This window comes from Cynocephalus volans, chromosome 14 (genome assembly GCF_027409185.1).
Source record: "Cynocephalus volans isolate mCynVol1 chromosome 14, mCynVol1.pri, whole genome shotgun sequence".
In the NCBI taxonomy this organism is placed as follows: domain Eukaryota; kingdom Metazoa; phylum Chordata; class Mammalia; order Dermoptera; family Cynocephalidae; genus Cynocephalus; species Cynocephalus volans.
The window spans coordinates 52,713,367-53,001,724 of record NC_084473.1 but is presented as its reverse complement, the minus strand read 5'-3'; the positions used below and the strand labels follow the sequence as shown (position 1 = coordinate 53,001,724).

Below are 288,358 nucleotides of genomic sequence, written 5' to 3'. Positions count from 1 at the left end.
ACAAGCTGAGATCTTATTTTCAGGCTTTAGAGAAGAACCCACTTCTAGGCTCATTCAGATTATTGGCTGAATTTAGTTCCTTGCAGTTCTAAGGTGGACGTCTCCATTTCCTTGGCGTCTGCTATCAATTCCAAAGGCTAATTGTCTTCCTTAGCTCAGGGCCCCCAGCATCTCTGAAGCCAGGCAAAGGTATGTGGGATCTCTCTTGTGCTTCAAATCTCTGACTTCCTCTTCTGCTGCTAGCCAGAGAAAACTTTCTGCTTTTAAAGGGTTTATATGATTAGATTAGGACCCAATTGTAACCTGGGATAATCTCCTTATTTTAAGGTCAATTGATTAGTAACATTAATTACATCTTCAAAGTCCTTTTTTCTAGCATAACATTTTCATGGGTATGAAATCTTATATTCACAACCACAGGGATTAAAGCAGAAAATCTTGTAGGAGGCAGGGCATTTTTAGAGTTCTGCCTATGACAGGTACCTGGACTTAAACATCCTCCAAAATTATTCTCCTGTGCTCTCTAAATAGATTTCGGTTCTCATGTAAATGAGTCTTTGGACTTTGCTGTGTGACACTGAGCTATAATGACATAAGAATAAAAGATGTTTAGGCTAACATTGAGGCAGTTTTAACTGCCTGTGAGGTATTAAAAATGTTACAAACATAGCTCTTGAAAAAGAGGTAAGAATATTGAACACTTTCAGATCTATATACGTGCCTGTTAAGGTGATGGATTGGGCTGCTTCAGAGAATGGATGCCCCTGAAGAAGACTGCAATCGCCCTCAACACTTTTACTCCTGAGATGGATCCAGAGCCATCAATAAGCCATTCTACAGGACACTGTTAAGCAGGAAAAAATGCAGGAGAAAGGATGTGATATTGCACTTTGAAGACTGCAACTTTAGGGGAATTTAAAGAAGCCAGTCAATTTGACAAATAAGAAAAAATCGTGATAATTCAGAAATATGGAAAATAGCGTCATACCAGCATATCCCTACAAGCATTGACAGATGGCACATAAGGTGCATAAGAAAGACACTAAAAATGGAGCAGACTTAAACACAATCTATTTATACAAAAATAAGAGGCAATCCACTATTGTATAATAATTTTATGAGTTTAAGAGCTAAATAGTAAAAAAAAACACATCTAAAAAAATAACAGGTAAAATATAAATAATGTTTCTCTTTTACCAAATTGATAAAAAGCCTTTCTAAGATTAAAAACAGAGGAGCAAGTCAGAAAGGAAGCATGAAACTTCTACTACATGTATTTTTAAACTTCTGTACTTAAAGCCACCATAAGGAAAAGTAAAATGCAATGAGAATTTGGGGGGAATAAAATATATGTGTTTTACTGTAAGATATATGACAGACAGTGCCTAATAAGTTTTACATATAAAAGCTCATATGTATTTAAAGTTAAATTAATATAACAATGGAAAAATAATCAAAAGAACCAGACTAGCAATGCACGAAGAAAGAAATACTAATGGCTAATAATCACATGAAAAAATCTATCTTACTACTAACCAAAATAAAAATATATCAGCAATAAAATACCATTTACTGCCTGACAAATTGATAATTAAAGATAATGTAAATATATATAGTTACCAGTGTTAACAAGAGTATGAGAAAGCAAATGTTCTTATATGAAGCCAGAGGGAATGTACAGTAAATCAAACGTCCTATAAAAAACTTTCAAAATAAAACTTTAAATGTGTACATATCCTTTCTTACTAAAAATTCACTTCCAGAAATGTGTTATAAGAAAATAGTCAAGGTTGTACACAAATGTTTATCTACCAAACTCTCCATCCAAGCATTAGTCATTATAGTGAAAAATTTGGAACAAACTAAATGTCCAATAACAGGGAATTGGTTATATAAATTATGCATTCATATAATGTAGTTATGAAAAATCATGCTCTAGAGACATATTAATGGTGTGGAAATGCCGTGGTTCATTATGCATCATAGAAGGAAAATAAGCATCATGCGGAATAAAAATACATACACGTGATACTGTTTTGCAAACAAAATACATTTATTTGTAATATTCATGTTTCATATGGAAAACAGATTAAAATTGCAACACAATGATAACAATTATTATTCCTATGTTGAGCATTGATATTATGAAGGATCTTTGGGCTTTTGTGCACTTTCCAAGTTTTTTAATCAAAATAAAAAATTAATTTTTAAAAACAATTAAATGCTCAGAATGGTATAAACAGGAATATCAATATAATTGCAAATGAAGAGAAATCATTGGACAGAGAGAAAGCTGTAAATTCTAAATCAGTAGCTCATGGAGGCATTTGCCCAAAGACAACAGGCACATTCATGTTGTCCAAGAAGTGACAGTGACCTGCTAACTAGTGAGCTGGCTAGCCTCGTAGGAATTTGTCCTTGCTGTTTTATGGACATCCCACCCTAGTTAACTTTTCCCCATCCAGTTTATCTCCTTGGAAAATTGTGCTTCTCTCAAATCCTCTTCTCTGCTTGTGACTTACCATAACAATTAAAGACAGTAATTTGAGGCACTTAGGAGGTAGGGGTATCACGAATTCCAAGGCATTCATACTTGTAAATTTTGTCATAATCTGAAAATAATGTATCCAGTGCAAAGACGGAGGTTGGAAATATTTAATGCCATATAATTGCCTTTATGACAAAAAGTTCTGATACCCACCGAGCCACGTATTTTTCTTTCACTTAACTTTTCCCAGAAATAATGTATCCAAACTGTTTGTGGATAATATTTTGACAGGAGGTATAGCTATTTTCTGAGTCAGTTTAGACAATATAGGCAAAAATCTCACTACCAATGTTAGTAATAGTAATAGAAATAGTAATAGTAATCTTTGATTGAAAACCTGTATGTCCAGGAACTATGTTCAGTTCTTTAGTGGTATAATATAATTAAATTTTCCTAAAAACTCTGTAAGTTAAATATTATTGTCCACATTTCAGAAATGAAGAAACTGAGTTCTAAGAAGCTCAAATCCAACCACTATAGATCCTACAGAAAAAAACATTAAATGTTTTGTTTTGTTTTGTTTGGAAGTTTTCTACTACCTAGCCCAAAAGCTATGCTCCTGGCTTGCGTTTCCTTGTCTGTCTTTTAACACTGCAAGTCCCAATGATAAACTATGGGATTAAATAGTCACATCAGGCATTTATACCCAGTGTATCTGGCCTGCCCCCCTTACACAACAGGGTAGTCCCACCTGACTTCTGAGAGACACTCATGCATCTCAACATGGGCTCACTCTGAAGTCTGTTCACATCTTTCTCCTCTCCCTTGTGTCATTCTGTGGATGTCCCCTGCCCTCAGAACCACTGGAGGGCAGAGCTTTGCCCCTGCAGCTGCTAACTGATGCCCATGTCCTCCATGGGACCACCTCTCTTCCCAGTCTCTGGGGCTCCTCAAGTTGAAAGACCCTCCATGAGGTAAACCATACTGTCGTCACTTCAAGCCTCAAGGGGCTGAACCATTCCACTTTCCCAGGTCTCTTGTCACCCAGCTCACAAGCAAATCAGCACCTGCCGAGTAGCCTGAGCCAGGCTAGATCTCCAGTTCATAGGACACAGCCAGACTGACCCTCAGTTTGTCTCACCTAGGACCTGTGTCACCAAAAGTTAAAATACCTGTCTCTTTAAAGCTACAGGTCCACCATTTTATAGATAAAAATATCTGGAAAATAGGACCACAATTCAAGTATCAAATTTTATTAGCAGTGAAAAGTAAAGTCCATATGAGACCTAATTTACTTCATCAACACCACCTGATTCCATTGTGGACATTTTTCATTTTAGTAGCTATCTCACTTTTTATTCCACTCACTTCCATTGACGTTTATTTTATATTCAAGGTGTTAATAAAAAGGTAAAAGGACTCTGCGGGAAGAATATCATCTAAATGTTGTGAATTATTTGATTTGACTCTTCTTAGCAGTAAGTGGCATAGATAATGGTACTATAATAAAATTTTAATCATTAAAATATTTTTTCCTAATGCTTTGTCCATTTTTATAACTGAAGAGCAAACGCAATATTTTAAGAGAAATCATGTCTTTGATTCAGAATTCACTTAATTGATGAGTTAGAGATTTCAAAACACATCCAAGAGCAATTGGAATTTTAATAAAAATTAAGAAAATCAAAACCATCATAGAACCTACAGAGTATTGATCTAGTTCCAGGGCTGTAAGCTATTACCCACAGGCCAAATTGGGAAACTGCCTGATTTGTACAGCCCATGAGCTAAGAATAATTTTAACACATTTAGATAGTTGGAAAAAATAAAAAGAGAAATATTGCATGATGTGTAAAAATTTATATAAAATTCAAATTTTGGTGTCAGTAAAGTTTTATTGGAACGCAGAAAGGCTCATTTATTTATATATTATATATGGGAGCTTTCATGTTACAACAGCACAGCTGAGCAGTTGTGACAGAAACCATATGGTTCACAAAGCCTGAAATACTATCTGTCCCATAACAGAAAAGTTTACCAATCCCTACTCTGTCTGATTGATTTTAATATTCATAATTTGACATAAACAGAAAATAAAAATGTGGATAAATTATCTTTCAAAATATTTCAGCTTGAACATGAGGTGAAAAATATATTTTTAATAAAACTTCATTTACACAGATAACTAATAAGTTCTAAATTTTTAGAAAACTTTGGCACAAAGAAGGAAGGAAAAACATATAACAATATTGAAAAGAGCATCAACTTTGGATTATGACCAAAAACTGGAGCAAAACCTAGCTTTAGAACTTGCTGGATATGCAACTTTTTATATATTGCTTAGGCTCTCTGAGTCTGATTTCTCAACTGGGAAACAGAAATGAAAATACCCCCCTCATTAAAGTCAGAGGAAGAATTAGAAATAATGTAAGAAAAGTGCCCTGGTTTCATGTCAGGAATCTACCAGCATTCTAAGTGAATAATATATACGGTGCTGTGGTTTTGGTCAATCACCCCAAGCAACACATGCTCCTGAGAGAGGTCTTCAAAAAGAAGCTCAGGTTAAAATAATAGACTTCTGAGTTGGTTACCTGCAAAAACTTTCAAACTTTACCACCACCACCCACGCATACATACAAGCATATATTCTGTCTACTTGGTGCAGTTACCTTGAAGCATATAGAAGGAAAACTTTCAAGCATATCATAAAAAAAAGAAAAATGAAGAAAGATAAGATATAACCAATACAAAGAAATACCTCAAAGTTGGAAGGTTGTGATGGCAATACAATGGCTCCATTCTGAGCTCTAGAATGAGAAAGACTAGGGTTGAGATTCTATTTCTGTTACTAACCATGTGTAATTGAGGAAGTCACTTAAGCTCCTCTACTCTGTTCCCTCATCTACAAACTCAGTCATACTAGTATCTACCACACTGAAACTTTTGAGGATCAAAGATTATAGTTGGTGCTCAAGGTGGTGCCCGGCATAGTGTATGCATTTTATTCTTTCAGCACATAGTGATGGGCACACCTATGTTGGAGTGAGAGAGTTGGGGTACCTTCCCTCGTGGGTTGTATAACCTAATGGGGGAAGCAAGATAATATACAAGTAATTGAACAAGTAAATAAATTATAAGTCAGAAGTAATTTTATGAAAGAAACAAGTGGTGCTGGAATTCAATATGAAGAAGGGGTCTGCATTAGATGATGGGTTCAGGTAAGGCTGCTGTAAGGGAATAATATCCTCCTTAAGGATGAGAAAGGCCCAGGCTGTAAAAGTGGGAGCAAAAGCAAAGATCTGTGTTGACTTTTTCTTGAAATGAAAGAAGGTCAGTGGCTGAAGTATGGTGAGCAAGAGAAAAAGTGATAGAAGTCAGACTGGCAGACAGAATCTAGATGATACAGGGTCTTTGAATTCATCATGATGAGGTTGATTTTGTTCTTAGAAAAAAGGAAAACATTTAATGGACTTCAAACAGGAGTAACATGACCTGGTTTACACATTTAAAGGGCTGCTAAATGAATGGAAGTGGGCAAGAAAGGAAGCAGGGAGCCATTTTAGGAACCACTGAAGTTGTTCAGGAAAGAGATGCGTCACTGTCTGTCGGGCTTTAAAAACTAACGCCACCTTAAGTGACATTACAAGTGGATTAACGTGGCAGCCTAAGACGGCGCCCGGAGGAAGTAGGGTGGGAGTGTCTGCGGGAACCTTGCCTTAGCCCTTATTGGCCAAATACGTGCTTCTGCACTCGTGAACACTGCGTGACTGCAATAGCTAGGCATTGAGACAGGATGCATGCTCTTGTAACCCTTAAGCTGATTAGAGGATGTAAAAAACCTGCCTTCCCCATTTGCCTTTAAAAGCAAGTGCTTGTGTGATAATAAACTGCTCGACAGAACCCCCTCCGCCTCTGAGTGTCCTTTGGTTGGGGCCAGCAGTGTGCTCACTTCTCTTCATGGCTCTCTTCCCCGGTCTCCTTCCAAAGGGGACAGGAGGGAAAGAGGAATCCCGGGCCATTTGCTCACCCACCAAAGAACGAGGCTAGGGCTGTTCGGGTCGGCCGGCGGCGGACCTGACAACTGTCTTCTAGAGAGTAAGAGCAGAGAAGAAAAGAATGAAGATGGACTGAGGAGTTGCAATGGGCAGGACCTGCTGACATACTGGACATGAAAGTGACAGAGCAAGAGATATCAAGAACAACTCCTGGCTTAAATGGACCTAACAGACTTATATAGAACATTTCAACCAATAGCAGCAGAATACACGTTCGTCTCAAGTGCACATGAAACATTCTAGATCACATGCTAGTTCATACAACAAATCTTAATAAGTTTAAGAAGACATATTTTTAAGGACTATCTATGGCCTTAACCTACTATTATAGAGATAAATACCTTATTGCGCCCTGAGTTGGGAATGCTCTCCCAGCCCCAGGTAATTGCTACAAAGGAGCTTTGACAATCCTGTTCTCAGATTGAGTCAGTTTACAATAAAGTTGGCAGCAGTGGAATTCAAACCCATACCCCTGAAGAGACTGGAGCTTAGACCAAATATTCACTGTATTAGATTCACAATAAAGAAGAGATTGAAAAAAATCTAAGTGTTCATCAATGGATGAATGGATAAAGAAAATGTAGTGTATGTATATTCAGTGGAATATTATACAGCCAGAAGAAGAGGAAATCCTGCCATGTGCAACAGCATGGGTGAACCTGGAGGACATTAGGCTAAGTGAAATATGCCGAACACAGAAAAACTCTGACTATTAAAGTTGGCCCCTCTCAATTGGTCTCTATCACAACACCCTACTGATTTTATGTAAAGAATTTATCACAAGTAGTAAATATCCTATTTAATTGTTGACAGCCTAGCTCTTCTACTTACAATGTTAGTTCCATGAAGGTCAGGACATTAGTGTTCTTGGTCTTCAGTGTATTCTTAGTGCCTAGAAGAGTGCTTGGCACATAATAAATACTCAAAAAATCCATGCTTAATGTATGAAACGAATGAATGTTTGATGGCTTACTATTTTCACCACTGGTATCTTTTTCTTTTCTCTCCCTTCATTTCTGTTCTTCCCTTGACAGACTCTTTAAAGTCTCCTTCAGATTCATTTAATGCCTCACGTTCAAATAATATTTTTAAACATTTATATCATTTCACTCTTCTTTCTGCCTTGTGAGGGTGGTAGGAGGGATACCCCATCTCCATTTTACAGAGAGGGCAGCAGTGTAGCGGGGAGAAAACTGGACTGGACCCAGAAATCCTGACTTTACATATAGGCTCAAACTCTTATTGGGTGCATAATTCTAAGCAAGTTCCTAAATTTTTCTAAACCTCAATTTCCTCATCATCAAAGTGGGAATAATAATGCTGAACCAATCTCAAAGTTTTATTATAAGGATAAATGAGACAGTATATAAACAGCATCATGTAAGTCTACTGTTAAAGAGTGCGGGTATATGTGTATGGTGGTAGTAGTAATAGTAATATATGAACACAGTGTAGAGTAATTTTACATTCAGATGAAAGAGAAATTTGAGCCTTGAAATTGGTATATTGGCCAAAAGCTTCAACAACAAACACTATCAAAAATGAAAATCCCTATAAAATAAAAATCTGTGCAACCTTTATCATCCACTTGCTTATTATCTGAACTTTGCTTATCACAATGGGGCTGTGGTGTTATGAGAGACTTTGGATATTACTCCCTTGAAGTCTACTAGACCCAATTCCATGAATTAAAGAGGAGCCACAATAGCTGGGATATTATTAGGAAATCAAGCCATATTTGGAGTAAACTGGATGTTCAAATGAGGATCAAAATACACTTCCTCACAAATAATTTAAAATGTCCTATCTTCTCTCAAAGAAGAATGTGCGACAGCACTTAAAATGTATAATGTAAGCTCATGAAGAAAGTCTCCATATCTTGAAGCTTGACTGACACTAGAGAGAGCAGTACTTACTTCATGAAACTTCTGGGATCAGGAGATCTGGGCCACAGTTCTAAAGCTATGCCTATGAGCACCACCTCATTGCAAGAATACTACCAAGCACATACTAAAGGACATTTGGTAATTGATAGGTTCTGGATGTGACCAGCGCCATCTTGGACATGACTGGCACCATTTTACACACACTCAGAACAAAATGCCCACCAGCCTTTCCCTTATGAGAAACCTCGTGGTTTCTGAGAAATAGAAACTCCTGCACACCAGCACCAAGCCCCTCCCTGATTACATCAGCCTTCCTTACAGTCTATATAAGCTCTCCCAACCCCACACCTGGTGCTTTCCTCCATTTTGAGGGCAGCCCAGCAGATTTTTTTTCCTTTAATAAAGCTTGATCAGTACCCAGCATCTCGACTCACTTTCTTTCATTTTGGTGCCAAAACCTGGCAAGGGTTCTGGCTAACATTCTTGGATGATCCCCACCGGTGTTGATTGGCCCTCAGCTGCCCTTCCTGGACCTGCCTAATTGGATACCTCTGGGACTCTCTCCTTTTGCCATTTCAGACCAACACATCCAACATCAGCCTCAATTCAGGGTGAGTCAGTGAGTCAGTCCTACCTCCACAGGTTCCCCTACTCTCTCTCTCTCCTCTCACTCCTGAAGTCCAGTTGCCTGGCTAAGGGAACCCCTCTTGTGTCCCTGGCTATTGGAGGATACTACTCTGGCCAGTCAGTGGCTTCTCTCTCTAAAAGAAGGCACACACCAAAGAGGACACTCTTTGTTACCTTTCTTCTACTGGAAGTGATCACCCCCTTCTCACCCTCTAAATGAGATCCTCACAATCCAAACCTCCATGCTCTATGCTCTTGGGCTGACTCCTGGCCAATTTACCCCCTGGCCTCCAGGGAGACATTAAACCTAAACATCTCATTTTCTACTGTAATCCATGTTCTATGCCTCTGGGCTGTCTCCTGGCCAACCTCTTGGCCTCCAGGGAGATATTAAACCCAAACACCTAGTTTTACAATCAGGTTTGGCCTAAGTACAAACTAGACAATGGATCCCAGTGGCCACAGATGGCACTCTATTTAGATACTCTCAGAGATTTAGACAGCTTTTGTCATTGAAACAGCAAAGTCAGAGAGATTCCTTATGTTCAAGCCTTTTTCTATCTCTGATCATGTTCTTCTCTCTATCAAAACGGTCCTACGTCTCAAATTCTCCTAGCTCATGCTTGATCTCCCTTTCCAGACTTGGATCAGTCTTTTGATCGATCAGACCACTCTACTCCCTGACCACCTCCTTACGCTCCAGATCCTTCACCAGCCCCTTCACCTTTTCCCTCTCCTCCCCCTACCTGGTCTTAAGATGTTCATCCTCAGCCACCTAGCCCCTCTTCTTCTCCCCCTCTGTCAGGTGACAACCCTGCCTCAGCTCTGACTCCTTCGTATCCCCTCTGTGAAGTGGCTGGGATGGAGGGAATTGTCCAAGTCCATGTCCCTTTTTCTCTTTCAGACCCTTCCTAAATCAAAAAATAACTGGGATCCTTCCAGTCCAACCCAGACACATATCTGTCCCCTGAAGACAGTGAGCAGGTCTGGGTAACTGCCCAACAGCAGGCAGACGAGGTACATGCTCAAAATAATAGGCAGCCTGTGGTAGCCATTGCTTTTCCTCACATGGACCCAAGTTGAGACTACCATGCTGGCCACAGGGACTGGGACCTCCAGGATAACATGATGACACACTGGATTCACAGCCTCCAAAATGCTACTCACAAGTCAGTCAATTATGACAAGCTTAGAGAAATCACACAAAGATTCACTAAAAATCCCAGTGAATGCCTAACCCATGTCTCTGTGCCTTTACATAAATACACATGTATAGACCCAAACTCCCCTGCAGGGATGGTTCTATTACACTCTCATGTCATTACCCAATCAGCACCTGACATTCAAAAAAAAACTAAAAACTTGAGGATGGTCCAAATACAACCCAACAAGACCTCCTCAATGCTGCTTTCAATGTTTTTAACAATAGCAAGGAGGAGAAGAAGAAAAATTGTTACAAAAGAGATCAGGCCAAATACCAGCTCCCAGCTAATGCTATCCGGGGTTCCCACACTCCAAAGCTGGCTGCCTTCAGGGGCAAGCCACCCGAGAACTGCTTGAAATGTGGTCAACCAGGCCACTGGGCATGGGCCTGTTCTAAGCCCAGGCCACCTCCCAGGCCCTGTCCTCACTACAAACAGCCAGGTCACTGGGGGTTTGACCATTCCACTCACCAGAGAGGGAGTGGCCCAGTCCCCAACTCACAGCCTTTGGCTTCACGGCCATCCCTACCAGAGCTTCTTGGCTTTGTGCAGGAGGAGGATTGATGATGTCCAGGGCCCAAGGGCCCCACGGAGATCACCACATGTGAGCCCAGGGTAACGCATCTCAAAGCAGGTAAGCCGATCTCTTTTGTCATCGATACAGGGGCCACTTACTCTACCCTTCCTGAATATGCAGGACCAACAACTCCATCCTCTATCGCAATAGTAGGGGTCACGGGATCAGAATACCACCCACAGATCACTCAACCCCTTTTCTGCACCTTACATCACACCCAATTCACACACAAATTTTTAATAATGCCTCAATGGCCCACCCCCTTACTGGGACAGGACATCCTTTACAAATTCAAAGCTACCCTTACCCTAAACACTTTAACTCCAGCTACAATACTCCTGTTACAGGCCGCACCCAAACCTGGCCCCTGAAGCTTCCACCTTCCCCTCCCCCTCCCCCTCAGACAAGGTTAATCCCTAGTATGGGAGACTTCTTCTCCCTCCATTGCTATGCACCATTCCCCTATCCTTGTTAAGTTGTGGAACCCCTCTTTGTTCCCTAATGTCCCACAGTACCCATCGCTAACAAACACCTAATAGGCTTAAAACCCATCGTACAAAAACTCCTTTCCTCTCATCTCTCATGGCCTACCCACTCGCCTTTTAATACACCCATCCTTCCAGTTATAGAGCCTAACAGCTCATACCATTTAGTTCAAGACCAGGCCCCCACTCTTCATCTCCTGCTCAGGTCCTTCTTATGGCCCCTACACCCTTACCCCAATACACACCCCAAGAAATACAACACCTCCAACAGTTGGGAGCACAGAGGAAGGACAACTGGTATCCTCTTTCTGGTCGCTATGTCCTCCCTACCATACAAGCTGAGCAAATCCTTTTAGATTTCCATAATTCAGTTCATATAGTCTATGAACTTCTACTACACCTTCTTCAGCCCTTATATTACTCTCACCACATGGCCAAGTTACTTAAACAAATCACTTAAAATTGTCCTTTGTGTACTCGTTGCTCCAATCAAGGTGGCCTCCAAGATCAGTCCTTTCCCACCCACCAAGCCAGAGGATACACTCCTGGCCAGGATTGTCAACTTGAGTTTACTCATGTGCCTCCTCACAAAAGGACACGCTATCTTCTAACCTTAGTAGATACCTTTTCAGGTTGGATTGAGGCTTTTTCCCGCACTTCAGAGATGCTACAGCAGTAACACATGCTCTCACCTCAGAAATCATCCCTCCTTTTGGCTTGCCCACCAGCCTCCAGTATGATAACGGCCCGGCATTCATTTCCCGGATTACACAACTCAGAGCACAGAACCTACATATCAAATGGGACTTAGATAAAACATATTGGCCTCAGTAATCAGGAAAAGTAGAAAAAGCCAATCACTTCATAAAAACACACCTCACCAAGCTGTCCATGGAACTTCACCTCCCTTGGACCCAACTTCTCCCTCTAGCACTCACTCACCTGAGAGCTGCCCCCTACAAGCCCACAGGCCTCAGCCCCTTTGAGCTTATGTATGGCAGACCCTTCACTCTCACACCTCTCCCTTCCAGCTCATTGCCTTTAGGCCAGTATCTCCCTACTCTTTCACTCACTAGGGATCTTCTTCGGGAACAGACCAACCTTCTATTACTTCATCCTTTCCCCACCACCCCCTCAGACTTTAAACTGAGCCCAGGACAGCAAGTGTATATTAAAACCCGAATCCAAAAGCCCCTCTCACCATGATGGGAAGGGCCTTACACAGTACTTCTCACCATCCCCATGGCAGTAAAAGTACTAGGAAAGGCCCCTTGGTATCACTTATCCTTGGTAAAACTAGCACCTGAGACTTTACCCAAAGAATCTGTTAACACCAAGCCAGAGGGGTCCCCCTGCTTAACCCCCAACCCAACATCTCCTTACGCTTCATCCATTTTAGGACCCACAAAATTGGAAATCTCCAGGACCTCCACTCTTCCCCCAATCCCATAAGGAATATGATCTTTCCCCCGGTGATTATCCTCTCACTCTTGCAGGCCCGTTTCATGTCCTTCACACAGGAGCTGCTCCAAGACTGGTCACCACCGCCACCTCCAGTGTTGAAGACATCCTTGAGTGTGTAACTGAATTAGCCTGGCAGGGCGCCCTCTATGATTACACCCCTGACAAGGTTACCCTCTACTCCTTTTTCCTACTATGCACCCTCTCAACCTCTCAGCCCCTGAACATATGCCTTTTCTCTTCCTCCTGCTTCTTTTCCTAACAGAGACACATGCCACACCCTGTTCACAATGTATAACCAAGGTCTTGGTGGGTGGAAGGACACTTTCCAACCTCCCAGATCTGCTACCCAGAATCCTCAGGGGAATCCTACAGGACACATTCACATCCCTGACGTACATTCCCACAACATGCTATGACCAGACAACTGCCACATCATGTTCTTACAGGGGTAAAAACTACTGGATAGCTTTTTTCAAAGGGGATTCTGCTGCAGTCCAGTGCCCCCCCCAACAAAAACATTTCTACATCACCCAAACCACTCACCTAGGCTATAGCAATGTGGGAGGACTTCAGGACAAGATACATCGGACCCCTGACCATGCTGGGACTTATCCTTTTTCTTGGTCCCTGCCTCTTTCGGTGTTTCTCTAGTTTCTTACAGGAACATATGCAGGCCTTCACCAATCAAAAGGTCACTGGATTCTTCATGGGAGGAGGACATCAGCCCCTCAGAATCAGCAACCCTTCCCCAGAAGAATACAGCCTCCCCACCAAAAGCAATACCCCACCACCTAATTATTTTACCTGCCAACATAAATCTTTTATTTTTTCATATCTTCGCCCATCTCAGCCTGTGCATGTCTCCTGACCTAAGAGTCCAGCCACACCAGGGAAGTGCTATTGCTCTATATTGTTTTCTGAGACATTGTGGTAGGGTTTTCTACTTCTAAAAGCCTGAGTTTGACTTCTGCTCTCACAGGGTCATAAGCTTTTGGAGAAGAAACTGTGGATCAGTTTGCTCTCGCTAAATAATAAACCACACCAAAACTTAATAGCTTCAAGCAACAGCTCACGATTCTGCATGTCACTTGGCAGTTCTTCTGATCTCAGCATCTGCAGGGAAGCTGGGCAGCTCTGCTCTAGAAGTTCACTGGCAATGGGCTGGGGGTCCCCTGTTTCTCTCCCCATAGTCTCTCCTCCTCCAGCAAAGGATGAGTACACGGTCTCTTGAGGCCTAGGTTTGAGACTAACTAGCACAGTGTCACCTTTGCTGCATTCTGTCAGCTAAGCAAGTCCCAAGGCCAAGTCAGATTCAAGAGGTGTAAGAGATTGTAAGAGATCGAAGAGTGTAACAGCAAAGCCCCATTGCAAAGGGTGTAGACACAGGGAAAAGCAAGAATTGGACAATTTAGCAATTAATCTACCACAATCTGGTTTATTTGTGACTATAGTCCCAGTATCAAGCCCAGTGGTTAGCCTGTAGGAAGGGCTCAATAAATAATTGCTGACGGAATGATTGAATGTGTATTTGGACTTGAGACTCAAACCTTCTCCTATATCTCACTGTGATCCCTGATTGATATCACAGATTTAAGTTGCTTGTTCTCTTCCCTTCTTTCTATCCTTGTTCTCTGGCCTTAGATCAGCCCTGTTTCAGCTAGAAAACTGCCAGGATAACCAGGACAACACTGAGTCACCATATCATTACCATGGAAAATATCTAATGAAAATATTTCCATTCTGAGAAGGTTTAGGATACTTAAACTGCTTCCTTACTTTGCATATGAAAGTGGGTAAGAAAATTAAGTCATTTCCACAAATTGATGTTTTACAAGGATAGAGGGAAAAAATACTGCGTTATATATACATACTAAACAGTTTTCTAGGCCCTTTACATACATAATCTTTTTTAATCCTCATACTATTGTAGGTATTATTATTCCCATTATAATGATTCAGAAATAAAAGATAACATTCCAAAGAACACCCAGATAGTAAGCAGCAGAACTGACTCCATGTCATGCTCTTTTGTCGATAGCACATGTCCTCTCAGGTCTGATAAAAAGTCAGTCTTGAGTTTTGATCTTCAAGCAGCCTAAAACATGAAACCTGGGATGAGAGTGTTAAATTATGAGCCCTTGTCTTTGAGGCAAGCCATCCTCAGCTCCCTTTAGTGGAGAGGGTTCCTGACAGTTCTACGGTGAAAGGCAGAGGAAGATAATTTTGCCTCTGCATCCTCTGTAGCAAAGACAAGAACAAGCTGGTGAGAGACAGGCCCTGATAGCCCAAGTTGGCTGTCAAGGAGTTAAGAACAAAATGGTGGCCTGAAGAGATGCCTCGGCCCCAGTGAGAGGCCAGTCATGGTGCCATTAGGAGAAGAAATGTGTTTCCCTTTGGTCATGGCATTGCTGTTTTGTTCATGACATTGATGACATTATCTTTCCCTTAAATCTAGCCCAAAGCAGCAGCAATTCAAATATCCTTCCTTTAGGAAAGGGAGAAAATGGCAAAGGGCCACAAAAAATGTTTACATTGTGTAATGATAAAAAATATACATATATCCTTCCTTTCTGAGATCTTTCATTATGACAAACTCCAAAGGCTCATTCAAATTTCTTATATAAACTAGAATGTTCTTTCATCAGATCTTCCTGAAATAAGCAGAAATTGTGTGACAAGATGTTATGAACATTGAACTGGGACGTCAAGAGGCCTGGTTCTAATATCAAATCTTGTGTAACTTTGAGCAAAATTCTTCTTATCTCTAGGTAGCATTCTCTTCATATGGCAAATCAAAACTTAAAAAACTGTTGTGATTGGACTGGTATACACCCTGAGTGCCTGCCACCTCTGGAAATCTCTTCAGACAAATTAGCTAGTTCATTGTCATATATAGATTTTCATAGATAGATTTCCATGCTTTAGATTTGGAGACCACAGCTCTTTGGACCAGGAACCACCCTGGACTCAAAGAGCAGACATATAGAAGGTGGCTGGTGACCTCTGTCCAAAAGGGAAAGGCAATACTGGATGTTCTCCCTGGCCACATGTCCCCTCTCCTAACTTGTATCCTGCTGAAGTCACTCTCCATATCACACTGTATGTGGCAACTATTATTTTTTATAAATATCTCTAAAAATGCATGTAACAATCCAAGAAATCTGTCACCTAAACAAGAATTGGTTTATTTAACTCAAAAGGCACATGTTATAATAACATCATACAATGATAAGGTCCTATCTTATGGATTCACATGACTGTTAACAGTCATTGGTGGAACATCTGGTCCCTAGAACACAGCCAAGGAAGGACTTAAAGGATGATACCCTGATTATGAGGTGGTAAAGAGGTTTTTAATCCCAGATCACAATAATTGCACCAGTATTTGGAGAGGACAATGCAGGTGGATGGGAATCAGGTTTACTGGTTCCGCAAAACTGAGGTTTGACATTGAAATAATCTCTGTGCACTTTTTAAATTTTGTTAAGTTCTGCAGGTAATACAGTGCTTTTCTGAATGCTGGCAATCAGCACAGGTAGAGATGTCGGTAACTGGTTGGACATGATTGCATTATTACTGTACTTGATAATTGTCCACACAGTCCTTAGAATTATCTCCACCCTGGACCAATTATTTGACTCTGCTGGGGCTCAACTTCCTTATCCTTAAATGTAGTTAGGAATATAAAGTTGCTCTGAGAATTAAGTAAGAAAATATATGTAAAATCCCTAGTATAGTGCCTGACACTTAGAAGGTTCACAGAATGTTTTAGCAATTATTTTGTTATTAATTAATACTGTTATTATTTTTCTGGATCTCAATTATGGACATTGCTCTAAATTTAATCAAATGTGCTCTCCTTTATTCTTCCTACACTTCTTAGGACATCACTACTCCTAAGAATTCAGTTCTTAAATTTATGTCCCCAAACCCTATCCCTTTCTTAAGAGATTCAAATGCAACATAAAACCCAAAGTTATCTTTCTTGCTTAAAACTGGCTCCTTCTCATTGCATTTTGTTCTCAATTATACCTCTATTGTCAAATAACTCCTAGATTCGGATCTTTAGTCACATTTATCTCCTCCTGCCATATTAGCCAAGATTGCCAAATCTTACTCCCTTAGTTTTATCCACTTTTCCATTATTTAAGCTCATCACTCTGTAGCTGAACAATTTTGAGTTCCTACAAGGCATCTTATCTGTAGTTTTCCTTCTTTCTAATCCAGCCTGCATTCTACCTACATCGTGCTCAATAGCTTTCATTATTTCCCTGATTCCTCTCCTCCAAAATCTGCCACCAACCTATTTAACATCTCCTACAGTGCTACATGAGCCCCCTCTTCCAGCCAAATTTCTCTATTTATTGTGTCTTGAGTGAACATTTCCTCATGCTTCTCCCACTCCCTGAAACGTTCTCCTTCCTACAAAGCAGGTGCAAACTTTGTGCCAAAGAAACCAGCCCTGTCCCTCTGCTTTAAGTCTTGATCATAACTCAGACTCTGAAAAAGTGGAAGTACATTTAAAACTTTGTGTCTGTATGTCAGTACAATGAGAACAACCACTAAAGTCCAACCAGCAAATAAAAAACAAGTTTTACAATTCTAATGCTATTACTCTAAAGAGTCACAAAACGTCTCAGCTTTTAAAACATATTTTCACTAATTACTTATTTTTTAGTATCTAATTATGAGATTTTCAACCACAGGAAATAATGACTAAGCATATATTTATCACCTACATTCAACTTTTATTAATATTTCAATATTTGCTTTATCCAGCCATATTAAGTGCGTGTGTCTAAAATATTGCAAAGTAATAAGAACATTCTCCTAAATAACCTCAACACAATATATACCAAATACAAATATATGATAATTGACTGTCTTACACTGTTATATAGAGTGTTTCCAAAAGTGGCTGCACAATATCTTCCATCCAGGCTTCCCTTTATAATAAAACTTTGCCACCACTCTCACCAAAATATGGAGTCTATTTCTCCTCTTGAATCTGAATTTGTTCTCTGCTATGTGTTGACCAACAAAATGCAGCAGAAGTGACACCGTGTGGTTTCCAAGGCTAGGCTTTAAAAATGCCCTCTAATTTCTGTTTTCATGCTCTTAGAATGTGTAGTTCCCTGTTTGAGTGCTTTCTTAAGACAACCAGACTATAAGGAAGTTTGAGTTAGCCGTTTAGAGTAGAAATGGCCCAGGATCCCACCTATTTGCTAGCTAAATAATAGGCACAAGGATGAACCCATATGAGACCAGCAAAAAAACCACCCAAGCAACCCACAGAATCATGAGAAATAATAAATTATTCTTTTACACCATTGAGGTTTAAAGTGATTTGTTATATAGCAATAGATGACTAAACCACTATCCATTATATATTCAAATTTCCCTAATTGTCCAAAAAATTTTTTAATATTTTTCAATACAAATCCAATCAAAGTCATGCTTTTTATTTGGTTGGCCTGACTCTTCAGGTTCTTCTGGTCAGTAATAGAGGAACAGAAAAGACATAAGGCATACAGAAAATAAATAGAAAAATGAAAATATATATCTTCTCATCAATTATTACATTAAATGGAATAATATATTAAACACTCCAATCAAAATGCAGAAGTTGGTAGAATGAATTTTTTTTAAAAAACTCATATATATATACACTCTACAAGAGACATGCTTTAGATAGAAAGACACAGGTAAGTTGAAAAGAAAAAGATGAAAAAAGTATGTACCATTTTTACTAGTCAAGGTTCTCCAGTGTCAAAGAATCAATAAGAATTGATAGGATATATACACATGTGTATGTGTGTGTGTGTGTATCTCCATACATATGAGGGGTGTTCAAAATTTAATAGAAAGATTTGTATTATTTTGTAATTTAATTTTTCCACAAACTTTCTGAAGTACCCTTGTGGATATGAGGAGATTTACTATGGGAATTGGCTCATGTGATTATGGAGATCAAGAAGTCTCACAATATGCTGTCTGCAGGCTAGAGAAGCAGAAAACCTGGTGATGTAATTTAGTCTGAGTCCAAAGGCCAGAGAACTAGGGGAGCCAATAGTGTAACTCCCATTTCAAGGACAAAACCAGGCTGGGGAGCCACTGATGTAAGTCTCAGAGTTTAAGTGCCTGAGAACTAGGAGCTTTGATACCTGAGGGCAGGAGAGGATGGATATTCCAGCACAGTGAGAAAGACAGAATTTGCTTTTCCTTTGTCTTTTTGATCTATGCAGGCCCTCAATGAATTGGATAATGCCCACCCTTGGTGAAGGTAGATCTTCTTTATTCAGTCTGTTGATTCAAATGCTAATCTCTTCCAGAAATACCCTCACAGATACACCCAGAAATAATGCTTTACCAGCCATCTGGGCAACATTTAGGCCATTTATGTGTTAATTTTAAGTTGACACATAAAATTAACTATCACATCATTCAAGCAATAACCCAAAGAGAGTTGGTGTGGCTCTATTGACATCAAACAAAATAGACTTTAAAACAAAAATGTTTATTAGAAATAAAAAAGAATCTTTTAAAATAATAAAAGGGTCTGTCCATTGAGAAGATATAACTCTTGCAAACATACACCCAACAAGAGAGACCAAAAATACTATGAAAAAAACTACAGAATTGAAGAGAGAAACACACTATTTAACAGTAATAATTGGAGACTTCCATACCCCACTTTCAATAATAAATAAAACAACTGGAGACAAGACCAACAAAAAAAATGGAAGACTTTAATAACACTATAAACCAACTGGATCTAACAGAAATCTATAGAATACTCTGTCAACAAAAGCAGAATACACATTCTTCTCAAGTGGAAAATTTCCCAGGATAGACACTATGTTAATCAATAAAGCAAGTCTCAATAAATTTAAAATTATGTTCTATAACCACAATGGAATAAAAGTGCAAAACAATATCAGAGGAAAAATTGGTATATTCATAAATGTGTAAAAATTAAACAACATATTCCTGAATAACTAATGGTTCAAATAAAAATCACAAAGGTATTAGAAAATATTTTGAGATGAATGGAAATAAAAACACAACATACCAAAATTTATGGGATACAGCTAAAACAGTGCTTACAGGGACATTTATAGCTTTAAATCCCTCTATTTAAAATTAGAAAAATCTCAAAACAATATTGAATACTTTCACTTTAAGTAACAAGAAAAATAAGAGCAAACTATACCCAAAACAAGCAGAAGGAGGAAAATGACAAGGTTAACATGGAAATTAATAAGATAGAGAATACAAAAACAGTGGAGAACCAAATCAATGAAATTAAAAGCTCCTTGAAACTATCAAGAAAATCGACAAACCTTTTAAATAGGCTGACAAAGAAAAAGAGAGGAAATATTCAAATGATTAAAATCAAGAATGAGAAAGGGACACGTACTATTAACCTTAAGTAAATAAAACAGGATTAGAAGAAAAATACTATGAATAATTGCCAACAAGTTAGATAACCTAGATGAAATCAAAAAATTTCCACAGTCACTAATTACCAGCACTGACCCAAGAAGAAATAGAAGTCTGAATAAACCTATAACAGGTAAAGTAATTGAATTAGTAATAAAAAAAAATTTTTTTTCCTTTTCTACAAAAAGTCCCAGGACCAGATGGCTTTATTGATGTGTTCTTACAAGCTTGAAAAGAGAAATTGACACCAATCATTCACAAGTGCTTTCAAAAAATAGGGGAGAATATTTCCCAAATTATTCAGTGAAGCCAATATTACACTGATACCAAAAATATATAAAGACATCACAGAAAAACTACAGACTGATATTCTTTATGAATTTAGAGACAAAAATCCTCAGCATAAAACAAGCTAAACCTATCAACATATAAAACAGATTATATTATATACCATAACCAAGTGAAATTTATTCCAGGGATACAAGATTGTTTCAATATATGAAAACCAATTCCCCACATTAATGGAATGAAGAGCAAAAGATGTGATCAGACCAATAGATGCAGAAAAAAAATTTGAGAGAATCCAGCTTCTTTTCATGATAAAAACACTCATTAAAGTAGAAATATAAGGCAATTTCCTCAAATTGATAAAAAGTCATATATGAAAAGCCCACAGCTAACGACTTACTTAATGGTGAAATACTGCAATCTTTCCCCCTAAAATCAGAAATGACACAAGATGCCCACTCTTGCCACTTCTATACAACATTGTACTGAAGGTTCTACCCAAGGCAGTGGAAAACATGCTAAGTGAAAAAATGACATAAAATTAATCCAGATTGGAAAAGAAAAACTAAAACTATGAATATTCACAGACGGCATGGTCTTATATACTGAAAATCCTAAGGAAGCCTCTAAAAACCTAATATAACTAATAAATGAATTCAACGTAGTTGCAGGATACAAAATCAATATTCAAAAAAATTAACTGTATTTCTATATACTAGCAATGAACTAATGAAAATAAGATTGAGAAAACAATTCCATTTTCAATAAGATCAAAAAAGAAAATATTTAGGAGTAAATTTCACAAAAGAAGTGCAAGATTTGTGTACTGACAACCACAAAATATCACTTAAAGAAATTATGGAAGAACAAATTAATGGAAAGACATCCCATGTTTATAGATTGGAGGACTTATAGTATTATGATGACAATACTCTCCAAATTTATCTACAAATTCAGCACAGTCCTTATTAAAAGCTTGGCTGCTTTTGTTGCAGAAATTGACAAGCTGATCATAATATTCACATGGAATTGCAAGGGACCCAGAATAGCCAAAATAATATAGAAAATGAGGAACAAAGTAGGAAGATTTCTCAACCACAAAACTTACTACAAAATTACTATAATTGAGACTGTGTAGTACTGGCATAGGATAGTCATATAGACCAATGGAATAGACTCCAGAAACAAACCCATATATTTATGGTCAATTGATTTTTGACAAGGGTGCAAGGACATTTTACTGGAGGAATAGTTTTTCAATAAATAGTGCTGAGATAAATGGTTATACACACAAAAAAAAAACAAAATTGGACCCATACCTCACACCATACATAAAAGTTAGCTGAAAACATATCACAGACCTAAATGTAAATTCTAAAATTATACAACTCTTTAAAGAAAACATAGGCTCAAATTCTCACGACCTTGGATTAGGCAATGATTTCTTAGATATGACACCAAAAGCACAAGCAACCAAAACAAAACAGATAAATTGGACTTTCTCAAAATTAAAAACATTTGTGTTTCAAAGGAAACTATCAAGAAAGTAAAAAGACAACTCACAGAATGGGAGAAAATATTTGCAAAGCATACTCATATATCTGATAAAGGATTAGTATCTAGAATATATATAAAATTCTGCAACTCGACAACAATACAAAACCAATTAAAAAACAGGCAAAGGACTTGAACAGCCATTTCTTTAAAAAATATAAACAACTGCCCAACAAGCACATGTAAAGATTCACAACACCACTAGTCGGCTGTTAGCAAAATGTAAAAAAAAAAAAAAAGGCACATTCATATACCACTAGGATGGCTATAATCAAAAAGATGAACAGAAACAATAACAAAAAGAAGAAAATAAAATGTGCACATGGGAAAATTGGAAACCCTGTACATTGCTGGTGGTAATGTAAAATGGTACAGCTGCTTTGGAAAACAGTTTGTTGCTAAAAAGTTAAACAAAAAAAAGTTAAATTACCCAGTAATTCCACTCCTAGGTAGACACCAAAGAGAATAGAAAGCAAATGTCCCCACAAAACCTTATACACAAATGCTCACAGCAGTATATTTATAATAGCCGGGGAGTGAAAATAATACAAATATCTGTCAACTGGTGAACAGATAAACAAAATGTGGTGTATCCATACAATGGACTATTATTCAGCCTTAAAAAGAAATGAATTTCTAATACATTCTGAAAAATCAGTGAACCTTGAAAACATGCTAAGTGAAAAAAGCCAGTCACCAAAAGTCAGATTATTGTATGATTCCTTTTATATAAAATGTTCAAATTTGGGAAATTCATAGAGACAGAAAGATTAGAGTTTGCCAGAGTATGGTGAGTGGGGCCCATTAGTTACTACTAATGAGTACATATTTCCTTTAGGGATGATATAAATGTACTTGAATTGGATAGTGGTGATGGTTACACACTGTGAATATATTAAACAGCACTGTATTGTACATTTTAAAAAGGTAAATTTATGGTACGTGACTATATCTCAATTTTTAAAAATGAAAAAACCTGGGAAGATTAGAAAAACCTAAGTATGAAGTATAAGTGAAAAGGACGAGTCGACACCAGTTGACGATCCACCGGAGAGAGCTCGTTTTATTAGGCAGCACACACACACATATATATAGGGTTTTAAGGGAAAGCTGATTGGTTTAAAATACAATCCCTATTTAGCATACCATATGGGGCTTGGGGGGGAGCTGATTGGCGTGCGATTCGCGCTGGTGGGGAGGAGAATGCGGAAGAGAAGGGCAACCAGTGCCATGATGGGGTACGGCCAAGAAGGGCTTATGTGATCAGGGTGTAATCCCTTGAGGCATTTGGGTTCTTACATTCCTCCCTTTTTCTTGTTTTAGGAAAGGGGACGTTGAAGTCATCGAGCTACTTCCTGCTGAACTGGGGCATTGTGGGGGGGGCAAAGGGAGGAAGGTACATAAATACCCATTATGAAACCCCAAAGGAGGGTGGAGCAAAAAGGGAGAAGTCCATAAACTTTCCTTGAAGCCACAAGTCGCACATGCACTGGTTCCATTGTTTGTAGTTGGAGACTGGAGGGGGCAACCAGGTGTTGGTGGCAAGGGCGTGTAGGAATGCATTTCCTCTGTAAGGTGGTACCTCTTCAGCATCGGCTGAGGCACTCACGAGATGAGGCGAGGGGTTCATCGGTATCTAGGAGCTGGTAGTTTCTAAGTAAAAGCTGGTTAAAGGCCTGATTAGAAATTTTTCCCACTTGGGCTTGAAGAATGATGCAGGGCAAGAAAAGGCAGGTTATGAGGAATAACAGCATTCTTCTCCAAGGAAGATGCAAATACCTCCTTTTTCTGCAGTGAGGAGGTCTAGTGCTCTACGGTTTTGGAGGGTGACCTGAGCTAAAGAGGTGATCAGTCTCTGTAGAGAGGAAAGAGATTCGGCAGTGGAAGTTAGAGCCCCTTCAAGTTTAGTATTGATGTCTTTGACCGCCCATAAACTGTGTCCTAAGGCTCCTCCCGACAGGCAGGCTCTGACAGCTGATGCTGTTAGGGAAATACCAACCATGATTGGGAGGAAGGCGGCCCCTTTTTGTTTTGAGGGTGGATGAAGAAGATAGAACAGTTCTGAACTGGTGTACAGAGTGAGTTGTGGGACAATGGTGACAAGAAGACATGGGACAGTAAGATTAGACTTGATGGAGGTAGAGAGGGTTCCATTGCACCAGAAGAAAGAGCCTGGTGGGGCGAAGGTGTGGTTATAAATGGTTGAGGAAGGGAAGCATTTAAGGGGATGGCTGCCAGGAGCGGTCGCATGAGAGAAAACAATTTCCGGGAGAGAGAGAAAGATGAGTGTTTCAGAAATGATCTGTTGCCAGGTGTAAATGGGTAACCCTGGGGAGCTAGCAGAGGGGCCTGAAAGCTCCCTGGGTGAAATGAAAAGAACAGGAGAAGGCCAAGGAGAAGGTTCATGTCTCTGGAATTGGGGGTAAGGCTGAGGTCCGGGATAGGTGGAGTTTGAAAGGGTTGGTAGGATGAGAGATACACTTAAAAGAATGGTGTGTTAAGTTCTTTTGCAGCTTGTTATTGGAGTTCTTGGTGGCCAAGGGCGGATCCTGAGTGTAAGGCTTCAGCCTGGAAATATGAATCCATGGAGTAACATGATTACCTGGCAGGGCAAGTTTAGCAGCAGTTGGAGTGCAAAGGATGACAGGACATGGGCCTTCCCACTTAGGGGTTAGGGGGGTTTTGGGTTCTGGGGAAGTGTAGAATACTAATTGGCCTGGGCTGAGTGAAAGGTTATTTTTGGAAAGTGATGGATCTGGAAGTAGCCAGTACTGGTACTTCCATAATTCGGTGCAAAGGTGGAAGAGCAAGGGTAAGGCCATGGTGGGTGGTATGGGTCCTTCAGTTGCTGTGATCCCCAGGGGTAGGAGGGGCCTACCATACATGACTTCAAAAGGGGAAAGATTGGAGGGCCTTTTTGGGAGAGCTCTGGTCTTGTGTAGAGTGAGAGGTAGAAGACGGACCCGATCAAGGTGTAATTCCAGAGACAATTTACTTAGTATGTCCTTTAAGGTTCTGTTGGTTCTCTCTACCTTTCCGGAAGCCTGAGGTCGGTAAGGGCAATGTAGGTGCCAGGGGGGAGAGAGTGACTGGGAGAGTTTTTATATTATCTGGGCAGTAAATTCAGGTCCATTGTCAGATTGAATGGAAGTAGGCATCCCAAATCGTGGGATGATTTGGGAAAGGAGAGTCTGGGCTACTGTGGAGGCCTTTTTATTGGATGTTGGGAATGCCTCTACCCATCCTGAAAAGGTATCAACAAACACCAAGAGGTATTTGAGGCGCCGGACAGAAGGCATGTGTGTAAAATCAACTTGCCAGTCGGCTGCAGGTGTGAGACCTCTGGCCTGGTGGGAGGGATATGGCCCAGGTTTGAGAGGGGTGTTAGGATTGGTGCGCTGGCAGATTGTGCATGAGGAGGAAATTTTTTGCAAGAGGGCTTTGTCAGATGGGGTGATTGAGAAGAAGGCTTGTAAAAACTGGGATAAAGCTTGGGGGCTAGAGTGAAACAGGTCATGGAGCAAGTGAAAGAGAGAGGACTTATCATCATTAGGCTGTTGAGGCTGAGAGGGTGTCTGTGAACCTTGGGAGCCATATGGAAGAATGGGAAGTTGGTTTTGTGTCTGTGGGTGCATTGCCGCAGTGTGTGCGTCAAGGTCAGCCTTACAATTCCCGCGAGTGATTGGGGAATAGTCCCTCTGGTGGGCTCTGCAATGAATGACTCCTAATTCACAAGGTAAATGGGATGCCTCAATTAATGTGGAGATTAAAGCTGAGTTGGTGATTGTGTTACCCTTGGTGTTAAGCAGACCACGTTCTTTCCATATGGCGGCATGAGAGAGAAGTATATGAAAGACATATTTGGAGTCAGTGTATAAGTTAAGAGTTCTTCCTTCAGCTAAAACGCAGGCTCGTGTGGTGGCGATAAGTTCGGCCTGCTGGTTGGTAGTACCCTTGGGTAAAAGTTGGGCCTCTATAACCGAATCAAGGGAGACTATGGCATACCCTGCATAATGAGTGTTTCCTTCCTTGAATGAGGACCCGTCTGTGAACCATGTGAGATCAGCGTGAGATAGGGGTCCCTCCAAGATAGAAGAGCAGTAAGGTATGAAATTTTGAAGGCTTTCTACACAGTTGTGCAAAGGGGTGTTGGGGGAATCTGGTATAGGCAGTAGGGTAGCCGGATTTAGGGGTAGGCAGGTAGTGAAGGATAGGGAAGGATTTTCCAGAAATGAGGATAGGAGGGTTAGGATTCTGGAAGGTGGGAGGGATTGGAGAGCCTTATAGGTAAGGAGGTCTTTGAGGTGATGTGGTGAGAGAATGGTGAGAGGTGCCCCAAATGTTAATTTGGATGCCCAAGGCTCCATCAGTTCTCCTCAGCGAGGCCCACCATAGGTGGTGTCCACTGTTTGGGGGACTGTGGGGCAGTTGGTCCCTCACCCCTTTGGGCGAGGGGGAAATCAGATCCCCAATGTCCCTTCTTTTTGCATTTTGGACAAGGAGTGGTGGGTGGCCTGGGGGTGGGGCAAGCCTTTGCCCAATGCCCTTCCTTTCCACATTTAAAGCAGGCTAGAGGTGGAGGCTTAGAGGTGGAGGCTGTGGGAGGGCACCCAGGGGGTTTGATAAGCTGGGCCAACATCTGGAAGTTGGAGTGGTCGGCCTTTTGTTTTCGACGTTCCTTTTCCTCCTCCCGATTATGAAAAACCTTGAAGGCCACTGACAGGATTTCGGTCTGAGGGGTTGCAGGACCCTGCTCTAATTTTTTAAGTTTAGTTTTAATGTCAGGGTAGGATTGGGTCAGGAAATAGGTCATAAGGACATGCCAGCCATCTTCTGAGTTGGGATCTAAGTTAGTGTATTGTTGAAAGGCCTGAGTTAATCTATTGAGGAACTCGGAGGGAGTTTCCTCCTTTTTTTGGACAATTTCTTGAACTTTTTGGAAATTGACGACCTTGCGAGCCGATTTCTTGAGGCCAATTATTAAGCAAGAGGCAAAATGGTCTCAAGCCTGGATTCCCTGGGCTGTGTTATAATCCCAATTAGGTTCCTGTTCTGGGACTGCTTGGGAGCCTGGCGGGTGATTTGGATTGGTACGATGGGTGTCAGTGGCATGGGTTTGGGCTGTATCCCAGACCCTGCGGCATTCCTTGGGGAGGAGGGTATTGGCTAGGAGCATGAAGATGTCATGATGTGTGAGGCTGTAGGCCTGCAGGATCCATTGGAATTCTTTAATGTAAGTGGTAGGGTCGGTAGAGAAAGAGCCTAGTCTTTTTTCTAGTTTTGTAAGGTCAGCTGGGGAAAAGGGAACATGGAGCCTAACTACTCCTTCAGCCCCAGCTACCTCACATAGTGGGGCAAATATTAAAGGGGTGGGGGGGTCCTCGGGAACAGGTGAAAGGGGGGCTTAGTGGGTCAGGAGTAGGGGAGGGTAAAGACGGAGGAGTGGATGGCACAGGAGGTGCAGAAGGTGACGCGGATGACGGGGGAGGAGGAGTGGGCACCAGAGGCACTGGGGGAGGATGAGGTCGGTAGGGTGGGGGTTCATCAGCAGGGTTGAAATTGAAGGGTGACTGTGAAGATGGTTTACAGGCTAAAAGGACTTGAGAGGGAGCACAGGAGGAGCAGAGGGTGTGGTTCTGAGCCAAGAGGCAAAAAGCCTCGATGTCAGGGATCTCCTTCCATTTTTTTAGGCACTGGCAGTAGTTAAAGAGGTCTGTAGAATGTTAGGATCTAGTGTGCCCTCAGGGGGCCACGTGTTTTGATTATCTACAGGATAATAAGGCCAATCTTGTGTACAGAATTTGGTGAGGAGTTTGGGCTTAATATCCGGCCTGAGGGAAAGGTTGGTGAGGTTTTTCAGAAGGCATTGAAGTGGAGAGTCCCCTAGGGAGGAGGAAGAAGCACCCATTCTGGTCTCTTAATGGGAATTTAGACAGAAATCACACAGAGATTAGTGATAAGACAGATCCTTTGGCCGGTTGGGAAAGGTGGGATCCTAGAGGGCATCCCCAGTAGGTCACATCAGTCCCGGCAGGTTCAGGTACGAACCAGGAGGAGAGAAGGGAGATGTGGGTCATCACTCAGACCTTTACTTCTCTAGAGCAAAAGCCCGGTGCCTGAAGGAACCTAGCGCTAGGCATTTCTGGTCGGGTCCCGGACCCGGGAAGTGGAGAGAAGAGAGTGGTGGACAGGAGGGTGAAAGAGAGAAGGAGAGAACAGAATGGGGCTTTTAACCTCCAAAAATGAAAGTAAAAGTTTAACGGGGCTTTGGAACCTGTTATAGTTTGGGAATTTATGGTGGTCTTGAAGACCGTGGTGGGGTGGGGTATGGGCGTTAGGGGCTACCGGACAATCATGGCTAGACTCCCTGCGGTAGCCTGAAAAAAGGGCTGGTGCCCTTTAGGAAAGGGGGCTTACCTAATGATGAGCCAGTGGTGAGCAGAAGGAGCCAGCGCCGAAAAGAATGGACGAGGGTGGACCATCAGTGGTGAGTGGTGGAAGGGAGGCCGGTCCTGGTGGGACGGAGTTCCCGAGGGGAGACTCAAAAAGTGTTGCCGCTGCGATTCGAAAAGTGTTGCCGCTCGAGGGAGCCCTGAGGGGCGACCCAGAAAGTGTTGCCGCTGTGATCTGAAAAGTGTCTCCGCTCGAGGGGAACTCCATCCCGGGTTTCAGCACCAAATGAAAGGACGAGTCGACACCAGTTGATGATCCACCGGAGAGAGCTCGTTTTATTAGGCAGCACACACACATACATATAGGGCTTTAAGGGAAAGCTGATTGGTTTAAAATACAATCCCTACTTAGCATACCACATGGGGCTTGGTGGGGAGCTGATTGGTGTGCGATTCACGCTGGTGGGAAGGAGAATGCGGAAGAGAAGGGCAACCAGTGCCATGATGGGGTGCGGCCGAGAAGGGCTTATGTGATCAGGGTGTGATCCCTTGGGGCATTTGGGTTCTTACAATAAGTGACTTTCAAAACTGGTTAGCTAAGATTTTTTTGATATCGAAGTATGTGTGCTTTATACTGCAAAACAATATATATGTACGTATTATGTAAATATTATTATTTTTACATGTAAAAATATATGTATGTTTCCCAGAGGTGGTACATATCATTTTATTAATTTCTATTTAATTAATAGCAATTTATAGAGTTTACTCTGTTCTAGGTACTGAAGACACAGAAAGAAATAAAAAGTGGCACCTGCCTTCAATGTGAATTACTTTAGTATATCAACTGAGAATGAAATAATGCAGGAAAGTCTACTCTAGACCTTTAAATGAGCTCAACCTTCCCACATAGAACAACCGACACAGACACCTCACTGCTGTCCTGCAGGACTTCTTTGTTTCTGACTGTACTCCTTTGAACACATTCTTCCTCTGTCTACAAACTCATGCTTGGTCCTTGTAGTGGATTGAGTTATGTCCCACCAAAACCCACTGAGGCTTGAATTGTCTCCCAAGTTTTGTGTGTTAGAAACTTAGTGCCCACTGTGACTGTAAAGAGGGTGGGAAATCCTATTACGGTAATTGAAAGGTGGAGCCTTGAAGAGGTGATTGGATTGTAGGACCATGCCATAGTGATCGATTAAAATGGTGGTCAGGGGCATGGTTCTGAGGGCTTTAAAAGAAGAGAAGAGTCTGTCTCTCTTGTTCTCTCTGCTCTCTCTGCTTCCACCATCTTGCAATGTGAGACCCCTCAGTCACTGTCGCCACCACCAGATGGACTTTGGACTTCTCAGCCTCAAAACTGTAAGCAATAAATTTCGCTTTCTTTATAAATCACCGAGTTTCCAGTATTTTGTTATAAGCAACAAAAACGGACTAATACAGTCCTGGTACTGATCCTATCTCTGACCCTCTAGAAAGAGTGTCTGTCTTTGATCTCCTCATGTCTCCCAGGTATCACTAGTGGCTTGAGCCCAGTTTCTCAACTGTAGCACTATTGACATTGTGGACCAGATAATTGCGGGGGGTGTCCTGTGCACTGCACGGTGCTTAACTGCATCTCCGCCTCGACTCACGGATAGCAGTAGCAACCCCCTCCCCAGTTGTGACAACCAAACTCTCTCTAAATGTCGTGTACGTCCTTTGGGGGACAAATCACCCCTGGTTAAGAATCACTTCTCACTCTGACATTTCTCTATGGCTCTTCTTGGCCTGGACTGCTTGGAGAGCCGCTTTTCCAAATCAATGCCCAACAACAGTGTGCACTCACTCCAGCACAATGTTACCTGTGAAGAGGCGGGTTAAACTCCTTGAAAACCTGTTTTTGAAGAAATATTCTTCTTCAAAAGCATACAATTAGCTCTATCTAGCCACAATAATCTATAGCATGTCTCTTTTTAAAGACCCCTGTTTACCCCCAGAGAAATGCCCCTGATGGATTATTTTAGTTCCCGGATCCATAAATGTCAGCACTGGTTGCTGTGGAGAGGAAGTAGGACATGTCAGGGAGGGCCCTGCTCATTAGACGCAGCGATTGCTCCAGTCCTGATGCCTCGCTCCTTCACCTTTTATTCATGCTCCAGTTGCCAGGCAGCATTTAACTGAGGGAGCTGCCTCTGCTGAAAAGAAAAAAATTGGGTAGGAACAAGGCCTACATCCAGCCCTGAGTTCAGGTGTTCTGGGTCTAAATCTGGAATGCAACTGAGAAGCTTTAAGTCTAATGGGGCAGGATAAATGTGAGAAAAAACCATAGAAAAATGCCTAAAAAGTGAATAGTTTTATGTGATCTGTACCATTCAAGGACTTTCTTAGTAGGATAGGCAGCCTATTCAAGATAACTGAGGAAAAAATTCTATTGTTACTGCCTGTGGAAGGCCAATTCTTGTCAAAATTGTGAAATGGGTTGTGTTGGGAAAATGTCAGGAAAATGGTCAGGGTCCCTCGGATTTTTGGAGTCTTGCCAAGCATCTGAGGTGGGTATGCGCATGTGCACACCTGTTCCTTGTTACTGTCTAATGTGATTGTGCCTGTGCACCAGGTTTTGGGGGGTTTTTTTTGAAGTAGGGACTTGAGTATAAAGGACTAACAGCGCAGATGTGAAAAGCTTCTACAGGATGGTCTGGGAAGCTATATTAGGTCGGCTGCTCCTAGCCCTGAGTAAAGCCTATTATTTCTTCACCCATGGCTCCCAGGACCTTTTGCTATTACCTAGCTCGTAGACCTGCATGTGAAGGGTTTGTGACCCAGTCTAGACAATGGGCTTGAGGGGTCTGTGAGCCCTAGCCCTAGCTTTACAGGTTGTTATTGGAACTTTCTGCGACAGTAATCCCACTCACTAGCTTGGGTGAAAAGGGAACTGACTAGCTCACGTGGCTGGAAAGAGGAGGAATGAGCTGAGTTCAGGCATGCCAGAATCGTCAGGTCTCTCACTCCCTCTCTCTCCTCTTGCCCCCATGTTTGTTTCATGCTAAGACACACTCTCTCATTGCAATTCTCTCATGGTAACAGTCTGCCATCGTGAGCATCTGGTGTTCATTGTTTACGTTAGTCTTGAGAAAGGACTCTGAGTGACCTTGTTTGGGGTACATTTGTCACTATAGACCCATCACAGCATTGGGAGTCAGGAGTGGGGACAGGTGCACTAGTGCATGCTCTTTGATTTCAGATGCCAGAAGAGGAAGGGCTGCTTGCTGGGAAGGTAAAATCCAGAGAAGTCCACTAGACAGTGAAGAGGTTCTAAGGCTTCCCCACTACCTTTCCTCTCCACTCTGCTCCCTGGAGGCATTTATTATTCTCTTGCTGCCCATCCACTGTCCAGCAGTTACTTCCATTCTCCTTGTATCCATAGGTACCCTATTCCACACTTGGTGGATGGAGAGGGGCAGAGCCCAGCAGAGTACAGGATGTAGGCAGTCGCCTTACCTCAGTTAGTGTGTGCTGATTCAGCCCATTCCAGCTAAAGGTGTGATTTCGTTTATTTGAATTCATGTCAGAGATTTGGGAGTAGATCCTCTCTAAGTTGAACCTTGGCAAAGTATAGCCACAAGTCTTGGGAAGCTTCCAGAGAAGACTGGAATTTGCCTTATTACTGAGACAACGCCAAGCTAAAGAATCAGTTAGGATCACAGCAGTAGAAGCCAGAGCCTGAAAACAGAGATTCCCCCAAGGATAGGACTATTAGTGTCCCCTCATGGCCCTCACTCAGGGAAAGTCCCCCAGAATCTAATCAATATCGCTGGGCATGTTCTGTGCTCAGAGTTAGATCAGGGGACCAACAACCAGTGAAAACCCTTAATAAATCCCCAGGAGGCCCAAACCCATCTTTGCTCACCCTCAGGAAAGTGTCACCTTTCTTATATATCACTCACAGCTTCGATAGACTACTTTTTGTCATGCTATGTTTTTCAGTAGAAATTGGGTCAGAAAAATTATGAAAAATCCTCTCAAAACTAGAGATAGCAATATGCAAAATGACATGTTGGGCTCTGCAGGTTAAAATAGACTCCCCAACATATGTCTTGTTTTCTTGCTACCCCAAAATGGCCTTGGCCACTGGAGCACCAACCAGAAACTAGTCAAGGACTAGTATTGTATCACTGTAGTGATTACCAAAGTCTCCTCTCCTATGCCTTTGAGGAGATCTATATCAGCTACTGGGTCTAGTAGTCATGTGTATATAAGAAGCCAAAAGAATCATCTCCTCTTTGATTCATATATTGCACTTGGCAAATAGCAGATGCTCTCAACCACTGCCACACATAGAAGTGCCTGGGGACTTTCGAATTATACTTTATGCCCTGCTCCATCCACAGAAATGCTGATTTAATTACCTTCAGGTGGAGCATAGATACTGGAATTTATTCAAAAGTTTTACAGTGATACCATTTTATAGTCAGAGTTGAGGATTTCTGGCATACACTAAAAACTAGCACTTACTGAGCTCTTGCTTTATGTCAAGCATTGTATTACATTCTTGACAAGCATTATCTCATTTAATCCTCACATCAACTCTACTAGGTAGTTACTGTTAGTATACCCATTTTTTAGATGAGATTATTGAATTTAGAGGGAGTAAGCCATTTTCCCAAGGTTAAATAGCCAGAAAGTTTCAGAAACAGAAATACGTATCTGGTCTGTAGGGCCGAAGAGTTTGCACGTTTAATAATTGTGTTATACTGTTTCCTACTATATTAGGCTACCTTCTGATTTGATAGAATTACAGTAACCAATTCCAAAATAGAAACAAAATATATCCTACCAAATGGGAATAGGAAAAGAAAATGTCAAATAGGTCAGGGATATTTGCTAAAGTTCAAACAAATAAAGGCTGTGCTGCCCTAGCAGCTGTGAGGTCACCTTCTTGACCTCACATGCCCTATGCAATTTCTTCTTTGGAGAAGGAAATGATGGCAATGACAACCATGACATGGCAATAATGCAGGAATATCAGTGCTCTTACTCTTTCTTTTAGGTACTCAGAAAATTCCGTAAAAAGAAGATGGACACACATACACACAACACGGGATTTTAGAGGAACCTTAAAATAATCTGCACCAACCTTCTCTCTTTACATAGGAAGGAACTGGGACTCAGATGAGTGAAATGCCCTGTTCAATTTCACACATATTTAAAGAAACTGACACTAAGTCTCTTGATTCCTAGTTCAGGCCACTTTTCCATATACAGTGATGGAGAGCTCCTCAGGAAGATGCATCAGCACAAGAAAATACACAGCATTCTAGAATGGCATGCTTCCAACCCAAGCCCATGACATTATCAGCTGAGCCACATTCATTCTGAGAGTCAGAAAACAGTTTGTAGACAGACAGTCTTTTGAGGATAGTCTCAGAGATATGCCCTCTATAATCTGCATCCAAAAATGTGCCTTTTTCAGAATGGCTACCTAAACCAGGAGAAATTAGGCCACGAAAGCCGTAAAGATTTGGGTTCTGAATTTTCAGTTTTTTCCAAACTGTAGTTCTCGATGCTCAGATCACAATCAGCCAGGGTGTTTATTCAAAGTGTGTAATACCTGTGGGACATGAACCAAAGCTACCAAGTCCAATTTCTGGATGTGAGGCCCATTCAAACAAACTATCCAAGTGATTATTCTGCACACGAATGTTTAAGAACCACTGACCTTAGTCAACAGCCTTTCCTTCTTTAAGTGCGTTCCCAAAAGGATCTGAATAAGATCAGCAACTTTGCAACCAAAAACACTTTTTTGCTTTCTCAGCTCTGATTCTGAACTCATGCCCATGACATTCTACTAGGAAATCTCTGAGGCTTTCTAGACATATCATAAGCCAGGATGGAAGGCCTAGATGAAGAGTTCTGATTCTTCCCACCTTTTCATCTGAGATGTCAGAACCAAAGCAGCATGGAATCATCTGGACTCTGACTCACTAGAGTCCCACAGCTCATTGATGCCTTATCTGGCATCAAGGGGACCATCTCCAGAGGCAGGTGGCAGACACTGAAGCTCAGCTGCTGCCCTGCTCTGCAGTGTTTCCCTCAATCTGTGGCTGCCCAGTGAGAGAGGTTCTGACGTTCTTGCAGTCACTCACTATGTTTAGCTTTTTATTGTGTCTCTGGGGGATTCAGCCTTTCAATTTCTGCTTGCAATGGAGGTAACAGTGGAGTCCTCTGAACGTGAAAAGGTCTTACCTCTTCTTTGGTAATGTGTAACCAAAAAAAGAAAAAATTCATGAAGAACACCAGGTGCTTTCTCTTTGAAAGAAAGGCAGCCCCTGCATACAACAGGCATCTACTTCTTTTTATCCTAAGACTGATTTTTCAAGGCATCAATGTGCCATCTGTAATTTGATAGCCTCATAGTATTAGGTCTGCCTGATCAGGAAATGTGAACCATTACGACAATTTGATGTCATGTATCTGTGATACAGACAGAAAGAAGCTGGAGAACAAGGAAGGACAGAAGAGAGCTGCCTGCATCATCTGTATGAAAAGTTTCCACCTAGGTATTTGAACTAAACTGAACCGCCAACTATTATACATGGACCAGTGTGTATTAACTAATCCAAATCCTTAGTGAATCTCTTCAAACAGAATCAAACCCATATACAAAAGGTAAATTTACTACAATAGAAGAAAACTGTAAAATTCTTATTCTCCAACCTCCTGAACAAACAAAATCTGAAGTTAAATCTGATTTACATCCCTAGTGCAAATCCAATCCAACATGCTCAAAATTTCTACAACATAGTAATCAAAATAGATTACAATTAAAACCTATTTGGGACTAACTGTTAAACTAGAATCTGATCATCAATTACAACTTCTAGTTCTTGAAAGAGATGTGGTAACAGATGGGAAATCTAAACAAAAGTTTGGTTGCCTGTGCCTTTAGCAACTGAAGCAAAAATAGACAAATAGTACTACATCAAACTAAAAAGCTTCTGCACAGCAAAGGACACAATCAACAGAGTGAAGAGACAACCTACAGAATGGAAGAAATTGTTTGCAAACTACATGTCAGACAAAAGGCTAATATCCAGAATATATAAAGGACTCAAACAGCTCACCAGTAATAAAAACAAATAACCCAATTTAAAAATGGGCAAAGGACCTGAACAGACATTTCTCAGAAGACATGCAAATGGCCAACAGGCATATGAAAAAATGCTCAATATCACTAATCATCAGATAAATGCACATTAAAACTGAGATGAGATATCATCTTACTCAAGTTAGAATGGCTATTATCAAAAAGACAAGCAAATAACAAATGCTGGCGAGTATTCGAAGAAAAGGGAACACTCCTACATTGTTGGTGGGAATGTAAATTGGTACAGCCATTGTGGAAAATAGTATGGAGTTTCCTTAGAAGACTAAAAATTGAACTACCTTATGATCCAGAAATCCCACTACTGCATATATTATACCCAAAGGAAATGAAATCAGTATTTTGAAGAGACATCTGCACTCCCACATTCATTGCAACCCTATTCACAATAGCCAAGATATGAAATCAACCTAAAGGCCCATCATGGACGAATAGATGAAGGAAATGTGGTATATATACACAATGGAATTTTAATTCATTTTTTAAATAGCTGAATATTAATATTATTAATAAAAATAGGAAATATTTTTAAATAGCTGGATATTAATACCATTAATAAAAATATGAAATTTTTCAAATAGATGAATATTAATATTATTACTAAAAATATGAAATAGTTTTTAAATAGCTGAGATATTTTTTAAGTAGCTGAATATTTTTGAATAGCATTGTTTGCAGCAACACGGATGGAACTGGAGACCATGTTAAGTGAAGTAAGCCAGGCACAGGAAGACTAATGCCACGTGATCTCACTCATATGTGGAATCTTAAAAAAAAAATAGTGGTTCTCATAGAAGTAGAGAATAGATTAATGATTACCAGAGGCCAGGAGAGGAGGGGGGTGGGTGGACGGAGAAGTGGTGGATTAACGGGTACAAAGCTAAGCTATCTACCCTAAGTGAATCAATGTATAGTATATTCATGCATCGAAACAACACACTGAACCCCATAAATAGGTACAAATAAACATGAAAAAACAGAATACGATCCAATTAATTAATTAAACAAAAGTTTGGCACTGTGAAATAGGCCCAATGCCAAGCCCCTGAGTAGGAAGCCCTGTATCTGATTGGCTGCAAAACTGCATGAATGAAGTAGCTAAGGCTGGGGTGGGGTAGGACTGATGTATTTCCTCCCTCAGTCAGGAACTGGAGCTAGGATTGATCCCATATGTGGGGATGTCTGTAGAGACAGCTGTGAGGATCTGGGGAAAAACAAAGGTGTAAACTAAGAAAGAAGTTGAGCTGAGAGTAACAAGGTTGCCAACACAGAGGATGCGATTATATGTAGCATGCTGGTAGAATCAGCCAAGTGAAGAAAGTCTCTCATTTAGTTCAAATTGGAAAATAGTTTTCTTCCTTAATCACAAGACATGTCATTTTACTCTGAGGTAACTACCTACAATCAAGTTTTCTCAGAGCTGAGGGTGCAGTGGAATTCTGCGGCTAGGCTGAGACACCTGCCACTGGCACCAGCACAAGCATATTTGTGCTTGGCCTGAAGAGCTACCCATTAAACAGTTGGATATTGAATCCAGGACCGTCCAGCTGGAAAGCTTCATCTTTTTCCAATTCTCTTAAACACAGAAACACTTGGGATTCCCAATAATGCTGACATTTAAGGAAGAGCACGTCTTTAAAAGTCAATGACTTAACCACCAAAATTATCTCATTCACTTTTTTTCTAGAAATATTTTAACACTTAGTAATACATAGCAATATTTAATACTCATGTGAACCTCTCACAGCATCAGAACTCAGTAAGGGTTGCTCAAATCTTAATAAAAGAATGTTCTTGGCACTTCACAGCAAACTAATAATAATAATAAAATTCTGTGTTTGCCCTAAATGTGTTTACAATGTATTCTTAATAGTATTTTACACATACAAACTAATGAAATAAAAGAAGAACCCAATCTAGAGGAATATGAATTTGTTAAAGATAGATAAAGCATGAATATAGGTTTCTAAATATCTAGTGCTCAGCTCTCAGAGTGTTTCTTTTTCTGCTTTATGAGGTAGGACAGGAAAGCTTTGTAGTTACAGGTGGACATTTTCTTTCTGGATCTAGTCTTCAGCTGCTATTTCCTCTTCGCCTTTTGAGTATTACAGACTGATATAAATTGTGTCCCCCAATTTTTATGTATTAGTAGCTTGATCCTCACTGTGACTGTTAAAGAGGGTGGAAAATCCTATTAAGGTAATTGCAAGATGGGACTTTGAAGAGGTGATTAGATTGTAGGACCATGCCTAGTGAATAGATTAATAATGGTGGTCATGGGCATGGTTCTGAGGGCTTTTAAAGAAGAGTGCATGAGGAACTATCTCTCTGTTTTGCCATTTTCTCCCATGTGAGAACTTTGGGTCACTGTCACCACCACCAAGGCCTTCACCAAACATGTTCCTTGGACTTTGGACTTCCCAGCCTCGGAAATTGTAAGCAATAAATTTTGTTTTCTTATAAATTACCCATTTACAGTTATTTTGTTATAAGCAATAGAAATGGACTAACACACTGAGGATATCTGAAAGGTAGGGATGACATATAAGGAGTGATTCAGTTAGTTAATCAGTCCGTCAGTGTACTTTTAAACACTTATTTTTATTCCAAAGCATAAACTTTACCATGTATTCAAAGTATGTACTTTTCCATGCATTTTTCACATTTCTCACAATGACCCTATGAGAGAGGTGTACTTCTTCTATCCATTTCATAACTTAGGCTTAGGTATGCTATGTAACTTGTCAAAGGCTACTTAGTTAGTGGTAGATTTGGGTCTTAAGTCCAGTTCTGCCTAGCTCCAAAGCAGTACTCCTAACCATTATCAGATATTACCTCCTGCTGAAACCAGTTACTTACCAAGTACTTCATATTAATGTAGCATTAGTGATGGGGTTAGAAGTAGAGAATTGTTCCAGTTTGAGCCAAAATCTGCAGAATTTAGATATTTCCCAAAATTTCCACAAAGCTGGTGGGATAGACATTCTAGATATATATTCCTATGAAGTGACAGAAAGCTAATTTGCTGTTATTATTGATTTTCAGAAGATTTTGTAAAACCCCTAGTTAAATTCACATACCCACAAAATATCTGTACAAATTTATAAGGTTCACATAGCCCCTGAAGCCCATTCAGATCCAGTTAGGGAATCTGGATTTCGATTAAGGACTTCATTTCTATGAGAAAAAGGAAATAGTCGCAGCAGACTTGAACATTAACAAAGTCTCAATCGTAGTGGGGGGGTCTTGTACTCACCTATGCCTGTCGTTCTAGCTGTCATCCACTCTAATCCTGTGATAGTGGAAGTTGAGGGGGAGAGAAGGGGGAAAATTAAATACTCATGAGGAACTGGAATGCAATGCAGGCTGCTTCCATGTAACAAAGAAAATCACAAACACGAAAAACAGCACCAAATATCCTACCCCATTTAGTCCTAAACCCTTACAGCCTTGGTATATCAGGCTTGAGAAATGGCAGTGGTGTCTCTCTGAAGTACATGGGAGTCATCATGAAGCAATTGATGTCACCTGCGAGGGACTTCCAAGAAAAATTTCGGAGTTGTTCCTAAATAAGAGAGACAAGAGCCTTCACAATTATAGTTGCTCCAACACACACACACACGCACACACGCAGAGAAGTTATTATTATTTATTTTTTGTAATATTTGGGGGAAGGGAATGAAAAGTGAAGAAAGCTTTACTTGGCAGTGAAAAAAAAAAAAGTGGGACAACTGGAACGTGAAGAGTGAAGTGTCCAGTGTGATCAAAGAACAAAGACGTTACTTTAAAAATGCAATGACTTTTATATCTTCAATTTCTCCCTTTTTTTCCCTCTCTCTTTTGTAGTGGCCCCATTGAATTCTACTGAAGCTATACACAATGTACTTCTCAATAGATTTCTTAGCCAAAACCATAAATGTATCACGTAAGAGCCTCCTATTATTTACTATAATTTAAATAACTGTCAAAATAAAATGTTAGTTGCTTTTCCAGTTAGAAGAGCCCCTTTAGACTTTGAAAGAAATAGTAATTAAAGAGAATCCCCATTGGATGCCATTAATCTTTCACTTGGGATTGAAATCTTTCTGTAAGAAATCAGAAGTGACATAATAAGTTAACACTTGCACATAAAGTGCCAGTATGCTATGAGTATCTAATTACAAACGCTGATTGCAAAAAATTAGACTGTAGTCTTTTTTTAAGGCATTAGACATTTGTACCTTCTCTGCTATAAATTGCTTTATTTTAAAATGAGAAAAATGTGTAACTTCATATGTGCTACTTTTTCATTTATAGTCAATGTGTATAAATTATAGGTATGCTACAATGTTCTCTTGTTCCTGTTTTGTTTTTTACTGTGGTTTGGGGAGTAATTTTGATGTTGTTTTTATGAGTTTAAATCATAAGGTAGAGGTTGGACATGTTTCCATGGAAATAATATTTTGTAGAAGAGCTTACAATGTAAAATCATCAGTTATAATAGAACACACTATGGCAGCACTAGAGAGGGTTTTTGTTCATTATTATTGTTGTTTGTTGATTTTATGGGGTTTTGTTTTTGTTGTTTCTGTTGTTCTGTTGTTTGTCAGTTTAGTTTCTTTGCTTTTGGATACTGGAAGGGTTTTATCTAATTTTAAACTCACTGACTTTTTAGGCACATTGCACTCCTTCATCTGCTACGCTAAATAACCTGAGCTGTTATTTTGTAGTTGAGATTTTTTTTTAAAAAAACACAGTAATTATTTGAAGACAATAATAATCAACTTATTTATCCATATATCCATATATTTATCCATATAATATCTTTTGGGCACTTACCACATTCCAGGCACTTTTCTGATTACTCGGGACAAATCATTGAACAAAATCAAAAAAGACTGCCACCCTCATGAGGTTATATTCTAGTAAAAGAAAGACATGCAACATAATAAATAAAAAATGAATGGTACGTTATTATGAAAGAAGGTGATAAATGCTAAGGAAAAAGACAAAGTTGAGCTGATCAAGAGGAGACAAAAGTGGGGTTGGGGTTGCAATCTTATATAGGGTGGTAAGAGCAGGCCTCACTGAGATGATATTTGAGGAAAGACTTGAAGGAGTTGAGAAGATTAGCAATGTAGATTCCCAGAGAGAGGGACAGCCAGTGCATATGATATAAGGTGGAAGCATGTCTGATGAATTCAAGGAATAGCTGGAAGGCCAGTGTGCCTGTAATGAAGTAAGCTAGGGAAAGAGCGATAGGAGAAAGGTCAGAAGGTAGGGGGACGTGTAACTTTCTATAGGACTTTGGATGTGCTGTAAGTAGGATGGAAAGCCATTGAGAAGTTTTGAAATAAGTACTGACATGATCTAACCTAAGATACAATTGAATCACTCTCGCTGCTCTATTGTAACCAGACTGTAGGAAGCAGGGGCAAGGCTAGAAGAAGGAAGGCCAGATAGGAAGCTGTTACAGTTATCCAGGAAAGAGAACATGGTGGCACAGACCAGAGAAGAAGCCGTAGAGATAGTCGGAAGTGGTGGGATTCTGGACATATTTTAAAGGTAGTACCATGAGATTTGCTGATGGATTGGATGTGGGGGAGAGAGAAAAGGGAGCCAAAGATGGCTCCAATGGTTTTGTTCAAAGCAACACAGAGGATGAGAATGTCAAAACTTGGAAAACAAAGAGTAGTTTTAAATGGACCAAGAACTCTGCAGATTGGATTTCCAGTTTATGGCCAGCATGTAAACAGCTTAGAAGTTGCCACTCTGTTCTAACAAGTAAAAAACCTGAACAAACTGAAAAATGAGCAACTATTCGTAGTTCCTTCAGAAAATTGAGGTCACAAGGAAAACTGCTGCCCCCAAAACTGGAGAGACAGACAGGCAAATACAGAGCATCACAACTTACTGCAGGAGAATCCACAGGCAGAATCTCCATGGAAACCAGTACCGGGATAGGAAAACCTAAATTGTAATTAGCAGATTGCTGAAGGCTCAGTGTGAACAAGTCTAAGAGTTAAAAACTCCAGAGGGACTCAGTCAGTAGGAAGGCACACTTTTGTGAGTTTTACCTCTAAGAAGTCCACAAGGTCATTACAGTGAATATTAGGGGGAAATCCTTTCATGCTTTCAGCAGGGGGAGGGGAAGATAAAGCAATTTGAAGTATGCCAGAACATTCTGTTGTTAATGAGGGCTACTCTCTTGAGAAACTATTTTACCAGAGCCTAGACTGCTGGGGTTTTATCAGAACTCAAGCCAATTCTAGCCTTCCACTTGGGAATAGAAATACCTAGTTCCAGGCCCCTCTATCTGTGCTATTCCACCAGAGGGGGAGACTGAGAAATAATGGTAAAATTCACAGTCCAGGGACTCAGGCTCACCCAAAGACTAAGGCCTAATCATAAGACTATAGAATGGTTTTCCACCCCCATACCCCACTGTAACTTAAAGGCCTTTTACTCAGACATCGCTTCCAACTTTCAACAAACAATTATAAGGCATATTGAAAAGCAAAAAACACGGTTGAAGAGACTGACCAAAGCATCAGAACAAGAGTCAGATATAACAGAAATGTTGACAAGCAGAAATGCTAGCTCAGAGTGAGAGGAACTTAAAGTACATGATAGGGGAGAAGGATGATAAAAATCAATTATGGCCTTTGACCAACTGCAGTTAAAAGAGTTGTAGCTCTTCCCACTCATTCTTATAAATTTTTCCCTAGAAACTATGATGACCACATCTCAAGGAAGCTGTGGCAGAGTAGAGATAACTTGCTGGGAGAGGTGAATGATCAGAGCAATGCAAAGGGTGGGAAACTCATGGAAAGTATTCCTGTTAAGCCCAGATCCCCTCAGACCCCCTTAACGGTTCCTGCCTGCCCTGCTCCCAGCTTCTATGCGTTTTCACCTCCAGTGGGCTACACCTACAACTCTTCTTCATGCTACTGCCCCCAGGTCACCACAGCCGCTTGTGCAGACAGCTGGAAGTGTCTGGACTTCGCACTCTCACAACCACCACATTTCCCTCATCCAGTCCTTTTATGAGTGGTGTCAGTATGGCAGGATGACAGCCCAGCTTATTTGCCTTGGCTCAGGACAACCTGTAAGGTGCAATTTACATTCCATAGTTTCCTTCCAGCATCAGGCTGAAGCTGCCCTGCAGAAATTACACTCTTGCCTGACTTCTTGCTCTTTCCTGTCCTGCTTCATCCATTTTCTTTCTGCTTTCCCTGGAGGTCACTTCCCTTGCAGAAAAATCCTTGTCTCAGAGTGTGCTTATTTTGTTATAAGCTACCATAACCCCTTGTATGTCTACTTCATATTACTTAATTCATGGACAATTGTTTGTTCAAAGCCTATCTTCTCTGCTAGTGTGTAAACTGCATAAGTGGAGGGACTGGGCTGTCTTGTCCACTGCTACCTAGGTGTCATTAACCTAGTTTGTAGCACATAGATTTAAATATATGTTAGATGTTATATGAATGAATAAACAAAGAGGGTCAAGATTAATTAATGAATTAGTGACACGTTTGTAATTTTAAAAAAAGAAATGAGGCTTGCTTTTAAGTACATTTAATGAATTGACCTAGGATAGATAAGCAAGCCCTGAAAAGTAGAAGTCCTTAGCAATCTCCATCAGTTTTTAATTCCTCTGTGTATACAATCTGTTTTGTTTTTGGTTGGATTTTTTGTTTGTTTGTTTGTTTTGTTTTGTTTTTTGTTCTACATTTTCTAGTCTGATCACTTTTCTTAGAAGACAAGATGGAATCAAAACAGGAGGAAAGTAGGTACCAGTTGCACTGGGTGCCAGTCATCCTAGGCCTCCTTATTCTTAGGTTTCATTCTTATAGGTACGATGAATTGAATGATGTTACGAATATCTGATTCTTTGAACATCAGCAAGACATAGTACATGGCGTGAACCCCAAATCACCACTGTTGCTGCTCACAGCTAAGCAGGGCCTCAGCAAATGGTTAAGGTCATCAGGGCAGGAAATGCAAAAGACAAAACTTGTACATTAATCCTCACACTGTGAGCTCTTCATTGGAGAAGCAACTTACTGGTGATTGTTCTCAGTCACATAATGACACCAAATTGCTACAAGTTGAGTTCCTGAATAATTTTAAGGCAAAAAATACAGAAAAGAAGAACAAATGAAAAAATCAGAGTCAGTTCTCTATGTTAGCCTGCCTAGAATTTTAACTACCAAATTGAACCAACTTGAATTCTTTGTTTTTAAAATTTTTTTTCAAGTCCTCTTCTTTCTCTGTGAGCAGAATACACTTCATCCAATATAAATACCAATTTTGGATTGTAACATGGAAAAAAATGTGTACATTTATCATAATACCTTGGCTCTAACTTGTACCATCTTCCCTTTGGAAGCTAAGGAAACTTTCCTCATGATTAAAGAAATTAGGCTCCCTGCTGTAAGCTGAAGAGAGTCCTGGGGAGAAAAAGTCCATGTGCATTGTCTACAAAGATACCTTATTTATAAAAGCCTCATGCTAAAATTTTAGATGTAGTTATACCATCTGAGAAAAGAATGAGAACTATGTTTGATTTTACCCACTATAGGAAGAAATTGCTCAGGAATTTTTAACTCAGTTACTAAATCTCTGTTCAATTGTAAATGCTAATTGTTTTTAAATATATATAATTTACTTATTCCAAACTTTAGATGAAAGGTTTATTCACATCAGCAAATGTAAACAGAAAGAACAAACAAACAAACAAAAAACATAGTTCAGGGTAGTGCTATTGATTTAGTATTTCCTTAATGCTGTTCTTGTGGCTTAATCGTTATTTTTAATTACTGAATGTATCTATACCACAGCTCTTTCAAAAACATAAGGGTACTTCAAAAAGTTTGTGGAAAAATAAAATGAAAAGATCATAGGAATCCTTCCATGAGCTTTTTGAAGATCCCTTGTAGTTAATGAGCATACAAAAAGAGTGTGTTGGCATTGTAAATAGAAATTAATGAATCAGAAAAGGAAAATAGGAACTGAGAAAAAAAATAGAAAGTCAAAAATGGTAACCATGGTGGTCAATCCTGTTTATATGACTGAACTCCTAAGTTGGCTCTGAACTTCAACAGCCAGATAAAAGGCCAAACATGGTAAGTCTAAACACACCAAATGACTGAAGAGGAAAAAAACCTCAGTACTTCCTTATATAAGACAAATGTTTTTTAATTATAAATTCCAGACTGAATTTTTCATTTGGGATTGCATATAAGAGACTTGACTGATCAATGAACATTATGCTTGGCAACATTTTTACAGCAAGCACATGGTCATTTCATAAAATGGTACTAGGTTTAATACTTAGTGCAACTGAGCAAAGTTGCAGAATAATTTGTTTTAATGACAGTTTTAAATTACCAAAAGTAGTGAGTACCTTATTTTTCCTAAAAAGAAACTTTTCTCAGCCAGGCTTTTGTTAAGAGGTGGATGGTAGAAAAATTAGGTTATACTCTCTGATGGGTGACTGAAACACAATTTTTATATGGCTATGCATTGAAGAAAGTGCCAGATGCTTTAGAAACCAGATGAGCAGGTGGATAAACTGATCTTTTCTTGTAGCAGTTGATGAACAATCTACCATTTTCCTTTGGATGAGCAGCTTGTCCATCTATACTCATAGTTGGGCATTTGTTAACACAGACAATATTTTTTGGTAGGAGAAAAAAATTAGATCTAATCCAAAACTTAAATAAGCTACATGTGACAACCTCACATGGTAGAAAATGGTTTTAGCTTAGCAGAATTTTTTTTAAAGAAAAGGAAATATGATACCTGTGATCACAGCTTCTATTTATACATTACTCTATATGATTTAGCCATAACAATAATAAAAATAAAATAAAAATAGTAGTGACAATAGCATTATTTATTGAAAGTTTATTTATATATGAAGCCATGTTTCCATTGATTTACACATAACTCATTTAATTTTTGCAAAAATATGTAAATGAGATTTTTATTATCCCCATTATACACTGAGAATTCTTCTTTTTTGAAGAATTCTGGTAAGGGGATCTCAACACTTCACTTGGTGTTGTCAGCACCACACTCTCCCAAGTGAGCCATGGGCCAGCCCTTTACACTGAGAATTCTGAAGTATAAAGCTCAAGGTGACACATCTAATAAAGATTGCCCTGGCAGTCTAACTTCAAAGACTGTGCTCTTAACAACTATGATAATAAAGGACAGCTATAAAAATAGAATGGAAAATACAAAGTTATAACTATATTGTGATTGTTTACATTGGAAGTTCAACAGAATATACAAATGTTCTCCAGTATTAGCTGATAAAAGATCAATAGAAGAAAATAAACAAGAATTCTTATACATTTGTGATAACCATTTAGAAAAAATGTAATAGAAACAAAGATCTCTTTCACAATATGAATAAAAATTATAAGGAATCTAGGAATAAATCTAACAGAAAATGGGTAAAACATTTCATTAATAAAACTATAAAGCACTATCAAAGGATATTAAAATCCTGAATAAATTTAAAGACTAACAGATGTGAAAACTCAGTATCCTATTCTCCATAGACAGATAGATAGACCAATTCAATTCCAATCAAACTCCCAAGCAGGATTCTTTATGAAAATGGATAAGTTAAGCAATAAAATTCCTCTGTATCCCATAAATCTGTATAAATAAGAAATAATTTTTTAAAATGAATATCAAAATTTTTTTAAAATTAATTTCTAAAATTCATATGAAAGAAGAGAGTCAATATTGAAAGAGAAGAACACGATATCAAGACATAAGAAGACAAAGTAATTAAATAATTAAGACAGTGAGATATTGGCATGCAAGTGGACAAAGCAATGAACCAGAATAGAGACCTAAAACCCAGAAGCACACCTACGTATAAACTCGATAGATGGCAAAGGTGGAACTAAAAATTAATGCAGAAGGATGGCCTATTCAATAAATGCTTCTGGGACAATACGAAAAAAGAATAAAATTAGATCCCTACTTTATAATATGCACAAAAATAAATTGCAGATGAATAAAGATGCACATATGAATAGTAATATTTTTAAACTTTTTGAATAAATAGAAGATTATTTTTATAACTTCAGGGTAAGAGGACTTCCTTAAAATTCAAAGAAGGAAAAGTCATAGGGAAGTCTAAGAATTTTTTTTACATAAATACTAAAAGCTTCTGTATAAGAAATACCATGAAAAAAAATGGGGGAAGATATTTGTAATGCCTATAACCCACAAAGACATAATAAATAGAATACATAAAACTCTAAAAAAATTACAAACTATTAGAAAAATTGTTTAAAAACATGAACTTCAAGTGAAAAACCTATAGACCAATAATCATTAATGATGATTAACCTCACTAGTGATAGAGTTAAAGCAAACTAAAACCACAATGAGAACTATTTCACATCTATCAGACTGGCAAAAATTTAAAAGGTCATGTGTACCAAATGTTAAGTACATGGGGAAATAGATCTCTTTGATGTTCTGCTGGTAAGTAGGCACAAACACACTGGAGGACAATCTGGCAATATCTTGTAGTTGAAGACATTTGCACCCTGCAAACAAGCAATTCCACTTCTCAGTGTATATTCTAGAAACTCTGGTACAAGTGCACAAAGAGAATTGCAAAGAGAAATGGGTTTTCATTTAGCATTGTTTGTAAGAGCCAAATAATCTAGAACAATCTAAATGCCCATTATTTTGAGTAATAATAAATTGCAATATATCCTTACAATTAAAAATTATGCAGCAATTAAAATATATGAATTAGATCCACATGAACTAACATATATAAATCTCAAAAACAGTGTTGAATAAAATAGTATCAGAAGGATGACAGTTATGTAAATATATAAAACACATGAACGATGTTCTGTATATTTGTATGCACACATTTATGTTATAATTATAAAACTATCAATGGAAAGGATACACACGGACTTAAGAATAGATTTTGCCTCTTGGATTTGAAGAGATAAATTAGGAATGGTGTTCAAAAGGGACTTTAAAAATATATTTTCTGTTAAAATTCAATCAAATATAGCAAAATGCCAGCATTTCTCAAAGCATTCTCTATTCTCACTATACTTTTGAAACATTTTATAATTCGTAAAAATTGGGAAGACCCCAAATTTAGAGTCCTATTGACATCTCTGGTCCACTTGTACTCTTGGACACTCTAATACTCTAGGATTCTTTCGCTTTCTTCCCAGGGGCACTCTTTCATCCACATCAGCTTAGACCCACTAGCCCGGTCCCTCTGCCTCCTCTTCCCCACTCTTCTCAGTCCCTAGCACAGCTTGCCCTGGGACATGTGCTCTGCACTTCCCCATTTCATTGCAACATGCAGTCTGCCTTTACTTGTTGAGACTGTGCCTCAGCACTGTTTCCTATCTGTTCTTCCAGATGGATTAGAGGATGGAGGGGTCAGGGGAGGGGCAGCAAAATAGATGGAATGTAAAAGCAAGCAAAAGACATGAGGAAGACTGTGAAATGCCACTTGCTAATGTCTTCTTATTCTATTACATAAAAACAATATAGAATCTGTCTTTTATTACAGTAAAGGGATCAGTTGTTTAAACACACTCCTTGTTCTTTATAATAAAACTAAGCCATCATCAGATAGAAGAACATTTATCCACCAGTTTGCTGTATCAGGAGACCATATATCCAATCCATAATATTTAAAGTGAACAATTTCATTGAGTATGATTTTGGGCAGTCAGTAACAGAACCCTAAAATAAACTGGTTTAAAACAATAAGCAACTTTTAATCTCCTTATTTGGGAGTCTGGAAGTAGAGTGAAAAATCAATGTTTTCAAGGTAAACATCAATGTTTCACTTTCTCCACTGTTGTCTTGGCTCTACCCTTTTCTGTGTGCATGCATTCTCCTCAGGATGACTCCTCTAATGGTAGCCAACATTGCTGCTGGCAGCAGACAACGCTTCCTTAGTACATCCAACAAGAGAGCGAAAAAAGCCCCTCCCCTACCCATGAAATAAAATTTCTTTCCTAAGAGTTTAATTTCTTCCCAATGTTAGGTCATGTGGCCACCATCAGACCATAGTAACACCATGTGCTTGCTGATTGGCTTAAGACTGGGTTTCTGAACCAATCATTAGCAACTAGGATGAGATTATCAAGGCAGCTCTGAGTCAAGGCTTCAGGCCAGTCAAGATTCAGCTCTGGAGTTGGAAACTTCTTCCCCTGATTCTCTTAAGAGGGCTGTGTGGAAGATGGGTGTGTTTCTAAAGAAAATGAGGGCTCACTTAGGAAGGAGGAAGAGAAAATGAATCCTGGGTAGCCAGTCAATGTGTTCACTCCTTAATGGAAGAGCCAGACTGACCCTGGGGAATGGTGAAGGTAAAGGGAAAAAGTACCCTAGAAACTTATCTGACCTGTCAGAAACCCATTCCTGCCTAAACAAGATTTTGGTCAAAGGAAAGCAGATTTTATAAGGCTTTTCTGAAATGTTATATTAAGCTCATGAAGGTTGACACATACCCAACAATGGTCTACAGAATCAAAGGCCAAAAAAACTCAGACCCTTGGGCTGCTATAAAACTGCATTCCTGATTAGCATATGAACCCATTGCTTGGCAATTATGATGTATGTCGTATGCTATCACTTCAGAACAGGACCTAGAAAACTAAATGTCCTGAGATAAGAAAGGAAAGGCTTGGTCATAAGACCAGATGGAATCATAAGTTGGGCATCAAAACCATGAGAAACACTATGCAAAATGAGAGGATCATAGTGTTTTAGAGGGACACTCTTGAATATCAGTGAATGAGGTTATATACGTCACTTAAAACGACTTTGAGGTAGCCTTCAAGATTAAAACTCATAAAACAGGGCAATTAAAAAGCAACTAGAAAAGAGGAGGAAAGAAAGAAGGGAAAAGGCAGAGAGTGAGTGAGTGAGAGAAAGCACTGTGGGAACTTCAGCATGGAGACTCCATTTCTCTTAATTTTCTGACTGTTTAAAATCTTCTGCTGAATTCTGGAAAAATTTCTTGGCCTCAAGCTCACTAACTTGCTCTTCAGCAGTGTCCTTTCTGCTACATAGCCAGTGTACTGAGCTTTTTGACACTAAAGTTTCACTACCAAGATGTAAAATTAATTCTTTTTAATAAATGCAATATTTACCATCTTTCTGAGACTACTGGCTGTACTTCTGAAGTCCTTAATTTTAACTCTTTTCCTTGGCATATATCCTTTTTGTTGAGTTGTGTGCTTCTGATTCATGGCGATGACTTTCCTCCAATGGTAGGTGATTCTCAGTTGTATACTTAATATTGAAATTTCATTAGCCTGCTGTGTATATTCTACAACTTGCTTGTAGGAGAAGCAAGACAGGGTGGTAAAGAAGATGGGCTGTAAAGAAGATGGTGGGACGAACTTCTAGGCAGATTGTGCCAGTAGCTAATGATCTAGGACTAGAGGATCCCTTTCCCCCTGGGTGTTAACAGCTCCGAGGACTTTGCCCTATTTCTCTAGTTCAAATATGCTCACTCTCTGCTCTGGCCTGGGACAAACTCTCTGTTGTTCTCTGCCTGACCCAAGGAAGAAGTGGTTATATGCAGGAGTCACAATGCCTAGCTCCTGTCAGTTACCCCAGGATCTCATGCAATGCCTGTATCAAACTCTTCCTTGGACTACCCTTGCAGCCATTTTCCCTATTTCAACAATACCCTCCAACACGTATTTTGAATTATTGATTCACTCTTCATTTGGTTGCTGTTTGTTTCCCTTCCTTCAAGAATTCATCATAATTGCTGGCCCATGGAGCACACTATTTCTTACGATCTAGGGAGATTATGAATCTATTAAAATATCTTTTAAATCATTTTTAGAGTTCCAGGCAAGAAGAGGAAGCCGCAGCAGGTATTCATTCTGCCATTTTTAAATGGAGGTCTTTATTCCCATATGTTTTTTCAGTGATATGAAAAACAAAGAATTAAATAGTCGTGGAAATTTTGTTTTGAAAAGATACTGTGAATGTCCCTTTTTTTCTCCATTCACACAATCACCATCTGTGATTAGCCGTGACAAGGCCTATAGTAGGCTGGACATTGTAAAAAAAAACAAAAACAGAACTTGATAGTATGGTAACTATACACCTAGGTTTTTTTTTTGTTTGTTTGTTTGTTTTTATGTGGTAGTAGATAGACCCTTCAGGGTAGATGTGATTTCTCTCTCCCAACCTAATGGAATAAATTGCCACGACCTGGCAGTCTAGGCTCCAATGTCTTGGAGGACTCTCTATTATTCCTTATGCATTGTGTGGACCATTGAACTCTGGAATTAGAGAGACAATAACAACCTTACAACAACACAGTAACATACATGTTATCTCCATTCCACGTGTGAGGAAACTGAGGCTCGGTGAATCACATGCTGAACTTGCTGACCCAAAGTCTATTCCTCTTAAGTCAAACATTCCTTATTCAGTGGTGTACTTAATACAGAATCCTTTAAGATAATTCTAATGTGATGACACTCTTTTCTCTAACTCCTATTGTATTTACTAATTCCCATCCAAAAAAAAAAAAAAAACTCGTCATCATATGAAGTTGAACCACAGTCCAAAGATGGTCAAATATTGGCCATTTCATATAGTTCAACTTAATATACTATCTTTAATTATGTAACAGGATGAAGAAATCTTTATTTTCTAGAGGTCAAAATATAAATTCCACGTAGACATGTCTTGAGCTTGTTAGACATACCTTGAATAAGCCAGCTTGAGGTAGGCAGATCCTTTCCAGGAATGGATACCAAAGATTCTAATTGAGAAATCAGTTTGCCTCTTAGGTAGAGGGGAGATGAGGCGACAGGAAGCTTACCACAGAGTACAAACTCTGGAAATTAGTGGGTATCATTAGGAAGCTTACTGCTTCCTCAAATCAAGAAAACAGATGATTGAAGCAAGATCTCAAGAATAAAGAAAGCTCCAGCTGGCATCTGAGACACTACTATTCCACGTATTTCTCAAGAGTAGTCAGCACTATGAGTCAGGAACCTAAGCTGTGTTTACTACTACAGCAGTGGTAAGCATTCATTAAATGTTCATTGAACTAAGGAACAATCATCCCAATTAGACTGTCAGTATTTTACTGGATGTCACATTAAGATGATCTGAATTTTCTACAGTGCGTTAAGCATGTGCTAGAAATTTGAAAGGCATTCATTTAAAAGCTTAGATTCTGATTGTCAGTCTGTCTATCAGCTTCAAGGCTGGTAAGAATATTCTGCCAAGATATGTAAATTAACCTGTGCCCCAGGGAAGATAAGACCATAAACTAATGAACTGGTCACATGACAATGGTGGCACTCATTTTGATTGATAAACAGATTGGACAACAGCAAGATTCAGGGCCTGGGCTGTCCATCTACTCTGTGATTTAAAGTTGGGGCTAATACTAAGAGTCAAAAGCCCAAGTCCACAATGAGTGATTTCAAAGAAGTTTGTGTGTTCTTTATCTGGGCATATGGGCGTTTGTGTTCCCCTATTTATGTCTTGGTCATATGTGTGTATTATACCCTTCCCAATAACATGTAAGCTTATACAGAGACCAAGTTTTCCATTTATTTAGTATTTCTCCTCCAGTATATTTCCTTCTGATGACTAATGTTTTAATAATAATAAATTAATAATTGAATTAAGTTTCACTTTAATTTATATGAATTAAAAGAGAGGATTTTATAACAGAAACCAATTTTTGAATACTCAAATATCATTCTTAATTTTTAAATACATTATAACAAAGAATGGTGCAAATTGAGGAATCTTTGAATATTAAATCCCTCATTATGAGCATATTTAAAAACGTGTCTTTGTTTTATATTTAGGATAATAAATCATCTGTATTACTATTATTACAAAGGAGCATTGTGATATTTAAGGACTATCAGAGTCTACTCAATTTGGGAAAAACATTTTGAAGAAGACAAGAACACCATGAGATTAAATAATTTATTACCATTGCTAAGATGAACACATATACCTGATACTCAATTTTATGCAGAACTTTAAAAAAATAGTTTTAATACAGTATCAAAATTTACACAAGTATTTTGTCAAAAGACCAATGTCCCTTGTATTAGCTTCTGCAGGCTCTGCTGCAGGCACAAAAACTTGTTTTAAGTATCTTCAGAGTGTAGGAATACAACAATTTAAGGATGAAGACTTTTCTAGGAGAGAAGGTTAAATATAGCAAGCAATTTTCTTTTACACAGTAATAATATTTAAAAATATAACATTTTAAAATAAAGAGAGGCTAAAACTGTAACCCAATTACAATAATAGATAATTCTATAGTAAATTAATTCATAAATATATTCTGAAAATAGAGGGCTGGATTTTCATCACAGTAACATTTTCTAAAGTATAACAAAATTCATTCACATTCCCCCCACCAATGACAATTAATACACTGTGTAATAAGTCCATTTAAAAACAACAACAAAGAATATCTACTATGAATTAAATCTCAGTAGTTTAGAAGATATTTGAAAACTGGGAATTGTTGCATTCCTACTTTTATAATCTTAAACTACAGTAAAAATGTAGCATTCTGTCACAGGCCTCTTGCACATTCATACAAAAAAAAACTATCATTGCATTTGGATAAACACAAAATACCTATCGTAGCATTTCCAATACACACATTCTAATTTTACATATATATACCGAAAATAAGAAATAAACTAAGCAAAGCTAGCACACCTCTTTTTCAAACCTCAAGCAATCTGAACAAGAGCTTTTAGCCTCAATAATGAAGGACATGCGCCAGTTTCATAAAATGTTAAGATAGCTGCAGTAGGCAAAGAAAGCTTTTTCATAAATGCAGTGCAGTATTTTAAAGTTTACATGAAGTTTACTAAATATACAGCATGTCTAGAAACTAAATCGTAGAAATTGACATTTCACAGCTCGAAACACATAGAAAAATTATGTTTGCTTGCTTATTAGTTGAAATTATTAATATTAACATCAATGAATACACTGAATGAATATGGAGGTTGGTACATCCCCAAGATGCATCTATATGAGCAACTCATCCGGATTAAAAAGATAGATTTTTTTGATCAATTGAAATAAATGGTACTCTCCGATAAACACTCTACAAAGTCTTGCTACCCTTCTAGCTGGTAAGAATAATTTACATAGTATTTTTAGCACCTCAAAAGTCAAAACAAAACCCAGAAACCTAATCTTATCTTGCATCCAAATTAATTATGCATCTGGAATGAGTATTTTCTTGACTGAAATATAAGAGGTAGGTGCCCAACTCTCAAACGCAGGAAGCTGGCAAACACCTCTTCATATCTTCAATACAACATGGTAGAAAACTACCATCATTATATACAATTAGTCAACTCTACCAAAACCACTGAGGCTCCACTGGACTCTTCCAACTCTGCGGTTTCCCAACTGCAATCTTAGATCTGGGGAGTTAAAAACATTTTAGTTCCAATGAAAATATTGATTTTCAAAGCTACCTTGTTCTAGATTTTCAAAGCTACCTTGTTTGATATTGACGTTGAAGTTAGAGACATAAAATATCGGCTTTATGGGGGAAGTTGTACTAAAGGTTTTAGAGGGGAGATATGTGCAATGTACAATCATTCTATGTTATTCCATGAGTCCAGGTTTATGAAAACCCAGTCTTTTCTCTTTCTTCATCTCTTCTTTTATCTCTCTCTGGCAGTGGTGATCTCATGTTTGAAAAAAAAAGTGTTTCTCACATTGGTCCTTTGTACTGGTTTCCTGACAAATGTTGCCTAATTCCAGGACACGAACCTGCAGCATCTCCAAGTTTCCTCCATACAACCTTAAAACAAAAAACAAAAAGCAAGGAGTAAGCATCTTATTTGTCCTCTTCCATACAGAGATTCGTGGCTTTTAAGGGGGAACTATGAGAGGGGGAAAAGATGGGTGCAAAGACAAGAGACAAAATATCCACATGAATGAGTTCAAACACAAAATACAATGTGATGACAAGCTTCTGAAACACAAGAACTGTTTAGCAGATGGGGCCACTACATCTTGTTAGCAACCAGGGACAAAATTAGAGAATGATGTACCGACTTACTCTAGTTTCATGAGTGGTCCTCCACTCTAGCGGCACACTAAGCACTCGGGGAACTCTTAAACAGTATCTCCCACTCTGATATTCTGCTTTTATTGGTGGAGATGAGAGGCATGGGCATTTGTATTTTTTAAAATGCCCCCAAAGTGATTCTAATGTGTAAGCAGAATTAAGAACCCCTTAGCAAGATCATCCTGATTCCTATGTTATACATCTATAACAAAAGACATCAAAGTTTTTAATCCACTGAGGGAAATGATGGAGCTTTTGTATTTGAGCTATGTAAGTCCTGAGCTGATAGTCTTAGAGCCGGTAGTACATTTCCTTGGCTTTCTCTGCAGAGTGGGGGGCTCAGTCATCACAAGTCTTAGCTACCAAATAGTGTGATCATTCAGATTTCCAAATCAGAAAGCATCCAAATCTAGGGAAAAGCTAAGAAAATATTCAGGAATCATTGAAAGAGACACAATTTACAACATACTAAAAACTGGGCCATTTTAGAGGGACATTACCAAAAGGTGAGATCAAGTATAAAAGTAAAACTACTGAATTCACCAATAATACACCAACATACTAGCATTAATTGGAATATACACACACAGGCATGTGCATGTTTGTGCACATACACAATAAGAGCCATAACCCTCCTAGAGTGTTTCACTATAATGTTTATGTTCAGATTGGTTAACTGCACAAAAATTTACAGTGTTTTAACATGAACTCAAAACCTGTCTATTCATTAATTATTCACAGTCTGTGTTTCTTTTTTGTTTTGTTTTTCTTATGCTTTTAAATAGAAGTGGATACTCTAGGGAAACCCAATACCATTCATAGTAATACAGAAAAATATAGGGTTCTGTCTACCTTCATTTATAAGCCAATGTAACTATTATGCTTTCACAGACACCACCTATGATTTTACGGACACCGCTACATGGCAGAAATGTCCTATTGTACTCAAAGGGAGTTATGGTTATGGTCTTTAAACATCTGGAGAGGATTTATATAGCAATGGACAGCTGAAGCTATGCAGTAGGGAGTTAGGAAAGTCTCATTGCTTAAGAAATTGACTGAAAAGGCTCAAACACTGAATCAAGAAGCCAAAGGATGCTACAGACTTTCCCTTTCTAGCCTCTAAATACAATTACATTTACCAGAATGTTCTGAATGTCTGGTTTAGAAGCAGAGTATAGACTGGAAGACCTCACAAGGATCACAGATACAAAGGTCTAGATGGTTACAACTCAAAAGCTCAACTCCCCTTCAAGTATTCAAGTGTAGAACTCCTTACCCCAGATATTACTAGGTGGTGAAAAGAAACTCTTACAGAAGGCAGAACTCTGAAATAAAACAACAGTACCAAGGTGAATACAGGAATAGTGACTTGTTAACTAAAAAAGGAATAAATAAAAAATGACTAAAAAAGAATAGGTATGTGTTTGAGAATGTGACTGACAAGACCAGTCAAGTATTTCAACTGTCCTCAGGGAATTTACACAAGCCAAGCAGACAAAACTAAAATAAAGCCATTACTACAAAAATATAGATTTACTGTTTCTTAGAGGGTAGTATATTTCTGTAGCAGAATTTGGGAAAAGAATAACTAACCTCATGCTTACTAATCAACTTGATGGTGCTACGGATAACTGTCTTCTCACTGTATAGATGCCAGCAACTTATCTCCAGGAGGAATACCAGAAACTATGGCAAAACTTCTATTATTCTAAGTTCTACCTGAGTCTTATATCCCATTATGAGAAAACTTTACATTTCTGTGACATTATTTTAAAATTGTATACAGTCATGCATCACTTAACAATGGGGATATATTCCAAGAAATGTTTTGTTAGGTGATTTTGCAGTGGTGTGAACATCATTGGGTCTACTTACACAAACCTAGCTGGTATAGCCTACTACACACCTAGGCTATGTGGTATAGCCTATTGCTCCTAAACTACAAACCTATACAAAATGTTACTGTGCTGAATACTATAGGCAATTGTAACACAATGGTATTTGTGTTTCTAAACATACCTAATCATAGAAAAGGTACAGTAAAAATGTTTTTATAATATTCTGAAATACAATCCAGTCATTGTTGACCAAAACGTAATTATGTGGTACATGACTGTAGTTCCTCTAATAGGAACCAAGGCTTCCAAATCTTCGCTAGTTTCTAAGAAATTACTTATCTATGAAATTGACTTGCCATCTGCATTTTTCTCTCCAGTATTCACTATGTATTTTTGATGTTCACATAATTTACAATAGTGACACAAATATTACTTCAAATCAACACTTCTTTCTCTTGGCTTTTTAATTGTTTCCAAATATAAGCGTGCTTAAGAATCAGATTTCACTTGGTTTGCATTTTTTCTCAGATTCTGGGGATCGAAGACAAAAGTGGACAGTTAGAAAAGGTAGCCTAAAGAACTTTTAAAAATAAAGAAGGAGGGCAAGCTTTTGGCTTTCTGAAACTATCTTATATGGCGAACACCACCACCATCTAATAATATCTTTTGAAGCATTTTTGGAAATACGGGCAAACAGAAAGATCGACACAAAACTAATCTAGATCCAATCCAGTAGTGGGTTTCTTCTGAGACTAAGAAGTGAATTTTCTAACGTCCAGAAATGGAAGGAAGGAAGGGAGGGTGGGAGGGAAAAAGGGAAAACAGAAAGGAAAGGAGAAGGGGAAGGGAAAATGGAAAGGGATGGAAGGGAATGGAAGGGGACAATCCTGTCATTTTTTTACAGAAATTCTGGCATTAAACATAATAGAGATGGTCCTCTCTATAAGACATGCTGCTTTTCATTCTTCGGGGAAAAAAATGGAAGTCTCCAGACTTACCACACTTGAGAAAGTGGAAAGATCTGGTCCTCAAAGAAGATCTGGGTATACTCCTGACTTCACTGTTCATTAGAAAATAATTTGAGCAAGTAACTTAATATCTGGATCTTCTTAGATTTACCAAACATAAAATGTGAGTGTTAGGGTTTTTACTCAGGAGTTCATATCTGAAACATGGTCTGATGTTAGATTCAGACACGTGAATTACAAAGAAGCCCCACACATTGTTCTTTGGAGAACCACTGAAGGATGACCTCTACGGTCCCTTCTAGTTCTACAGTTCCTGTCGTCTGAACTTTATTTCTCATTCCATAGTCAACAGATGAGAAGCAACAGCATCCCTGGTTTTGTGGCTCAAATTTTTTAATTTATGTGAGGCAAATATTCAAATTGAAAACCTTAAGCACAGGTTGAAAGGCTACAGAAGGTGAACAGTGGTGCACTAGGAAATAATGACATCTAGAACTAGTGACCTTTTGAAAACAGACAATGGATATGCAGCAAAGAAAAACAATTAACTTAGAAAGAGTCTCAAAAGAAAAAGCAGCCACAACACAGGCAAGCAGGGGATTAAAATTCTCCCCCCAGCACACATAAAATGCCCATTTATTGTGCAACATTTACTGAATTCCAGAAACATCTCCAGCAGGTAGATAAGTGTCTGAGAATATCTGGTCCTAATAGACCTAAAGCTGAAGGGTATTTCTAAGTAATTTTGATACCCTAATAGCCAAAAGAATATGAGGATAAAAGTAGTATTAAGCCAATTAAAAATCAGTGCTTAATATGATCGGTGCTTTACCGTGATTTCTTGCATTTAACAAAGAGCTTCCTTTACAATATTCCCTTTAGCCCTTTAAAGCTTCACCAGTTGTATACTTGATTAAATGATACATCCCATGCATATGGCTCAAAAAAATTAAAATGTAATCAAGGATTAACAATAAGATCCAAACCACAAAATGATTATATTAGATATGTATCAGGAAAATAACACTTTTTTTTTTTTAAACTGTGTTTCTGTCTGACTTTATGGACAGATTTCGATTTCTCTCTCTCTTAGGTTCATCTCTGTCTATCTCACCTTACTATTTCTGAGTTTGTGTCAACAACTGAAAGATAAAGACAATACTTTGCATGACATGAAGAACACATACCATATGTATGAATAACTAAGCAAATGCTACCTAGGAAGGTGATGATTGATTTTTTTCTAAGAATAGTTACAAATAAATCTGAAGAAGGTTGTGTTTTCTTTGTTTATCACAAGCTTTTAAACGCTGATCTTTAAAAAACTGCTTAAAAATATGAAACAGAAACCCACTTATTTTATCAAAATTACTAATACATATTTTAGACAAAAAATAAATTTAATATTTAGAGTTCATAGATCATTCTGGAATACAGAATTGGCTGATCATCTCTGACCTGAATATTTTGTAATATGATTATTATGTTAATAAAACTGCAATAAAACATAGTGAAGATAAAAACAAAGGAAATTGGTTTTATTTCCATACAAAAATATAAAGGCATTTGGTCAGCATTTTAAAAGCTAGGTATTCATAAAGCAATAACTAAGCTAAGATGAGGCTTTCAACACAGAATACAAAATAAAGCACATTAAACTTACATTGCACATTTCTCTGACTATAGCTTTTTCTGTCTCACTAAGGTCATGTTCATACTCTTTACCCTGTTGACGATCTATAGTTTCCTGAACATCCAAGACCTGGATTTGTTGAAAAAGAAAAGCAAATTTCACATGGAAAAAAACTTGTTAGTTATGATAAAACCATCAAGGAGCTCCACTTTGTAAAACTTTTTCTGTGTGTCTGCATATCAGGATGGATTAATACATGGCATAATCTTTTTAAAATAGTCTATTGTTCTGAAATCCATGTGGGATAATTTCTACTTGATTTACAAATGGCCATTAAAAACAATCCACTGCATCACTAATAGTCAATTGAATTCATTAATGTCTAAAATAATTAGATGCATTTAACTTGGTCATTAAGATAACAGGACAGTGTCAACCACTTGGAGACAGTCAATAACTCTTGCTCCATTGTAATGATGAGCAGTATAATTAATTATTTGCCAAACAGTCCAAATGATATGTAGACATGGCCTATGGAAAAGATAACTAAAAAATAATAGTGACAGGTGAAACTGTTCAGCACCCAGGAATATGCACATAAGAACTACTGACCTTGCAGTTTTTGCCTGGATGTGTTCCTAGCGCCAAAGAAAGGAATATGGAGATGGCTCTTTGATAGTGGCAAGAGAAACACTGGCTCCATATAACAAAAATATTTGAGTAACACTTAAATATTTTTCATTAGAGTCAAATGTCTGAGGATAAAATGCTTTTAAACAATTTTAAAGGCCTATCTTTCAACTTCTCTACATTATCTCCAAATGAATTAAAAATGATACTCCTTTAAAATATCTAAAGTTTACATGTGGATACTTTCTATAGTACAAAAGGGGACAAAACTTTGGCTTTTACTGCTGTTTGTTATTTTTCTCTGTATCAGCCTATAAACCAAAGCATTAATGTAGCATAAAAAATAATGCTTTTCCTAAAAGTTCCTATAGAATCCACACCAAACTGTGAGATTGCTATAAAACACTTTGTTCTGTTGTTGTCATGGTCAATGCTGATGGCCACATCTAAATGTGCCACCCGGGAATTTGCACCAATGAACAGTTGAGCTAAAGTAAATGACTTAAGCATGAAGTGGGACCTTCAGGTCAAGTTCATAGATACCATCTGAGACTAACCAGAGTTCAATCATATAATAAAAAATCTAATTTACAAATTACTCTCTTGTTAATTCAAAACTCCCAGCCATTATTACTCTATAGATATCACTTCTTGAAAGTTCTGATACTCACCCCAAATTAGAGTCAATTCACATTCTTCATGTACTTAGAGGAAATCATTGACTGTGCTCAGAGGATATTCACAGAAAACTTAAAGAGCTCCTTGACAAGCTCATTTGCCTACAAATTTGATTTGTAATGTACCTCCAAGAGGTGTACTTCAACTCAGCTAATTTCTACTAAATGAAGTGAAGTTCCAATTAATAGTTATAATGAATTTTAAAGCAAGAAAAATATGGTGTTATTACAAATGGGCTAACTTCTCACACTAATTTACCACACTCCCCCACAAACCATGACCAGAGAGTTTATTAAAGCCTAGAGTTTTCTCTGAAATCCATAAGTAGGTGAGAAACTGAGCCATTTTTCTAATTGTTCCTTTCAGAGCAGAAAAATCTCATGATATGAATCAGCTCGAGAGAGGTTGCTCTTAAAAACAAAACAGAGTAAGTGGCCATTTTGTGTTATATTGAGAGCTTACGATGAATTTCCCAAGGACTGTTTGCACATATTTATGTTTCACGACACAGTTAACTCATGGACGCAAACACGTTTTATATTCAAGGGCCTCCAGTTATCCAATAAAGATGCTTCAGTTGCTTAGTATCACCCATCGGCCAATGGAGGACACTTATGTGTTCTGATTATAACATAACATCTCCCTCTCTTGAGAAAAAATTTTATATGAAAATTAGAGAATGAATTCAGAGAAAATTGAGGCGCTCTTCTCTGCCCTCCCCTGCCTTTTAGGCCACACTAACAGCTGCACTGAGAAAGCTGGGAAAGATCTCAGTGTGACTCACTATGCTGATCAAATTCCAACTGTACTTGCCATTTAATACAGCAGCAGGCCGAAACAGCTTTCGAACAGTTTGAACAGTACTGCTGGGCAAAGTGTTGCTTTTGGAATCTATGCAGACACTACAGATTGAAGCTGATCTCTGGTCCATTTTCCACTTATAAAATACTTTTTAGTTTGCTAGTGCCTGATTTGTGCTAAAGTTCATCCAAATGCTGCAGCAGAGAACGAGATGTCCATCAGTCAATAAACAAACACCCACTGGATGTGGGTCAGAGCCCTTCATACTGGTTGTGCCTCCCCAAGAATTCCTTTCAATTGCTCACTTTGTGAATTATCCCAACCGAGACAGGAAACGCCCAGTGCTTGCCACTGGCCACCAGCAGAGTTCTCCTTCCCTCATCAGCAATCAGCATACGTTTGGGAAAAGCAAACTCATTTTATATAAGCTAAAGCAAAATACACTTAGAAAGCTAAATCTTCTAAAACTAAATCATCACAAAACCAAATAAATACTTTGACATTCTCATCTACTTATTTGCTTTATGATGCCACAGAAAATGTGGCCCACTCCAAAAGAGGGCATCTTCAGTTAGTCGGATGATAAATCATTCTGAAACTGAAACAATGTTAAGAAAAGTTAGGAAACTCATGTGGCAAAAGCAGAACTGAAGCACTCTACCTACTTTATGGCTCAGAAAGGTTTGATCAAGGCTACATGTTAGCAATTACAGATAAATTTGAAGGGCATTGCTTCAAACTTTGGAATTGATAACTTTTCAAGGAACTGTCTCAGTTTTTAAGATGATTTTTATTGCCTACATCAGTTTCTTCTCTTAGGTAAATATTTACATTTGTATTTATTAATTTTTACTATGGTGCGTACTTATTACTAAATTTATTTATTGGAAAGCTGATTATTGGTAAAGAAAATAGATAAATGATAAATTTCAGCCAAATTTTTGTGAAGTCATAGCAGAATCTGAAGTAAAAGCCAAAAATAAATTAGCTTTATGATTAAGACCATATATCTATTTTCTAATACTCTATAAAGAAGCACTACCTAGTGTAAAGACCTAATTTCTACTTAGTGGAGGAAAGAGTAGGTTTTTGTTTACTTTAATACTTTCTTTTAGTAAGTTGGACAATGTACTTCAATTACATAAAGAAAGAAAAATATGGTATCCTTCCTTATTTTGACCAAACTATTAATTCCCTACATTTCAGACATCCATGCTACAAACATTTCACATAAAATACCTATAACAATATTTTACACATATGGATATATACATGCACATATTTCAACTTTGATGCAGATAGATATGAATCACATTACTCAAAACAAAACGATAAAACTAGAGATTCAACCATAAGTACTCATACCCATTGTTAGTTTAAAAAAATTAGAAATCATACTTCAAAAATTAAGATTAAAAAGTTATACCATAAGGGGTCAAAAAATAAAGTATCCATGGTTAAAGCAAGACTGTGAGGACTACCAGACTACAGCGAACAAGCCACGACACAACTGAAGTTCTAGATAAATGGTTGCACACAGTTGGTTACCTTAAGAGAATGTACCACAGGTTCAGGCTGCTGAGAAGGTGTGGTATGTCCACTGAAGCTAGCTGGAGAGTTGGGTGAACTGTTACTCCCATCAGCCCCTGATGACAACCTAAAAGAACCCTTAGTAGAAAATCAACAACTTTGTTATTAAAACAAAAGTCGTTTATAACTACATCGATGTTATTCAATATTCAGTGTCACTCCCAAATGAGAATTTGCCATTTTGTTATTTTTTCTAGCCTATCCTAACATGCTGTCAACCTGTTAATTGGAATACACTTGCTGCTTGATCAGCAAGAAAACTTAACCAAGATACGTGGCTATACATATATAGATGTCACCCCTGATTTACCAAAAAGAGCAATGCCCCTCAAGGAATAGTCATTAAGAACACTGCAAGAATGATTTCTGAAACTTAAAGATACTCAAGAGTAGGGAATGCATGAATTACTCCACAGCTGAGTTAAACATGCTCACTCAGCAAGCGAAATGCCACATTCCATATTTCTCAGAAAAGGCAGACACATCACTTTCTTGCATTGGAGAAACTGTGTCTCATAAACCCTTTTTTGAGGGAAAGACCTATATAGCAGAGCATTTTCCAAAGAGATTTAACCAAATTTAACATTTTCTTCAAAAAACAATTCTCTCATTTTTTGGCCTTTTTAAAAATGAAAAACAAAACACACAAATTTCATATTTTCAGTTTAGTCATTCTTCAACTTATTTGGTGAGAAATCAGAACATGGGCATGATTAATTTGACCTGTATGGGCCACAGTCATCCATCAGGGTCTACACTTTTTTGCTTGGGGAAAGAATTGGGGATTTCTATCAGAGGTCTATCCTTTTTGCTTGGGGAAAGACTAATGGATCAGCAAAAAAAGAACAGTCGTTATCTACTTTCCTAAAAAAAGTCAAATGGGAATTTTCCAAATCTGTTTTTATGTCCATGATTATACTCTTAGAGGGTCTGAGCAATTTTAATTTCTCCCCATTAACAAATCCACAGATTTTGTCATGTCTAATAGATTAATAACGCCTCCATTTAAGTTGATCCTGTCAATTTAATACCAAGTAGGAGCCAATGAAGGTGTATTATATGTGAATTCATAAAGGGAGAAACACCAGTGGTTTGGGATATTAATTCGCAGCATCTTCAGGGAGCTTTTATGTTGTACATTTTAGGGATGGGCAGGGAAAAATTGTGCACAACAACACTTAGGGGCATGCATTGTATGCAAACCATGGTATTTATGGAGAAATTAACAATCCCCATTGATTTTTACAAAGATTATTGTTTATGCAATTTGGAATATTTTCCCCCTCCCCTGTTGCTGTCATTTCTTCCTTTGTCTTTAAAGTCTCCCCTTGCAATCTTGCAAGCCTATTGAGGCCACGTTTTCTCCCCTGCTCAAGGAGTTGTGCCATTTAATCAGTTCCTGCCCCCACCATCACTAGCCAACAGGGATGTGACACTTAGGTGACATCTGCTTCTGTCCTCCATTACTACTAATACTTAAATTAATAGCAGGTGATAACACAGGACTGCCAATTACAACAGCCCCAACCCCCTCTGGAAAAAAATAAATTATAAAATTTATTTTCCTGTATTTGTAAATCAGATCAAATCAGACCTAATTACAGCTTACATAAATAACAGAAGGGAAATTATTCAAAGTTTAAAGATGGTTACAGGGCATACTCTCCCCGCACCACCAAATTTTGGACATCTTTCTCTGTAGAGATTAAATGGTTCCAAAACTAAGGAGTTGTAAAGGAAGTTCTCTTCCTAGAATAACCCTCATCCTCGACTGTTCTCTTTTCTTCCTTGTACCATCCTTATAATCCCTTCTGGAAAGACTTCTCAGGTCACACAGAGTATACTTCAAATCTCTCGTTGAGGACACATCATTGCAGTGCCATTCTTTCTCTGACTGGTAAGCTAATTTAGCGGCAATAATCCTTCCCACTCTGGGCTACCCTCCTCCCAGTTCTTCCTTCCAAACCTTTTTCTGCCCAGTACTCTTCCAGAGGTTCTTGGCAAAAATGTAAGTATATCAGTACCGGCATGATTTTGCTTGGACCTGCAGCCTCTATCTGTCAGAACACTTTGGCTTAAGAGAATTTCTAAAATAAACATAAATAGCCTCCATAAACCAAATCATCTGGGCCATTTAGCATTGTTTAATCTTAAGGAGAGTCCTATCCTGGCCACATCTATTCAGAAACAAACAAATGAACAATTTTATTAAAAGCAGTTTCCTTTTAAAAAAAAAAGGGGCGGGGGTTACAATAGGATCTTTCCTAGAGTATACTAGTGTACTTCAAAAGTTCATGGAAAAATAGAATTAAAAGATAAAACAAATCTTTCCATGAACTTTTTGAAGTACCCTCATACAGTGAGGGAAAATATATCATTTGAGGATTAAAGTTCTACTTCAAATTAGCTCTGAGAGCCATGAGCTAGTAACCAACCAAAAAGATCAACATTTTTATTTGAGGTGTTTTTTGGGAAGCCACAAAGGTAACCAAATAAATAAATACTTTGCCTGGTAAAATTTAGCACCAACAGGTATTAAAATAGTTTTCCTGTTCTAAGAGGTGCTTGATTCTGTTATAATCTAGAAAACTAGATTAATACTATAAAATAAAAGGTGAGTTTTCTATGTGCTTAGCTGAATAAGAACAATATTTGGAGAATTATCTAGGTTCAATCGATATACAGTCTCAGTTGACTAATACATTTTCACTAAACTATTTTTTAAAACTATGCTACTAAGTAAAATGCCAGTATACCAAATGATTTTAAACATCCCCTTGGAGTTTATTTCAGTAAGAATAAACCTGTTTATTTAAATTGTACTGAGCTGGCTCAGGGAGAGGGTATTTAAAAAGAAGAAATCTTAATGAATTGGAAATGTGATTCCCAGCTTGAGTTGCTTATTTTCCAGCTACACATGATCACATAGTGGTGCATGCATCAACTCTCAATTTGAAAGGGCAAGAAATCATTTTCTGGGCTGGCGTAGAGACATCTGATGGTGTTAACAATTCATTTTCACGGCCACTGACCTTTTAAACTCCTTTACATGAAAGATCCAGGGTACCTTTGTTCTTCTCTCCTGGTTAGTGTTGCTCAAATTTTACCCTCAGGTTCAGGGAAAACACACTGAAGAAGACAGTTTTGGAGGAGAAAGACGACTCCCATCCTCCTTTCCCAGGTTTACACACACAGCAACTTTCTTTCATGCTCATGGACGTTTTCTGTACCCCCCCCAGTATAACTTTTCCTCTAGCAGCAGAAGCCATCTGGTTATGCACAAGCAAATGCAGCCAGCTGACTTGTCTTCACTCACCGGGAGAGTGGGCAGGCATCGTCCTATTCCTCGGCACCCTTGCCACCACTGCAAGACCCGCCGGGCTCTGGGCCCCCAGCCTTTCTCCATATTTGAGCTGTTTCTAGTTGGAGGTTGCCTTCTATTCTGGGTGGCCTTATATTTGGAACAATATGGTACAATCACTCAGAAAAATACTGTTTCCCAAGTCTCAAGAAAGCAGATAGAACAAGAAGCTTAATGAAATGAACCACAATGACCACAATGGCAAGCTGTAACATGCACCTATAACTACTAGGGAAAAAATAAAAATAAAAACCATCTGAAGCCCTGAATATTAGAGCTAATACTGACTTTTAAAAAAGTTTTTGGCAAAGGTAAAACTACATTCTCAAACTAGCAAAAAGAAGATGATAAAGTTAAAATTACAGAAAAAAAAAACCTTGAAGCTATTTTAACAACTTTATTTCATGGGTTTTACCTGTGAGAAATAATCACCATAAGTCTTCCAAGTATTTGAAGCGCATAACTTCAAAATTTAACAGAAATTATTTGAAATACAACTGGGAGCATTATGCCCTTTTGCTAAGAAACACAAATTGGACATCCATATTCAATAATCATCAGAAAACTGACACTGCATCAAATTTTCAATAAAAATTCCCCACACTTAAGAGTATATAATGAGCTAAGAGGTTACCATTGCATTAAAATAACTATTTCACATAGGAAATATAGATAATTATTAAAATTTTTATTAATCGGCTAACTCCCAAATTTCTGTATTTGTTGGAACTAGAGATATCAAGTAACTAAAATTTTAAAAATACAAAGAATTTTCTCCTAAATTTCAGCTTTTTCCATGACCAAACTGTATAATCCTATTAAAATGACCAGAAGCAAAATGAACTTATTTGAACATAATTTTCTTTCCCTGATAACTTTCACTAAGACCTTTAACTAAGAATGCTTTGTCTCAAGGAATAAGGAAATGCTTTGATAAATTATGAAAATCTGCACAATGGTCCAAAATTTCCAGTGTCTAAATGTTGAGGTTAATGTTAGGAGACTGAAAAAATGAGAAGATAATACTCTAGTTCTCATTGATTCATTTTCCTGGAAGTTAGTGCTCTATTCTGAATAGCACTAGTATAATTTACACTCTAACTTTTGTAGGGGGAACAATAAAGAAAAGGCAAGACAGTCTTAAGTGAAATAAAAAAAGAGAAGCAATGACTACCAGCACTTGGTACTCACAAAACTCTTCTGAATCTATGAAATCAGTGCCAGTTACCTATCAAATAAGTCACACATACTCTATTCCTCACATAGAATAGAGAAAATTATATATCTGCACTTGGGCCACAATGACAATTTCATCATAGCAACACTAGTTTGAACATTGTTCTTTTAGTAATTATTTCATGTCTAAGTGTCTAATTTATTTCCATCATCAAAAGAATTTTTTCCAACAACTTTTAATATAGTTGATGTCTTAAAATTCATCTCCCAACCCAGTCTGTATACTGCTGTTTCTGAAATGATCATTAATGAGTAATGCAAATTTTATAGTTACTTTTACAAGTAAGGAGATCTATCATCTAGATTTGGTTCTTTCCATGACTTATGCATCTTTCAGACCTTATGCTTTTCAGATTCAACAATCAAGTAAAACATGTAGGGATTCCTATTTTCATTCTTCCTTAATGAGGAGGCTAAATCCCAATGCCTCTCCATAATAATAATGTAACCCTTAGATTTCATGGCAATGGTAATAGGCTTTTTTATTTGCATCTGCAACCATTTAGAAGCCTCCTGGAAAGAGCAGCCATTTAGCTACTATGTAGAGAATGAACAATATTTTCCCACTTTCAGAAAGTAGATACAACATAAAATAATAGCTATACATTTAAGTCTTGGAAATGGTTCTTTTTAAATATATGAAATATATATATTACAGAATAGTATTAATACATAAGAACCAGATTTTTGTGGAAGAATAAACTGGTTGATAAAATAACCATTTCAAAGGAAAAGCCACTCTTTTAGAATCAGGATTATTACTGACTTTATAGTCATATTAGCAACTTCTTTTTTTCTTAATCCAGGTACATGGAAAAATGTATTCAGAGCCTGCCATCATTTCTGACCTTCAAATAAACAACATCTGAATGGTAGTTATACGCTAATGAAGGCTTAGCTCTTCGCCAGCTCTACAATTGTCAATCCCAGTATTTTTTGAAGACAGCTTCATAAACATAAGAAGCCTTCAGTAACTTGGTCATTGGAGTTGTTTCTGGCAACTTTAGAGCTCAAAATGAGGGAACCCATATTATGGCCATCAACTGGGAGAATAATTCCAAACAGTCTTAAGAAAGTCACTTTCTATTCTCTGAAGAATTTTGTTTTACTTAGTTTTGTTTTCTGCAGTTTTCCAAAATTCCAAATTTATAAAAAAGAATACCTAAATGACCCACCATTCCCATAGGAATATGTGTGTTTGTCAGCCACTTTATAAAGAGATTTATGTCATGATCCACAAATTATTTTAGAAACTAGGATCATCCATCCTAAATGTGGAGTAATGTTCCACATCAAGATTGTGTGGGATGTAAATTACAGATTATTTTCTATGTGGTAAGTACTCATTATAGAAATCTTGAATCCTAATGCAGTTAGCAAATACCTTTTGTCAGGAAATGGAAATATTCCTTCATATCACTGAAAAAGATACATTATATTAGTACTTTTATGCTTCTTATTGCATATCTAGAAGGTCTTCCATGCAAGTTGAGATTTGGTAAATTTTTTATTATTATCCTTACAATAATTGATTTCTTCAGCATTAAGGAAGAAAAGTGAAGCCATTTAAATTTAAAAGATCATCTAAACAAATAGAAAATATATTATTTATGGTCTCACTGAGTAAAATCATTATAAGAGAATTGTCAAGATGAAACTACTGTGATTAAGTTGTCTTTTTTTTGCTATTGTATGATTGTGTTTTAGTTATTGCTATTTTTAGCAAAATTATTTTAATTAATACTCTGGAAGTTTCATTCTTTTGCTTTACAGAAGAAAATATTTTTCAAAAATTTATAATAATGTCTTGATTTTTTTTGCTATTGAACATGAAGTAAAGCAAAAAAAAGAGTAGATGTCTTGTGTTTTTAATATTTTTCCTAAAATGATTATTATTTTCAAAGTAAATAATTGTATGTGCTTAGGTACTTCAGTGAATATCGATCTTCCTCATATAGACCAAATCTGTATTTTTTATAATAAAATAATCCCATCACTATTTTAAATACAGAGGAGATACACCTGAGCTTCCTCTCAAAAATAAGAAAATGACACTAACACTACCATAATGTAGTGGTTCTCTTCACAAGGGTGGGTATGAGTCTTATCCTGTCCAGCCTGCTTTCACCCTAAACTTTATCCACCACATAATCAAGAATGGCCAGTAATATAATAGTCTTCAGAACTGAGCAAAAGTTACAGGAAACTGAGAGATTTGTACCCTCCATCTCTCAGATCCAGTGTTTTATTACTTAACTAACGTAACCACCCAAATTAAAGGGTTGCACAGCTTATTGCCCTAAATAAGATATGAAGAAGAGGGTATAAACCATGTAGAACGAGGTCCACTGTCTCATTAAATCCAATGATACTCCAATAATCTGGTTGTCATCAAACTGGAATTATTTTTGAATTTTAAAAAATTATTAAATGTTCATAAATATTCCTTTTATGTAACTCATATACATAATCATGTGATGTGAATCAAAAAGAAAAAGTGTACCCTTCCTTGTAAGTAGACAAGTAAATGGATGAAAGTCAAGAATTAAGAATCACTGAGTGCCTTTAAAAGTTTCAATACAACTGTACAATAGTCAATTATTCCTCTAAAACTCTGGAAACCTCTCTAAGGGGGATATTGTAGGATTTTGTGGAAAAGGGAGTACTTCTGAAACTTGTGAGGAAAAAGGAAAAGTGAAAATTCAGTGATCCGAGGAAGGAAAACAAGGCCATCCAGGCTGTACTCCTTATTGACCAGTCATCTCAGCAAACCTCAGACAACACAGATAAAGGTTTATCTTGAAAGATTAAAAGAGAAAGCCTCCAAGGAACCTTCAGTATAAAAAATTAGAAAGTAAGATGTGACTTCTGGTTAAAGTAAGACGAATAACTATAAGTCGGTCTGACCTGGAGACTTTCACCTTGCTGACTTTGAAAAGAGGAAGAGGGACTAATTCTCACATAGGCACTTGAGTGGATTTAGCATGAGTCAGAGTTTGTGGTCTCAAGACTTCCATGGTTCAGAGGCTGGATGGTTCTCCAAATTCCAACAGGGTATACACTCCCCTATACCCAAACATGAATTTGGCATAGGGTTTTCAACCACTGCTTCTGCAACATTTTCCCTTCAAACTATAACGATTATAATAATGACTAGTTCTCATCTATTTATTTAAGGATGCACAAATTTCTCTAGGACATGACAGTTTCTCTTTTATTTATCACTCTTAATGAGCTACATATGTAAATAAAAAGAACAAAAACCAATTTTGCAAAAAAAATAGACAATTTAACTTTTTTACACAATCATGCTTCTTTTCTCAAATTTGGGGGAATCTATAAAGTGTTATTGTTCCTTAGGAATAATAAAAGAATACTAAGAAATGTATGTCCAATACTATACATTATCTAAAATATACAAATTGCAAAAAAGATGGTCACTCAGAATTTGATTTGTGGTCTCTGCAATGGAGAAAACTACCTAAGAAATAAACCTAGAAAAATCCTTTACAGTGTTTCATTTACTAATGAAGAAAATGGAATTTTTAAAAAAATGAAAATTCTTCCTGAGGTAAGTTTTGTTTCTACTCTAGAATAATGGAAGATGGGTGTACTGAATTTCTTATTGCGTATATACACATATACATGCATATATACAAAAAAAATATATGTATATATAATTTTCCAGTTGACTAAAATCACATTTAATAAAGTAATATTGTAGTGTTATATAAAATACAGGCTTTTCACTTAGATATAAATCAGATGTAATGCACTTGTAAAAAATTTTAGGGGCCAGCCCATGGCTCACTCAGGAGAGTGTGGTGCTGACAACACCAAGTCAAGGGTTAAGATCCCCTTACTAGTCATCTTTAAAAAAAAAAAAATTTTAGAGCCCAACCCTCATATCTATTATAAAAAGCCAACTATGGAAACCTGAAGATTGATTGCCTAAAGTGGTTTTCCTGTTACTTAAAGATGTTTAATTTTTTATAAGTCCTGAAGCATGGTCAAACTATCATGTAATGCTTCACACCTTATCGGAATGAATGCCTAGTTTAGGAAGGTGGGGTAAATTCAGTCTTTCCTTAATATATATAGGGCAAGAACAGATACTTTGCTTAATCTCATCAGGGAAATAATATTTTGTTCAGTTTGGTCAATACTCATTCTGACATATTTTCAAAACTGCACTAGCACACAAACAGAAGCTCAGATTAGAAGCAACTTTAAAGGTCACCCTGGCAAACCCTTTCTGCCCATAGGCTTAGAAATGCTAGAAACCCTCTACTTTAATGATAATATTTAGTTGGATATATTCAAAGTAAAGTGTATCTCTCATTTAAATTAACTGAAGTAAAGAATATATTTAATACTGGTTTAAAATATTAAATAATTTCGTGGATTTATATATATTCATTCATTTATTCACTTAAACTTTTTCTAAGCACCTACCATAGGAAATATCACATGCAATGCCATGTAGGTATCTATTCCAATAAATTTTTGTTAAAAGAGAAACACAGTGAGTTTAAATCATGAACTCTGGGGTTACATTGCCTGATTTTAAATTTTTGACCTGACACTTATGAGCTGCATGACTTTGGACAAGCTATGTGACCTTTCTGGGCCACAGTTTCCTCATCTATAAAATGTGGTTAATAATGGTACAATAATATTTCACTCTATGGGTTTGGTAACATATGAAAAGAGCTCTTAACACAATGCCTGGCCCACAGAAGTGCTCTGTAAGTATTTGCTGTCATTATCACGAATGTTTTTGCTTTGCTTGTCAACACATTTGATAACGTGTCAATTTGCTTTCATATGTTTATTATTTAGAGCAGTAGCTCTCAACCAGGGGCAATCTGGCCCCCCAGAGGGGACATGTGGCAAAAATGTCTATAAACATTTTTAGTTGTCAGAACTGAGCAGTTCCTACTGGCATTTAGTGGGTACAAGCCAAGAGTGCTACTAGACGTCTTACAATGCACAGGGCAGTCCCCTCGCAACAAGGAATTATCCAGCCCCAATTGCCAATATTTCTGAAGTTAAGAAACTCTGACTGAAGAGAAAGAGAGCTATGTTGGAAAACTGCAAAGCAAAATTTCTGGTGACAGCTCCATAGCAGATTTGGCCTTTGAGGACAAGTGGCCTACAGAATTTGGAGCTCGAAATGATTTAAAAGAAACTCCCTAAGCTTTGGCCCTCAAATAGTCTAAGTAGAAAGCCATCTATATTTCTACTCCCAAATAAGAAATTACTACTGCTAACAAAAGAAAGAAAATCGAAAGTACCCAAAACATCCAACTGTAACAACAACACCAGCAGAAAGAGAACACAAAATGGGTAGGTGCAGGGCAGTGGTCCAAAGAACAAAGAGTTCTAGGAGCAGAGAGATTCAGCATGCTGTAACAACAATCAAGACACCAGTCCCACCTAGAGAATAAAATTGGCAGAAGGTGCTTTGCGGAAATTATAGAAGAAAACAAAGCTTCCTTGGCAATATGCTGGGCAAAGATTCTGTACTTAACTTTAAGAAGTCACATTAGGAAAAATAAAATTGCCAGCAAATAGAAGTGAGGGCCCAGACACATGAAACAACATCCCAGTGTCAATGAGAACATTATGCAACATGCAGAGGGAAATTAGAAAAAGAAGTCTGGACCAGAATAGTGATGATTCTGACCATTCTCTCCTTCACATGTGGCTAGGGGTTGCAATACATTTACATGATTGTCCTCTCAGTGGGGAGAAAATTCCTTGAGTCATAACAGTTCTCAATCACTAAGCTCCTGCCAAGTTAGTTCTACCCTAAATGCTGTCAACTAAAAGATTATTGACTGGCTAATATAAGCTCCTACTACATGTTAATATCTATTAAGACACCAACTGTGGGCCTGGTGCTATTCTCAATAATTTACACCCCACGATCATTTTCTTTATTTGTTTGGGGCTCTAGAGGTCTCCTTCTATTCTGTGTACTCATCCCCTAGCTCTTGGGCTCCAGGGAGTTCCAGGAGATCCTAGGGAGGACCAGGTTGGTTGGAATGGCCGATAGGTCTTGGGGGAGTCATATTAGAAACATGTTAATATTCATAATTGATACAGATGAACTTGTACACACTGGTTAAACATGAGCTTTGTGCTCCTCTGACTTTCTCCACTCCAGGCACATCACTGCAGCAGCCACAACAGTTACATAAGGACTGTATCTACAATAATAACCAAAGGATTTAAAACTTGGGATCTTACAAAGTCATCTAAAGGATTTGTTGAGAATTACTGACAACATACTTTGGAATACTAGGTAAGTCATGCTATAAATGAAATACAGTAGGGGTCCAGCTAAATACAGTTATCTAGAGAACAGTCTTCTTTCCTTTCTTCTCTTTGGATTTGGGTTTCACTGACACTCTTCTTGATCCCATGCTTTTCTTGCCCCACACCAGTGTGATCAGGATGTCACTCTCTGGATTCTGGTTCCTTATTAATTCTTATTCATATTTATTTCTTTCTCTTTCCCTCTTTGTCTCTCTCCCCACTCTCTCTTCTCACAGCCCTGGAATAGGTTTCTGAGCAACTTTTTTCAATCTCGGCTCTACTGATGAAGAAGTCATGGTCATGTGAATATTCTGTTCATTGTTTGATAGATAGGTGTAATGACCACCCTAACCACTCACCTTAAAGTGAGCTGACAATCTTGTACATGACTCAATGTTAAGCCCTATTATACTTTACAGTAATATTTCATATATCTTGAAACATTGACTTAATATATTAATGGTTTATCAAAACCTATGTATGAATATGTCATCTCAAAATATTTGTATATATGCTTTACTTTTGTGCCTATAATACCTTTAATGGTCTGTATTTTGCAAATCTAACCCAATTTAAACACAGCCTAAATTGCCAGTACTGTTTCTCTCATTAGCCAATTATTATTATTTGAGAAAAATACATTCATTCTGAAAATGTTGAATCACCTACATCAATTTCTAAAGCTACAGTTAGGCTCAAATATGTTACAACTGCAACTGAAAAGATCACTGGGGATGATTAGCAGACTAAAAGTAGAAATAGACTATATTACCTGATTCACATCAAAATCACTATGCAATCCCATACACCAAGTGGTGAAAACAGAAGGGATATTATTCTCAACTCCATTAAGTGTAAAGCACTCAATAAGTTTCCAGGGGATCACAGCTAAAGAAACCAGAAAGTAATATTTACTCACTCACCCCTGTTTATAATGCCAAATAATGGCTAAGATTGATGTCTATGGAATCACAGTAACAGTAGTAAGGCGCTTCAATTCAGACAACCTGAAATCTTAGCAAGGTGACATATTTAGGGAAACAGAAGTGGTTTAGAAGGATGGGTATCTAGAATGTGAGGCACAGGTGAGCAAGAACTGAGGCTGATGTGACATACAGGAGTCAGACCATGGAGAATCTTCTATGCCATAGGAAGGATTTGAAATTTATTCTATGTGGAGCCCTGAGCTGTAACGGAACTGATCTGTGTTTTATAGATCAATCTGGTGGTAATGTGGAAAATGATTTGGGTAGGACAAGACTAGCTGGGATAAAGTTCTAATTAAGAGATCAACAAAGAAGTTCAAGTGAAAAATGGTTACTTATTGCCTACACTGAATAATAGCAAAAGGAACGAAAAAGACAATACTGATGGATTAAAGGGCAGGACCCTATGAGCTTCAATGTTTATTTGAATGGATGCAGTGAGGCTGAAAGGGGAATCCAGGATGGCTCCCAGCTTTCTGGTCAGGTACTAGCAAAACGGTCATGCCATTAACCAAGACCGGAAATGCAGGTGGAAGTATATCTAACTCCTTTATCAGACTTTTAAAATCAAGATCAAAGAGGTGATTAATAATACAAAGCCCTGAAGCACTGTTTCTCACTTATACCCTCCAAATGGTTTTCTTCTGATAGGTAAAATAAAAGAGTTTGCAAAATATTAAAACTGTAAATGATTTTAACTTGATGCAATGACCATTATATCACTGATAAAAATATCCGATCAAACAATATAATATTCTTGGAAGGAAAAGAAAATAATTTTGAAATATCTATTAGTACAGGTGAAACTGACAGATAAATAAATATAGTTTCCAGGAAAAAATTGTAAGAGAAAGTAATTACAGAAGGTTAGCAGGATGCCTTTTTACAAGAATTACAGAGGACAAACTCCAGGAAGGAAAAAATTAATATCTTGAAAGGACTAAGACAACAAACACTTTATATCTCCATAGCCAGAGTGACAGCAGACAAGGAATAACAATGGAGGCCTGGTAAAAAAAAAAAAAAAATAGCTGTTAAACAATAGGTAGGAAATGTGGACAAATGGATTTACGTACATTCTGCTTCCAGGTAATGAGTTTATGTGCTTAACTTTCGCCTTTGATTAATCAATCATACAATTCCTTGTGAGAAACCCTAAAATTTCTATAAAAAAAGAATAATACATCTAAATTGTTTTCCAATCAGACTGACATAAAATAGTAAAAGCTTATGGTATTGTTGCTGAGAGCAATATATCTAAATACCTTTAGGTCTTGGCTTTATGGAAAAGGGATAAGAGGGGGACATGAGTAGGACAGAGAGTATAAGGGTGTGGAACTGAACAGCCAGTACAGACAGACGCAACAGCAAAGAAGTAATGCTAATTAACACTGCATTTGACTTGCAGAGCAGAGTGTTAAACACCTCAGCACGCCATCAGATCCTAGAGCAACGCAAGCACAGAGCTAGAGCCCCAGGAACTAAACAGCAATTTTAAATAAATACTTGTTGAGCTGACTAAAAATTATTATGCTGTGAGGTGGTGTTTGCTGCCCTGGCTTTGGCAAAAGGAAGGGTCTTTAATTTCTTCAATGAGTCTTCCAGTACATAAAGCTTCTGCACAAAGTAGGAAGGTCAAGACAAGAGAAAGGCCAAGGGAGAGGAAGAAGGAATCAGCCTCATGCATGAGCAGCTACCTCTCTAGGGTACATATTAATAGGTCAAATAAGTACAGCTGCTTGTCAGGCTGCAGTTCCACCCATGCCATCTGTTGAAAGCTCTGTCTCGGAACATAACAGTGATCCTCTGCTTAAAGGTTTACAAAAACAAGAGCAGCCAAAGTGAACCCAGGCAGTGTAACCTCGGCATACTCAGTAGTCATAAAATTGCCAGCAGGAAAAAATAAAATCTGTCATCAGTAAAAACATCGTCAGAGCAAAAGGAAGCACCATGGAAGACAAGCTCTTATTGTCACAAACAGCTCTTGCTAGGAAGGAAGAAAATAAAGCGATTTTTAAAATGCTTATTTGTGCCCTACCTCCTTACAAAAAAATAATTTACAATGGAAAACAAGATTTTCAGATTCAAATTATAGAGGCTTATTTAAGTGAATATTCAAAAAGATCAATCGAGCACTCACTGGAGAGTTAAAGTAAACTAAAACATAAAACAGCTTTGCAGAGTGAGTCCACAAAGTCAGTTCCATAAAGTCATCCTTAATTCTGAGAGACTAAAAAAACTAAATGGGTATCTCCTTCCAGTCAGCATCACTGGCTCCTCTCTCCTCCCCTATCTTTAAATCTTGGCGTGCCCCCAGGACACAGTCCATAATTTTTTTTTTCTTCAACATTTATTCACAAAAAGTTTTCATTTAGTCCCATAGTTTTAATATATTTAATATATATGTATGTATGTATGTATGTATGTATTTCATTATTCCAAAATTTTTTATTTCCAGCTCTGACTTCTCATTTGAGTTCCAAATGCACATATCCAACTCTTCATGTGACATCTCCTTGTTGATGTCCAACATGTCAAATTGGCCATGTCCAAAATAGAACTTGATCCTCCTGCACCTCTTATTTGTTCCTCCCATCTTCCCCATCTCAGTAAACAGCACCACCAATCATACAGTTGTTTAGATCAAAGTCCAAGCAGTCACCCTTGACTCTTCCAAAGGCTGCCACACTGTACCACCCCTGGGTCACCATTCACTGCATATTGTCTGTGAACAGTTCCTTCTGGGGTTGTCAGTGCCCAACCTATGAAGCCATATGCAATCTCTTTCCTTTATACTCCACATCCAATCTGTCATTAAGCATTCATCTCTACTTCAAGATATATTATGAACCCAACCTCTCCTCACCATTTCCACCCTATCACTTAGTTCAAGCCACCATCAGCTTTATTAAACTACCAAACTAGCTCCCTAATGTCCCCTCTCCCTGTCTCTATGTCCCCTCTCCCTGCCCCTACCTGCTTCAGTCTGGTCTCTACCCAAAATGGAGAGTGATCTTTCAAAAATGTAAACAAACGATATGACACCCCTGCCCAGTTCCTCCAATGGCTTCCCATCCACTGGGACCCAAATCCAAACACTTGACCTTGGTCAACACAGCCCGCAGGGTCTGTTCCCTGCCTGTCTCTCGAACCTCAGCTCTTGTTACTCTTCATTTCACTCACTCTGTTCCAGCGACATTGGCCTTCTTGCTCCGGTTTCCTCAAATGTGCCTTGCTCATTCCTATTAAGATCTTGTCCCTGCTGTTTCTGCTCTTCAGAATATTCTTTTCCATGCCATACTCACTACCTTCATTCAGGTCTCTTCAAATGACACTTCCTCAGAGAAGCCTTTTCTAACTCCATGTAAAATATCTTCTCACCCCTGTCACTCTCCAATTCTGCAACTCCACGTTTGTTTTCTTTATGGTGAGTACCTCTTCCGGGTAATGTATTACATATTTATGGTTTTTAAAATAATAATCCATCTACTAAAATGTAAGCTGCATGAGGTTAGAAACTTAACATTCCTATTCAAGACTGTATTTCCATTGTCCAAAACAGTAATTGTACATAGAAAATGATCTAAAAAGATTCATGGGGTAAAAGATTAAATAAATGGCCAATACAAGACATCAGAGACTTCCTATGACCAACAGAAATTCTACTCCCTATTTGTTAAGGGTTGTTTTGGTTGAACTAAGAAAAGCAGTTCAAGCCCACTAATCACTTACCATTGAGTGAATATCTCTGTACCAATCCAACAATAAATTTCTTATTCCAAATAGTGAGGCTACTGCCTCTATTTAGTCTACATGAAGTTCTGGGGATAAAAGATCGCATAAATCACTGGAAAAGAAAATAGTTTTACCTCATCCTTCCATACAAATTTTGACCACAGCTAATGCCCCAAACCAAGACTGCCCACTTAGAACATTTTATTTTTCCTGAAGTCTCTGGGTGAAGGACTTCAGAGGAATAAAAAGTTTTCCAAAAAATTGACTGAAAAGTTTTAAAAAGTAACACTGTGAAGCTTTAGGAAAAGCAAATTTTAAAAAGAAACTTTTTAAAAGTAGAATTTTTACAAAAGTACTATCCTGAAAAACAATCAGGTTAACCAATAATAAGTTCCTCAGACTGTCTATAGATGACTTCTAAAAAAAAAAAAAAAAAAAAGATGTTGAAAAGTATTTTGCTAACTCAAGAGAGAAATGACCCAGAGACTAATGAGCTCCATAAGCCACTCACTGCCTGACCCTCAGCAAGCCACTTGTCCTCAACACTAAAATGGAGAAGCGTATCAATTAGCTTCATGTGGTGGCTGTGAAGGGTGACTAATAAATCTGATTGCAAAGCACTCTGAAAACATCATGTGCTAGAGAGAGGCTTGGTAATTGCCAGGTTGTCATCAGTCACCATCCAAGCATTGCAAATGCATTTGGCTAATCTTTTTTTTTTTAAGTTTTTATTTTTAATTGACAAACAATAATTGTGTATATTTATAGAGTACAATTTGAACATCACATTGGCTCATCTTCTTAAGGTCTCTTCCACCTGTTGGCTCTTCTGATGTCAATCAGTCCTGGTGACAAAGTCAAGTACGTGAGGGTTCTTCTCACTTCCCTATGAGTCTTGTTCTGATCCACAGAAAACATGCTGCAGACAAAAACTAGCCATTGTCCTTCCGTACTCCTTCCAAAGCACCTTGCAGATCCCCAATGAACAGACGCTGCATAAATGGCCAAAGGACTATTCCTTTCCTTCATAAGCACATATATACACAATGATTAAAAACTACATATATGACAAAGATTATGTGAGGGAAAAATATCGATATGAAGGACCTGACAAATAACAGAACTCACTTAATTCCTACCAGTTAACTGCCAGGTTCTCATTCTTTCATAAAATACCTTACTTAAGGGAAAATGGAGATTAATTGATTTCAGACCTCCTCCTCAGCCAGAAATGGTTTTCCTCATTCATTGACAAGCATGGATTTAGAATTTCACTTGTCCATGAAGGACTATATAGAATTCATGTTCTTTCCAAGCTGCCACCCGTGTGGTATCTATTTTAAAGACAAGCCTTCCCCATGTTATTTTCCTAACAATCTCTCTAAGACACGCAAGAATAGCCAGGACACAGAAGTAATATAATCTATCACCTAAAATACAGCTACAGTCACCATAGATTGGTGTTTCTGAAAGTACAAATTTCCTATCCCATAGTACCACAATTGTCCCTCCTGTACAGAGGGATCTTGCCTTTTCTAGTCAAATGAAAGCATCTTGCTCTCCAAAACATTTCTATCCCAAAGCTAAGTGGTTTCTTAAGAAAGGATACATGGCCCCTTGCTCAACTACTCCTCTGGTTCAATCATAGCACATTTCAAACCCTGATAGTGATAACTTGGGGGTGACGGGATAAAGAAACTTAAGCTAATGAAAAAATAAACAGCAAATTCTTACGAAAAAGAGTATTTGTGTATAATAAAGTCTCTATGTACACATGAAAATTTAAGAAACAATATGAGAGATCATTTTTTTTTAAAGACAACAACAAAGAGATAACCCAAAGTAATTGGTGAATAAATGAGTTTAGTGTCAAGCAGGAGTCAGCAAACTACTGTCAGAGTTACTCCAGTCCACTGCCTATTTTGTAAATAAAGTTTTATTTGAACACAGCCACACCCATTCATTTATATATTCTCTGTGGCTATTTTCTGCTATTTTTGTGCTGCAATGGCAGACATGGGTACTGTAGTTGCAACAGACCATGTGGTCCACAAGTTTGAATATGTTTACTCTGGTGCTTTACTAAAAAGGTTGCCAACCCCTAGTACAAATAATAAAGAAGTCACTGCCGATCAGAATAATTTGGGAGGTTTCTAAAGAAAGAGGCAAGGATGATCAGAAGATAAGTGATAAGTACACAAATGTTCTTTCCTAAGTAACCATTTATTTGGGGGCTAGAAATTTCTTTAAGATTGCTAAAAGGATGAGCTCTTTCCATGCTGGATAAATCTTTGTTAGAGCAATAAAATATCTCACAGTGAATATTAAAATAGATGGACTGGAAACTAAACCCTGTTTTTTGGCTAACTCCCAATTCAGACCCCAATGATACCACACCAGAGGACTGTTTTGGATGCTGGTGGTAGTGTTGTTTTCACAGCTATCTCGCTTCAAGAGGAACACACTTGCCATGTGACTGGTTTGAGAAAAATGGGAAGAAAACTAGATTAGTAGTAACAGAAAATCTGGACACAAACCTTGCCTCTGCCCATTAGTGGACATTCTCTCACCTGCAAAATAGAGATAATGAAGGGAACCCTGGGTCGGAATGGGAACCATCATCAAGATGGACTCAATACTGGGCCCATATATAGGGCCCCCAATGATACTAAGACTGTGGTTACTACTCAAGATGGAAACAAACCTTCGGGGGCAATGGGTGACTCCATTGTCTCCATTCTGTGCACTGTCTGTATCCTGAGCAGACCCAGCTACAAAGGTTACAGGTTCTTGTAAAACATCCCTCCTGCTGTAGCCCAAGCTCTGTTTTTCACAGAAGGAAGGGTCCACTTCAGACTGTTACCCCATTATTTAAAAGAAGAAACAGCATAAAAAATAAAGGAATTTTCCTTTTCATGACTTATGATATCTCTCCTTGGGCCCTAAAGACTTATGATATCAAACTCACACTTAAAACCCAGTAGGAATGATGCCTTCAGAAAGAAATTAACAGAAATGCTACATCTAAAATAAAAAGCATAAAGTATTAAAAATCAATTAACAACACTGAACATTTTCTACTGGTTTAAAGATCAGTTAAAGTCCTGCTGATTCATATATTGTTATGGCATCATCTACAGCCATGAGAAACCACCCAGAGATACTTCTACCTAGAACTGAAAGATGTCTCAACATACTCTCATGATTGATTCTCATGAACTTTGTCAACACCAAGATCCTGGGCAGGGTGCATATTTAAGTGATAACATTTGAAAGGCAACTGCCTTTACATGCTCTCCTGCCCATCCTGACCTCTTTCTTGAGTGTCAAAAACTCAGGAAATCTGGTTTCCTTAACCAAGAAAATCCTCTTCTGTAAAACCAATGCCACATGAGCCACTTCTTCACAAGTGACCATTTACAGGGTGCAGTCTTAAATCCACCTCTCCAAAATCCTTTTCAATTGGCAAAAAACTGGGCTGCCATCACCAACTATCTCACCATTTGTAGAACTTACTGACAAAAGCATGTGAGTTTTGCTGGTTATGGAATCATGTATTAAATCAGAAGTGGAGTGGAAACAGGAGTGGGAAGTTAAGGTGCTGGTCCCAAACAAAATAATGAATTTCAAAAAACAAAGTTGTTAAAGCCCCCTTTGTCTAAAACTCTTTGTCAGAAAGATGTCATCCAATTTCTAACTGTAGCTTCTGTTACCTTCTGGCATTCAGTACTTGCTAGGCATTCAAAAGGATAAAGATGTATCATTCCCACACAATTTAATTGTGATCAGATTTACTGGGATATGATTTAATTCTGAATATACATTTTAAGTTTTCTTCTTATGCGATTTCTGTAGTTATGGATATTAAATTTCCTAGCATATAAAAATGTTTAAATAAAAATTTTTTTCTATCATTGACATTAAGACACACCTGCCTTGGATATCAAAAACATCTGATATATCTTGGCTATTAAAAAGCCTCCTTTTGTAGAGCCAGCTTTTATTTAAGTCCAGAATGGCTCCCATCTGGTCCTGAGTTTATCAGTTATTTGTTATCTGTCAAACAATAGAACTCCTGCCTTGCATGTTGCTCTGTAGCAAATAACAGGCATTTTAGGTCATGAAAAGACAGTCCTTAACTCCTTTATTTGCTATACTACATTTGAGTCTGCTTTACATTTCTTCTGCAATCCGTACATTTCTCTATCCATTTTTTTTCCTAATATAACTGCTAAGAATAATAGCTAGATGAATAAGCCTAACAAAAATAATGAGTCCAAGGGTTTTAAGTAAGGGTTTTAGCTGCCTCCTAGTAGCATTTTGCTCTTTTTAAAAAATAATAATTCAAAAGTTGCTTCCATATTACCAACCTATATATAACCTATATTACAGAAGTTACAAAAATCTCAGAGGATAAAAATTCTGAAAAAGGGCTTCATCCTTTGTATGTCTTGACTAAGCACTCCTGAAATCACAAATACCTGAGGTGAGTTGATTATCACGAGGTCCTGTGAAGTTTAAGGACAAGGAGTTCTTCCAAAGGGAAGGATTAGACCAGTAGACACTCATAAATCAAGGATAATGGAGTGCTTTCAAAAGGGGGCAACAATTTTCAGTAGAAGCTCTCTTAACTAATTATTCCTTCCTATTTCCATTTCCTGGGGTTAACACTAGAACCCTGGAATAAGGAGCTACATCTATGCATTTGGGGCCTAGAATAGGGTAGAACCCAACTAAGGGTCAGGGGATTTTCTCAGCCCAGAGAATACTGGAACACGTGGTAGCCCCAATCATAGGAGCTGTGGGGAATGACCAGGACATCACTGTGGCAGCCAGTCAACAACCAAAGTCAGGCTCAGGGAGCGAGAAGCTTGGAAACCCACAAATCTAGGCTTCAGATGGTAGGTGAAAACCCGTGTCCTTGAGAGGAGAACAGCTCCCAAAGGTAGACCTATGGGGGCGGGGCCAATGGAGAACACTGTTACCATCTCTGTGACCCCCAAATTGGGCTCATGTGGCCTGAGAAAACAAAGTCTACTTATTTAGTAAGGCCATACTTACAAATATGGGTGGGTTGTTTTTCAGAATACTTCATTGTTTGTTGATGTAGGGATACTTGTAGAATTTCTAGAAGTCTAAAGTAAACCCTAAAATAAACCCTAAATCTTCTCTTAGTAAGAATTATTTACCAAGCCATCAAAGGCCCTTAAGTAGCAAAACAATTAAGCTAAAGCTTGTAATTTATTCAGTATGCTCTCTTTCTTCACACTGACTCTTTAAACGTGCTTCAATCAGCTACCAGGTTATACGGGCTCGATGGTACTCAATCGAAAAGACAACGTCTGAGAGCTCCTTGTTAACTGTAAAGGCTGCACTGAACACTGTCTCAGAGTGTACCTCCTACAATTCTTTCATTCTCTACGTCAATAAGAAAATCTAAAAAAAGGCCTCGTCAACTTCTTGTTAGCTGTTATTTCAATGTTTTAGTCTACAGAATGAAACCAATCAATCGGTTATCCTTGAAAAAACATTTTCCTCCTCTGTACATTGTTCTTTATGTGTATCACAAGTACAGCTGACTTTGATTTATATGCAGGTTCTCTTTTGTTATTTTCCACAGTCTAGCTACTGTGGAAAAATAATGTGTGATATCTTATGTCTTTGTTGTCTTTTTTTCATAGTAACTTATTTTGGCTTATCTCAGAATTGAATTTCCAAAAAGTATGCTACATTTTAAAGTAAAGAATACATATTATTTGGGTATAAATTAGAGGTAAGTAAAAGTTAATTTTCTAACATTTCCTATATTGGCATTCTCTTTCATCATAACTTTTTTTTTTTTTTTTTTTTGTCTTTTTTTTGTCTTTTTCGTGACCGGCACTCAGCCAGTGAGTGCACCGGCCATTCCTATATAGGATCCGAACCCACGGCGGGAGTGTTGCCGCACTCCCAGCACCGCACTCTCCCGAGTGCGCCACGGGCTCGGCCCTCATCATAACTTTTAAAATTCCTTTTGTGAAAAGTCATGTCTCATTTTATTGTACACAATCCTTTGAAATGTTCTTAGATGTGGTGTTTTAAAAATGTTCACAATAGTTTATGTGCTCAGGAGAGAATATCCTAAGTTCAGGTCATCTTTAACCACCATGTGTACCAACCTTTAAAAGGTGTTTTATTCTCAATTAATACCTAAAAATAACTCTGCATTTTCTAAAATAAGACCGTTTGTACTGTTGGGTTCTCTTTGAAATATTGCATTTGCAAATTAGATTTAAAGTACAGCTCAGTGACCCTTGTAAGTCATCATAGAGACTATGGAAGTGCAAAGAGCTCTGTGTTCACTGGGCAGTGACCTGCCATGGTGGCTGTGCTGATTCCATCTGCACTTGCTGTGGGCTCCTCTTCACCACCACATAGAGCCAACTCTATCTTCCCTGCCTTTCTCTGTTATTGAAAAAAGAGCCCTTCATCCTGGGACTTGGCAACTTTGCCTGGGTAGAAGACATAGACCTTATCATTTGCTTACACTCGGGCCTAAAAAATGTAATAGCTAAGAACAAACTCATCACTTACAATGAAGATATTAAGGCCTTTGCATCTGAACAGAAAGAAAACCACAAGCATTTATTACATCCACCTTGTTCATTTTTAAATATGTATAGTGCTTGGGAAAACTAGTATCTTTATGTTCATTACACATGCTTTTATACAAAGAATAAAAATAAAAATAAGCATTAAGGGGATTGTATATTATCTCTCAAAGTACACATAAGCTAACACTCTTCAGACTAGTATACAAGAACAATATGTGTATATTCAATGTGTATGAGCCTCAAACATATATACTCATGACTGTATGTTTTTTAAATACATTTAATAGCTACCTGATAAAATCTTATTAACTTGTAGAACCCAGTAGGGTAGAATAACCCGCAATGATTTAACCAGGCACTTGTAAATAAAAGTTGGAGTTTTAAGGGATTTTAATACCAAAATTAGAAGGACTTACCTATTTCGTGTATATATTATACATGAACACAAACTTCCTCTGGATACAGTCATAGATTTGCAGAGTTGAGAAGAAGCTTCCACATCTCCTAGGATAACCCTCTTTTATAGACAAGGCATATAAGCCTTGGAGACGTTAGGGGTGTCCTGGTCTAGCACTTATTAAGGACAGACTTAGGCCAAAAACTAGTTCTTGTAATCCCTATTCAGTGTTCTTTCTAGCAATTCACAGTGCCTCTTTTAATCACTTGATTACTCACAGTACAAGTCACTGCTGATTATGTCTCAGCTTTCCAAACATGACTCTGTTACGTTTTGCTTATTTTTCATACAATGACAGCTTTTTGAATATAATTTAAGAAAATTTCAGATCACTTAGAAATTTACTTGATCTGTCTTATTTTGTCAAAGAATATAGATATTTGCCTATATTATATTTATATTTGTCTACTTTACATGTAAAGGATATAAGTGATTACCAATTATTAACAGGCACCAACTTTAATTTTTAATGTGTTACATTTCTAAGGATGTTTACTTTGATCAGGCTATAGCAAAGAAAGAAACTAGAAGTACACAACTTTGAGATGAAAAATGCCTAAAACCTATTCAAGGAAAGGTCTGAACCAGAAAGAGTAGGAGAACAGCTTGGTTTAGACACTTCTTTTCCATCAGCCAGGGAGGTAGTGACCTCCAGCAGGAAAAGAAAATCAAAGTAAGACTGTGCTCTAACGGGGATCACAGCATCTTCACAAGCTTCAAGGAAGCCAAGATTTCATAATTTACTGCTTTTTTGTTATCCATACTTCAATGACATTTAAATTTAATTAATTAAATTACAAAATCAAACATACACAATGTTTTTCACTTTCTGTGAGCCTGCTACCTTACCTTACTAGAGAAGACTTTTTCATCTTTAAATAGTGAAAGAGAGCAGAAAATTATTTCTACAAGTATAAGGCATCATTAATTTCTCTTTTCCAAATATTCCTTGGTATTGCTTCTCATTCAAATATCTACAATTCTAGTTGATATTATCACACAGCAATCCCCAATGCTGATAGGATCCCATAATTTTTTGTGACAAATTCTGCCAAGAACAGGTAACAAAAACGCTACATTTTTATGGCCATTATAAATCAAAAAAACTTTTAAAATGTGCCCTAGTGATAGAATTATTAACATGCTAGTGTAGATATAAACAGGCAACACTTTTAAATAGGAATTATTGATATCACAGTCCCTAATAATTTAGTACCTTTTGAATTCAATAATTCTATTAATAAGTTTAATAACTGGTCTAGCCATATTTTCTGTTTGCTTTTCTATTTCACCTACAGTCTCTCCTCAGGATGAAGATTTCTCATTATGTATCAGAGATTCTCAAACAATCCTCAAGCTTGAGGACATCTCAGAAGAATGTTATGAATCCCCTCATTTTGGAAACCATGTTGCCTTAGATATTTTTCCTATGAATTTTACTCTTTGATATTTTCTCTGATAGACTTTAGCTTATCTCCCTTAATCCAGTCTCCATTTATTTAGGTTTTCTAGCATGACTTTCTCCCCATAAATTTACTTTCCATATCTATTTATCTCTTCTATTCCAATACACCCACACCACTTGTGTAGCTCCCATCTGTTCCCTGAAAGCTCTATTGAACTATACATAAAAGCATTTTTCTTTTCTTTAATTATATAAATTTTGTCAATTTAGAGAAAATTGTAATTCACAATCACTATTCATTGGTGGAGTCCACTTTTTCCCAACTATGACTCCAGCAGCAGCCAATCATTAATGGATTTAACTAATTTTTCCTATCAGTAGCATCCAGATTCTGCCCAGGTTGTACAACATAATTAGGGTTGCTATTCATGAGAAAAAAATAATTCTGCACAAGTTACTCCTCAGGAGCACCAGAATGGTAATTTCTATGCAAATAATAGTTGAATACCACCATCCTGGAAAGCATTACTCTGTTTTTCATGCAACAGTTACTGATTTTTTTTTTTTTTTCTGGAGCAATTACAACCCTAAAAGAGCCATACATTTACGGCCCTATAAAATAAAAAAAGATTGGCAAAACATAGAGTCAAAAAATGTGAAAAGGAAAAACAAGCAAAAACAATAAATAAATATTCCACAGCAAAAAAGAAAAAACACATAAAGGGTATCTATGTGTCAGAGAGAATCCTCCCATCTCTGCCCAACACGCTGGTAATCTCTGCATGAGCGCCAACATGAGGTGAAGGGAACACTTGAGAGACGTGAAACTGGATTGCGGCTGTGTTGCCATGGAAGTGAGGAGCTTGATTTCTTTAGCTTCTGTGTACCCTTCTCAGCACTTCTGGCAACGGTGACAGGTTCTTTTCCTTTGTTCAGAAACTGCTCTGGAAATAGCCCTGACTCCTCCCCAAGGCACTGAAAGACTGCATTGTGAGGCCACTTGTAACCAAATTACATGAGAAGAAGAGTTTTCATTTCCATTCCTAAAATTAGATTCTTCTGTGTATGCTAGCACAACAGAAATAGAAACATTTGCTGAAAGGGGCCCACTCATGGTGATCGGAGTTGCCTTGCCTTTCAAACATACCACAGCACATGGGCAGCCATATGACATCAGGCAGTTCCGGGTGCCTTTACTGATTTTGGAAACTGGCTCTCAGATGTTGGTCTCAAGAGGAGGGTGGTTTGTTTTGGGGGAGGGTCTTTGGGGCACAAAGGACATACAGTGCTTTCCAAGCAGAAGTTGGTGCCAGAGCATTTGATGAAAGGGAACAGATTTCCTGGTAGGACTTTTAACAAATGGACTTAATTGACATTGAAGCTGAAACAAGCTGCTTACTTCATGTCTCTAGCCCTCTTCATGATGCAAAATCCAAAGCCAACACAGAATAGGTGAGATTAGTTTAAAAATAATAATTTTGGGATAGAGGTGCTCAGTCCCCCTGGATCAGGTTTTAGGCCACTCCCCTGAGTTTCAGGCCACTCCCCTAGGACTCAAGCCCCACCTCTGAGTCCTAAGCTATGGTGGCCTATAGCACCCAATTTCAGGACCTGCACAGTGGAGAAAGACTAAGGGGACAGACTTATGCAAATCTAGTGACTGAGTAGAGAGGAGTTTATCCAGATTTATATAACCCTAATGGCTAAGCATGCTCAGTTAAGTGAAATTTATCCTTTGAGTGACCTCCCACTAAAGGCACTAAAGAGCACAGAATATACTTGAATATATTTGGTGCATGTGGTGAAATCTGACCAAAGAGCATGCTCTAAAAGAGACCAACTTAGCATGTGCAGGACTAGGTTACATAACTGGGAACTGTCCTCTTAGTTGAATATTCATTAGATAGCATGAATATGTATAGACAGCAAAACTACAAAAACTGAATCCTGGTAGGAGGGGCTATAGCTCATTCTCTTTGGGGCCAGCCCGTACTTCACCTGAGGTGTGTATTTCTCTTTGTATCAAATTTGCCTTTGGCAAGCTGCTGTTCACTGTACAGCCAGCCTGCACTTTGGTCTGTGAATGTGTATTTCTTACTTTTGTATTAAACTTTGTGCATGCCCTGCTCATTTTCGGGAGCTAGGCTGCGTTTTCTGTGAAATCTGTATCTCTTATTCATTACATTAAACCTGTTCTCACTTTCTACTGTGACTCTGCTCTTGAATTCTTTCCCATTGCAGAGTCAAGAACCTGGTAAGAGGACAGGATGTGTTGAGGCTGGCTATCGGGACTCCTTAGACCCTCTCCTCTGGCATCAGTTTAACTTCAGGGTAATATCTGAATAGTAACTGACATGTTCAAAGGGCAGCACTATTTATTTATAATAAAGTCATCAGGTAGATATTCAATCTCATCCACTTAAAGATATTTTCTAGTTGAACAGAATTCATTGCAGATGCAGCACATAAAAATACTGGCTATGTCTGGATTAAAAAATCCTTATGACCATCAAGAAAAGAACAATGAAATGAGTAGAAAGATATAAGCAAGGTTTTTGAATTTTGGCAAAAAAATCAAATTTCAGTTTTAAAATTCAATTTTAAAACCACCACTGTAACTATCTGTTCTCCCTACCTACCCATTTCCAGTTCACTTTGAACAGAAAGGCCTTCTCTGACCACATTTGGATTAAGCATGAATTTTCTATTCAGGTGAGAGTATTTGTGCATGTATAATAAAACTTTGTGATTCTGAAATATTTTTGAAATTTGTCAGAGAGAAGACCCAGTAAAATGCAATTTTTTTCATTTATGATAGATACCACGGCATTTAGGAAAAATAGAATATTAACCTTAAATCAGGAATAGAATAAATGTCTAACAAATCTTAGATGGCTAAGCAGATCCAATATTAGTTAAGATAAATGTTGAAAAAAATGAATTTGACAATAAGATAAAAATAGATTTAGTATCTTAATTACACTGAATTACATAAATGGGAGAAATGATCAAGGGAGGCACTATGCATATGCTGGAAAGAACACTGAATAGGACTAAATCTTGAGTCAGTCCTTAAGTAGCTATCTGACCAGTACTATATCCTTAACCTCTGTGAACCTGATAGACCTTGACTAAAATTGGGATTTGTCCAATGTGATAAGATTCTATCCAGCTCTGAAAATCTATGACTCTTTATCTAGAGAAAGCTTGTATTTATGTGTAAGTGTATATATAAATAAATGTCTCTTTTTATTTTGATATAAAATCCCTTAAAACTACAACTTTACACCATATTGGGTCTGTTATTTATAAATGCCTACTTATGTTATTGTGGGTGACTCTACCCCATTGGATTCAAAAGTTAATAAAATTTCATACAGAGCAGCTACATTTATTTAAGTAACATACAATCTTCATTTGGGGTACACATCACATCAAAAAATGCATATAGTAGAACTGACAGACCAGTCTGAGCAGTTTTAGCAACATGTGTATTATAAGAGATTATATATATGCAATACTTTGAAATATTTTTAATTGCAATCCTTAAAAAATGCTCACGTTAGTTTTTGTACTCAGAAGAGAATATCCTAAGTTCAGGTGATCTTTAACCAGATTTGTACCAACTTTTAAAAGCCATTTTCCTCTCAAAAAATAATACCTAGCAAACAATAATGCTTTTTCTAAAAATAATGAAACTGTTCTTACTTTAGGATACCTTTGAATTGTTGTGTTCACAAACTGGATGTAAGGTACAGCTCAGTGATTCTTGTGGGGTACTACAGTCACCATGGCAGAACAAGGAGCAATGGGTTCACTGGGCGATGACCTGCCATGGGCTCCCCTTCATGACTGCATAGAACTGAATTTTCCCTGCTTTTCTCTATCTTTTCTTGAATAAAGAGCCCTTCATTCTGGAAATTAGTAACTTTGCATATGTATAAGACATGGATATAATCCTTTATTTACACTTGGGCTCAGACTGTTCTGGGCTAGGAAGAACCACACTTACAAATGAAGAAAGTGAGACCTTTGTACCTGATCAGACAGAAATCCACAAGCATTTATTACATCCACCTTTTTTATTTTTAAATATGTATATTGCTAGGGCAAAGTTGTAACTTTCTGTTCATTATACACAATTTTATATAAAGAATAAAAATAAGCATTAAGGGAAGAGATTTCTTCCTCTAGGATAATGCTTTAAATGCTTTACATAATTAGTGTAAACTCTAAACTATCAGGAAAGAACCTGTCCACAGCCACAAAAGGTATTTGACATACTTGAGATTTCAATTGCCAGCTACATTCTTCCTGTTTATCCAAAGGCAGATGAATATACTTTATAAAATTGGGAGTAGAAAGAAGACCCTCTAATCAAGGCACAGTGAGCAAGCTCTTATAATTGAAAATCAAGTGTTCAAATATTGAGACTAATTTATGCAGAAATGTCAGCTTGTCCCATTGAATTGACCTTGAAAATCAGCTTACATCATGCACTCAGAAATAGTTTCTTCAGGGAAATCTCATCATACATTATTTGTACCAATAACATCCAAGAATAAGTTATATATGCCTTTGTGCTATCCAGTCCAAGTCTCAGCCTTCCATGAGGTTTCCCTTTACATGACTGATTCTCTTCTCTGAGATCCATTTACTGTGTTCCATCCTAAGATCTCATCTGCTGTTTGTGCTCATATCTACAGTAATTGCAACTGGTGGTTCTATTATATCTATCTTAGCTGTAAATGAAGGCAACATTCCCTGATATAGAAATTTAACAAAAATGTTGCTTTTGGTCTTAAATAGATCTATTGTATTCTTTGCATATGTCCAATAGTATATTTCAAACAATGAATTTTCTTTGCACTAAAGTACTTTGACATATAAATAGCAGTTTAACTACATCTAAAACATTGTTTTTCCATTTTCAACATCTCTAAAATGAGCAAGAATCTGACATGGTATAATTGACAACTTCTTTTTTCTTTTGTAGTAGTACATATAATAATGGAGCATCCCACATCAGTAACAACTTAGATTTAATAAAGTATGATCTTTCCTAGCCATTTATAGGAGGAGAAACAAAACAAAACCAACACAAACAAAAAAACCGTCCATGATAGCAAAATAGCAATGAATTTAAATGCTTATAATTGAAAACTTTAATGTGAGAAGTTGTTTAATCTCTCCTAGTCTTAACTATGCAAGTATTATGCATTTAAATATACACACTAATATCAAGTGTAGTTGAGGACTCTTCTGATTTTTCCTTCAATACTTCACTCACTTTTATAGATTTTTAAATATCAATCATGTGATCATTTTCAAATTTATTGTACATCTTTTTTTAATAACAGCATACATGTATTTCAATGTGTGATGTCAGCCTCAATTCTCATTCAGAGAGAAACTAAGAAACATCATTTTTTTAAAATTTTCTTTTCTTTTACATTTCCAGTTGCCTGAGAGATGGTATAACTTTGTGTAATTAACTATATATTCTAGGTTTCTTTGTAACAGGAAAGAAGTTAGATGTTTTCAGTCAAGGTATGTTTTCAGTCAAGGCACTAGCCCAGTCATACCATAAATCCCAGATAAAAGAAAAAGGTAAAAAAAAAAAAGAAAGAAGGAAAAGTAAAGAGCAAAGAAAGAAAGAAAAAAAAAACTCTGTCAGTAGGATTTATCATGCAAATAATCCCTTCTGTCATCATGAGCTTTAACATATGTACAGTTTGAGAAGGAAAAGAAGTAGATTCATTTCATTTAATCTCATGATTTCTAGGCAGATGGTTAGCCAATGGAAGAAAAAGAAAGGCATTCTTATACACAGTACTTAATAGTACAAAGCATCATTCATGAGCAAAAGTAGCTTAAAAACAAAATGAGATTAAAAAGACCTAAAATGTCCTTCTAAAGGGTCTTTACATTCATGTTTGAATCTCTTCACCTGAACTACAACCAGTCTTTTTTTTATTTATTTAAACCACTTTTTACTAGTTGTTTGAGGTGTAATTTTCCCTTAGTCCCTTATGAAATAGAAATAATCACCAGAATATGGAAAGAACCCTAGTGACCAATTGCTTAGAAAACTCCTTTTTAAAAATATTAAAATACATTATCGTCTACATGCCTGTAAAGGAAACCAACCTAGAATCAGAAGATTTGTTCAACTCCTCAACAAAACCTTTCCTGAAAACCACCACCTCAAAGACCAACACCATTCTCACCCAGTTAACAGCCCACAGAAACAATTTTATAAGTAAAATATATGTCAAGACATTAAATATCCCAGAAAAAGTGTCCCTTTACGTTCACCGGGGTAAAAGAAGTGAAGTCCCAAAGGAAAAACTGTTATTTACTGTCATCTCTTTATTGCACTTAAAGAATTCGATTATATCACGAAGAATTTTAGAAAGTACTAGTTTAATTAAAACATGAAAATTTCAAACTACCTACAGCTTTGCCTAGTTCGTAAATTAGCAAATTCTCAATATAGATAAGAATACCTTCCCTAGATCCACATGCATGATGTCGATGAGCAGTACTATCAAGTGTCTTCATTATCTACATTATTTTCTCTTTCTCCTTTCTTCTTCCTTTCAAACTTCACATTCTTATTTCAGACACTGCATCCTTTAGTATAACACTGAGAAATCTGGATAATATGATGGCCATCATGGAACATAACTACACTCTACAGTGATGAATGGCTATATACAAAATGATTTCTATCATTTACAGAAGAAAAATGTAATTGAGATTTTAAATTCCAAATAAAATGCTACAACTCAAATGACACTGACTAGCTATGAGCTTCTTAAAGTCACCCACCTGGGGCAGCATGCGATTTTCTTCCTCCAGCTGTCTTACTCTTGCCTCCAGCTGCCTAACATAGGACAAGGTTGATTCTAAAATTGAAAAGAAAGAACTCACATTATACACGCAGGTCTTGTTTGGTGCACTGTCAGGATATTTCTGGCTTGATTTATTCAAATCAGGTAACGATTAATTATACTGTTATTTACAAAAAGGAAAAAAAATTCTTACCAGAAAAACAACAACAGAAGCCATTGAAACTACAAACAGTTTTGAACAATTTTCAGTGTTAAGAAGTATTAGAGAAGTTTATAGGTGGTGAGATTGCAGGCTTTTGCACATCAACCAGCCCTCAGAACACTAGACATCTTGAGGACAATAATTCCCTCTTTTCTCCTTATTATGTGTGCTTTGAGTTTTCAATGAGTTGTCTACACACAACTGGTTAACTAACAATTGGTTAATTATAACCAAAATAAACTACAAGGCCCTATTAAAAAATAGAAATTTTTTAAAAAATTCAAATACCCAGTTCCCTTTATTTTTGCATGAAATATTTCAGGTCTTAAGAGTAAGATTTATCCTTCTCACAAACCTACAGACATTAAGACTGTAATTCAGGAAACAAAAGTGTTAACAATTTAGATTTAGACTGAATTTTGATTTTTTGGCTAAGAGTGACAGAGACCTAAATTTTTCCCAAATTTTTAGCTAAACCAGGGGCAGACCTGAAATTAATTCCTGTTTTTAGTTCTTCACAAGCTCAGGTATGTGCTGAAAACTCAGAATCAGCATCATGCTTAATTTCTGTTCCATACTGAAACTCTCAAGTTTATAGCTTGTGTCATGAAAAGGGTCACATGTGGAGGAAAGTGGAGTTTCATTTTGGGGAACAACCTGACAGTAACTCTTCTTCATTAAATTAAAAATATTTAAGCTCATCATATGGTAACATAGTCGTAATTCATTCATTACCCAAGAACAAATATATTTCAGGGACAGTGAAAGGTACATGGCAATAGAATCCCTCCAGAGCATATTTCCATAGTTAAAATTAAAGTAGCAGAACCTCCTTAGGGTTCATGTTCTTCAGCTAAGAAACACAAAAGATTAAGAGGCAAGATGGTACTGCATTTAAGAGGGTAGTGTTTGGAGCCCCTAACAATCCAAGGTTACGGGCTTGTTGGTTAGCTCAGTTAGAGCACAGTGTTATAAAATCAAGGTCAAGGGTTCAGATCTCCATACTAGCCCACCACTAAAAACAACAAAACAAAACAAAAAATCCAAGGTTAGGATGAATATTGATGCAGATTAATACCCTTATCAAAAATTCATCATGTAAACCCTGCTTTATTATTTTTTACGTGGAAATTTTTTATATAAACTGAATTCGATTTCTCTGACCTCCAAAGCAACAAGCTAACATTTTATTTTCCAAAATACATAAGAAGTATCAGCCTTCATTCACAAGTGTAACAAGTAAGCTCATCCCTAACTAGTTTACAGTATGCCTATGTTGATAAATTGTTTGCAGAAAGCCTCCATCACTGACATTAATATAATGACCCACTGACCTCATACCAATGGAGATTAGCTATGAGCACTCCTCATATAAGAAGATAGGGTGACAATCAGCTTTGTATCTCATGACTCATAATAAAAAAATCAATCAATAAAAAAATAATAAATAAATAAATGCTAATTTTATAAATATTTAAATGCATCTCATCATATTGATCATTTAATTTTTTTCTACTATAAGCCAAGTAAAATCCTGTGAAATCTAGGTCCAGTTGAAAACTGTAAATAAACATTTTTTATATATTTTGCCAAGCAAAAAAAAAAAGGAAGATAGAAATACAAGGCCAAGGAAATGTCTGAAAACATTTGCTAGAGGTATACTCTTGTTTTTTTAGCTTAATGAAATGTTAAAACTTGCTTTATGAACTTTTCAAAGGAATAAAAAAGTATACAGCATAAATGAATAGCAAGATTACTGATTTCATGAGTCTGCTTTACTGGAGCAAATGAATAAGTGATTTGCAGATCATCAAGATGTGAATGCAGATTGCCTAATTTACACAGTTTTGCAAGCCCTACTCTCTTTCTCTAGAAAAACAACCACTTGATGAGGGCCATCCAAGTGAAAAGTTGCTCAGCAATATTCTACTTAAACCGTGAAAAATAAAATTCTTTTCTCTTGTTCACAATTGACACCTTATCTTTATTGTCCCTACTGCACTATGGCTAAGGCTGTGATACTTAAAGCTGCTGAAAAGACTCTACACAGAGTGATTCAGGTGATATTTGAAAAATGTCACTGAGTGAAATTTGTTTTAGTTCAGCGGCTATCTTTAGACACTTTAATCTGTGCCTTTTTAAAATCTTTGCAGTTCACATATTTGATGATTTCACTAAGTCTCTACTTAAATTATAGAAGTATTGTATTATGTCAGTTCAGAAAATAAGGGGGGCAAATTCCTGAATTTGGAAAATATTCTCTAACTCCCTTTTTTAATGTTGAATGGTCATTTGCTTGGTTATTATAAGCATTTGACTCTTTTCCAGAGCTCCAGCCCTCAATCTTGAACTTCGCAGCATTCAGAACAGTGAGCCGACAAATTTCTGTTCATTATAAATTGCCCAGACTGTGGTATTCTATTATAGCAGCACAACACGGACTAAGACAGTCTCTCAGCAAGAGTCCAATAGCCACGTGATTTCCAATTCATAGGCAATCTCTAAAGACATGGCTTGAATTTGTTCCAAATTAATTCACAGACTTTTAAACACCCCTAAGGAAATTACTTCAGAACTGTATGTTTTTAAAATTATTACTGCTCTGACAAAAAGTGTTCCTCTTTCTTCCTCAGGCAAGCAAAGGTCAGTCTCCTACTTAGAATTCATATTAGCTCCATAAATATAAGTGATTACATTTTTCACTATAATTTGATGCTTTCATTATTAAAAGAAAAAAATCTTGTTGGAATCAGCACTTTCAGATTTGCCTGGATATTTAATTCAGTCTGCCTTATTGGCAGAGATAGGATTTTGTTTTTTTTTTTAATGGGACTTTAATTGCCCTTAATAAGTAAAACCTGGTATAAGGTCTTACTCTAGTACACTATCTATGAAGCAAATTTCACTCTTCTCAGACCTTTCTCTCTGTATGCCAACCTGAAAGAGATATGGAATAGTTATATCCTATCCCTCGCCTCCCATGCAGAAAGCTGTTCAGTCTCTCACTGGCCCACAGTTTTCTTAGCTCTGTGTCTCTGCCTATACCTTCCTCTAGTCAGAAGTACTCTCTTCATTCCACTCTGCCTAGTCAAATACTCCCTATTCTCCTATTCACAGAATGAAAAATAGCTTTCTAATAATTAGAACTGCCAAAGATTGCAATACACTGCTTTGTACAATGATGTGCTTCGTGTTGTTGGAGATGTTCAGAGAAAGTTCAACAAGATGTTGCAAAGATTTCTACCCATGTATGCTGTTGGGCTGGTCCCTTTAACCCTGAAGGTCAATAATTCTACAATTTTAAATTCTTCCCACTCCATGAATCTCTTTCGGTTTTCCTTCTTTACCACTCATTTGCCAATGAATCATATATAGAGTGCCCTGTGATTTCTCTACCTACGTTAACATAGTGTTACTTATTTTCATTTCAATATATTACATGAAAATATTCCTCTAACCCCCACAGACTGACTGGTGGTGTTCCCTGCAGGGGTTTAATGCATGCTTGATGATTTACTTTAACATTAGGGTTTCTTCACCCAATAGTTATTATCTACTGTGTGCCAGATGCTGTTCTATGTATTGAGGATATAGTAGCAGCAAGACCAAGATCTGGAGCTTCATGGAGCTCACATCCCACTGGGAAAGACAGACAATTAAAGCAGACAAATAAAATATGTTATGAAGGTGATATGTGCAATAAAGACAACAAAACGAAACAGAGTATTCGGGGAAGACAGCTACACTAGGGAGCATGGCCTGGAAAGAGCTCTCTGAGGGCTTCTTATTCTCTTTACCTGCAAATAAGCCAACTATGCAAAGATCCTGGAGAAGCAAGTTCTAGGCAGATGAAAGAGCAATGCTCAGACCCTGGCGGGGAAGACCCATATTCTGGAATCCAGTCATGAAGGGGTAAGTGACAGCAGCTTGAGACAGGGATCTGTTTGTCTTGTCACCTTCCGCTGCTTCCGCTGCTTAAGTTTTTTTATTATTATTATTTATTAAGAATATTCATGAGATACAATCCTAATTGTCACCCCTCCTGCCCATGATGTAAGGGCCAGATTCATACTAGGGGCATACCCATTACCCAAAATCATTTTTGTACCCCTTGTCCCCACCCATTCATCCCCACCCCCCCCCACCTCCCCCGCTGCTTAAATTTTAAAACCTGTGCTCTTTTTGGCTGTTCACACTTAGACCTAGTTTTAGACTCTTTGACTATTAGGATTTCCTTTTAAGAAAAACCCCAGCATTAGGCATGGTTCCCCTCTCTTGCACTCCACCTCCCATCCATTGGGAAAGTCTGTTGACTACATCCAAAATGTCTTGAGAATCCAACCTCACAAGTCTCCTATCCATGCTTCAGCTCTTGCCTCCTCCACCCCAGGTCTATTTTCACTTACAATCTATTACAAATCCACAGCAGCCAGGGTTTTCTTTATAAAATTCTAAGTCTGATCACATCATTCTTGAGCTCAAACCCTGCAGTAGCTCACCATTTTGCCCCCCATAAAAGACAGAGTCCTTAAAGAGTCCAGCAGGGTCCTACGTGATCTGACCACCTGTCACCTCTCTGAGTTCAAGCCCTCATTACCTCTGCTCCAGCCATGGAGCCTCCTTTCTCTTTCTGACCACCACAGGCATTTTCCTACCTGAGGGAATTTGCTCTGGTTGTCCCTTCTTTCTGGAATGCTCCTCCCCCAAATAGCTGCTTGGCTAGCTTCCTCACCTCCTTCCAGTCTTTGTTCAAATCACAACTTCTCAGGGAGACTCACCCAGTCCTCTTCATTTAATCCTGCAACCTGCCAACACCTCCACTCCACTGTGCTGATCTCCTTTACCGCATTGAACATCTTTATTTTTGTCAAAGTACTTTACCACCTTCTATCATATAAATTAGCTTGTTCATATGTTTATTGTATAAAGTCTATCTCCACAAGAATGTTACTCCACAAAGCAAGGATCTTTGTCTATTATGTTGAGTGAAGTACTCCAAATGTCTAGAAGAGTGTCTGGCACAATAAAATTTTATTGAATGAATGAATCAACCAGCTATGTAGACAGTGCCCTGAAAGAAAATTATTTCATAGTACAGGTCTCTACCTTTCAATCATTCCAGGGCAAGACAGGGTTTGTACTTAAATGGAGCCTAATATCAATTCTGTTGTGCCATTTGAAAATCATTCTATCCAATATTATCTTTGGATGAAAATTGTGGGCAAGTTTTCAATGATGTCAGGTCCAATCATTTGTGGGTGATTTCAATAAGAAAATCTGAAATGTGTTTTCCCCAGGCTCTAAAAGTGTGTGTGTGTGTGTGTGTGTGTGTGTGTGTGTGTGTGTGTGTGTGTGTGTGTGTGTGTGTGTGTGTGTGTGTGTCAGAAGGAGGGCTAACATCTGAAAGTTTTCCCTCTCCCCCGAAAATCATATGTTAAAACCAAACTCCCACAATGATTAATCACCTTTGAGAGGTGATTAGGTCATGAGGGAATGAGATTAGTGCCCTTATAAAAGAGGTTCGAGAGAGCCTTTTTGTCCCTCCACCACGTGAGGACATATAGCAGGTGCTATCTATGAGGAATGGGCCCACACCAGACACCAAATCTGATGGTGCTTTGATCTTGGACTTCCCAGCCTCCAGAACTGTAAGCAATAAATTTCTGTTGTTTATAAATTATCTATTCTAAGGGATTTTTGTTACAGCAGCCTGAAAGTACTGAGATGAGAGATGGGGGAACTTGGGGTGCAGGTGGGAGAAGGAAGAGAGATGGACAGAAAAAGAGTTGTGGGGAGTGTGCATAATATGAACTATTTCTACCACTAAAATCTTGGAATACAATATAAATGCCCTTCAGCTGTAAATTATGCTCAAGTTAATAAGGTTTAAGTTTACTATAAATATCCACTGGAATGAATTTGAAATTCACCTGGACATTCTCCCCCAAGTCCCTCCCTGTAAGGAGGTAGTGAGGGAGCAGGAACAAGCACAGTTGTGGGGTACTGCACGGGCAGGTGTCAGTTGGACATGGAGTGAGGGGCTTTCAGTTGTCAGAGAGCATCCCAAGGAGTGCAGTGGGCAGAGTGGGCCATATAGAAACAGATTCTTGTGCATGTGTGAAGAGGAAAATCTGTCATTTCAAAGGAAAAGAAAAATGGAGCAATGCATTGTCCTGCTTATTTTAATTAGAATGAAGGCAGGAAATACTGAGTTATTTTCCAAGAATGGTTTTACAGAAAAATCATCAGTGCTGTTCTTTCAAAGTCATGCAAATACTGTATTTTCTGAAAGTCTTGATTTTGTTTCATTTACTATTTTCTATAAAAGAGTAAATAGTTAAATGGGCATCTAAAACTGATGATTTGCAAATAAATCAATTTAGAAATCAGAAAAAAAAATTATCAGGTTCTATGTCCTAACTTTTGCACCAGAAAATAATCATCATAAATTGGTTCTAGTCTCTCCTCTTTCCAAATGTGTTTTGAAAATGAGGGGAAATGGCATTTTGTTGCATATTTCTTGTCATCCACCTGTTTACTTGTTCCTTGGGAAGTGGCACGTGGTTGTTTGAGCTTCTATTTCTGTGTGTGTGTGTGTGTGTGTGTGTGTGTGTGTGTGTGTGTGTGTGTGCGCGCGCGCGCGCGCGCGCGCGCGCGCGCATACTGCAAGGCTCCATGTGGCAAGGCTTTACCTTATAATGCTTTTTCAAGCTGCCCTATGACCCCATGACTAGCACAGTGCTATGTGCTAGAAGGTATTCAATAACTTATTGTTGAAGGAATTATGAATGAATGACCTTGTCATTCTGTGCCCAACTGCCCAGATGCTACTAAAAGTTTTGTGCTCACAGGACAGTTTGAAGCAGTGACTCAAAATGCAGTGAAATTTCCTTCTATAAAACACACAGTAACAAGCAATCTAAACTGAAGCCTGGCTTAAAGGAATTTTTTTTATGCTCTAAAATTGCCTTCACTTTTGCTCTTCCTTTGAAAGCAAAAACCTCACAAAAGAGGTACTAGGTAAGTAGCAATAAACTGGGGGACTACACAGAAAGTACTTCAAACTCTAAAGATCTGTTTAGCATGAGGACTATTTTAACAACAATTCAGGGTTAAAATGTATCTTACTTTCCACTGTTATGTTGCTGCTGCTATTATTGTCATTTCTAAGAGAAAATAACTGCCTTTTCCCAATGCCAGAGTATAAAAGTGGATGTCATTTTAATAAATGTAACAATTTTCTTTATTGTATGTGGCCCCCTTGTAAGTGCATCTTGTCTGTACTGCCAGTGAATGCATAAGGAAAGAAATCTGTAAAAAAACAAATTTTCAAAAGACAGTAAACCTATAAAAATGTTATTTTCTCTCAGGATAATTAGTGTGCCTTCTTATGCATATTTAGATGTTTTTAAAAGCCTACATATAGTTCTCTTTTGACTGTCCGTTATACTTTTCAGAAAAATAAAAATAATTTTTATCAGATTGTACAGCAAAACATCATTAACTTGAACTCCATCAATTGGAAATTCATAAAAATTTTGTTGAATTTAGTCTACTTACGAGGGTACTTCAAAAAGTTTGTGGAAAAATAGAATTAAAAGATAATTCAAATCTTTCCATGAACTTTTTGAAGTATGCTTGTATACTCTCTGCACTACCTATGAAACAGTAGTTGGCAAAACAAATTCAGTGTAATAATTAAGGAATATTCCCTCACACAGATGCTCCTCAGCTTATGATGGATTCACATCCCAATAAACCCATTGCAAATTGAAACTATTCTAAGTTGAAAATACATTTAATACACCTAACCTACTGAATATCATAGCTTAGCACAACCTACCTTAAACATGCTCAGAACATTTACATTAGCTTACAGTTGGATACAATCATCTAACACAAAGTCTATTTTATAAGAAAGTGTTGAATATCTCATGTAATTTATAAAATACTACAATGGAAGTGAAAAACAGAATGGTTGTATGGGTACTCTAAGCACGGTTTCTACTACTGAAGCGTATGGCTTTCACACCATTGTAGTCACAATATCAAGCCTAACCATGGTAAGTTAGGGACCATTTGCATAAGGAAAGCAAAGTATTCACAGTGTTTTATTTAGCATTATCTATCTACACACAAAGTGATTATTTAAAATGAGTCTAGTTAGTTTAGGCAAACAAAATTGGAAGGACCACATACTTCAGGACATTATCTTATATGTTAACTGTTTTAGTATATTTATCAACAAGCACTTGGTAATCACTGTACGTTAACATATATTTATTGAGTACAAACGATGTGCTAGATACTCTTTCATGTGCTAGAGATACTCTATTGAAAAACTAGTAAACAGGGTTCTTCCCCTTGAAGAATATTCTAGTATGGAAAACAGACACAAGCATATACACAGACACATAAATAAATACGTTGCTGCCCTATGTGCCCCCCACCACTTTAGCTTAAATCTAGATGATCGAAGATCTGGACCATCCAAGTCGAAACCTGAATGTAAAGATCTGGGAATGAGTTTTCAAGAATAGAACTTGAAAAGTCCTGGAGATGGGAATGAGTCTGAGACATTCAAAGAACAGAAAGAAAGCTGGAATGGCCAAAGTGAGGTGAAGGAAGTAAGGAGAGAGGGATGAAGGTAGAGAAGATGGAGTTGTCTCCTGGGAAGGCAACAAGTCCCAGGGTGACAGTAAAGCAACATAAGGATCTTAGATTTTGTACTGTTTGCAGTAGGGAGCCACCGGGGAAGGGGGATATTGCACTGTAGAGACATCATCTGATTTATACTTTAAAATGGTCATTGTGGCTGCTCTATGGAGGACAGAGAGAAGAGGAACAAGTGTGGAGGTAGGGAGATCACTGAGAGAGCTGCTACAGGAGATGAGCCAAGAGATGAACATGGGTTGTGCATAAGCCATAGCAGTGGCACTAAAAGAAGTAGCCACATTGGACATATCTCCAGGAGGTAGAGCCAATAAAACACACGTATTAAGTAGAGGTGAGGTATTAAGAAAAAAAGAAATCAAAGGTAATAGCTATATTTTTGGAATAAACAACTAGGGGATGGCAGTGGCAATCATGCCATAGCTTGGAGAAGGAGCAGGATTGGGGTTTGAAATTAAGAGTTCTAGTTTGTTCATGGTAGGCTTAGTATTTATACGGACTTCTAAGGTAAGATATAGAGTAAGCAGCTAGATAGATGAGTCTGGAGCTCAGAGAAGTGATCTGGAGTTTCAGTTTAAATGTGGATGTCAATAGTAGAGAGCTGTTGTGGAAGCGAAGCACAGGAATGGAGGAGGGTCTGGAGTACAGAAACGTGTAGAGGAGGCAGAGCCACATGGCAGACGCCCACCCTGGATCCCCTATTCCCCGGCACTGAGCTTCAGAAAGCTGAGCAAGCATCCAGCCTCCCTTGCAGACACAGGCACAAATCTTGTGTATCTTCCACTTGGGTACATTTCAATGAGGTCTCTCTATCCTTCACTCTCACCTCTGTTCCATTCCTAAATCCAGTCTTCCACGTTCTTGCTTATCTCCTGCTGCTTCCTTTTAGCATGCTTTTCTCATTCTTCTTCATTTGAGACCCCTTGCTCTCCAACAGTAATTTCGGAAGGAGTAAAGTAGAGCACAATGACTAAGAAAGCTGGCTCTGTTAGACTTCATATGTTCAGATGACAGCTCTGCCCCTTCCAGTTCATGACTTTGAACCATTTTCTCATGCCTCAGTTTCCTCATCTGTTTAAAGGGATAAAAAGTACCTTCCCTATTGGGTTGTCATGAGAATTAGGTGCATTAATATGAAAAATCCTTAAAGCAAGGACTAGCACAGAGTAGGCACTCAGTAAATATTAGGCTGAGCAAAGGGAGCGTCAGTCAATGCTTAAAACTCTTTCTTTGCCCTACTCTACTCATCCCCAAGAAGTAGCGAATATTTCTCAGCACTTGGTCCCTGGTCCTTGCCTTTCCTGATTTATAAAAAGGAAAGACAAAATTCTTCCCATAATTATAGACATTTTATTCCACTTATTCCTTAGGAATTTCCATTTTAAGGAACTTAGGTATACTAGCTGAGTTAACTATGCCATGCTGAATATTATTTCCATTAAGATTAGATCAATTATTGATACTACTAAAACATTATATGCTGGAAGGCTATTTGTCACAGCTTAATTTTTTTTAAACGTAGCAAACCACACTGATTTAGCATAAAAGGAAAATATTACAGTTCTTTAGGAGTGGTTTTAAATAACACCACATATATATATATATATATATATATATATATATATATATATATATATATATATATATATATACAAGGAAAGCTCAAGTTATCTGGGCATTCTAAGGGACCAATGTCAATGCACGTCCACAGCAGAAAAGGACTTTATTAGTTCAAACAGCACTGGGCTGGAAGGTGAGAGTTCAACTTTAGTTGAAACTCTGTGACTGCCTAGGCACATTAATATCATCAGGTTTCAGTTTTCTATCATCAAACGTGAATACTGAAGCAGATAATCGTTCAGACTCTTTAACACCTCCAGTTCCTGGACTACAATTATGCACTTCACAATAATCCTTATTAGTGGCTTAACTGCTAAAGGCAGCTAAGATAGGATTTTTAACGGTATATATGTTCATTCATTCATTCATTAAGCAAACATTAATGGAATAGGTACCCCATACATGGCCTAGGAGATGAAGAGAATATTTAAGACAACATTACAATGTTCTGTGTGATACAGGCATACCAATTCTGATTATTGCAAATAAACATGTTTATCTGAGGCTTGTTTACTTTTAAAAATACTATTCTTCAAGAATACCTCCTTACATGGTTTTCTTCTAAACAGCATACATAAAAACTCCTTCCACTGAAGAAAGTTATTAGGTTAAGAAACAAAAAGTATACTTCAACTTTAATCTTAATATAAAGGAATATTACTGGATACCATTGTTAATTACTGAATACTGGCAAAAAACAAAGAGTCAAAAAATTATAAAAGAACTACTTAAACTAAGCATTTTATTTGACAATGGTATTCTCACTAAACTTAAGATATCAGGTTTCTTACTGCCACTACTAAAATTGAAACAGAAAATAAATCTCAAAAGTCCTGTTCAGTACAGCCAACACAGGGTAACCTGAATGTGTTCACCCTGTTCTTCATGCCCTTTGATTTTAGAGACACCTTATAATAGTAAGGTGGGGAGAGAAAGTTCTGGCTGGAAAAATTCTTGCTGACCTTACAGCTCATTTGGGATCTTCTAGTTTCACAAGGATTCCATCATTTTGCCTTCACTAAACAGTTACTAGGCAACAACAGACTAGTCAATTTTGGCAAACAAGCAAATGACACAAATAATGGCTAATAATTTTTATCTGATATATCATATATGAAGCACTTTGCTAAAAAGGCATATGCATATTAATGTACTTAATCTTTACTGCAAAACTAAATGTATTATTATCCCCATATTACAGATGAAATATTGAAGGCTGAGATGTTAAGTAACTCCTCAAAGACACAAAGCTAGTAGGTTATAGTTGTGGAACCAAACGAGGTCTGCCCAGCGAAGCCCAATATGCAGCATTATAAATACTTCTCACTGCTGGAGAGCAAAGACCCTGCAGAGAGACAAGGTGAAGGCCAAACTAAGCAATTATCAAAGAATTTCATCACTGGTACCAAAGGTCTGCTTGATTTAAACCCTCTTTCTTATCACTGTGCTTGAACATTACACCTCACTCAGTTGATGCATTTGTTGGGAGAATGAAAACTGTTCCTAAGATGTGGTAACTGCATCATCTCTTCAGTTCAGGTGGTGCTTTCAGGTAAACAAGAGTCAGCCAAAGAGAAGACAGCAAGTTTCACAGTCAACAACAACCAAGCCATCCCACGCAATGTGCCTGGATCAGCTAAATTGTTAGTGTGCATAATAAATACAGATGCCATTCACAATGCAATCTGTTGAAATTTCCACAAAGTTCTTTAAACACAAGTCTCAGAAGGCTTAGAAGAAAATGATTAAGCACAGGCAAAGGGCAGTTTCTTCTGGCCTGTAAATGTCTAATTTTAATTTTTAAAGGAGCTGCTTTCCTGAATCTCTCCTGGATTCTCTTCTAGACAACCTGGGAAGGTAATGAAATGTTCACTCTTCTTAATTTAAATCCATGGCTACCAATGCTGTTATCGTTATTTTTGGGTGATAACAGAGAATTTGATATCTATCAACTAACAGAAGTGATCATGGGAATTTGTACAGAAGTAAGTTATTCCCCCAAATCAAATATCACAACGCACTATTTTTAAAGTAATCATCCTGTTCACAAAATCCTATGGACTCTGAAAGTATATGACAATACCTATGGCATCTGAGAAACTGGAGTAAGTACAATAAACTTCTACATCTAAAATAACAAATAACGGTTTCTTAAGCTAAATACAACTCCATACAGCCTGCAATTACACACATGACAACCAAAAGGATATTTTAAATTCATTTTAGCCATACAAGGAATCTGTTAAATTTTATTCTGCTTACACTAATTTTCAGATTGATTTTATATTAACCTTAAATTGTTGTGTACTGTTTTATAAAATGGCATTCTTAAATCAATGATTTTTATTTACCCTCACAAAATACAAGAGTGCTTCTTTAACTTTCAAAACAGATGGAATTGAAAATCTTTAAGTTTTTACTTGAGTTACCTCTTTTCAGTGCATAGTCATTCCGTTTAGAGAAAACCTTAAATTATTTTTTTTTAAAAGTTATAAAAAAAGTGAAAGAAAAAATACAATAGACTGTGGAATCCTAAAATAGACTATGAACTCCATGTCTCTTGGGGAAGGAATTGTGTTTTATTCATCTTTGTAAGCCCAAGTCTGATACCAAAATTAAACCCCAAATGGTCATTAAACTAAGATGCATGCCTCTTAGAGGTGAAAACACTACCACTGAGTATTTTAAGAGTTAAAAATATCTCTGTAAAGTTCAAGACTATGAGAGCTAAAGAAAATAAAAGCAGTTGACTTTATGGAATAAATATAACTGTGAATAACAGTAGAAGTGCAAATAGGATCACAATAAAAATATTCTCCTTTAGAACATATTAAGATTTTTTTTTTAAAAAAGGAGTCTACGTCATCCCAAATGGTTTGTAAAGCATTTTCATTAAAAATAATAATAATTAAATGATGTTTTTATACACTTGGGAAAATTCCATTCTAATAAAATATCTCAGAGCACGCTGGGTGGAGGGAGGCTGACCAGTGGGGTGTCTCCTGCCAGCATTTCTTTAATAATTAACGTTATTCTATTCTGGACCCCCACAAGAGTACACAGCTATAGAGAGCAACACCACTGGATAAAGAGACTTATGAATCCATTTTACCTCTGGGAATAGATAGTTATACAAGATTTTTAAAACAATGCAAGAAAGTGGAAGGTCTGCTAACAGAATGGCCTATATAAACACCCTTCTCCCCTCTGTTGGCAGCTCAGCTTTCTGTCATTAGCACCAACGACCCAACCGGGGCTTCTGTTTGAGGCTACTGGCTTAGCAGATTTACTGAGAAAGACTTCTTAAATCATTATGCTAGACCCATAAGTGGAAGAAGATAAATTGTTTTTAATTTGTGGTCTGTCCTTAAGAAATACCCAGGAACATTAAGATGTTTAAGAAATTTAAGAAAACAATAGGCCCATAGCCCGTGTAAATTCAAATCCATGGAAAATGATAGACACCTCTTACATTTACACGTGCATATATCTTCCCATAAACGACCATGTTAATGAACTGATCTACAGATAGATTAATCTTCTTAGTCTAAATAACAATTCACTTAAAATTTATTCTATTTGCTGTCGAAGCAGTGAGACTGAGCAATCTATCACCAAGAGACATCGACTTCTCATGCCCTATCACTGCTCTCAAGCTAAGAATTTAGTTCCTAATATACACAGAGAAAAAATGAATTACTTGGAGGGGGTACACATCATAATTCTTAATTTAGAGCTCCTAAGTTCTGTGTTAATAAGATTCAATCAGCCTTTTGTATAGAGGTTTAGAAAAATACTTGCTTTGTGATCACCACTGTGATTGGATATTTGATAAATTTGTAGGGAAGAAAAATAATTTTAGAAGCTCAACCAGGTCCTCTACATCAGCTTTGAGAAGGTTCTGCCCCAGGAAGGAGCATTAAAAAGAGGGGCATTTGGAACTTTCTGAAACCCACAAAGTCAGGAACTTTCTTTTATTATTTTCTCTCCTACTCATTCAGTCCTAAATAGGAAGCAGATGGCATAGTAGCACCAAAGTCAACTTATAACACAGAATCTCCTTGGTGTTCTAACCCAGTCTCCCCACAGCAGTTGGATTCAGCCATTTCTTATACTTTCCGAAGCTAACTCTGTCTTGCTGTTCAATTTCTCAGCACCTAAGGTCTAAGCTCACTTCTCAGTCACTTTGTGTGTGTCATCTAATGAATTCCCTAGTCAGCTCCCAAAACACTGCACAGGGTCCTGGTCTGTGAAGCTTGGATCTTACCTGACTTCAGCTGCCCAAAGACTTGTTGAATCAGATCTAAAAGTGTCACAAAGCAGAGGTCTCACTTGAGATGATGGCTGATACATGTGTAAAATACAATTTAACTTGTTATTAAATCTTTATACATTCAGCATCATTACAGTATCAGTTATACCCACTATTTATTTATTTTACTGTCTTTTCCATGTATTTTATTCCATTTTTATCAGCATCAGAGAAGAGCATAAAATATTTATTTACTGCAAAACAACATTTACCGAGAGTAAATGTGTTCTTTTTAAAATGTGTTCTGGTGCTTAAAAGTCATGCTGTCTTTGCTAATGTTTCCTTTATACTACTATAAGAACCAGCCTCCTGAAGACACTTATTTGGGATTTGGTGTGGACTAGCCGTGAAAAGCACAGATACTGGAGTTAAACTGCCTGGGTTTGAATCCTGAATCTCCTACCACCTACTCTGTGGGCTTGAGCAAGTTATTAAACTCCAGTGCCACAGTTTCCCCATTTCTAAACTGAATTAACAACAGTACTTACCCCATAAAGTTGTTGTGAGGATGGAGATACTATGTGCAAATTACCTAAGACAGTGTCTGACAGGTAGTAAGCTCTCGCTATTTATATTACCTGCCTCTATTCTAGTGCTCACTGTGGTTATGATACCGCCTCGCCCACTCCCACACCCCATGTCTCTGGCCCTATCCAGCAGAGCAGATTCATTGCTTTTACTCTGCCCCCCTGCTCCAGCACCTGTGCATCAATGGCAGGTAGCACTATGCTCAACATTTGTGCACAAGCCTCTACCACTGCAGCCTCCAAGCTCTTCAGCCTAGCTTCCCGTCATAGACCTTCATGGATTGCCCTGTCACTTGCCATCCATACCTGACACCAGCAAGAAATGGCAGCTTTCACTGAGGGCACCCTGACTACTGCACGGAGCACTGAACATAAGCAGTGGGAATCTGTAAAATGAGGAGGAAAACCAGATGAATACAAACACATAAGAAGATTCAAAGGAAAGTGAATGACTTATGTTTTGAAGCAGCATTGGCTAAATGATTATGCACACAAAATTTATTCAACTAGTGTTACAAAAACTGACTAGTTATATTCTGGCTGTTAAAAAACACTGAATTTAGGCCAAAACAAAGGTCATACATAAACAATATACTTATTTCTTTATTCAACAAATATTTGAATGTTCCAGACACTAGGATATAATGGAGAACAAAGAAATAGATAATAATAGGCAAGAAACAAGAAAATAAACAAAATCATCTTAAACATGTTAAGTGAAATAAAGGAATGGATGGATGGTCAGGAAAGGCCTCTCCGAGGAATGAACATTTAAGCTGATAACTAATGAATAAATGGAAGCCAGCCATGTACAGAAGATGAGCATTCTAAACTGAAGGGAAAGCTCACGCAAAGGCCCTGTGGTAGGGATGAGCTTAGCATGATGGAGAAACTGAAAGACAGGCTGTAGCCTGAAGAGTGACCTATAAGATAAGTAGGGACAAGGTCACACATAGTCTTATAGGCCATGCAATGGGATGACAGCAAAATTATTTTTAAAATAGAGGACATGATTAGAAAAAAAATTGTTCAGCATTAAGTCCTGTATCTGTCTCAAACCAGCTGGGTTATTCAGGTCATGTGATTCTCTCCAGCTCTAAAATCTTATAAATCTCTGTAGGAAGTGACATACTGAAAGGACAGATCAGATGGATTATATTGGCTCTGGTGCCTTGGAATAACTATACAAAAATGCCAGAAGAAGGTATTTCAATAGATGATGTGCAGAGAAGTCATCAAGTACAAGAATAAAAAAGTCGGATTAGATTTTAGAAACTTTGTGGTGATCTGCTTAAAGAGAAAGTGAAGTGATCATAGATAATTTCCCAACTTCATATCTAAAGGAACTTACTTGAGCATGGAGGTAGTGTGGATAGAGAAAGCAGGAACTGGAAATTATACAGCAACAGATGAGCAGATTTATGAATGACTTGGAGTTTAAAAAATTATTTTAATTCTAACTTTTTCTAAATTGAAATGGAGATTTAAAAGAATTTAAATGCCAAAGATTGTTCAAGAGTATCAGTCAAAATACCTCTGCAAAGGGTGTTGAAATAAACACCTTTTCAAGTCCTTTCTGAAAAACTCATTTCCAATTATGAAACACAACTCCAATATTTCAGGCAAAAAATTGCCTTTTAATGATGAAAAAGAAAAGTTTGGGAACAGATGAACTGAGTTGCCTGGCTAAGTATTTAATTTTCCACTTAGCATTGCAAGAGAAGAGAGACAACCTTAGTTTGTACATTAATATTTATGAAAAATGGCATAATGCTTCCTTTGGAGAAAAGATCTGGGGAAAATGCCACACTAGCAATGTCAGTTTAGACTTTTGGATCACTCTATACTAGTGTAAGTGTGTTCCTTAATACAGAAAGTAAACTTCCAATTAACATGAAATTTATTTTGTGAAAATATCTTTACAGATAAATTGCTTAATGGATGGCTAGGAAATCATAGCAACTATATATCTACACACACACACACACACATATACATACCTTAATTAAAGTTTGCTGCTTGAAAGAAAAATCTTAAATAATTGGTGTCTACATGTCTTTGCTGAATTGGCTGAGCTATAAAAAATATGGGTTTTTAATAATAAGAAAAGAAAAACTTTCCACTTTATCTTCTTTCATTTATATGTGCATTTCTTACAACATGAGATAATATGAGCTAATTTTCCAATATCTGAAGCTAAAATTTGCCCTATAAAGTGCACTTGAACACAAAATAGAAGAAAAATTGTAACTCTGGTTTAGAAATGTTTTCCCAGCCATATATGATAGGACACAAAAAAGGAAAAAAGACATTTAAAAAACTTTTGTGACACTATTATTAATTCTTTCAATTTAATGAATGTCAAGGACATCTACATACCACTGAAAAGTGCCATTTTGCCATTTTGCCAATAATTGCCTGAAACAGAAGCGGGAATCTTCAACCACACTTTTATTCAACAAATATTTATGGGCAAGTCAACTACGTGTCTATACAGAAATAAAAATCCTTAGAGTATATTTAATAAAACATTCCCTTGCTATATAATTTCTCGAGACTTTTTGTTTTATCCTCACAATAGTTTCATCTCTATTCAACAGATAGGGCAGATGAGATCCAGCAAAGTTAAGTGACTTTTTCCAAGTCAGATACTAAGACCACGTCTACACCAGTAAACCAGCAAAATGGCTTCAACAGATTTGACCACTGAGCTTCATCAATAGCCTATGAACTTCTATAAATAACAACAAATCTAAAAATAAAACTCAGGGGAGTCACTAGACTGATCTCCCTACGCACTCCACAGGACCAGAGTTTCTTTCTGTGTGTCCTCAAACCCAGTCTAAAACAGAACTAATATTCTGAGGCTTTGTCTAAATATATGAGAAAAATAAATCCAAGATGAGAACAAATCAGTTTTGCCCCTGCTATCCAAGAACTGGTTATAGGAAAACCATATTAGCCAACCATGTCCTGTCAGTTTAATGGTTAAAAGCTATCCAAATAAAATTTGACACAGGGGCAGTTCTTAGGATGATTGCAAATGAAAACTGCCGATGTTTTATTTGAAATTTATAATCTCATCATCTATTAACTAATCCAAATCTCTTAAATTCTTTTAACAAATACAGCTGAGGGACAACCACCCTTACATTATACTCCTCTGCCACCACTCTATCCAAACCTTGGGTTCCCTATACCATGTCTACTGAGCTGACCCCAGCTAGCTGGTCTATGCAATCCCACCAAGCTGGGAAAGTTCCAGCTTAATATTAAGCAGGGACATTGGGATTGGTTGTTCTTTCATTCTACAGTTACTCTATTTACACACATTCATTCTCACAGCTCCTACATACCCACTTGCCACCTCAAATAGGGAGTTCTCATTATCCCCAGATATAAAATGCACTGCCAAGCACACAGCACGGTTTCAAACGTATTTGAGGAGGTCTAATTTGCTTATGCTTCTGCCTTTCTAAACATTACTCCTTCTTTGCAAAGTTACAGCTCTCACCTATTTTTCAAGAGCTGGCCCTTATATCCTTCCAGCTTGGCTGAGCCCCCTTGATTAAGTTAGACTACAAGGGGCATTCCCATCTCTGAATTCATGTTGTATTTCCCCTTAACTCAATGAGATACCCTATAGATTAACACTGAATTCCATTCTCATCTATTCCATACAGTGGTCTTACCTCCTCAATTGCATGTATTCCTTAAGGGAAAGAGTTTGGTTGATATCCCATAGTGTCTGGCACAATATGAGACATGTAGTATAAATAGCACAAATACTTGCTATCTGAGTAAATGTTTTCAGTCTAAAATGATTACCATAACTTGCTTCAACCACTAAAAATCAGTCACTTTTATTTCCACCAAGTTTATTTTATAACGTTTTCCCATTCCCAAAAGTCTACCAGGAAAAAAAAAAAAATGGCAAGATGTTCTTGTTTATTCAAAATTCAGTCTGATAAAACAATTAGTATTTTTTCCCACTCTTGATTACAAAATGTTTAAACAGTTTGTATTTAAAGAATTACCTCAGTCAACCCCATGGGAGTTGGGGTGGGTGGGCAGAATTCCAAAAGTTTATTTGTAAATCAGTTGCTTAGAAAGAGGAAACATATTCCCAGGGGCAGAAATGGTGCTCTGTGTGGGGGATGGTTTGCCAGAAGCCTGTGACAGATGAAGTAAAGGGGGCTGGGAGGGAGAAAGGCTCTAGTAAGGACAGAGCAGCAGATCTGGGGAGGCTGACTTTAAGCCCAATGCCAAGGTTCTGGGAGGGGACGGAGGAACAATTGCAGGCACTGTCCACGCCCCTTCCTCTAAGTGGTGATCTGGGAATCAGGGACCAGGGTTCCAGTGCTGGAAGACAGGAAATGCCAAACAGCAGCAGAGTCTACACTATAACTACCAAGAGGAAAGGGAGAAGGAAATACCAAGTTAATATTGTGGGAAGGGAAGGAACCATCTACCCAACCGGACAGGTCATTTGTGTATCACAGCCTCATAAATAAATGGTAGATATTCTTGAGGATATGTTCAAATGGTGGGAACCTGACAAATCTCTGAGCTTAATCTTTCCCAAGCTACATTTCTTCAAACTTTGGATTCCCTCATCAAGTCAACAGCTTCTCTGAGGAAAGAAACATTCCATGGTCAGTCAGTTTGAGAACTGCCAGGCTAAACAAAGTCAATCACAGTTCATCATTGGCTAATTTAAGATAATAATGAATACCATACATCTTGGCAATGTTGGGGGAATATATACTTTGCAGCATTTCCAAAACTATTTTAACACAGAATGCTTTTTACAAAAGACAAAACTCCATGCAGGTCATAGGTTAGAAAATGCAAATCAAACCATTCTCCTCACTCTACAGATGAGGAAACTGAGGCCTAGAGAAGCAAAATACTTCCTAAAGATTCCAGGGTTACTATGTGAAAGAGCAGGGACTATAACTCATAATTTTCCTATTCTATGTCAGTACGCTCTTCTGCACCATCAAGCATCTTCTGATTAGCTCTGACCACAGGTTCAATGCCACTAGGCAGCTGTGCCTCAGCCCTGCCTTCTGACAATCCTCAGGCTCTGCTTTTCCCCTTTTCCAATGGCTATGTGCCCAAGCTCATCCAAGTCTGCCCTTGACTCCTGTCCCTGGCCTATTCTCCTTAATACCAGACCCAATCTCAACTGCTAGCCCCCCTGGACCTCTACAGATACCCGTCACCAGAATGCTCATCACAACATGGCTGATCACCAGCCAAAACATCTCCTGCTGCTCTTAATGGACCTCCTCAATGCTAATTACCTGCTTGCAGCAACACCATTTCCTAACCTCACATGCTCCCTCAATGGGCTCAGTCCTCACTACCTGACTAGAATGCCTCCCATAGCCTCTGCTGGGTCCAACCAAAGTCCCTGTCCTCCCCATGAGTACCTGGTACTCAGGTCTTGATCCTTCTGCTGCCTACTGAGCTATTTGTTGCCACAGGCAACATCATGTACCAGTGCCTGTGGGACAACCTTCTGCCACAGCAAGTATCCATGGCAACCAGATGGGGCTGGCAAATAGAATTAAAGCCCATAGATAATTCCTCAAAGTTAGCTTAGTCAATAGATGATTTATCAGAGAAGTGAACATTTGGCTAAATTGAATATATTGGCTCCAAATCCTCTTTGTTGCACCATGGTCCACTGGGCAATGACATAGCTTAAAGCAAGGACCTGGGAGGGAGAGAAAGCAGTCCCAGGTTTGACCAGCCTAGAGAAAAAACAGTGCCCAGGGAATGAAGCAAATGAGAGTAGGACGCAAATCAAAATACCAGTTCTCCTTGTTCCCACCTCAGATTCAACTAAATCTTTTGAGGGCCTGGGATGTGCCAAGTACTATAAGGAATATAAAGAAATACATAATATACAATACTTCTTTATAAAGAAATACAACACATAAGAGATTTGGAGAAATATAACACACAAGAGATTGGGAGGCTAGTTGGGAAAATAAAATTGAAATGTATAAAAAGATAAATATGATTTAAAGGCTATTAAAATAAAAATAGAAGACCAACCGTCCTAACAAAAAAGAACATGATTAGTTGCCAAATGGATTGTGCAAAACAATAACAGCCACGAACGTTCAGAGCAATATGACAGTTCCTCACCTATGGACAAAATAAAAGACTTTCAGGATGCAATGGGCAGTAAGATCATTGGACTCATCCATCATTCCATAAAATGGACATGTTAAGACCTAACCAATGTGAGAATTAAATATGGTGGTGTATATGGAAGCATTTTGGAAGAGTAAGATACTCTACAAACTTAGTTATTATGTTTTTGTATTTCAGGATCAAAATCCAGACTAAAACTCTATCCTTGATATATAAAGCTCTAGAAATATTACATCAAATTAATTTCAGGACTTGAAAATATTGTCAGATTTTCAAAATGAGACATCGATTTAACTTAGCACTTAATAAATATTAAATGAGTGAATGAATAAATGTTCAAATGAAAGTGCTATATAGTATTTCCTTTTTGCCAAATTAAAACCCTCAAAACAACTTTATAAAGTGTATGCTCATAAATCAAATCATGTTTTCTGACTGAGACTATACCATAATTGGGTGTTTGTTTCTGACCAAGGACTTGGTATTACAACTGTCACAGATATGGTCTACAATGTCATAAAAGCGGAGATAAATTAATCATAAATCTTTTTTTTTTATTATTTTATTTTGTCGATATACATTGTGGCTGATTATTGCTCCCCATCACCAAAACCTCCCTCCCTTCTCCCTCCCCCCTCCCCCCCTACAATGTCCTTTCTGTTTGCTTGTCATATCAACTTCAAGTAATTGTGGTTGTTATATCTTCTCCCCCGCCCCTGGTTTTGTGTGTGTGTGTGTGTGTGTGTGTGTGTGTGTGTGTGTGTGTGTGTGTGTGTGTGCGCGTGAATTTATATATTAAATCTTTACAATCACGTAAAGTACTAAAGTTATCCTTCAAACCCTATAATATGGTAGGGCTGGTCTGTGGCTCACTTGGGAGAGTGTGGTGCTGATAATACCAAGGCCACGGTTTGGATCCCTATATAGGGATGGCCGGTTAGCTCACTTGGAGAGTGTGGTGTTGACAACACCAAGTCAAGGGTTAAGATCCCCTTACCGGTCATCTTTATATAAAAATAAAAAAATAAAAAAATAAAAAAACCTATAACGTGGGCATCATGCATTGTATATGTTGATTTTACAAAGGGCCCTAATGCATCATAAATTGTACCTACATCACAAAATATAACTCTATTGCATTATACATTTAAACCTAAACTACTGTATAAGCTATATTGAACATGAAACCTTTAATTAACAGTGATTTCTTGCCTTTTTAGCATGGTATCCAGGTGTTCAAACATATTCCAAGAAATTCTTAGTTAGGCTCCCATTTTCTCCTGATAAATGTCTCTTATAGAAAATAGAGCCATTCTAAATCATGTCATCAACAGAGAGCTGCCCTCAGAGAAAAGAGGTGCTTAGTAGATGTTCACTATTGATAGTGTTCCTACACCCCAAACATTAGTCCATAGGTCACTATTAACTCAATGCTTCTCTTTGTCATTATCTCCTATTCCCTGATTTATTCAAAGCTAGGAAAGCAGATGCCCAAATAGTGCCACCAGGAAGCAAGTGCCCCTGACCTTCCTTACCTACTGCAGTCTCCAGTTTATTTGAACTTCTGCATAAAGCAGTGTTATTTAAACTTTAATGTGCATTCAAATTGCCTGAGATCTTTTTCAAATATAGATGTTGGTTCAGTAGATCTGTGCTGGGATGGTGCTTTTGCTGCTGGTCTATGAATAACCCTTTCAGAGGCAAGGTATTAAAGCACTATGGATGCCTGAATCCTTGCTCTACCTTGCACCAGCTGTGAGACCTTGAGCATGTTCCACAGCCTTCAGAGCTGTTTCTACATCTACAAAAGAGAAACTACATTGCGACATTTTTTGAAATTAATGTAATGATGAACTCATGTAAAAGCTCTTACACAGTGCCTGACACATGGTTAAAGTCTCACTAAATGTTACTCTCTCTTCATTGCAAAGCCATTAAAAACAACAACAATTAACAGATCATTAGCTTGAGCTTTTATATGCAGACTCAAAACCCCAAAATGACTCTCACCAGAATTGTGAAAAGCCAGCAAAAGCCAAATCCTGTGTTTCAGCATTGATGGAAACTGTCAAACAAATAGGATAAGGCATTGATACCTGAGGAATGGTGTGAATTATACAGTTAGAAGAGGGCAGGAGAGAAATGAGAAGCAATAAAAGAGGAAGGCTGCCCCAAATGATTTCAGTAATGTTGCAGAATACAAAATCAACATGCAAAAATCAGCAGCATTTTAATACTCCAATAACAAACTAGCAGAAAGAAAAATCAAGAAAGCTAGTCCATTTACAATAGTCACCAAAAAAAATGAAATGCCTAACAATCAGTTTAACCAAGGAGATGAAAGATCTCTACAAAGAGAACTACAAATCACTTCTGAAATAAATTAAAGAGGACACCAAAAGACGGAAAGACATTACATGCACATGGACTAGAATAATTGACATTGTGAAAATGCCCATACTATCCAAAGTGATCTACAGGTTCAATGCAATCCCCATCAAAACACCAATGACATTCATCACAGAAATATAAAAAACAATCCTAACATTCACATGAAACAACAAAAGAACCTGAATAACCAAAGCAATCCTGAGCAAAAAACATAAAGCTGGAGGCATAACACTCCCTGACTTCAAACTATACTACAAAGCTATAGTAACCAAAAGGGCATGGTACTGGCATTAAAACAGACACTTGGACCAATGAAACAGAATAGAGAACCCAGAAATCAACCCACATACTTACAGCCAACTGATCTTTGACAAAGGCAACAAGAACATACATTGGGGAAAAGACTGCCTCTTCAATAAATGGTGCTGGGAAAACTGGATATCCATATGAGAAAAATGAAACTAGATCTATATTTCTTGCCAGATACCAAAATCAACTCAAAATGGATTAAAGACCTAAACATAAGACCTGAAACTATGTAACTCCCAAAGGAAAACATTGGGAAAACACTTGAGGATGAAGAACTGGGCAAAGACTTGATGAATAAGACCCCCAAAGCACAGGCAACAAAAGAAAAAATAAACAAATGGGACTACATCAAACTAAAAAGTTTCTGCACAGCAAAAGAAACAATTAACAAAGCAAAAAAGACAACCTACATAATGGGAGAAAATATTTGCAAACTATGCATCTGACAAGGGATTAAGATACAGAATATACAAAAACTCAAACAAGTTAACAGTAAGAAAACAAGTAACCCAATTAAAAAGTAGGCAGAGTGGAATAGGCATTTCTCAAAGGAAAATATACAAATGGCCAACAGACACATGAAAAAATGCTCAACATCATTCAGCATCAGGAAAAAGCAAATCAAACCACACTGAGATATCATCTCACCCCAGTTAGACTGCTATTATCAAAACGACAGAGAATAAATGTTGGCAAGGATGCGGACAAAGGAGAACCTCCTCCACTGTTGGTGGGACTGTAATGTAGTGAAGCCATTATGGAAAACAGTATGGAGGTTCTTCAAACAACTGCAGATAGAACTATCACATGATCTGACAATCCCACTGCTGGGTATGTATCCAAAGGAATGGAAATCATCATGTCACAGGGATACCTGCGCTCCCATGTTTATTTAAGCTCTATTTACAATATCCAAGAGTTGGAACCAACCTAAATGTTCAGTGAACAACTGGTTAAGGAAAATGTGGTATAGATACACAATGGAATACTATTCGGCCATAAAAAAGAATGAAATTCTGCCATTTGCAGCAACACAGATGAACTTAGAGAAAATTATGTTAAGTGAAATAAGCCAGGCACAGAAAGTGGGAGCTATAAAAAGAAAAAGATGGAAAGAAAGAAATGGCTATCACAATAATACATTGAATTTTTAATAAAAAAGAGAACAGAATTGTGGTTATTAGAAGTGGGACAGGGAGCAGGAGGGCAGTTAGAGAGAAATTGGTTAAGGGTCACAAAGACTGATTACATTTTGTAAATATGAGTATAGCAATTATCCTAATTTGATGACCATATGTTGTACAAGGTATTGATATTCAAATCTGTACCCCACAAATATGCTTAATCAATCATGTTTCAATAAGGAAAACCATCAAAAATAAAATATTTCAAAATAAATTAAAATATATAAATAAAAATTACGATAAAAAATTTTAAAAATAATTTGAGACATTTAAGTTTATATACAAGAGTACTTCAAAAAGCTCATGCATTTCTCTCTCTCTCTCTCTCTATCTCTCTCTCTCTCTGCTTTATCACCAGAGGACCAAAAATTCTGAAGTATTTTTAAAACTAGGACAAAATATGAATCAAAATTATTCTTTCTCTCCTTTGTCATATCAAAACACTAGCAGGTAAAAATAATATATCCATGGAAAGGTCTATAGACACTGTCATTGAACTTATGGGAAATTGAGTGGAAAAATCATATTTTGTATTTTCTCCCTAAATGGAAATCAACATTATTGCCAGGATCAAGAATTCCTGAAGGTCTGAGTTCAAGAGAGAGACAAATGGCTTAAAGCTATGGGAAGAACCGGGCTCCAGCAGTCTTCACATTTTCTGTGTATTCAGACCTACGAAACATGTAGAAAATCAGAGGGAGTTCATTATCTCTCACCGAAAACATGTGCAGTTGTCCACCTAAACTGGCTTCCACTTTGCATCCTGGAAGAATTCTGGCTGCTTCTTTTTCTTAATGGTATAGAGAATTGTCGACATTACACAGTTAGATGTGAAGGGAACATCTCTAACAATAGAAATCCCATTTTTCTTTGCTACCTTTGGGGCACATTCTCAAATGGGCATTCTCAGATGTTGAAGTAGGTCAATTTTTGATGTTTGCTTGATTGGTCTGGTTTGGACTGACTTGGTTCTTAACATATAATCATCATTGTGGTCCAACTTTGCAAAGGCCTTGTTATAAGTTGGAATAGAGGAAAGCCATTTTATCTAAAAAGAATTATTCTAAAATTTGTTATATCCCAAGTAAATACTGCAATTGCTTGTTGCTTCTAGTAGCTGCAATTGACGGGGCTGAGTAACAGAAAACTAAATTCCAGCAAAAATATGTGCTAACCTCCTCAGTATCCTAAGCTGTTCCTGGGTCAGTCAGAAGATACTTCCTGTATCTGGGGGCAGCCCTCCTACCTAGTCTTCTTCCTTTGTCAAAAAGCAAGCATTCACTCAACAATCAGTTGCAACAGTGATCATGGTCATGACATTGCACTCATGGCATGTCCCTGTATCATTGGAGACTGTAAGTTTAGGCTAAACAGTGGCTGGAAACAAACACAGAAAATGACTCTAACCCTGTCACAAGCTGGATAGCACCTGGAGCAAGTAATTTCTTTAGATCTCTGGTTCTTCATATGTCACATGGAACAAACAGGTGAAAGTTGATGGTGTAAATATTGTGACTCTTCCAGGGCCTTGCACAAATATATAAAGGGCCAAGAACTGAAAGGTAAAGAAAAATAATCTTTTTTCCTTCTTGGGCAAAGTGCACATTATGTTATAGCCACTTAAGAAGCAACCATAAAAAGTCTAGGCATGGAGATGACATTCAGCCAACCATGCTGAGATGGAGCTAGCTCAAACCCCATTGCCAAAACCTCAGACATTCTCGAAAGCATTCAGTTTTTCAGCAAACATCCTTTCAGGCTCTCAGCTAGCACAAAGGTCAAAGTCAATGACAACCTTTCACACTGGGATGCACAGCAGTGCCTCTTTTTGTTCAAATTCTTCCTAAAGCTGTTTTCCAAATGTGATAGTCAAAAGATGAACCATTACCAAGTAGAATCAACCTCCCCAGTTCACAAATCTGCTCCAGTGCACCCAACTGCCCCAAGCTTTATTTTTAAAATCACTTCTATTGTTAACCAGACATTATACACAATCTTGTCACCTCTTACTTCAGGATCACTACTATTTTCTGAGCAATATTTCACACTGCGGCATTAAATAAGCTATCACTATACCATAAAACATTCTAAAAATTTAGTCTGTAATGCCAGCTAGGATCTGTGAAGCTTTTATGATAATTAAGCTGGCAGTGTCAATTAATGTGTTGCAAGCTGAAGTCCATGAAGCACATTTACAAAACTGCTAGAGTCCGCATAGTTGCCTATCAGACCTAAGAAATAGGTATGATGTCAAGAAATTTCATTTTAACCATCACAGGAAGTTCTCTTATTATAAACCATTTCTTATTTTCTTTCTTCTGAACAGTTCTAGAACAAGAAATAAAACTGAAATTTTACTCTACAGAGTTACCTTCTTATGAGAAAAGTTTTGTTACAAAATTTTACAAAAGTTTCTTAATTACATTTCTTTCTCTTTTTTTTATGCAGAAGTAATGCCTAGGTTCCCCTATGACAAAAATAAATCATATTTAACTTTTAGTACAGCAGAACTAATAGTATTTTCTCATTTCAATAGAAAGCACAGTCCTGAGTCCCAACTGGGGAACTTTGGAAGCAAGGAACCCACATCTCTCCCTATCTCCAAAAGAAAGTTCTGGTTTCTAGAGAACCTGCCCCTCACTTTTCCCAGTCCACTCTTGGCAAAGGGTGCAAACTTCTCCTTCCCTCCTCCCCATCCCATAGCCTGGAAATTACAAGGCCAGGATCGAATCCTATATCTATGTGATTCCAAAGCCAAACCACATTCTTTCCACTATAGTATAGAGATCAGATGAGACAATGTGTGCCATAGATCTGCCAAAAAACTCAGTTCAGTGGATAGCCAACAAATATGAGCTCTCTTTCCTCCTCCTCATAAACAAATGGCATTCGAGGAGTTTTCAAGATGGCGGCGGCTGCGGCGGCTGGCGCAGAGTAGCTGAGGTGGAAAAGGTGGCCACTGGGCCTCAGGCAGCCGGGAAACTTGTGGACCTTCCTCTGGCCATCTCTTAAGGGAGGACTGCTGCTGCTGGCCGGTCGTGGGGGCTCAACGCCACTTTGCCCCCGGCAGGAGAGGCTGCCTCATTTACAGGCAACAGCTTTGAAGTGTGGAGCAGGAAAAGAACTGATTCTTAGCTGCAAAAGCGAGTCTTGAAACAGGGAACACGGCGCCAGGGCTGCTGTGGATGCAGCCAGGATCCCGGAGGCTGGGGCCGCACTGAAGGCAGCCAGCTGCCCTATTCAGGATTCGAGGTTTCAGGCCAGCATTAAAGAAGATTCCTGGGAGCGCTCGAGCGGCGCCGCGACTGAACAGCCCGAGGCGGCAGCGCCGAGAACACGGAAGGCAACAAACCAGAGACAGAGCGAGCGCCTGACCTGGCACAGCACTGTGAGTGATCCCTGGCACAGCTCTGTTCGGGGGGTGGATGCCCACGCAGCTTCCGCCTGCACCACCAGGCCACTCACTGCCTCGGTGCTGCCTCCATTTTCCCAGGTGCGGGCAGCTCCGCCCTGCTCGGCCATCACTGAGCCCATTTGCTTGGCCTGGCGCGGGGCTTTCCGGACCCTGCGGGCCGGCCTCCTCTCCCACTCCCTCCGCGGTTCTCTGGCGGGGCTGGGGGTGTGGGGCGTCCCGACCAGTGTTGGGAGGGTAAGGAAGTACGGGCGGGCCGACTGTCACCCCACCACACCCTGGACTCCGGCCCCGGTAAACTTCCTGTTACTGGGAGGCAGATACCATCTCTGCGACCACCAGTTTGGAAAAAAGCCTAACGAATTTCTGGTTGGGAATAGTGTGGTAGGAGAGTTCCCAGGTCCGCTTGAACCTGCCGGAGAGCAGGCTGCAGGCAGGCACTAGACTCGGTTTATACCGGGGGGATACAAAGGTGAACAAGACCCGAGAAAGATCTACACAGTGCTACAAAGGCACCCAGAGAGACCGGTCGTCTGTGCCTAGCAGAAACCTGGTAGACTTCCTGGGCGAGGCGGTGCTGAGCAGGGTCTTGAAGGCCCAGCTGATAGACGAGGGGTGCAGAAGACACACCCCAGCCCAGCACAATGTGCACAGAGGGGGGAGACGTGCGGCCAGGGAGGCGGAGACTCGACAGAAACCACACACCCGGTGGGGTCGCCACTGCACGATCTAACAGCCTGGGCCAGAGCACACGGAACGGGGAGAAGTCCTGTACAGAAAGTGAAAGCTCAACAGAGATCACACACCCTGTGGTACGTGATCCACCAGCCCAGCAGAGTACAAGCTGACCAGAAAGGTGGATCCCCCGGAGAAGCCCAAGACCCGAGGCAACCACACACACAAGACACTAGAGGCCAACTGAGCAGTCACTGCGGGAGCCATACCAAATTGGCAACCACAGCAACATCCTAGTTAGTCATTAGTCTCAAACCGGTGGACTGTGAAACCCCCTGCCACAATGAATAAACACCAAAAAAAAGACACCAGAAATACAAAAAATCAAGAAAGTACACCACCAAAAGTTAATAAATCTCATACTCTAGATCCTATAGAACAAGACGCCCTTGAAATAACTGACAAGGAATTTCGAGTGATAATTCTAAGGAAACTGAATGAGATACAAGAAAACTCAGCTAGACATCATGATGAAATGAGGAAAAGTATACAGGATCTGAAAGAGGAAATATACAAGGAAATCAATGTCCTGAAAAAAAATGTAGCAGAACTTGCTGAACTGAAGAAGTTATTCAGCGAAATAAAAAACACAACGGAGAGTTTCACCAGCAGGCTTGTCGAAGTTGAAGAGAGAACCTCTGAACTTGAAGATGGGCTGTTTGAAATAACACAAGCAGACAAAAAGAAAGAAAAAAGAATCAAGGACATGGAAGAAAATCTGAGAGAGATATCAGACAACCTCAAGCGCTCAAATATCCGAGTCATGGGTATTCCAGAAGGGGAGGAAAATGGAGATTCCATTGAAAACATATTCAACAAAATAGTGGCAGAAAACTTCCCAGGTATAGGAAAAATCACAGATCTTCAGATCCAGGAAGCTCAACGATCTCCAAACGTATTCAACCCAAAAAGGCCTTCTCCAAGACATGTCATAGTCAAATTGGCAAAACTCAGAGACAAAGAGAGAATCTTAAAAGCTGCAAGAGAGAAGCGTCAAATCACCTATAAGGGAGCCCCAATCAGGTTAACATCAGACTTTTCATCACAAACCCTAAAAGCTAGAAAGGAATGGGATGATATTTTCAAAATACTAAAAGACAAAGATTGCCAGCCAAGAATACTCTACCCTGCAAGGCTATCCTTCCGAAATGAGGGGCAAATAGTATATTTCTCAGACAAACAAAAACTGCGGGAGTTCACTACCACAAGACCACCCTTACAAGAAATCCTCAAGGGAGTACTGGGTTTGGTTCCTGAAAAATAACTACCACTGCCATAAAAACCTAAGAAAAATCTAAACCCGCTAGTACAATAAAAATGGCATTCATGAAGAGAAAACAAGCTAACAAAAACACTATCTACAACCTAAGGAACCAACAAACAAAGAAACCAAACAGTAAATCAGAAAGCAAGGAACAAAAGACACCTAAGACAACCAAACAACCAATAAAATGCTAGGAATAAATCAACACCTTTCAATAACAACTCTTAATGTTAAAGGCTTAAATTCCCCAATTAAAAGACACAGACTGGCTGACTGGATCAAAAAGCAGGACCCAACTATATGCTGCCTACAAGAGACCCACCTCACCCATAAAGATTCACACAGACTAAGAGTGAAAGGATGGAAAAAGATTTACCATGCAAACAGAAAAGAAAAACGAGCTGGAGTGGCTATTCTTATATCTGACAAAATAGACTTTAAACTAAAAACCATAAAAAGAGACAATGAGGGACACTACTTAATGATAAAAGGACTGATCCATCAAGAAGACATAACAATCATAAATATGTACGCACCCAATGTTGGAGCAGCCAGATTTATAAAACAAACTCTATTAGACCTAAAGAAGGAAATAGACACTAATACCATAATAGCAGGGGACCTGAACACTCCACTGTCAATATTAGACAGATCATCTAGGCAAAGAATCAGTAGAGAAACACAAGATCTAAACAAGACTCTAGACCAATTGGAATTGGCAGATATCTACAGAACATTCCACCCAACAACCTCAGAATATTCATTCTTCTCATCAGCACATGGATCATTCTCCAGGATAGATCACATATTAGGTCACAAATCAAGTCTCAATAAATTCAAAAAAATTGGAATTATCCCAAGTATCTTCTCAGACCACAATGGATTAAAACTAGAAATTAATAACAAACAAAACTCTGGAAACTATACAAACACATGGAAATTAAACAGCATTCTACTTAATGACATATGGGTCCAAGAAGAAATCAAGCAGGAAATCAAAAAGTTTATTGAAACTAATGAAAACAATGATACATCATACCAAAACCTGTGGGATACTGCAAAAGCAGTATTGAGGGGAAAATTTATTGCATTAAATGCTCACTTCAGAAGAATGGAAAGATGGCAAGTGAACAACCTAACACTTCACCTTAAAGAACTAGAAAAACAAGAACAATCCAATCCTAAAGTTAGCAGACGGAAAGAAATCATTAAGATCAGAGCAGAACTGAATGAAATTGAAAACCAAAAAACAATTCAAAAGATCAACGAATCAAAAAGTTGGTTTTTTGAAAAGATAAATAAAATTGACAAACCATTAGCATGGCTAACAAAAAAAAGAAGAGAGAAGACTCAAATAACAAAAATTAGAAATGAAAAAGGCGATATTACAACTGATTCATCTGAAATACAAGGAATCATTCGAGACTACTATAAACAACTATACGCCAACAAATTTGAAAATCTGGAGGAAATGGATAAATTTCTGGACACACACAAGCTCCCAAAACTGAACCGTGAAGACATAGAAAATTTGAACAGACCAATAACAATAAAGGAGATTGAAGCTGTTATCAGAAGGCTCCCAACAAAGAAAAGCCCAGGACCAGATGGATTCACAGCAGAATTTTACCAAACATTCAAAGAGGAATTGACACCGATTCTTTACAAACTATTCCAAAAGATTGAAACGGACGCAAATCTCCCAAACTCATTCTATGAAGCAAACATCATCCTGATACCAAAACCAGGTAAAGATATAACCAAAAAAGAAAACTACAGGCCGATATCCTTGATGAATATAGATGCAAAAATCCTCAATAAAATACTAGCAAACAGAATACAGCAACACATACGAAAAATTATTCATCACGATCAAGTGGGATTCATCCCAGGGATGCAAGGTTGGTTCAACATACGCAAATCAATAAATGTGATACACCATATTAATAAACTCAAACACAAGGACCATATGATCATCTCTATAGATGCTGAAAAAGCATTTGATAAAGTTCAGCACTCATTCATGACAAAGACCCTCTGTAAATTAGGTATAGAGGGAAAGTATCTCAACATAATTAAAGCCATATATGACAAACCCACTGCCAATATCATCCTGAATGGGGAAAAGCTGAAAGATTTTCCTTTAAGAACAGGCACTAGACAAGGATGCCCACTCTCACCACTCCTATTCAACATAGTGTTGGAAGTACTAGCCAGAGCAATCAGAGAAGAGAAGGAAATAAAGGGCATCCAGATTGGAAAAGATGAAGTCAAACTGTCCCTGTTTGCAGATGACATGATCCTATATATCGAACAGCCTAAAACCTCTACAAAAAAACTGTTGGAATTGATAAATGATTTCAGCACAGTAGCAGGATACAAAATCAACACACAAAAATCAGTAGCATTTCTTTTCTCCAATAGTGAACATGCAGAAGGAGAAATCAAGAAAGCTTGCCCATTTACAATAGCCACCAAAAAAATAAAATACTTAGGAATTGAGTTAACCAAGGAGTTGAAAAATCTCTATAATGAGAACTACAAACCACTGCTGAGAGAAATTAGAGAGGATACAAGAAGATGGAAAGATATTCCATGCTCTTGGATTGGAAGAATCAACATAGTGAAAATGTCCATACTACCCAAAGTGATATACAAATTCAATGCAATCCCCATCAAAATTCCAAAGACATTTTTCTCAGAAATGGAAAAAACTATTCAGACATTTATATGGAACAATAAAAGACCACACATAGCCAAAGCAATGCTCAGCAAAAAAAATAAAGCTGGAGGCATAACACTACCTGACTTTAAGCTATACTACAAAGCTATAATAACCAAAACAGTATGGTACTGGCATAAAAACAGACACACTGACCAATGGAATAGAATAGAGAATCCAGAAATCAACCCACACACTTACTTCCATCTGATCTTTGACAAAGGCACCAAGCCTATTCACTGGGGAAGGGACTGCCTCTTCAGCAAGTGGTGCTGGGATAACTGGATATCGATATGCAGGAGAATGAAACTAGATCCATACCTCTCACCGCATACTAAAATCAACTCAAAATGGATTAAGGATTTAAATATACACCCTGAGACAATAAAACTTCTTAAAGAAAACATAGGAGAAACACTTCAGGAAATAGGACTGGGCACAGACTTCATGAATACGACCCCAAAAGCACGGGCAACCAAAGGAAAAATAAACAAATGGGATTATATCAAACTAAAAAGCTTCTGCACAGCAAAAGAAACAATTAAAAGAGTTAAAAGACAACCAACAGAGTGGGAGAAAATATTTGCAAAATATACATCTGACAAAGGATTAATATCCAGAATATATAAGGAACTCAAACAACTTTACAAGAAGAAAACAATCAACCCAATTAAAAAATGGGAAAAAGAGCTAAGTAGGCATTTCTCTAAGGAAGATATCCAAATGGCCAACAGACATATGAAAAAATGCTCAACATCACTCAGCATCCGGGAAATGCAAATCAAAACCACATTGAGATACCATCTAACCCCAGTTAGGATGGCTAAAATCCAAAAGACTATGAACGATAAATGCTGGCGAGGCTGCGGAGAAAAAGGAACTCTCATACATTGTTGGTGGGACTGCAAAATGGTGCAGCCTCTATGGAAAATGGTATGGAGGTTCCTTAAACAATTGCAAATAGATCTACCATACGACCCAGCCATCCCACTGTTGGGAATATACCCAGAGGAATGGAAATCATCAAGTCGAAGGTATACCTGTTCCCCAATGTTCATCGCAGCACTCTTTACAATAGCCAAGAGTTGGAACCAGCCCAAATGCCCATCATCAGATGAGTGGATACGGAAAATGTGGTACATCTACACAATGGAATACTACTCAGCTATAAAAACGAATGAAATACTGCCATTTGCAACAACATGGATGGACCTTGAGAGAATTATATTAAGTGAAACAAGTCAGGCACAGAAAGAGAAATTCCACATGTTCTCACTTATTGGAGGGAGCTAAAAATTAATATATAAATTCACACACACACATACACACACACAAACCGGGGGGGGGGGAAGAAGATATAACAACCACAATTATTTGAAGTTGATACAACAAGCAAACAGAAAGGACATTGTTGGGGGGGAGGGGGGGAGGGAGAAGGGAGGGAGGTTTTGGTGATGGGGAGCAATAATCAGCTACAATGTATATCGACAAAATAAAATTAAAAAAAAAGAAAAAGAAAAAAAAAATGGCATTCGAGATGAAACCCCTTTGCCTTCAGTGAACATCAGTATCAAGCAGAAATAGAATATTACAACAAACATCCAAGGAAGGCATTATTAGGTCTCATTTTCAGGTAAGGGAAACTGAAGCTAATAGAAATTGTTTTTCGTGTGTGTGTTTTGTTTTGTTCCATGTCTGTCCAGCTAGAAGGCAGCAGAGCCAGGTTTTGAACCTCAGTCTTTCTGAATCCAAAAGAAAGCTCATCTTTCCACCTCCCATCTTAAGTAGATCTTCACAGTTCAGCAGCTTCCTAAATAAAACTCATTCCCTCGAATGTACATTGGGTGAATCCAGAACCCCTGGGTAAATCTATTAATGAGAGCTCCCCAACACTGTCTTCCATTTTAGTCCAAGATAGTTTGGGTGGGGGCAGGGAAAGAGTTCTTTCTATAGAGGTGCAGACAGTTCAAAGAGTGGGCTTCAGAAACAAGAACATTTTGGTGAACATCAATGAAATATCTTGTTTGACAAAATGTCTGAAAATGGTGAACTGTACTGGCTTCTCATGACTAGGTTGAGGAAATGTCAAAATATGCCCAATCTGGTTTGAGCCGCCGTTAAACTGCCAGGTCACCAGAGATCCTCCTTAAAGGTCTACTTGTGCTGTGAGGGTAAAAATCGGATGATACTGGGTTAAATAAATTTCAGTATTGGAGTGACTCATGTAAAACATACTTCCTACAGACACTAAGTGTTTGCTGTTGACAATAACATCATCATGGGGGTGTTCGGAAAGGCCTCTCTTTTCTGCATGCTTATGCACAGCCAAGCTCCCTTTAACTGTCAATAGCCACTGCTCAAAGCACTCAATAAATCAGTTCTATCTATGAATCATATCCACAGTTCTATCTATGAATCATATCCATATATAACAGATGTATTTGGAAAAGTTTGTGTGTGAGAGCAAATCAAAGTTTCTATATGTCAAATCATTTCTTAATAGGTTTGCTTTAGTCAGAGGTCCTACACACACCTTTTACAGCAATGCTGGAAGCAGGCAGAAACATCTTGGGCATTGGATGGAATAGAACTAAACAATCATCACAGGCTATTCTGTCAGCTTTGCTTCACTCCAGTGCAATGCTGGAATGCCCTCTGGCTATGTGTACATGCTGCTCTTTCTAAGCCATCATGGATCCATCATCTTGCCTCGCTGAGTAAAACAACATATCATGGGAACAAGACATGGGTTTTGAAGCCATAGAGACATGTGTTCTAATTCTGGTACTGCCAATTATTAGGTACATTAATTTGGCAGTCTTTAATCTACCTGAGCCTCAGTTTCCTCACCTGTAAGATGAAGATAACAATACCTTGTAAAATTGCCATAAGAATAATAACTAAATTAAATAACTGGTGCAAAATAAACATTCAGTCAATATGTTAATTAGTATTACTTTTACATGCTTACATCAATAAAAAGTAAATCGAAAGTTTCCATGTGCCGGAGTCACTCGATTTAGGGAAAGGAACCATTTGTTGAACAAATATTTATGAGCTCATTAAATTTCTATGCTACCTCCTACCACTGGGTTAGGCATTGGGTTACTCCTATAAATAAAGGAAATCTGCATGGAGCTTGACGTCAGTAAAAAGCTGATCTAATTGCACTGGGACCTGAATACATCTCTTTTTTAAAAGAATACACAATATACAATAATTTCTGTACTACAGAATTAAAATATTTCATCATGATAAACTGTTAACTATCATTTTTTCTTTCTTTGCCTACTTGCAAGTTGGCAATCCCTTTAACTGATAAAACTATCATGCAAGAAAATGAAAAATGAGTTCAAAACATATTATTTATAATAAACTATTTCTTTACAAAGGCTTGCATCTATTCAAATCAGAGGAACTAAATTATGAAGCTAATCCCCTAGGTTTCTCTGATTTGGACTGTAGTTCTTGAAATTTTTTTAAATACTTAAACTTATCTCCATCTTAGAAATCTAAATTGTCAAAGAGTCACATATATTTTGGATCAAGAAAAACCACTAATTCTGAATTTTCAATCAGTCAATCTAAAATAGGCTAAAGTTCCCTGAAGTAGACTAAATATCTTCCCAACATGGTAACAGCTGGGAAAGGAAAAATGTAACCAACTTTAGATGATAATCTAATCAAATCTGGCATCTTATTGTACTAGGAGGGCAGGCATCTTGCTCACTGCTATAACTCAGCACCTAACTTAGGCATGGCACATAGTAGGTGTTCATTAAACAGCTGTTGCCTAACCAAGTGATAAACATGCTTATTTGAAATTTTAGTATACAGTACCAGGCAGATCTCTAGCTAGAAACAGTATGGCCCATTACATGAGGTTACTATATGCCATGAATATACAATAACAAAGCATTTGTAATTCATACTTTTCATTAACAAAGTTTTAACTCCACAGTTTTGTAAACTAGTAACATTTGGATATATGGTTGTATAAGTGGTTATGTAATATGAGTTAAAATTTGAATATTTCTGTAAGACATTTTCAATCCAACTCAAAAATAATTGCTGTTTGAGAAGATCTGATACATTGGAAGTCTGACAGAACTTACAGTAAAGGGGGAGAGGCCACAACCGTACTGTTATAGTCATCATTGTAGCCATTACACTCAGAACAGCTCTGGCACCAGTAAGACTTAATACAATGTTTGCAAAGGCAATGAGAGAAAGAAGAGAGAGCAAGAGACCAGAGGGAATCACTTCTTGGAACAAGTTCATGGTTGAATTAAGAAGAAATGTGTCAATCTTCAAATTGTCATTTGGGGTACCTAATGTCATTATCTGGGAAACAGGAGAACTTGATTATTAAATCAGCAATGCTGATTACAGAATCAGAAGTACTCTGCAGTGAATTAAATTCAGCAATTAATCAAAGCCAATGTGCCTATGTGTAAGTATCAATATTGAATTTTAAGCACATAAACCAGCCAATCAATTAAAACTGAGACCATGACTTTAATCAGTGACTGCTGAGATACAATTTGCTGAATTCTGCAAGTAATGAAAATTAAGTCATTATTGAAACCTAATCTTGCTGCCTGTGAGGCAGATACACAAATTACAGAATCTCTTGGAAACGTTGTTATCTAAAGTCTATGCCCTTGCCTTTTGAATAAATCTGGCAGTAGAGGTTGTATACTACACAGCACTCTCCCAACTTCAAATGCAGAGGGAGTTATATTATAACGTTGAAAAGAACAGGAACCAGAGACTGCCTGAGTTCAAATCTCACCTCTACCACTTACCAGCTGTGTGACCTTAGGGAAGGTTACTTAACCTCTCTGTGTTTCAGTTTACTCATCAGTAAAATGGGGACAATATTAGTACTACCTCAGACACTTGTTGGAAGACCAAATAAGGTAATATCTGTGAAACATTTAAAACAGTATTTGCTAAACTGTAACTGTTCAGTAAATGTCAACCCTTACTAATAAACATATATATTCACCTCCATCCCGTAAAGTCAACAGCATTATGTCCCAAACATATTTGACTGCCATTATACTCTTTATTTTATTTTATTTTATTTTTGCCAGGACTTCTATTTATTTTTTATACTCTTTATTTTTGATGTCCCTAATAATTCTGAGGATAATACCCCATATATTTTTATAATAAGCATTCTTAAAGGAGTACATACAGTGAAGTCAGACATTATCTTTAAAATTTCTAGAAAATGTTTCTATCTCCCAGATTCCCCCAGGGATAAAAGTTTAGAGAGTAAGCACCAGGTGAATCCTATTCTTTGTACACTTGCTATTTCAGCATTTCTCAGTTTTGCTTTCATCACAATTTTTTGTGAATGGTCCAGCAGTTCTTCCCATAATTTTAATTTCCTATTTTGCCACCAGCACAGATGCAAATAAAATCACAAATTGTTTTTTCACCTCATAATTAAGTCTACTTGGCCCGGTGAACTTTCACATAAATGCGCCAGTCCTAGAGGAAATTATCGACACCCCTGCACAAAAGTCAAATTTTCATGCATATCATATTCCTCAGATTTAAAATTCTACTCAGAATACATCTTCAGTGCTATTGTTTAGTGTGAGCATGAAAGCGTTTCAAAAACACCATTTTTTTGAAATGTCAGTTCTGTGAATTCTCTCTAAGTCCAGAAAGCCCAATAACAGGTGTTACATTCACGGATGAGCCTGGAGAAACTTCTGTCGAGTAAAATAAGCGAAGCACAGAGGGATAAATACCACATGTGCTCACTCATATGTGGGAGCTAAGAGAGGAAGAAGGAAGGAAAGACCACAGTGGTGCATTGGACTTGCAGAGGGAGAGAACATTCCTTGGGCTACAAAAAGGAGTGGGGGGAAAAGGGGGAGGGAGAAGGAGGTTGGGGGTAATTGGGTGGGGTACATGGGGTACAAATGCAATTTGTGGTAATGGGTATGCTGCCAGTATGAATCTGGCCCTCACATCATGGGCACAGGGGGTGACAGTCAGCTTTGTATCCCATGAACATTCATAACCAATAGAAAAAAAAAAAGTTACTGATTTCATTTTCATTAAATAATCTGACATCTTTAAAAATTAAAACAAAAAATTACAGAATCAAAGGAGAACTTTATTGTCAGTGGCACTGGTTATGAAATGGGATGAGATTTCAGATAACATGTCATATTTCCTAATCAGAATGCACTTACAACAACCTAGTTCACAGCAATGCAAGGAAAAATCACAGTTGCTACCTAACTGAAATAACTTATGTAACTGCTATCATGTAATGAAAATCACAAGGACACAGAGATCCAACATCCATTCTTTCTTCTTTTTGTTCCAATCCTTATCTCTTTCACAGAGCCTTTTGGCTTTACTTGATATGATGAACTTCCTCAGCTCTTACTGTCAGTTCCCCAAAATGCCCTTGCAGACTGTTAACTCCTAAGCAATCTCCATTAGGAGACACTAACATCAACCAGTATGTTGCTCGTCCATTAATGATGCCAGAACATAACAATCCAAAGCATCTCTTATACTTATGAAATAACTGATCCTTGCATTCACCAAGGACAGTTCAAAACCTTTATGAATACAGTTATTTTCTTCTATCAAAAAAAAAAAAAAAAAGTACCTGGTAGTTTCTCATCTACACTGTGAAAACAGCAACCATTCAGAGAGGAAAAATAATGATTTAGCTCTCATAAGGACAAACTCCTGGTTCTCCCAAGTCTTTTGCTCATATCAATTACCACCCTTAGAATGACTTTCCTGCTTGGTGCCCTTCAAGCAATACTTACTTATTCTACCAAGTTCAGGGTTCAAATCAAGTTATTTTCTACTTCTGACAGTCCTTGCTGATATTCCTCCATTTCTTCCTGCAATAATTACTGATTAAGCACTTACTCTGCACAGGTATTGACCAGAAATTGGGTGTATGAGAGAGGAAAACAACAACTGATGCCCTCTGGGTACCTACAGTCCAGTATTATGTCTTTTGAACTATTTTTAGTTTTAGCCAGAAAATCATACACATTCTTTCATTTAATATTTACATAATGATTATTTACTACATGCCAGGACTGGGGATATACAGTATAGAGGATAGAGACATAATCCCAGAACTCAAAATGCTCACTCCGAATCTAGTACAGGGATGGACAGACAGACAGACAATCTCAGTGCAATGATATGGGTTTGTAAAAGATTCTCTCTGGGATAAGAATGAGGTTAGAGAAATCAGCAGGTCCATTTAAAGGAGTCATGGCATGTAAAGAGAAAAAGCACTGGCTTGGGGATCCAGAGCCCTGGCTTGACTCCTGCCTGGTGAGCTAGGCAGACACTGAGCACTTCGCTTAACTCCCACGCCACCCCCACTTGGTTTTCACAGCTAAAGCGCCTTAACAAAGCCTGTCAATTTCATCTGTCTCATGAGGTTAGTACGAGCATCAAATTAGAGGGACTAGGAAGGAAATATGATTTACTAAGACCCTGTTCTTAATTCTCACATTAGGCTGGCTGTTGAGAAGGAGATGAAAGAAAAGCTGGAAAGAGCTTACATAATGTACACAAATAAACATAATAAACAGAGTGAATCTGACTGAAATATTTCAGAAAATGTGCTTTCCTTTGAAATTATGAGTCTAAGATTAAGAAAGGTATCTTTGTATTAGAAAGATGGTATCAGAACAAACTAATTTTTGTCCAAATCTCTTTGCACTAAGAGAATAGTACAAAATCAAATATATTTCTCCCATTGTTTTCCTCCTGTAATCACATAGGTTTGCTTTTCTGTTCCAAAATTCTCGAGGCCATGCCTATTTCTCTCTTACAGGTTATAGAAAAAGAATCCATGCAGGCCAAAGTAGTGCATATTATTTTCAGTGGCTTTACCTGTCTCATTCCTGCCTCCCTAGCTCAACTCCAGTCAATTTCTCTCTCAGCAATCATTATATCTTGCTTCATCATACCTATCCAAATTTCTTCTTCTAATGCTCTGGGTAAAACAAATCCTCCACTCTGACAAGACAGCTCTATTTAAACTCCACCTTTTGTTTATGCATAAAATGCCTGCCTCAGCACCTAAAAAATTTGGATTCCACGTTCTCTGAAAAGTTTTTCTCCAAAACTCAAAACACAATCTTCAACAACCTTTCTTTCTTACTTCTTACTCACTTCGTGTTAATCACATATTGTCCACAAGATCATTATTCATCCTTACGTACTTGTGTATCAGAATCACTGGAACAGTGCTTGTTTAAAATACAGATTCCCACACTCTAGCCTCAAGAAATTCTGATTGAGAACTTGTGGCCAAAGAAACTACATTTTAATCACCCAGGTGATTCTGCCACAGATGGTAGGAAGGACATACTCTGAGAAACAGTGCCCTACCCCAAATCCATCTTAACAGGACTCTGCACACTCACACATGTGTGGGCACACAGGACACAGCACACACACAACCCACATTTGCACACACAAAGACACGACACATTTAGTAACCACCGAGTGATTTGATTCACTTCATATATACTTCGTATAACACAAATACTATTTTGACTAAGAAAAGGATTTAGGAGAAAGCTTTTCATTATTTCAGTAAAAGCAACACCCAAAATCTAGAGGTTGACTTCTAAACAAAATTGCATGTGAAAACATATTTTATTTGCAGCTTGAACAGACCGCAAAAAAAACAATAAAAAAAGTTGAATATTACTCTTTCCATTCATAGATTTGTATAAAATAAAACCAAGGTTGCAAAATCCAGATTACATACATGATACTCCAGACTAAACTTTGCAGTCTCTGTTTATAGGAAAAATAAATGCGATTAAATGTGACTCAAAACATAGACTTATAAAGCAAGATTCACTGACCTGCAGGGCAAACATCACAACACTATCATACTCAGAAATAGCACCATCCCCAAATGAAAGATTACTTTCATTTCAAGCAACACAATGCAATCATACTCAGAAATAGCACCATCCCCAAATGAAATTCCATCATACTGACTGGAATGCCCAATACTGTTACCTGTTTTTAATTACATTGGGTTATGCTGTATATACTTTAGATAGCTTCCTTAAATGCTCTGGGGAAAAAAAGAGTATAAATTCATTGAGTTTACAAACTCAAAGTTGTTCCATCCTTGAAAGTCAGGCAGCAGTAAGCTTGAGCATATAACAGCATACCTGTGTTTTCTGCTCCTACATTTCTCTTCTACCCAACTAGTACCACCTGATCAGACTCTTGTAAGCTCCCTCTCCACAAACCAGGCTCAGCCTTGACCCAAGTGACTAAAGCTGCCTTTATTATGGTGGAAGGGGAGAGGGAGTATTGCAGGGAATATCTAAGTCAACTGACCAACAAATCAGCATTAAATTACTCTTGCTGATAGACTGCATCAGAGTCTATTATCAGCATCAAGAAACAATTTTTCCCATGTTCATTCACTTAGTCAACAAACATTTATTTAGAAACTACTTTGTATGATGCATGGTATTTCCCCTCAATGGTCTTATGACCTGCATACTAAAGTTAAAGTACATCCATTCCCTCCCCACAGAAGGATTGTGTCCTTATCTTATTCCCCTAAGGTCTGAGGCTGTGTCTTGATAACCTGTCCAGGAAGCCAGTTCCTACAGGTCTGAGATTCCACTCACCTTGGAAGGGGCTGGCCTGCTGGATCCATGTGTACTGTTTCTAACATTGGCTGCCCCTCAGGCCACTGCTGTCACCCAGAGGCCACTCACTCACCTCCCAACGTTCTCCCTCCTTTGCTAGAACAGGGCCTACTGAACCCACCAAAGGTCAAGCCTCTTTCCCAGCTGCTCAGCTCTCCCAGTTTTAGTTAGCAAAAACTCACTCCCTAGCCTCATGTCAGACTTATTAATGCAGTTATAAAAAGAAAGGTGGGGGAGGGGAAGGCAGGCATCAGCTGATTTTATGAGGACAGACAGCGGCAGGGCAATCACAGCGAATATTACATCATGGATTTTATTTAGTCTGCCTTTTTGCAGAAAATGACCTGTCCCTTACCTTACCCAGTTTCTTGGTTCACAAGTGTTCACTGACTATGTATGGCCTTTTCTAATCTACAAAGCAGCTGCGATCTCCTCTTCTGAGTCACACAGACTGGAACGGACCATCCTCTGTTCCCAGCATTTTCTTTCTCATGTTCAATGTTGCTCATCCAGTGATCAGCTAACTTGCCAGGAAATCTGTTTACAGTAGCAAAGCTAGGAAACAAAAGATGTCTAGGCTCCAGAACAGAGTATAGCCTCAGGATCCCAAGCAGAGATTATGAATTTTAATTTTCTATTGCAGCACAGACACATCCAGGCAAGAACATTAGAAAAGACTAATCAAGGAAGAAATCAGCAGGGGGCATCATGCAGTGGATCACTGACAGCACTCTAAACTTAGCACAGCCAAGGCTAATAGCCTCCTTACATCCTCTTCTCTCATTAAAGATGCCCTGAAAACAAGTTACCCAAGAATATTGCTGCAGTTATCACAGTTACCAAGTTGGCAAGCAATATTCTCTAAGTGCACTGGGCCAGGAGTTGAGGATTTCCTTTGCAACCTTCACTCTTCCAGACTGAGTGCAGTTCTGAGTAGCAGCAGAGGTACTAGCAATAAATAATGCATGAGAACTACAGGTGCAGAACGCTTTATTCAGGCCTGCCACGCTAATGCATGTGTAAGACTGGCATTTGCTACAATAGGACTGAATTTCCTATCCTGTGTGTCCTAAATGGTAATGAGAGTGGCAGAGTTGAGGAAGAAGTTGCACCTTTGATCCTGCCCTTAGCCTCTCTCCAGCTGTTCTGCCCACTCTGTGTTGCAACACCCTCCCAGGCCCATCCCCTTCAGACCCTTGAAATTTGACTAGTTAATAAGATCACAGCACTTCAAAGGCACGAATGTAAACAGAAGTTATATCCAAGGTTAAATACTCCCTCCATTAGTAAAGCCCCAAATTTCAAATTTCCTTATTGCTGCCCCTCCTAATTCCCACCCATTCTCTTACCTTTCGGTTAGTGATGTCTCCACAACCATTTAAGTGATCACTTGGACTCCAGTTGAAAGAGTTGAAGAAAATTTGAAACTCAAAGGGATAGCAGACTTAAAAGATTTCCTAAACTCATCAAATCTTCAGGGAATGCATGATACCACATATACTAGAAGAATTATTTTTTAAAATTTCTGAATTAAATTCAGCTGAGTTCTGAAACAGAATTCAGGATCTAAATACTTACCAAAAGTGTTAATATGTTCCTTTAACCAACTGTGGAACAAAGTCACTTTTTCTCTATAATGCAGTGTATAATGTGGTTGAAAGTTCTCTCCTTCATTTTGGTTCCTTTCCTATTTGAAATTCCATGGTGCTTCCTAGGCAATGCAGGGGTCTGTCTAGAATTTATTTATACACCAGAACTCTCACTTCTGCAGTTGCCCCTGTATCAAACTCAGAGAACTAGGTACCATTTCAATCTTGTGTACTTTCTCTCATGCTGCCATTTCTCAACCAGTAGTACTCAGTCAGCTTCAAGTTACCTAAAAATACCTCTTTGGCATAAGTTGCCATTCAGTCAGTTCATCCAGTAGCACAGAATCATCACTTCTAGACCTAACATCAACCCCGGGAAGGTTCCATGTCTATGCAAGATGGCTCTGATGCCTGGAGCAAGCATCTTCTGTAGTCTATGTGGGATGGCACAGCCAGGAGTCACATCTGTAACCTTTCCCAGAGATGAGAATGTTGCTGGCAATAGATCAGGGTGTCCCAAACATGGATCAGGTTGGAAGGTACTACTACCATTTCACAGCCCTTCTTCCAGCCCTAAACACTGTCAGTGGTTGGTGCTAATCTCCAGCTAAACATCTGTCAGATGCCACCCAGTCTGACCACATGGCCTGAAAGAGAATGAAACTCTGGACCCAAGTGAATGCACCAGTATCCAAGTCCCCCACATCATCTCAAGCAGCAAGCTCTGACACTTACCTCGATTTAGTGAGCAAATATTTTGCGTACTGCCCTGTGGTATTAGACTTTGAGAAGCGGGCATATCCTGCCCTTCAGGACATCACAGTTTAACACTGAAAACCTACCAATGAGGAACCTCTTTCCATGGTCCTGCACTGTGACCACACTTGAGATATCTCACCAGTCAGTCAATTAACTTTTGCTTATTGAGTAGCTATATCACAAATGCCCAACCTTTGGCCCTAATCCTTGAGTAATATATTCATGCTTTGGAAACAAAAAAAATACACCTGTTTAACATAAAGGTCACACAATGGAAAATACAGTCTAGTACAAAGACTAGTATCCAATAAACCTAAGAGAAGGATGTGGTTTTCTAAACACAAAGCTAGAAAAAGAGGTACTGACTCCCTACTGTTCTGAACAAGTTTCCCCAATTCGTCCAAAGTCCACTTACCGTACCTACCGATAAGATTCCATTTCAATGAAGCAACCTTGCTTGGCTTGCCTCTCATTTCCTCTGATCCATTTTAGTGCCACTGTGGGAAGCATTTGTAATGTGCTTACAGACACGTGCCTCCACCTCTCAACAAATAAGTATTTCCTCAGTAAATCCCACTGAGAGCACACTCCAGAAAAAGCTGTGCTTGCAAAAGATCTTATGTTCATCTTTTAGAATTCACAGTGAAGTGACTAACCCCTGATATACAATAAAAATGATTAAATGCAAACACTACTGAGCCTGTATAATAAATATTTTATATATTAATATGTTTTCAAAATTCTTACTTCATTTTTATTGCTTTTCTGTATGGCACTATTCTATTTTAGTACATATAATGAAATAATCTTACATGTAAAAAGTAGGCATTTCTGACCCATTTTAAATATGCAAATGGATCATTATTGTGATATTAATTTGCTATATAAATTGTTTAAATTGCTAACTCTTTCCTCTTTCCATTATTAGAGACAGTTCGCTCCTACCCAAGGAAAATGGAAAATTTCCTTCCTAAGTAAACTGTTTCCTCTCTCAGGACCTAGATCCACAGCCCAGGTTCTCTGTCCTATATGATTATTTTACAAAACAGGCCATAACCCCAATGAAAACCATTAAAACTAATGTCTGCTTAATGTTTACTCAATATCAAAAGCTACCAAAATTCCCTTCCCTATTCTAGAAGCTACTACCTTGTTGTTGTTTTTTTTTAAAAAAACAAACTGTTTGGAGACCACCTGAATGCCTCCATAGAAGTGATAACAGGGTGCCCAGGTGATGGTTTGGCTGCCTTCTCCTTCTGCAGGCTTAACTGTGCTTCAAAAGCTCCTCTTCTCATTTTCACTTGCTATTTACAGAAAAGGGAAAGAAGAAAACTATCACAGTCCAGGGACTTCTGAGTAGGTATGTTATAAATAGTTTTAAGACATTTCATAATATCCTGGCACAGCTGGGCAAGAAGAAACCCTTCTGAACTATTAATGACTCTTCAGGATAAACCTTTAGCAGGTGCTGTTATGATAGCAAAAAGGACACACATGCCATTAGACACATATTTAGAAGTTCTATAAGTGGGGCATATTGAGGAGAACAAAAAAAGGCCTGCTGAGATCCTGCAAGTGTGCTAAAGTTCCTGATGTCATTTTCACATAGAGAAAAGGAAAACTGTTGCCTGTAGATTTCACATTTTTGAAACTGATTTCTTTCTCATTTTCTAGGCTGCCTACCTCTTCTTTCTTTTTCGTATATGTAAGAAAGATGTCAACACTTACAGACTTAATTGAAAAGTAGTAGAAAAACCTGTCAACAAGATTTGCAAAATCCTGACACAGAAATCCCAGGTACACAAGCACCTGGGCAGTGACACGAGCAGCTTTGTCCCTCAGCTTCTCCCTGACTCATCAGGCCTTTGCCTGCAGCCAAAAGTTGATATGGTATGGGAAGAAGGGAATTCCTCCAGGCATGTCCTTCTCAGTCTATACTCCAAAGAGTTTCCTGACACTAGATAATGATGGTAAAGCTCATAGGAAGAAGTCACTACACAGACACAATTTGGACAGAAATAGTCTAGAACAATAGCGAGTGGTGGAATCCCACACTCACAGATAGAGGGGCCAAGCACTTGTCACCCACACCTACTGCCAGCCCTCTTAGGGCCCTTACAGTGGACTCTAGCAGCATTCTTTCAGGAAGAGGTCAACCTCCTTTCCATTAACCATGTGTAGGTGGAATTTCTGCATCACAAGAGTGAAAAGCTATCAGCATATTATTAGTCAGTTATATTTATGTCATATGCAAAATATAGCCATTTGTGAAGAAACCAACCCTTCATGCAAGATCATGGCTCAGTCTCACTACACAAAGAAAAACAATAAAAACTTGATACAAAGTTCAAAAACAACAATCTTTAAAAAGTACTGTAAGCAAAAATAAATAATAAATAATTCAATAATTTTATTGACCAGATTGACCTCTTTCCTTGAATTTGAAGCTGACAGCCAATATTTGGAGAGAGTTATAGGGGAAACATTTAGGGAAGTGTCTGATTCGTTTGAAAAAACAAAAAACCACCCAGAAACAGCTGGTCAATTCAGTGAAAACAATGTGAGCAAAGAAAAACATAGCAACTAAGATCTGGCACACTTTTTCAGCAATCTGGATGTTGTAAACACAATGTTTTAATTCCTATACTCATACAAGTAAGGTAATGCATACAATTCAATAACTCAGTGACCCGAGTTTATGCTCTCATGTGTTTAGCCCTCAGCATTATCAAAATCAGTCATAATTATTACTACATTAATGTCACCAACGCATCCTGGGTATTTCAGGGAGCTAGCAATTAGAGTTACTGACCTTAGGAACTATCGTATGCTACCTCACAGCTAAATCTCTCTTCAAAGCACTAAGACTTACAATGGACTTAGAGTTTTAAATGTGAGATTTTCCAGAAGTTCTCCCCTACAACCCAGAAACCTTTCTGTATATAAATCCCCAATTTCTGATGCTGCTTAGGTAAGTGTTTTATCTGTAATGAGCAGTCAATCACTAGGCGATCATACAGAAAGTCACTAAAAAGGTGTGAATCAAATCATCAATTCTGAATAGAGTTATCTGATTGGGACTGACAAGAAAATAAACTAATTACAAGAAGCCTCTCCCTAACTAAGAATGTCAGTGAGTAGATTACATTGGCCTTAACTATTCATTCCTTCAGAATGAAAACAAACACCATGAATTGAAAACTGATTTTAAAGGCCCATCTCTGGTATACCTTTGGCTTTTCTCTGCATGAACTCCTCCAGCCTAGAACATTGCAGCTGATACATCCATGGTCCCTGGGAAGATATACGAGAGTAATTCATAAAGTTCATGGACAAAATTGTACTTTATTTTAATTCCATTTTTCCCTAAGTTTTTGAAGTACCCTTGTATGTATAAATGATACATCCAAGGGACTCATGCCTCAATATAGAGCCTTCATATGCCAGAATGAATCATGTGAAGTACTTTTTCTTATTTTTGCCTTGGTGAGAAGCAGGAACAAGTGGCCTACCACACTAAAAGCAGGCCAAACTAATCTCTTGTCCTCCATCCTACCTCAAATCCAAGTAACTACTCATATCACCCTCCTCTTCCCAGGAGACTGGGAGAGGATTGTGAAATAGAGGGGTCTTTAGTTCCCTCTGAAGGACAAAAATAAATGGTTTGAACCAGAAAGAAATAAGAGAAAATGTATATCCTTTCTCAAGTTGAAAATTATACTGAAACTCTACAATGCACCTTTGTTGCAATAATAAATGTTTTAATCGGGGCATTTGTTTAACTGAGACATATGTCTCAAATTTGCCTAATTTCCTTCATCTTTCTCCATAAACATCACCCTAGCACAAGCTAGCCTTTGCCACCTCTATGCTGGGCCTGCACCAGCCTCCAACTGGCCTCTCTACTTCCAATCTTCCGCTCTACAATTTTCACTATTCAGGAGACAACATAAGCTTTCTAACATGTAAATAGGGCTATGTCATTCTTCTCCTTAAAACTCTACAAAGGCTTCCCATTTTTCTCTGACTGAAAGTTAAACGTGTAACTCAGCCTGCAGGGACTCACATGTTCTAACTACATTTCTGACCTCACTTCATGCTATGCACCCCTTAGTCTACAAAGCTCCAACCACAATGAGCTCTGATGGGCCTTCAAACATTCTCTCCCACTTTAGGGCCTCTGTACTTGCCACTCCCTCTGAAATCCTCCCAAATTTTCAAGGAAACAGCATTCCCGTCCTTTAAATCTCAGCTTAAACACCACCTACTCAGAGAGGCCTTCTCTGACCACCCCAGCCATAGTAGTTCCACCCTGTGATTTTCTCTACAGCCACTGTTGCTTCCTTCGCACCTCTTTTCACTATCTAATGATGTATTTAGCCCTTTATGCCTTTACTGCACTCATTAATGCTGTCTCCTTCACTCTTTCAGTGCCCCCAGCACAGTGCCTGTCTCCTAGTAGAAGACTCCATCAGTACTTGTTGAATGACTAATAAATGAATAAATGAGAACTCACAGGCTAGATCCACCTATGTGGCTTTTTTTTTTTTTTTTTTTTGTCTGTCATAAGCATCTACTCAAAGATTAAGACATCAAGATTTTCTTAGTTCTCTCACTACTCTATTTTTACTCTTCAATATTTGTCTCTAAATGAGAAAGCAATACATTTAAATTTTGTAAGATCATTTTCACAATTTAGCATCACTTGTGCTAATAATGACTACCATACAACCCACAACATTAGTTCTTAATATTATCCCCCAAAAGAGTTACATGGCCAAATGAATCTGGGAAACACTGCCCATTATTTTTCTCTTTTTTTCACTTTGTTTTGCAGTGGAAATTCACAATGCACATTAGCGTATCAAAGGCTCGAAAAGAACTACAATAAGGAAATCTGATTAATTTTTTTAACCCCAAATTTTCAATATTTACATGACAATAGAACCAATTTTTCTACCAATACCAATTTAACGTCCCTAAGAACTAATATTCTTCAGAATGCACTTTGGAAACAATTTTCTAGATATGTGTATACAAGAAAACACCAGACGTAGTTTTCTTGAGAGACACCCTCTGGATTCAAGGTAATGAAGCTGATGATATAAATTTGAAACACTAACAATGATAACTAAAAATCAACTATCTATAGACCAGAGGTTGATTACATGATTTCAGAATTATCTACACCATTCCCTTCTTCTATTTCTCTTCTAGATAGTTAAATGATCGCCGTCAGTGCTGTTATTACTTATGGGTTCAACCCAAAGATGGTGAAATTTGAAACAGTAAAAACAGCAAAATTTCAGCACGACACAAACATAACTCATTTGACCTCATTTCCCAAAATGGAAAGGCAAAGAGTCAGGCACGTTTAATCACCTTATAAACACAAGAAATGACAAAAAAACTGTTCTCTTTCCCACCACAGCCTGACCACTACAAATGATGGATCTTCATAGGAACTCTCCCACCAAAACGAAGGGGAAAAAAAACACACTGAAAGAAACAGAGATGTCATGTTAGTATTGGCAAAAAAAGTTACACCTCTAGCATTTACATGGATTATATAATAATGCAGTTAATAATTAAGAACCAAAATAAGTAGGATGACAGAAAGATAATGGCTTAAATCTAAGGCTAATCTTTGAGTGATTATAGACAGAGAGACTGAGAACTTACTACAATTGAAATATCAGCACTGAAGCAAGGATAAGAGAAGGGAATGTAGAAGGATGTAACCAGAGCAGTGCAGAGCAGAGAAGTCGGCTGGAGAATAACTCAGAACCAGACAACAGCAGAAAGAGAAGGTCTGGCTCAGAACCAGGACAATCACCAGCCAACCCTTCTGGGATAAGGTCTGATGGATAGCCTAGAACTAGAATAATCTCTTTGACTTGATTAAAATATGACATTAAAATGGAAAGAAATTATACTTTACTACTGTATGTTCTCATATAACTAGAATGACCTGGTGGACTTTAACCATACCCCCTGAAAAATAACAGAACCATTAAATTAAGTTTCACTAATTAAAAATTCATGACAATTCCAACAACAGAGCTGAAGTTTACATACTCTGTAAAAAGTATGTGGTAAACAGATGAAAGTTGGAAAAAGGACAGTAAGGTGACAACTGAGACATCCATGCCTACCTCTCTAGCTGCATCTCTCACTAATCCCCACTGCTACCTCCTACCTCCACCTAGTTTTGGACTCTAGATTCCAAGTATACTAAACTATGAAGCCTCCAAAGTATGCCATGCTCTCTCTGCTTAGAATGCCCTTATACCATCCTCATCACCCCCATTTTGCCACCTACATCCTACTCATCTTTCAAGACTTGGCTCAGATGCCCTTCATGAGCTCCCCTCCATCCCAGCCTGGGTTAACTGCATCCCCCAGTGCTCACAAAATTACATCAGACTACTCAGACTATGGTGCATGGTTTATTTACTTGACAATTTATCTGTCAGGCCTCTATCCACAGTGCCTGCCACAGTGAATAGTAAACAGTGATTGATAAATACAGATAAAATGGATACATACATGAAAAAAATCTATATAAAAAAATAGAGTGGCAATCTGAAACTGAATTCTACCAATAATCAGAAATCATGGGTCCTGATGCCTACTGACTTGTGAATTTATATACTTGCATCTGACATGCTAATTGCAGCTTGGGCAGCTCTAACTGGACCCTGTAACCCTGGTCTGCACTCCAGGCCCATATCCCATCCCAGGGCTACTTTTATGCCACCTCTGCATACACTATTGAGACACTTTACTGCCATCTTAATGAAACTCTCAGCAAGTAAAGGATCTCTACATTTGGGCACAAGTCTCTCCGTACACAGACCTCTCTGCTGCAGAGAGCAAATGTGAGTGCCCTGCCTCCCAAGTCATTTGAGGCATACACTGAACTACAAAGTTTTAAGGTTCACCGACTAAGAAAATGGTGTTAATTGTGGTGCTCCGGTCTTAGGGCCTATAATTTAGACACAATCAGATTTGTTAAAAAAAAAAACAAAAACTGATTTGACTTTAATTATGATAGGGAAAGCAGAAATGGACCCAGAAGATAAAATGTAGTTCTCTACTGGTGTTGTTAGAAAGTACATCACTGAACTTGGTTCTGGAAATGTCATTTTCATGCTAAATGAAAGGTAAACATAATTATATCTAAGCCATCAAAAAATGCCTAACTAAACATATTGTTTGAGGCTAAAATATGCTGACAAACATAACTAATTTTAACTTATTTCATAATAAGTTCATCATTTATTTATTGAATAGTGTCAATCAAAAACATTAAACTAGTTCGTGTTTATAACGAGGAGCTTAAAAATTGGCAGTGATGTTCATTGTAATACATTCCTGGTTTTCTGCTTTGCAAAATAAATAAGCATCTGATTGTTTTGATGCTAAAAGAAGAAAAAAAATGAACAAAAGGAAGTTTTAAGTAGGGAGCGGTGGCGAGTAAAGATAAAGCCTGGTGAGCCCTGATGAGCTTGTTGCACATAAAAGTGCTAGGATTGTGACCAGGCATAGAACTACCCATCACCCTAACGTTAAGATCTCTGCCTCCCTCAATCCACTCCCTCTGTGATGAACAACTGCCATGAAACCCAGCTCCCACTCAGCAGTGAGGAGTGAACCGTCAACCATCTAAAGAAGCATGGACTTCTGATGCAAGGTTGACAAGGGCTGGAAGGAATCAGGCCCCAAAGCTTCCCCCAAAGTCCTCTGCCATGATTCAAACACCCTATGGCAGCTCTCTGGGGAAAAGGGAAAACCCATAGATAACACCAAAGGAAATTAATGGGCCTAAAGTCCTGCTCCAAATTGGGAAGAAAATTTCACACTCCCCAAAGTAGTTCACCTTTGTATGCACAGAACATTGTGTGCTGGGTACTACATCTCATTTCTTAAAAGCAGGCAAACTGTGAAAAGGGCAAGATGTAAAAAGGGTAAATGTGAGAAGATAAAGGAGAAAGAGTAGGCTTGGAGCCAAGAAAGAAGAGCCACATAAATACTGGGCCTGAAAGGCTGAGCTTGGCATAGGTCTGGTAGAAAATGCATGTGGGTTGACAGTCAGTCATACATCTGTAATATACATTCCACAGAATACATGACTTCTACTTTGGGGCAGGACAGAATAATTGGACTGGACCTGCCCTCCTGCCATAAACAACTAAAAAGTTGGGTGGAATATAGGCACCTGTTTTCAGACATTAGACAGCAAGCAATGGAAAACAGGAATCTTTGACAGAAGGGAAGCCCTTGAGTCGAGTCCATGTTTGTGCTGGCTTTCTGCCTGGGGTCAACTTCTGGACTGTGGCACAGGAAGGTGTAGTCCAAGCAGAACACTGTATCCCTGAGCTGAGGAGATGGACATTGAAGCTCATTGCAACTGAAGCAACTAGACTTTGTGGAACAGAGTACTGGGAACAAGACAGTTCCCCAGGAGGGGGCAGGGCCCACAGAACTTGCTTGGCGTCGCCCACAGAAGTTGCTTGGTGTCTCCCACAGGTCCCTGACTAAGGGCTGGGTTGCACAAGTGAGAGTGAGACTCTGTCAGGCCTATAGGAAAGTAGCTTCTGAGAGGCTGAGAGATGACCAAAGATACCAGACGTTGCAACTGTGCTGGGAGACACTGGAGCTCTGGTGCAGCCGAGCAGAAAGACCTCACAGAACACCTTAGCTTGCAGTGAAGACCACAGAAAGGCCACACCCTTGGAGAAAACACCACTCCCTAAGTAAAGGTCATGCCTTAGAACTAAGAATAAACCAAAAATAAAACCATCCTAACAGAGAATAAAACCAAGTCTGACAGGGTCAAGAGGTTCCACCAATAATTCAAATGCCTTCTGGAGAAGAATTCAACTTTCTTTCAAAGAAGACAACATACTCCAGATTACCAACAAGGAATTCTCCTTGATGCCCAATTTATAGTAAAAAATTACAAGTCTTTCAGAGAAGTAGGAAAACATATCTCATGATAAAGAAAAATAAGCACCCAATATAAAGAGGCCACAAGATGACTCAGATGTAGGAATGAGTAGACAGGATCTTAAAATGGTTATTATAAATATGTTCAAGAGCTTAGAGGAAAATATGGACATAAGAATGAACAGATGAGAAATCTCAGAGATGTGAAAAACATAAAAGAGAACCAATTCTAGTACCGAAATGTAATATATCTAAAATGAAAAATTCACCAAGTGGGCTTAGTAGCACATTGGAAACTAAAGCATAGAGGATCAGTGAACTTGAAGACAGATCAACAGAAATTAATCCAGTCTGAAGAATATACATCAAAGTATTTTTAAAAACAAAAAAGAACCTCAGCAAAGAGAGCCTCAATAAAACTAAGTGGTCTAATATGTGCAATTGTTAGATGAGAAGAAGAGGAAAGAGAACAGAGCAGAAAAACATTTAAAGAAATAATAACTGAATACTTTTCAATTTATGAAAAACATTTACCTACAGATCCAAAAAGCTCAGTGAACCACAAATAGATAAACACAAAGAAAATCACAACTTGCTACATGATGTCAAACTGCTGGAAAACAAAGATACAGAGATCATAAAAGCAGCCGGAGAAAAACAAATGCACTAGCTACAGAGGAACAATGACTCAAATTGCAGTTGACATCTCATCAGAAACAATGGAGCCAAACAACAATAAAGTAGCATCTTTATACCACTTCATACTGTCAACCCAGAATTTTATACCCAGTGAAAATATCCTCCAAAACTGAGGGTGCAACAAAGACATTAGCAGGGATACAAAACCTTGGAAAATTTATCTCTAGCAGACCTACACTACAAAAAGAAATTTATTCAACTGAAGGAAAATAATACCAGCCTAACACTCACAGGAAGGAAAGAAGAACACTAGAAATAGTAAATATGTGGGTAAATATAAAAAGCAACTTTTTTCTCTTAATTTCATTAAAAGAAAACTGACTATTTAAAAGCAAAATAATATTACATTGTAAGGTTTATTATATTAGAAATTAATATAGATGTAAAGCAATACACAAGGTCAAAGTAAATGGATGGGAAAAATAAAGAGAGTTTCAAGATGGCGGCGGCTGCGGCGGCTGGCGCGGAGTAGCTGAGGTGGAAAAGGTGGCCACTGGGCCTCAGGCAGCCGGGAAACTTGTGGACCTTTCTCTGGCCATCTCTTAAGGGAGGACTGCTGCTGCTGGCCGGTCGTGGGGGCTCAACGCCACTTTGCCCCCGGCAGGAGAGGCTGCCTCATTTACAGGCAACAGCTTTGAAGTGTGGAGCAGGAAAAGAACTGATTCTTAGCTGCAAAAGCGAGTCTTGAAACAGGGAACACGGCGCCAGGGCTGCTGTGGATGCAGCCAGGATCCCGGAGGCTGGGGCCGCACTGAAGGCGGCCAGCTGCCCTATCCAGGATTCGAGGTTTCAGGCCGGCATTAAAGAAGACTCCTGGGAGCGCCCGAGCGGCGCCGCGACTGAACAGCCCGAGGCGGCAGCGCCGAGAACACGGAAGGCAACAAACCAGAGACAGAGCGAGCGCCCGACCTGGCACAGCACTGTGAGTGATCCCTGGCACAGCTCTGTTCGGGGGGTGGATGCCCACGCGGCTCCCCGCCTGCACCACCAGGCCACTCATTGCCCCGGTGCTGCCTCCATTTTCCCAGGTGCGGGCAGCTCCGCCCTGCTCGGCCATCACTGAGCCCATTTGCTTGGCCTGGCGCGGGGCTTTCCGGACCCTGCGGGCCGACCTCCTCTCCCACTCCCTCCACGGTTCTCTGGCAGGGCTGGGGGTGTGGGGCGTCCCGACCAGTTTTGGGAGGGCTAGGAAGTACGGGCGGACCGACTGTCACTCCACCACACCCTGGACTCCGGCCCCGGTAAACTTCCTGTTACTGGGAGGCAGATACCATCTCTGCGACCACCAGTTTGGAAAAAAGCCTAACGAATTTCTGGTTGGGAATAGTGTGGTAGGAGAGTTCCCAGGTCTGCTTGAACCTGCCGGAGAGCAGGCTGCAGGCGGGCACTAGATTCGGTTTATACCGGGGGGATACAAAGGTGAACAAGACCCGAGAAAGATCTACACAGTGCTACAAAGGCACCCAGAGAGACTGGTCGTCTGTGCCTAGCAGAAACCTGGTAGACTTCCTGGGCGAGGCGGTGCTGAGCAGGGTCTTGAAGGCCCAGCTGATAGACGAGGGGTGCAGAAGACACGCCCCAACCCAGCACAGTGTGCACAGAGGGGGGAGACGTGCGGCCAGGGAGGCGGAGACTCGACAGAAACCACACACCCGGTGGGGTCGCCACTGCACGATCTAACAGCCTGGGCCAGAGCACACTGAACGGGGAGAAGTCCTGTACAGAAAGTGAAAGCTCAACAGAGATCACACACCCTGTGGTACGTGATCCACCAGCCCAGCAGAGTACAAGCTGACCAGAAAGGTGGATCCCCAGAGAAGCCCAAGACCCGAGGCAACCACACACACAAGACACTAGAGGCCAACTGAGCAGTCACGGCGGGAGCCATACCAAATTGGCAACCACAGCAACATCCTAGTTAGTCATTAGTCTTAAACCGGTGGACTGTGAAACCCCCTGCCACAATGAATAAACACCAAAAAAAAGACACCAGAAATACAAAAAATCAAGAAAGTACACCACCAAAAGTTAATAAATCTCATACTCTAGATCCTATAGAACAAGAAGCCCTTGAAATAACTGATAAGGAATTTCGAGTGATAATTCTAAGGAAACTGAATGAGATACAAGAAAACTCAGCTAGACATCATGATGAAATGAGGAAAAGTATACAGGATCTGAAAGAGGAAATATACAAGGAAATCAATGTCCTGAAAAAAAATGTAGCAGAACTTGCTGAACTGAAGAAGTTATTCAGCGAAATAAAAAACACAACGGAGAGTTTAACCAGCAGGCTTGTCGAAGTTGAAGAGAGAACCTCTGAACTTGAAGATGGGCTGTTTGAAATAACACAAGCAGACAAAAAGAAAGAAAAAAGAATCAAGGACATGGAAGAAAATCTGAGAGAGATATCAGACAACCTCAAGCGCTCAAATATCCGAGTCATGGGTATTCCAGAAGGGGAGGAAAATGGAGATTCCATTGAAAACATATTCAACAAAATAGTGGCAGAAAACTTCCCAGGTATAGGAAAAATCACAGATCTTCAGATCCAGGAAGCTCAACGATCTCCAAATGTATTCAACCCAAAAAGGCCTTCTCCAAGACATGTCATAGTCAAATTGGCAAAACTCAGAGACAAAGAGAGAATCTTAAAAGCTGCAAGAGAGAAGCGTCAAATCACCTATAAGGGAGCCCCAATCAGGTTAACATCAGACTTCTCATCACAAACCCTAAAAGCTAGAAAGGAATGGGATGATATTTTCAAAATACTAAAAGACAAAGATTGCCAGCCAAGAATACTCTACCCTGCAAGGCTATCCTTCCGAAATGAGGGGCAAATAGTATATTTCTCAGACAAACAAAAACTGCGGGAGTTCACTACCACAAGACCACCCTTACAAGAAATCCTCAAGGGAGTACTGGGTTTGGTTCCTGAAAAATAACTACCACTGCCATAAAAACCTAAGAAAAATCTAAACCCGCTAGTACAATAAAAATGGCATTCATGAAGAGAAAACAAGCTAACAAAAACACTATCTACAACCTAAGGAACCAACAAACAAAGAAACCAAACAGTAAATCAGAAAGCAAGGAACAAAAGACACCTAAGACAACCAAACAACCAATAAAATGCTAAGAATAAATCAACACCTTTCAATAACAACTCTTAATGTTAAAGGCTTAAATTCCCCAATTAAAAGACACAGACTGGCTCACTGGATCAAAAAGCAGGACCCAACTATATGCTGCCTACAAGAGACCCACCTCACCCATAAAGATTCACACAGACTAAGAGTAAAAGGATGGAAAAAGATTTACCATGCAAACAGAAAAGAAAAACGAGCTGGAGTGGCTATTCTTATATCTGACAAAATAGACTTTAAACTAAAAACCATAAAAAGAGACAATGAGGGACACTACTTAATGATAAAAGGACTGATCCATCAAGAAGACATAACAATCATAAATATGTACGCACCCAATGTTGGAGCAGCCAGATTTATAAAACAAACTCTATTAGACCTAAAGAAGGAAATAGACACTAATACCATAATAGCAGGGGACCTGAACACTCCACTGTCAATATTAGACAGATCATCTAGGCAAAGAATCAGTAGAGAAACACAAGATCTAAACAAGACTCTAGACCAATTGGAATTGGCAGATATCTACAGAACATTCCACCCAACAACCTCAGAATATTCATTCTTCTCATCAGCACATGGATCATTCTCCAAGATAGATCACATATTAGGTCACAAATCAAGTCTCAATAAATTCAAAAAAATTGGAATTATCCCATGTATCTTCTCAGACCACAATGGATTAAAACTAGAAATTAATAACAAACAAAACTCTGGAAACTATACAAACACATGGAAATTAAACAGCATTCTACTTAATGACATATGGGTCCAAGAAGAAATCAAGCAGGAAATCAAAAAGTTTATTGAAACTAATGAAAACAATGATACATCATACCAAAACCTGTGGGATACTGCAAAAGCAGTATTGAGGGGAAAATTTATTGCATTAAATGCTCACTTCAGAAGAATGGAAAGATGGCAAGTGAACAACCTAACACTTCACCTTAAAGAACTAGAAAAACAAGAACAATCCAATCCTAAAGTTAGCAGACGGAAAGAAATCATTAAGATCAGAGCAGAACTGAATGAAATTGAAAACCAAAAAACAATTCAAAAGATCAACGAATCAAAAAGTTGGTTTTTTGAAAAGATAAATAAAATTGACAAACCATTAGCATGGCTAACAAAAAAAAGAAGAGAGAAGACTCAAATAACAAAAATTAGAAATGAAAAAGGCGATATTACAACTGATTCATCTGAAATACAAGGAATCATTCGAGACTACTATAAACAACTATACGCCAACAAATTTGAAAATCTGGAGGAAATGGATAAATTTCTGGACACACACAAGCTCCCAAAACTGAACCGTGAAGACGTAGAAAATTTGAACAGACCAATAACAATAAAGGAGATTGAAGCTGTTATCAGAAGGCTCCCAACAAAGAAAAGCCCAGGACCAGATGGATTCACAGCAGAATTTTACCAAACATTCAAACAGGAATTGACACCGATTCTTTACAAACTATTCCAAAAGATTGAAACGGACGCAAATCTCCCAAACTCATTCTATGAAGCAAACATCATCCTGATACCAAAACCAGGTAAAGATATAACCAAAAAAGAAAACTACAGGCCGATATCCTTGATGAATATAGATGCAAAAATCCTCACTAAAATACTAGCAAACAGAATACAGCAACACATACGAAAAATTATTCATCACGATCAAGTGGGATTCATCCCAGGGATGCAAGGTTGGTTCAACATACGCAAATCAATAAATGTGATACACCATATTAATAAACTCAAACACAAGGACCATATGATCATCTCTATAGATGCTGAAAAAGCATTTGATAAAGTTCAGCACTCATTCATGACAAAGACCCTCTATAAGTTAGGTATAGAGGGAAAGTATCTCAACATAATTAAAGCCATATATGCCAAACCCACTGCCAATATCATCCTGAATGGGGAAAAGCTGAAAGCTTTTCCTTTAAGAACAGGCACTAGACAAGGATGCCCACTCTCACCACTCCTATTCAACATAGTATTGGAAGTACTAGCCAGAGCAATCAGAGAAGAGAAGGAAATAAAGGGCATCCAGATTGGAAAAGATGAAGTCAAACTGTCCCTGTTTGCAGATGACATGATCCTATATATCGAACAGCCTAAAACCTCTACAAAAAAACTGTTGGAATTGATAAATGATTTCAGCACAGTAGCAGGATACAAAATCAACACACAAAAATCAGTAGCATTTCTTTTCTCCAATAGTGAACATGCAGAAGGAGAAATCAAGAAAGCCTGCCCATTTACAATAGCCACCAAAAAAATAAAATACTTAGGAATTGAGTTAACCAAGGAGGTGAAAAATCTCTATAATGAGAACTACAAACCACTGCTGAGAGAAATTAGAGAGGATACAAGAAGATGGAAAGATATCCCATGCTCTTGGATTGGAAGAATCAACATAGTGAAAATGTCCATACTACCCAAAGTGATATACAAATTCAATGCAATCCCCATCAAAATTCCAAAGACATTTTTCTCAGAAATGGAAAAAACTATTCAGACATTTATATGGAACAATAAAAGACCACGAATAGCCAAAGCAATGCTCAGCAAAAAAAATAAAGCTGGAGGCATAACACTACCTGACTTTAAGCTATACTACAAAGCTATAATAACCAAAACAGTATGGTACTGGCATAAAAACAGACACACTGACCAATGGAATAGAATAGAGAATCCAGAAATCAACCCTCACACTTACTGCCATCTGATCTTTGACAAAGGCACCAAGCCTATTCACTGGGGAAGGGACTGCCTCTTCAGCAAGTGGTGCTGGGATAACTGGATATCGTTATGCAGGAGAATGAAACTAGATCCATACCTCTCACCATATACTAAAATCAACTCAAAATGGATTAAGGATTTAAATATACACCCTGAGACAATAAAACTTCTTAAAGAAAACATAGGGGAAACACTTCAGGAAATAGGACTGGGCACAGACTTCATGAATACGACCCCAAAAGCACGGGCAACCAAAGGAAAAATAAACAAATGGGATTATATCAAACTAAAAAGCTTCTGCACAGCAAAAGAAACAATTAAAAGAGTTAAAAGACAACCAACAGAGTGGGAGAAAATATTTGCAAAATATACATCTGACAAAGGATTAATATCCAGAATATATAAGGAACTCAAACAACTTTACAAGAAGAAAACAAGCAACCCAATTAAAAAATGGGCAAAAGAGCTAAGGAGGCATTTCTCTAAGGAAGATATCCAAATGGCCAACAGACATATGAAAAAATGCTCAACATCACTCAGCATCCGGGAAATGCAAATCAAAACCACATTGAGATACCATCTAACCCCAGTTAGGATGGCTAAAATCCAAAAGACTATGAACGATAAATGCTGGCGAGGCTGCGGAGAAAAAGGAACTCTCATACATTGTTGGTGGGACTGCAAAATGGTGCAGCCTCTATGGAAAATGGTATGGAGGTTCCTTAAACAATTGCAAATAGATCTACCATACGACCCAGCCATCCCACTGTTGGGAATATACCCAGAGGAATGGAAATCATCAAGTCGAAGGTATACCTGTTCCCCAATGTTCATCGCAGCACTCTTTACAATAGCCAAGAGTTGGAACCAGCCCAAATGCCCATCATCAGATGAGTGGATACGGAAAATGTGGTACATCTACACAATGGAATACTACTCAGCTATAAAAACGAATGAAATACTGCCATTTGCAACAACATGGATGGACCTCGAGAGAATTATATTAAGTGAAACAAGTCAGGCACAGAAAGAGAAATACCACATGTTCTCACTTATTGGTGGGAGCTAAAAATTAATATATAAATTCACACACACACATACACACATACACACACAAACGGGGGGGGGGTAAGAAGATATAACAACCACAATTATTTGAAGTTGATACAACAAACAAACAGAAAGGACATGGTTGGGGGGGAGGGGGGGAGGGAGAAGGGAGGGAGGTTTTGGTGATGGGGAGCATTAATCAGCTACAATGTATATCGACAAAATAAAATTAAAAAAAAAAAAAATTATCATAGAACATACAGGGACCTGAAAAAAAAAAACAAAAAAAAAAAAAAAAAAACAAAGTAAATGGATGGAAAAAATATACCACTCAAATAATATACATACAAGAAAGGTGGTGTGGTTATATTAGTAACAAAACAATAGACTTTAAGACAAGGATTATTACTGTAGATAAAGGACAATTAATAATGGTGAAAGGGTCAATTCTTCAGAAAAATATGTTATAAATACTTATGTGCATAATGACAGAACTTCAAAATAAAAGAAGCAAAAGCTGATAGAACAAAAAGAAGAGCTAAACCTACAATCATAGCTGATCATTCTAATACATCTCTCTCAGTAACAGACACAACAGCAAACCAAAAATTAGTAAGAATTTAGAAGATATGGACAACTTTATCAATCAACTTGACCTAAAGGATATTTAGAAACCACTACATACAAAAATGGTAGAATTCACATTCTTTTCAAGTGCGAATGGAATATGAACCAAGAAAGAGCAATAAGTCATGATAAATTTTAAAATGTTGAAATATTACAGGTAATATATAAAAACAATGAAAATAAATTAGAAATCACTAAGAATATCTAGAAATCCAAGTACTTAAAAATTAAGGAACACACTTGTAAATAATCTATTTATCAAAGAAAAAATCACAAGGGAAACTGAGTGCAATGAATGATAAAAATATATCAAAATTTAGAAGATGCAGATATATCAGTACTTAGAGGGAAGTATAGAGCTTTAAAAAAGGTTTTAAATGAGTGATCTAATTTTTTTTTCTAAGAAGCTATAGAAGAAGAAAAGAAAATTAGACCCAAAGTAAATATAAGGAAATGATACAGGTAACACAAATTAATGAAATAGAAAACATGCAAACAATAAAAAAATCAACAAAGCTAAAGTCCCTTAATTTAAAAGACTGGTATCCAGTTTTCCCAGCACCACTTATTGAAGAAGCAGTCTTTTCCCCAATGTAGATTTTTGTTTTCTTTGTCCAATATCAGATGGCTGTAAGCTTGAAGGGTGATTTAAAATTGATAAACCCCTAGTGATAGTGATTCAAAAAAAGAGGAAAACACAAGTTGCAAATATCAGAAAGAAAGATCTTACATCATTACAGATCCTACAGATATTGCAAACTCATACCAGTAATTTTAACAACTTAGATCAAATAGATTCCTTGAAAAATCACAATCTATCAATATTGATTCAAGAAGAACTAGCATAACTCTATATCAAAACCAAAGTATGATTTTACTTAAAAAAATTACATATCAAAAACTTCAGAAAGATACGCAAAAAATTTTTTAAAACCCACAAATCTTAACAAAATAATAGCAAATCCAAACCAGGAAACATAAAACAGAAAATTTCATGACCAAGTGGAGTTTTTTCCAAATACCAAATTGGTTAAACAACTACAGATAGATCCTCCATATGATCCAACAATCCCTCTTATGGTTCTATACCCAAAGGAATGACAATCATCATGTCAAAGGGATACTTGCACTCCCATGTTCATCGCAGCTCTGTTCACAATAGCCAAGAAATGGAACCAACCTAAATGTCCATCAATGGATGATTGGATAAAGAAACTGTGGTATATATACACCATGGAATACTATTCTGCCATAAAAAAGAATGAAATTCTCCCATTGGCAACAACATAGAAGAGCTTGGAGAAAATTACATTGAGTGAAATAAGCAAAGTACAGAGGGATAAATATCGTATGTACTCTCTCATAAGTGGGAGCTAAGAGATAAAGAAGAAAGGAAAGAAAGACCACTGTGGTGCGTTGCACTTGCAGAGGGAGAGAACATACCTAGGGATACAAAATGGAGTGGGGAAAGGGGCATGGGGAGGGAGGTTGGGGATAATTGAGAGGATAATTGGGTGGGGGACAAGGGATATAATCACAATTTGTGGTAATGGACATGTTGCCAGTATGCATCGGGCCATCACATCTCAGGCACAAGTGGTGACAATTTGCTTTGTACTCCATGTATATTCACAACCAATAAAAATAAATAAATAGTCAAAATCAATCAATGTAATTCACTTTAACAGAATAAAAAAGAAAACAACTATTATCACAATGTACACAGAAAAATACTTCTCAAAATTAACACCCATTCATGACAAAAACTCTCAGGAAACTGGAATACAAGTGAACAGCATTATAAAGGATATCCATAAAAAAAGTGACAGATAACATTGTGAAATATTGACTGCTTTTCCTCTAATATCAGAAAGGACTCTCTCACCATTTCTACTCAGCATAGTGTTTGAGTTCCTAGCATGTACATTAAGGCAATAAAAATAAATAAATAATATATATTGGAAAGCAAGAAGTAAAACTGTCTTCATTTGCAGATAATGTGATTGTTTATAAAGAAAATCCTAAATATTGTACTAAACTACTAGAATAAGAGAATTCAATATTGTCATAGGATACAAGGTCAATATATAAAAATCAATTGTATTTCTATAAACTAGAAGAAAAATATAAAATATTTAAATATTAACAATAAAAAATTAAATCTTTAGGAAAAATTTTAACAAAAGATGTGCAAAACTATTATTCTGTAAACTACAAAACACTGCTAAGAGATACTGAAGAAGACTAAATAAGTGAAGCATACACTGAAAGACTCAGCATTATTAAAATATATAGATGCAACACAATCCAAATCAAAATTCCATCAGACGTTCTTTACAGAAACTGATACAATGATCTTGAAATATATTTGACTTCAAATGGTCAAAATAATCTTAACAATAACAGAATTTGGAAGACTCACACCATATGATTCCAGAACTTACTATAAAGCTACAGTAACTAAGACACTGTTATATTAATGTGAGAATAGCCAAATATAACAGAATAGAATCTAGGAAAAGTTCCACATATATATGGTCAATTGATCTTCTTTGACAAAGATGCCAAGGTATTCAGTCTTTTCAACAAATTGTACTGCAGCCTGGATATTCATATCAAAAAAAAAAAAAAAACCCTCAAACCTTTCCTCGCATGATAAAAATAATAATAATCATAGTTTGAAATAGATCATAGACCTAAATGTTAAATCTAAAATGATAAAAGTTCTAGTTAAAAACAAGGGGAATAACATTCACCATCTTAGAGTAGGCAAAGATTTCTTAGAAAGGACATAACAAGTACAAACCAAAACATTTTTAAATTGACATATTTAATTTCATCAACATTAATGATTTGTTAATTTAGACACAAGAAAATGACAGGTCAAGCTACAGACTGAGAGAAAATATTCACTATTATTTAGATATATTTGACAAATACATATATTTGACAAAGAACTTGATCCCAGAATACATAAAGAACTCCAACAACTTAATAAAAAAAGATAAACGATCTAATCAAATAAGGCCAAATTCGTGAACAGACACTTCACTAAAAAGATATACAGATGGCCAATATGCACAACACAGAGTGCTCAACACCATTATCCATCAGAGGAATGCAAATAAAAAAAAATAATGAAATACTACCATGTACCCACCAGAATGGCTAAAATTGAAAAGGCAGACAACACAAAACATGTATGAGGATGTGGAATAACCGGAATTCTCACATACTGATGACAGGAGTGTAAATTGGTATGACCACTTTCTGAAATTATCTAGAAGCTTTTTGTAAAGCTCAACACACACCTCCCCTATGACCTGCAATTCCACACCTAGGTATTCACCCAGAAGAAATGAAAACACATGTCCACAAAGAGACTTTAAGTGGCTTCATTTACGGTAGCTCAAAACTGGAAACAACCCAAGTGCCCATCAACACAATCATGCACAGTATAAACAAATTGTATTGTATTCACATAATTTACAAGAAAAAATATTTTTAAAAGAATAAACTAATGATGCATGCAAGAACATAGCATAATCTCAAAGACATTATGTTCAGTGAGAGAATCCATACATAAGAGTAAATACTGTACAATTTGTTTATTTGAAGCTTGAGAACAGGCAAAACCATTGTATGCAGATGTAAATAAGAACAGTGGTTGCCTAAATGGTTTAGGGATTGTCTGTAAGGGGGACAAAGTTACTTTCTGAGGTCATGGAAATGTTCTAAATCTTCACTGAAGAATTGGTTACATGGACATACCATTTGTCAAAACTCATCAAATTGTATACTCAAAACATGTGCGTTTCACTCTATGTAAAATTTTACCAAAAAAAAAAAAAAGGTAAGAATCCAGGATTTCTGGTGGCTCTAACATTCGACAAATATGAATTTCTAATGCCAAAAAATTATCTGAAGTTTAATTACTTCGTGAGTGAACCTTGTTAATAATGTAACTTGATTAGTATATAGTACTACCTCCTCACCAAAAGTATGTAAAAGAGAAACAGAGATAGAGAACAGGCCAGAAATAACTTTTCTCTTAGACATATTTGCAAATATCATTGCCTCCCTTCAACCTCGTTTTTCTCTGATACTGTCTCTCTAACACTAAACAAGGAAATAAGAGTTTGTCTCAGTAGCTGGATCCTAATTTCTATCACTGTTAGTGAACTACTTTGATCTTTAAGCATCTCACTCCCGTTGACCAAGAAGTGGCTCATCCAAAGCTATGAAGCATTTTCTGCTGGCGAGGGTGTAGAGAGAAGAGAACACTCATACACTGTTGGTGGGACAGTAAATTAGTACAACCACTATGCAAAACAGTATGGAGGTTTCTCAAACAACTGCAGATAGATCTTCCATACGATCCAGCAATCCCTCTTGTTTCTCAAACAACTGCAGATAGATCTTCCGTACGATCCAGCAATCCCTCTTCTGGGTATATACCCAGAGGAATGGAAGTCATCATGTCAAAGGGATACCTGCACTCCCATGTTCATCGCAGCTCTATTTACAATAGCCAACATATGGAACCAACCTAAATGTCCATCAACGGATGACTGGATAAGGAAAGTGTGGTGTATATATATACCATGGAATACCACTTTGCCATAAAAAAGAATGAAATACTCCCATTTGCAACAACATGGATGAACCTGGAGAAACTTATGTTGAGTGAAATAAGCAAAACACAGAGGGATAAATACCACATATGCTCACTCATATGTGGGAGCTAAGAGAGAAAGGAAGGAAGGAAAAAAAGACCACAGTAGTGCAGTGGTCTTACAGAGGGAGGGAACATTTCTAGGGCTGCAAAGCAGAGTGGGGAAGAGAGGAGGAGGGTGGCTGGGGGACAATTGGGTGGGGACACGGGGTATAAAAGCAATTTCTGGTAATTTGTATCTCATGAATATTCATAATAAAAAATAAATATGAAAAAAAAAGCTGTGAAGCATTTTCAAACACCAAGTGAACTGAGCTTGAGATGTTTTTAAACTAGATCTAAATTGTTCTTACATCAGATGAGAAACTGAGGTCCAGAAAGGGTAGTGACTCCAATGGAGCCACATAACTTCAGTGTTAAGGAAGGTCCTTGCCCAGCTGGCCCAGGGCAGAGCCAACTCCAGATGCCAGGCCAGCACAACTGGATGAACCATGAATCATCAAATTCTACAGAACCTGACAGTGCTACACAGAGAGAAAAGGTTTGAAGAAAGAAAGAAACCACGCGTTAACTGAATGCATGCCTTTTGTCTAGGAGGGGGTGAGGACAGTTTGCAAGGTAGTTTACAAGGGATTTTAAAACAACACATTCTTGGATTTATTTTTCTTTAAGGTTTAGGCAACTTGGCTCCACAGTAAAGAACCTGTGGTTATAGCACCAGCTTTCTTCTCTAAGAGCCCATCCATGGCTTTGGAAATGCAATGCAGATTCCTAAAGACCACATACCTAAAAAGTGAGACTGGTTAATGGTTACCTTTCTAGTTCACAGCCCATCAAGCTTCATGCTAACAGTGGTACAGATATAGACTGGAAGAAAGGAACTGTAGAATACAGGGCCTCCAAAAGCCCTCTAAGAAACCACGCCTGAGCTCGGGACACCCCCAGGGTACTGACCATTGCCAGCAAGGTCAGCAGTTTCAGCAGTTAAGGAAACTGTTAAGGAAAGGTTTTCTCTGTTGTCCCCATTTCTCCTGCTGGTCCATAACACACACTAAAGGAGAAAGGAACCTGGAAAAGATGAGAAGATTAAGAAAGAAGACCGTGCCACTCAAACTGCCCACTGGACATCTCACTCAGGTACTTTATAAACTCCCCAAACTTAGCAAGTTCAAGATAAAAATCATAATCGTCTTCCTGCATCTTCACATTCCCAAACTTCCTCCTCCTATATCCTCAGTTGATTCAACAGTGCTGCTGCAGTGCCTCCGATAGCTCTCACCTGGACTGCTGCTCGTGCCCTCACCTCCAACCCAGGTGCTCCTCAGTCTGAGTCATTCTCCATTCTGCCATCGCACTAACACGAAAAGCAAACACAATGACACAGTATTCCTCAACTACAATCCTTCAAAAGCCTCCTGGTGCCCTCTTCAACATCCAATTTCTTTAAAGGAATAGGCCCTGCCTACCTTCCCAGCTGTGTCACCCACATGTCCTCACCTGCTTACCTAAGCCCATCCATGCCAAGCTGTTTGGAACCCCATGGCCTCTCCCGTGTTACTTTCCATGCATGCTGCTCTGTCTGACCACCGTGTCCTTTCCTAATGTCTTTGTCTGAATTACTCCAATTCATCTTCCTAAACTCAGAGGAAGAGTCATCATCTCTTAGAAACCTAGCTGAGGTAATTGCTACTTTCACAACATTATGGCATTTCCTAAGAAGAAAATATATTAAGGGGTAGCTCCTCAGGAGTACCTTGTACAGAGGGTGCCTAATTGGTTGAAAAAATATATTAATGTTCCAACGAAGACATGAAATCTGTCAAGGGTTTCTTTCAGAAAATTCTGAAAAATACATAAAGCAATCATCATATAGTTAGTCAAAATTTGGGAAATGCCTATGACTTTAAACAATTCATGTGAATTTTTTTCAGTGTTTTTATTTTTTTAATTTTAACATTTACTTGTACGTGTTTGTGTTGTTTCAATACGTGCATACACTGCACAATGACTTGAATTTCTTTATACTTCCATGTCTTCAATGTCAAATGAAGAGAATGGTTAAATAAACTCTAAAGGTTTCCTTTCAGCCCTAAAATTCTATGGCAGTATGATTCTGTATTGATGCAGAATCAATAAGGAAAGGGCTTAATTTAAAGCAGGAGAAATTTTAATTGGTCATAAGAAACCACCTTTGAAAAAGGAATAAAATGAGGGACACAGTTAGCAAAAATTTTCTCCCACTCTGTAGGTTGTCATTTCACTCTGTTGCTTGTTTCCTTTGCTGTGCAGAAGCTATTTAGTTTGATATAGGCCCATTTGTTTATTTTTTCTTTTATTGCTTGTGCTTTCAGGTTCATGTTCATAAAGTCTGCGCCCAGACCTAGTTCCTGAAGTGTTTCACCTATATTTTCCCTTAGTAATTTTACAGTTTCAAGTCTTATACTTAAGTCTTTAATCCATTTTGAGTTGATTCTAGTATATGGTGAGAAGTGTGTGTCTAGTTTCATTCTTTTGAATATGGATATCCAATTTTCTCAGCACCAGTTATTGACGAGGCAGTCTTTTCCCCAATGTACATTTTTGTTGCTTTTGTCCAATATCAGTTGGCTGTAACCCTGAGGAGTTATTTCTGGGTTCTCAATTCTGCTCCACTGGTCTGAGTATCTATTTTTATGCCAGTACCATGCTGTTTGGGTTACTATAGCTTTGTAGTATAATTTGAAGTCAGGTAGTGTTATGCCTCTGGCTTTATTTTATTTTATTTTTTTTTTTTGGCTCAGGATTGGTTTAGCTATTTGGAGTCTTTTGTTGTTCCACATGAATGTTAAGATTGTTTTTTCCATTTCTGTGAAGAATGTCATTGGCATTTTGATGAGGACTGTATTGAATCTGTAGATTGCTTTGGGCAGTATAGACATTTTTACAATGTTAATTCTTCCAATCGAAGAGAATGGAATATCTTTCCATCCTTTTGTGTCTTCTTTAATTTCTTTCAGTAGTGGTTTGTAGTTCTCATTGAAAAGATCTTTCACCTCCTTGGTTAAATTGATCCCTAGGTATTTTATTTTCTTTGTGACTATTTTAAATGGCCTTTCTTTATTTCTCTTTCTGTTAGTTCATTATTTGAGTATATAAATGCAACTGATTTGGGAGCATTAATTTTGTATCCTCCAACGTTACTGAAATTATTAACCAGTTCTAGGAGTTTTTTGATAGAGTCCTTAGGTTTTTCTATATATAGTATCATGTCATCTGCAAATAGAGACAGTTTGGGTCAGGGACACAGGGTACAATTGCAATTTATGATAATGGGCATGCGGCCAGTATAGATCAAGCCTTCACATCTTGGGCACAAGGTGTGACAATCAGCTTTGTATCTCATGAATATTCATAACCAATAAAAAATAAAAATTAAAAAATTAAAAATAAATAAAATGAGTGACATTTGCCAAAGAGTTTTCAGGAGAAAAATGACCACCCACCTATTCTAAATGGCTTAATCGTGCCTGTAAAATGAGAGGCCATACAAGATGATTTTTACCTCCTTTCCCACTTCCTAATTATTAGAATATTGAATTATTAGAATTCAACGGCATGGGTAGAAGCTCCCCAAAAGGGAAGACCAGGGGAAATTCTTCCAAAGAACTGCCAACTTGATACCCAGGAACCAGTTTCCTCATTGAGGCTGTTGAGCTATTGTGCAAGAATCAAAACAGTCATCAAAGGCAAAAAGACATATCAAAAAGGGAGGACTCTGTAGCCTCAGAGTCCTAGCAACTCAAAGCAGCTTAGAATTTTCTTTCTCCTGGAAGACTTGGCAACTATGTACTCTGCTCCTTAGACTGTGGGACGATTCTAAGACCCTAGTATTCTTAGCACTGACTACAAGCTGAAAACAAAATTACTTGCTGAAGCAGATGATGCTTGGCTAAGTGATCACTGGTTTGCATTTGCAATCCAGATGTACATCAAGCTACAAGGTAAATACACTCATCAAGACTTAAAGGGCCGACCCCATGGCTTATTCGGGATATTAATGTCCTGACCCACTGTCTCAGTCTTTTCACCTAATTAACAAAATTAGGTCCACAAAAGGTACTAAAACAAAAGGACTGATTTACAGTAGGTTCATGGTAAACTTTTGCCTCCTGGTTCCCAGAAGTGAGAACTGCCTTACATTTTATTTGTGGTAACTCATCACAGATGAATCTCAGTATAAAGGTCATGATGGATAAGTAATACCAAAAGAATACAGAGACGTAGATACAGCTATGTCTGTATCACATCAAGCATTCAGCACCCTGAAGTGCTGACTTCACATCAAGCCATCAAATATCACATCAAGTAGTCAAATATCACATCAAATATCACATCAAGCAGTCAGTACCCTGAAGCCAGTTTAAAACTGGAGCATTTCATAGACCTTTGTATCTAGGCTCATTACTGATCAATTTGTGTAAAGCTCTGTCATAATTCCCATTTTTGACTCTTTGTCATGCAATGTAAATACAGGATGTTGACAAACAGCTCAAAACTGAAAATTCATTTAATAAATTGGGTGCTTGGTCTATAAGATGTTAAATAGCTGGTGTAACAAATTCTCTTTAAAAATGGTACCTATGGAAGTGATTATTTTGTTTCACAGCTAAAACAATTCTAACTATAACTTCTAGCTGTACTGAGCCACTGCAGTCCATTTACCAAATCAGGCATTCCACAGAGGCATACCAATATGGGTTGCCTCATTCATGCCACTGTGTAGCTGGGGATGTATGCATTCAAGGCCAGCAAGCCTAATTAAGGACATTTAAGATCAATGGTGGGTTTAAGAAGGTTGTTATGCGTCTCCCCAAAACTCATATGTTGAAGCTCTAGTCTCCACTGTCGTGGTATTTGGACATGGAGCCTTTGAGAGGTAATCAGGTTTAGATGAGGTCAATGAGGGTGGTGCCCTCATGTTGAGGTTAGTGTCCTTATAAGAAGAACACCAGTGAGCCTGCTTTCAATCTCTCTCTCTCTCTCTCTCTCTCTCTCTCTCTATCTATCTATCTATCTATCTATCTATCTATCATCTATCTCTCCCCCTTTCTCTCAACCCACACACACAGAGGAAAGACAATGTGAGGATAAGGACACAGCAAAAAGGTGGCCATCTGCAACCCAAGGAGACAGCCCTCACCAAACACCAACCCTGCCAGCACCTTCATCTTGGACTTCCAATCTTCAGAACTGTAAAAAATAAATTCTTCTTGTTTAAGCCACCCAGTCTATGGTATTTTGTTACAGCAGCTGAAACAGACTAAGACACAGGTTATGCTTAACAGGTTATGATGATTAACTTCATGTGTCAACTTGGCTAGGTTATGGAGCCCAGTCATTTTGTCAAACACTAGTCTAGATGTTGCTATGAAGGTATTTGTGAATGTGATTAACATTTATCCTCAGTAGACCTTAAGTAAACCAGGTTACCCTCCAAAAAGTGGGTGGGCCTCATGCAATAAATTAAAGGCCCTAAGAGCAAAGACTTAGGTTTCCCCAAAAAGAAGCATTTCTGCCCCAAGACTGCAACATAGTAACTCTACCTAAGTTTCCAACCAATTGTCCTGCCTTGTGGATTTTGGACTTAAAACTGCAAGATCAACTCTTACCTAAATTTCCAGCCTGCAAGCCAGACCTACAAATTTCAAACTTGCCAGCCCCCACAATCATTCTTGAATATCAACATATATGTATGTGTATATATACACAAATACACACACATACATATTATATAAATATATACATGCATATACACACACAAAATTGGTTCTACTTCTGTGTAGAACCCCAACTATACACAGGTTAAGCAGAACATGGAAATAACACATAGATCTTTCAGAAGTTATCTACAAGGGTTGGGGTAATTTTACAGAGCTCCCTGCAGTACAAGGTAGTTATTTTAGACCTATCAACTGACTTGGTACCTCTCCCAATCTTCCAAATACTGTATAGTAAAATAAAAACTTTAAGTATTAGAGACAGGGAAGATGGCAAACTAGAGGTGCCCAACATGCAATCCTCTCACAAAAAGGGACCAGAGTGAGGAAAGGACAGCTAAGTACAGGGGAGAGCATCGGTGGGAGAGTGTGGGAGGGCAGTGTGAGCCTGACGAGGACCCTGCAGAGCATGAAAAATGAGCACGGTGGTTCAAAGAGGCGAAAGAGGCACACAGCTTTAGCTGCCACCACATATCCAACACCAGGGTGCAGGAGGAATTCTCCTTTGAGGCAGAAAGAATCTGCTCAGCTGTCAGCACTTCCCAGCAGTAACCCTCCTCCTGCTTGTGCCCCAGCCCAACCCAACCATGGCAGTGACCACCTACACCACTGTCTAGGTCAAGAGCTGCAGCCCTTGTCCCTGCATAGGAGTTCGTCATGCGCAGCGCACCCCACCACATAGCCCACACAGCCCATATGGCTCCAGCCTTGTAGTCATTCATGTGGCTCCAGCCACCCATGCAACCCCAACCACGCAGCCACCTGCACGGTTGTACCTGCCCACATGGGTCCAGCTACCACAGCCACCAACATGTGCCCTAGCCCTTACAGTGGCCAACGTGGCTCTACCTGCCTGCATGTGCCCAGCCATCTAGCTGCCACATTGCCTGACCACCACTATGGCCCCACCTTCCCAGCAGCCTCCACAGCCCCAGACCTCCAACTGCCCACACAGTCCCAGCCACCACAGCCATACACATGTGCCCAGTTGTCCAGCTGCCTGCATAGCTCTGGCCACCCACATGGCCCCAATCAACCGCATAGGCCCAGCCACCTGGCCGCCCATGCGACCCTACCCTCCCATGCAGGCCCAGCCACCCACACAACCCCAGCACAGACATAGCTGCCAGCACCCCCTAGAACTACTGAGTCTACCTGAAACAACTGAGTCTACCCAAAATTACTGACATTACTGAGTCTACCTGGAACCAAAAACAAAACACCTGACCCAACAGGCAATACATAACAGATCTATAGGAGGGAGTCTCTTTCTTCAAAAGTCACCCCATAGTAACAGAAGAAGCAACTGCTCTACCAGATGATCACACATCAATTTAGGAATACTACAAATGTGAAAAAAACAAGAAAATATAACACCACCAAATGAATATCATAATTCTCAAATATGAGACATCAAAAAACAGGAAACCCTTGAAATGTCAAAAAAGGAATTCTGAGTAACAATCTTAAACTCAGTGAGATACAAAAAGTCTCAGACACATGACACAATGAAATGAGAAAAACAATCTAGGACATGAAGAAGAAATTTTAAAAGGAGACATATACTGTAAAAAGGAATGTAGCAGAACTCCTGAAACTGAAAGACTCATTCAACAAAATAAAAACTACAATTGAGAGTATAAGCAACAGGCTAAAACAAGCAGGAAAAAGAATTTCTGATCTCAAAGACAATCATTTTGAAATAACCCAAGCAGACAGAAAAAAAAATTTATTTAAGTGAAGAAAATCTACAAGAGCTATCACACAACCTTAAGTGCACAAACATCTGAATCATGGGTGTTCCAGAAGGGGAGGAGAAGGAAAAGGCATTGAACACATATTCAATGAAACAGTAGCAGAAAACTTCCCAGGTATTGATAGAGATATGAACTTCCAGATCCAAGAAGTTCAAAGATCCCCAAACAGATTCACTTCAAAATTGTCCTCTCCAATACACACCACAGTCAAACTACAAAAAGTCAAACACAGGGCTGGCCTCATGGCTCACTCAGGAGAGTGTGGCACTGGTAGTGCTGAGGCCGCAGGTTCAGATCCTATATGAGGATGGCCGGTGCGCTCACTGGCTGAGCATGGGGCAGACAACACTGTGCCGAGGGTTGTGATCCCCTTACTGGTCAAAAAAGAAAGAAAAAGTCAAAGACAGAGAATCCTAAAAACAGCAAGAGAAAAGCATCAAGTCACCTATAAGGGAATGCCCATCAGACTAACAGCAGACTTCTTAGCAGAAACCCTACATGCCAGAAGAGAATGAAATAATATATTCAAAGTACTAAAAGAAAAAACTTCTAGCCAGGAATACCATACCAGCAAGGCTATCCTTCAGAAATAAAGGGGAAATAGTGTATTTCCCAGACAAGCCAAAGATGTGGGTATTCACCATTACACAACCAGCTCTACAAGAAATCTTCAAGGGAGTCCTATACCCGGAACCCCAAAAAAGATAATCACCATCATAAACACACTAGAAAGAACAAACTCCACTGGTACAGCAGATATGTAAGCAAGAAAGATAAAGAAACTATACCATATGACCTCAAAAAACCAATGAAAACTGAGGACAAACAATAAAAGGGAAAGAAAGCAACAAAAGATGTTTAAAACAACCATAAGAAAAGAAATTAAGTACCAGGAGTAAGAAAATACCTTTCAATAACAACCCTAAATGTAAATGGATTGAATTCTCTGCTCAAAAGATATAGAGTGGACAAATGGATTTAAAAACTTGACCCAACTATATGCTGCCTACACAAAAACAACTCCACCTATAAAAATTCAAACAGACTGATAGTGAAGGCATAGAAAAAGATATACCACACAAATGGAAATCAAAAACAAGCAGGAGTAGCTATTCTTATTACAGATAAAACAGACTTTAAACCAAAAATTATAAAAAGAGACAAAGAAGGACATTATATAATGATAATGGGATCTATACAACAAGCAGACATAGCAATCATAAATATATATGCACCCAATATCAGAGCACCCAGATAAGTAAAGCAAACACTATTAGACCTAAACACAGAGAAAGACCCCAATACAATGGTAGCTGGGGACCTCACACCCCCTATCAACATTGGACAGACCATCTACGCAACAAATCAACAGAGAAACACAGGATTTAAACTACATTCTATACAAATTGGACTTTGCAAATATCTAAAGAACATTTCATCTAACAACTACAGAATATACATTCTTCTCATCAGCACATGGAACAATATCCAGGAAACATCACATGTAAGGTAACAAATCAAGTCTTAACAAATTTAAAATAACTGAAACTATTTCAAGTATCTTCTTAGACCAGAATGAATTAAAATGAGAAATTGATAACAAGTGAAACTTCAGAAACCATACAATTACATGGAAATTTAACAACATGATCCTGAATGAGATAAGGATCAAAAAAATTAAATAGAAAATTTTAAAATTTCTTGAAACTAATGATAATAAAGACACATCATATCAAAACCTATGGGATACCGCAACAATGTACTAGCAGAAAAAGAAATCAAGAAAGCAAGCTGCCTCCCCACCCCCCTAAAAAATACCTAGGAATATCTTTAAGCAATAATGTGAAAGATCGTTACAATGAGAACTACAAATTGCAGCTAAAACAAATTTAAAAGGATACCAAAAGATGGAAAGACATGGATCGGAAGAATTTTTGTTGTGAAAATGTCTGTACTATACCAAAGTGATCTACAGATTCAATGTGATCCGCATGAAAATATCAATGACATCTTTCACAAAAATAGAAAACATAATCCTAACATTCATAAGGAACGAAAGACCCTGAGTAGCCAAACCAATCCTGAGCAAAAAATAAAAATAAAAAATAAAGCATTATACTTCCTGACTTCAAATTACACTACAAAGCTATAGTAACCAAAACAGAACAGTATTGGCATAAAAACAGAGACATGGACCAATGGAACAGAATAGAGAACCCGGAAATCAATCTACATAATTACAGCCAACTGCTCTTCAACAAAGGCACCAAGAACATACATTGGGGAAAAGACTGTCTCTTCAATAAATGATGCTGGGAAAACTGGATATCCATGTATAGAAGAATGACACTACACCCGTTCCTCTCTCCATATATGAAAATCAACTCAAAATGGAGTAAAGACTTAAATATGAGATGTGAAACCATATAACTCCTAGAAGAAAATATAGGGTAACCACTTGAAGATATAGGACTAGGCAAAGATTTTATGAATAAGACCCCAAAAGCATAGGCAACAAAAGAAAAAATAAACAAATGGGATTATATCAAATTGAAAAGCTCTACACAGCAAAGAAAACAATCGACAAAATGAAAAGGCAACCTACAGAATGGGAGAAAATATCTGCAAACTGTAAATCCAATAAAAGATGAATATCCAGAATATACAAGGAACTCAAACAACTTAACAGTTAAAAAAAAAAAAAAAACACAAATAATCGAATTTCAAAATTGGCAAAGGAGCTGAATGGACATTCTCAAAGGAAGACATATTAATGGCTCAACATCACTATTTATCAGGGAAATGCAAATCAAAACCACTTTGAGATAGCATCTCACCCCGGTTAGACTGATTATTATCAAAAAGACAGAGAATAACAAAATGCTGGCAAGGATATGGAGAAAGAAGAACCTTTGCACACTGTTGGTGGGACTGTAAATTAGTACAGCTACTATGGAAAACAGTATGGTGGTTTCTCAAACAACTACAGATAGAACAACTATATGATACAGCAATCTCACTACTGTGTATAATCCCAAAGGAATGGAAACCATCATATCAAAGGGAAGCTTGCATGCCCATGTTTACCATGGCACTATTTATAATAGCCAAGCTATGGAACCAACCTAAATGTCCATCAATGAACAACTGAATAAGGAAAACGTGGTATAAATATACAATGTAATACTATCAGGTATAAAAAAGGACGAAATCCTGCCATTTGCAGCCACATGGATGAGCTTGGAGAAAATTGTGTTAAGTGAAATAAGCCAGACACAGAAAGAGAAATACCGCATGTCTTCACTCGTAAGTGAGAGCTAAAAATTGAAGAAACAAAGAAAGAAAGAAGAAAGATAGAAACAGAGAGAAAGAAAAAAGGAAACAATCACAATAATATGTTGAACTTTCAGAAGTTCAAACAACTTCAGAAAGTCGTTCGGAAGTTCCAACAACTTTTGAAAGTTGTTGAGAACAGAACTGGGATTACTAAAAGTGGGAAAGGTGGATGGGGAAGGGAAGGTGGGTCAGCAAGAAATTTGTTAATGGATGCAAAGAATGATTATATATGTAAGGATGAATAAGGTAATTATACTGATTTGACCACCACATATTGTACACAAGTATTTATAGTCAACTCCGTATCCCACAAATATGTATAATTGATTATTATTAATAAAATAATAACTTTTAGCATTGTGTACTATGATCAATTTCACTTTTAAAACTAACTTTATGCTTTGCTCAGAGATAATGGCCCAGTCTTTTCACTAGCATAGTTTTTGATTCATTTTTTTTAATGTTTGCCATCCGATATGCTTCATCACTGACAAAAGACATTTTTACCACCCTCCCCCTCAGCAAACAAACCTCAGATTTTCTATCCATTCCATCTTTTTTCTAGAGTCCTCCCTCACACTTACTGCAATGTCATCCTACTTCCAGCCCCAGCTATGCTAAACAGCGGTCACTCTAGCACTCCCCTTTTGCTATCTCCAGTGTTGTATTCTTTTCTGGAACCCATGTCCTCCTTTATCTTGGTTTACTCTTTCACTTTGCTGGGAAAAACCCTCCAGTAACTTTCCAAGAAAGATTACATGGAAGTATATTTTTAAACACTTTTATTTCTGAAAATATGATTAATTTACTTCACACTTGATTGATCATTTGCTTGGATATAAAATATTAAGTTGAAATAACTCCTCCTCAATGTTAAAGGCATTGTTTGTTTTCTAGTGTTCAGTGTTATTGTAAATTCTGACTCCAACTATATTCTGTTTATTTCTTTTTTTCTCCATGTTGTGGAATTCCACAGTGGTTTTCCTTGATCTACTCTTTCCCCTCCCATATACTAAGGTGTTCAGTGAACTTTAGAAACAAATGTCTTTCAGTTCTTAGTATTTTTTTTAAATACTACACCTATGTTAATTTCCTAACCATCATTCTCGTGGTCACCCCTTCTAGAATTCATCTTAGATTTGAACTTCATAGATTGATCTCCTAGTTTTCTTATCTTTATATCCTATTTTCCACATCTTTGCTTTTACTTACTTTCAGGAGAGTTATTTTCCAAATTTTACTTTGAATTTTTTTGGCTATATATTGTTTTATTTATAAGATCTCTTACCTGCTCCTTAATTATTCCTTTACCATGATGTCCTGTTTTCAGTTCATAAATGTAATACCATCCCAAAACTCTCTAAAAAATTAAATACGGTTATTTTAACATTATTTTGTCTTAATTTTCTCTACTATCTATTTTCCAATTTGTTCATGTTAGTCTTCCATGTTGAAAGCTTTTCTCAAATGCCTTGTACTCTTTTCCTGCATATTCATATTTACAAATTGAAGTACTAAAAATCTCCTTAGAAGGTTGGAATGTGAGGGCTGAGCATGTTGCCTTGGAGGCTTCAAATCCTTTCATCTAAGAGTGATTCTGTTTCTTAAGACATCAATATTCTGCTCTTAGACCGGCACAGATTTACTGAATATCCTGGTTGTCAGCCCTATGATTTACCTTTACATTCTGCCACACATGATGTCCCTGAGTGTGGAGCTTCCCAGTTAATTCCTCCAAAGAACAAACCTCAGTTCTTCTGTGATTAGGGGATGGAAAGCTGGTTGGGAGAATATCACAGGACCATGCTGGGTGGAGAGGGGGCCAAGGATGCCAAAACTTCCTGTTCCTTATGAACCTTCCGAATTAATGTATTTTGGGAGTTTTCAGACCTATCTCACTGCCACCTTCGGTGTCACCCACTACTCCTAAGACCATTAGAAATTCTAAAAGATTAATCTACTTGCTTCTGGTTAGAAACCCCTCTGCAGGATGGTAGGTGATATCTTCCTCTGTTTTGCTAAGATGATTACCACTCCTCTTCTGCTTTTTACCTTGCTAAACTTTATTAGAACTTATTATCCACTGATGCCCCCCTCATTTTCTTTAGCTTTGTAGATTAGTACTTAATATTAATACTTAATAACTTTACTATTCTTTGGTAGTATTTTGGGTGAATAGGAAGAAGAAATAAAAGCAAGTAGTGATGAGAAAGAACACAAGGATGCCTATTCTCATGACTTCTGCTCATCATAGTACTGTAAGTCCTAGCCAGAGCAATTAGTCAAATGAAAGAAATAAGAGGCAACCAAACAGCAAAGGATGGAGTGAAATTACCTATTTTCTGATGACATGATCTTATATGTATAAAATCCTAAAGACTCCACCGAAAAACTATTGGAACTGATAATCAAATTTAGCAAAGTATCAGGATACAAAATTAACTTACAAAAATGAGTAGTATTTCTATATATTAACAACAAACTGTCTGAAAAAATAAATTAACAAAAGAATCCCACTTAGAATAGCATTAAAAAAATAAAATACTGAGAGGTAAATTTAACAAAGGAAGTGAAAAATATGTATACTTAAAACTATAAAACACTGATGAAAGAAATTGAAGGTGACCAAATAAATGGAAAGATATCCCATGTTCATTGACTAGGAGAATTAATATTGTTAAAACATCCACACTATCCAAAGCAATCTACAGATTCAACAAAATTCCTATCAAAATTCCAATGTCATTCTTCACAGAAATAGAAAAAACAATCCTAAAATTTATATGGAAACACAAAAGACCCCAAATAGCCAAACAATCTGAACCAAAAAGAACAAAGCTGCAAGTATCATACTACCAAATTTCCAAATATACTACAAAGCTATAGTAATCAAAACTGCATGGTACTGGCATAAGAACAGACACACCAACCAATGGAATAGGATAGAAAGCCCAGAAATAAACCCACACATCTACAGAAAATTTATTTTTGACAAAGATGCCAAGAACACACAATGGAGAAAGGACAGTCTCTTCAATAAATGGTGTTGGGAACACTAAATATCAACATACAGAAGGATGAAAATGGACCCTTATCTCACCCCTTAAACAAGAATCAACTCAAAATGGATTAAAGATATAAACACAAGACCTAAAACTACAAAACTACTGGAAGAAAACATAGGGGAAAAACTCCATGACATTGGTCTGTCAGTGATTTTTTGGATATGACCTACAGATTGGGGAAAAATATTTGCAAATCATACATCAGATAAGCAGCTAATATCCAAAATATACAAAGAACTCAAACTATTCAATAACAAGAAAACAAATAACCCTATTGAAAAATGGGCAAAGGACTTGAACAGACATTTCTCAAAAGACATACAAATGGGCAACAGATATATAAAACACGTTCAACATCTCTAATAATAAGAGAAATGCAAATTAAAACCACAATGTGATATTACTTCATACCTGTCAGATTATTTTTTAAAAGATAAAAGATAAGTGTTGGGCAGGATGAGGAAAAACAGGAACTCCTATGCACTGTTGGTAGTATTCTAAATTAGCACAGCCATTTTTGAAAACAATATGAAGTCTCCTTAAAAAAGTAAAAACAGAATTACCATGTGATCCAAAAATCCCACTCCTGGGTATACATACCCAAAGGATCTGAAATCAGTATGTCAGAGAGATGTCTACATTCCCATACTCATTGTAGTATCATTATTCACAATAGTCAAGATATGGAAACAACCTGTGTCCATCAATGGATGAATAGACTTTTTTTAATGTGGTATATATACATGATGAAATATTATTCAGCCTTAAAAAAAGAAAAAGGAAATTCTGTCACTTTCGACAACATGGATGAACCTAGATAAACCTTGATGAACCATTATATTAAGTGAAATAAGCCAGGCACGGAGAGACAAATTCTGTATGAGCTCACTTATATGTGGAATCAAAAAAGGCAGACTCATAGAAACAGAGTAAAATGATGGTTACCAGAGGCTGTGGGGAGGGTTGTGGACAGGGAAAGGGGAGGCATTGGTCAACAAGCACAAAGTTTCCGTTAGATAGAAGGAATAAGTTTTGGTGATCTATTGCCCAGCACAGTGACTGTAGTTAATAATAATATATAACATATTTCGAAATAGTTAGAAGAGAGGGTTTTAAATGTTCTCACCACACAGAAATGACGAATATTTGAGGCGATGAATATGCTAGTTAGTCCGATTTGATCCTTCCACAATGTATACATGTATCAAAACATCACATTGTACCCCATAAATATATATGATTATTCATCAATTAAAAATAAAATAAATCTTTAAAAAAGCAACTAGTCAGTTTGCCATATTAAACTATCTCCTTTAAGCAAAGGAACCAAGACTGTCTCTTAGTCTCACTCACACAGCTAAGAAAACACATTTGGAAATGAATATTACTACTCACCCACCCCCCTTAGCTTCCAATCAGGGTTCCTGCTCTAGGCAGAAATTAGAAGATGAGACTGGAGAGAAGCTCACACATACAAAGAGAACAGGACTTGAGCCTCTACCCTCCACCTCATCAATGTCATCATTTGCCAAAGGCAGCAGGGGCCTGGCTAGGGATGGTCTGCCACTGACAGAAATAGCCAAGTTCTGATGTATTTCTGCCCCTGAGCTTACTGTCTTTACATTATGTCTGAGGCAGCCCAGTGCTTGACATCTTCCTGACCTGGCATTTCTTTCCTGCCCAGAGACAGAGGAAATGACTGCCCTTTTCTCCTTGCCTCACTTCCCATGAGGCATGGACAGTTGTTCAGCAAAAGAGACCTCCTAATTGGTCCAAGCCTCTGGGATATAATGATGGATCAGGAGGAGCTTGACAGGGAAGGAAAAAGCTAAAATGACCTAATATCACTAGTTGTTGCTTTATAAGGCAACCCCAAGCATCTCTATCCTAAAACTCACCTGCACAGCTCTGACACCTACTGCGTAGTACCTGTGCACCCAAAGCAAGCAGGCTGCACAAAACAGGGCAGGGAGCAGCTCTAGCTCAAACACAACGACCCCCATGTCCAATTAGTGCTCTTGCTTTCTAGGAGTCTGAGTTCTTCCAGCCTAGCCAATGACTCCCTCTCCACTATAGCTTGTCTGTCTTGATCCAGTCCTTTGCTGGCTTAAACACACACAGACTCTACCAACCCTATCACTGTACTCTGTTCAATGGTAACTCATTAATCAAATTATTCTCATCCCTACTGAAGACCAGTTTCTGACCAAAATCTACAGCTCCTCTTAACTGACCCATATCTGACTCAAAGTCTGACTCTCACCTCAAAACACCTATTTCATAAATCTAGGGGAGGTGACACAGTGTACTAGTAAGAGATTACACACTGGAACCAGACAGACCTGGGTTCAATTGCAGCTCTACCACATATCAGATGTGGGATCTTGGGCAAAGCATTGCATCTCCTTGAGGCTGTTTCCTTATCTGGAAAATGGAGATAATGATAAAACTGAATTCAAAGAGTTATGAGGATTCAAAGAAATAATACAGCAATTAACACAGTGCAGGAAATAGAACAAGCATTTGATAAGTATTAGCCCCTCCCATCAAAGCTGACTTGAACCAGTAATAAATTTAGCAGTTTTCCATGGTGGTCAGCATAGACTGTTTGGGAAGTATCACATGGACACTGTCTGCCTTGCGTTGCTGAATATAACACCTTTATCTTTATTGCTGACTGCTGGATGATTCTAAATCCCTCGACCTTCAATTACACGTGCAAAGTCAATCTTCCAAAACCACTGCAATATCCAATGCACATTAAAATAACAAAAATAAGGCTGGCCAGTTAGCTCAGGTTAGAGCATGGTGCTGATAACACCAAGATCCAGGGTTCGATCCCTATACTGGCCAGCTGCCAAAACATACAAAAGACAAAACAAATAAAATAGCAAAAATAAACAATGAGAGTCTAATCTTTCTGGATCCTACCTCTAATTAGTGTAAAGGAAAGATGCAAATCAGCCAATCCATACTGACATAAACACATGTATACACTCACCCACCAAGAACTTAATAATTCCTGTAGTGGAAAGAAAACAGGTGAGGTGTACTTGACAGGCTATTTCTGCACAAAATGAATCTGACACTCACTTAGCCTGACAATGCCACTACTGTGAGAAAGCATTTAGCAGACTGGACTCCTAACAGCAGTCCAGCTGACAGATATGCATACTCCGTGTTAAGGATAAAATAAAAATCACCAGAAAAGATGATGTGAATGGAAAATAGAATAGTGCTGTTTATGGGAATGGATCCCTTGAGATAACCCAAGGGAATGAATATTAACTCCACCTTGTGCCCACAGTCAGCCTAACATTTGCATATTCTCATTTTAAAAAGTGAATGAAGGGGTTTTTTACTGAGGGGGATGGTAGTGCTAATGGGAAGAGTGAAACAGCATCAATTAAATAAGAGGGAACTTTCAAGAGTATGCTGAAATTATGAGAGCTGAACATGATCCTGAGGATTAGAGTTGCTCATGAGGGAAAGTGGCATACTCTTTCTCTGGAGAGCACTCTTAGTGATACATTTGATAAGTCATCAATACATATCAGCAAAGGAAAATTTACTAAGAAGATAATAAAACTTAAGTCTCAAAGCTTGTATGAACCTCTTCCAATGACCTGGGAGGATCCCTAGCACTGTGTTCACAGACTCGTGCTTTTCTAAATTCCAAAAAAATGAGATCTGTTACCACTACCACTAAGATTGCTTCTTTCCACTCCAACTTTCCCTCCTTCACACACACTCACTCACACACACACACACACAAACACACACACACACACACACCCCTTTGCTGAGGTGTACGATAGTGTCTATGGGTATTCTGGGACCCAGCTAAACACCAGTTGACTAGGGAGTACACTTAATTGATATTTGGTGGGATATGTTTATGAGCTTCCACATAAGGTAAGTCATTGCTAAGGGTCCTGGTGCAAAAATGGCTTCTAAAACTGCTCCTACCACTCACTGCCCCAATTCCCCTGTGTGGTGAACAAAAGATACAGGGTCAGAAACTGAAATAAACGTGGCCTACACTTTCCAGCACTGAGAAGGAATGAATGGGCTTGGACAGGAGAAAAGGCTTGAAATAAATGGTCAGGGCCAGACACTCATCTATGGAAAAGTCTTCCAAATCTTACAGAAAAATGCTTACAGTGAAAGAAACTTGATAGAGTTTTATGATAAATGTGCATGGCATTACTAATAAAAACTAAAATTTTTCTAAACTACCAAATCAATTTGAAAAAAACAAGGTTCAATTAATCTTGCTAGAGGGAAGACTAAATTATCTTTCTATTCTCCCTGTAGAAAATATTAGAAAAATCATTGGTGTATGAAGTGATCAAAGAAAATGCAGCCAAAAATGTTTTTTAAAAAGGACAATAGAGGCAATTAATAAAAATGTTATACAATTTTCCCAAATATTTTATAACAGTGGTATTTGTAAGTTTTTTAAAAACTTGTAACTTGTGATTTCTTTTCTCATTCTAAATACTCCATGTGTAACTAGTTTTTATTTGTAACTGACTTTTCCTTTAAGAGGTCCTCTAAAATTTTGTTTCAAGTCTCACAAAACCAGGGTCTGCCTCTGCGTGTCAGATCATTGTCTCCAACATTCCATTAGGATAATTGATTATCATTCCTGATATATATGCAAAAGCCCCAGAAACTTAAGAAACATGGCTTTACTTAGCGTTAACCTAAATAGCTTGTATAAATCTTCCAAAAATATAGAATACATTAACCTGAAAAGTATTAAAGGCATAATTTGATCTAAGATTTTCTTCCATTTGTATATAAAGCACCAGGGACATCATTTATCAATCACACAGAAGAGTATGAACATAGAAAGTCTATGAGATTTATCCGTAAAATTGCATTTTAGGAAAAATTGCTGATATAGGCTTTCTGAGCCTACCAAACTTCACATCCAACATTACTAACTCTACCACTACTACCAGTTTAGCCTACTTCTCTGTATTCAAGGAGAAATTCCAGATGTTTCTAAATCTTGGTAGTTACATTCTGGTTAATTGGGTTTTTATTGTAAGTGTAATTCTAGAGGGAAGTTCAAAATAGTCTTGAATCGCACTCTGTAAGTGTTCCCCGTGAAATATGGGTCTACTAGGTTCTCTTCTAAGGTTAACTGTGTAAAACATAGCCAGTTTTCTGTTCCAGAGGGCTGTGAGCACTCAGCAAACCTTCTCAAAACCCTCCTAGACTTGCCATGGATACCAGCGTGCCGGAGCCATGTTGGCGTTCCACATTGTTCCCATATGGTGCCAGTCACAATGAACTCAAGCGTCTATGTACTATGTTGAATATGCCAATTATACACCAATTACCTTTTTGAAGAAGAATGAAAAAACTGCATTGACAAAAACAGTTAAAATAATTTAAGTGTATATCATATGTAAAAAGGAAATGAGCACTTGAAACACTATCATTCCCAACAGATTTAATCAATCTTTTCACAGATCTGAGTTTTTGTTAAAAAAAAAAAAAAAAAAAAACAGAAATAGCAGTATTGGTTGTTAAAGAGATCTTCTCAGGGAGCTGGTTTGAAACCTATTCTGCAGCCTTGGCTAGGAATGGTGAGAAGTGGAGAACTGGCAAGAGAGTGGGGTCTAGGGGGTGGAGGAGGAGGAGTTAATCACTATTTTTAGGGCTGGTGAAAACTGCTCCATTTTAGAACAGCGTCTACTTCTCAGTTGGAAATATAACAAACCAAGCCCATGGGCATATTTCATTGTCCATAATTACATACTACACTATCCCCACATTGCATTTTTTATTTTTGAAAAATGATAAGGCTGTCTTCATGTGTGAAAGCACATGGACATTCACAAATAGAAAAGCCCTCAAAGATCTTGTTCTCAATAGGGGATGGTTCTGACTGCTACTCACTTTTTCTTTAAAGCAAACCACACCACCCCCTCTAATGTTAATGGTTTTCAGCCTATTCTTCATGTAACAACACTACAGAATCCTTAACTCACTGTTAATGTATCTTAAATATCTCATTTGAACAAGTTGCTAATACTCTTTTTTAATGACAAGGACATATTTAAGGGTGAGATTCTGAGCAAGTGACAACAGCCGCCACAGAGGCAAAGGGACAGAGAAGCTCAAATAACAACAGGAACCAGGAAGCTGCTTAACCCATGTACGGCTCTCAGTGAAAATTCAAAGCCATGAGCCTTAAATCTACAACACCCAAGGCTTTTATCAGTTCATTTCATACAAATCACAGCTAATCTTAATAGGTAGTTGCATTAGTGAATCCATTCTCCATAGAAGAGACTACATATTAGTTGGTTCAAGTATAGGCAACTTTGACACATCTGGCAAAATGGCACCTAAAGGACAGCTTTTCTTTCTTTCTATAGCTTGTCCTTTCCCTTTCAATGCCTCTTCCTTTCTACCTTTCCCTCTTCTTACTCCTAATCTAAGACCTGGGAATGCCAGTAGCATCCATGAGCTAGCCTGGTCCTCTAGGTCATTCAGTCATAGAGCAGTAAGTGCTACGAAGAAAAATAGAGGAAGGTAGGGGCAGCAGTAAAACTAAAGATAAGGAGGTGGTTACTTCATTATTTTATGTAGGCAAAACCTGGAAGGTGTCCTTAAAAACATGACATTTTCCCAGAGAGCCAAATGACATCAGGGCCTGAATCATGCAAGTGTCCGAAGGTGAAAGCAAGAGGGAACAACATAAGCAAGGGCCTGCGGTGGAAGTGTCCCTGGTGTGCGAGGATGGCCTGGAGAAGAAAGAGTGAGGTGAGTGTGCTGGCAGGTGAGGTCACAGAGAAAGCAGGGGCCAGATCACAGAAAGCCTACCTTATAAGTCAATTCTGTAAGAACTTCCACTTTGTGAATAGAAGATTCATATACAAGCAGGGAGACAGAAGTGGCACCACTCACCATTACCCCTAGGGACCCATTAGCAAAATTTTTGCTTCCTGTCCCTGCAATTTTATGCTCTGCTGGTCTAGAGGTCTTGGTTCCAGAGGGAGGAATGCTTCCATCAGGAGACACAAAAATGATCCCACTGAAATGGAAGTTAAGGCCACTTTGGGCTTCTCATGCCTCTGAGTCAACAGGCTAAGAAAGGAGCTACTGTGTTGGCTGGGGTGATTGACCCAGATACCAAGGGGACGTTGGAATACTACTTCACAACAGAAGTAAGATTATATCTGGAATAAAGGAGATCCCTTAGGACATCTCTTAGTACTACCATGCCTTTGATAAGGTCAATGGAAAATTACAACAACCAAATCCAGGCAAGACTACAAATGGCCCAGACTCTTCAGGGATGAAGGTTTGGCTCACTCCACCAGGTAAAGAACCACAACCAGGTGAGGTGCTCGCTGAAAGCAAAGGGAATACAGAATGGGTAGTAGAAGGTAGTTATAAATACCAGTTTCGACCACATGACCAGTTAGAGAAACAAGGATTGTAATTGTTCTTCCTGTTTTAAGAATATGTCTCGATGTATATATACTGTACACATATTAAGCAATTATCTTTGGTTTTGTTCCTCTTGTTCTTTATCATGTACCTGAGACTTACTGACTTTATACCAACATTCAAATATTGTTAACCTTATCTCATAGTATTTGCAATTTTAAGTTATGGGATATTGGGAGAAGGGTAAATATCATCTAAGGACTTTACCTTTTCTTCTTGGAAAGGGATTAATGTATTTTCAGTTGTATGCAGGATAGTGTGTCATGTTAGGTGAAACTATTATGTTATTGTACCATTTGGAAATTAAGTATGATTTATGGAGATAGTCAACACACCAAGTTGACAAGCAGTGGACTTGTGAAGGTTAATTCTAGGTGTCAACTTGGTTAGATGAAGGAATGCTCAGAAACCTGGTAAAGCTATCTTTTCAGATGTGTCCATGAGGGTGTTTCCAGCAGAGATTAGTATGAGAGCCTGAGTGGACTGGGTGGAAAAGACCCACCCTCAGTGTGGGTGGGAACCATCCAATCTGCTGGGGGCCTGGAGAGAACAAGACAGAGGAAAGAGGTGAAGCTCTCTATATATCCGCTGGAGCTGGGATACACTCTTCTCTCCTGTCCATGGACATCAGAGCTCGAGACCCTTCAGCTATTGGGTTCCAGAACGTACACCAAGGACACCATCAGCTTCCCTGGTTTTGAGGCCTTTGGACTTGGACTGAGCCACACTACCGATATCCAGTTCATAGATGGTCTATCATGGGACTTTTCTTCACAATCGTGTGACCTGATTCCCTTAATAAATCCCCTCTCATATATTTATAACATATCCTATTGATTGTGTCTCTCTGGAGAACCCTGACCAATACAGATTTTGGTACCAGTTAGTAGCTTCATGGTAATCCAGGAAAGAATGACAGTGGCTTATACAAGGATGTAGGTAGGAAAAGTGGATGAATTCTGGCTATATTTTGAAAGTGGAGCTAATAGGATTCACTGGTTGTTTGGATATGAAATTTGAGAAATATGTAAGATGTGAAAGAGTCAAGAGTGACTCCTAGGATTCCAGTTCTAGAACAGAAAGGATGGTGTTGTCATCTACTAAGACTGGGCAGGCAGCCAGAGGAGCAGGTTTCAAGGAGACGGAGATACTAGAAATTTGTTTTTGGTATGTTAAGCTTAAAAACCTATTGTATATTCAAGAAAACAAACAAATGGGCCGTTAGCTATAAGAATTTGAAATTCTGCAGGAAGGTTCAGGCTGAGATAAAACGAGAGTTGAGAACATAGAGATGATATAAAGACTGGGTGAATACCATGAGACTGGATGAAATCACCAAGCGAATGAGTGAAGACAGGAAAAGAAGAGGGCCAAGGACTGAAACTCCAGGCAGTCCAGTGTTCTAGATTGTAAGGTGGGGGACATAAAAAGAAATCAGCAAGGGAGACTGGGAAATCAGCTAAGGAGAGTGCCCCATTGCGAAAGCAGGATGAATCAACCAGTAGTTCCCAAGAGCCATGCTCTCTACTGTAGGCGGAAGGCTGCTCAAGTGTCTACACCATCCCACTCGCCTCTCGTTCCAGCACACACTCCTCCTACATCCACAGACATCCACTCTCAAGAACACACACTCACTCCCCTTCACAGCCAGCTTGCACATCCACAGGGCCAGCCCAACATACAGCTGGAGTGAAAACTTAGGAGGACACTCTTGGGAATTTCCTGGCCAGCGCTCCACTGAAGCCGAGAACTACCTCCACTCACCCAAACAGGCAGGCAGAGAGGGGGAGTGGAATGGGGAACTCACTCTGGCCCTCTGAGTTCCTGTCCCAATTAAATTACACAGGATATCTTCCCAAAGGGAGCAAAAGCCAAAAAGTAAATTATTTACTTGTCTCCAAATACTCCCTTAAGTTTTAAAAAAGAATGAATTTCTTAATCAAGTTTTAGTACTCACAGAGACAAACACTATCTAGAAGCTCTCTTCAAATGTGTCCAGGCAGTGCAAGATAAAGAACTCCATGATATCATCTCATTATGCAGCAGGACTATAGCAACCCTGACGGTGCTGGGCCATCTGTAGGAACTCTGTGCCTCTGGATTATACTGTATTTCTACGGGATGTCATAGTGCCCAGGAAAGGTCAAGTTTTATACTCTCTGGTTAAGTATTTTCACTCGCTTTGTGCTGCTTGCAGTAGTTCCAGTGCTATTCTGAACTAAGTATTCATTTGGTCCCTGCTGGTCTCTTTGTTAATCAGTGCATTAAGTGGTTTTGAAAAAAATGTTCTCTGAGGCACCTCTTATTTTCCAAGCAATGGAATGGAGGCTGTAGTTATACTCTGCCAAAGTAACAGAGTGATCCAGTGGGGGCAGAGTGGGTAAACCATATGCCCTGGTTAGAGACACATGGCTGAATACTTACATGTTCTATTTGTGAGCTGTTGTGTTGGCATTACATGGACATTATCTGTGCCAAGGAGCTTGCCTGTGATGGCTTTATAGAAAGTAGAATACTGAGAAACAAGAGACAGCAATGCTCTGCCTTAACCTTCTTTGAACATGAGGTCTGACCTTGTTGGGTCTCTCACAAACACGACCGCTGCTTGCTATCAGATACCACAGAGAATTTAATGAAACCCCAGCAATGTGTGGATGGGTTATTAGTGGCCAAAACTGGTGATGCGCATTTCCCAGCGAGGTGAAGACAGCTCTTGATTACCTGGGGGCACTTGATCCACATCAGTTCAAGGAGCAGTACCTAATCTCCCAATGCAGGTCTTCTCATGCAGGAAAACCCTCAGGAGCCAAGGAAATCTGAGTGAAAGCCAAGTCATATTAGACTGAGAAAAAGAACTGCACATTTTCAGCAATTAGTTACAGAAAGAAGTGAAACAAGTCTTACCAGCAAACCTTGTAACTCTGTTTGCAGAAAATTCCCAGAACTTCTGATGTATTACTATTCAAACTTAAATAACATCAAACAATTCAAAATCAATAACAAATTCTGAATAATACACCTCTCAGTTATGCATATCTCAATCAAGGCCTATGTAGAAGAGTCAGTTTAACATATAGGAGAGTAATGCACAGCTACAGGAGATTCACTCTCTCCACTGACTTCTCAAATTTCCTCAACAATCCTATTCCTGATATGTGAAATTTCACCACCAGAGTGAAACTAGGCTCAGGCAGCTGTCCCCTCAACCTGAAAACACTCCAAAACCCTATAACTCATATGGCAGATACTCACTAAATACTATTCACTAAATTGGAAGAGTGAATGAATAAATGAATAGTTGATTTTATTAGCTCTCTAACAATTGCCCACCTGGGCACTGGATAAGAATGTGTTGAGGATGAAGAGTCAGAACATGGCTTGCGCTGGGCCTCTGGGCAGTTAAGAGCTATAGTACTTGAGAAGGGAGCATCATAAAAAAGCATGTGAAGAGTGCTCCAAAAACTCACTTCACCTAGTACACAATCTATCTCAAGTCACTCACATTGTTTCTACTTTTCAAACAGCAAATTTACAGCTAGCTTATTCTCATGCCATGCCATGTGTGTCTGTGTCCTTCACAGCACCCAACACCATGCCTTGCTATATTAGATGCTCACTCAGTAAACATTTGGTGAACTGAATTGCCTATATATGGTTGCATATAATACCAAGAAAGGGGAAAAAAGGGTGAGAACACCTGAGCTTATAAAGTACCTATTCTGCAGCCTTTTTGATCTCCGAAAGGCTTAAAATCTCAGTTCTAGTCCAAGAATAGCATATTTGTACAGCACAATGGTTTTCAAAGTGCTACCACAGGTTCCTTCATATTCTCTTTGATGAAGGAGGCTTAACTATCCCCATTTAAGATACAAGAAAGTTGCATTTCCAAGAGGCTTTGTAAATTTTCCAAGGTCACCCAGGACAAGACTGATCTAAGATGTAAACCCACAGTCCCAATGCCTGTTCAGTGCTGTGCCAACTTCTTTACTAAATCAGATGGTTTACATGTCTTAGAAAAAAAAAGAAAAACACTAAATTTTTACAAAATAATTTTGTAAAGCCAAAGTGTATTTTAAAAATTATGTTAGTTTGTGTAAAGGCAAGATCTGTAAGAATAGGAGATATAATAATCAAAGGTTAAATGCCCTGGAACAACACAGAGATAATTCAGACTAAATAAGATACTTAGTCAACAAATGGAATCACTATAAGTGTTTAAAAGATACCATTTTATATGTCCAAATGACCTTTTCCTTATACTAAAGGAATAACCTAAACAAGGTTATTACTTGTCTTAATAGGTATGTACCATATACATATATGTTCCACAGACAATAAGGTTTATGCCAGCTCCAGGCAACCTCAGTCCCAAATGGTGCTTCCTGGCAGCAGCACCTAGTGAATGTCATGAATGCAACATGACCACTAACACAGCCTTTCCCTGCTCATCAGGCTGCACTATGGAGCCAAATCACATTGCTATCCTGCTGGCAGATAAGCTACCATGACATTAGAGCAGCTCAAAAAAAAGTTGGACAAATTTATCATGTTCATGTTAAGCCCCAGTTTGAATACATTAGTTCCACTAAAGTTTTATTTCAAGCATGAGTTCTCACATTATGGGCAGTGGCAAACATCTTCTTGAAAAGAACTTTGATCAGAGGAAAGATCCTTGTAGTTCTCTGTCAGAGTCTACCTTTTTATTACCCCCACCCTTACCCCAATTCTAGCTGAAATCCCTAGGCGAGCTAAGCTCGAGAAAATTTCTAGTCCAGCAGGGGGCAAACAGGCAGGGATAGCATGAGTACTGATCATCTTTTGAGTGTTGCTCTGTCCATTGTTCCCTGTCTTTTTGGTCCCATACTACCTGTGCAGCCTTCAAGATGCATGCTGATTTTCACATTGGTATTTCTTTGATTCCCACCAGTCTTTCATTCTTTGACCCTCTGGTTCCCTTCACATGTCACTTCTCATCTCTTGTCTTAAATGCTAGTTTGGTTGCTAACCCACAATTTTGAGTAAATCCTCCAATTGAACATGACAACGCTTGAGCAGCTTTGGCCAAGGGAATATTAAGGTCTCAGCAACACAGATTCATAATGAAACAGGCCCACTTGGGTTTGTTGAAATGATCCAGCTTTCAGACTGGTCCCAAAGACAAGTAATGGGAAGCTCAGCATTCAGTGCCCAGAAAGACAAATCTGAGCAGTACCATCATCAGTATCTGAAGAGGCCCAATTTGGTACAAAGGGCAAACCTGCTTCATGGATTTTAATCCATAAAGGGCAGGACTGTGACCAACAGCTTGGTTTCTAGTCCCTGCAGAATAGACTCTGGGAAGACCTAGGAAGGTGACAGAGCTCTAGCCAAGCAAGGCAGAGTTTTAAGTGGTTCCAGACTCAAGAAGGAGCATTAAGGAGAACTTGAAGCATATGCCCAGATGGAGTTTGTAAATGCCGTGGGGAACAGGTGAAGGTGACAACTCCATGGACACCCAAGAACCAGACAGGGAAGTACAGAAGCAAAACTAATTCTACTTCCACCCACCAATGAACTGAAAGCTCCAATGTGCACATTTCCTGTCCCACTCAGTGTGGCCAGGAATTAAATAGACCTGTTCCCAGAGAGGGAGGCATAGGGGACATGAGCTGGGGAAGTGGTGATGGGGAAGCCAGGGCCCACTGGCTCCTGGGTCCTAGCTTTCTCTCATGTCTCCTCTGCTCTTCACTTTCTGAAGGACTTACTTCAATATGTCAGCCTCTAGGAGTGTGATGGTCCTGTCCATAAAAAGTGAGCCATATCCAAAAACAATGTCATACTCCTAACCACTCCAGGCTCCCCTGTCCCTGTTTATTAGGTTTCCTAATTTGTCCATCCTCAGCACTGAATAACCCTAACTGGTGAGTACAGCATTGCCCCTCAGTTGCCAAGCATTACAGGAAAAAGCCATAACCGAGGTCACTACAGACTTATGACGTCCAGCCTCACCTAGGCCTTCAAGGTTGCCCAACCATTATTTGATTCACCTAGTATTAACTCTGAATCACCAGACCTTCAGCAATTATTCTATCCCTTCTCAAAGGCCTTTGCTCCACATTTTACCCACCCGGTCACTCCCAGCAGAGGACATTATTTTAAATTTTACTGAGGAGATTGAAGAAATCAACTAAACGTACTCCATATTTCCTTCCATTCTGCTTCAAAATCTCTCTGCATTTTCAGCTTCCCTCTCATAATGCAAGAAGAAATGTCCCATTCTCCTCACCAAGCCAAACCCAGACGTGATCTGTTCCCCTCTTACCTTTGCAAAGGCCCAACTTCATTAGTTAACCCATTTCTCTCATAATTCAACCTCTTTCTTTTCTACTGACTTCATCTCTGTTACAATTATATTCAGGTCTCTCCTGTCCTAGGTCCTGTTGTCCTTCTCAAACTACCACCCCACTCTACCAAAATTCTGGATGGGGGAGTCTGCACTGTGACATCAAACACACTCCTCCTGTGGCCAGCTCTGTTTGGTAGGCCCTGTCCACAATGCTCCATGAAGAGGGACTCAGGCCAAGCCGAGGCCATGCCCAGGGAGGAGTCTGACGGGGGAGCGCCTACAGCAGCGTGGAATGTCTGCTGACAAGGGTAAACATGACGCCTTCATTTTCACATCCCATGCACCCCCTAACTACCTGCCCCCAACTTTGCTTATGGGTAAATCCACAGACATCTTCTCATTCTTCATTTTCCTCGGCACCCTCCTCCTGCAGACTCTTTCTTCAACTGGCTCCTGGATCATTGCACTGCTTCCTCTTCTCCCTCCCCACTGTTTCTCCTCCTTCTCCCACAGCCGAGCTTCTAACCACAGGAGTGCTGTTGCGGGACTCAGCTCCCCACATCCTCACACTTGCTCCTCAGACACGGATCCGCTCCTTCAACATCATGTCCATCGCTTCCAGGTTGACATCTCAAGGAAGAACATATGCAATAAATCCCAACATATCTATGGTTTGAGGAGTACAAATCCGAACCTGTTACATGAGCTGATCAAAAACAGCCCTTACTCCTGATTTCCCTATTTCTGTTGATAGAATGGATGTCAACATCTTATCACCATCTTCTTTTTCGTCTCCTCCAACAGTTGCTAACATTTGGTATCTACAACCTCTTTTATATCTTCTCCTTCATGTCAGATTCAGGTAGTAACTCTCCTTATTCATGTCTTTACGATTTCTCATTTATGTCATCACAACATCTTCCTAACTCATCTCCCTGCCTCCAGTATCTCCTCTAATATGTCTTTCATATACCTGAATATGCACCTGATTAGGCTTCTTAAATGTGTTTTATTATCTCACTCCTCCAGTCAAAAGAGTACCAGCTCCTCACCCAGGCATGTAAGAGCCTTCACAATATGCCAAAACCTACTTTCTTCCCAAAAGTTTTTCACGTGACTCGTTCCCCCATCCCATGCTTCTGCAGACTACATGACTACATGCACCTCACCTTTTCCCACCTCTCACGTCTTCCTCCTGTTTTCTGCCCCTCATTGTATCCTCACCCCTAGCTATTCATCCTCGTCTTCACTATCCCACCATAACTTGGGTTCACCTCATAATTTAAGTTTCACTTCAAATACTACCTTCTTTATGAAGTCTTTCCTGACCCCCTAATTGAAAATGCCTTTCTTCTTTGAACTCCTCTAGTACTTTGGACCCCACTGTGACATCCATCACATTCTGGGTTGCATTATAATTATTTATACCTTGCTACTGTCTCCTCACTATACACATATATGTCACACTGTAAGATCCCTTAAATCAAGGACTGAGTCTTATTTTAGTTTGTGCTTTCAGAATGTCCATACCACAGTACCTTGTGTATGGAAGGTACTCATTAAATGTTTTCCAAACTGGATAAAAGTGAACTGGGGTTTATTATGCAGTGGGTCATGGCTCATTTTAGTTATTTTACAGTCATGGTATTTGAAAGGTGGTATTACATGGACTTCAGTTGAATGTTCCCCAATAACTGAGCTCTTTCCCTTTCCCTCTCTAGCATTTTTGACAGGCTGAATCTCTTTGAGATTACTACCAGTTATTTTTAAAACTTTCAAGCATAAAATGAAAAATAAATGGCATTCATCCAGCCACACTTTACAACTGGTGCCTGATTTATTTTTTAATCTTTTCAGATGAGTCTGCAGTGCTGTTCACTCTTTCCACAACTTCTGAAGTCACAGAGAATTTACCAAATGTAATTGGCAGGCATTCACACAGCTTAGCCATTGGGCCAGGAAGGTTATATTTATCAGGCTGGGCAAGGGAGTCAAATCCAGCCAAACAATACTTAAGTCAACTGTGTGGCTCCTAAATTAGGATAAAAAGAGTCTGCCTTACTTTAAATTTTTAAAGTGAACAATGAAGACCTAATCCCTTAAAATACCTGAGTCAATGCTACGAATCCTGATGGTGTAACTCATTACCTCCTTATGCATGAGCTATTTTAGTCAGCCACTTTATAACTTAATTTTCTTTAGGCAATTCACAACTAGACTGACCAGCAGGTTCTAAACTGATAACACTGATCAATAGGCCACCAAGTACACACTGTGCCCATTTAATAAACAGTAATACTAAGCAGGTTCCTGACATCTCAAAGATATTCTCATTAATTAATTCTCATACACAGTCCTACAAGTTGTCCTGACTTTGCTTAAAAATATGTGTAGTCAATTCCACCCAGCAGCTTGGTTCCCATAAAAATAGCACAGTAATAAATGCACAGTTATTCAAATGCAACCTATATTATTGTTGCTATTATCCCAACAATAGCCCTTTCATGAGGCCCTCAGTATTTTGGCTGAAATCAAGATATATCTGAATTCTGATCTTTTTGAATTAACTTGAATACGTATTCCTGCCACACAATTTATCACCTCAAATATTTCTCTGTATCTTCAAACTCTCCTCCCATCTATTGCTCTTGCCTCTAAGAAAGGAATGTCCCTCCTTGTTACCATGACTAACCCTGTATTCCATCCACTCTTGTCTCCTCTAAATCTTATGTTCCTGTTTTCATTCTCTCTTTTTCCACATATTCCTTATTCTATGCCAGTCATCATGTTCAGGATTTACTCCCTTGCCTTCCCTTGCCCCCACCAAAAAAAAAAAAAAACCTGACCTGTGACTTTAATAATCTCACGTGATTCCATTATTTCTTTGTCTTTCCTAGAAGTTCATCAATTAACTCCTCAGTTTCCCAACCCAATGGTCTCCTCCATCTTCTTTAACATCTACAAGTTTCAGCACTGCTGGCCTCTCCTTCCTTCTGAAATGCCACTTACCCTGTCTACCCTAACTCCATATCCCATCCTTTGATTGCTCCTCCTTCGTTTCCTTTGATGACTCTTTTTCTCTCCTGATGCCAGCTGTATATCAGTGTTCCCCAAGGTACAGTTCTTACCATTTCCTCTCTCTCCTTTAGTTTCAGCTATCAACCCTATTTGTACTACCCAAAAAATACTGTCCCAAGCCCTCACTTCTCCAGCAAACTCTAGTCCTGCATTTCCAACTGCCTGTTGGAACCTTCTCCTAACACGTCAGACTAAATATGACCTCAGCCACACTTATCTCCTCTTCCCTCAAAAGCCTCTATCACTTCCTTAACCTTATGAACAGTACCTTAATTCTACCACTGAACCAGGTGTTAAAGGCTATCTCCCTCTTTTTGATCTTTCCCCTCCTTCAACACCCACATTTTATCAGCCAACAAATCATTCCGGGACATCATTTGCACGGTTATTGATATGTTTTACTTCTTCTACATAGCCACAGTCATCACTTCAGTGAATGTTATTATAACCTCACATAGAAAACTGTACCACATGGTCCCCTGCAGTCAGCGGGGGTCATGTATTCAGTCTGGCCAATGGGCCATGAGCAGAAGGGATGAGAGTTTCTTCCGGACGGGAATAGAGCAGAGGCATGAGAACTCCATGTGTTCTCTTCTCATGCATCAGCCACCAGCAATGTTCCAGAAGTGGAAGCCTCCATCAGCTGGTGTTCCCAGAACCTATGAAGAACAGAACCTCCTCACCAACCAACATCATTCATGTAATGAAAGGAAGAAACACACCTTTGTGATGCTGAGCTTCTCTGTGATGTTCTTCACACATAACCTAGCCTGCTTTCACTCTCAGCTCCTTAAACTGCACTATCCGACAAAATGTTCATTTCCTCCACCCTTGTCCACATGACACTATGCCTCTTTCAGCCTAATCATCACTTCCCCAGGGAAGCCTCTGCTGATGGCCCTGGCTAGGTCGAATCTCCTATTTATGTGCTCTCATAACACCACAATTTCTCCTTTATGGTACACACCACTGCATTTATTTGTTGATTCTTTGATTAAAGTCACTTCCTCTACCAGCCATAGATCCATGAGACCAGACACACATGCTTATTTTAGGCCACCGTTAAAACCCAATGTCTAGCACAGCATAAAATAAGAAATTAATAAACGGTTGAGAACTGAGTCAATGTCGCTCAACTTGTATCTGCGATGTCCAACACAGTGCTTGGTACAATATTTACTTTTTAATGCGAAAAATTAATCAATATGGCACTAACACACATGACTGAAAATGACATAAATATCTTCTCTATTCAATTGTTTCAGGGAAGGGTCCATAGTTTTATCCTCAATACCACTGCTACCATCATCACCTCAAATACAGAGAGACAGCATTAATAAAACATACATATAACCACCAAAGGAACTGCTGGGGACCCTCTGAGAGCTTGTTAAGTGGGCTTTATGAGCCGTGAACAGGAGCGAGGCTCTAATCCTTTCATATTCATCAAATCCAACAGCCCTCATCACTTCTTCAATTACCTGAACAACGACTCCAGCTAATCCCTGCCTGCTAAAAGGGAAAATACTCATACGTTACACATTGAAATATATGCGTGTATACATATACATATGCATGTATGTATTTGTGTATGTGTGAGTGAGCGTGTGCACCCTCCTCAAGAGCAGAGTTGAGAGAAATAAGTTAGGGGTACATAGGTAAATATGGCACATTCATTTAATACCCAATGTGCCAATCTGTGACTCAGAGCCATCACAGCCAACATTTGCGTAGATGGGCACAAAACCAATTACACCTGTCCTTTGTTCTGCCAACTCTGTCCCAAATCTACATTCTGTGGAGCCATTTTAGTTGAGCTGAGGCAATCTCAGCAACTGGCATCACCAGTCTTCCACATTTCCACGCCAGAAACCTAAAAGTCATCCTTGACACCTTCTTGTGGCCTCCATGGCTGATTATCAATAATTCCTGTCAATCTTTTCCCTGAAATCTCTCAAATCCACCCACTTCTCTGGATCACTTCCACCCCCTTTGACAAAGCTACCTCCTTCCCAGCTTAGAATATTGCAATAACCTCCTAACTGGTCTCCCCTTATTCACGCTGACCCTCTTCAATCCATTCTCCACTCTTTTCAGTCAGAGTGATCTCTTTGAAATTAAAATGTAATCCTTCCCTCCCCAATTCCACTGCATTTAGGATGAGACAAAACCCCACACTGTGGCCCATGAGACCCTGCACAATCCACCCCCCTTCCTTCCTCTCCAACCTCCTCCTGTACCAGGAACTCTCTCTTCCCATTTCATCCTGGTCTTCTTTCAGTTCTTTAAATGCGTCATGCTCCCTCCTGCCACAGGATCTCCTGCAGAGTAACTTCTCTCGCTCTTGGCCCTAACTCCTGTTCTTCAGCTCTCAGTTCAGGCAACATCTCCACAAGAAGCCTTGTCTGGCCTCCACACTAGATAAAATTTCTAAGCCAACTTGTGGTGTTATAAGTTGCAATCACAGTTTATCCTTTGATGGGGGTAAGAACTCCAAGAGGACACGATGGGGGCTTCTGGGTGCTGGTTAAGTTGTTTCTTGATGTGATTGACAGCTACACAGGAATGTTGAGTTTGTGCATATACATCTGTAATATGTACGCTTTTCTATATGTATATGTTACTTTAGTAAAAAGTTTTTAAAAATACCCAGAGCATCTGATCATAGTGTATTTCTCCTTTTACACATTAGGCATTTTCACAGCTGCAGTTTTACATTATGTGGTTAATGTCTGACGCTCCCCCATTAGACGGTAAGTTCCATAGAAGCAGGCTGAGTAGCCACTGGCCCTACAATGCCTGGCCTAGGTAAGTACTTAAAACATATTTGATGACTGAGCCACAGAAACTATGATGAACGTATCCCACAGAGAAATAAAGGACTAGGTCAAACAGTCAAACTGAATCTCACAGAATATCTGACAGAAGAAACGATGGCCACCTCCTTTCCTGCTATGGGCATTATTCATGGCCCCTTCCATTTCCTGGAGCTCTTTCTGATATAATGCAGCAGAAGCTCCTCATCCTACAAAGACCAGGAAGGCAGAATGCAAGAATCAATAAAAGGACCAAACAAGGGAGGGAAGCAGGGAGGACAATCATAAGAACGGGGACAGCAAGAATAGGCAGAGCAGGTACAGAAGAAAGGAGATGGCACTGAGACAGCAAAAAAGGGAAGAGAAAGTAGACCCCAGCCATCAGCAACACGGACTTAAGGACTTAAGGGAGGTTAAGCCAGAGAGGAAGGTGCAGCATGATTTAAATAACATTAATTAAAAAAAAAATAGAGAAGGAAAAAGAGATAGCAGAATCCATATAAAATAAGCAATTGTGAAAGAAACAGTGTCAAGACTAAACATCAACCAAAATGGCAAAGCCACCTGCCCAGAGGCAAACCCAATCAAAACTCATCAACATTTTCCCAAAGAGCAACCCTTAGTTTCTACTCAAATGGGCCCAACTTTTTCAGAGACTATAGCCATTTCTTCAGCAAATATTCACTAAGCACGTACCAGGCATGCAGCAGACTTGGGCCCCCAGAGAATTTGCTACCCACCAGGAGGAGGCAGAGCCCTCTCAAGGCAGAGCTGCCACAAGGAAGATGTAATGCAATTCACACCCTTCGTTTCCCTAAAGTTTACCACCATAGTGCAGCGTTACCTACAGGTTCCAAGGGATACCCCTGGGAGACAAGAGAACTGATGAGGCACGTGGCCCAGATAATATCAGATGATAAAGAGTCAGACCAAAAACATGCACAAAGAACAGGAAAACCCACACACACAAAAGGGAGAGAATTAAATTAAAATGGAAAGGGATTAGAGTGAAAAACAAAACAGAAGAGAAGAGAGGTCAGATAGGAATACTGGAAATCTGACAAGAAAGAAAGAAAGAAAAAAAAGATGACATTTACAGTAAGAGACCTCTGCATCTAAAATCTTTCAAATGTACTTCTAATATTCCTCTGTTCACTCAGGTTCAACAGATCATCTCTGGCAATGACAAATGGTAACACAATAAATAGACTTGATTGTTTATTCACCAAATGCCTAGATTTGGGGTTTTTTTCCAAGAAGCATACATTAGCAACTTGAATCCACTACTGGATTCAATTACTGAATAAATTATTACATATTTTGGAAACTTAAAAGTGAACCCATCCACTTCTTGAAACACAGAAAAGAAATCGCTACCCCTGACTCTCAGGACACCTAGAATTTTCTGTCCTCAGGTTAAATGTCCTGGCCCTGACTCTGGCTCCTCCTACTTCCTCTTGACTCTGCCTCTCACCAGGTTTCTTCCCTAGGTCAGTCCACTGCCATGTAATTGTCTCTAAGGAGGGCTTTTCCTTACTTCTTATCCCTGGCCAGGTCTGTATCATCTTATTCTTGACATGCCAGTGTAATATCCTTCTCAACAATGCTCAAGCAGGAAGTTTACTTCGGTTTCTATCTTCAAACCAAGAATATTTTCCAAAGGTTAGGTGCATGAAAATAAATGTGAAATTCCACTGTAGTCTCTGTGCTAATTACAGAATAGGGCCCAGGGCACATTTCTATTGCTTACACTTAGAAGTGCACTCTAACTTAAAATCTCACTGTATTTTGAGTGGGCTTCCCTAAAATCAAACAAGTACCAAGCTCTTTAATGAATTAACACTAGCTTCCAGATGCTTCTTGCTGTCCCACAAGGCTCTTCCTGTCCCCTTCACTTTCATAATAGTCCTCGCCTGCATATTTTAGAAAAGCAAAACCTATGAATACACAGAGCTCATCACAAAGCCACACCTGCCCTTCATGGCTACTGGCAAAACTGAAGACACATACCTCTTCAAGAGCCTCAAAAGCAGAAGCAATGCAAAGAATGAGGCAATGAAACTATTTAAATATAGCCATGGCAGGGCCTGGCAACATTACAGCAAATTAAATTTTAATGAGACACGGAAAATGCTGAACCTCCGGAAAGTTTATCAGAGAAGGGGCATCTGAAGGACACAAATGCCCCAGGCCCAGGTGCACACACAGAGGAGTAACTACATACCAGGGCCACTCAAGGTCAAGAATTTGCAAAGTACACAGACATCCAGATGTGAGGAGACCAGCCCTCTGCAAATATGCTGGTTTTTATACAGAAGGCAAAGCAAATTGATGCAAGCTGCTTCTTGAAGGCTCAGAGAAAACCTACACATAACAAGGTCAAGTTTCTGTGTCAATGAAAGATGTTGTATACACCAAGGCAACTGACCTAAATATAGCTGCTGACCCAGTAACCTCAAAGCTGCCAAAGCATGCCTTCTGAAGTTGTTTAGACAGACAGATTCACATATCAGCCCTGTGTGAGATTTTTTTTTCTATGTGCCTCTCCAGATTTACTTGACCTTCTGCTCAGTGCCCCAGAAGGCTCCATCAACTGGGCTTACCTGCCTTCTAGCTTCTCATTGAAGGCAGCCAATAAGAGGCCCTGGCAAGAGATGGGAGTAAAGAAAGAGACAAACAGGGTTTCTCTCTCCCACCAGGCTGTAGTTTGACAGTGGGTACATCCCTCTACCTAAGGCAGAGCTCACATCTGGTGGTCCCTACTCCTAGGGGACAGCCACCTCCTCCCCTTGTCCTTGCAGCTCTGATCTATGCCGACTGCAGCAAAGAATTCTCCTGGCCTCTGACTTCCCACTGGGCTCAGTCACTAGGGAACATCTGCAGGATACTGGGCAGAAGGAAGAGAGTGAGATCCTGGTATTTACTCCCCTGACTCCCTCCAGCATCATCTTGAGCTGTCTGTGTTCATTCCTTGACTGAAGGTCACAGCTCGTGCCCTTACCTTTACCAAGAGTCCCATCTGTTCTTGCCGGAGCCTTTCCGATATGGCACCCCCCCTGATATGACCTTCAGGACAACTGCAACATCAGACTACCTGCTATGAATTCTCATTTTGCCAGTCAAAACCATAACCTTGGACCAGTGAGGTGCCCTCTTCAAGCATCCTCACCGTGACAATGCTTATAGAACCCAGTCCAGAGTACTGTCGTGACAATCAAATCATATATGTGGCACTTAGCTCGGCCCTGCATGTGAAAGTGCTCGACAAAAGTTAGCTATGACTATTACCACTCTTATTATTTACAATTACCACTCCCTAGCTCCTCATTCACTAACTTCTGCTATTGCCTAAAATTCCCACATTTGTGTTGAGCCTCTACCTCACCAGAAGCCACTTGTTAAAACTGAAACACTTCAGGCAGGACCCAGTCAATTGCCACAGTGTGAGCTCTGGGATGCCAAGGACTTTGAGTGGAAACTGAGGCCTCTGGAGACAGGCAGCGCACAGGCAGAGAAGCTAGCACAAGGGAGGGAAGATGGGTGGGCACCAAGGGCCTGTGTCATCTGCTTCCCTGTGTCCCCAAGGGCAAGCCATACTGGTCCAATGAGCCTGTGAGTCCCTCCTGAGTGCACTGCTCCATCCTGGTACCTTATCAGAATGACTGGGCTGTCACCAAAACGGACCTCACCAAGGCTGGAGACCCAAGCAAGGGAGCCCCTTCCAGGGTTGGCCAAGCCCAAAATACACCTTTCACCCTAAATCCATCATCATTCCTGCCAGCTGGAGGACAGTCTCCCTCCAGAGCCAATGTTTCTCTGGAATATTCAGAGAGCAGAAGCATGTATCACAATTACATATCCTGACTTTCAGAAATTGAGACATCTAAAAACAGCCATCTGAGTAATATCACTTATATTCCCTGCCACTTTCTGAAATGATCCAGTGAGAGAGAAAGATAAAGTTGCTTTGACTTTCTGCAGAACAGGTGAAGCCTGAGTACACGTGCCACGTCTCCGGCTCCCCAGCGATGACTGGAGCATTTCTGCAGCACTCTATCTTTCCTCTCAGAAAGGTGTGCACTCTCTAATCTTTGAGTACCAGCAAAAGATTAGTCCCAATTCCAATATCCCCAGATTTTCCACTTGTTTATTTGAATCAATACATTCCTTTCTTTCTCCTGTGATCTAAATGAGAATTAAACAAGGCTGTATCTTATAAAATTGCATTAGAAGGAAAAATACATCTTCTATCTTCTGTGTCCTTCACATCCTCTATGTCTTTTTATGATAATATTTTTTTGGTGGTCTAGTCTTTTCCATTTTGCATTGTTATCACAACACAAAAGAGACACTTTTATCAGTTGCTACCAAAACAAGACACGGTTTGGAAATACCCAAACAAAACACTTCAGTTTAAACAGGAGGCTTCAAGGACCCCACTTCTCTCTGTGGGCTCCTATTGCATTAAAAGTCTAAATAGTCTCAATGATCGAAAACACAGGACTAGGGCCAGCCCATGGCTCACTTGGGAGAGTGCAGTGCTGATAACACCAAGGCCACAGGTTCGGATCCTATATAGGGATGGCCGGTTAGCTCCCTGGCTGAGCGTGGTGCTGACAACACCAAGCCAAGGGTTGAGATCCCCTTACCGGTCATCTTTAAAAAAATAAAAAATAAAAAATAAAAAAACACAGGACTACACTTTAACTACTTTAAGACTACAGAGTAGGACGATTTCTATGATCTGTACAGGGCAAAACTGCAGAAGGGAAATATATCTTCCAAGTTTGTTTCCTCTTCTCTCAAGGAACAACAAAAAAAATGAGCCTGGCCTATTCCACATCGGCAATCCCCAGATAAACATTAAAATAAATTTTAGATTTCTCATTTCTCACTACCACTGGATACAAGGGGGTAACTGTTGCTCCTCCCAAACAACATATTTTCACTGAAACCCAATGTCAGAAGGCTCCAGTTCAAACCAAGTTACCATGAAACAGACAGGAAAAGATCTGGAAATCTAGTGTGTCTAGTCACCTTCAAATCACCCCGCTAACATGGGGCAGTCACCCTCTTCACACATACCCAGGCCTTTCTTGGTTCCTGGGAAAAATCTGTACTGTAGCATAACCACATTTTGAGAGGACATGATTAAGTGTGTGGCATAAATAATATTCATAAAAATATCATTGAGTGGAACTTAAATAAATTTTTATACAAAAATGTTGTTAAAAACTGTAATAATTCACAGCTCCTTCAAGTCCTTCACACATATTTGAATTGCAAGGAGAATGAAATAAATTATCCTTTTTCAAAGTAAATATAGTTTCCAACCATAAAGTCAGAAGTGAAAGATCCTAAAACCATCAACCTTCAAAAACAGAATAGGAAAGAAACATATTCAACAAGTAAATTTTTAGCTTTTTTTAAAGAAAATCTCAACGAAAGAGTCTGTTTGCATTGAAAACTAAGATGTTCATACCTAAGCTAATTAACCTATGATGCTCTGAGTCCCCTCTTCCTCTACTGTGTTCCCCCTCATCACTGACACTGACTCTACTGTCCTGTGACTCTAAGTTGTGTTTTATAAAAAGTTTGTATGATATAATATCAATACAGAAAAGTTAATTGTATTTCTCTATACTGGCAATAAACAATTCAAAAATGAAATTAAGAGAGCAATTCCACTTACAATGGCATCAAAAGAATAAAATATTTAGGAATGAATTTACCAAAAGAAATGCAAAATTTGTACACTAAAAACTATATAACATTGTTGAAAGAAATTAAAGACAACCTAAGTAAATGGAAAGACATCCTATGTTAATGAGTCAGAAGACAATATCATTAATAAAGCAATATTGTTAACATGGAAAAATAATCTGCACATTCAACACAATCTCTATCAAAATCCCAGCTGGCTTCTTTGCAGAAATTGACAAACTGAACTTAAAATTTATACGGAAATCCAAGGGACCCAGAATAACCAAAATCATTTTCAAAAAGAATAAATTTGGAGAACTCACATTTTCCAATTTCAAGACTTACTACAAAGCTGTAGTAATCAAGACAGTGTGATACTGGCATAAAGATAGACATAGAGACCAATGGATTAGAATTGAGTTCAGAAATAAATCCTCATATTTTTGGTCATCTGATTTCCAACGGTGCCAGGAGAATTCAGTAGAGAAAGAATAGTCTTTTCACCAAATGGTGCAAAGACAACTGGAAATCCACATACAAAAGAATGAAGTTGGAACTCTACCTCACATCATATACAAAAATGGATCAAAGACCTAAGAGTAAGAACTAAAATCATAAATCTCTTAGAAAACATATGCATAAATCTTCATGATTTTGGATTAGGCAGTGATTTCTTAGATATGACACCAAAAGCACAAGCAAAGAAAAAATAAACTTGAATTCATCAAAATTAAATTTTTTTATGCTTCAAAGGATGTTATCAAGAAAGTGGAAAAGACAACCCACAGAATGAGGAAAAAGTACATTTGAATAATATATCTGATAAGAAACTTATAGCTACATTACATAAAGAACTCATAACTCAAACAATAAAAAGACAAATAACCTTAGTCCATTTTCTGCTGCTACAACAGAATACCTGAGACTGGGTAATTTATAAAGAACAAAAATTTATTTCTCACAGTTCTAGAGGCTAGGAAGTCCAAGATCAAGGAGCCAGCTTTTGGTCTGGCATTTGGTGAGGGCTTTCTTGCTGTGTCCGCTCATGGCAGAAGGCAGAAGGGCAAGCTAGCCTAATGCTGTGTGAAGCCTCTTTTATAAGAGCCTTAATCCCGTTAACAAGGGGGGAGCCCTCGTGGCCTGCTCGCCTCTCGAAGGCCCCACCTCTTAATGCCATCATAATTGGCAACACCTAAATTTTGGAAGGGACATATTCAAACCATAGCATAACCCAATTTAAAAACAGGCAAAGGATTTGAATAGACATTTTTCTGAACAATATATGCAAATCCCCAGCAAGACATAAAAAGATGTTTCTTAGTCATTAGGGAAATTCAAACCAAAACCACAATGAGGTACCATTTCATACCTACTAGAATAGCTTCAATCTAAAGTTAGACTATAGCAAATGTTAGCAAGGATACAGAGAAATTGGAACCCTCATATATTGCCAATGGGAATGTAAAATGGTTCATCCACTTTGGAAAACAATTTGGAAGCTCTTCAAAAAGTTAAACATAGAGTCACCATATGATGCAGCAAGTCTACTTCCAAGAGAATTCAAAACATATGTCCACACAAACACTTGAACGCAAATTTCATAGTGGCATTACTCATAATAGCCAAAAAATGGAAACAACCCAAACATTGATTAATTGATAAATGGATAAATAAATAAAATGTGGTATATATCCATACAACAGACTATTATTCAGCCTTAAAATTGAACAAAGTACTGATACATGCTATAACAGAAATGAACCTTTAAAAGATTATACTAAGCAAAAGATGCAGGCACGAAAGTCCACATATTATTGTACGAAACCATTTGCATGAAATATCCAGATGTGCCCATCCATAGAGACAGAGAGTAAATTAGTGGCTGCTGGGGGAAATAGAGAGCCACACTAATGGGTACGATGTTTTTTGGAGTAATGAACATGTACTGAAATTAGATAGTGTTGACTGTTGCACAACTCTGTAAATATACTTAAAACCACTGAATTATAAAAGGGTAAATTTTAGGATATGTGAAATATATCCCAATTTAGGGGGAAAAAAATTCAAACTTGAGTGTTATGCAGATTTTTTAAATATGCAAATCTCGGTAAAACTCAAACAATTCCCTTAAAAACGTACCACAAAATAGATATAAATGTATAGAATGACAAGTTGAAAAAAAGATCTCAAGTTATTATGATCCTTAAAAGTATGATTCCAGAAGCCTTCCAAGGGAATTCTCCAACAAATTATCGTATCATATTTCCAGTAACTGCCACCTTGAAGGGTCAGGACAACATGCTCCCTGAATGAGGCCAGATCATGCCCTTTTCCAAATCCAAACTCCAGGAATAATCTTTAGCTTTGTCTGAAGAATCAAACTCATTAACTGTTGATGAATGCCCTTAGCAAGCAAAACTAACCCCAGAAACGTTGTTTAATGAATCTTCATATTTATTCATTAAATATGAATATTGCCAATTTACTTCCCAAATAAGTAATGTGCCTCAGTGTATGTGAGAGATGTTTCACAAGGCTCCAGACCTAACTTAAGTGACTCAACTGAAACGCACTTGGCTACTTCCCAACAACATGCAGTTTCCTACAAACTTATTTTGAAGAGGAAATAAGAACATGGCTGATAAAATCTACAGAGAGTAATTTGTTAGCAGATACGTACATGGCATTAGTCATTCTGGCTTCATAAGCATATCATTTTATGCCATTCCTCTTTGGGGCTTCATCATGTAAAGGTTTCTCTCTTCTGCCTACCATTTTTAAACAAACAAGAGTATGACATGTACCAGATACCTTAGTATGAGGACACTTAATTATCTCCTTCTACAACTCAAACAGGCTGACTGTGCAGACACTACTGTCATATAGTGACCTTGACATTTGGCTGAATAATGACAGTGAAATGTCTACTCAGGGAAGCTCAAAAAGCATACTCCTCTCTCTTCAACATTTTAAATTTCAGCACACTTTGGAAAGGAAACCTATCATCTCTTTTCAAGCTTCTTTGCATTTATTTTCAGCTACCAAGGAAACTCTTAATTATAAAGATCCATTATACTCTTCGACAAGTAGCAAGCATATCAGTGTGATGCTCCATCTCATAGGAAAAACATAAAATTAAAACAAGATATAAAGTAGTTAAATAACCTTTAGCAAAACCCACTGCAAAGCCATACAACTAAGGTTATCCCCAACACCTATCAAATGGCTCAGTCTCTGTGGAAAGGGCTGACATTGTGTAGACTGAGCACATTTCAAAAATAGTATGAGTTTTTCACTCTTGCATAATGGTCTTGTATTAAGAAACTGATCAATTCTTTGATGAGAAAAAGAGTCCTAGTGATTATGTAAACAAATTTCACAATTTACTCACTCCAATTAACCTAGTATCCCCATAAAGACAAAGCCTTCAAATAATTTTCAAAAATATTTTTTCATATTTTATTTTATTTTATTTTATTTTATTTTACTTCTCAAAATACATTGTACTTGATTTTCATGCCCTTTTACCCGTTCCTCTCCATTCGCTCCCCCCCCCCCCACATCGTATCTGTGCACTTGGCTTAAATAGTTCAAGGAATTTTTGTGGTTATTCTGTCTTCTTCCCCCAACCCTTTATTTGTTCGTGTGTTTATTTATTTATTAATTTTTAGCTCCCACAAATAAGCGAGAATATGTGGTACTTCTCTTTTAAATGTTTGATTTGTACAATGTTCAACAAATGAATATATGGGCTACACAGACTGAGCCAGGGATGAGTCATAGACAATGAACTCTATTTTTAACAAAAGGACGTATTATATGTTTGTTTTTTCTGAATGAAAAAATGGAATGCTGAGTACTGCTTTTATATTAACCTGCTACCACGTGGCCACGTGGCACAATGGGAAGGGCAGAGATGGATGGTGTAGCCATGTAGATCTGGGGTTCAAAGTCCAGCACCACCATGAACTAGCCATATGTGAACTTGGGAAAGTCGCTTTATCTCTTCAAACCTCACCTTTCAATTCTGTAATATGAAGACAATACCTACCTTTCAAGGTTGCCACGGGGATGCAACAAGAAAATAAACATTTCATGCATAACACATAGCACTAGTGCAAGCCACTAATTTCTATTAGGCCACCTATATAACAGGCACCCAACCAATATTTTTCTCTTCATTTATAAAAGAAATTATACTTTATTCAGCATTCTATCATACCAAACTTTGTTCTCTTTTTTTAACTTTAATAGTTAGGGGTAGTATAAGCATCACAGTTAAGAGCTCCAGAAAAAGGATGATGTGACTTGACTTGGAATCTTACCTCTACATACTGGTTAGTAGATTTGGATGAAATTTCTTAACCTCCCAAACTGCCTCCTTACCTTTAAAATGGGGATGATAAAACACTTCCTTCAATGGGATGTTGTAAGGGTTAAAAGAGACATTCATGAGACTTGCTTAACAAAGAGATTGACATACATTAGGGATTACTGTTATTACTCAACAAGATTTTTATATGAATTTTTTTCTTCTGAAGTCCTTTATGTATAAATCCACTGAATCTCTGACATGTTATGCAAAAGCAACATCAATACAGACACACCAGCAGGCACCTGCTTTCTGCCTCCTGCACCCAACCTCCCCAGCCAAATGAGCTGGGCCTGCCTGTTATTCCAATTATAACTGTAACAAGAATAAGCTTGGTGAACTAATTGTAGATTACTTGTGCTCTCTGTGTCATGCCAGCAATCTGAAGAGAACATCTGGCTTTGGTAGAAAGGCACAAGCCACATCTGAGTGAGCAACTCTCCTCCCTGGGCAAGCCCTGCAGTTAGCCCTCTTAGTGAGGCCATCACATTCCAGCCTATCCCCAGTGAGAATCCAACATAGCAGAAATGCTAGAATAAGCATCATTAAGAAATGCCCCTTTGCATCAAATCAGCATTTTGCACAGATTAGTAACCAACTAAAATACATTTTGATGAGCCATGTAAATAAGAAGTTCATAGGAAAGCTGGACAAGATGGAAAAGAATACAATAGAATCATCATTCTTACAGGGAACAGGCCCTACCTTGTTATTTCCCTGAAAGAAAATGTATTACCTTTTTAGGTAACTCAGCATCATTCAGGCATGAGAGTGGGAATGGGGATGATGAGGACATAAGAGACCTGACAAATTTGCCCAAATGTGAAGCCAAAATGCTGAAGCAGCCATTTACAGAGAGAAAGGGACTCAAGCAGGAGATCTGGTTCTCATTAATCCTCCACTAGGTAAATCTGATGCTTATTTTATCTCGCCTGCCCTGAGTCATCACCCCTTGTCCTGACACTCTGTGGGACATTTTTAGATTCTAAAATGAAATGTGTAAAATGTGGGTGGAAAGTTAACAAAAAACAAAAATAAATTTTCATGAAAGGTCAAGAAGTGTGAGGTCTCACGCCTCCTCTATCCTTCATTAGTTGCTTTTCCTCTTGCCCCTGCAGGAGGTCTTCCTCTCACCTTCCCTTTCATGACCATCTGTACCTGACTTGCAACTGACGAGGGAGGCCAAGTCACACATGCATTACAGAAGTCAGGCACAGATCATACCTTGTCATCTCTCCTGGTCACCCAGCTGCCTCTCCACACTTTGATCCATCAGGTATGTGCTCTAACTTTCCAACAGCCATGATTGTGTCACTGTCTGCTCCAAAACAGCTCCCTATTGCCCTGCTAATACCAGTCATAGTGGCTACTATAGAACGCATACTAGGTACCAGGTATTGCACAAGAACCTTTCCTTCATTATCCCCAAAGCTTACAATGACCCTGGAAGGAAGCTGTTACTATTCTGTTATTATCCTCCACATGAGGGTACTTCAAAAAGTCCGTGAGAAAACAGAACTAAAAGATAATACAAATCTTTCCCTGAACTTTCCGAAGCACCCTTGTATTATTCATACTCTGTATTGGTCACACCTGTATATATATTCAGACTTTTTTCCAGCATCATTCTTCGAACTCCAGCCCAACCAAACTTCTCACTGTTTTCTCTTCAAGTCATTCCTTCCTTTTGGTCTCGTACTGGTTGGAGGCTTTCCCTCCAGCAGGAATGCTCTTCTATTTAAAATGAACACCTTTTCAAAGCTGATCTCAAACATACCTTTTCTACAAGGACTTCTTGAACCTCTTAGCCAAAAATAGATTTTTTCTCTTAATTATTTCAGCTTTTTTTTGTACCCCCTTTATAGGGCTGATAACTAATTTTGCACATTTCTCTCTCCTCTGCTAGACTGCTCATTTTTCTTTTTTTTTTAAGAGTAATGTAGATATTTATTTAATACTCAGCTAGCTTTCCTTTTCTTTCTCCCTCCTTCTCCATTCATTTTTAGCCACTCACTCTTATAAATACGTATTTCTGCCTATCCTTTTTTTTATGAATATTTATCAATTACAAAGCTAATTGTCACCCCTTGTGCCCACAATGCAAGGGCCAGATTCACACTGGGAGCATACCCATCACCAAAAATTACTTTCGTAGCCCATGTCCCCCATCCAACTATCCCCCAACCAAGAGACCGAATATTATGACACCGATGCCTGTGCTTGGCATTAGGTGCATAATGCACATTTGTTCTAGGAATATCATGGATAAACACCAACTCTGAGAAGCAAACATACTCTCTATTTTCAGTGTCTTATACATTATGCTTCTGTCATTGATGAGCTTTTTAGCCTTTTCTCTAATTTACTTTTTTCATTTACACGCAAAAACCAATATCAAAATAGGCCTCCTATAATATTATATTATTTTTCAAAGTTCACCTAATCATGGCCAGTTCTACAGTAAGTGGACATTTAAGAAATTAAGGGAGGAATTTGTACAGAAAACTTCATATGCCTCCTCTGTTAACTATTCCAAGTAATGAGATTACCCACATTTTCATTTAGACAGGCTTGAAGATTAGGAATAAGTTAGTATTTAGCTTCATACATTTCCCCTTTCACACTGCACACCACTAAAGAAGGCATTTCAAATAATTCACTAAAGTATTTTTAGCTTGTTCATGGGTCTCCATGGAAAGGTAACAGAAATTAACGACCCCAAAACCTTACATCTGCTTTGATTTGTTTCAGATTTTAGTAAACTGTTTTTCACAACTTGAGATGAACTCATTATGCTCAGGATCATAGGTATATGTGAACATCTACTAAGCTATTTCTATCAGCAGAGATGATAAAAACTGTTCAACCTTTTATAATGTGGTAATTATTATTCAACAGATAATTAAAACATAGTGTCTTCCCTAAAGTCAGCAAACAGGCCGTACAAGAAAAGAATGTGTAAACACTCAGGTGAAGAAAGCTGAATACATAATCAAAGGGTTAGAAAGACTAGATCAATTCTGAATATCTTTAAGAAAGGCCTAAACTGGCTCTGGAGAACATGCACATTTGAAATTGAGATGAAACCCAGAGAGGAAAAAAGGCAGATGATAAATAATGAGTGAGTGAACAAGACGAACCAAGATAGGAATGAGCATAAAATATGAGATATGATGAAAATCCATGTTGGTTTAACTTTTTTTAATCATAAAAATTGTAGCCAATGGAATACTACTCTGCTATTAAAAAAAAAAGGAAGAAATACTACAATTTGCAGCAACATGACTTAGAGAAAATTATATTCAGTGAAATAAGCCAGGCACAGAAAGAGGTATACCACATGTTCTCACTTATTTGTGGGAGCTAATAAAAATAAATAAGTAAATATACAAATGAACGGTGTTGGGGTGGGGAAGAAGACACAACGATCACAGCAATTCCTTGAACTTGTTAAAACAAGTGAACAGATGAGGCATTGGTGGGGGGAGGGGGGAAAGAGAGGGGGGGAAAGGAGGAACTGATAAAGGGACACAAAAATCAACTATATTGTATATGGATAAATTAAAATAATAATAAAAAATAATAATTGTAGCCAAACCATTTTGAAGTGAAAAGAGCAGTTGCCAGAAAGGCAAAGGCTAAGCAAGCTCAGAGGGGAGCCAGTTCAAGGTCCTATAAGGACAAGGCACCATGCTAAAAGCTGCTGAGCTGACCTCTCACCAGAAGCCCAGAAATGACAAAAACAAAGCACTGCACCCAAAAACCACGATACATGGCAGACTGAGATAACTGTTAGGAGAGAAGCACCCAGAGATGCTGAGAAGAAGAAAGCTCCCCGGTGAAAGAGATGGGTATGCCTGCTATTTTCACTCATGGAGAAGAGAGTTAAACATACAAAAAAGCCTTGTATCAATAAATAGGAAGTAGACTTTATTTTCATGGGGTTAGGCTAGGAAAAAATAATTGGGAAATAAAAGAGGACCAGAACATGCCCTAGCAGCACTGGGTGTTAACTAAATGGACAGATATCCTCTATTCTAAACACTAATGAGTAAGTATCAACAAATAAAAGATGTTCTAGCTAGCCTCTTAGTGGAGAAAGTATTTTTCAGGTGTCTACATCACTGAACTTTTAGAGTAAACTTTATCCCAAAAGAAGTTTGAAAATTATGCTTGAAAAACACAGCCTTTAGTACATTTCCAATTTGATTATCCATCAACCAACTCCCCCACCCCACCCCTTTTTTTTTTTGACCAAAAGTGTAGGGAGCACCTTTTATCCATGCGTTCTCCAATTCACTGATATATCATATGAGAACCACAACATCTCTTACAGTTAAACCCAGCCCACTCTTATTTCAGTATAGCACACATGCTAAGAATGACTTTTACCCTCTTAAATGGTTGGAAAAAATTTTTAAATAATATTTTGTGATGTAAAAATTATATGAAATTCCAATTTCAGTGTCCATAAATAAAATTTCATTGGAACACAGCCAAACCCATTCACTTACATATTCTCTGTGGTTTCTTTGGCACTGCAATAACAGAGCTGAATAGTTACTACAAAGACCTTTTGGCCTGCAAAGCCAGCCTAAATATTTACTACACAACTCAAGCATGCCATGATTCCTCAACACAAATGTTTAGCATGAATTCCCTCTGCTATTTTTCAAAGGATGAGACAAATAAGGTGTGGAGTCTCATTATTATAGAACAGGCTCTAGAGTCAGAAAGATGGCCTTCCAGTCCTAGTCCCTCATTCACCAGTATGTAATCTGCTAAGTGACTTAACCTGTCAGCCTGCTTCCTTACCTATCCAGGAAAACACAGTACTGTCAATCCACACCAGTCAGTAGCCTAGGTCTACCAGGAGCTGGACAGGCCTGTGAGTCCTTGGCCTTGTATTCTTAACTAACATGCAAGCCTTTCTTCTTGCACATGCATGTTTCTAGATGTCTGTATTTGCACAACACAAAAGGCATTGGTCATACAATGACTCAAAAGATAACTAAATCCTGAACCACAAACCAACAGTTTTGCTATCAGTCATTCTTAACACCTTTCAAAATCACAGATCTCTTTGCATATAACCATTTCTCTATTCATTCATTCCACAAATATTAATAGAGCTCTCAAAATATGCCAGGCACGTCCCAAATAGAAATACAGCCCTGAGCAACTGACATCAGGGGGAGAAACAGACAACAAATACAAATATGCATCCTAGTATATGCATTCATATATACATGGTAAATTGATAATAAATAAATAAGCATGAAAAATGCCAGACAGTAGAGTAGTGAATCCTCTCCAAAGAAGTGAGAGCTAAGCTGAGATCTGAATGACAATAACATACGGTCACAGGAGGTAGGGAGAAGAGCTTCCCAGGCAGAGGCACTACCTAATGCAGAGCCCTACAGGGGGAAGACTCAGGGGGTTCAGGAAGAAGAAGTTAGTGCAGTGTAGACTGGAGCACTGCAAGCAAAGCAGAATCATTTAGGGGAGGGTAAAGAAATGTTGCTATCGTAGGTCACAATTAAGTTTTAACCAAGGGAATGATCCAATATGATTAGTTATATAGAGACAAAAAAAATGGCAGTCAGGAAATTTGAGCATGTTCTGCAGGTAGAGTTAAGAAAATGAGCTTGCCAATGGACCAGATGTGGAGGGTGAGGTAACACAAGGAATCCAATGCAACTAGTAGATTTTTGGCTTGAAAAATTTGATGGTACCATTTTCTAAGATCAGCAACTTCAGGGGAAAAGTAGCTGTGGGAAAGAAGTCCAGAGTCTGGTTTGGGGCACATTAAGTACAAATGCCAATTGGACATCCTAGTGGTGATGCTGGAAAGGTATTTAGATATGAGTGCCTAAAGTCCTATGGAAAAGTCATGGCTATAGGCACAGATCTGAAGGTCATATGTATTGAGTTAGCATTTAAAGCCAAGGGACCAGATTAAATTACCTAAATATGCAGGAAGAAAAGAGAGAAACACAGGAGGGAGCCCTGGGGCCTCGACATTGAGAGGTCACACACAGGAGTAAGACCAAGTTCAAGAAACAGAATAGCCAGAGAAGCAGGCAAGGGGAGTGTGATGTCATGAACACCAAAAAGCAAAGTGCTGCAAGGAGAGAATGGTTATTGCGGTCCAATGCTGCGAGTGGTCAAGCAAGGGAGTAGTGCCCTCGGGGATCACCATGGAGCTGCCTCAGTGAAGAGGTGGGAACTGAAGAACTACTGGAGTGGGACGAGAAAAGATCATGAAGTGAGGAAGTGAAAAGAGGAACTACCAACATCTCTGAAGAAGCTAAGGATCTTTTTCCCAGAAAACAAAACGCACACTAACAAATATAGCATCAAATATTAGGGGCGATTACATTACACACAGATCCCTTGAAAGCCATAAACTCCCGAAAGTTTTAGGTGCCCCATTAAAAAACCTTGGTCTAGGGTAAGAGCATACCACTCAGGCTCACTTCTTTCACCCAACTGATTGATTCTTAGATTAAAACCAAGAATCATGAGTCCACAGACAATTCCAGTTTTTTTTAAGGTCTCCTGCCTTGCTCATGAAGTTCTTTTCCTTTAAAATGTATCTCTTTTCCATAAAATGGAATAATCTGCATTCACAATCCATAGGCTTAATTATGACAAGTTGAGTCAGAGTGACACCAGCTGTTTCACTAAGAGACACTGTTAGACTGAGGAGACTGTGCAGAAGACAAGACCCTGAAAGACTGTCCAGATTCAGAGGTTTGAGTACCTTGTCCTGTTACCTAACTTGCTTTTCCTCCCATCTCATGCTGGGAAAACTTTGATTAGCATAACTTGTTTTACACCAAGAAGGCAGTTAAGATGCTCTTATTCTTCCAAATTCTTCCAGGAGAGACTCTGGTGTCATACTAATTGAATGTGAATGAGCAGCTAGGATATCACACCATCAAACCCTACAGAGTCACAATTTGATAAAGACAAAGTGGTACTCAAGGAACTAATTTTTTATACCTCCAGTTTGCTCCTAAATCTCAACTTTGGCTAGCATGTTGCCCTTTAGTATAAGGGAAGATACCAAACTGTGTAGGTCAGTTAACTGCATTTTGTAAAGCAATGGTAAGATGTAAGAAACAGACAAGTAAAGTTTATCTGGATCATGCTATTCAGCTCATTTATGCACCTAAGCAGAACTTCAGTAACAAAAGAATAAGACAAAAGTGGAATGGAACCTGAAACAGTTCATTCTTGCTCTTCTCCTATTTCCTCCAGCATTCACCTAGTGGGCCCATTCAGAGGGCCAGGACCAGAGCCAGGGACAAGAGCCGATGACAAGTCCCTGCACTCATAGGGCTCATATTTTAGCAAGTGGAAGAAGACAATAAACAAGCAAAGAAATAAACAAGAAAAATTTTAATGAGGATTGTTGCTTTGAAAAAGTTAAACAAGGGCCAGGACCAGAAGGGTTTAAATTGGGTGGTCAGGGTGCAACTGTCTCAGAAGTGGTAACAGATGAGCTGGACCTGAATGACAAGGAGGATCAGCCATGGGAAGATCTGAGGAAAAGGAATTTACATTTTAAAACCACATTTCCAACATCAAGCTTAAAACCACTGGCAAATAACCCAGGCTCTGCAGTGTAGCTGCAGTATTTCTAATAGCAGGAATATAAATGTAAACTCCTGGGATTGCCTGTAGAAAGAAATGAGTCGTTATTTCTTTTATGATGTTTTCAGTGATTAATTAAGAGAGTAGGTAACACTAAAAAAAAAGTACAATTGCTTGTACTTTTACTGCCTGTGTCCAGGAATCACACCATCTGCCCAAGGTATCTGTCCCTAGAGTACGTCTATGTTTCTAAATTATCAGTCGTGAGTTCCTTATATTGTAAGCAGAGAAAGGTTTAGTTCAATTTGTCTAAGTAATTGTGCAATTTCATCCAAGAAAATGTTCAAAAAATTTTCAAGAAATTGTTCAAAACACAGAAAATAAAACTAAACATGAGATACAGAAAGTAGAATGTTGAATATTCTGAGCTTGATGTTGCCAAACATCCTGCTAAATTTCACTGGCTGATTCTGACAATGAGACTGCCCAGATTCTTTTAAAATACTGGCCCAGCAATACTTACTCAAGCACAATTTTACTGACATCACTAATACCTGTAACACCTTCACCAAGATTCTCTGACAAAAAAATAATAAATTTTATAAAAAAACAAATTTTCCCAGTGAACTAGCAGAGGCAAAATTCAGATACATCTTGCTTCTGCCAAAGCAGTTAGTACAAGGTAGAAGTCATACTGATTTCCTGGAGAAAATCCATTTGTTGCAACTGATTCATATTTGCCTCAGATAAAACACAAAGACAGTGTAGGGTCTTTAATCCTAATCTGTACCATATATTGTTTTGAAAAGTTGACCATGTTTCATCTAGAAAAAAATACCTACACTTACACATTTTGCTGTTTGTGACTGTGCTTCAACATGGTTCTTCTAGCTTTTTTTTTTTTAATTGACACATTGTAATTTTACATACTTATGGGGTACAATTTGATGTTTTGATGCATATAAGTAGAATAATAATCGGGTTAGGGTAGTTAATGTATCGATCACCTCATGCATTTATAATTTCTTTGTGACGTTCTTCTATCTTTAAAATCAAGCAAATCAACCAAACAAAAAATTATATGGTCATCTAGAGCAGAAATCAGAGCTTCTTTTTCTCTTTCTCCTTCTCTCCTTTCCTTTTCGGATCTCTCTTACTTTTTCTCTCCTTTTCCCTATAGCCCAGGCTTGCCAACAACACCCAAGTCTTACAAAACCTTACAGAACTAAGTTCTAAAAGGCTGGCGATCACTCATAGCTTTTGCCATAATTATTAGTGTCAGTTTAATAATCTTACCTAAAAAAATACTTCTTTAAAGTCCTCTATGAAACCCGAGAAAATATACATATCCAAAAAACTCAGCTAATCAAAAGGAAGAAATAGGGGATGGCCAGTTAGCTCAGTTGGTTAGAGCATGGTGCTGATAACACCAAGGTCAAGGGTCCAATGCCTGTACCGGCCAGCTGCCAAAAGGAAAAAAAAAAAAGTTAGAAATAAAATCAATGACAAATAGTACAGATATTCACAGACATAAGTCTGTGTCTTAATCACAAATGTTTAAGATCCTTATAAGCTAATAATATGCAGGAAAAAAAATAAACCACAGGATACGAAATGACGAAGCTTTAGATACATTCAGCCAAGGAAAACAAATCTTCCAAACAATAGAGATAAGTCCTAAATTCTGCCAGTGAAGTACCCATAGGACAGCAATCATAGACTATGGTGGAAAAATTCTGTCTTGGTTTTTCATAAAAGAGACTCCTAAGCAGGAAAAAGTTCACAGTGTCTTTAGAAGGCTTCACAATTATAACGGGTATCAAGTTCTTTTATTTCAATTGTGTAGTGGGAAAGCCTTAATGAGAAAGATCATTATTTAAACATTTCATCATCCAATGAATATAAAGTTTAGAAGGTAGCTAAAAAGCGATCTTCTCTCAACTTGATTTTGAAATTTAGTATGGTCAAGGACAGTGGAATTAAAGAGGAGGAGGAGGACTAAGGGGAGAAAGAGGAGGGGAAAAGACAATGCGTAGACTTTTATATCATTCAAACTCTAATATCAGCAATAATAAAAGCAAATATTTATTGTACACTTACCATGTGCCAGGTAGTATGTTGTCTCATTTAATTCTGAAAACAACCATGTAAGATGGATACTATTATTATCCTCAGTTTACAGATAAGCAAACTAGGGCGCAAAGAAGTTAAAAGACTTGCCCGTGTCACAGAACTCATAAGCAGCGGAGGCAGAAAGTAAGACTGGACCAGCTGGCTTCACAAAGGAAGTTCTCAGTTACATAGATTTCCCCTGATGCTCAATGTAGGGACGTCAATCCTCAGCTCTGCTCTATGCCATGTCCTTTTTAAAAAATAGCATCTATTAATCTCTCAACAACTCAGTTATTTCTACGATTGTGAAATAAGACTGATCTATCTTTTAAGACACAGTGAAAGCTCACAAAACAGTGCTTTAGTCTGTGTGGACAGCACCACTGTCCAAATTACAGAATCTCACAATTCTGAAATCTAGGTGAGCATACTTCAAAAAATGGCAATCAGACCATCAACAAACCTCATAACAAGCCCAGCAGGGGTTCTGAAACAGGCAGTCAGAGACCTTAAACTCTGAGAGGGGAGAGAGGTTGGACCAATATGTCATCACCATAGATAAACAACTATTAAAATACACAAGAATATGGGGGAGGTTCCAATGTGTCAGACAATGGCTATGGTTAATTCCAGGAAGGATTCCTGGAGAAAGAGGGCCTGTGGGCTGTAATTTCTTGGAAGGGAACAATGAAAAGACACACATACAAAAAAATATTCCTCCACGCATAATGGGTGGACTGGACAAATTTTCAGAGCACAAACCTGAGACCCAGAAGGATATCTATATAGCCCAAATGGACAAAAACGAATTCCTGCTTAGAACATGTCTTAGAAGACAAATACAAGGAAGATACTGCTGCCATGGTCCATTTTTCTCTCCCTCCAGGATACTTTCCTACAAATAATAAAATCATTCTAATAAAAAATGAATAATAAAACCTTGAATTATTTTTAAAATCTGAAAACATTTTATCTTTCCCTCTGTTGCCAAGCAACACTCTTTTGCTGCTATACAATCTGAGACCTTGATTAACATCCTCAATTGTATAGAAAGGATATAGAAACAGGATATCTTGATGATAGAATGAAGCTTTAAAAATTAATTAATTAATTAAAGAAAAGAGGGGATGCTGGCTGGTTACTCAGTTGGTTAGAGCATGGTGCTGCTAACTCCAACGTCCAGGGTTTGATCCCTGTACCAGCCAGCTGTCAAAAAAAAAAAAAAAAAAAAAAACAGAAAAGAAAAGAGAATAGAAAGGACTCACATAAAACCACTGTGCTTGTACACTGAAAAGAGCAAGCTATGTGTTCTTCAATTTCAGAAGCCTCAATGTGCAGAGCAACTAATAAAAGAGGATTCTATGTAGGTTCTCGAATTACTGCAGACATGTAAAAACAAAGCAATGTCACTCTTCCCACATTAGCTACAATTATGTATTTTCAATTACTCAATGGTTTTCATTGGCTTTTGCCCTTTCCTGAAATAAAAGGTACTAAAATTTCCCTGTTGAAATTACTCAGGATACATTCTCCCTTGCTTTGAGCATTCACACAACAAAGAAAAAGCCACCAACAGTCAGTGACAAAACTCCAAAGTCACAGACCAGTCCATCCTATCTACCTTCTGCTTGTGCTAGGAAGTCAGATGTTCAAACTGAGGAAGATCTTAGAGAGAGATTTTAGAGGTGTGACTGCCATGGTCACTGAATTCGTCAATCCTACAAAGCCAGTGCGGAGAGTGGAAGGGCTAGGGAATGGTTGCTGCTCATACATTTGGGAGACACAAACATGAAAATGTAAAAGTTCAACAAAACACAGAGAAGAGATGAAATTCATAACACCCAAGTTATCACCACTAAATGCAATAATATGCATTGAAGTTAAAACCCATGATTTGGGAAAATAAAATTTAAAAGAGTTCATTTCAGAAACATCGTGAGTTTTAGTTGAATGGAGGTTTAATATGAGACAAAGTGTGACACAGTTGGTTAAGAGCCTTTTTAAAAATGACTGTGTACTAAGCTCTGGGCATTGTGCTAAGTGTTTTCAATCCCAGTAACAGTTCTATAGGACAAGTTTCCACTCACTTATCCGTTCAAGAGATAATTAACGAGCATATACTATGATCCAGGCACTGTACTAAGAACTAAGTAACTGATGGTGAACTAAGTAACTGATGGTAAACAAAGAAAAGCAGAAACAGTCCCTGCTCTCATGAATCTATAGAATAGAGAAGGTCTGAGGCTTATTGTTAATTTATAGACAAGGAAATTAAGGCACATTCAAGTAATTTTCCCACAGAGCTAGTAAGTGGCAAGCCTGGAATTTTAACTCAAGTCTCTTTGACTCAAAACCCTAGAAACTTACCCACAGTTCATCACACATGCCCTGAACGTGGGAGGTAATAATTCCATTGTACCTGGCAATGATATCACAACTGAAAAACTGTGCAGTTCTATGTGACACATTTTAAGAGAGAGACTGAGTTTCTCTACGTAGATTTCAATTTGTCAAGCAGAAAAAAGAACTATCTAGAAAATATATCAGGAATATTCTCCAGGTTCTTTAACCAGGAGAGAAGATTAAAGTAGAGATGTGATAAATATCTTTAAATAACAGAAGGATTTTTACATAGAAAAACTATCAGATTTATGCCATGAAGGCTTCAGACAAGAGAGAAGCCTTCAGACCAAGGAGAGAAAAAAAATGGAGGGGCTTGGGAGCAGGTAACAAGTGGCAGAGTTCAGCTTGAAAAGAAGAGGAGCTTTGTGACACAAAATCTGTCTAAAATAGACCACAGGGGGCTTTAAAATAAAACAAGGCCCCAGGAAGTAAAATTCCTCAAGTAGAGAATGGCCAACAACCCCTGGATGTTGACATGGATGATACGTGTGCTGAACTGGAAGTTGGATCAAATCATTTCTAAAAATCCATCCACTCTAATATCCTATCATTCCAGAAAATATTCATATATTATTTTTAATTTTCCTTTTACATTATGTTGACTACATCAAAGAGAAAAGCTCAAGTAGGTGCCAATCTGTCTTTAACAATTCCCTTTAACATCTGCTGATCTCCTTTTAAACGAACAAAAAAATCAAAACAAAATAAAAGCCAAAAAATGGCAGGAGTGTCGCTGAAGCCAAGCTCACCCAAGCATAGGAATCCAAGATGAGGTGATGAATATAAATGAATATTCAAATTTCTGAATTCTCTCTAGCAGCAAATCTACAAGACTTCCAATTCTGACAATATATACAATCCTATTACAGGACCACAGAGCATAATTGTGCATTTTAGTCTATGTGAATTGCACCCCCTGGAGTTGTTCAATGCACAATTTGCCAGGCCATATGACCTATACTTCAACCCTGCCTATCCTTCATAAACCAAGAGGACATGACCAACCCTCTTCCAGTTAGAGCAGACACACTGAGTTCTATTTTCCTCTGGTGCCCATGGCTTTGTAAGTTCAATTTACCTTCTTATCAGCATCTCATAAACGATGATGGTACATATTTACAAGACTGGCTAACACAGTGATCAAATTAATGATTTTGAACTCACTGGCCCACTGCTCCAAGTAAATAACCTAAGCAAACACCTTGTCTGGTTATGACAAAAAGAGAAAGAAAGAAAAAGATTAACAAACATTAATAAAAACAATAATTTCTTTTTTAAAAAAGCTCTGACTACTATTCTGACCTTCGATATTTTACAAACCAAATACAAAAGCTAGACTTTTTATTTTTTCAGTGTCTCCTTGACATGGAGTTAAGGTTCTAATAATCCAAAATTGTTTGAGGTTTCCCACACATACAGTGTTACTTATCTCTCTGACTTTTTATCAACCTAAGAGAAGATCTTCTGCTGAGAGTAAAGGGTATAGCTGCTGGGAAAGGGACTGAAATATGGTAATAAAGGTTTGAAATAGTTACTGAAAATGAAAAAGGACATTGACCAACTCCAATGAAGCAGATTCTTAAAAATAGCTAATTTGCAGATGACATGATCTTGCATATAGAAAATTCTAAGAAATCCACTAAAAACTATCAAAACTAATAAACAAATTCAGAAAGATTGTAGAATATAAGATCAATATACAAAAATCAATTTTATTTCTATGTACTATCTTTGAACAGTCCAAAAATGAAATAAGAAAACAAGTTCATTTACAGGGGCATCGAAGAGAATCAAATGCTTAGTAATCAATTTAACAAAAGAAGTGTAAGACTTGTACACTGAAAACTCCAAAACATTATTGAAAGAAATTAAAGAAGATCTAAATAAATGGAAAGACATTCCCTGTTAATGTATCAGAAGACTTAATATTGTTAAGCTGGCAATATTCCCCAAATTGATCTACAGGTTCAATGCAATTCCTATCAGAATCCCAGCTGCTATTTTTGCAGAATTTGATGAACTGATACTAAAATACATTTAGAAATTCAAGAGACCCAGAATAGCCAGAACAACCTCCAAGGAAAAAAAAAGTTGGAGGACTCATATTTCCCAATTTCAAAACTTACTACACAGCTGCAGTAATAAAGACAGTGTAATACAAGCATAAGGATAGATATAGGTTATGCAACAGAATTGAAAATCAAAAATAAACCTTGACATTTATGGCCAATGATTTTTGACAAGGGTCACAAACCCATTCTATGGCAAATAAATAGTGTTTTCAACACATGGTGCTGGAACAACTCGATATCCACACACAAAAGAATGAATTTGGACCCCCTGCCCCATACCATACATGAAAATGAACACAAAATGGATCACAGACCTAAATATAAGTGCTAAAACTATAAGACTCTTAGAAGAAAACAGAGGCATATCTTCATGAACTTGGGTTAAGTAATGGTTTCTTAGCTGTGACACCAAAAGCAAAAGCAACAACAAAAAAATAAAGTGGACTTCACCAAAATTAAAAACTTTTATGCTTCAAGGTACACTACCAAGAAAGTGAAAAGACCATCCACAGAATGGGTTTACAAATATTTATACAACACTTGTATTTTTTACAAATATTTGGAAGACAAATATTTGTAAATTATATATCTGATAAAAGACGTGCCTATAATATATAAAGAACATTTATGCCTAATAATAAAAAGACAAACTAATTAAAAATTGACAGAAGACCTGAATAGACATTTCTCCAAAAAAAATATACAAATAGTCAACAGTACATGAAAGGATGGTCAAAATCATTAGTCATCAATGAAATACAAATCAAAACCACAATGAGATACCACTTCATTACCCACTAGGAAGATTATAATAACAAGTGTTAGCAAGAATGTGGAGAAAGGGGAACTTTCATACATTGCTGGTAAGAATGTAAAATGCTGCACCCACTTTAGAAAACAGGTAGCAGTTCTTCAAAATGTTAAACATAGATCATGTGGTTGCCATGTATTGACAAGTGATGTAGCAATTCCACTCCAATTGGAAAACATTTGTACACAAATGTTCATAGTAGCAATATTCATGATAGCCAAAAGTGAACACAATCTAAATGTCTATCAACTGACAAATGGATTAAAAAATGTGGTATATGTACACAATAGTATATTATTCTTCCATAAAAAGAAGTGAGCTTACTGATACATGCTAAAAGATGGACAAACCTTGAAAACAATATGTAAAGTGAAAGAAGACAGTCACAAAAGAACGCATATTGTATGATTCCATTTATATGAAATGTCCATAATAGGAAAATCTATAGAGGCAGAAAGTAGATTAGTTTCTTAAAGGTTGTGAGGGAAGATGGGTAGTGAATACTAATGGATATGGGGTTAAATGCAAATTCTATTTTAGGGAGACAAGAATGCTCTAAAATTGTTTGTGGTTATGGTTGTAAAACTCTGTGAATATATGCTAAAAACCATTGAACTGTACACTTTAAATGAGTGAGTGTGAATTATATCTTAATGAAGATATTAAACGAAGGAAGGAAGGGGAGAAGGGGAGAGGGAGAGTGGGAGGGAGGAAAAGCCAGCCTGCAGCCCAACAGTGCCACTAGACAGTTGAAATGGACCTGGAGGATTATTTGGGAAAATGGAAAGACCAAGATTCTCCCATTTTTCTTGAATCCCCAATGCAGCCATTCCAGGTTATATGTTTAGACAGACTTAGAAGCAACAACAGTGATGATCAGAATAACATATGCGTAGTAAGCACTTTTAGTTGATTAAATACACAAGTAAATGCCTCTTTAGACTTGTGCTTTAGGCTAATGGCTAAGAATATCAGGTCATAATTATGTGTCAGTTTGGCCAGAAAATATTTTATTCTTTTTTGATACAAGTAGCTATCCTATAAAATGGTAATTATTATACCAAAAATGGAAGTAATGTTTCCAATCTATATTTTCAGTGGATGAGACTGAGATAGAATTATTGGGGGTAGTCTGCTTTTCAGGACTCCATACAGCAATGCCTGGGTTTGTAAATAAAGTTTTATTGGAACACGGCCATGCTCATTCAGTTGTGTATTGTCTGTGTCTGCTTTTATGCAAAGCTGAATAGTTGTGACAGAAATCTACAGCATGCAAAGTTTAAAATATTTATTATCTGGCCCTTTACAGAAAGTTTTGGTTGGCCCCTTCTAGTAAAATATGACTGATCCAACTTTGTAATAAATAAAAATTTATACAACCAAATGAACACTTTCCTCTTCAAAGCATTCACGTCATTAGTCAGTTTACATTTATTTCAGTGATGCCACCATTGCTCAGGCTTTTCTGAAATTCCCTTTGTGTGCTATCTTTAAGGCCTGAAGTGCATGTTTTTTAGTATATTACCAATAGAAAACATTGGCACTTATGGGTAGGTAGGTAGCTGTTTGGAATCGATATGGTAAATCAAGATAGGTAAAACTACATTTGGTTTAAAATCAGGTATGCTCTGAAGCAATTCAGCTGGCATTCCCACGAGGCATATAAATTGTCTTTGAAAACAATTTCAAATGACCTCCAAAAATGATTTTGAGTAGGGATAGCATCTTTGGAATAATTATTGAACCTCTTACTGTCATTATTTTGAAAAAGAAAGCTCATTTGGATGTGTAAATTCTAATATATTAGGTAAATCTGTCTCTTGACTTCCCAGTCACATCTCGTACTGGGAACTTAGTATACATTTGTTATCAACGGGTTGGAAAATGTGTCTGATATGTCCCTAAATATTATGTGCCAAGGAAACAGATTTACAAAGACATTAACTCTCCGTGGTTCAATTATGCATGATGGGTTTCCTAATAGCTAGAGGGCCTGCACATCTCCTTCTCTGTCTAGTCCAGAAATTCGTTCTTCTATAAAAGTGAAGTGTTCCAGCTCAATAGTTCTAACAGAGAATACTCCTCTTTGCATGACTGCACATAAAAACAAGGAGTCCTTTCATTTCAGATGCTTCCCAAGCCTTTTGCCTAAGATACAACATAATGGGTTATTGCATTAATTTTAAAAGTTGGGAATCATTTTTATTTATATCTAAATATGACACTTTATACCTTAGTATAATTTTGATTAATTTTTTAAAGTTGGGAAACATTTTTTAAATGATAAATATAAGAAAACATTTTTTCTCAAAGTTTATACTGTAATGTTCACAAACTCCAAGGCAAAATACATCACCTAGGTTTTCTACCTTTGCTTTCTTCTTTAAAGGGTAGTAAGAAATTAAGATCACTTAAAAAGTTAAAAGTAAAATGTGAAATGTATAACCTAGCAAATTCATTCTAGATATTTATCATTATGTCTCCAAATATCTTAAAATTTTCTTGCCCCTAATTTAACAGCAATCTTCTTTAAAAAAAAAAAAAAATGGGGGGGGGGGCTGACTGGTTGGCTCAGTTGGTTAGAGCACAGCCTTGTAACACCAATGTGAAGGGTTTGCATCCCCTTACTGACCAGCCATCAAAAAGCAAAAAAGCAATGCTAGGCTTGGTTTGATTCTTGCCGTGGATTGAACTGTGTCCCCCAAAGTCTATGTATTGAAGCTTAATCCCCACAGAAAATTATTGAAAAATATTGATTGTACATTATTGGGTACAGAGTTTATATTTCAATACATGTATACAATGTGTATTGATCTATTCAGGGTAATTAGCTTATTCATCATTGCAAAACTTAATCATTTCTTTGTGACGTTCACATTTGATTTCCTCTGTTCTGGTCGTTTGGTTACATGCAGTAAAACATTATTGATTGTAGATTTCTGAGTCAACTGTACACCAATAGGGTTTATTGTTCCTATCTCACTGTACTTTTGTGTCCATTAATCAGCCTTTCCTTATCCCTCTTCCCCCACTCCCCTTTCCCACTTCTAGTAATCATACTACTCTCCCCTTTTAACAGTTCAATGTACTATTATTTAGTTGTTTTTGTTTGGTTTGGTTTATTCTCTTTTTTTAGATCCCTTATGCGAGAAAGAACATGCAGTATTTCTCTTTCTGTGTCTGGCTTATTTCACTTAACATAATGTTTTCCAAGTTCATCCATGTTGCTGTGAATGGCAGAATTTCTTTTTTTTTTTTTTTTACAAATGAGTAGTATTCCATTGTGTATATGTATCACATTTTCTTTATCCAATCATCTGTTGATGGACATTTAGATTGGTTCCATATCTTGGCTATTGTGAACAGAGCTGCAATAAATATGCTCATAAGAAGAATGTTTATTCTGCAGTTGTATGATGAAATGTTCTGTAAATGTCTGTCAAGTCCATTCGGTCTAAATTGCCATCTAAATCCAATAATTCTCTGCTACTTTTTTGTCTAGATGATCTGTCCAATGCTGAGAAAGGTGTGTTAAAGAGCCCAGCTATTATTGGATAGGGGTCTTTCTCTCCCTTTGTTTCATATATCTGGATGCTCCGATATTGGGTGCATACATACTTGCTGTATTGATCCTTTTATCACTATATAATGTCCTTCTTTGTACCTTTTTATAGTTCTTAGTTTAAAGCCTATTTTACCTGATAGAAGTATGGCAACTCCTGCTTGTTTTTAATTTCCATTTGCATGGAATATCTTTTTCCATCCCTTCACTTTTAGTCTCTGTCTGCCTTTATTGGTGAAGTGAGTTTCTTGCAGTCTGCATATGGTTGAGTCTAGTTTTATTAATCCTTTCAGCCAGTCTATATCTTCCAAGTGGGGCATTTAATCCTTTTACATTCAGAGCTGTCGCTGAAAGGTATTGCCTTACTCCTGCAATTTTATTAATTTTTTATGGTTATTTTATATTTCTTCTGTTCCTTTCTTCTTGTTTGTCTTTGCTGTTTGATGGGTTTTGTTTTGTTTTGATTTTGTTTTGTTTTGTTTTGTTTGTAGTGATAAGAGGCATTTTCTTTCTTTTTCTCATTTGTGTATCTGCTCTACTAGTGGTTTTTATTCTTTTTTATGTATTCATGATAATAGTTACCACTCTTTTGATTCTAGATATAGGACTCCCTTGAGGATTTATTAAAGGGCCAGTCTTGCGGTGGTGAATTCCCACAGTTTTGTTTTTCTGGCAAAGATACTATTTCTCCTTTGTTTCTGAAGGACAGCTTTGATGGGTATAGCATTGTTAGCTGGAAGTTTTTTCTTTTAGCACTTCGAATAATCATCCCAGTCTCTCCTGGCCCATAAAGTTTCCATTGAGAAGTCTGCTGTTAGTCTGACGGGGACTCCCTTTTAGGCGATTTGATGCTTTTCTCTTGCTGTTTTAGAATTCTTTGTCTTTGACTTTTGACAATTTGACTATAATATACTTCGGGGAGGTCTTCCTTGGGTTGAATCTGTTTGGGGATCTTTGAGCTTCTTGCATCTGTAGAACCATCTCTCTCTCAATATTTGGGAAATTTTCAGCCGTTATTTTATTAAATAGGGTTTCAATGCCTTTTCCTTTCTATTCCCCTTCTGGAAATCCATAATACCAATGTTTGTACACTTAAGACTATCATAAATATCCCATAGGTTTTCCTCATTTTTTAAAATTATTTTTTTTTTTTTATTCCTGGGACAGAGGGGCAAGAAAGCCATGGATCCAGATATCTAACACACTCCCCTCATGTTCTCCACTGGGGTGGATGGACCCATTGGGCAGCAGGACTCTGAGCTCCCCGGCTCCTATCCCAAAATGGTGACATCCAGCCACAGCCCAAGACCACAGTGGAGGGGACTCCGCATGTACTTGCCTCTGTAAAAATACAGTCAGGTGAGCTCTAAACAGCTCCCTATGCTGGGCTCATCCTCCACAAGGGCTATGCGATTACTTTGCAGCCTGAACTGCAGGTGTCTGTGGTGGGAATGCCAACCACAGAACCTCCACTCACTTTGTCCCAGCAGTTCAGGGTCTTTCCAGTCTCCATGCCAGTCTTGGTGGGCTGCATCCCCTATCTTTCTATGTTGCTGTCTTGAGTTTCCAGATTTTGGGGGGTTTTCCTCACTGTTCTGCTGGATTCCATCATTTTCTCCTAGACACTCTACTGGTGACTATCTACTTGTTGTTTTGGACTTTTTCTGCATTAGGGGCAAGGGCTGGCCACCTCTAGGCCATCTTGCCAGAGGGGGGAAAAAAACTGACAGCAATTTTTATTAAGCAATTTATTTTTACTGAATCTTTCCATCGCATTTGGTGTAATATTCATGGAAAAATAACTCTCATTTTCATTAGCTATGTACTATTTCATTAAATTGCAAAATTACAATAACAAGTGCAAGTGACCTAAACAGGTTTGGGAATACCCACAGCTTGCTCCTCATATGCAAACAATTCAACTAATGGGAGAACTAGTGGGAGAAGTGCATAAGCATAAAAGAGTATCCTTCTAGCAGCAAGTGTTAGGAGCGCTATGAGTATGTTAATATGTCTTACAGGGAAAATGGAGAGCACCAGTTAATCTATTAAGTAGGTTAAGTGAAAGTTGGTTCCGGGCACATCTACTACACAGTAAGTTATACGTGGTGCACAACTTCATGACAGGAGCAAAATGCTCTGGCAGCTGATAATTTAAAATGGCAACAACAACAAAAAAAAAACTTATATACAGGCTGATTCTATTCTTGAGTAGCTATCTATGAGCCCAAACCCACCTAAGACATTATTCAGTGGCTCATCTCTTATTCATAAACTAGTTATTATAACTGGTATACCAGGAAATGAAGTCAGAAAAGCAAAGAACCACAGAAAACACCAAGAGAATTAGGACCTTACATGGTTGTTTTCACAAAATGGGAATTTATTTTGAAAATAGACAGGATATAATCCAATCCAATGGGCTAAATGTGGTGGGGGGGTGGAGGCTTTGGTGGGAATGGAGAAGCCATTAAAAAGCCAACAAAAAGACCATCTTTAACCACCTGCATATTTTTTACCTCTAGATTTATGGAAAAATGTATTATATGCTATTTTTAGTAACAAGTAAAAATATCAATGGAGATGAACTTGTATTGCTATTTTGTGAGGTAAAGCCAGTCTTACTTAGCTTTTAGACAATCCATTTGTGGCTTGTCCTTTCATTAAGCACACTGACATTTCTGATGTGTGATCTTCCAGAATGTCATTTAACTACTGAGAAGAAATAATGAAGTACCAGCTGCCTTCTCAGAAATGCCTGACCTGCTAAAATGTCTGCAATGAAAGGAATATTAAGTGATAAAGTTTCTGGAAAACAAAGAACCACACCCTTTATGTGGTTTTCTGTCCTAGTTTATTCTTTGAAAGTGCATTTGTCTTTCTTCAGAATCATTACTAGCAAGGTAAGCTGTATGCAAAAGCATAATGATAGCTTATTTAATTATATTATCACATCTCATTCTCTGATGATGTTAATAGTTTAGTATTTTGTCTTTATATCACAAACTTGAATTTGTGAATTCTTTAGGGAAAGAATATAATAGTGGAGTGAGGTTTAAGTGGAAAGCAGAATCAAAAGGTAACACAGAAAGGAATACGTGTGTCTACCTATACTGATCATACTCATATGCGAGAAAGGATCTTCCAAGAACACTAACATCTCAGAATTCCCTAAATAGGTACTGACTTCTCTCCACCATGCTGTTCCCATACATACATACTGTTCCCTCTACTCCAAAGGCCTTCTTCATCCTCTCTGCCTGGAAATCCCATTTTTCTCCAGAATTAACCTCAGTTGTGACCTCAGTGAAGCTCTCCCTGTTCCCCACATGGCTGATTACTCCCAAATCCTTGCACCCATAGATCACTGCACTTATCTCTATCACATATATCACACTGTATTGTGATTGTTTCTGACTCTGTGCCCCTTCTATATTTTAGTTCTATGAAGGCAAGGACAACATCTAAGTTTTATCTAAGTCTATCATTAAGCCTGATATATAATGGTAATTGGACAACTTTTTACAAAATGAATGAAATAGAAAAAGGAGAAAGAAAATGTTTTCTCATAGGGGCCAAGAGCAAAACCAAGATGCCGTTCTAGTGGAGTGAAAGAATATTATGCAGTCACTTTCTTTGGTAAATGGTACTATCTACAAGGATTTCTGACAGTAGAGAGGAAGGTAAACAGCCAGGTGTGGGACTGAAGAACAAGGAGTTAATCTTACAAAGCAAGTGAGGTGAAGGGCATTACAGACAGAGGAAACAGCAAAGGCACAAAATACACGGAATAACTGGAAGGGCAAGGGGAAAGTAGGATTTGTGGAAGACTTTACAAGCAATCTGCTATGTCAACATGATAAAGCAGAGAGTGGTTCAAAAATGAGACTAAACACTGGCAATGGTTCCATTTTATTATATGTAAATGATAACTCAGTACAGTTGGTTTTAAAATGTAAGATCATGAAGTATTTTTAATGCCATCTTGTTTATTGTTCTTCCAAGGATGTCCTCTAACTTGAAATTCATATCTCTTGTTTTTATTTCAACATTTACTTGTACTTATTTTGGGGGTCCAGTGTGTTGCTTCAATACATGCACATACTATACAATTCACTTAGGGTAAATAGCATAGTTTTGTACCCATCAGTCTACTACTTCTCCCCCCAACCCCTACCTCCCCTCCTTTCCTCTGGTAACCATTATTCTACTGTCTACTTCTATGAGAACCACTTTTGTGGGGGTTTTGGGTTTTTTTTTTTTTTTGGATTCCACATCTGAGTGAGATCATGCAGTATTTGTCTTTCTGTGGCTGACGTACCTCACTTAACATGATGGTTTTCATTTCCACCCATGTTGCTGCAAATGACAGGATATAATTTCTTCGTATAGCTGAATAGTGTTCCATTACACATATAAACCACAGTTTTATTATCCATTCATTCATCGATGGGCATTTAGGTTGATTCCATCCCTTGACTATTGTGAATAGCACTGTGATTGTGATGAACATGGGAGTGCAGGTATTTCACATATTGATTTCATTTCCTTTGGGTATATAACCATACTGGGATAACTGGGCCATAAGGTACATCAATTTTTAGTTCTCTGAGAAACCTCCATACTGTTTTCCATAATGGCTGTACCAATTTACATTCCCACCAACAACGTAGAAAGGTTTGCTCTTCTCTGCATCTTTGCCAGCACTTATTTTCTATCTTGTTGATAATAACCATTCTAACTGGGGTGAGATGATATCTCATTGTGGTTTTAATTTGCATTTCCCCAATGATTTTTTGATTTGGGGCATTGTTTCATGTGCTTGTTGGCCATCTGAATGTTCGCTTTTGAGAAATGTCTGTTCAAGTCCTTTGTCCCTTTTTTAATTGCATTAGTTTTTTGCATTGAGCTGTTTGAGTTCCCTGCATATTCTGGATATTAGCCCCTTATGTGATTTACAGTTTGCAAACATTTTCTCCCATTCTGTAAGTTATTTCTTCACTTTGTTGATAGTGTCCCATGCTGCACAGAAGCTTTTTAGTGTGATATCCCATTTGTGTATTTTTGCTTTAGTTGCCCATGCCTTCATAGTCTCACTCAAAAAAAATGCTGCCCACTCCCATTTCATGTAATGTTTCCCCTATGTTTTCTTCTACTAGTTTCACAGTTTTGGGTCTTAAATATAGGTCTTTAATCCATTTTCAGTTTATTTTTGTGTATGGTGAGAGGTAGAAGTCTTGTTTCATTCTTCTGTATGTGGATATCCAGTTTTCCCAGCACCATTTTTTGAAGAGACTGTCCTTTCCCCACTGTATATTCTTGGCATCTTTACCAAAAATCAGTTGGCTATAAGTGTATGGGTTTATTTCTGGGATCTCTCTTCTGTTCCATTCATCTACTTGTCTGTTTTTATGCCAGTATCATGCTGCTTTACTTACTGTAGCTGTATAGTATATTTTTGAGTCACAAAGTGTGATGCCTCCAACATTGTTCTTTTTGTTCAATATTGCTTTAGCTATATGGGATCTTTTGTAGTCCCATTCAAATTTTTAGTTCAGTTTTTCTGTGTCTGTGAAGAATGTCATTGATATTTTGATAGGGATTACACTGAATGTGTAGATTGCTTTGGATAATATGGACATTGGATTTTTTTTTTTTTTTTTTTTTTTTTTTTTGTCTTTTTCGTGACCGGCACTCAGCCAGTGAGTGCACCGGCCAGTCCTATATAGGATCCAAACCCACGGTGGGAGCGTCGCCGGGCTCCCAGCACCGCACTCTCCCGAGTACGCCACAGGCTCGGCCCGACACTGGATATTTTGATGATGTTAATTCTTCTGACCCCAAAACATGAGATATCTTTCCATGTATTTGTGTCCTCTTCAATTTTTTTCACCAATATTTTATAGTTTTCATTGTAGAGATCTTTCACCTCCTTGATTAATTTTACACCTAGGTATTTCATTTTTTGGTAGCTATTGTGAATGGGATTACTTTCTTGTTTCTCCCTCAGCTATTTTGTTATTGGCATGTAGGAAGCCTATGGATTTTTGTCTGTTGGTTCTGTCTCCTGCCACTATACAGATTTCATTTATTAGTTTTAGTAATTTTTTGGTAGAGTCTTTAGGGTTTTCTATGTATATGATCATGTCATCTGCAAATAGGGATAGTTTGACTTCCTCCTTTCCAATTTTGATGCTCTTTATTGCTTTCTCTTGCCTTATTGCCTTATTTTTCTTGTCTTATTGGCTAGCACTTACAGTGTTATGCTCAATAAGAGTGAGGAACATGGGCATCCTTGTCTTATTCCAGCTCTTAGGAGAAAAGCCTCCAATTTTTGTCCATGCAGTATGTTATAGCTGTTGGTTTGTTTTATATAGCCTTTATTGTGTTGAAGTACATTTCTTCTGTACCTAATTTGTTGAGTGTTTTTATCATGAAGGTTGTTGGATTTTATCAAATGCATTTTCTACATGTATTGAAATGATCATATAGGCTTTTTGACCTCCATTCCGTTGATGTGATGTGCCACATTTATTGATTTGTGTATGTTGAACCAACCTTGCATCCCTGGGATGAATCCTACTTGACTGTGGTGAATGATTGTTTTAATGTGCTGCTGGATTCTGTTTACTAGTATTTTTGTGGAGGATCTTCGTATCCATGTTCATTAGAGATACTGGTCTTCAGTTTTCCTTTTTGTTGTGTCTTTTTCCAGTTGTGGCATGAGGTTAAAGTTGGCCTTGTAGAATGAGTTTGGAAGTATTCCCTCCACTTTGATTTTTTGGAAAACTTTGAGAAAAACTGGTACTAGTTCTTTGTATGTTCAGTAGAATTTGGTGGTGAAACCATCTGGTCCTGGGATTTTCTTTGTTGGGAGACTTTATTACTGCTTCAATCTCATTGCTTATTACTGCTCTGTTTACATTTTCTAGTTCCTCATCATTCAACCTTGGTAAGTTGTGTGTGTCAGAAATTTTCCATTTGAGCTAGGTTTTCCAGTTTGTTCACATACAGTTGTTCATAGTAGTCTCTTATGATCCTTTTTATTTCTGTGGTATCAATTGTAATATCTCATTTCTCATTTATTTGAGTCTTCTCTTTTTTGTTTTGGTTTTGTTTTGGTTTTGGGTTTTTTTTTTTTTTTTTGGTTAGTCTATCTGAAGTTTTCCCAATTTAGTTTATCTTTTCAAAAAACTAACTCTTTGTTTTACCAATCTTTTGTTTTTTGGGTTTTTTAACCTCTAATTCATTCATTTGTTATTTCTCTGCTTCTACTAATTTTGGGCTTGGTTTGTTCTTGTTTTCCCAGCTCCTTGAGATATAATGTTAGGTTGTTTATTTGAAGTTTTTCTTCTTTTTTGATGTAGGCATTCATTGCTATAAACTTCTCTCTTAGAACTGTTTTTGCTATATCCCATAGGTTCTGGCATGTTGTGTTTTCATTTTCATTTGTTTCCAGGAATTTTTTAATTTCCTTTTTGATTTCTTCTTTGACCCATTCATTGTTTAGGAGCATGTTGTTTTTTTGTTGTTGTTTGTTAGGGGGGGTTAATTTACTTATTTATTTATTAAGAATATTCATGAGATACAAAGCTAATTGTCACCCCTCCTGCCCACGATGTGAGGGCCAGATTTATACTGGGGGCATACCTATTACCTGAAATTATTTTTGCACCCCATGTCCCCTTCCAATTATCCCCTAACCTCCCTCCCCCTTCTTCTCTCCCCTCACCCCACTCCAATTTGTAGCCTTAAGAGTGTTCCCTTCCTCCATTAGACCACGGCACTCCTGTGGTCTTTCTTACCTTCCTTCCTTTCTCTCTTAGCTCCCATATATGCATGTTGTTTATTTCCATGTGTTCATATGGTTTCTAGAGTCCCCTTTGTTGTTTATTCCCAGTTTTATTCCATTGTTGTTGGACAAGGTAGTTGATATGATTTCAATTTTTTCTTAATTTGTTGAAACTTGTTTTGTGACCCAACATAGTGTCTATTCTAAAGAATCTTCAATGTGCTGTGGAGAAGAATGTGTATTCTGCAGCTATTGGATAAAACGTTCTGCAGCAGTTAGATGACATGTTTTATATAAGTCCATTAGGTCCAATTAGCCTAGAGTGGAGATTAATTCTGATGTTTCTTGTTTAATTTTGTTTGGATGATCTGTCCTTTGATGAAAGTGGGATATTAAGATCCCCATCTATTTCTCTCATTAGATCTAATAGTAATTGCTTTATATAACTGTGTGGTCTGGAGTTGGGATATATATTTAGAATTGTTATATCCTCTCATTAAAGCAATCCCTTTATCATTATATAACAACCCTTTTTATCTTTTTTTTACTTGAAGTCTATTTTCTCTAACATATGTATAACTACTGCTGCTCTTGTTTGGTTTCCATTTGCATAAAATATCTTTTTCCATACCTTCACTTTCAGACGGTTGTGTGTCTTTATAGGTGAAGTGAGTTTATTGTAGGCAGCATGTTGTTGGTTCATGTTTTTATAATCAATTGAACCACTCCGTGTCTTTTAATTGGGGAACTTAATCCATTTACATTTAGAGTTATTAGTGATATATAGGGACTTGTTACGGCCATTTTATTTCTCTTTCCTGGTGGTTTTATTAATCTTTGTTTCCAATCATACTGTCTTCCTTTGTGATTGAATAGTTTTCTCTAGCAGTGTATTTTCATTTCTCACTATTTTTAGTATGTTACTTGTAAGTTTTAATTTTATGTTTACCATCAGGCTATAAAAACCATGTTACAGTTATAACAGATTATTTTAGACTAATAACTTAACTTTGATATCTAAGAAAAAAAAAATGAAAGACAACTCTGTTTTGGCATCATTCCCCCTCATCACCACTTTTTGACAATTTGTTGTTTCAAGTTACATCTTTTAATATTGCCTATCTCCAATAGTTGTTGTATATGTTAGTGTCCTGTTAAGTTTGTCCTTTAGTCTTCATACTAAAGATGCAAGCAGTTTAGCCACCAACCTTTTGACATTGGAGTATTCTGAGGTTGTCTGTGAACTTACTTTACTAATGAATTATGTACCTTCAAATGTTTTCTTGCTGCTCCTTAGTGCTATCTTTTTTCAGATTGAAGAACTCCCTTTAGCATTTCTTGTAATACAGATCAGTGTTGATGAATTCCCTTAGCTTTAGCTTGTCTGGGAAAGACTTTATTTCGCTGTCATATTTGAAAGTTAGTTTTGCCAGACAGAGAATTCTTGGCTGACCATCTTTTTTTGTCAGCAACCTGAATATATTACCCCATTCTCGTCTAACCTGTAGGGTTTCTACTGAGAAATCTGCTGAGAGATGGGCTGGGGCTCCATTGAATGTTATGTTTCTTTTCTCTTATTGTGTTTAGTACTCTGTGTTTGTCTTTCATTTTTAATAATTTGATTATGATGTGCTTTGGGGTGTTCTTCCTTGGACTGAATTTGATGATCTTTGAGCTTCCTGTACCTGGATGCAGTCATATTTCTCCATACTTGGAAATCTTCAGTCATTATTTTCTTGAATATGCTTTTTACGTCTCTTGCTTTTTCCTCTCCTTCATGTATGCCAACTATGTGGAGGTTATTTTGCTTGAGAGAGTCCTGTATTTGCTGTATTTGTTTCATTTTTCCTTATTCTTTTTCTATTTGCTCCTCTGACTGATAATTTCATATATTCTATCTATAAGCTCACTGATTCTTTCCTCAGATTAAGTCTGCTGCTGGAGCTTTCTACCAAGTGTTTCAGTTCAGATATGAATTCTTTATTTCCAGAACTTCTATTTATTGTTGGGTTTTTTTTCAGTTCCACTCCTTTGTCAAGTTTCTCATTCTGCTCCTGGATTGTTTTCCAGATATCATTTAATTTTCTATCTGTATATTCCTGTGACTCCATCAGCACCCTTAAGAGGTTTATTCTGAACTCTCTTTCAGACATTTCATAAACCCACTGTTCCTCCGGGTCCTTTGCTGGTGGCTTCATTTGTTGCCTTTGATGGTGTCATATTTCTCTGCTCTGGCTCTATCTTTGTGCCTTTATGTTGATGCCTTGGCATTTGTGGAGACTGCTACTTCTAGGTTTTATAGGTGTTCTTTGATGGCTTTATACCTTTACTGGCTAATAACAGAGCTCTGTCTGTGGTTCTGGTTAATTATAAAATTGAGGGAACTTTCTGTGGGGACAAGCACTTGGGCTCTGTGCTTACACAAAATTACTGCTTTGCTGCTGATTATCTGGGGAAGGCTTTTTTTTTTTTTTTTTTTTTTTTTTTTTTTTTAATTTTTATTTTTTATTTTATTTTTTTTAATTTTTTTATTTTTTTTTTTAATTTTATTTTGTCGATATACATTGTAGCTGATTAATGCTCCCCATCACCAAAACCTCCCTCCCTTCTCCCTCCCCCCCTCCCCCCCAACCATGTCCTTTCTGTTTGTTTGTTGTATCAACTTCAAATAATTGTGGTTGTTACATCTTCTTCCCCCCCCCCCCGGTTTGTGTGTGTATGTGTGTATGTGTGTGTGTGAATTTATATATTAATTTTTAGCTCCCACCAATAAGTGAGAACATGTGGTATTTCTCTTTCTGTGCCTGACTTGTTTCACTTAATATAATTCTCTCAAGGTCCATCCATGTTGTTGCAAATGGCAGTATTTCATTCGTTTTTATACCTGAGTAGTATTCCATTGTGTAGATGTACCACATTTTCCATATCCACTCATCTGATGATGGACATTTGGGCTGGTTCCAACTCTTAGCTATTGTAAAGAGTGCTGCGATAAACATTGGGGAACAGGTATACCTTCGACTTGATGATTTCCATTCCTCTGGGTATATTCCCAACAGTGGGATGGCTGGGTCGTATGGTAGATCTATCTGCAATTGTTTAAGGAACCTCCATACCATTTTCCATAGAGGCTGCACCATTTTGCAGTCCCACCAACAATGTATGAGAGTTCCTTTTTCTCCGCAGCCTCGCCAGCATTTATCGTTCATAGTCTTTTGGATTTTAGCCATCCTAACTGGGGTTAGATGGTATCTCAATGTGGTTTTGATTTGCATTTCCCGGATGCTGAGTGATGTTGAGCATTTTTTCATATGTCTGCTGGCCATTTGGATATCTTCCTTAGAGAAATGCCTACTTAGCTCTTTTGCCCATTTTTTAATTGGGTTGCTTGTTTTCTTCTTGTAAAGTTGTTTGAGTTCCTTATATATTCTGGATATTAATCCTTTGTCAGATGTATATTTTGCAAATATTTTCTCCCACTCTGTTGGTTGTCTTTTAACTCTTTTAATTGTTTCTTTTGCTGTGCAGAAGCTTTTTAGTTTGATATAATCCCATTTGTTTATTTTTCCTTTGGTTGCCCGTGCTTTTGGGGTCGTATTCATGAAGTCTGTGCCCAGTCCTATTTCCTGAAGTGTTTCCCCTATGTTTTCTTTAAGAAGTTTTATTGTCTCAGGGTGTATATTTAAATCCTTAATCCATTTTGAGTTGATTTTAGTATACGGTGAGAGGTATGGATCTAGTTTCATTCTCCTGCATATGGATATCCAGTTATCCCAGCACCACTTGCTGAAGAGGCAGTCCCTTCCCCAGTGAATAGGCTTGGTGCCTTTGTCAAAGATCAGATGGAAGTAAGTGTGTGGGTTGATTTCTGGATTCTCTATTCTATTCCATTGGTCAGTGTGTCTGTTTTTATGCCAGTACCATACTGTTTTGGTTATTATAGCTTTGTAGTATAGCTTAAAGTCGGGTAGTGTTATGCCTCCAGCTTTATTTTTTTTGCTGAGCATTGCTTTGGCTATTCGTGGTCTTTTATTGTTCCATATAAATGTCTGAATAGTTTTTTCCATTTCTGAGAAAAATGTCTTTGGAATTTTGATGGGGATTGCATTGAATTTGTATATCACTTTGGGTAGTATGGACATTTTCACTATGTTGATTCTTCCAATCCAAGAGCATGGAATATCTTTCCATCTTCTTGTATCCTCTCTAATTTCTCTCAGCAGTGGTTGGAAAAGATGAAGTCAAACTGTCCCTGTTTGCAGATGACATGATCCTATATATCGAACAGCCTAAAACCTCTACAAAAAAACTCTTGGAATTGATAAATGATTTCAGCACAGTAGCAGGATACAAAATCAACACACAAAAATCAGTAGCATTTCTTTTCTCCAATAGTGAACATGCAGAAGGAGAAATCAAGAAAGCCTGCCCATTTACAATAGCCACCAAAAAAATAAAATACTTAGGAATTGAGTTAACCAAGGAGGTGAAAAATCTCTATAATGAGAACTACAAACCACTGCTGAGAGAAATGGGGAAGGCTTTTTGTGCGGACAGGATTTTAATTGTTGGCCTTTTAATCACTTCTGGTTCTTTGTGAGGTCAAACACACCTGAGCTGCGTGGAAATTCTAGCCCAAGACTGAACCATTTCAGCAAACTGTGTCCCCTGTAGGTCTATCTCCCTAACCAGTCTCCAGTGAGTAGGCCTTTGCCAGCTGTAAGGTAGATCAGAGCGCCCCAATGCTCTCCAGGTGGGTCAGGCTTCCTCCTGTACTCCAAACACTTCCTGTGGAGTGGGCCATCTGTGGGTGCCTTATCATGACTCACTACCCTCTGGCTGGTTCCTTTATTCAGTCAGCTGCAGCCCCTCACTCCTATGCATGTCCACGGGAATCCCGTCAACGGTCTTGCTGGCCTGGGGGCTAGTCCAGTGCACTCCAAGGCCCTCTTCTCCCCTGCAGACTCCAGGCAATGTCACATAAAGGTCTCAGCCGTGGCTTTTACTGGCTTCTGCTCCATGTGCTGCAGCTTCTTCCTGCCTGTCACAGGACTGGTCCTGAAGCAGCCAGGGCTTGAAATGGTCAGAGCAGCTTCTTCTTCCTCTTGCTGCGGCTTCTTCCACCTTCACAAACTCCATAGGTCCCTTCTTCTCTTCCCCAAAGCTCCAGAGGTCCCAAGTTGGCAGTCTTTGCTTTTTAATAGTTGTAAATTGATTGATTGTGGGAGAGAGTGATGCTGGAGACCATCTATTCGGCCATCTTGGTGACGTCACTCCTCAGTATTCATATTTCTAGTAGATCTTTTCCCCACAATTATATTGCAGGGATTCATGAGGGAACATACTATATTATTCATCTTTGCATCTCCCATAACATCTAACAGAAGGTATGACACATTGCAAGTGCTCTATAGTATCGCTTTCAGCAACGTGAAGGCAAAATACAGTGTAAACAGAATTCAACAAAGGCACCCTATATTATTACCAACCTCTTCAGTGTATTGGTGCTTATGATCACCCTAGTTAATATAGTAAAAAATGAAGAACAGTTTGCAAAATTCAGAGCTTTACAGTTAGGGAGACATCTCCTAGACTAAACATGTAAGTAATAAATAATTAGCATGCCTCTGCAGATAAATAAAAGGATTTTCTCACGTTAGTAGTACCTGTATGTCTATCTACCCTCTGTTGTTGCCTCTGGTCCTCTCTAAATCTCATAAGAAGTGAATTTTAAATGATTCAAGAAGTTAAATACATCAGAAAAATGTAACATTAAAAATCTATAAGAACAGAATGATTTGCCCAGTCTCTTCTTGTCCAGCCTCTTCAACAAGTCAGCATCATAGGAAAAAAGGTAGAGAATGAGCTAGATGGAAGAAACTTGAGGGACAAAACGAGATGCAAAGAGTGGTCTGGGATAGAATCTTGACGACAAATAAGCTCTAAAGGATATTTTTGGGACAACTGGTAAATTTTGAATATGGATCAGGTAATAGGTAAAATAGAGATTTATTGACATGTTGGTAATATAATAAAGCTGGTGATTATTAACTGAGGGAAAAAAAGCAGATTATAAAACAGCATGTAGAGTATGATATTATTTTGGTTTAAAAACACAGGTACACATACACATACATACGTAGAAATGAATATGAAAAAATGTACAATAGGGAGTTAACAATGGTTATCTCTGGGTGCTAACAAGACGGGTTTTCATTTTTTTCAGTTTTCTTATTTGTATTTTCTAATTTCATAAAATGTATACCTACTGCTATTATAATTTAAAAGTTATATTTTATTAAAAACTTAGAGAACTACACAACTTATTTTTTCTTTTAAATGGATAGTCTTGCTCTAAAATATTCTAGATTATAGTTTCCATTTTCAAGTCTTTTTTAAAACTTCTTTCTCATAAATAGAGGATATTTAGCACTGTATCTACAGCTATAATGTTCAATATACTTGTGTAAATTACTTAAGAGCATTTTAACAGGAAAATTTTATGTTGCTGGAGTTTATTCTTATTCTTTGTTGTTTTTGTTTTGGTTTCTGAGCAAGATTTTTCACACAAGATGTTGTATCAGACAAGATACCATATGTCCCCAAACCTCAGTAGAAACAACTCAGTCTCTGCAAAGCTAATTTAATGATGCTTTTCCATAAATTGACTTCCCCATGATCCTTAAAATATGTACATATTTTAAGAAACCAATAATCAGGCAAACCTAATTAAGAAAGGGATAATTATGACTAACAGAAAAGGTTGGCAAATCACTTTAGGGATGTATACTCAGATGTTTGCCATGATTTTTACATACAATTAATAAAATAACTGTATATCATATACTTTAATCCTTGAATATTAAAATACACTACATTAAGCTTTTAGAACGAACATCATTATTTTGAGCATTTTTTTATTCCATATAGAAAAAATTTTTTTCTTTCCATTCTAGACATTTGAGCCCTTGGAAAGAAAGCACCTTACCAATGCTGGCTCTCTTCACCTGACATCAAGATACACGGAAGAAAAAGTGAAATAAACCAGTCATCTACTTATTTTGTCATTCTAACACAACGTTTAATTATTTTAAAGCACCAAAAAGGTATGTCATGACTTCCAGTTAAAAATAGCAAAGTGAAGGAATTTTCCTTCTTCAAAATCAAAGTGAACCAAAAAATTAAAGATTAAAGAAACTGACACATTGACAACTCCAAAATGCAAACAGTGAAGCACAGTGGAGGATGATGTTACGGCCCATACCTCCTCATACATCAGGGGAAACAAGCTCCCCTAAGCTCAGGACAGACTAGGCCTCCAGGGGGAGGCCCATGTAATGACAAGGGTAACCAGATGGAAGGATGAATGTCTGAGTGAGGGTGTAAAGGAGGGGGATCTGGTGGTCACAGGGACTACGTCTAGAGACAACAGACACAGAACAAGCCATAGAATGCCAAGAGAGATATAGCTAAAACAGAAACTCTTTCTTACATCTCATTTGCATTACCTCTGACCCAACCTCCAAGGACGGTGACTGCCAGAAGAAAAAGAGCAAGGCCAGGAGATTACACAGACAGCTTTTGACATTGACAGCTTTTCTGTGTGTCCTATCACCTGTTAAAGGCTAAAAACTAAGGGAAAACAACCCCACAGGACAAAGAACCTATCTGGTGTTCTGAGGCCTTTTGAAACAAAAGCCAAAACTGAAACTTCAGGTTTTCCCAGTTCACATTCCCCCAGCCCCATGAGCAAAAGATAAAGAACAGAACAAAAAGAAAAACACAATAAATCAGGGAAAATTTCAGGCAAATAATATTCCATGACTACAGAGAAATTGCAGCTAAAAGAGCTCATAAAAGAAGAAACAAGCTTCAAAAAAATAAGATAAAAATAATCTGGCAGAGTTCAGATTAAAAATTAAATAGAAAAACAAGAATATTACTAAAATGAAAAACATATTAGGAGGAGAAATAGATGGAATGAATACAACTAAACTCACACTCAAAAGAAACAGAACTGAGTAAGTCACCAAAAAGGGGGGCTGGGGGGAAAATATAACAAACATATATAATTGGTATTTTGGAATAAGAGAAAGAATGAATGCAGAAAAATATTTTAAAATATAATAAGCTTCATTGGTAGTCAGAAAGTAACAATTAAAACCTAAATGAAATACTAAGTGACACTGATCATATCAGAAAAAACTTTTAAACTGAACAATAGCAGTTGTTGGTAGGCACATGGAGTTTCATCCACTGGTAATGGGAATGTAACTTGGAATACCTACTCCGAAACATGTGACATTGTCTAGTAAAGCTGAAGACAGACACATTGCTATGTCTCAGCAATGTCACTCCAAGGTATGCATGCTTAGATGCAAAAGCATACACATACGTTCATGACAGCTTTTCTCATAGTTGCCAAAAACCAGCAAAACTAGACCATCAGTAGTAAAATGTACACATATTTCATAGAATATTCATGCAGTGGAAAACTATACGGCAGGGATTTGCAAACTTTTCCTGGAAGAAGCCAAATAGTATATATTTTAGGCTTTGAGAGCCTGTGATCTCAGCTGCAATTATACAACTCTGCCATTACAGCACGAAAGAAGCAATAAACAATACATAAATGATTAAGCATGGCTGTGTTCCAATTAAACTTCATTTATAGACAATAAAATTTGAATGTCATAATTTCCACATCACAAAATTTTAAATTTCTTTTATATCTTTTTCCAAACATTTAAAAATGTAAAAACCATCCTCAGCTTACAAATCACATAAAAACAAGCAATAGGCTGGAAATGGCCTGTAGGCCACAGTTGACCAACCCCTACTATATATCAATAAAAATGTACAAAGCATAATTACCTGAACAAGACTGAGGAAACTTCAAACACAACATTGAGTTAAAAAAAAAAAGAGTGAACAAGTTCAAAAAGAATATACTCTAAAGAAGAAAAATTGTATGATATTGATTGATATACGAAAAGCATTTAACAAAATCCAACACCCAGTCTTGATAAAAACCCTCAACAAACATGGAATAGAGGGGGGGATCTTCATTAACATGATAAAGAATATCTACCATTGGCTGGTGCGCTCATTGGATGAGCGCGGTGCGGACAACACCAAGCCAAGGGTTGCAATCCCCTTACCGGTCACAAAAAGGAAAGAAAAAAAAAAAAATCTACCAAAAATCCTAGAGGTAACATTCTTAATAGTGAGAAACTGAACCATTTCCCCCTAAGATCCAGAACAAGGCAAGAATGTCCTGTCACTATTCCTATTCAACATCATACTGGAAGTCCTACCTAGTACAATAAGACAAGAAAAGGAAATAAAGAGTATACAAATTGGAAAGGAAGAAATAATACTGTTTATTGGCAGATGACAAGATTGTCTATGTAGAAAATCCCAAAGAATTGATTAAACAAATAAACAAACAAACCTTCCAAAACTGAAACTAATAAGTGAGTTTATCAAGGTCAAGGAACATAAGGTTAATATACAAAAGTCTATTGTTTTCCTATATCTCAGCAATTAACAACTGGGATTTGAAATTTAAAAAACAAAACCATTTACAGTAGCACCAGTAAAAAAGATTTATGCTTCAGTATAAATCTAATGAAACAGGTCTACATGTGGAAGACTACACAACTGTGATGAAAGAAATCAAAGATCTAAATAAATGAAGAATTATTCTGTGTTCATGGATTGGAAGACTCAATATTGTTAAGACATCAATTCTTACAAACTCAATCTGTAGATTTAGTGGAATTCCAGTCAAAATCCCAGCAAACTATTTTGTAGATATCAACAAATTGGTTCTAAAGTTTAGGTGGGAAGAAAAAAGACCCAAAAGAGCCAACACAATACTGAAGAAGAACAAATCTGGAGGACTCACACAACCCAATTTCTATAACCACTTCAAAGCTACAATAATCAAAACAGTGTGGAATGAGCAAAAGATCAGACACATACATCAATGAAATAGAATAGAGAACTCAGAAATAGACCCACACAAATATAGTCCACTGATCTCTCACAAAGTAAAGTCAATTCAATAGAGTAATAATAATCCTTTGAACAAATAATGCCCAGACAACTGGCTGTACGTACACACCCCATCCCCTCAAAAAATCAAAGACACTGACCTTACATCTTTCACAGAAATTAACCCAAAATGGACCATACCCCTAAATGTAAACCACAAAATTCACCCAATAAATAAATAATTAGCATCCTAGTAAAGGCTTTCATACATGTTACCACTGATCCTCAACCAAAATCTCCAAGTAGTATGGCAATAAATGGAAAATCCTAATAATTCAACTTAGACATTTATGCAGCAATTATGATGCACAGGCATCTATCTAAATGCTTTACATATACAAACATTCTTAATACAACATCCCTTAAGATAGGAATTATTACCATCCTCTTCTTACAAATGAGAAAACTGAAGCCCAACTATGTTATATAAATTGTCTAAGGTCATACAAGTAACAAGTAGAGAAGCCGGAACTCAAGCCCTGTCTGGCCCCAGAGCCTGTACACCCTTAACAGCATAATATATAAATATATTAGTGTCAACGTTTTTGCTAAAAGTCTGTGCTTATCTGTGTGTAGTTTTGTCTCAGTAGGGTGTTCAAGATCACCACCTACTATTAGCCAAGCCTGGTCCCCCAGTGCCTGTCTGGCCTTATCAGACATGTCTGGTGCCATATCTTGGCCCTCTACCCACCTGCCATATCCTGCTGGTGACTGCATACCTTCCCTCCCAAAATTCCAAATCACTACTAAGGGTTGCCCTATGAAAGCTGAGCCAGCTATGATCAGGTCACATTTATGAGAAGAAACTATTTTTGGCTGTTCTATTTTTAGTTATTAGAGTTTGTTCCTTCTATGGCTGAGTTGAGGCAAAGGAGAAAAGAAAATCACTCCGACAGCAACTTTTTATACTTGAAATAAATACTCTTTAATATCCAGTCATTAAAAGTGCATTAGTCTCTTTTCAAAAGGTTCCTAGAGTGCATAGTAATAAAAATTTTAAGAGGCAGTTCAATCCCTATTTGGCCTAGATCCTAGAGTCTGGAGACTCAGGCAAAAGTCATCTATCTCCCCTCTTCCTCCAACCTCCTAGAAAAAAGCAGTTCCTAGAACAACTCTTTTTGTTTGAAATATAGGTAATTTTAACTTCAACTCTTGGCAACACAAAGAACCTCCTCTCAATTACAAACAAATCTAAACTCTTCAAAAAGCAAGACTGGATCATAATTGCTGCAGTACCATGTCACCACATTAGCCATTCTGAGCCTATGTCTACAAGACGTGAAAAAATACAGGTAAATGTGAAATATAGACCTAATAGCAGGCAACAGAGGCCCAGGATTAAGTGAGCTTGAAATTGTAAAATTCTGGACACAATCGAAGCCTACCTAAGTGTTTATTTTTTCTTTTACAAACAATAGTAAGCAAGGTAATCCATTTGAAAGATGTCAGAGCTGAAATAAAAGTACAGAGCCCTAACCAAGACTGCAGTCAGTGCAGAGCTCTTCACCTCTCATTTTCTTGATCTTGTGATATTGTATCCTTTTTACACATAGTTAATGATAATTAGCTTGTATATGAGGTTTACTGCCTTCTAAATTTCTGAAATTAAACTGACCAAATAAGGAGCTAAGAGGCAAAGAAAATGGCTATCCACTTATCACACAAATATAAAATTAGATACACTATTATTATTTTCCCTCTGGAGGAAGAAATGGACCTCAGTATTTATTAACTGCCACTACTAACTGCTACCTACATTTATAAAGGTAGGTGAGGCTTTGAGAACTGAAGTAAGCATCCCCAACAATATGAAGCTTAGGAAGAAACTAGAACCAAAATCTGCACAGAGTGTATGTGGCTCCAAAGCTCATGCCCCTCCCACTACACCAGATTGCTTGTGATAGAATTTTTGTGAAAATTCTGGCTGCTTACCAAGGGAATTAAGAAATGTGCTGCAAGTGCAGGTACACACAAAGGAAGGTGGTTCTTGACATTTACCAGTGAGGAGTATATTTAAGACTTTCCACATCCGTGATATACACAAATACACAATTAAGCTACATAAATTTTAGATAAAGATCTTTCATAGTTCTCCTCCCACATATATATTTATGTTTTCTCTTTCAGTGCGGAGAGCACAGGGAGTGATGTGTTCAGCCTGTCAAGTATGAGCGTGAAGGGTCCTCTCTCCCACTGTCAGCACTCTCTGAACACTGCTGTTCAGCAGCAATAATTCTGGAATGGAACCACTGGTGAGCTTCCATCAGTCAGCCATGTCAATAACCTTTACCAAGAGCCCTGCATTGGTATATGGAGACAAAAGATGATTTCTGCCCTCAAGAAATCTGAATTAGATACGGGAAGACAGAAACGGTAAACAAACTGTCATAATGGATAAATGCTATGGGATGCTACAGAAACACGAAGATGAGGCATTTGGCACAGAATGGGAAAGACAGAAAGAACACCAGCTAAGGCTTCCAGTGTAGTATCTGGCCAGGCATACCTGGCAAGTACTCAGAAGCAAGTGGCTAGTTATGACCAGGGCATCTTGGGGTGTGAATGTGTAGAGGGTATGGGAACAATTTGGATATGTGATCTAAGAGCTAATCTGGGACCAGATCTTATAGGCCCTCCTATATCGTGTACAAAACGAGAATGAGTTTTATCCAAAGGCATAAAGATGACACTGTTGGCTTGTTAGCAGAGAATTAGCATGATCTCAGGGAATGTGTAGGAAGATCGCTCTAAGAAAGGACAATTTGGAATGAGGAGATATTAGAGATAAGGGAAACACTAAGGTAGGTGGCCTACTACAAGAAGTCCCAAGTGAGAATTATGTGTGTCTGAGCTAAGGTAGTAATAGTGGGAACAGGGGATAATGCCCAGTATTCCAACCAGGGCAACTGTGACACCTTCACTGGAAGAAGACAGTTTGGTGAAGATTATATTGGTGAAGGAAGATTATATTAGTTTTAGATACTTTTCCTTAATTTTTTAAAACTGTGGTTGCTTTATTTCTAACATTCCTAGTAGTATATCACCACTAAATAAGATTTCATTATTTACAATGATAGTGATAACACCCACAGCACATTTTTAAAATAGTAATTAAGCAAATGGCTTGGCCCATATGCCCCAGAATAAGAAAATGCAGGAGGAAATGCACAGACCCAAGAATAAGAAAAAGGAGATGAATACATGAACAACAGAACACATTTCTGCAAGTTCATATACAGGACATGACCCAAATGAGCAGGACCCACACCTCGGGTGATTATCTCTCCCAGCCAAAAATCATATACAGCTTCCTAAAGTGAGTTTGCACTGAGTTCATGTTGCCTCCCACTCTTCCCCAAAGGGAACACTCAGATTTATTATGAACACTGACAAAAGATAAACCCTAACTAGAACTCAGAGTTTATCTGAATTTGGAAGTACAATGAAGAACAGTGATCCCTAACTCAAATTCCCTAGGTGACAGTCAGAATAGAAATTGGTAAAGCAGCCTGGATGCAATGTAACAGGGAGTGGTAAAGACTATTACAAATGAAAACATGCTTGCCCCCTTCAGTTGTTTTAAAATACAGTTGCAAATTCCTTGACACTTAACTCATTAAGAAGTGGAATGTATGATCCTTCTTGCACCTTGGTAGACTTTTGACTGCTTCACCAATACAGTATAAGAGTGACACAGTATGACCTCTGAGACTAGGTCATAAAAGGCCAGGTGGCTTTTGCCTTGTTCTGCTTGAGCACTTGCTCTTGGATCACTTAGCCACCATGTAGGAACCTCAGCTATCCTAAGGCCACCATCTTGGATTAGACACATGGGAAGGCCACATGAAAGTCCCAGAATCTGCATAGAGATTCAGAAGATGCCCAAGGAGCACCAAGTCATACAAGCCTAGGCACATGATTTGTGCATAAGGATACCTCCAGATGATTCTAGCCTCCAGAATTTAAGTCTCTGCAGCTGAGTACCCATACATTGTGGAGTAGAAACAAGTCATTCCTACCATGCCTTGTCCAAATTCCTGGCCTCAGAATCCATGAGCGTAATAAAAGGGTTGCTATTTTATAACACTAAGTGTTGAGAGATGGTTTGTTACATAGCAATAGAAAACCAGAACACCTCCACTAAAGGGGTAGCCACTGCTCTGTTCCCACTGACTGTTGCCATGTGGGGATGCAGGGCCCATGTCAGAAGACCTTCCAGTTTATCAAGAAATACTAGCAAACAGAATACAGCAACACATACGTAAAATTATTCATCACGATCAAGTGGGATTCATCCCAGGGATGCAAGGTTGGTTCAACATACGCAAATCAATAAATGTGATACACCATATTAATAAACTCAAACACAAGGACCATATGATCATCTCTATAGATGCTGAAAAAGCATTTCATAAAGTTCAGCACTCATTCATGACAAAGACCCTCTATAAGTTAGGTATACAGGGAAAATATCTCAACATAATTAAAGCCATATATGCCAAACCCACTGCCAATATCATCCTGAATGGAGAAAAGCTGAAAGCTTTTCCTTTAAGAACAGGAACTAGACAAGGATGCCCATTCTCACCACTCCTTTTCAACATAGTGTTGGAAGTACTAGCCAGAGCAATCAGAGAAGAGAAGGAAATAAAGGGCATCCAGATTGGAAAAGATGAAGTCAAACTGTCCCTGTTTGCAGATGACATGATCCTATATATCGAACAGCCTAAAACCTCTACAAAAAAACTGCTGGAATTGATAAATGATTTCAGCACAGTAGCAGGATACAAAATCAACACACAAAAATCAGTAGCATTTCTTTTCTCCAATAGTGAACATGCAGAAAGAGAAATCAAGAAAGCCTGCCCATTTACAATAGCCACCAAAAAAATAAAATACTTAGGAATTGAGTTAACCAAGGAGGTGAAAAATCTCTATAATGAGAACTACAAACCACTGCTGAGAGAAATTAGAGAGGATACAAGAGGATGGAAAGATATCCCATGCTCTTGGATTGGAAGAATCAACATAGTGAAAATGTCCATACTACCCAAAGTGATATACAAATTCAATGCAATCCCCATCAAAATTCCAAAGACATTTTTCTCAGAAATGGAAAAAACTATCCAGACATTTATATGGAACAATAAAAGACCACACATAGCCAAAGCAATGCTGAGCAAAAAAAATAAAGCTGGAGGCATAACACTACCTGACTTTAAGCTATACTACAAAGCTATAATAACCAAAACAGTATGGTACTGGCATAAAAACAGACACACTGACCAATGGAACAGAACAGAGAATCCAGAAATCAACCCACACACTTACTGCCATCTGATCTTTGACAAAGGCACCAAGCCTATTCACTGGGGAAGGGACTGCCTCTTCAGCAAATGGTGCTGGGATAACTGGATATCCATATGCAGGAGAATGAAACTAGATCCATACCTCTCACCGTATACTAAAATCAACTCAAAATGGATTAAGGATTTAAATATACACCCTGAAACAATAAAACTTCTTAAAGAAAACATAGGAGAAACACTTCAGGAAATAGAACTGGGCAGAGACTTCATGAATACGACCCCAAAAGCACGGGCAACCAAAGGAAAAATAAACAAATGGGATTATATCAAACTAAAAAGCTTCTGCACAGCAAAAGAAACAATTAACAGAGTTAAAAGACAACCAAGAGTGGGAGAAAATATTTGCAAAATATACATCTGACAAAGGATTAATATCCAGAATATATAAGGAACTCAAACAACTTTACAAGAAGAAAACAAGCAACCCAATTAAAGAATGGGCAAAAGAGCTAAGTAGGCATTTCTCTAAGGAAGATATACAAATGGCCAACAGACATATGAAAAAATGCTCAACATCACTCAGCATCCGGGAAATGCAAATCAAAACCACACTGAGATACCATCTAACCCCAGTTAGGATGGCTAAAATCCAAAAGACTATGAACGATAAATGCTGGCGAGGCTGTGGAGAAAAAGGAACTCTCATACATTGTTGGTGGGACTGCAAAATGGTGCAGCCTCTATGGAAAATGGTATGGAGGTTCCTCAAACAATTGAGATAGATCTACCATATGACCCAGCTATCCCACTGTTGGGAATATACCCAGAGGAATGGAAATCATCAAGTCGAAGGTATACCTGTTCCCCAATGTTCATCACAGCACTCTTTACAACTGCCAAGAGTTGGAACCAGCCCAAATGTCCATCATCAGATGAGTGGATACGGAAAATATGGTACATCTACACAATGGAATACTACTCAGCTATAAAAACGAATGAAATACTGCCATTTGCAACAACATGGATGGACCTTGAGAGAATTATATTAAGTGAAACAAGTCAGGCACAGAAAGAGAAATACCACATATTCTCACTTATTGGTGGGAGCTAAAAATTAATATATAAATTCACACACACACACACACACACACACACAAAACCGGGGGGGGGGAGAAGATATAACAACCACAATTACTTGAAGTTGATACAACAAGCAAACAGAAAGGACATTGTTGGGGGGGGGAGGGAGAAGGGAGGGAGGTTTTGGTGATGGGGAGCAATAAACAGCCACAATGTATTTCGACAAAATAAAACTTAAAATAAATAAATAAATAAATAAATAAAAATAAAAAGAGAAACTCAGATTTATATATGACTTTTCCAATTGTTAAAACACTGTGTGGGCCAAATAAACATGATTGTGACTGGATTTGGCCCTTGTACCACCAGTTACAAATCTTCATGCAGTATGTAGAGTATCTGGAGGCAAAGAAACGTGCCTTTCCTGACAGCCACTTAAAAGAACACACAATCAGAAGTCAGATCACCCTATCATGGCCACTGCACCTCACCAGTTTTGGTTGTTGCTTTTCCTTAGACAAAGTTAGGCAAGAATCAGCTCCAGTGAGCACTGAGACAGTCCCCAAAAATATTTCCAAAATCATTCCAGGATTTGCTTTAGTTCTAAATCTCCAATGAATTTTAAGGTCCAGATTCTAGCACCTCAAAGTGATGGTGATGACAATAGAAGTCAAGGGCCAGTGAGTTTGGCAGTCACAAATATGAACTCAAGTGGCATGCCTGGAATCTACGACCGATAAAGTAGGAATTCAGCTGTGGAATAAAAGGTGAGCACAGAGCCTTGTACATAACAGTAGCACAGTAAGAGATAAATGGATAAATAGCCAATTCAACAGATGATTGACTTGGTCTTCCCTTACGCTGCATTTTGGCATCACCATGAAAATAAAACCATGACCTAATTTAGGTCCATTTAGATCTTAAACCAACGTAAGTTGTTAAGTCTCAAAAACAGAAATGACAAATTCTCCCATTTTTATAACCAATGGAGACCTACCAGTACAGCTAGTTCATTATAGTCTACCATAGATTAAAACCTTTGCCCCAAATAAAACTATTTTATTAACCTTTGCCCAAAATAAAATAAAAAATAAAAAAAGGCCATTCTCATTTAAGGTTGCATTCAAAAAATTAGCATTCTATTTCCTTTCTGTGAAATCACTGTACCACAGCCATCTGTACTAGTGAGTTACGATATAAATTATCATATCAAGATTGGATATAAAAGAAGACTCGGATATGTACTCAGCAAATTCAAATCTGCCACCATTCTCAGCTCTGGTCAGCAGGCCTTTAGAGCAGGATGGCTCAGAATGCCCAGACTTTAACACCATGACCAAAAGATTTCCTCTTCTCCTTTCTGGCTGCCTGAGTCAAACGAGACCCCAATCTTGTATGCACAAGGTAGTCCTTGAGAAAGGTAAAGAATGCCTGCTTCCTCCTATCTGATTAATAAACAAAGGGTTTTTGAAATTTAATATGGGGTGCTAAGGAAATTTTGATTTCTCCTGTATTTATTTATTTATTTATTTATTTTATTTTATTTTTTTTAATTTTATTTTGTCAATATACATTGTGGCTGATTATTGCTCCCCATCACCAAAACCTCCCTCCCTTCTCCCTCCCCCCTCCCCCCCAACAATGTCCTTTCTGTTTGCTTGTCGTATCAACTTCAAATAATTGTGGTTGTTATATCTTCTTCCCCCCCCCCCCCGGGTTTGTGTGTGTGTGTGTGTGTGTGTGTGTGTGTGTGTGTGTGAATTTATATATTAATTTTTAGCTCCCACCAATAAGTGAGAACATGTGGTATTTCTCTTTCTGTGCCTGACTTGTTTCACTTAATATAATTCTCTCAAGGTCCATCCATGTTGTTGCAAATGGCAGTATTTCATTCATTTTTATACCTGAGTAGTATTCCATTGTGTAGATGTACCACATTTTCCGTATCCACTCATCCGATGATGGGCATTTGGGCTGGTTCCAACTCTTGGCTATTGTAAAGAGTGCTGCGATAAACATTGGGGAACAGGTATACCTTCGACTTGATGATTTCCATTCCTCTGGGTATATTCCCAACAGTGGGATAGCTGGGTCGTATGGTAGATCTATCTGCAATTGTTTGAGGAACCTCCATACCATTTTCCATAGAGGCTGCACCATTTTGCAGTCCCACCAACAATGTATGAGAGTTCCTTTTTCTCCGCAGCCTCGCCAGCAATTATCGTTCATAGTCTTTTGGATTTTAGCCATCCTAACTGGGGTTAGATGGTATCTCAGTGTGGTTTTGATTTGCATTTCCCGGATGCTGAGTGATGTTGAGCATTTTTTCATATGTCTGTTGGCCATTTGTATATCTTCCTTAGAGAAATGCCTACTTAGCTCTTTTGCCCATTTTTTAATCGGGTTGCTTGTTTTCTTCTTGTACAGTTGTTTGAGCTCCTTATATATTCTGGATATGCTAAAGGCCATGAAGTGCCAAGAGTTTATTAGAAGATGAGGGGAGGGGGAGCGGGAAGAGAGGAGGTCATCCTGAGATAAAGAGCCAAGGCCAACAATTGTCTGTTCCCTTTGCCCCACCTCCCTTTTATCATGTGTGCTGGGTGAGCCTGGAGGAGGAGAACGAGGTGGAAGCTTGAAAAAAATTCTCATTTTGAAGCCTATAAAGTCACTGTGAAAGCTTCTCTCTCTGAGTCAAGACATGGTTTGACACCACGGCAAGTAGTTCACCATGTGCCCAATAAATTCTCCTAAGATTCTGCTCGCCAAACCGGGCCCTTCTTGATTTACATTAACATAGGAGGGAATAAAGGATCCTCTGTTGTAACATATACCACTGCTTCTAAATACTCTGCTGCAGTAGAACTATATCTTCAGTGAGTTACCAAAATCAGTTTGGTTTACACATTTGTTTGTATGTAAGTGTGTGGGCTGGGGGGTTGGGAGGACTGTGCTAGAACAAAACTTCATTCTATAGGTAAAATTATAATTTAGCTTAGTTTCTTCTGGGCTAATAAAATTTACTATCCTGACTACTACAAAAAGCTAGCTCTTAAAAAGAAAATATAAACATATTCCTATAAGAATTCAGAACTGAAAGCAGACATGCAACTAAGAAACCTAAAACTCAAACCTTTTTGAATGGCAACCCATTGAGGTCACAATAAAGGTCACATATATCTAATTAAGTCACTAAATTCTGTCCAAATAGTTCCACGGTGAATAAAGGAAAAGAGGAGATGCAAACAGGAAAAGGCTAAGTGTTGGTGGATTCAAACAGAAACATTAAGTTATGTTTAAGAAAAGTGTATTACTTCCTATAAAGAACATGAAATATCATCAGCACCTCCGCAGCTATAAGTGGAGGTTAGCAAAAGCTTGGTATCCTTTAAAGAATTTATGTTTTGTTTCATCTCCAGACCCAGAAGGAACCACAAAATAAAGAACAGATGGTGCATACTAAGGAGGAGAAACTGAAGGTGAAAGTTTTCAAAGATACACCAATTTAAATGTCTACCTCTGAAAAATAAAAGCCCATGCCTATAAATTAACTTGATTATATGTTTTCCCAACATGCCTGTCATCGCAGCTCAGATTAGGTGCACACACTCAGTGACAAGGAGAATCAACAAATGGTGTTATCTGGGTCCATCCATTTACTGGTCCTTAGAAGTCTGGCAGGTGTATCCAAAACATATGCTTCTTTTGGTGTCACTGGGTTACACCAGAGGTTTTCAAACTCTGTAAAGTCACCTTTGTTCAAATAAGAGCTTAAGCAGAGATAGAAACAAACCAGTTAAGTGCAGAGTTGCTCCAGTAGAAGGGTATCTGTGGCGGGGGTGAATGGGGTGGCAGAGCCCACGTATCCCCACCAACCCAAGGAGGCTCCTCAGACCCTCCAGGGCTCAACTGAGCCCAGTTTGAAAACCATCTGAGACTTAATATAGTACACGAGCTAAAATGAGGTCAAATTACCCAAGTGGAAAAACATCAAAATGAATAAAATTTAAAAGCTGAATTAAGTTAATTTTACTACACTAAAAGGGTGAATAAGGTTCCGAGATTATTTTTCTACCTTTATTGTTTTAACAGAATTAGTTTATTGATTTTCACTTAGCAGTATATTTCTGCCTTCTGGGCAACTAGGCCACATTTTCCCCCAAAACCCTATAACATCATTATTGACTCAGAAGACATTAGTCAGAGATGGATTTTCTTAACCGATTACTCCCTCATTGTAAAACTCCTCCACTACAGAAGAACAGTAATTCAGCATCACCTTTGCTAGAAAAATAAAATAAAATAAATGGAAGAGAATTAAATGAGGCATAAATCTGGGTACATAAAGCCCTCAAGTACCAATCATTATAAAACCTCTTAGTTCAGGAACCCTTAAGAAAAGCAATAAAAAGCATAAACTATTAGAATTAAACTGAGTTATAAAATCCCAACAAAAGGTGTTTTTTTGTTTTTTTGTTTTTGTTTTTTTTTAATGCTAAGGTGATAGCTTTCCTGGTCCACTTAGTTAAATCACAAGGTCTAAAAAATGAAGAACATTTTACATTCTTCCCTGTGTAAGAAACTAATGTTGATATTAGAAAACACCCTTGGATAGCATTTAACCCCCTATGTAATCTAACCTTGATCCACCTTCCAAAAATATATGCCACAACCTAACAAAAACCTTAGCACAGACCAATCATCTCTTATTGTTCCTTTAACATAATTTTCTCGCTCTTTCTCTCCCAGACATCCTCACCCCTCCTGCCAGCCAATCTAAATCCAACCACTCCCCAAGATTCAACCTCACAACAAGCATTCTTTGAGAAGCCATCCCAGACATAGCAGCCCAACAGCCATCTCCCAGGCCCACAAAGGCCCACAACACCAATTGATCCTTCTGTCCATTTACTTCCTAATCTTATACAGTACCTTTGCTGTTACTCACCTCCTCCCATGGACATCAGACCACGAAGTCCTGGCATAAAGAGCCTGTAGCTCACTTTTCTGCTCCACCTCACCCAGGGCACCCACACGGAACCCAATGCATCCCTCAGTCCACCTCACCATGTGCACCCACACGGAACACATGATAAATGTTTTTTTAATAAATGAGTGCGTGCATATTCTCAATCTCTCATCTACACATGGAATGGTGCAGAAATGTATACAAAACAAGTGAAATGTGAGCTGGATTTGGTTTCCTACTGACACCCACACCCATGAGTCTTTTATCAGCTCATGCTTCTCCTTATTGTCATTTATGTTTGTTTTACTAAGCTGTTTATCTCAGGATGCACTCTGATTAGCCTTTAATTTGTTGTAATAAATCACTATTATCCCTGACATTATTTAGAATGCATGGCTGCCTGATTAGTCAAGGCCATGATTTATAACAAAATTGCTACAGATTTTGCTCTTCCCTTCAGTTAATATTAGGCTCCCAATTTCATTAGTCTTACTCCAAACTAGTTCAAGTGCCAGCTGTAAAGTGATAGGATTAAAGTGCCAAAGAAAGGAGAGAGTGTCTTGTCTTTAGCCCAAAGGTTCCAGGAAAAGATCACCAAAATCTGGTTAAATGGGGCATAACTAAAGCATTGAAGAGTGTGGTGCCACTGCCTTGTCATTGGTTTACTCTTTTCCGAACTTTAGTTGATAAGCCATCCTCTCCCATCTGGTGCAGAATCAGTAAAGAGACTTGAGAAAAATCTAATCTACGACAGAGTAGAAAATGAAATCCTTCACTCTGATTTCCCAGAGCACTATCCAACTAAGCAACATGGGAAAATATGTAAGAGTCTAGACACAAAATGCACATGTCTCACACATGGCAAGTCCATTTGAGCCTTCCATCTGAGACCTGCCCAAGCAGAAGAAACCTACTACCAACAGACTTTAGAACTGTACAAATCCTAAGTCACCTTCACTATAGCCTCTTTAGCTCCCTGTTCACCCATGAGATGTTCAGACTCATTACTGTGGTACTTCAAAGGAATGTGGTCCTTTCTGATACTGCTAAATGATTTGCTGCAAACATGACAAGTTTTCTACCAGGCACAGGAGTGCAGACAGAATTTAGAGCAATGGTTTGAGGTCATGCTACGCATGGTAAACTTTCCACCTATGCATAGAATTCCTCTTGGAAAATATCCTCACTTCCCCATACAAGAAGGCCAGGCCCCACCATACAACCTCTGGAAGTCAAGAGGTATAGCAGGCAGGGAGAGGAGCCCCCTGTCCAAGCTGATCAGACACCCAAGCTGATGAATCTCCTTTGTTCCTGTCCTGGTGAGAGGAGGGGCAAGAAACTGGAAGCAGTACATGGTTGTTATTCCTCGTTTCCTCACCCAGACTCTGCCTAAGTGAAACTGAGTTAACACTGTGGCTATTATGTTTGTCAACATACAAACCTGTGTGAAACCAGATTTTCTATGATGGCTGGGATAAAAATGCAGTCCCAAAACATGTCCAACACTAAAAACACACTCTGTGTTACAGTACTGAATCTGAACCCAGGCTATATGTTATTATTCAAAAAAAAATGGAATAAGATACATATCAGCACAATGGTATCGGCTATTTCTTTGGAGAGAAAGACTGTCCTTTAGTAAATGTATATATTTTCTGTTTTTAAGTGTTCAAAGGATCTTCTCTTATGAAATAATGGTGTTAGCAGATGAAGATTATTACTATTATTTTACTGTCCACATCTAACAAAGTAAAAAGTTGGCAATTCCAGGTTTGCTTTCAGGTTTTATTCATCTGTGAAATCTATATTCTGGCATTACTGACTTAGAAAATCTCTATTCCAAGCCCCTTACTTGATGGACAAGTTATTTCACCCACAGAGATTGATGGTGTGCTGAAGTTCATACAGTAAGGAAGAGGCAAAGCCAGATCTGTACCTAAACCTCCAGTGGGGTCCATGTACCATCCTGTCCTTCAGGAAGTTACTGCATCACACTATTTTTTTTTTAACTACATAAGAAGTTTAAAAGCAATTACTTTCAAGTGTTTTAAAATACTTTTTAAATAAATATCATTTTTAATCATGATTAAAATAGAATTCAGCTGAAGGAGGTTTATAAAATTGTTTTTCATTGCTTGAAAGGTGTAAATAAAGCTTAAATGCCATATGCCAATTTAAGAGTGGGTATCTACATATTACTTTAACATATGTGTGAAATTCCATAGACTTACTCATAAATGTAATAGTACCAGCTTAGTTCTCTTTTTTAAATAAATGCCTTTTGTGTAAATGGAGGCATAGACTCTAGTAAAATTGTTTCCATCAAAGATAGATTTATGTGCGAGGCCAATAAATCCAAACCCCAAAGTGGGCAATTTGAGAATGCAACAGGAAAAAGCCAAAGAAATTAAGGATGAAAACAACATGGCACATAGTTTTAGGACTGAAAAATTGATCTCCATTTAAATGCTAAAGAGATACTGTAAAAATAAGCAATTTTCAAGCCTGTTCTTCCACAGATTTTCATAAGCTTTATTCCAAACTGTTTCTCATGAAAGTCACTATACTTGGGGAGCTATTCATGGCAAATCACCTGGATAATGTTTATTCCTAGACCTCAAATTGATCACAGTTATAAATGTACTCTCTTCATAAGTGTCCTCGTATGTAAAATAAGCAGCTAAATTCAGCCAGTTTCCTTCATGACTCCACAACCAGGGCAATTCTAGTTGGTTTTTGTAACATGAAGAGGCCTGCTCTGCCAATCAACACAAGACCATTAACAACCTGCACAGCCAAACAGACAGATTCCTTTAAATTCTTCATAGCATCCAGGAATTTCTCAATTGCCTTTGTCTGCTATTTTCATCCTCTTCCCTACTGTAAGTTGACTCTTACCTCACTTTGCTATTTAAATCTCATCTAATCCATCATCTGCAAATACGACTAATAACTCGCCTTTCAGCATCTTATTATTCTGTTTGGGTGGATGGGCGAATTGGCACTTTCTGCCCAGGGAAACAGAAGAGATGCTGAATTAATGAGCCTGGTTAATTTGAATTCTCAAGAGTGGTTCAACAGACCAGGCTGCTGTGAACAAAAATCTGCAACTCAGATATTCTGACCTTTTAAATGCCATCAAAAGTGTAATGTAAGTGTACTTTACTTCTGCCTATAGTAGCATAAATCAGAATAACTGGCTTAATTAGTTTTGTTTGCAGTAAGCTGAGTTATTAAAAAACACAACTCCTTGAGAGCAGTTGGTGTTGCCATCTGGCCAATCCCTTTGCTCCTGGTCTCTTTTCCTTCTGTTTCTTATAGTCCAGAAGTTGACACTTCTCCAGACACACAGCATTTTGCCTGTGAATACAGCCAGGTGTGTGAAGACCAGACTAAGGTCAGTCCATCTTCTCAAAAATGTTTATATGGAGGGAATATGGCCTTGGGTTGGGGAGAGGAGAAAGGGTAGTAAGGCTATTAGACTTCCAGGCTAGGAGTAGGAGACCAGGAGCAAAGGGACCCGCCAGAATTCATTACATGGTTGTCCACAGAGCTGTGAACTGTGCATCCCCTCTGGCCAAATCAGAGGTAACCAAGCAACAGATCTGAGCTCACCTACTAGATCTCTAAGCCAGGGTCTAGTGATGCTCACCTTGTCTCACATTCTCTAGTTTCTAGTTTTCTGGAATTTCCAACAGGAATGGGGGAAGAGTGGCTCCCTATTCCATTTAGGGTCTTTATCATTAGCATTACCCCTACCTCAAGTGGCCTCTAAGTCTAGAAGAATAAATGTCTTCCTTATAAAACTGATTGTGTGCCCTGAGAATCAGCTTGATATTTTTCTAGTCCTCTACTAAGGAACAGCTGGCCTTGGGCAATTCACTAAACTTGCTTGGCAGTCAATTTTCTCATTCAGAAAAGGTAGGGTTAAATACTTTACAGCTCCACTGTGGAGTACTTCATAGCTCTAAGTTCTATGATTCTGTGACTTTCTAAACTAAATATAACTATATTGTCCTAATTCCTTTCTTTTCTTTCATATTAAAATAGGTATCTATTCTCAACTAAATGAACTAATAGAATATAATATATATTTTATTTAAATAAACGTATATGTGCATATATACACTTTTTATGTATTTACATATTCAGCACCAACTGAGTTTTTTTCTTTCCTACTGATAAGAAAACACAAACTATGCTCCCAAAAGCAATTCATGCCTGTTAACATATTTTTAACCAGCTAGCAATTAGGGACACTTAGGAAGTTACAACTGCCTACCCACAACCCAGATCAAAGATTTCTCAAAAAACAAAACAAACAAAAAAAAAGAGCCCTCAATAGCTGGAGGAAAGATGACAAGACCTCTCAGATTCCTTTATAATCAAGACCAGAAGGCAAAATTTTGAGTTTAACATGATGATGAATATACTTGACTAGAAAAGCCAACTCAATCGGGAAGCATCAGAGACCACCTTCAAATGCCTGGTCATCAAAATTTAACTAAAACATTCCATCTCTCAACATCACCAACAGGCAATAATTGTATTATAAATATTCTGTTTGCCGAATTTAAAACTGTAAGGCTTCACTTTCCTTTATGTGGCTGAAAATGAAGGTAAAAGAAATATGAGGGGGAAAGTAATCTAATGTTTTTAAATTCAATGCATTTAATATTCTATTAAATATACATACAAGAATAATAATCGCTGTGTGTGTGTGTGTGTGTGTGTGTGTGTGTGTGTGTGTGTGTAGAGAGGCAAATAATTAAAACACAATCTTTGAGCAAATACCAAATCCAATCTCTTTCCCTAACATATCCTGTCTCATAGAAAAGCCTACAGACGGTTTAAATAACTAAAGTTCTGGAAAAAAAAAAAAAAACTAAAACAAATATTATTCCTGAAGTTTCATTTATCTGTAATTTCATACTTGCATAGTTTCAACTGACGGCCAGGACCAAGTCCCAAGACTTCTTGAACTCTTCCCTAATGATTTGAGTACAAAAGCTCAATAGTACACATAATTGTTATGTGAAAACTGTAAATGAACAGCCATGTGTGAATAACCCAGTTATCGCCTTAGGATGAACAAACCAGTACTGCTCTTGTAAGGATGCTAATCCAGGCTGCTACTCCTCTGCCATTTTCTTTTTTCTGAACACCTCTTCAGCCTCTCTGCAGCTTAAGGACTCTCTGTCTCAGAAAGAGCAGTGGTTCTTTCTATTGGAAACACTTGAACGGCACTCTAAAGAGAAAGCAATTTATGTCAGGAGCAGCAGTAACTTGAACCTCACTCTTTTGCAGATTACAGACTCATAAATTAGAGCTGAGATTTCATGTCTGTATTCTCAAGTGTCCCATGGTCTACTCTTGATAATGAATCTCAAATTTCCCAGCTTTGTTGAAAATCAGCCCATTCCAGAATATGAAAGTATTCTTCATATTTCCCAGAATCAAATTCAAAATAATTTTTTTTCAAGTATGCACAATGTGCACTATAAATATTATGCATTAAACTACTATTAAGAGCAATTTGGGTATGCCAAAGCACCCAAGAAGCACATATCTGAGTTCTTATGACATTACATAGCTACCTCAACTATCTGAACTTTAGTCAAGACCCAGAAAATAAGCAAAAATGAACCCTTGAAAAGCCAAAATACTTATAGATGGATGACACATGGACCATGCACTAAAAGTTCATATACTTTACTCATAGAAGGACGCCTCAAGGTTATTCATTCTTATTTTAAACACAGTTCTAAGTGTGGTTATCCACTTTCCCAAGCTATGACCATCCATCAGAAGCAGCAGAACAGAATAGAGAACAATGATGAGAAAATGAATTAAAGTCAGGCCTGCTGAGGGCAGCAAGGAGAGCAGCTGAGAGCATCGCCATACTAGGAGTGACTAGAAATCTAGTTTTAGTAAAGGACATACTGGAAAAAAAAAGAAGAATACCCATCTGGGTCATTTAATGTAGGAACTGACAGTTCTACCTCTAACCATCAGAGGTAAGTGGCTAAAATTGGAGAAGTTTTAGAGTCCATGGTCATAAACTTCAGTCTGGAACACTTACTCCCACCAAGCATACACTAGCTCAATGGTGCTACACAAGGAAAACATTATCATTATGTTTAAAGCTTTGGCAAAGTTTGGCTTCACACTCTTATTTCTGACCAGCAGAACTTGACTAAGATCTCTACACCAATTCCTCCAGAATAGTCTATCATGACTGTGAGTAAATACATAGTTCTACACATTTTGTATTTGTATTGTATTCATTTATTCATGTACTTATGAATACTTGTGTGTATTCATGTACTGTATTCCTTTGACACCTGTGAAAAGTCGTTACCTGATGAAATGGAATAACCCACCGTAGCTTTTCACTTCCCCATGTTTTGCTCTAAATTATTTCTGTTGAAAAGATAAATTCATCACTAATTCAATGATCATAATTTTCTATTATAGCTTCTGGAAAGTTGCAATGAACCAGAACATATAAACATTTAATTGATTTCAACTGGGTCTAAAGGACAGAATCATAATCAGTTGAAAGAGATTCTTGGTTTACTTCATGGCAGCAACTAGCTTATGTGACAGGATGCTAGATGCATTTGACCATATTTGGAATAAACAGAATCAACTGGATATTTGGTACTGGTCAGATGCAAAATTAAAGTTATTAAAATGTATATAATTATACATACACACACATATATAATGCTGATAGGTAGACAATCTCCTTAGGGAAAAAGGTTTTCCAATAATTCACCTCTCAGATATTTTGAAATTTTCTAAAATAAACTATATTTCCAATATTAAGCTTTCTATGTCATTAAATGAAAATGTACTCTTATGATAAATGCAATATGTTTTAAACATACAAGTGTGGTACAATAAATCGATTCTATTTTTCAAAATTCCTTAAATTGATGTTCTATCAAAGTATATATAAGGATTCCAAATTACTACTCTGAAGCTTGAAGAACAAAAACCATTACCTAGTTCTTTAACCATCTATGTGTCAGTTCACACAACAGAAAATACAAGTATACCCAGAGGACCTCAATTAAAATAAGTTCTGGTATCCCATAACCGTGACGTTAACATTTTTCTCCCAAGAGACAATTTCTATTGTCCAAATTCATTGGTAAGTTATATTCTTTTTCTAAGCAAAATAAAAGTTTTATGAGAGTGATTATTCATGCTATAGTGCACTACTATTTAATTCACAGACAACCTTGTTTCAAAGAAATCCTGCTGGGTTCTTCCACACACAGGTTATCCTACCCTTCGTAGACGAGGCCACTTTGTGTTATCAGCATTTTTCATTTCCTCATTAACCATCTCAACAGAGAATAAGGAGCAGTCTTAAAACTCAGGGTAAAACCTATAAAGCAGATCTGAAATGCAGTATTCTCTTGTGGGAAATACTCATTAGCATTACAGGCGGTGCATGATTCACACGCACCACCAACATCCACTGTATATGGGTTTGAGATCCATGCACTGGTTTTTTTTCATCTGGATGTGAAGTCTTTAAAAAAGTAAAGCAGTCTTTAACCTATTCATATGCCAGAGGTTCCCTCAAATTTAACCTAACAACTCTACCCACCAAAAATGTGAATTTTCAATCCACACCCCTAAGTAGTGCATTATTAGACAGCCTTGGCCTAAAGTTGAGGGGAGCGAAGTTTCATGGTATCAGCTGGAGTCAATCCTTCCCAGTTCTGGAGTTCAGCAAAGGAAGGAGAGAAGTTAACTTTCTTCTTCCCAGGAAGCGTGGGTGTTTCAGACCTTCACTCACACCAACCCATCTTAGGCAGCAGTCATGCATTTAAGGCAGTGGTTTTCACCTGATCTGCTCATTAGACTCACCTGAGGAGCTCTTTTTCAAAATTATCAGGCCCGGTGCCAGATCAATTCAATTTGCATCTCTGAGTGTGAGTCTCACCCACTGCTATTTTTTGAAAGCTACCACAGTGATTTTCATCTTCAGCCAGATCGGAAATTACTGCTCTATGGCAGTGGTTTTGGAGCAGGAGCAATTTTGCCTATACCCCACCTGTCACCCCAGAGCATTTGCCAGTGTCTGGAGACATTTTTGATTGTCATAACTAGGGGAATGCTCATGGATAGAGCCAAGTGATGCTCCTAAACCTCCTAAAACACACAGGATAAGACCTCCCAACAGAGATTTATCCTGCCCAAATGTCAATAGTACCACTGTTGAGAAGCCCTGAAACGGGAAGAGTTGTTGAGAAACAGCCTGCGATACCCTCACAAAAGAATAAGAGAAGCAATAAGAAGCTTTAAGGAGGAAGACTTCAATCCTGACACTCCAACCAACAAGGCCAAAGAAGTTCTACATGAACCTTGTCTAACACAAGTAAATAATTCTTCATATGTGCTCTCATTGGCTAGGGTGATGTTGAACGAGGGCATGAAGCTACTGTTCACTGGATGTGCTCGAAGAAGGCAAAGGGAATCAGACCCAGCAGGATAATTAAGCAACTTATTTTTTTAGAAGAAGAAGAAAGATAAACAATAAAATAAAGAAAACATTTCTCTACTTATTCCTTCTCATTTGCTGGTAACCAAAAATATGTGCCTGTAGAATTAAACTCAAATGATCTTTACTACTTTTTCATCTGGATTCATAATGTCCAATGGGTGAAGTATTTGTAAGGTCCTCTGATCATCAGAATCTTCTTTGCCTAGAAGGCCAATGACAAACAGCTATTACTAGAAGAAACTGAATTACCCAAGACATCCATGACCCAGGCTAAAAGAGTTATCTGTTTAAAAGCAAAGATCTGCCAGCAGATATCTGGAATCAAAACTCCTTAGTTTCACTATGGGAAAAAAAACACTTTCACCTAAGAAAATTCAACCCAACTTTGGATTTCAATGCAATCAGGTAAGTGAAACCCCCATTCTCAATAGTTAAGGCTGTCGGACTGTGAACATTTATAGCTAGAAGTGGCTAAGCAATTTCTTAATTTACAAATCTGGAATAGAGCAAGCAATTGAATGAATGGTCAAATGCCTTAATATTTAGTTGTGATAAATGTTGAAACTACTTCCTATTTGAAAATGGAACTCTCTATGAACTGGAAAGAAATAGTTGAATGATGACTTCTAATGAAGTAAATGCACTCATGAGGATTTTTGTGTAGCTTAGAGATTTTTTGTTTGTTTTGCTTTTGTGTTGTTTTTTAATCAGCTAGTAATTTTAAAATGGTTATACAGACTTAGATATTTTTAAAAAAGGAAAAATACCTAAAATTCATCTTTGCATTCCAGTCAGAGATTAAGCCAACTGTTTTAACCAAAAGGAACTCTTTGATGTCACGTCCAACTACTATCAACTGAGTTTGTAAACGAAAGCATAAGAAGATTTAGAGATGCCTGGATTTGTCCGTTTGTGTTGCTATAACAGAACTACCTGAGACTGTGTGATTTATAAAGAACAGAGGTTTATTTGGCTTACGATTCTGGAACAGTTGCACCTGGCATGGGCCTCAGGCTGCTTGGCGGCCGGCGAGTACGAGCAGATCACATGGCGAGAGGAAGCAAGAGAGAGAGAGAGGAGGTGCCAGGGTCTTTTTAAACAACCAGCTCTCGCAGGAACTAATAGAGTGAGAACTCATTCATTAATCCCCTACCTAGGGAGAGCATTAATCCATTCATGAGGGATCCGCCCCCATGGCTCAAACAGCTCCCAACACTGCCACATTGGGGATCAGATTTCCACATGAGTTTTAGGGGGACAACACATCCAAACTCTATCAATGCCTAAGTCACAGTCAACTAAAACAGCAATCTTCTTGATTGATGTTCCCTTAATGCACGTATGTGTACATGTGCGTGTGCGTGTGTATGTGTGTGTGTGTGTTTGGAAAGAATGCATATCCTTGCAGGTAGGACAATATTCTGCCAAGATATACTTCATCTCTGTTTCAGTCGGCCATAATACAGACACACTTCCCATTTGCTTTTACCTGCTTTTTGTTCAAGCAAAAACATGCAAGTGCTCATCCAAAGCACTCATATCTCACACCAACCCCAAACAGAATACTCTGGAAATGACTCAGCAAGTCTGCAATTTGGGATTAAACTAGGCTGCTGGTTCCTATCTGTCTATACACCAATGATCCAAACAAATTGTGTGGAGATTTAAAAATATGAAAAAGCATGTTTTACCATCCATATCAAAAATTAATTTGTAATGGCAGGATAAAAACAAGCTGCCAATGCTCAAGTTTATAGGCTGATGATCCCTAAACATCTCATTGTGCCACTTCATTTTCCAATTAATTACTAAAATAAAAGCACAACGTAAATGCACTGAAAATATACTCTGGTGAGGATATTAACAATCAGTAGAAGATTTGTCACTTAAGAATAATAAAAAGAAGCAGACGCAAGGATTGAATTTACAGTGTCATTGTATAAAAATGCATCTGCCACATCAAATTTGTAACTAAATTAAATTGATCAATTTTAAGAAAGATTTACCTGACCCACTAAGTTTATCTCAATACAGGCAATACGAAGCCATGATACGTCATCTTTATCTAGAGATATACTTTACCTTATGCAAGGCATTGTTTAAAAGTTGCACGTAAAAACTCTTCTTTATATATATTTTTTTCATTGATTTTTAACATTTATCTGTACATATATGTGGGGTGCAATGATTCACTGAGGGTTGATAGCACAGTTTTGTTCCCATTAGTCTATTCTTCTTGTAAGTTAAATTGTGCTTTGATTACACTAGAGTTCTTTAAAGGAGCCCTTTTTTAAGAGAACTGTTTTGTAAGTGAGCCAAATGCCCGTAAGTATTTTCTTTTTAGTTTAAGAAACAAAGTTGCCTTTAAATAGTACACATTAAAAAGTAACCAAAAAATAGAAAAGTCATTACCTGTACCTTCCCATTAGCCCATTCCTCCCTCTAAAGACAAGCTTCATGACCAATGACCTATCTCAGGATAGTAAGACAACCAAAATTTTTTTTTAAATGACTTTCATCTCTTCTGGAGAACTGCTTGGCCAATGCTGGCCACAGAAATTGTGACAGCATCTCCACTTTTGGAAAGAGTGAGTGATGGTTCAACCATCCTAGTAAAAGCACCAGCAAGGAGGCCTCAACACAACAGGTGAATTGGCTTCTCCTGGCCTCTACCTCCCATCACGAATAACTGAGAAGGCAGCTGCTTCCCATCTTTCCCACACTTTCTATTTCCATTTGTGCTTAAAAGAATATTGGAAGTATTAGAAGCCAAGCTTCAGGAGTCAATTTTCAGCACTATGAGAAAAGGATTAGGATGAAATGGAATCCAACAGGTAAATCCCCAAGAACAATATTGAAAATTTACCCCTTCATGTCGCTGCTAAAATTGGCAGCCTCCTCCACCACTGCTCAGAGCTGTCTGCACACAGACACCAGAGAAGCTTTCAAATAAAGCAAATACCTCATATATTTTGAATGAAAAACAAAAAAACAGTTTATAAAGCCAATCATTTTAGCTTCAATCAACCGCAGGTAACATAAAAGGATTGTGGGGGTTTTTGGTTTTGCTTTTTTTTTTTTTTTTTTTTTTTAAGAAATGATTTCTATCTTGAGTTCAAAGTGGTTTCAGAACCAAGACGAAGAAAATTAAGCCTCTTCCTAAAGTTTTAAAAGCTCAGGTTTAGAGCAGCCTCAGCAAATGCAGCAGATGTTATGCTTTGGAAACCAAAGGAGCACTCAAATGCATCTGTACATTTTAAAGTACATTTAAACAACCAGGAAAGATGTGTCTTGTAATGTATTCAGAATATGAGTAAGGGAGTTTGGTGAGAGAGTTGCTGGGTTTTGAGTGAGTAGGGAAGAGAATCACTGAATGATGCAAAAAAAAGCCACAGATTCGTGTTCTGGCCCCCAACTCGATGAAAAAACTCCTCAAGGTAAAGTAAGGTATATTTATAGGCATTCAGCCAAACCAGCATCAAGCCTTTTTAGGGACACCATATTTTTTTTTTAATGCTATTGTTTCTCATAATAAATACTCATTTCTTCCTGCACATAAGCTATTAACGGGATTCAAAAACCTTTTGGTCACCATTCCACAAGCGAGCCCCAGTAGCAAACAGCACACAACTAGGAAAATGCTCAAATTCAAGGGGAAAGAATCTTAGAATGGTTCTACTTTTATTTCCAGGACCTACAGATTTCAGCCTGACAACTCAGGGTCCTAAGACACTACTGTTCCTCTCCCTCCGCTAGCCCCTCACCCCCAACCTTCTTCAAGCTCACTTGACTGATGACTGTAAACCAAACACAAATCAAATCGAGGGGAAGAAACACACGAGTGATTTCGGGGCAAATGTTTGCTCCTCTTCCCCTCCCACCGCGTGGCTAGTGCCCACATTTTCTAATACTGCTGGAAAGCCCTTCACCGGTCCTAACTCTCTACCGAGTTGCCCCAGCCACAGCAGGTCCCCAGCACGTACTGACCCACCATTCATGCCACTGTAGACATTCCGGTGATGGGGTGACACGTCCTCCTGCGCCTGCCGTCTGAGGGTGCCCTCCCTGCTGCCTCCGCCGCCGCCTCCGCCGCCGCCGCCTCCAAGTTTGTGGTCTGGGCTGCCCCCATAATGCTGTTTGAGGTGCTCGGGACTGGTGCCCCTGGCTCTGGGTAGATGCTCCAGGCTCCCGCCGAGGGCGTGTTTCTGAAGGTGCTCCGGGCTCCCACCGCTGTGCCTGGCGTGTTCGGGGCTGCCCCCTGGCCTGTGCTTTTGGAAGTGCTCAGGGCTCCCACTCAGCACGTGCTTGGGCAGCGTTTCGGGGCTGCTCCCTGGGTGCGGGTGCCTTTGCTGTTCTGGGCTGCCCTTGCACAAGGGTTTGTGGGGTTCGGGGCTAGGTCCTTTGAGTCCTTTGGGGTGATCCGGAGCCCCGGAGGACCTGGGTTTCTGTAGATGCTCGGGGCTGGCGCTCCTGTGCTTGGAGTGCTCCGGGCTGCCCTCGCCCCGTGGCTTCTGCAGGTGCTCGGGGCTGCCACCGCTCGCATGGTGCTTGTGGTGGTCCGGGCTGTCAGTGCTGCCCGTGCTGGAGGTGCTGCTGCCGTCGCCCACGTCCCGCACGTAGGGCGCGGTGGAGGCAGCGAGCTGGCACAGGCTGGCCTGGCTGTCGATGGAGCAGCGGCTGCCGGCGCAGCCCGCTCCCTTCTCCTCATCCAGCAGCACGCAGAGCTCCTTAAGCTCCATGTTCTCCTTCACCACCTCCTCCTGCTTCACCTCCAGCTCCTTCAGCTTCTGCAGGTATAAGGCCACTTCCTTGTGCATCACCCCGGCCGTGTAGCGGCCCAGTCTCTGCCACTCCCGGGACACCCTCTTGCCTTTCTGCCGGTCATCATCCAAGAAACAGCAGAGGTCCCTCAGTTCCTGGTTGTCCTCCTGGAGTTTCTGGTTGATATCCTGAAAAGAGACATACAACCATTAATGGGAGATACCCACATGAGGTGTCCTCAGACTCAGACTTCCTGGGAGCCGGAGGGTCTGGAGCTGGTGAATTCTCTGTGATGTCAGGAGAGGAGGTGAGAGGGTGGGAGGAAGCTGAAGGTTTGTAGGTATCTAAAAATTAAAATAATAGGTATTGGTTATGTTCCCTGTAAAATACTTTACGTACATTATCTCATCTAATTTTCACCAAAACACTTAAGGGATAATAATTATTATGGCTTTTTTGCAGAAGGGGAAACTAAACCTCCCAAACTTTCATTTGTCCAAGGTCATCCACTTAGTATTTTGGGAGCAACCAATTAATTAACAGGAAACCAGCCAGCAGAAAAATAAGGCTCCCCCACCCCTCCCTCAAGAAAGATGGCTGCTTGTGACCAAAGCTCTGAGGCAACAGGCCTTTCACCAGAGCAAAAAAGTACAGCTTAGTTTTTCAGCCCATGACTCAGGATAAGCAGCCCCAGCCCCCCACTAGGGAAATGCATGATTGCCCTCGAGGGGCATTTCAGTCCTGCACATCCTACCCCCTACTCGCCAGACCCATCTGGACGTCTCCTGGATGTCTTACACTTAACACAAGCAACATTGAGCTCTTGATATTCACAGCCCCTCCCCAAAATGCACCTCTCAGCAAATGCCACCCCCACCCATCCTGTTGCTCTTTATAAAAGCCTGGGGTTATCCCTGGTATCTCCTTCTCCCTCACCTTCCACTTCTAAGTCAGACAAATCTTTGGAACTCTACCTCCAAAATCTAGCTCATCTTGTCACTCCCTTGTTTAAAACCCTTTAATAGCTTCTCACTGCCCTTAGGATAAAGTGCAAAATCCTTTAAGTCTCCCGAGGCCCCAAATGCTCTGACTCAGTCTACTTCTCCAGCATGAATGGTGGTGATTCATTTTTTCACCCACAACTACTTAGTAATCGTCTATTATGTGCCAGCTACCAGTCCAGGTGCTGGGGATGTATCAGTTGATAGAGCAAAGACCTCAGCATCCTACAGCTTTCACTCTGGTGGGAAAGACTGGCAAAAAGGAAGTAGAGAACATAATGTCATGTAGTGAAAAGTTCTGGAAAGAAAACTAAAGCAGGTTAAAGAATACTACTTTTCCAGAGAAGGCACCTCTGCAGAGAAGGGAAACATCTGTGCAAAGACCTGGGTGAAATGAAGAAGCAACCCAGGCAGAGAGGGGCAAGTAGAAAAGCCCCCGAGACAAGCGTGAGAGCAAGTGCTCAAGTGAGAGTGAGACCAGTGCACCTGACACCTGACATGCAGTGAGCAAGTCCACAGCGGTGGAAAGAAGGTGTGAGAGGTGTCAGGGCCTCGGTGGTGTGGGGCTTGGTCAGCCATGGGAAGGACTTGGGGTTGTTGGAGAGATGAGGACAGTAGAGTGACATGATATGATTCACTTTGCAAAGAATCACTATAGTTCTGGGTGGGGTTGGGGAAGAGGAGAGCAGGGAGGGAGATGGGATAAAGTGGAAGCTGGGAGGCCAGCGAGGAGGCTACCGGGCTAGACTGGGTAGAGGGACCTGGTAGTGGCCTGGACATGCGGTAGCAGTGGAAAAGGTGAGAATATCTCCTCTCCATCATGCACTGACTGCCACCAACACTGGCCTTGTTTCAGGTCCTCAAGGAGCAGGCCTTTCCCCTCTTTCACTTGGAATGCTTTCCCTCAACCTTCAACACAACCATCAGGTCTCATTTTATAAATCATTCCCCCATAGAAGCCCTTCTAAAGAAAGGCCACCCCCGATCTAAAGAAGGTCCACTTCTATGCTCTACCATCCCCCCTTAGACGCTTCCTCTGTTGTACTTATGACGATCTGTAACCACATACATATGAGCATTGCCTGTTAGTTCAGGTCTCCAGCCTCACTAGTCATGAGAATGGAGATCTCATCTTTTCTATTCACTTCTGCGTATCCAGAGCACAGCATCCCACTGTCACTACCTGAATCGGAGCAATTTTTAAATGGCATAGTGAGGTCCCCACTTATTCCCCATTCACAGATAAAGTAAAGGGACCAACTGCTTCTTGAAGCACGGTGATTTGACAGTAATGAAACAGGAGCAGAAACGGAGCTCCTACCTAAGAGTTCCCCAGCTTTACAAAGCCAGAAGACCTCTGCTCCTTTGACTCCATCATCTAATCCAGAATTAGGGGTACTCAAAGACAGAACTTAATTCTCTTAAACTCAGGTTGATTCCAATACTGCCCCGATACTAACTGAAAAAGTAAACTATAAAACATCTGCCAACCATGCCCTTCCCTTCCTGACCACCATGAGGCCTAAGATGGGAGTAAGTTTTGAGGCCTGAGGAGGAAGCCTGCAGTTCTAACTCAGCATTACCAACAATTCTGTTTCCTTGTTTCTAATGCCCACCTCTTCTTTTTGCTTTCTCATTGCCACTTTCTGAACTCAGGCCTGACCTTGGTCTGCCCCATCCTCTAGAGATCTTCCCTCACCCACTCCAATCCAAGCACTCCTTGGTCAGACTGATCTTTAAAAACAGTTCCTGCATGTTTGGCCCCTCCTGCTTATCAACCCTCATCACCTCCCCTTTGCCAGGGAAAATGAATACACCCCTCGGCCAGGCTTGAAAGGCTTTCCCCTGCCTCTCTACCTTGAGCTCCATCTGTCAGCTAATTATGATCCCTGAGTGTGTCTGTGCATTTCAACTAAAAAATATCATCTTCTCCCCCATATGAACGTACCTAAGAGGAGAGAGTCTTCCAAGAAGTCTCCACCAACACTAGAACAGCACCGCCAATGAATGAATGAATAAAGTAACTTTCCCACTCACTGCTGAATGCCTGTAACGCACACTAGCTAGAGCACTCATTGGGCATCATATTTTCTCCTTTTCTAATGCAGATATCTTAGCTTCTAGAGGGCAGAGTTCATTCCTATGCCTTTCTTTTCATATGTGACATACCTGGCATGGTGCCTTGATTATACTGGACACTTAATGTGCATTTATGGACTGATCAACCCTTTAAAGCCCTAGGCTGGTGGCTAAAACAAACTACAGCTACAGGTATGGAGAACGGGTTTCTTATTATTTTCTGCAAGTCCCTGCTCTGTTGGAGTCTATAGTAGTAAGAGAATAAATTATCCCGATACTGATGCTTTAGGTGAAATCAGAAGCTGTGGATATTCAGAAAAAATAACACTAAACAAAATTAATCTTTCTGAGCTTCAAAAGTTATTCAACATTTAGTTTAATCCTGGCATTTTATAGAAAGCTCAGGTCTATGTTCTTCATCTAAATGATTCCATCTGAAAGACTATCCTACAGTTATTACTGATTTCTTCAGAACTGGAAAGTAAATAGTATGGGTGCTACTGTGGGCTTCATGGGATTAATGCCTTTTCCAAAGGAAGTGAAACATACACTTCTGAGCATAACAGATGGAGCAGACAGGGTTGGGTACTGGCCCATTCAAGTTTTCTTTATAACAGCTCCTTCCTCCTATTACTAGTTTTCTTGGGAATAATATCTACTCTCCAGTTGTAAGCTATGTCCTTCACTTTCTGATGTACAGCTAAGCAACCTGCTTGATAATAACCTTGAGAGCCAGCTTCTTCAAATCTGCCACATTAAGACTTGGGCTTTCTTTTTCAAAAAATAAAATTTTAAAAATCCTTTTAACACTACCACAGGCCACCAGATGTTATCCAAGTGTCTAAAGTGGATTTTTAAAACTTGAATCCCACCTCATAGTATACCACCCAAAATTTCAATCCCATGCCTACAAGCTATCAAGTACTATACCTATGGTTACAAAACTGTTTCAATTTGTTCTTTTTCTTCAATTCAGAGTTGGGGGTTGGTGCACTAGGGAGCAAGGAGGGAAATTAATGCAATACAGACAACAAATCTACAGATTCACTTCCCTCAAATCAGCCCCCCACCAAGAATCTGGGTCAGAGTAACCTGAGTGTTGGTATATGCTCAGCAGTCCAAACACATGGTTCTCAGGAACCCAATTCCTTACAGCATCAGAATCCTAACCAGAATCTCCTTTCTACACCCCTTTCAGAACCACACATTCTAAGCAAAGAATATCGACTAGCCAAAAGATAAGAAAATCAGCCTCTTTTGAACATTTATATCTGTGTGACCTCGAGAAAGCTATCTAACCTCATTGGGGTTTCTTCATCTACATATCATTTAATCCTCATAAAACCTCATATGAAATTAAAATCCCCATTGAGCAGAAGAGAAAACTGAGTCTCAGAGAAGTTAACAGTTTGCCCAAGCACCCAAATCATTAGGCTCCAAATCCTATCTTTCCACTGCCCTGCCTCCCAAATGTTTAAACATAAGTCAGCCAGTGCTAGGACCCAACCACCCACCCCTCAAAAGAAAAGAACTGATGCTTCCATCTCCTGTGTCTACAGCTACAGTACCACCTACAGCCTCAAAAATATTTAGATGCAATTTCAAAGTCAGCTCACAGAAGGGGGCATAAAAAAGAAAAGTGTTGTGGCCTTACTTACCCTGCATTTACAGTCCTCCACTGAGTGCCAAACCATGAGAACAAAAAACCCTTTCTTCCAGTTAAGTCAAAATGAATAAATGTGCCTATCATTTATTCAGTCAACCACATTTATGAATCTCTATGGTGTCCAAGGAAGCTCTGAGCCAAAATGATGAAGAGAAGGGAGAAAGCTGGCCCCTCAGTGGACCTTGAAAACCACAGCACCCTGAGGGGTGGGCCAGGGGCCTTGGAGGCTGCTACCCTGCAGCTGCCCAGGGATGACAGAAAAGGAGGAGCAGGAAGCTGCATCGGAACGTAACCAGCCCCCATCATTCCTGAACTTGGTGAGGAGATGAACTGGAAAGTCTTTTGATGCCAGGTCATGAATCTAGATAGACCACAAAGAGACTTTCCTACTTGGGGGTGTAACTGTCCTTAACTGGCCTAATAATTATTTCATTAAATAAGGCTACTGGAATGAAGACCAGGACCCCACCACAATACCACCCTCCTCCCCCATTCACATAGACCCTCACACACACAGTCAATCCACACAACCTAAAGAACTTTCAAGCCTTTCTGAGTTATTATGTTGATGCTCCACACTATTTAAATCTGTATGAAACTAATTGATTAAAAATTCTTTCAAGTCACATTATGGTTCAGACCACGGAAGAAGATTAAATTGGAGGGTGACAAACTAATACCATGTCCAGCTTTGCCTAAGAAACCCAGATCCTAGAAACACACAACTATACATTTATGTCCTTTCCTGAGACAATAACTACCATTTTTTGTAATCAAGTCCAGTATTAAAGCTTCTCCTATATTATCATAACTTATTGTCACAACACGCTAGAAAATGGTTATCATTTGCACTTTATTGGTGAATAAAATAAGGATCTGAGAAACTAATTAGCCAAGCTCACCATCCTAACAAATGAGGATTCTAGATTCAAATCCATCTCTGAGATCATCTTCCCACTAAACTAGCCTGCCTCTGTTCCCCAAAGAGCCTAGTGCTTAAAACACTCCATTAGTAATGAATTAAGCCAAAGGAAAGAGCAATCCTTGGGATTTTTCTGACTGTGCGATCTTCCTATCCGCACCACTCTAGGGACTAGACGACAGTACGTTTGGGCCTCCAGGGAGAGCCATCTCCACCTGGACTAGGCCCAGCGCACAGGTAAGCCTTGGGCACTCCACCCCTCCCAGTGCAGTCCTCTTTGCCCCCGGAATCCCAGCGCTGGAGCGCTGAGGCAATTAAGGAACAGCATCTACTGCCTGAGGAATGGGGTGGAAGTAGAAAGGGGACAAGAACAGCCTGTGCCTGTGGGAATTCGCTCCCTGAAGTGCCTGCAGTGATTTCGTTTCTGTCTGGCTTCCTACAAACAAAGGCAGAACAATGAGAGGAAGGAATACAGGAGGCACCAGCGCAAGCTGTGAGGAGAGGAAGTTTGCGGTGCACAGCGGCAGGGCGGTTCCCGGCCACCGGCCTGCTGCACCCTGGCAGACACACTACTGGCACAGTCAGCTCTCCAGGGAGAAAAGAAAGTTAGCGGGGTGTGAGGGGGTTCTCCCTTTCCCTAAGAGCATGGGAAGGGCTGACTCAGAAAGCATCACTGATCAACACCTGGGGTACCCTTTCGAACCCCTACACCTTGCATACTGTGTCCCCTCTCTCTCTTCAACCTCCCCCCCCCCAAGCTGGATAAAATTAAAATCGAACTGGGGATGACTTGGGGAGGGGAGTAAGGCAACTCCAGGCGACGCCATCCGAACTCGGGGTGAAGGAAAGCACAGGAGTTGGTAGAAGACGTGAAGGCAGGACTTAAGCTCCTCTGCACCGGGCGACACAGGCCGGCTCTGAGGGTGGCGCCTGCAGTTCTCCCCGGGCGCCCCGCCAGCCCCTCTCTCTGGCAGTGGCGCCCTTTCCTCGCCCTCTGCCGGCTGAAGAGCTGGTGGCGCCAGAGCAGCCGTATCCCCGACTCCCAAGGGCGAAGATGCCCTGGACTCGCTCCCCTTCGCCCTTGACTAACTGCAACCCGGCTGTCCAAAGCACTGAATTTGCAGGCTCCCTAGGGAATGGAAGGTTCCGCGTGCCCATCTTCTCCCTCCCTGCCTTTCGGCATCCTCGGCGCCCTCTCCTCCCGCCGCAGAGGACCCCGAGAGAGAGCTGGATGCTGGCGCGCCCCGGATGAGGACCGGGAAGGGAGCAACCGCCTCCGAAGTTTGGAGAAGTTTCCAAAGGGCTGGGGAGAGAGAGGAGGCTCACCTGTTGGTGGGAGGGGGAGGGAAAGTGTGCCTGGCCCCACCTCCCCGGGGCGCCCGGCTCCCCGCCCGGCCCCGGCTCACCTTGAGCCCGCGGATCTCGCCGAGGTGCAGCTGCAGGCGGCGGTTCACCTCGCGGATGAGGTTGCTGTGGTCCAGCATCGCGCTCACCTTCTCGGCCTCGGCGCGCCGCAGGCTGCGGATCAGCTCCTCCTTGCTCCACTGCAGCAGCTCCTCGTCCGACACTTTGGACAGGTCCTCCACCGCAGCGGCCGCGGGCGAGCCGGCCGGGGCCGAGGGACAACTTTCCGCCGCCGCTGCCGCGCCTCCGGCCGCCTTCGACATGGTATCCGCGCGGTGGTAGGTGCGAGCGGGTGGAAGAGGCACAGCGACTCCCGAAGGCGCGGGCGCGGCGGAGCCGCCTCCGCCCACACCCCTGTGCGCTCCGGCGAGTCAGCGGCACCGCCCAGGGGCCGCTGGGTTGGGGCGGCGGGGGTCGCGCTGGGCGACCATCCTACCTCGCCATCCCCCCGAGCGCGCCCGCGAACCCCCAGGGCCGGGCAGCCTCCCGCGCGTGGCTGCCGAGGCCCGTCGCAACTCGCCGCAAGTCCATGGTGAGGGGCGCCAGGGAGCGGGAGCCGCCGCGGTCAAACCCTAGGATCGAAGGGAGGCTCCCAGGGGGCTAAACCCCCGTGCCCCTGCCCTTTCTCCGCCCTAATTCGAGACTGTCGCCTCCCACACTCTCTCCCTCTCACACACACACTCACACACATGCACTTTCCTCCCCCTTGTCCAGCTGCAGCCCCGGCTTCTCCCCTCTCCTAGCCGCGTAGGGCGCGCCCGGCCCCGCAGCGCCCTCTGCGCTGCCCGAAGGCTCCGCGCGGCCAGCCGGCTGCGCTCCTCCCGCCGTCTTCGCTGCGCCCGCCGCGCTCCTCGGCTGCTCCGGGAAGCCTTCGATTTGCAGAGCCGAGCCGAGGAGGGGTGGAGGGTGGGGGACCGGCTGGAGGAGGAGCCTGGCGCCGGGGCCGCTAGCAGCCAGCAGCGCCTCCCGCGCGGGCCGCACGCCGTTGCCGCTCGACCGCCGCCCGGGCCTCCGAGGCGCGCTCGGCGCTATCCCGCCCTGGAGGGCTGGGGGCGCGGCGCGGCTCCTTCAGCGCCCGGGCGCGGGTGGGGCTGGAAGCGGGAGAAGGTGCGGGCCTGAGGCCGGCCGGGCTTGGGAGGCTCGCGCGCGCCACTGTGTGGCCGAAAAAGCTCCCTCCTCCGCCCCCTGCCGCCAGGCTCGTCACCAAGGCAGGGGAAATACTGGGTGTTTGGTATTTGGAGGAATTGAGGACCAGAAAAGATGAGGTAACAGGACTTGCACTTCCAGTTATTTGCACTTTGGAGAATGAAAAAAGACGCCGGTGACAATAATAATGATAATAATAACAAGGCGGAGGGAAGGGGGACTGCTTAGGTGAATCCAAATGGTCTGAAAAGCGGAAGAAGAGGCTAAGGGGCACTGGTCTTTTTTCTAAAAGGCCTTTGTCCTTTCTAAAAATCCACTATTTTGTGAAGAAGTTTCAGAGGAAGGTATTGGATCATTTAAAGTTTTATTTGAAAAACATCAAAGCTCTTAGGGGAAAATAAAATACCTTCAACTTCTGCTTCCCGAAGCCTGGATTTTAAGGTCGCACAGTCACCTCCTCTCGGAACAACGCATGGCCCCCGTAGGCAAGCTGAAATACCAGCCAAGGAGACTGCGATCCTCTGGGCCGCAGGCTACCACGTGTTTACCAGGTCGGCTTTTTATGATGGTAATTTCTGGAAGGATGGACTCTAAGTCCCTGGGTTCTGTGTTTAGGCTACCCTCTTGTGAAGGCCTGTGGAATCTTCTCTAAGCTGAAAATATGCCTTTGTCTAAAGAAGTGGATGCACTTGACCCTAGGCATGTCATTTCTGGGGTAGAGGAAGGGCCTGAAAACGCTGGGATCTACCCCCACCGTGCTTCAATTAGCCAGAGTGCAGAGGAAAATCAACTCCATCTGGTAGATCGAGGGTCTAAATCAGAGTCCCTTCAACAGACAGACAGTGTGTGTCCTCTGAAAAAAGCTGCTACCTGTTAAAAGATGATCATTTGGGGACTTTGAGACCTGGCTTCCTGGAGACCAAGGAAAGGTGGCACTGCTGGCCTCTGACCAAGACAGCCTTAACATACCCCTCAGCTTGACTAAACCTTAGATGGGTTTCTTCCTGGCCCCTAACCTCCCTTTTCTCAGAGCACTTACTCAAGCAAACTTGCTATTACAAGTTCTTTCTCTGACCCTTTGAGTTGTAAATCTTCTCCCATACTCTTGAGGGTTTTACAATCTAGCAATGTCTTTCTCAGGGACCTGGGAGGCATCCCTTTGAAATGTAATCATCAAGGAAAATAGCACCCTGCCCTGTCTTCCAGTCTCTGTGGAAGGCAGGAGCCTAATTTCAATGAATTCCAATTAGCAAACATAGATGGCCTCAGCACATTGACCAGCCCCCACCCCAATGTCCTCTAGTCCTTTAGCTCACGTGTCAACCCTCCCTCGTCCTGTTCTGATGGAGTTGCTTCGGTCTTCCTCTCCTCTATTGCAATAATCTTGAATAAAGCCTTCCTTGCCTGTTTAACTGTGTCTGATGTAATTTTTCTTTGACACCTCCCCTTCTCTCATGGCCACAGATGACTCTCAGCACAGTTCCTAAGACCAGTTTAGGCACAGGAAGGGAAAATGCAAGTCAAAAAAATAAGAGTCCTGTCTCTGTTACTTCTTAGTTCTTGTCCTTGAACAAATCTTTTAACCTTACTGGCCCTCAGGCAGCTGATGATAGGATGTATGTGAAATACTACCTTATTATTACTGATATTATGTCTGGGCAGCCCCTTCTCTGGAAATAGGGACCACCTCTGTTTATTTCTCCACCTCAGGTGTGCTCTTCAGGAGTCTTATTCTAAAATGAAACAGCCAGCCCCCTTCTCTGCTAACTCCCGGAGATCAATTAACACCCAAGTAGATATTAGCAGGCAGTTAGATGCCTGAGAGAAGAAATTGGACTTGTGTTGAGAGAACAAGGCAGAAGGAAGCCAAAGAAAAATTTCTCTACGAATTTATATATATATAATGGCAGTTGCTTATAATTGGGTTAGACAACTTTGATGAGGTTTTAATGTTTCCAATTTTGGTCATTGATTCTTGATAATTATTGAATGAATAATGTTGCTTCATGTTGCTAAGGTCATATATGGTGTAGTTAGGAGCTTCATTTGGCTGCTAAAAACAGAAATTCGAGAAACCATCATTTAAAGAAGGCACTTATTTTGTCTCACATAACTAGTATTCTAAAGACAGGCAGTTGAGGGCTCCTCTCTGCTCAGACATCCTTGGCAAGGTTTCCTCATGTCCATGAGATGGCTGCTGGAGCTCCAGCCATTTATCTACATTTTGGGTAAGAAGAAGGTAGGAGCAAATGGCAAAGGGGCACATTCCCCTTTAAAAAGATTTCTTGGTACTATAACCCAGTGAATCTAATTAATATCCTAATAGCCAGAGCTTGCCATATGACCACTCCCTAGCCACAAGGGAAGCTGGAACTTTTTTTTTAAGTTGGACATACTAATGTCCTAAGTAAAATCAGAGTTGTCTTAATAAGAAAGAAGAAAATAGAAATTGGGTAGGCAACTAACAATATTTTATGCAAACCTTAGCAATGTCTTATGCAGACCTGGGCTCTGTGTGAGATACCATTTAGTATCTGAAAACCAGCCATATATGACCCTAAGTCATTAAGTCTTGATGGGTTTATCTCATATGATGTTTTGAATCACCTCTTTTCCATCCCAGCTCACTGTTGCCCAGCCCAGGTTCTCACTAGGTCTCACCTGACCCTCCTCACTGGTTCTTGTGACTTCAGCATCACCTTTGTTGAATCTGCTTTTCACACAACTGCCCAAGTGAACAGTCTAAAAAAGACAAGTCTAGCTTCTTTGCTCATAAGGTAGATTGAATTATTGCTCATAATTCTAACCTCCCTATAAAATTAATGCCACTCTCCACCATGTGGCTTTGCAGCAGGGGGCAGGTTTTTTCCCCCTCCAGAAGTATTGTGCTTGGCCATGTGACTTGCTTTACTAATGGGATGTGGTGCTCCTGACGGCATAGCCCATCTCTAATGAGGTCTCAAGAGGCATCTGTCTGTCCACTCACCCTCCTGTGCATCCACACTTCACTAGTAGAAGGGTTTGCCTTGGGTATCTGCTGTTCCTTCAGTCTGGGCCCCATACTCGGCCATCCCAGCAAACCTGAAGACCTGCAACCTGAAACACAAGCCACCCTCACAGACTCACAGATATGTGTGTGACAGTACATTAATGTTGTTTTAGCCACTGAGTTTTGGCGGAGCTTTACTGTGCAGCATTATTCCTGCAACAGTTAGCAGATACAACTCCTTTGCCTAAATCCTTTTGGTGCCATCTCAGCACCTCCCGCGGAGTGAAGCCACATTTCTTAGCAGAGCACATAAGATGGGCACAGTCCGGCCCCTGACTACTTCTCCAGTTCCACCTCCTACCATGTCTTGCCATATTTTATACGTTTCCAGGGCTGAACCTTTTGTAGCTCTTTATCAGCACTCTCTGTACCCCTGTGCCCCATCGATGCTATTCTCTCGTGCATGTAATGCCTTTCCTGCCTTTTCCCCTGAACAATTACCACAAGATCCTTGCACAGGCATCATCTCCTCCAGATCCCTGGCCTCAGCCCACACTTCCCGAGCGAAGGTGGAAGTGAGTGACCCCTCCACTCTCAGAACCTCTAGTGTACCTCTAGCCCAGAACCTAAAACAAAATATTAAATTATAGAAAATCATAAGCAGAAACTCAGACTGATCTACTTTAATCCCAACAAAAGGGCTTAGCTCCAGCTAGAAGTTAATATTCTCTTTTCTGCTTTCTCTAAACCATACAGATTTTTGTCATGCCCTACAGAACACCTTGGTGCAATTAGAGATGCTATTAAGGACATTGCTCACTACATCCCACAATGCCTTATCATGACATTGAACTTTAATCCATGTGGTTCTCTTGGACATCTCCTTAGTTTTCATCCTATAGACACTGAATTATGCAATTGTTTGTATATTCCTCTTTGCACTGGCTTCTACAAAGTCAGATCTAAATTTGTGGCCCACATTCAGTAATTTAGAAAAGACTCAAGGAATGTAATTTGTTGACTAACCTGATGATATAGTTTGAATACGCTGACCTCACCAAAACTCTTGTTGAAATCTGATCCCCAATGTAGCAGAGTTGGGAGGTAGAACCTTTAAGATCCTTCATGAATAGATTAACGCCCTTCCTGGGGAGTAACTGAGCTCTCCTGGGAATGAGTTAGTTCCCTGGAAAGGGGGTTGTTAAAAGGAATCTGACACCTTCTTCCTTCCCCCTCTCTCTTTCTCTCCTTAAGATCTCCTTGCACACACTGGCTGCCTGCTACTTTCTGCCATGAGTAGAATCAGTCTGAGGCCAATGCCACGTGCAGCTGTCCAGAATCGTGAGCCAAATAAACCTCTTCTCTTTGTAAATTGCCCAGACTCAGGTATTCTACTACAGCAGCAAAAAAGCAGACTAAAACACTTGACTTCCATCATTTTCTCACTTTCAAATTTCATCCTCCGAATTTCTTCTTTTTTATCTTGTTCTGTATTATATCTTTGTAAGTTACTTCTAATTTTTCTTCATTTTCCTTTTTTTTTTTTTAAGGCAGAGAACAGGAAGAAAGGGAGCAAAGGGGAAGAGAAGTTTTCTGTCAATCATTTACCTGGACATCTGCTGTGGTTTGAATGTATGTGTCCCTCCGAAATTCATATGTTGGAACTTAAACCCCAAGGTGATGATATTAAGAGACAGGGCCTTGGGAAGGGGATTAGGCCATGAGGGCTCTTCTCTTATGGGTGGGATTAGTGCCCTTATAAAAAGGCTTGAGGGAGCAAGTTCATTCCTTTTTGCCCATCCATGTGAGGACATGCCATGTGAGGACACAGCATTCATCCCTTTTTGCCACTTTTGCCCTTCCATATGTGAGGATGCAGTAAGAGGTGGTCACTAGGAAGAGAGTGCAAGCCTTCAGCAGACTGCAAATCTACTGGCTCCTTGATTTTGGACTTCCCAACCTACAGAACTGTGAGAAATAAATTTCTAATATTTGTAAATCCCCCAGTCTAAGGTATAGCAGCTCAAATGGACTAAGACAATGTCCTTTCCCTCTGTTAGCCCCTAAGCTCCCTGAAAGCAGGGCCTACTTCCTAACACAGAGTTGGCACTCAATAAAGAAAGGAGGGAAAGAGGAAAGGAAGAAGGGAGGGAGGGTGATACGGGTTGAATGTGTCCCCCATAGCTTCATATATTAGAAACTTAATCCCCATTGTGACAGGGTTAAGAAGGTGGAAGTCCTATTATGGTAATTGACAGGTGGGGGTCTTTAAAAGGTGATTAGATTGTGAGGACTGTGCCCTCATGAATGGATTGATCCATTCATGGAGTAATGGGTGTGGTTCTGATGGCCTTATAAGAAGGAGTGAGAAGGTTAGCTCTCTCTTGCTGGGCCATTTCACTGTGTGATACCCTGTGTTTCTGTGTAGAGTCACACCAAGAACAGGACCCTCACCAGATGTGTTCCCTGGACTTTGGGCTTCCCAGCCTCCAAAACTATAAAAAATAAATTTTATTTCTTTATAAATTATACACTTTTCTGCTACTTCTTTTACAAGCAACAGAAATGGACTAATGCAGAGGAAAACAAGCTCACCAGGGGCCTTTGTTCAGATTTTTTTATCTTCTTTGTTTGGGATGCCTTACCACCCTCAGCACATACACAAGACCTCTTCCTTTTGAAAGTGTTAATTACTGTTTAATGTATGCTATTTTTGAAGTCAGAGGAGTGGTAAGCTGTTTAGAAAAATTTTCAAAATATTTCAAAATTGTTTAAGTGTTGGATAATATAGTGCTTTAATGAGTTAGCCTCAAATCGCTGCAAAATGCACTCTGGTTTATTCAATACCAGGCATTAGTAATCATACTGCATGAACAAGGCTGAGGTTTATTTCATTTCATCTGTGTTGTGTCAAAGTGACACAGGCAGCCCCTGAGATATTTTATCTCGTTCCACCATGAACCCATTTCCCAGGCAGTAACTCAAAACTCAACAGAAGTGCATTAGAATTTAGCTTTGTTACCTGATTCTGAGTCCAGATTCAGAGAATACAGCCATTGTATGGAACTATAAATAGCTGGGAATTCCAGTAACAGCAGAAACCTCTGGAGGTGGCAGATGTTACTGGTGGGTGCTCCTAAAAGACTCTTCCACTGGGAGCCACCCTGGAAGTGCTTTCTTTGCCTTATCCAGCCCCAGAAATGCAACAGTGAGGAACTTGCTGCCCCTTATTTTTTGTTCTGCCAGGTACTATGGCAGAAACAGCCAGGGAATGCTTCATCTAACCACCAACTTTTTCATCTGGGAAAGCTGCAGATCACAAATGACCCACCTGCCCTGTTCACTTGAAGCATTTTTGAGAAGCCTTAACCCCAGGAATAGAGAAAAGGAAAAAAGTGCTAAAAGCAGGGACTGCCTAACAGGTGTGCCCTGCAAGGCAAACTAAACTCCCAGCAGAGCAGGCCAACTCTGTCCCAGTGCAAACCCACCCCCATAGGATCTGGAAGTTTTTAGTCCCATTGCTATGATGCCTGAAATAGACATAGTGAAGAGCCTCACAAGCAAAAATTCCTCTTCACACATTTGTTCAGTAAGACTGCTTTTCTCCTAACACAGAAATCAGATGCCCTGAGAGTGTGCAGGTTTTATTAGGAAGTCTTCTCTTAGGCAGATAGGGAAGTCTGCTCTTGACTATTTTTCAAATACAGTAGTCCAGGTCCTGACAGCATTGATATTACCTGGGATATTTGCTTCAAATCCCCCCCCCCCATATAATTAAATCTATAAATGACAGACCAAAAATTGAGATACATTCATTGCCTTTCAGAGGTAGCACAGTTAGATTGTGACTAGACAAGAACTGTGATGGATGAGACACACAATCTTATTGAACCATCAATGGGACAGATATTATTATTCCACTTTACAGAAGAGTAATCTGAGGCTCAGGCCAGACTTACACAGTTCACATGGAGTGGCATCCAGTGATCACCTTTGCAGAGAGGCAGGAATAGTTTGAGGACTCTACAGGTGGCTGTTGGGCCCCTGACCTTCCACAGCAACCTTCAAGGAGTGGCATAAGGGATCTTTAGTGGCGTATTCAATGAGACCCAGGCTTTTTTGGCATTAGCAATGGAGCAAGCAGAGAGTAAGAATAGGCTCTGAAGGTACCAGAAAAGGAGCCCTATGCCTTTGCCACCTGGCAAAGGAGTACTACCTGCACAATAATTTGCAAGGAAGGAAGTCATAAATTGTTTCTTTTATTTCTCCAGTAGCATCTGCAGAAGTTCCTAAAGCACACTCCTTCCCACTCGGGCATGTTTGCATATTACGCTCTCTGCCTAAGCACCATTGTGCTGCTGGATTATTTTTACACCTTTAAGTGTCAGCCTTAATGCACTTCCCCAGAGATACCATCGCTGCGCAACTCATCTAAAGTGCCTGTTCCTTTGCTTTGAGTTCATCGCCTTACTGTTTTCCTTTAGAACACTTACTATTTGCATTTATTTTCGATTTTGCTTACTTTCCACTTTAAGCTGTGAAAGGCTTGAAAGGAAGAGTAGTTTGTGTCATGCCTGACCTGTAGTAGGTCCTCAGTAACTCTTTTATTGAACGGATGAATTGCAGGTGTTTAATATTGGCTGATCAGCACAGCTAGCACCTAACCATGCTGTGCTTTATCACAATACAAATTCCTCCCAGGAACTCTGATTTCACTGGTCAGGAGGAAGAACCAGGAAATGTGTATTTGAAGGCTGCTTCTGATGCAATCAGTCAGTAGACCAGCATGTGAGACCCCTGTGCCTGCCACTCTCACACAATCTTTATTAGTTCTCTTTGCAGTGAGTCATGGCAACAACCTCATTCACACACTCATCTCTGGGTCTTTGGGGTGCCTGAGAGTATCTTATGAATCCTATTTGCACTTGCACTACTTGTCTACCCACCTGAAGCCCTAAGATTTTAGGGCTAATGTTACCTCCTATACACCAAGAGTTAACTGTCCTAAGCAAAAAGAAGAGACAGAGGCCACCACAGTCTTTGGGAGAATATTCAAGACAGCCAAGGAATTCAGCTTTCTGGAAAACTCATTCTAAGTTCCTTGGAACCTGAAAGGAACACACATCCTTTGAAGGATTACAAAAGAACTATAATTCTCTCAGAAGCCAGACCACCTAAGGTTGGCCAAATGAACTCTAAGCAGGCTTGAGTGAGGGGAGACCAACCTCAAAAACTCTTAGTAACAGATGAAAAACTAAGATAGATACGGCAGCAATAGGTACTAGAGGCCCCAGCCACATGGAGGTGGCATCAAAAGAAAGAGCGGAAAAGGAATCGAGTAGCTGAGAAGTGAGCTCCATTCTGGGCTTTTACTATTCAGCATGTGTCCCATGGACCAGCAGCACCAGCTTCACCAAACACCCTGTTAGAAATCTAGAACATCCATCCCCACCCCAGAACTACTGAATGAGACTCTGCCTGTTGACAAGACCTCCAGGTGATTTGTAAGCACATCAAACTTAGAGAAGTGCTGGCCTAAACCAATGACAAATACAGGCTTGATAAATGAGAGGTAATTCCTTAGCTTAGAGGAAATTCCACCATGGACTCATTCAAGCCTCAGTCACATCCAAGGCTAGTGTGACCAGGGCACAAGGCTTAGCTGTCTTTCATTCCTGAATGTCTTGTCTCCTCAAGGAGAGGGTAAGCTCACTGGGGCCAAGGAATGTGTTCCTCACACAGGCTGTAGCCTTCTGAACAAGAATTGGATTTTTAGTAAGCAGTGACAGGTAATAGGAAAGATAATTCTGAAGAGCTGACTGAGATCTGTTTCTATCATTTTCTCTTAAACATTCTTTACCTAGAAATTTAGTCAGACTCCTAGGATGGTGTGTATATATGAAGATCATAACACTGTAAAAAATGGTTTAGGAATCTGTCATTAATGCTCTTAAATATAGTGTGCCATTCCAGAGTTAGAAGTGGGCTCACTGTGTTGCCTTAATCTGCGTCAAATATTCCAGAGGAAAGGTACATAAAAGTGCAAGAAATCATGAAACCAATTTGGGTAGCAGCTGAAAACAAAACAAAAACAAAACGTTGGTTCTCTGGTTCATTGACTTTCATTTTCTCCCAAAGGCATAAAAAATTCTCAACTGCATCATAATATCACTGCTACTCTTTCACCACCTGCTGTGAATGAGCAACAAAAATAATTCTTATCTGAGGAGCAATACATCAGGTACTGCAAACATGACCTCACATTTAGCCTCTACTACAGGGATCTCAGGGATCTGTGTTATCTGAATATGTGCAGTTCAAGTGCTTTTTTTTAGAAAATTGCTGAACAAAATGGGCCTGATATATATATATATATATACATATATACAAGGGTACTTCAAAAAGTCCATGGAAAACTAGCTTTGAAAGATAATACTAATCTTGCCATGAATTTTTTGAAGTACCATCATGTGTGTGCATATGCATGTGTATGTGTGTGTGCATCTGTACATAGGTAGATTCTTGTCTTTACAACAATTAAAAGTTGGACAGTAAGAGTAGAAAACTATATTAAAATATGTAATTACATGCCCATTTTCTCATTAAAAAAATTGAAATCTGTGCCTGTGTTGGGACAGCAGGTATGTGGGATATCTGTACCTACTACTGAATTTTGCTATGAATTTGAAATGGTCTAAAGAATAACGTCTATTTTTTATAAATTCAAAAATAAAAAATTAAAATCTGCACCAGCCAGGATATCATGTTAGTTCCTAAAAAAAGTGTGCTCCTGAGCACACCATTCTGTTTTTTCCAAGGAATAAGATGTTTAGAAAGAGTGCTCTAATGTTTTGAATACTCTGTGAGGCCTAGAGGAAGGGTGGAAAGAGCCCAAAAGCCTGGACAACAGTTTAACTAGAGAAGAGAACAGACCTCTATTTCCCACCTGGCCATGGGAACAGCTGAGTGTCTCCTCTGCAGCTCTGTTTCCACACCTTTAAAATGACAATGATAAGAAGTGTCACTCATACCTCTTTGTACCAAAACAGCAAAAGAAATATGTTTTGAAAAGTACGAATTGCCATACCAAAATGCAAAGTTTGAGTATTTTTTATGGATATCACTCATCCCTGTTTCTTTCTCCAACGAGCAAAGGTAAGGATTCACAACTAATCTAGCAGAGGAACTAAAGTCCTTAATTGCTTCTGCCCCTCTGAAGTGGCAAGAATCACCCATATTATATGACTCACACTGAGACCAGGAGCTTTAAATGACATGGGAGTGATGGGGGACATAATTTTTCAAGGTGTATTCATTGGCCCCCTTCCTTCCTCTCCACACCCAAATCCCCACTCACTGCTAGAGCCTTGGTTAGTCCATCGGAAACATATGTATGAATAGCAAAAGGCACCTCTTCCTCAGGTGGTAACTCAAGTAGCATATTAGTCTGGGTTCTCCTGAGAAACAAAGGAGATATCTATATCTATAAAGGTACTTCGAAAAGTTCATGGAAAGATTCATATCATCTTTTAATTCTGTTTTTCCATGAACTTTTTGGAGTACCATCATATATATGCACATGAGTGTATATATATGTATTAATACATTTCTCTTGCATATAACCAAATACTCAAAACTGAGTGATTTATAAAGAGGGTTTTTTGGCTCATGATTCTGAGACAGTGCATCTTCTGCAGGCCTCAGGCTGCTTCTATTCACAGTGGAAAAGGGCAGGCAGCGAGAGGGTACAAGCAGATTATGTGGCGGGAGGAAGTGAGAGAGAGAGAGGAGAGGTGCCAGGTCCTTTAAACAACCAGCTGTGATGGGAACTAATAGAGTGAGAACTCACCCACTACCCCCCTTGGGGCGTTAATCTATTCATGATGGATCTGCCCCCATAACCCAAACTGCTCCCAACATTGCCAAGTTGGGGATCAGACTTTGACATGAGCTTTGGCGGGACAACACATCCAAACTATATCAATATACATATATATGCATATAAATATGTACATATTTATTATAAGGAATTGGCTCATGCAGTTATGGTGGGTGAGAAGACCCAATATCTGCAGTTAGCAACCTGAAGACCCAAGAGAGCCAATGATACAGTTGTAGTCTGAATCCAAATTCTGAGAACCAGGAGAGTCAATGGTGTAAGTTCCAGTTTGAGTCCAAGTACAAAGGCAGAAAATTAATTTCCCAGGGTGAAGACAGGCAGACGGAATTCTTCCTTACTTGGCCTTTTTGTTCTAGTCATGATTTCAACGGAGTGGGTGAGGCCCACCCACATTGGGGGATGGCAATCTGCTCTACTCAATCTACCATTCAAATGTTAATCTCTTCCAGAAACACCCTCACAGACACATCCAGAATAGTGTTTAACAAAATATCTGGACATGCCTTGGCCCAGTCAAGTTAACACATAAAATTAGCCATCACAAGCGGACTGCATGGTGGACCACAGACCCCCACCTGCCCCTCAGCTAGGCACCCTCATGCAGAGCTCAATCTATATAATCATACACAGTGGGCCTACCCACTGCCTACATTAATAATTGCTCGAAGGAATGGTCTCCTCTCTGCTCTAGAATCAGGTACCTTAGAGGCCTGCCCGCGTGGCTCACTCAACTCATTCTATCCTCCCTCCATCCCATCAGAGTTTCTGAACTTATTGTGGCTTTGAGCTCCATAGAGTACTCCAACAAAGTATATTTTACTTTACAAGTTGTTAGAATGCAGGACCTTTTACTTTTCAACCTGGTTCTCCCCAAACAAGCATCCAAGTTAAGTGACTTACACAGGTAAAGGGTACAATGCCAAACTCTTCCTTTCAATGGACGAAGCACAGATTTCCCTGGACTGAAAGGTCTGTGCAATACATTCCATTTCCCTGAGTGAGGAATAAGAGAACAGAGAAAATCAAAAAAGAAAAACAGCAGGAAGAGAACAGGAAAAATAAGTCCACAAAGCAAGGAATAATGTTAGTGAACAGGGAGACAAACAGAAATAACAACTGAGAAAGCCTTCAGTGAGTATGAGTCCCAGAAATGACACTCGTACAGAACTATAGCATACAGAATACATCACTGTTTACCAGCCATGGAGAGGGTGCTGTCAAGTTCAACACATGTGTGACAATTAGGAGCGGAATATGTAGTGTCTGGAGAACAGCAGTGTAGGGCCGGCATCAGAAAGCAAACAAAACCTACTTTTAGCATTTTCTCCAAAGAGAAGGGGGCAGGTAAAACTCCCCATATAAGATTCACACGAACAATATACAAATGTTTCACAAAGCAAAGGGTTGGAAGAAATGGCAGTTCCAAGTGGATAAAAAAAAAAAGTTCAGACAACGTCAACTAAGAAATATAAACAAGGCAACCAGGGAAAGCTAGGGAATAGAGTTCTTGCTATGGTAACAGGCGTAGAAACCAAACATGGCTCTTTTTTATCCTGAAACATGGCAATTTTTTATCCTGAAAGAATAAGCATAAATTGCCTCTTTGCCTTAAAATATACTTTTAGTGCTCATCCCTGAGATCTGGAAACCCGGAAATGAATCTAAGACCCAAGAAGTAAGAAGCTTTGAGATTAGTGGCTTTAGGTGATTTTTTCAAACGAGTATGAAATTCTGACCTTTTGACTGCCAAATGAATAAAATAGCTCTCATGTACAGACGTATTTGCTGCTATATCAACAGCTAGTGAAAACTCAGCTTAATCATAATGATTGGGAAACTCAGCTCCAGACCAAACTATCTAACAGAAATCATGGACTGAGCTCCTACATGCCCTTAGTATTTGAGTCTCCACTTAGAGAACCTGAACCTCAATTTCCAAAAGAGGCATGTCTCTATCCCTGTCATTCTCCCCAGTCCAGTCTCCTTGCCAAAGTAACCCTGTGCAGTCCATAGCCAACGGGCATCTCAAACCTAACCCATCCAAACCTGAGCTCCTTATAGCTCCTAAACTTGTTCTCCCTGCAGTCTTCTCCATCGCAGCAAAGAGCAACTCCATTCTCTGAATTGCACGGGCCAAACACTGTGCAGTCATCGTTGAATCCTTCCTCATACCCCTCACCCTGTCATCTGGAATTCTACTGGCTCTACTTTCAAAATACAGCCAGACTTTAACTGCTTCACACCACTTCTACTGTTATCACTGTAATACAACCTACCATCTTTTGCCTAGATGATTGCTGTCGCCTCTTAACTGCACACTCTGCATCTTCCCTTAGCCGCCCTTGGTCTATTCTCAACATAGATTAAATATAAAGCAGATCATGCAAAACTCCAATATGAAAAACTCTCCAATGCTGCCCATCTCACTTAAACTAAAAGCCAAAGTCCTTATCATGACCGACAAGGCCTTACAAACCTGTTTCCCACACCTCTGGTTACCTGCCAGATCTTATCTTTATTACTTTCTCCCTTGTACACTGACTTTTTCCTTCTCCTTTTTTTTTTTTTTTTTTTTTTTTTTTTTGTGACTGTTAAGGGTATCGGAACCCTTGGCTTGGTGTCGCCCGCACCGCGCTCAGCCGGTGAGCGCACCGGCCATCCCTATATAGGATCCGAACCCGCGGCAGGAGCGCCGCTGCACTCCCAGCGCCACACTCTCCCGAGTGAGCCACAGGGTTGGCCCTTTCCTTCTCCTTTAACACACCAAACTCAGCCTACCTCAGGGCTTTTGTACTTGCTGCTCCCTCTGCTAGCACACTCCTTTTCCGAGAGTCTCACCTCCTCACTTTCTTCAGGTTTTATAGTCTCAACTTAAACATCTCCATAAGGGCTTCCCTGGCCATGTTTCTTAAAATGTAACCCCCTCTCCAACACTTTCAAACCTTCTCCCAAGACAGATTGGCAGAGAGAGAGGGAGGGGTGTGATTTCTCCATACATAGTCCCAGGATCCAAGGCTGTCTAAGGACCTTGCCAGCAAGGTCTAGGGGGCACAATCTGAAACATGTGACCTCTTAGCCAGAAAACAGAATGAGAGAGCTTAGAGGTAGCACATTGGGTCTTTTCTAGTTTTGCTTTGTTTTGCTTTGTTTTGTTTTTGTAGCTGGCTGGTACAGTACATTGGTTCTTAAATGCCTGGACATGGAAATGACATATATCAATTCCATACAT

The 288,358-nt window shown here is 38.8% G+C and overlaps 1 protein-coding gene across 1 annotated transcript; it reads right to left on the bottom strand.

Moving 5' to 3' along the window:
- Nucleotides 1-52,580: 52,580 nt before the first annotated feature.
- CCDC85A (coiled-coil domain containing 85A) lies at nt 52,581-273,616 on the bottom strand. The gene is made up of 6 exons (XM_063078677.1): nt 273,097-273,616; nt 265,253-266,210; nt 93,798-93,874; nt 66,183-66,317; nt 62,825-62,944; nt 52,581-54,455 (listed from the first exon to the last, which is right to left on the bottom strand). Exons 1-6 carry the CDS (start codon nt 273,355-273,357, stop codon nt 54,366-54,368), a joined length of 1,641 nt encoding a protein of 546 aa, XP_062934747.1. The 5' UTR covers nt 273,358-273,616; the 3' UTR covers nt 52,581-54,365.
- Between the last annotated feature and the right edge of the window lie 14,742 nt (nt 273,617-288,358).

Bases quoted from the DNA above. Each gene is read 5' to 3' on its own strand.
- CCDC85A (XM_063078677.1), bottom strand. From the start codon at position 273,357: ATGTCGAAGGCGGCCGGAGGCGCGGCAGCGGCGGCGGAAAGTTGTCCC. The intron at 93,875-265,252 runs GTGGGTCAGTAC...TTTCAATTTTAG, and splicing joins TGTCTACAGTGGCATGAATG to AATCAACCTTGTCCTATGTT. The intron at 54,456-62,824 runs GTAACCAACTGT...TTTTGTTTTAAG, and splicing joins CTGTGGTACATTCTCTTAAG to GTTGTATGGAGGAAACTTGG.